The sequence below is a fragment of the Monodelphis domestica genome, chromosome 4 (assembly GCF_027887165.1).
Source record: "Monodelphis domestica isolate mMonDom1 chromosome 4, mMonDom1.pri, whole genome shotgun sequence".
Classification (NCBI taxonomy): domain Eukaryota; kingdom Metazoa; phylum Chordata; class Mammalia; order Didelphimorphia; family Didelphidae; genus Monodelphis; species Monodelphis domestica.
The window spans coordinates 299760234-300048591 of NC_077230.1; the positions used below are offsets into that span (position 1 = coordinate 299760234).

Below are 288358 nucleotides of genomic sequence, written 5' to 3' on the forward strand. Positions count from 1 at the left end.
TCCTCATTTTGCAGATCAGGAAACTATTTATGTGTATTTTGTACTTATCTGTGTATAAGATTTTCCATGATGCTTTCCCCTCCTCTTCCCTGCCAATTAGAAAGGTTGTATTTTCTCCACTCCTCTTAAGTCCTGTTTTGGTTTTATCTTTGCTATCACAAGTATAACATCTATTGGATTGGAGTGATGGAAATGTCAAAGCTGTAACTCTTATTTTCATGAAATGCTACAGAAACATAGCAGCATATTACTAGAGTGAATTCCCCCAAATTTTGAAACAACTTGGCTACCACTACATTGAATACTATCTCTACTTATCTAAGCTGGAACAACCTGAGTTGTACTTTCTGCATGGTTTGTGAAAGATATCTATGAAGGCTTGAAGTTTCTTCTTTTCATCACAAGCGAAAAGGGTATATTTGGAAGGAAAAACTCCAGATTTCAAAGAACAACCTTTCAGAATTTTGATGACCTAATAAAATGACAATAAAAGAAAAGAGGGAAAAAAAGCTTTACTACAATCTTTTTTGTAGAAAACTCTTAAGTATATTCAAACTAATAGAATCAGCTTATGAATATACTGTTATAACATGGATTTTGCTGTTTTATATACCAGTTGTCCAGTCTAGAAAATGTAAGTGATCCCACTTGGTTCAACAGCAGATGTTGATATAATTTCATCAGTGGAAATAATATTAAAGAGAAGAAGCATTACCATCGGCTTTCCTTTTGCACCCTAAGGATCATGAGGTATTTCCATTTTACTTGCAGCTGAAATCTTCCATGTGCGTTATCTGCTCCATTAGAATAAACTCTTGGAGAACAGGGGCAATCTGACCTGTATCATCTGGCCTACATTTGTCCTTTTATAGATGAGGAACTGAAGTCCAAAGGGTGTAAGTGACTTTGTAAACCTTAAAATTTCTTAGACTTATAAATGTTGGAAATTTCATCATTGGGGAATTTCATACTTGAAAAATTTCCTATTGATAGTGGGAACTCTATTGGAATGTGAACCCCATTAGCATGGGAGGTTCCTCCTCCTCCCTTCTTAAGATTACTTTAGGACAGAAACCTTTTGCTGAACAATGGAAAGGGCTTTGACCTATGCTTAAGCATAGAACAGGAATTTCTTTGAGTCATTATTGATTTTAGAATTGATACAATAGAGATACTTGGAATGATAGAACCAGGTCTTGGAAAATATAATTTCCACCCCACTCAGTCCTAACAGGATTTAGGAAGGGCTGCAGCAAAGGATCAAGATTTAATTATTGAGAATATGACCTTCAACAGACATGTGCAAAGCCACAGACCTCTGGGAGGTCCTGGGTTAAGCTAGAGCCACCATTGGCACAGGGAAGACATGGGCAGTGATTGGTAGATGTGAGAACTGAGGGGTGGGAACTTGGATGGTTTCCTTAAAGATAGAGGGGTCTGAGGACTGGGGTGGTTGGTTGGAGAGGTTTTGGCTGGGAGAGGTGGTGCTTTGAGAGTCGGCTCTGAAGGAAGCTGGAGGTGGAGGCCCCTGAGACTGTTTCTCCATTTTGGTCACGTGAGTAATAGGGACTGATCTCCTTTCTTTGCCCCAGCTATCTAAGGGCTTGGGCCTTTTGGCCCAGCCTAAACAGAAGGGGTATTTGAGCCCTATTCCCTTCTCTCCCCTTTCTCTCTCCCTCTCTCTATCTCTAATACCTTTCTTCATCCTGTTTGCAATTAAACTCCATAAAAGGTTGACTGCTGACTTGAGTTTTCATTTAGGAATTACATAGCTGAATTCCTTGGTGATCTTAAATTAATATATATCAGTCTTTTAAAGTGATTTCCTTGTCACAACTTACAGGTTGTATAGGTAATAAATTGCAGAGATGGTTAGGTTCATTGGCTCTTTATTTACCACATTTTCCCTTCCTATTATATGTCAAGGCATCTTCATTCCTTCCCCCCTCCCAACATTAGAAAAAAATTTTCAGTTACATGTAGAAATAATTGTCTTGGGACTTCCGGGTAATCATGGCTGCAATCTAGACGCCACACGCTTCCTCTCCCCATCACCGAACGAAATAGACTACATCAAAGGAGCATGAAAATCACCTTTGGAGGAACAGAAGGACACCCCAGTACTCCCAGTACTCCACAGAGGCGAAGGTATGTGGGGTTTGAATATTTCCACACTATAATAAGAAGGAGGAAAAGCTTGCACAGAAACGTGAACTGAGCCGCCCTTCCCCCCCCACACACACACACCTCCCTCACCAAAACAGAGTGAGCTAATGGAGTGCTCACTGGGACAGCGAGTGAGTGGGGAACGTCACTGTGGGGGGGGGGGGAACTCCAGGGTCCTTGGGGTCTGGGGACTGCCAGGAAAAAACTTCTCAGGGCGGATTCACGGGAGAATCCTGAGCTGAGCACAGGCTGCGGAGCCTTACTGGGGCGGTTGCGCTGAGCATCTGGGTGGAGCTAAATACCAGGGCGGACCACGTGCTGATTATCTGGGCGGAGCTGAACACCTGGGCACTTTGGCTGTGATCAGGGGCCCAGCGCTCTAAGAAACCTCGGAGGCTGGGAAGAACTAGTCTGAGGCTACCTAAATTCACAGAAAACCTGCCCATATCACCCAGACCCCAGACCAAAAAGGAAAGGGGAATAAAACCACCAAAGGGATGGCTGACATGGCCCAAACTCAAGCCTCCAGGAAGAAAGGGGAAAAGGTGACTATTGAAAACTTTTATGGTGGAAGTACCCAAGGAAAAGAAGAGAAAGAGGATGAAATCCAAAAAAAAATCAGAACATGCCTCCCAAAATGGAAACTATCAACAAGCTCTGGAAGATCTAAAATGGGAACTTACCAAAAAGATGGAAACCTGGAAAGAAAAATGGGAGAAAGAGATCAGCAGTCTGACAGATAAGACTGCTCAATTGGAAAAAGAGCTCGAAGCATCCAGTAGAAGGGCAGACAAAGCTGAAAAGCAAACCCAGTCCCTAACGACCAGAATAAAGCAACTCGAAGAAAGTGAGATCATAAAACAGCAAGAATCAATAAAGCAAACCCAAAAAATTAATGAATTAGAAGAAAACATAAAATATCTCACTGAGAAGGTCACAAACTTGGAAAACAGAGGGAGAAGAGACAACCTCCGAATTATCAGTCTCCCAGAAAAACCAGAGATAAACAATAAACTCGATATTATTCTACAGGAGATTATAAAAGAAAATTGCCCACACGTTCTGGAGCAAGGTGGCAAAATAGAAATAGAAAGGGTTCATAGAACACCCTCTATACTAAATCCACAAAAGACAGCCCCTAGGAATATAATTGCCAAATTCAAGAGCTTCCAAGAAAAGGAGAAAATCCTACAAGAAGCCAAAGAGAGGAGCTTCAGATATAAGGGGGCTCCCATAAGGATCACACACGACTTAGCGGCTAACACACTAAGAGACCGCAAAGCATGGAACACGATATTTAGAAAGGCAAGAGAGCTGGGTCTCCAACCAAGAATCAACTACCCAGCAAAACTGACTATATACTTCCAGGGGAAAGTATGGGCATTCAACAAAATAGAAGATTTCCAAGCATTTGCTAAGAAAAGACCAGAGCTCTGTGGAAAGTTCGATATCCAAGCACTGAAAGCAAGAGAAACATGAAAAGGTAAATATGAAAGAAAGGGGAAAGGAGATAAATCTTATCTTTTTCTTTAAGCCAAACTCTCTTCTATAAGGACTACATTTACATCAAATTATATATATTAATATGTGGGGAAAATGTTTTGTGTAACTCTCATAAATTGTAGCATCATAAGAGTAGTTAGAAGAAACATGCATAGGGAAAGATTGGGGCATTAAGAAGATTTGGGGAAAGTGGGGGCAAAGAAAGGAAAAGGGAGGGTGGAACCTTCAATAACACAAAGATTTACTTCAAGAAATAGGGAGGGACTTAATAGAATAATCTTTCCCATATAAAGATACACATGGGAAGGGGAGGGGAAGAACTCTCATATGAGAAGGAGAGGAAGAGAGCATGAAGTGGAATTACTTAAACCTTACTCTCAGTAAGTAAATCTGAGAGGGAAGAACATCTAGATCCAGTGGGATCCTGAATTCTATCTTATCCAATAGGGCAAGAAAGAAAGGAAAATTAAGGAGGGGGGAGGGAGTATAAAAAGGGAGGGAAGGAGAGGGAGGGAGGGGAAGGGAGCATAAAAAGGGAGGGGCTAAAAAGGGAAGCATCTCAAGGGAGGGGACTAAGGGGACTGACCTAAAGTAAATCACTGGTTCAAAAGGAGAAAGCTAAAGAAGAAAGGTCAGAACTAGGGGAAGATATCAAAATGCCAGCAAATCTACAAATGACAATCATAACTTTGAACGTGAACGGGATGAACTCACCCATAAAATGTAGACAAATAGCAGATTGGATTAGAACCCCAAACCCTACCATTTGTTGTCTTCAAGAAACACATGAGTCGGGTTGACACTCACAAGGTTAGAATTAAAGGTTGAAGTAAGACCTTTTGGGCCTCAACTGATAGAAAGAAGGCAGGAGTTGCAATCATGATATCTGACAAAGCCAAAGCACAAATAGGCCTGATCAAAAGGGATAGGGAAGGTAAATATATTCTGTTAAAAGGGAGTATAGACAATGAGGAAATATCACTAATCAACATGTATGCACCAAATGGTATAGCATCCAAATTTTTAATAGAGAAATTAGGAGAATTGAAGGAGGAAATAGACAGTAAAACCATATTAGTGGGAGACTTGAACCAACCACTATCAAATTTAGATAAATCAAACCAAAAAATAAACAAGAAAGAGGTAAAAGAGGTGAATGAAATCTTAGAAAAATTAGAATTAATAGACATATGGAGAAAAATAAATAGGGACAAAAAGGAATACACCTTTTCAGCACCACATGGCACATTCACAAAAATAGATCATACACTAGGTCACAGAAACATGGCACTCAAATGCAGAAAAGCAGAAATAATAACTGCAGCCTTTTCAGATCACAAGGCAATAAAAATATTGATCGGTAAGGGTACATGGAGAGCCAAATCAAAAATTAATTGGAAATTAAATAATACGATACTCCAAAATCGGTTAGTTAGAGAAGAAATCATAGAAACAATAATTTCATTGAGGAAAATGACAAAGGCGAGACATCCTTTCAAACCTTATGGGATGCAGCCAAGGCAGTACTTAGAGGAAAATTCATATCCCTGAGTGCATATATTAACAAATTAGGGAGGACAGAGATCAAGGAATTGGAAATGCAAATCAAAAAAATTGAGAACGAACAAATTAAAAACCCCCAGAAGAAAACCAAACTAGAGATCCTAAAAATTAAGGGAGAAATTCATAAAATCAAAAGTGACAACTATTGAGCTAATAAACAAGACTAGAAGCCGGTACTTTGAAAAAAACAGACAAAATAGACAAAGTACTGGTCAATCTAATTTAAAAAAGGAAAGAAGAAAGGCAAATTAACAGCATCAAGGATGAAAAGGGGATCTCACCTCCAATGAAGAGGAAATTAAGGCAATCATTAAAAACTACTTTGCCCAACTATATGGCAATAAATATACCAACCTAAGTGATATGGATGAATATTTACAAAAATATAAATTGCCTAGACTAACAGAAGAAGAAATAGATTTCTTAAATAATCCCATATCAGAAAAAGAAATCCAACAGGCCATCAAAGAACTTCCTAAGAAAAAATCCCCAGGGCCTGACGGATTCACCAGTGAATTCTATCAAACATTCAAAGAACAGCTAACTCCAATACTATACAAACTATTTGACATAATAAGCAAAGAGGGAGTTCTACCAAACTCCTTTTATGACACAAACATGGTACTAATTCCAAAGCCAGGCAGGCCAAAAACAGAGAAAGAAAATTATAGACCAATCTCCCTAATGAATATAGATGCAAAAATCTTAAATAGGATACTAGCAAAAAGACTCCAGCAAGTGATCAGAAGGATCATTCACCATGATCAAGTAGGATTTATACCAGGGATGCAGGGCTGGTTCAACATTAGGAAAACTATCCACATAATTGACCACATCAACAAGCAAACCAACAAGAACCACATGATTATCTCAATAGATGCAGAAAAAGCCTTTGATAAAATACAACACCCATTCCTACTAAAAACACTAGAAAGCATAGGAATAGAAGGGTCATTCCTAAAAATAATAAACAGTATATATCTAAAACCATCAGCTAATATCCTCTTGCAATGGGGATAAACTAAATCCATTCCCATTAAGATCAGGAGTGAAACAAGGATGCCCATTATCACCTGTATTATTTGACATTGTACTAGAAACACTAGTAGTAGCAATTAGAGAAGAAAAAGAAATTGAAGGCATTAAAGTAGGCAAGGAGGAGACCAAATTATCGCTCTTTGCAGATGACATGATGGTCTACTTAAAGAATCCTAGAGATTCAACCAAAAAGCTAATCGAAATAATCAACAACTTTAGCAAAGTTGCAGGATACAAAATAAACCCACATAAATCATCAGCATTTCTATATAATTCCAACACAGCTCAGCAGCAAGAACTAGAAAGAGAAATCCCATTCAAAATTACGTTAGACAAAATAAAATACTTAGGAATCTATCTCCCGATACAAACACAGGAACTATATGAACACAACTACAAAACATTTTCCACACAACTAAAACTAGACTTGAACAATTGGAAGAACATTAACTGCTCCTGGGTAGGACGAGCCAATATAATAAAAACGACCATCCTACCCAAACTCATCTATCTATATATATAGTAGTCTCTCGGTGATCGAGAATGACTATTTTCTTTGTGCAGTTTCATCTACAGTGTACCCTCATGTGGCTTTGCAGTCCAAAGGCTGAGGCGCAGAGTTTGTGGCACATGGGGCATGGGACTCCAGTTGTTACAGGAGGTGCGGTTGTGGCCTGGTGTCAGCGTTCACGCACAGCGGCAAGACGTCGACGTCACTCATCTTCAAAGGTGGTGGCGGCATGGTTAATGTGGGTTCGCCAGCTGCTTCTGACAGAGGCAGAGAGTTCTAGTTGCTTTGGTGTAATGCCAGCCCACTTCAAATTTGACTTTAGCTGATCCTTGAATCTTTTCTTTGGTCGGCCTTGTTTCCTGAGTCCAGCTGACAGTTCACTGTAGAATACTTGTCTTGGTATTCGCTGTGGATCCATGCAGATGACGTGTCCAGACCATCGTAGCTGGGTTTTGAGGACCATGACTTCGATGCTGGTGGAGTTGGCTCTGTCGAGGACTTCCTGATTGGTGATTCGGTCCTGCCATCAGATCCTCATGATTGACCGGAGGGAGCATTGGTGGAATTGCTCCAACTGCTTCATGTGCTTCCGGTACAGTGTCCATGTTTCACAACCATACAGGAGCGAGCTGAGGACCACTGCGTTATACACTTTGAGCTTCGTCACAGTGCTTACACCACTGTGTTGGAGAACTTTGCAGTGCAGCTGGCCGAGTGCCTGGCTGGCCTTTTGGATCCTGGCATTAATCTCGTGGTCTAGGGACCCGTCGTTGGCGATGGTGCTGCCCAGGTACTTGAAAGTGTTGACGTTAGAAAGCTGAGTGCCATCGATTGTAATGCACGGCTGGTTCGTTTGGAAGAACAAAAGATCAAGGATATCCAGGGAAATAATGAAAAAAAAATACAAAGGAAGGGGGCGTTGCAGTCCCAGATCTCAGACACAATTATAAAGCAGTGGTCATCAAAACAATTTGGTACTGGCTAAGAGACAGAAAGGAGGATCAGTGGAATAGACTGGGGGCAAGCGACCTCAGCAAGACAGTATATGACAAACCCAAAGATCCCAGCTTTTGGGACAAAAATCCACTATTTCATAAAAACTGCTGGGAAAATTGGAGGACAGTGTGGGAAAGATTAGGTTTAGATCAACACCTCACACCCTACACCAAGATAAATTCAAAATGGGTGAATGACTTGAACATAAAGAAGGAAACTATAAGAAAATTAGGCGAACATAGAATAGCATACATGTCAGACCTTTGGGAAGGGAAAGACTTCAAAACCAAGCAAGACTTAGAAAGAGTTACAAAATGCAAAATAAATAATCTGGAATACATCAAATTAAAAAGTTTTTGTACGAACAAAACCAATGTAACAAAAGTCAGATGGGTAACAACAAATTGGGAAACAATCTTCATAAAAACCTCTGACAAAGGTTTAATTACTCAAATTTACAAAGAACTAATTCAATTGTACAAAAAATCAAACCATTCTCCATTTGATAAATGGGCAAGGGACATGAACAAGCAGTTCTCAGCCAAAGAAATCAAAACTATTAATAAGCACATGAAAAAGTGCTCTACATCTCTTATAATCAGAGAGATGCAAATCAAAACAACTCTGAGGTATCACCTCACACCTAGCAGATTGGCTAACATGACAGTTATGGAAAGTAATGAATGCTGGAGGGGATGTGGCAATGTGGGGACACTAATTCATTGCTGGTCAAGTTGTGAATTGATCCAGCCATTCTGGAGGGCAATTTGGAACTATGCCCAAAGGGTGATAAAAGACGACAGTCCCTTTTGATCCAGCTATAGCACTGCTGGGTTTGTACCCCAAAGAGATAATAAGGAAAAAGACTTGTACAAGAATATTCATAGCTACACTCTTTGTAGTGGACAAAAATTGGAAAACGAGGGGATGCCCATCAATTGGGGAATGGCTGAACAAATTGTGGTATATGTTGGTGATGGAATACTATTGTTCTAAAAGGAATAATAAAGTGGAGGAATTCCATGGAGACTGGAACAACCTCCAGGAAGTGATGCAGAGCGAAAGGAGCAGAACCAGGAAAACATTGTACACAGAGACTGATACACTGTGGTACAATCAAACGTAATGGACTTCTCCATTCGTGTCAATGCAATGTCCCTGAACAATCTGCAGGGATCTAAAAAATACTATCCACAAAGAGAGGACAAACTGTGGAAGTAAAAACACCGATGAAAAGCAACTGCTTGACTATAGGGGTTGAGGGGATATGACTGAGGAGAGACTCTAAATGAACACTCTAATGCAAATACCAACAACAGGGAAATGGGTTTGAGTCAAGAACACATGTGATAACCAGTGGAATCGTGCGTCGGCTATGGGAGAGGGAAAGATGGTGGGAGGGGGGGTGGGGAGGAAAAGAAAATGATCTTTGTTTCCAGTTAATAATGTTTGGAAATGACCAAATAAAATAATGTTTAAAATAAAAAAAAAAGAAATAATTGTCTTTTGACATTTTAGAATCTCCCTTTCTGTTGTGTAATTTTTATTGCATTATGGTCTGTAATTTTTATTATCTGTTTTCTCCTGTAACTCATAATAGCTTTTCCTCTAGGAATATTTATGCTGTTCAATTTGGTGTATATGTGTTTAATATTGATATTTTATTGTCTATGACACCTTTTTCATGTAATTTCCTTCCTTATCTCTCTTGTTTAGATCAATTTTAATTTTTGTTTTGTTTGAGATCAGGATTGCTATTCCTGCTTTTTTTTTTTCACTTTAGCTGAGGCATAGTAGATTCTGCTCCAGCCACTTTTAATTTATGTATATCTTCTTGTTTTAAATGTGTTTTGTGTAGGCAGCATATTATGGGATTCTGATTTTTTAATCTTCTTTGCTATCCTTTTCCATTTTATGGGTGAATTCATCCCATTCACCTTCATAGTTATGATTACTAATTGTGTGTTTACCTCTATCTTATTTTCTCTGGTTTACTCTTCTTTCTCTCCTATAAACCTTTCCCTCTTTGTAGATTTTTTTCCTGCCTCTTTCAGTTCACCTACCTTTTTTTGTCATTCTTCCCTCCCTTATTCTTCCAACTCTCCTACTTCCCTATAGGGTATGGCTGGTTTATATAGCTGGCTGTGTATGGGAGTTATTCCCACTGTGAGCAATTTCTGATGAAGGTAAGGTTCATGCATTAACACCCCCCCACCCCCCTATCCTTTTCTCCATCGTATTTGCATCTTATGCAGAGGTAGTTTATACCATTCTACCTATCCTTTTGTGTTCTTCTCATGTTTTCCCCTTTTCCTATCCCTCTTTTGGGGGGAGGGGGAACAGTAGAATATCAGCTCATCATATTTAACTTCCTTCTTTCTATCTATACTCCTTTTCATTGCTCTGATAGTGATACAGTTCTGAAGTATCTTGGGTACTTTAGGAATCTTGCTTACTTTAAGTACCTCACTTTTCTCAAGTATCATAGATATATAATTATATAAATTATCAACTTCCCAGGTATGAATGTACACAATTGAATTGTTAGATTTAAATTAGTTTTGAGCGTTAAATAGTTGTAGATAAGAGAGTGGGAGCCATAAACTGTGATAATTAAAATGTTTGGGAGCAAGGGAAATATATATATATATATATATATATATATATATATATATATATATATCAATTATGACCGCTGAAATATGTTTTCTACTGTGTCTTGGGTTTATATAAATATAAGATGGTTGCCAGGGAATATATTCCCAATTTATGAATATGCCCAAGCCAACTGGGTTTTTTAGAGAAATTTAATTTATAATACACTGATTAATCAATAGAAAAAGAGAGAAAGTAAGAAAGGAATAAGAATGAAGGGCCTCAAGCCAATAAGGCCTAGACCTCAGTCCTAAGAGATAAATCAGTCAGTTGGTTTTATCACTCACCCAAGATCTCTCTAGGTAAGGCTTCTCATGCCAACCTCAGGCTCCACCTTCAAGAGAGCCTCCTTTCAAGAAATGTTTCCAGAGAATTCTCCTCCTGACTCCTCCTGAGTTCTCCTTTCACTGCCTCCTTCAAGACCTCTCCAGGAGCTCTCCCTCCAGGACCTCTCTCCTCTCAGACCTCCTTCAGAGCATCAACCTCCTCTCAGACCTCCTTCAGAGCAAAAAACTCCTCCCTCAGTCCTCAGACCCCCGCTATCTTTAAGCAAACAATCTAAGTTCCCTCCCCTCAGTTCTCACATCTACCAATCACTGTCAATGTCTCCCCTGTGCCAATGGTGGCTCTAGCTTAACCCAGGACCGCCCAGAGGTCTGCCCCCTTTGCACATGTCTGTTGAAGGTCATATTCTCAAATAATTAAATCTTGATCTTTGCTGTAGCCCTTCCTAAATCCTGTAACCCTGAGTAGGGTGGAGATTGTAGTTTCCAAGACCTGGTTCTGTCATTCCAAGTATCTCTATTGTATCAATTCTAAAATCAATCATGACTCAAAGAACTTCCTGTTTTATGCTTAAGCATAGGTCAAAGCCCTTTCCATTGTTTAGCAAAAGGTTTCTGTCCTAAAGTAGTCTTAAGTAGGAAGGAGAAGGATCCTCCCATGCCAAGGAGTTTCATATTCCAATAGAGTTCTTACTATCAGTAGGAAATTTTTTTCAAGTATGAAATTTCCCAATGGGGAAATTTCCAACATTCATAAGTCTAAGAAATTTTAAGGTTTACAGAATCTTATTAAAACTCGTAAGTTTTCACTTTACTTTTTTTATGTTTCTCTTGAGTAGCAGATTTGCTCATCAGATTTTCTTTTCAACTCTGGTTTTTTAGTCAAGAAAGTTTAAAAATCCTCTGTTTTATTGAAGGTCAATTTTTTTCATCTAGAGAATTATGATCACTTTTGATTGATTACATATACTCCTAGTTTATAGTCCTAAATCCTTTGCCTTTGGAATATCATATTCCATTCCTTCCAGTCCTTTAATTTAGAAGCTGCTAGGTCCTGTGTAATCCAGACCGTGACTCCACAATATTTTTTAAGTATTTCCTTCTGGCTGCTTGTAGTACTTTTCCTTGGCCTAGGATATTGGGTATTGGCTATAAGAGTTCTGAGGGATTTTTTTGGGGGGCCTCTTTCAAGAAGTGTTTGGTGATTCTCTCAATTCCTAATTTCCCCTTTTGTTCAAGTATATCAGGGCAGTTTTCCCTAATGAATTTTTGTAATATGGTGTCCAGGCTCTTTTTTTTTTTTTATTGTGGCTTTCATGTATTCTCATGATTCTTAGAATATCTCTCCTGGATCTGTTTTCCTCATTGATTGTTTTTCCAGTGAGGTATTTAACATTTTTTAAAATTTTGCCATATTTTTTCCTGATCTCATATGATTTTATTTGCTTCTATTTGTCTAATTCTACTTGTTAGGGAGTTATTTTCTTCCTTGAGTTTTTCTTGTTTTCTTTTCCATTTGGCCAATCCCTACCATTTAAAAAGTTATTTCCTTGAAAAAAATTTTGAAGGGACCTCCATTTCCATTTGGTCCATTCTATTCCTTAGAGGGAATAATTTTCTTCATTGTATTTTTGTGCTTCCCTTTATTTCTGGCCTATTTTAATTGAGGGATTTGATTTCTTCAGTGAATTTCTTACCCCACCCCTCAGCTGTTGAGGTTTTTTGTTGTTGTTGTTAATTCTTTTATTGTTTTCTTAAACTTCTTTTCAAGTTTTTCCAGGGGTTATTTTTGGGACCTGACAACCTTTCATACTTTCCTTTGAGCCTTCATGTTTCCTTTTTGACATTGTTTTCCTCTTCTGGATTTGTATTTTGGTCTTTCCTATCACTAAAGTAACTTTTTAAATTCAATCCTTTTTTTTTCTTTTGCTCATTTTTCTTTTCTTTCTTTTTTTTTCTTTTACCTTATCTATCAGCTGAGGTACTTCTTTGTTCCTGTGGTAGAGGACACACTGTTTCAAGCTTGCAGAGTATTCTCTGGTACATCGGGTAATCCTAGGTATCTCTTTTTCTCATGGTGTTTGTCAAAGAGATGGCCCTACTATCTTGTTTTGGGGGAAGTTTGCAGCTGTTTTGTCCAGCTTTATTCAGCATCTTGTACTACCAGTTCCCCCTGTTTTTTGTTTGTTTGTTGGTTGGTTTTAATGGACTGGACTGATCCCTGCTTTGTTGCTTTCCTGCCAAGTGCCTTAGGGCTGATTAGGTCCCTTGCTCTCAGCCCTCTGCTACCATTTAGGAGTGTGAAGTTTTCTGTAGTTCAACTTGTTTTCCTCTCTGCTTCCTTGTGGACTCAGGGATCCTCTGCCACATTGTAACATAGATTTTCTTGCCTTCTCTGCCCTGGCTGGTACTGGGCTTCTACCTATTCTGCAGCTTCATTGCCTTTGGCAGAGTCAAGGCGGGTTGGGCTGCACCAAGTTCTGCTGGTTCTCATAGATGTATGTTACCTGGGCTTCTATCTCTTCTTACCCCAGTGAGACATGTCCCTCTGGGTTGGTTTGTTTGGGGGGGGGAGAGGGGATAGTGGACTCTCCTTTACTCTGCCATCTTGGTACCTAGCCTGCAACCCTCCATTCCTTTTTAATCTAAAGCATTACACCTTCCATTTAGCTCTTCATTTATAATTATTTTTTCCTCTTGTAAAAATGAATTTTGAAGCATCTGTTCATTTTGCTTTAGTTTTTGTTTACTATATGTATTGTCCGAGGTTTTTCAGAAGAGACCATTTTCTCAATGTGAGTTTTGTGGCTCCATTGTTTCACTTAAATTAATCATCAACAGTCATGTTTTAGAGAGTTAATTTATTATATGTATATAGTCAAAATACATTTTGTTAAATGACTAGAAATATAAGACATGTCTAAGACTCATTCATATTGGCAGCATACATTCTGTTTGTATAAAAGTAACTTTAAAAATTCCAGTTTCCTTAAATATTTATGCACAAAAAGCATATACATATATATATACATGAAGTTTCTATCGTATGATCAAAGATGTATTGGAAAGATCAGGCTTCTGGTTCAAGATTCTTATGGACTGAGAAATCAGGAATAACTAACATCTAATCTGTGCCAAAGCATTGTTTTAAAGTCTAATCATTTTAGTGCCTTTGTATTTTTTTCTTGACTGACTTCAAACTGATAAGTTGTCTTCTTGCTATCTCATATGCATTATCCCATTCACCCATCAATCATGAAATAAATGATCTATTTTAATTTTGAAATAATGCTGCTTGACCTTTGTTTGGAGTTGCTGGTGGACAATCTAGTTATGGCTTTTTCTACATCATTGTCTTTGTATGATCTGGAAAATTATAGAATTGATTTGGGGTTTTGCCTGTTTTTTTTTTGTTTGTTTGTTTGTTTGACTTCATTTTTCTGGCTCTCTAACTTGTACTTATAGTCAGCCACAATTCCTAGGAAGGGTGAAGAAAGAAGACCCAGTCTTGCTTTCCCACAGGTCTGACCCTGTCCCTTTTGTTTTGCTTCTTTTCTTCTCTAGTTGGGCTGATCCTGGGGTCCAACTCATTACTCACCTTTGAGTTTCCAATTTGTTTTCTGGGAATGTCCCCATTTAAATAGTACTTTGTCCTTTTCCATGCAAACAGTACTCTGTAACTTGTAGTTAAAAGAGAATGGTAAATAGAAAAGTATAAATCCCTTTGTCATTTAACTTACAAATTTGAGGACAATTCCTTCTTAAAAAAAGCAGCAACTTTGACAATGTTGACTGGTTTGTCCACTTCTGGTTACTCCCTAGTCAGAGATCCTAATAGGGGTATATGGCTTTTCATGGACATCATCAAGTATTACCAAACTTTAGCTTTATTTTTCCTTTATGGGTTTCAGCCCAAGCCAAGTCTTTCTAAATCTCCAAGCCCTGAAAGCAAATACTTTTTGACATCTTGGCTTTCTTCCTCTTTCCCTCAGTGTTTAGGCCCAATGGCTCTAGGCAAAGATTTAAAAAGTTAAAGTAGATATTCCTTGGTGACTGCTTAACTAACCTCTTCTAATTCTAATGGCTTGCATAGATGATATATAAGAGACCTTATATTACAAGGATTTTAAAGTGCTTAAGAGATAATAGGTGGTTCATCTTCTCCACTATTCCCTGTGGGAGAGAAGGCATCCCTATCAGATCAGTCAATCAGCCAACAATATAGGAATTTACATATCTTTTTTGTTACCTAACCTTATTTTGGGACATGAATTAGTGTAGTTGCTAAGAGGTGAATTTTTTTCCCCTTTTCTCAGCCTTTATTTTGCCAATTTGAAAATCTTGTCCTAGAGTCTTTTCTCCATAAGCCTACACCTTCATTCTAAATATCCTTTTATGAATGACTATACAAAATCTGATACAAAGTGACATAAATATTTTAGCTTCTGTACATAAATACTGCTATTGATAATGACATTCATCATTGTAAATCTAAAATGTGACCCTGAGTCTAACAGCCAGCACTCATTAGACCCAACAGTCATTAGAACAAGCTAAAGACTGTTAGCTTCCTTTGAACCACATACAGAAGCTGGCACCATCCTGGCATGGTATCCCCAGGAGTCTGTGCATAGGAAAGGCAGATCAGTGAGGTTTGCTAAGGCCAACCGTAGAGACAGTAATTAGCTAAATAGGACAAATGCCACAATGCAAATTTCTTGAGATGAGAATGATTTATAATAACATTTCCAAGGGATGTCTTTATTCTCCCCTTCCCTTCCCTTCCCTTCCCTTCCCTTCCCTTCCCTTCCCTTCCCTTCCCTTCCCTTCCCTTCCCTTCCCTTCCCTTCCCTTCCCTTCCCTTCACAGAATTTAAAAAAAAAATCTTTTATTCCATTATTTTTTCTACTCTTTTTTTTTTTCTACATGTTCCAAATCTAAGGTATATTAGATTGGGAGTGGCAACCCATGATGTGGGTGCTATGGTATTCTCCCAGACTCTACCACACAAACATACTTTTTGCTTATTCTTGCCTTTTCCTTTCTTTTGTCTATCTCCCTTCTGCCCTCTCCTCCTGCTGTAGCATATGCCATTCCTATATTTTAAGTACTTTTGGTACCCATGAGGAATGTTTAACTTGCTGTTGGCCCTCAGAGCTATAAAAAATGCTGCTTAATTCTTGGTTTCAGTGCTGCTGGGTAACAAGAGAAAAGAGGGTGACCTAGAACCCAGAGAGCCTTAGAACAAGAACCAAAGATACTTATTGCTCTCCTAGAAAATAAGAAAATAGAATTTAAGAGTAGATAAGACCTAAGAGGTCATCTAGTCCAACTTTCATTTTATAGGTCGGGAAATCAAGGTCTAGAGAAGTTAAGTAACTTTCCCAAGGTAACCCAGGTTCTAAGAGATCTGGAGTGTGGGTCCAGATCCCCTGACTCCAAGTCAGTGCTCTATACCACACTGTCTTTCTTGATTTCTTTTAGTGAACAATCAAGATTTTTCCTTGATTATCCAAATTAGCCAGATGTTAGACTTCCCAGGAGCCTAAGAGGATAGGGTTATGCTATTGGTCCAGAAATAATTTAGGTAATTTATTAGGTATTCGGAGGCTTTATTGAGAATGCCTCTGTTCATGTAGGATCACATAATATTTTTTGTTAGTTTTAAAAATAAAAAATGGCTCCTGTGGAAAAGAAAGGGGTTAAAACATAAATGTAATACATTGGAGAAAACTAATTTATATCTCATTGCATTTGCTTCTTGAAATACTGCTTTATGCTAAAGATTTACACTGGTGGGTTGGAGTACAAGACCACTGAATTGTAGTCTGGAGGAGGAGAGCAGCATGAGATCTTCCTTTCCAGCTCAGAATTGTCATATGTAAATCTGCGATTGACTTCATTGACATGACCACAGCTGGAATGACAGAAATTAGGCTTGGTCCTTTCAGAAAGGCCCGATTCCTTGCTTCTGCTGGTCACTTTTAATCTATAAAAAGAAAATTAAAGAAAGTTTTTAGTCTCTCCTTTTCCTGAAAATAAACATGGCACTTAAGTGTGTGTGTTATTCAGTCCATTTATTTACTTCCCATTTAATTTTGCTCTATTTCACAGTCATGTTATGCTTCCTAGACTCAGTTTGGTGACAATGAGATCACAAGAGGAACTGTTTGTGTGGGTAGATCAGGGCAAGTCCACTAATCACCAATGGGGAAACAAAGGTGTGTGTGTGTGTGTGTGTGTGTGTGTGTGTGTACTTTTTGTGAGTGGATCAATAATTCTTGTTTCATATTGAATGAATTTCAAATTCAATCCTCAACAACCCCTTTAACTATTACAATGGCATGATTATACTTCTGTTACCATAGTATAGTAGTACATTTTCAGAGTTGGAAAGGCTCTAAAAGACCATCAAGATTGACTTATACCTTAACAATCTCTTTTATATCATACTCAAGTAGTTTATCTAGCCCTCCTTTTGTCTTTCAAACATATTTCTCCCTCCTGCACTCCCAAAACTTTTGAGGATATAAGAAAAGAATTTTTTTTTCCTCACTGATTTATGAGTTAACAATGGTTTTGTTGTATGGATTTGCCTGTAATGCTTTATTGGTATAATTCATTTATTTTATTTTTAGTGATTTGCCTGGTCTGTGAGTAGATTCTACACTACATGGAAGCTCAAGCCTCAGATAGATTTCCTTTCCCCAACATTAAGCTTTCCCTATTACAAAGGGAAGCATTGTAGAAGATAAAATTCATGAGACTTTGTATTACTCTGTTTTCCTGGGCCAATCCTGTAAGTATAGCTGTAGCAGGTTAGGACTCTGAATAATCACAGAGTGATGGAGTGAGGTCTCGGATACTGAAGAAAACAGTTTCTGCTGTTATTGACACCTTACATATAACCAAATTTGTTGGTCAGATGTTTTCAGTCATGTCTTGACTTTTTATGACCCCTTCTGAGTTTTTCTTGGGGTAATATTTAAAATTATGAGGCTGTTTGTAGCTTAATAACTTTTTAAAATCAAAGTAGTAATAGTAGTAAAGAGAAAGAACAATAGGGGAGAGATAGAGGGATACTTAACTTTCTAATCTATGGTCACCATTTATGGGCCTCTAGCTGCAACCCAGCAAGGATTCGTTCTGCTCTCCATGCTCCCACCAAAGACCTCAACTTCCTGCTGAGTCTCTGCTTATACTCTTTTCTCCACCTACTAACTCTCAAACATCACATCTCAGGAACCAATCATAGTTTCTTAAATTACCTGGGCCACCCTGGAAGCAGTGCCTGTGGAATCAGTTTCCTGACTCCTTGGTTCTTTAACTTCCTCTGTCTGAGGGCTTGTCTATACCTGAATTTACTCAGTGGTATTTGACCTCAAGGTCAGTGGGAGATGATGTTAAAAAAAAAAAGGCGAAGATACTGCAATGATTTGCTATTTTGTTCCCCAGCTCATTTTACAGATGAGGAAATTGAGACAAATAGGATTAAGTGACTTGCTCAGAGTTACACATCTAATACTAATAATAATACACATCTAATACACAATAAATATCTGAGGGCAGATCTGAATTCAGGTCTTCCTGACTCTAGGCCTGTCACTCTATCCTCTGTGGCACCTACCCAAATATACCTAATATAACCAAATATCTAATATAGACAACTATTTTTCTTCCCTACTCAATATATTAATTAAAAGGCTGACATTTCTGCCTGAAGCAGTAAGCAAATTATGTTTAACAATTACCCACGTGACAGTCCTGCTATATCTGTATTGCCAGAGGTCTAATGTACTGATTAAATTTTTGGAATCAATATAATAGATTGTTTCCTTAGATGGATTGTTCCCTTAGACAATTAAGTGGTATGGGCTAATAGTTATTGGCCACTATTCATCCTAAAAGTATTTCAACAACAGGAAAGAGTTTTATGGGACTTAGATCTCTTTTATCCCTACCCATTCAATGTCAAGTTAATTTCTGTCTGTCCCATTATCTTTATTGACTCAACACTGCATAATTTATAATAGTAATGTTAATATTTAGCTGTTAAATGGAGTCAATGAGAAAAAGCCAGGCCCTTTCAGTGTCTGCCTGTCCAGGGAGGGAAGGATTATCAGAATGATTTGTCTTTCTTGGAACCAGTTCCCATTCCTTAAGTCAGGAACAAAGCCAGAGAAACTGAGGTGAGCAGGGCTGATGAGAGGCCATGGATGTGTTCTGACAAGAAGTGACAGGGATGATAGGATAGATAGGTATCTACTTGTTTAGACAGGTTCATTGTGGTAATGGAGAAAAAAGCAGAAGAATCAAACACTTGGCTGCCAGAAAGTGGAAGGAATAAACGATCTTTATTTCATAGGGACCACTCTGGATTTCTGACCTTAATGAGCAAGAAGAATAATCTCCACATAGAGAGTGTTCAACTACTTTCTGCTTATCAAGCACTAACTGGCATGAGAATGGTAGGGACCCTTTCTCATTGGAAAGAATTTTCATTTTATTTTCCATTTCTTTGGAACCAAGCTGTTTCTGGCTGGTGAACCATGACCATAAGGATTTAACACTGGAAGGGACCTTATTTAATACCTTTACCCAAAGGCCTAGGAAAATGTTTTCCTGAAACATACTAGTATAACAGTTTTCTATATGCTCCTGAGAAAGACTGAGAGTAACCAACCCTTCAATGTCCTTCTTTATGAATAATTCCTCCTCCTTGCCCTGTCTCCCCATTCCCCACCGCAGATCCAACATTCCCTACCCAAACATCAAGGTGGACTTAGGTTTGCTCTCTGCCCAAGTGAAGCGCTTCAGTTCTTGAGGTGCCAACACCATGCCACTATCTGCCTGGTAATCCTACAGAAAGAAGAATAGAATTAGGCATTGTGATAACAATTACAAAACAACATGACCTCAGAGGCTTATATTTGACCCATTGTGCATTTGAAACCATTCCAGCACCACCACTATCCACTATCCTCTTTCAACTTTCCTTGTGTCGACTGTAAAGATAATTTTTAGGGTTGTGACTTAAAATATAGAGTTAATTGGTCCCCGGGGAAAATTCCAAATAAAATACCCAAATAAGTCTGGAAATTTATGGCAATTTAATTAATATAGAGGGAGGGAATTTAAGGAAAAGAAGGGAAGAGAATATAAGATTCTCCTGCCTGGCCTGTGCCAGGGGGAGTTTTAAAATCCCTGCCTCTAAGTCTCTGGAGAAGATTAGAGGCTTCTAAGGGGATAAAGCTGGAAAAGTAAAGGAGGAAATCTCAGCCAGAAACTCACCACCAAACCAGACAATATCTTGTTGCCACACTAAGATGCCAAAAGGCCAGCATGCTGCTATCAGCCAATTCTCCACCACAAAGGGTGCCAGAGGGAGGAAGTGATCCAAATATATAGATCTTTCACCCTTGTGTCTCCTCCTTTAAATTTTCATGTCTACCAATCACATCAAAGGCTTTGGGGACTGCCCATACTTTTGGTTCTCATCTTCTTTTGATTAGATTATATCTTTAGAGTTAATTCACACTTCTTTGTTAAGTTCACCTTTTGTTAGTTAGTTGACCTTTTTGTGATTAATTTAACCTTTATAGTTACTTAACACCTTTTTGTATTAAGATCTTAAAATAGACTTAACTTAAAGTTCTAGCTTCACTATAGGGTAAGAGTTAAGTACCTTCATTGTTCAATCAGGAGATTACAACTTTATCTTCCCCTAAAGTAGGTCTAAGTAGGGTGGAGTAATTTAAAGTTCCCAAGACATTCCTGATTTTGTTAAACTAAGGATCTTCATTGTTACAATCAGGAAATAGCTAAATCCAATCTTCACACTATGTGTCCCCTACCTTAGCCTCAATTATATAGACATGCGTGGCTCTATTAAGCAGGTTTTTTTTTTAACACAAATGATTCTAAATATTGAAAATGAATTCAAGAAACATTTTAGAAGGGACAGAACGCTAACAACTGGAGGAATCAGGTTTCACTTCTCTGGGGGATCTGTGGGATCTGAGCATTAAGGGAAAGAAGAGAGAGAAAAAATGGGATAGAAGTAGATGATATAAGACTTAGCAGTGAATTGGATATGGGAGAGAGCTGAGGAATAAGGAAAAATATAGGTCAAGGATGTTTTCAGAGTGATGGATCAGGTGACTGGAAGGATGGTGATGACATCAACAGAAATACTGAGGTAGGATGGAGAATGGATTAAGGGATATCATGAGTTCCATTTTGGATATGCCTAAAGGACATTGAGGGAGGTGTCTAGTAAGCAGTTGGTTGTGCAGAACTAGAGTTTTGAAGAAAAACCAGGGCTGGATATATAGAGTTAGGAAATCATTTTTATAAATATCCTATATAAGCCTGTGGGAACTGATGTGTTTCCTCCAGAGGGGATTAGAAAAAGAAGAAGTCCAGAAAAGAAGGGGTGGATGGGGATGGTTGTTCAGTTATTTTCAATAGTGTCCAACTCTTTGTCATCTCATTTGGGTTTTTGTTGTTGTTGTTGTTGTTTTTGGCAAAGATATTGGACTGGTTTGCCACTTCCTTTTCCAATTCATTTTATAGATGAGGAGACCAAGGCAAACAGGGTTAAATAACTTGCTTAGGGTCACACAGCTAGTTAAATGCCTGAGGCCAGATTTGAACTCAGAAAGATGATTTCAGTTCCAACACACTATCCACTGTGCCAACTAGCTGCCCTGATAGAGGCCAGTAACTGAAAGGGGGCAGCTATGTGATTCAGTGGATAGAGAGCCAGGCCTGAAGGTGGAGATCCTGGGTTAAAATGTGGCCTCATATTTCCTAACTGTGTGACTGTGAACAAATCTCTTAACTCCCATTGCCTACTCTTCTGCCTTAGAACCAACATTGATTCTAAGGTGGTAGGTAATGGTTCTTTAAAAAAATGACTGAGAAAGAACAAGGAGATAGGAAGAACAAGAAGGCAGTTATCATGGAGCCTAGGTAGGAGAAAATATTTGGGATGATCAAAATATTGACAGTGTCAAAAGTTTCAGTGGTCAAAGAAAATGAGGGAAAAAACTCAGCTTTAGCAGGTGAAATCATTGATAACCTTGCATATAACAGTTTTAGTGGATGATTTTAGGAATTTGGTAGTAAAATGAAGATAAGATACAAGATGATGGTCTGAGGGAATGACAGGGTCAAATGAAGTACTTTTTTTTTTAATTAAATTTTTTAATTAAAATCCTTACCTTCCATCTTGGATTCAATACTGTGTATTGGCTCCAAGGCAGAAGAGTGGTAAGAGCTAGGCAATTGGAGTCAAGTGACTTGCCCAGGGTCACACAGCTGGGAAGTATCTGAGGCCAGATTTGAACCTAGGACCTCCCATCTCTAGGCCTGACTCTCAATCCACTGAGCTACCCAGCTGCCCCCCAAATGAAGTACTTTTAAGGAAAATTGTCCTGAAGGACAATGGATATTTTCCCATCTTTTGCCTGGATTCATGTTCCATGTTCCTTTTTTGAGATGCTTTTTAAATAATAATAAAAAGAAAAGTACAAAATAAAAGTCTGTGTAAACCTACCCTTCCTTCATCTTTACCCATTTCCATTTATAGTGCTTCCATCCTTCCAATCACACAGATTCAAAACCTAAGAATTGTACTTGACTGACCCTTCTCCCTCATTCTCCATATCCAATCAGTTGCCAAGTCTCATCACTCCTAACCCCTCTTTGACCCCAGAGTATGTCTTGCATCCATGCCCTTCTCTCCACTTACTTAGACTGTATTATACTCTCATTTAGGGCCTCATCACCTATTACCTACAATCATCTAACTAGTTTCCTTACTTAGATTTCTCCTCCTCCAATTTATCCTTCAAGAAAAACTAAGTTCATATTTCAAAAACACCAATTTAGCTATGTTGCATTATGCCTCCCCAAACCTTCAATGGTTCTTTATTGTCTGTCTCTTTGGTAAAATACAAACTCCTCTGTCTCCTATTTTAAGATTTCCACAAATCTGGGGCCCACTTACTTTTCCTGTCATATTGAATATTATTCCCCTTCATGCATTTTTCCATTCCAGTCAAACTAGTCTAGTATACGTTTCCTGAACATGATATTCACCACAGACTGTTTTTGTGTCTCTTCAAAAATGGTACCCCAGGTTAGGAAGGTACTACTGCCTCATCTGTGCGTTGTAGAATCCCCAGCTTCGTCCCTGAACACATGACATGAGCACTACCTTTTACATAAGGCCTTTCCTAATCCTCTCAGCAGTTAGCATGCTCGCCTTAAAATAATTTAAAAAATATTTTGTATTTCCTATATTCTATGGTCCCTTGGCTATAATAATAGAAATAGCTAACAATAACTATTAGCTAGCATTTATAAGGCATTTGAAACTCTGAAAAGCACTTTACAGATATTTAATCTGATTTTCACCACCACCCTGGGAGGTAGGAACTATTATTATGTTCATTTTACAGATGAGGAAACTGAGGTACAGAGGGATTAAGTGCCTTGCCCAAGGTCATTCATTCAGCTAGCAAGTGTCTCTGTGGCTATAATGGAACCCAAGTCTTCCTTACCAATTCCAAGGCTCTATCCACTGAACTACCTGGATTTCTTTAGGGAGAATATAAAATCCTTTAGAGGTTATTTCATTTTTGTGTTTATATCCCCAGAACCTAGCACTGTACCTTACACATTGGAGGTATATGTTTAATATATAATAAATGTTTAAATGTTGCCTCATATCTCTTGACCTCCATTTCATCCCGTATAAATGTAGAGTTAGAGTAGATGTTTTCTAAGGTTGCTTCTAGTTCTAAATGGCATTGAATGAATTTGAAATGATTTAATGTTACCTGAAGACTCATTTTAGGGAATTTTCTGACTACTTTGACTGTACTAGCAAATGTCTCTTTCTTGTCTCTCACAGTTTCTCACAGTTTTTTGTTTGGTTGCATGTATTATAAATAAATACTTCATCCGTTGTTTGTCCTTTCATCCTTCTCTTGCCGAACCTCAGTTTTGCAGTTGATATTACTGTAGATTATTCTCACCCACTCCTATTCACAAACTGCTGCACGAAGCTGGAGGAAATCTCACAACTGTGCCGTAAGAGACAAATTCACCTAATCCAGTCTCAGCGCACCTTCATTGCAACAAGGTAGTACTTTTATTTCTCCTAAAGTGTGATTCCCTAAGTCACTCCCCCCAGAAGCTATTCCAGAGCTTCTCCTTCCTGCTGTACCTTCTCTTCATTCAATTTTCACAGACGAAGACCCTGCCCCTTACTAGGCTGGGGAAAAAAAAACCGGAAGTCATCTGATGTGAACTTCCTCTTCTCCCACTCTCTTCCTCTCTAAACTCACTGACATTATCTCCCAGCCTCTCCTCCTTTCAGCCTCTGACGAAGAGGCGGCCCTTCTTCTTGCCAAGGTTAGTACCTCTACATGTACATCGGATCCCCTCCTGTCCCCTCCCATCTATTCCAGCAGCCTTAGTTAGCCCACTTCTCAAATCAAATACCCTTCACCCATAAAAAGATACCTTCACGAGACCCCAATCTCCCCTAAGGCTGTTGTACTCTACAGGACTCCTGCTTCTCAGCCAAACTTCATAAAGTGAGCTATAGTCGTTGCCTTGGCTTTCTCTCTTCTGACACCCTTTCCTGTTTCCCCTTCCTCAGCCCTTTGCAGTATGACTTCCAACATCTTTCGACTCAAATGGCTCTCTACAAAGTCCCGATGATCTCTTCGTTACAGAATCTGATAGTTTTCCCACACGAGTAAAGGGGTGAAGATTTGAAGATAAAACCAAGGTGAGAGAAAACCTGGGAGAATGGAATAGTGAAGAGAGGGGCTGGGAGGTAAAGAGAGAGAGTTCTGTTTCTAAAATGTTGAGCTTGAGATGTTGATGAGATATCTAATTGGAGATGTCTGATATAAAAATTGTTGGTGTGGGACTGGAAATCACTAGACTAGACCTGGGAGTCATCTGCACAGAAATTCTTAGACCCTCAATACTGTTTGGTGAGTAATATTAAATTAAACTAGTGCTGGGGGGGGGGGCATTTGGAGGGCTCAGTGGATTGAGAGCCAGGCCTAGAGACGGGAGGTCCTGTGTTCAAATTTGTCCTCAGACACTTCCTAGCTGTGGCAAGTCACTTGACTCCCATTGCTTAGCCCTTGCCTTGGAACCAATACGGGGTATTGATTCCAAGATATATAAGATAAGGGTTTTAAAAATAAAAAAATAAATTAAGGTAGTGCTTCTGCATTACTTACCTCAAACACTGTGGTAGTCTTTGGGGAAAGCTCTTCAAAGGTTTTTACTCTCTGTGGGTGTGTGAATTTGAAAGCATTTACATATCTGTCCAAATAGAAGAGAGAAAAAAGTAAAGGTTGGGAAAAGGTATGCTGCTTTGGTTGGCAGTGACATCAGTAGGGACTGATACTCCTCTTCCTCAGAGGTTGAAATCTTAATGACTTGTTCTGGGAATCCTGATGCTATCACTGTACTTCCAGTAGAGTCCATTAAAATTCTGATGTCTCAAGCCAAATATTGCCCAAAGATCCCTTTCTAGAGGTCCCTCCCTCCTGAAATGCCCTAGCAATGCACTCTTCAGTCATCCTCCAGTCAGTGAGCCCACAAACCTAGAACTTGATGGCTGCTTCATTGACAGAAGCAGCATAGAAAAATGAAAAGGTAGTAGGAGGCAGGAAAAAGAACTTTGGATTTTTCATACATTGCCTATTTACAAGTTGCTGTAAGGATAAAGAAGGATAACATTTTCAAAGTGCTTTTTAACTACAAGTGCTAGGTTTCAGATTACTTTGACACCTTGTATGACTTTTCTCATCTTTAAAATGGGAATACTAATATCTATACCTCTATATCACAGGGATGTTGTGAAATTCAAGTGAGGCAAGGTTTATAAAACACCTTGCAAACATCAAAGTGTTATCTGAATGCTGCTATTAATAAGAATTATTATTAGTTATTCATCATTTTCAAGGTGCAAAAGAACTTCAAGGTCAATGACTCATTTTACAGATGAAAGAACGACATCACAAAGCAGTGAAATGATTTGCCCAGAAAATGTGGGTTGGTATCCAACCATATGTATTCCCAAACTTCTCTTTGATAACCAATAGCACTTGGCTTTAAGGCAACCTATGTGAGAGTAGAACAAATTTGTTTGCATTTTATCAAGAGTGAGTCTATGTACTTTCTTAACAGTAACACCAACTTAACTAATTGTCCAAGAGCTAGTAAGCCAGTGTCTAGGAAAAGACTGGACTGTCCAGATTATGCAAACTGGAGAATATTTTTGTGGTTCCATTTCTGCCATTGATTTTCTTTGCAAATTTTTAAGAACCTGCTCAATTGTTCACTCACAAAGGCAAGTCCAAATTCATCTACTAATTGGTTTGAAGGGTTGGCACACTTCTTGGATTTAGAAAAAAGAACTAGAACCAATGGGTAGAAGTAATAGAGAGGCCAATTATAGTTCAGTAAAGGAAAGCACTTCCTTTATAAATGGAATAGGCTGTACCCAAGAGCTAGTTCACATGTAATAGCTTCTATTTATCTTGTATTTCAAGGATTCCAAAGCATTTTCCTGAATATAATTCTATGAGGTAGATGCTACAAATATTACTGTCTCCACTTTCAAGATCATAGGATCATAGTTTTGGAACTGGCAGGAATCTTAGAGGCTCTCAAATCCAAGTTCCTCATTTGTAGGAATTGAAATATAGGATGATTGAATAACTTGTCCAAGTCACACTGCTAGTGTTTATGGAAGGATTTGAACCCAGGTGTTCTTGATTCCAAGTCTAGTAGCATATCCACTCTACCATGCTGTCTTTTATTTTGTAGATGAAGAAATTGAGGCTTTGAAGGGTAAAACAATTTGTCCATGGTCCTATAACTAATAAGTGTTAGAAAAGGAGTTCAAACTCAAGTTTTCTAATTCCACAGAAATTGAGTTGAAAGAAACCTCAGAGACTAGGTTTAACAGTATCTGAATAGGATTCCCGCCACAAAATCACCAAAGTAATCATTGTCAACCCTTTGTTTGAAGACCTCTACTGAGGGCAGATTATTACATCTTGAGGAAGAGCATTCCTTCTTGGATAGCTTTGTGAGAGTTTCCCCTAACTTTGAGCTGAAATATGATTCTCTGGAACACTACCTCTTGCTTTTAGTACTGCCTGTGGGGTCCAAGGAAAACAAGTCTGATCCCTTTTTCACAAAACAGCTGTTATGGAAGTAGTTTCAGGATAGGAGCCATGAGAGCTTTCCTCCAACTGGCATGTATCACCCAGGCCCTGGGAATATGCCCAGTACTTGACCCTAGGGTGAAGAAAACACTGCAGGGCAAAATCAACTTGGACCAGGCTAAGCTTGAGCCAGATCCTCTCTGCATAAAATCCTTTGCCTGCAGACCCTATTTAAACCATAAACCCTCCCAAGCAAGCTAAGTCCAGATGTCCTTCTGTTATGCTGTGCTGAATTCCCCATCACAAGAAATTCTTAAGCAGAAATTAGCTGATCACTTGGGGAAACACTGAAAAGGGGACTTGGGCTAAGGCTGGACTTAGGTGATTTTTGAGGTCTCTTTAAATCTTAAGACTCCATGGTTATAGAAGTCTTTTCTAAATGTATGTATCTGCCATGTGGTTTCTTTCTGGTCCTCTTCTTACATTCAACCCATTTGTCTATTCCAGAATTCTACTGAGTATTCTAGCCCAAGAAGGCTTCTCAGAAGCCTTGTAAACTATGTCCTGATAGGCAGAAAAGAAACTGTGAGGACTCCAAGCTTTTTCTAGGATTCTGGAGAGGAGGTCTGTAGTATTTTTTTTTAATTTATACATCTTACCCTAAAGTGTACTAGGAACACAAGAAAATCACCTGTCTTAAAAGACTACATGCTGTTGACCTCAATAGAATGTAAGCTCTTTGGGGGAAGGAAGTATTCATTTTTGTCTTTCTATCTTCATTGCCTAGCACAGTTCTTGACACACAGTAGATGTTTAGTACATTTTAAAAATTAAATTCAGTTGAATTGACTTTTGTCTTACCTGACATCATCAGAACTTCCTGAATTGAATTTTGGAGTTGAACTATCTTCTTTGAAATAGGGTTCAGAGAAGGCAGGGGTGGGATATGCAAACCCATTGTTTCCTGTGAGTATATTATTCAGTGGGATATAGTCTTTTCCATCCTAAAATAGCAAAAATATAAGATGTTACTGCACATATTACAGTGATCTTAAAAAAGATAAATTTGAAAAGGCATTTGATCCCCTGTAATTAAATACAAGTTTGGCTCTACCTTTTGCACATTTGCTTGAAGTAAATCTCCTAGTTTTTCCACCAGTTCAGAAAATCTTGGCCTTTCTTTAGGATCCTTATGCCAGCAATCCAACATGATTTGATAGCTGTGCAAATGAGACACAAAAGGAAACAAAGAGACGTCAGTTAATATTTTTCCAAGTTGGAAGATTGCCTATATGGTGTCATTGTACCAATAAAGTTTCAATGCTGTTATTACAGTATTTTGAGGAAAGTGGTGACTTCTGTCACCTTTTGGATTTACCTAGTCAAAGGTAGCCTGTGTGAGTCTGTTTGTCTCTTTGAAGGCATTATGACTGAAATTTGGCTAAGCCATCACTGGATGTGTGGCCCAGATTTTTCATATTACATGATACATGCTTTTTCTATTAAATTATTGAAAAACAATGCATGATGGGCAAGTAGGTGGTTCAGCAGATAGAATGCCAGGCTTAGAGTTAGGAAGATTCATCTTCTTGAGTTCAAATTTGGCCTCAGACTCTTACTTGCTGTGTGACACTGGGCAAATCACTTAACCCTGTTCACCTCAATTTCCTCATCTGTAAAATGAGTCAGAGAAGGAAATGGCAAATCACTGAAGAATCTTTGCCAAGAAAACCCCAGATGGGATCACAAAGAGTCATATGTGTCTGAAAAAAAATCAGTAACAACAAAATGCATGAGGAATTCTATAGAGAAATGTTAAATGAGGCTCTAGGTAAGTGGAGAAGCCAGGCCTCCAATTGATGGCTTCCGTATATAGGCCCACTGTCCTTTCTGATTCACCATGTGGCTTCCTAAATGTTTGGAAAATTGAATTGAATTAAATTTTCATGACACTCATCACATAATGAAACTTTCCATTTCACAAACCAAGTTTGTAAGAAAAAATAATATATGGCAATGAACTATTATCAAATTTACCAGTTGGCTAGTTATCAAGTGCTAAAATATTTTTTTGGCCATGACAACCAATGAGACAAACAAACAAAAATTTTGAAATGCCCTCAGTCCAGTGCAGCCTGCTTTTGCTTCTGAAGTGACAGTGACAAAGGTGGGAAAAGGAGCTGAGGTCACTAGAAATCACATGGAACCATCCCCAAGTTCCAGCATCACTACTGATCGGTTAAAGATAAATCCCATGATCACTGACAAATAAGTAGATGTGTTGCTGGAGGTGCTGAATCATGTCGCTCTTGACATTCTTGCTCTAAATGAAACTAGAAGAAATTTAGAAGATGCCACACAATGGAAGGATGGACCCTGGACACTCCTTACAGAGGCAAAGAAAGGAGCTGCCAGAGTGGATTCATACTTTATTATCAAAAAAGTGATCAATAGAGCATCAATAACAACTGAGCCATATATCTACTCTCCCATCTATATAAAATCTTTGTGAGTTACCTAGGCAAGAGCTGAGGGCAAGCTAGACAAGAATATTAGCAAAGAACAAGCACGCTTTCACAAATGGTATAGACTACATTTAAAAAAATAATTAAATTAAATATATCCAGAACATAAGATCCTATTTTGTTTATAGTTTGTTGATTACAAAAAAAAGCATTTGATAGAATGAAATGTTCCCTTACAGCTCATATTAAGGTATCTCCTATCTGTACATTAAGGTCATTCAAGATTCCCTGGGAACTATAATAACAAAAATATTGTTGTTCAGTCACTTTTTAGTCCTCTCCAACTCCTTACGCCTCCATTCGGGGTTTCCTTGGCAGAGATACTAGAGTGGTTTGCCATTTTCTTCTTTGGCTCATGTTCCAGATGAGGAAACTGAGGCAAACAGTGTGAAGTGACTTGTTTTGGGTCATATAGGTCTAAGGTAGGATGACTCTTCCTTATTCTAGGTCTGGCATTCTATCCACTTTGCCGTCTAGCTGGCCCAAGAACAAAAATAACCTTCTTCAATGGGATTCTGATAACATCAGGTAATTTGCCACCATGATGGAGGTTATTTAGTGCAGAGTCCAGGCTGAGTGGAAATTTCCTGTGGAGAGTGTCATGCTCCAAATCATTCTATTTATCAATGACTTTGTTTCAATTGTATCAGACCATAAAACACTGCAGAGAAGGGCTCTATAGCCTCTTAATAATAAAGCCTACTTCATCAATTGTATTGAATTCAATAGGAAGGAAGGAAGGAAGGGAGGGATAGATGGAGGGAGGCAGGAAAGCAAAAGAGAGGGAGGGAGGGAAGAAAGAGAAAGAAAAAGAAAGGGAGAGAGAGAGGGGGGAAGGAAAGAGAAATGAAGAAAAAGAAAGGGAGGGAGGAAGGGGAAAAAAGAAATACAAAGAAAGGAAGGGAGAGAGGGAAGAAAGAAGGAAAAAGAAAGGAAGGGAGGGAGAGAGGGAAGAAGAAGGAAAGAGAAAGAAAAAGGAAGGAAGGAAGAAGAGAGGAAAAGAAAAAAAAGCATGAGAAAGAACAATATGTAATGTGGAGTTGTAGAGGGATTGTGATTTCTACCACTGGAAGAAATACTCACTGAAGAGAGTGCCCAGTGTCCATACAATTAATTATTTCATTGGAGAACAAGGAGGCAACAACAGCTGAAGGGAATTTAGAGGTAACTGGAATATACACGGTCAGTCATGATGCCACACACATGTCAGTGGAACATTTGAGGGTGGCAAAAGGACAAAACTTTCAGCTGAACATTTCACTGTTTTCCTCCATGCCCACCTCTTGCTGCCTGACCCACCATCCAGACCACGCTTCTGGCTAGTTTCCTCTGACCTTCTAACTTCCTTGTGTAGACTCTGTTTTGACTTCCAGCCCTGCTTGTGGCCTCTGGCCTTTTGGCTCCATGGCTACTTATCTTGGCTTGCTACCATGGTGAGTTTACCCACTATCTGCCCAGGAATGGCCTTGCTGTAGCCTCTTTTTTTTTTTCCAAACTCTCCAAAATGAAAAAGCTTCAGTCAGCACCTTGGAATCTTTCCAGCCACAGCCCATGGTGGGTTCTGGCCCAAATCCCTCCCCACACCAATGAAACCCCAGACCCACCAAATACAATATGCCTTTTACAGGTTCCTGAGCACTTTCACACAGAAAGTGTCATTTGGTCCTCAGATCAATGCTGTATTATGGGTTACACAAATATTATTCTCACTGTATTTCAGGGAAAAGTAAGACTTGAAAAAGTTAAGTGACTTGCCTAAGGTCCCGTTGCTATCAGTACCAAATTATACATAAGCACCTTAAAAAATATAAAGTAGGATACCCATAAATGTCAGGTTCCTTTAAGTTGGCTAAGGCTCAATTTAGGGAAAATAGAGCAGGTATCAGAGAGGAACTGACTCCTGGTTCTCATTCAGTTCTGACTTTTTCTTACCCTCAAATGGAGAGGAGATAGTCCATCTCCTATGAGACAGGTAGCAAACAATAGCTTTTAGAACTATAATATGGGGGCCACAAGCTTTCTCTCATGTATGGGGAGAGAGCTTCTTACCTGGCACCCCCAGGGCTGCTGACTTTTGCTTCTCTCTCATTACTCGCAATATTGACCTTCTACATACTGTCCCAGTTATGGGCATTGAATGGGACTTATCCTTTAGGAATGGAGAGTCTAAGGCACCATGATGAACACCACTCTCATATACCTAGTTTGCAGAATCAGATAGGCATTACTTTTCAAGTGTAATTTTAATAATAAAAATAATAGTAATATTAGTAATTTTAAATTAAATTAATTTATTTTAGTATTTTAATTTAATTTAAATGTAATAATTGATTAAATTTAAATTAATTTTAAAATATTAGTAAACATTTTTATAGTGTCTACTATATTCCAGCCACTGTGCTAAGTGCTTTACAATGATTATTTCATTTTATCTTTGCAACAAACCTGGGAGGTAGGTGCCATTATGACCCTCATTTTACATTTGAATAAACTAAAGCAGATAGAGGTTAAGTGATTTGTCTAGGGACACACAGCTAGTAAGTATCTGAGCTTAGATTTGAACTTGGGTCTTTCATGCCTGCGTGTGATTTTATATATCTATACATATCTCTCTCTCTATATATATAGATATGTATAAAAATATATATATGTGTGTGTATCTATGTAGTCTTCCAAAAAATCAGTACAATTTTAAGTTTTAAAAGCTTAAAACTGCTCTAAGGCTTTCTGATCACCTTGGATATATATGTGTATATATATATATGTATATATATAAATTTAATATTATCCAAATATATTTTATTATATTATTAATATAAATATGGCATATTATTTTAATGATTAATAGAAATATAATATATTCTTTAAAATGTATTAATATTAACATAGAATATTATTTAAATATGTATTTGAAATCAGACCTATGATTTTGGTGGTAGTCTAGAAGATTTCCTTCTACCATTGCATACTGGTACCAGCCCTGCAATGTACCATCTAACAGACTAGCCTGAGGGCAGAGAGAGGTTAGTGATAGGCCCAGGGTCACAGAACATAGAACACAGAAACAGGATGAGTCAGAAGTGGAATTGGAGCAGACCTTCCTGATGTTAAGGCCACTCTCCAGGCTCTGTAGCATTAGAGAAAAAAGTCTACTCTTTGGTCCTGAAGATCCTTCCCTGCTTGGTGTTCTAGTTAGCGTTCAGCCACTCCACTCTCTCTGTGGTGCTGATCACACTATTAAGGGACCCCATGATCTGTGACAGTTTTAGAACCTCAGAGACCATCAGAACAAGGAAGTCAAACATACAGATATATATCATATATCTATATAAATTATATTAAATTATCTACGTTATGTATTATATTGGATAGAGAATATATTGTCCATATTATCTTATACATTAGATAATATGTTATATCTATCTACTTAGATATGTTATCTATGTTGGATAAAGCAATTGGACCACTTTTCTCCTGAGTAGAAATGAAAAGGTGTTTCTGAGGTCACACCAGCACCTTTCCTCCTTGGGCTCTTTGGAAAAAGCTGGGTTTGATTTAGGCCTCTGAGCAATGGAATCCTCGTGGATTTCTTTCTTGAGAACTTGATGAAATGGACCACCTACAATCCTTGCTGTTTTTTCTTTTTGGTCCTTGGTCACTCCTTTTGCCTTAAATTCAGATACAACTCAACCCAGCAAACACCAAAGTAAAAAAAAAAATCAAAACATTCATTGCTTATTCACTTATTGAGCAGCCATCTGATTAAACAGACTCTGGGCAAGGAACCAGAGATTCTGCCTTATAAAATTTTACATCACTAAGCAAACAGCTTTAAAAGCAAAGAAATGACATCAGTTACCACCATCCCCTTGGTCCTTTACAGATGAAGCCAGAACATGGGGCAAGGGGTACAGGGCCCAAGGAGGAAATTTCTTTTCCAAAGCAGCCGCCCTAGCACCAGGACACATAATTCTAGCTCTAGTTCAGGTCAGAGAGGTTCAGTGTGTTGGAAACTGCTCCACACCCAGGTCTTTCTAAGGTTGGATTAGACAAAGAGGAAACAACTTCAACAACTTGCAAAAGATTTAAAGCACTGACAAAAGTAAATTCTGCATCTGTAAGCAAAAATTTCTGAATGAGTTTCCTTATGTTTTAGTGACTCCAAAATATGCTGGTCTCTAGAGGAGAGGATCCTTTCCTTCTTCTTCAGGGGCGCCTTTAATAAATGCTTGTTGAATGAATGGGCAGTCTTTGATTTGAATGAGCAAAAATAATTTAAAAGTCAAGTACTTTAAATTTCTTATGTCCTGTACCTTGTCTCTCTCCCCCAACATAACCTCAGTACCATTACAGCCCAGAATCTATTGAGGATTGGGGAACATGATCTTTGTTTAAAGAATTCTTTATCTTTTGCACAACTTGACAGTGGAACTGCTCCTGGTCATAGAGAGCTACTCTAGCTGTCTTCAGATTAATGTCAAAGATGAAGGAAAATCTTTTTGTGATATGAGATACGTGCAGACCCTCAAAGAAGTATTTCTTCTGTGCAATAAACATTTAATATGCGTTTACTATGTGTAAGGCATCATGCTAGGTCTTGGGGATACCCAGAGAGAAATAATAGATGTAAGGCTCAAGGAGCTTCCACTTGAATTGGATGTGGGGGAGGTAGGAGCACAAGTACATCCACTACTTGGGAATCATAGAAAGGAGAGTGAGAATGAGATGTGTGAAAGAGAGGTCCAAGGAAAGGGTGATAAGATATTGCTTTTCTATAGAGGAATCAAAGAAGTCTTCAAGGAGTTCTGAAAGATGGTGGTGGAGAGTGACTTTAATAGATAGATATAGGGAAAGGGGAAAGATGTGGCTCTAGGCATGGGGGGCAGCAATAGGCGAAGGCACGGAGAAGGGAGAATAAAGGGCAAAAACAGAAAGGAGAATAATTAAGCCCGGTGGGAGCTTAGACATGCCCACAAGAGTCATATAAGATCAGGCTGAACAGGAAGGATAAAGCCAGGATAAATAATGTATACTTTATTTGGAGGCAATGGGGAGCCACTGAACGTTTCTAGCAGAGGAATTAAATGCATAAGTAAGATTCCTCAGGCAGTTGTCCAGGGAATGCATTCAAGAATCAAGTGTACATTTGCCCTCATATTAACCCATGTGTACTAGAATTTTAAACAAGGTCCCATAGTATTTGATTCCTTCTTCATCCAATAGTAGGAACAAGGCAGCTGGAAAATACTTGGCATCTTAAAGGATCCACAATCCCCAGGACTAACCTGAAAGCTCTCAGAGAGCAGGGTCTATGACACGGCAGTCTCTGTACTTAATAAATATTTGTTGAAATTAAAAAAAAAAGGAAAGAAAATGAATCCTCCCTAAACAAAATAAAAAGACCCACCCAGGTCTCCTGGATTTCTTTTTCACTTTATCACCAATCCTTATGTTCCCAGCCTCCTTTCCTAATGAGGCCAATCTAAGCTGCTGACAAAACAAATCCTCTTTCCTTCCCACTCTCAGCCTGTTTTCATTGCTGTGGCTTTTTCGGGCTGTGTGCCTTTCTCTCCCAGTTTGGCTCCCTGTCCTAGAGCCAAGTCAGTCTCGTCCCAAGGAAATGATGAAGAGAGACATTGACCTTGTACCCTTCTCTGACCGTCCTTCTGCCTCCTCCCCAGAGGCCATCAATGAAACATCGAGGGGCACCCCATTGTGTGTGTGGGGGAGAGGGAGGCAGGAAAGGTGGTGCCGCAGGGACTCCCAGGTCCTTGTAAGCAGGTCAACGTGTCTGCAAATGTCATCATAGTCTCACCCTGGACCCAAGCTGCTAAAAACTGAGATTGCTGCAGGGTAATGGAAATCTAGAAGAAGCAAGACATTGTAAGACTTCCCTCTGGGGGCTGAGGCATTCTTAGTATCGTATAGTGACACGACACAAAAAGAGCCTGTTGTTCAGCCAGTGTTGCACTATCATGTCCAGCAAAGATAGCCATCGATCCTGTTCTTAAATAGTGACTTATACAGTGCTATATACATAATGTCTCGTTTTTAGCCCCCAAAGAGTCTTGACAGGTCAGAACAAAGATGTCAAACCAGTACAAGAAGGAATGTGGCCCTCAACACTCCACTTTGTAGCCTGGACTTGATTAAAATGTAATTGGGAAATATTGAATAAAAAATGTAAATACAATAGAACAGAGATAATGTGTTTTTCTAAGTTAATATGTGATGGCCAGAATCCTTATGTACAGTTTAGCAGGGCCCATTCTATTTGAGTTCGACACCCCTGTATTATAGTGCTTGGCACATAGGTGCTTAATAATTGTTTAGTTATTCTTTCTACTTGAAGAGGACCAAAATGACACTGGGTGGAATCTAATAAGATGAAATTCAATAAGGAAAAAAGTAAAGTCACTTGGGTACAATAAAAAATAGTCAGTTGATAAAATGTAAGACGGGAGAGTCTGTACAAGAGATAGTAATTGTTGTGAAGCTATTTCTTTTTCTTTTAGATTAAAAAAACAAACCCTTACCTTCTGTCTTAGAATTTATTCTAAATATAAATTCAAAGGCAGAAGAACAGTAAGGGCTAGATAATGGGGGGCAAGTGACTTGTCCAAGTTCACACCATTAGGAAGTATCTGAGCCCAGGACCTGGCTCTCAATCCACTGAGCCACCTACTTGATTCCTTCTACTCCTTTTAATTTGTGTGTTTGTTCATTCACTTTGACTAAAGCATCATTTGGAGAAAGCCAGGGTTTTCACCCCCACCAAATGGCCCAGTTACCTTCCTCGGTTTCCCAGTGTTGGACTAAATCTCCTTATGCCAGCTAGCTGTCTTTCAAGTCATATAAGAAGGTCAAATGGTTGAAAAGGTTAGAATGGATCACTGGGAATGTAATTTAACTGTCTGAAAAGTCATCATTTCTGATTTGGTGGGGGAGATGGGATGTGTATATATATATCTTTATATATATACACATATATATAAAATAAACTTATTTATTTAATTTACGATTTTTTCCATAGTTACATGATTCATGTTCTTTCCCTCCCCTCCTCTTAACCCCCTCCCATAGCCAACGATCATCTCCACTGTGTTTTACATGTATCTTTGATCAAGACCTATTTCCCTATTATTAATATTTGCAATGAAGTGATCATTTAGAGTCTACATCCCCGATTCTATCCCGAAATGGTATATCTTGATGCCAAAAACAAAGCATTTCCAGCATCCTTACTAGGTCACAGGAATTTGAATGTATCAATTCAGATATAACAATAAGTCCTCCAAAATGGATCTGAGCAAAGGGTGTCCTCACATTTCAGAAGTGGCATATTCGGGAGCTCTCATTCTTGTGCCTTCTTTCAGACGGCTGCAGAAATCTTCATCAATTTGCACTCCTGGGTATGGAGAGGCACCTAAAGACAAGACAGTAGGAGAAAGTCAGGTCATGGGAGCTGGGAGGGAACAACTTAGTTTTTTCTTTCCCTTTCTTTTTTTAAAGAACGATGTGATTTACAAAATGTGAGTCTGAGAACAGAGTAGAATTGTTTGCCACTTGGTGGGAACAGGTCAGAGCTCGATATAAATAATGTATACAATACCTCCCTTAATGAGGTCCTCTCACAATAAATGTTTGTCAATGAAAAACATCAAGTTGTTTCTTTTGCTTATAGGTGGACTGGCCATGTGGAATGATATGCTGGATTTTTAAATCAGTTTAACTTGTCAGCCAATTAGCACTTATTAAATGCCTTCTATGTGCCAGGCACTGAGTTTGAATTCTGACACTCCTATTTACTAGCACTATAACCTTGGAGAAATTCCTTAACTTTCCCTTGGTTTCTTCCTGTGTTAAATGAGAGAGTTAAACCAGATAGCCTCTAAGGTCCCTTCCAGCTATGATTACCAATGTAATTCTGTCATTAGAGATTTATTACTTTTGATTTACGGAACCACTGTTTTAAAAATGCAAATATTGTGTGTGCGCGTGTGTAAATTGCCAGGAATTCATGTTAATTAATAATTAGCTGAACTTCCAACACCAGAGGAATGAGTGTTGGATTGGGATGGGGAAGGAGCTTGGGACCCTGTCTGGATGCAATGACCAGGCATGAATATGTGGGCTGAAGGGGAAGGGACAGAACTGGCAGAAGAGTAACATGAGAACACAGGAGACTCCAAAAAGGACAGAAAGGGAGTCAAGAAAGCACTGAAACAAGCTTTCCTCCACTGTGCCACTTTGCTCAGGGCCAGGTCTGCCTGTTGGCCTCTGCTTTGTGCTGGATGGGATCCACCGCATAGCTTTGCCTTCTCCCTATCCCCGTGGGCAGGGGCAACGCTTTGGCAATGGTTTTGATTGGATTCTTCTCGTCTAGCTTGTCCCCTGTCTGCCTTAGCGTTTGTTTGTCTGGACTTCCCACTGATTAGTGTGAGTAGGAAGCAGCTGGGAGCAGTGCATTGCTGGCACCAGGGCCACTGGGGCCGGTGAGCGGCTTTCAAAGAGTGGAAGGAGCAGGTGCCTGTCATCGAAAGCAGGGGAATGATTTTCACATGTTACGGGAAATGAGAGATGTTACTGGGAGGCTTTTATTTGCTGTGAAATGCAGACTCTTGGCAAAGGCCAGAAGAATCTTGGAATGAATCTGAGTTGGCTACTGAACATGACGTGCATCTGTATTTCAATCCACAATCCACGTGTGTATATATGAAGCGTATACATGTGTACACATATCTTCAGCCTCGAAAACATTTCCAGGCCGCAATTTCTTTATCGGACTACCCTTCTCCCAGGTCTGAAGGCAGCTAAAGAAATAAAATCAGTTATTATTACTCAGCCTCAAAAACATGAACCATCACTGAGTCCAAACTCCTTATTGTATGGATGAAGAAACAGAAGCCTAGAGAGAGAAAGGGATTTGCCCAAAGTTGAGCAGCTGAGGGAAAATCGCAGAAACAAGACTGAACATCAGGACCTTTGACTCCATAGCCAAACTCCTTCCATTCAGGCCTGAGGCTTGTCTCCAGGTGCGTCTGGCACCCGAAGTACCTCTTACTCTCAAGAATACTCCCCTGTTCATTGACCCGTGTGCTTCAGGCATGGAGACAACCCTCCAGGGTTGCTTTGGGTCTGCCCATCTCGCCATGTATGTGTTTATTACTAACACATATGGCGGATGAATAGATTTAGATACAGGTTCGTAAATTGTTGGCTGTTCCTTTGCAGACAACTGAAGGCAGGGATGCTGATATTTCATGTGAGTCTGTTAATTCCTTGCCAATTCAAACTTACCTAAAGAAAATATTTCCCATAGCAGCACCCCATAAGACCACACGTCACTCTTGGTGCTATAGATTTTGTCAAAGATGGATTCAGGAGCCATCCATTTAAGGGGAAGCCGGGTCTAGAAAAAGGAGAATGGAATCTTTAGCAGGCTTACATTGAAACATGGCAGACTTAAACAGTGTTCATTTGTTCACCTTATAATTAGGAACTGAACTGTGCACCATTTTGGGGACTAGTTAAGATATCCTATAAATGATACATCTCTTAGAAGACATATATCTTTAAAAAGATACATAGGATGAATACCCATTAGCATGGTTTAAGTATGACTTAGAGGCTTGTTCTAATGAGAAATGACTACCTTAAAAAACTTAGGCTCAAAAGGAATATGGGGTCTGGAGGAGAATGACTTGAATTTGAGCTGGGAGAAATCTGAAATGGGTGATTTTCATGGTATAGTCTTGAATTTTGATCAAGTCAATCCAACAAGGACTTATGAAATACCAGTTGCATATGGGGTACTATGCTAGGTCTTGTACAAAGAAAAGGGAAGGGAGCCAGAAGGTAGGTCTGGGAATAGGGAGCGATATACAAAATGAATAAATTAAAGCTGGACAGAAGAGAATAGGTGTTGGAAGAAGTGAAAAAGCTAGAAAGCAAAAGCGTTCAAAAGAGATTGAGACTAATTTAAGAAGTGGTTAAATTATGAGGCCAAGGTACTGGTTTTCATTTACTTTTAAAAAGGATTTAAAAGGGAATGGGCATCAAAGAAAGAAAAAGAGGGTGAGATAGCTTTGTTGTTGTTCAGTCCTTTCAGTCGGGTCCAACTCTTTGTGACCCATTTGGGATTTTCTTGACGAAGATACTGGGGTGGTTGGCCATTTCTTTCTTCAGCTTATTTTATAGATGAGAAAACTAAGGGAAATGGGATAAAGTGGCTTGCGCAGGCTCACATAGCTAGTAAGTATCTGAGGCGAGATTTGAACTCAGGAAGATGAATCTAACAGAGTCTAGCAGAAGATGAGATAGTAGAATGACAGAGAGCTGAGGAACCGACAGAGAAGACAATTGGGAGGGAAAGGAGAAAAGGAGAGAATTCTATCTGTTAAAAAGATTTTGTTTTTATTTATTTTTCAGTGGGGGCAAGGGAAAAGGTGGGAAGGAGGGAAGGTGGATTTTTGAAAAATAATTTAAAAATAATTTTTAAAAAGAAACATTGAGAGCCAGAAAAGAAATATAGAGACTGAAGCCCTAGTCTAGGGAGTTTTGCTTATGAAGCAAAGAATGACTGTCCATCTTTGCAAACAGTGTCAACTAATTTATATATATGCAGAGGGGGTTTGGAATAAACATTATAGAAAACGTGGCTTTCCCAGGTGGAATAGATAGGCCATTTTATGGAAAGGTAGACAAAGAGGTGGGAGGTAACCATCCCCACCCCCCTGTTGTTAATATATACTATATAAGTTTATATTGGTATATTTTATATATGTAATATTTATATTATCTTATATATTTATATATGTTTCAGGAACAGGTAGGGGTAAAAAAACCTGCTGAATGAATCTTTGGAATTTTCGAGAGGATGAGTCCAGTGTGTTATCTGGAGCAGAAGTCAACAGAACTCCCACTGAGTGAGATATAAGGGGATCCTAGGTATACTGACATCATCTTGGGAGAACGTAGCAAAACACTGGCTATAGGGATGCCAAGCAAGTCTGCTGTAGGGATAGGTGATCAGCTATAGAGATCAGCTGTGTTAGCTGACTTTTTTGAATCTCAAATTAAGAATATGAGAATTCCCTCAGCATATAGCATATAGCATATCTCATTTTTGCAGAAAGTATATAATAATTTGCTTTCAGAGACCTCAGCTTAAAGGAGTGTGTAATTAGAATCTGTTCCCCAGGACTCAAAATCCCAGCATCCCATGATCCTTCTCACGTTATGTCCTTAATGTTTAGAAGATTAAGTTTGTGTGTGACCAATGCCCCTCTCTTTTTTCCCCACTAATGTGGTTGGGAAAACTTCTTTTTACTCAGGTTTTTACTTTTGTCCTTTTATTTCTTCTATTTCTAGTGATTATTAATAAATCATATAAAATATAATACTTGGAATTATTAGATATTAATTTTAATCTTACAGGAGTATAAATACATATGAAAAGTCTGGTTAGAGGTTGAAACTATCACTGAAAACAAATGAGTCAAATAAATACGATACTGACTTACATCTCCTTTTCTCACATAATCAGGATTCTTATAAATATCTCTAGCGAGGCCAAAGTCACAAATCTTCACTACATTGTTTTCAGATAAAAGGATGTTTCGGGCTGCCAGATCTCGGTGAATGCACTATAATAAAAAAGTCGCACAATCAAAATGCATTTCCCACAAATTTCCTGAGAGTCCTCAGTGTCATTATAAAAAAAAAAGAAGTCTCCATTTCACATGTTGTAAAGGAAGTCACTGTAAGTATACACTGAGTTACTATAAACACAAAGCTGATCTCTGCAAATAGACGTCCCCGAAGGCCAAAAAGTCAAACTCTGTCCTGAGGTTGGCCAAGGTCTCTGCTTTGTTCTAGGGATGATCTTGGTTAATGTCATTTGCTACTGAAGTCCTACAAGACTTCTTCATAGCCTTTTATCAAGTTATTAATCAGATTCTTATCCTGTTTTAAATTTATACCAGATCCTTATAGGAATATGGAAACCCACTGCTGGGCCAGGAAGGTGAGGGTAAAATCTACTAAGAAGCTCGTCAGAGGATTATTATGGGGGCTATGTGGAGAATAATAGCTAGAATGTATGTATAAGGTGAAGATTTACAAAGCAATATATAGAAAATTATAGTTATAAACAACATATATGTATAAATTATATAAACATGTGAACATATACATATAAAATGCCTATGTATACATGTATATAATTTGATCTTATATACATATGTGTATATAATATTATCCTCACAACAACCCTGTTTAAGAGCTAATTGCTATCATTACCCCTGATTCACAGATGAAGAAATGGTGGTTTATAGAAGTCAAGGGACTTACATAGGACTTATTTATTGTTGCTATTTAGATCTTTTTTCAGACTAATTTTTCTTTAAAAAACAAAACAAAACAAAACAAAACCCTTACCTTCCATCTTGGAATCAATACTATGTATTGGTTCCAAGGCAGAAGAGTGGTAAAGGCTAGGCAATGGGGGTCAAGTGACTTGTCCAGGATCACACAGCTAGAAAGTCTCTGAGGCCAAATTTGAACCTAGAATCTCCCATCTCTTGGTCTGGCTCTCAATCCACTGAGCCACCCAGCTGCCCCCAGACTAATTTTTTTTGCGACTCCTTTTGAGGTTTTCTTGGCAAAGATACTGGAGTGGTTTGCCATTTTCTTTTCCACCTCACTTTATAGATGAGGAAGTTGAGGCAAAAAGGGTGAAGTGACTTCCCCAAGGTCCTGCAGATTTAAACTCCAGTCTTCCTGACTCAAGGACGTCTAGGGTGCCACTTAATGGCTTTGGAGAACCACCAGCGTCTTCTGGTACTATCCTTCTATAAACCTTTCCTTTAAACCAAATCCCTTCTATATCACTTTCAGGTTCTCAAATTTCAGGCCCCAACTAGACTAGAGTGAGCAAAGTATTCTGGGCAGCATTACGAGCTGTATCTAGAAGGCAGTGCAAATGAGCCCACTTTTACCTCTATGAAAATTGCTGAGGGGTGTGAGAGAGCAGAAGTAATGCAAAGAAATCAGATTTCTTGTGCAGCAGCACCATGACAGCCACCAGGGATGGCAGCCACCAGGGGAAGGTTATGCCTGGGCGGGGGGGAGGGGGCAGTCTTTGGCAGGTCCTATAGGGGAGCTGGAAAGGCTTCTTAGTGTGTGTGGTGCAGACAGACCTTGTAATGGATCCGCCTACCTGTCTGTCATCCAGCCACCTCTGCCTGGCACAGTTTGGACAGTCTCATCACCAATTTGCCTACTGAGTGGAGAATTTTTCAGCCACAGGCATTTTTTTTAACCCTTACCTTCTGTCCTAGTAACAACTCTAAGACAGAAGGGCAAAGGCTAGGCAAACAAGGTTAAGTGACTTGTCCAGGGTCACACAGCGAGGAAGCATCTGAACCTAGATTTAAACCAAGTTACTCACGACTCCAGTGGCACTCTCTCTCTGCTGTGCTACCTGGCTGCCCCCTGACAGTTATTGTTAAAGACTTAAAAAAACAAACCCTCAATCATAGAGGAATTGCAAGGTGCATTGGTAAGGTGAGCACCTACCAGGCTGAAATCCCAAGTCCTTGAAGTAAAAAAGTCTATGCATGCATAAATATTGTTCATCTCATATGAACTACACATATATCTGTATGTCTTTGCTGTTATTCAGTCTTTTCAGTTGTGACCTCATTTGGAGTTTTCTTTTTTCTTTTTTATATCCTTACCTTTGGTTTTAGAATCAGTAATAAATATTGATTCTAGGGCTAGACAATGGAGATTAAGTGACTTGCCCAGGATCACACTGCTAGGAAGTGTCTGAGGTCAAATTTGAACCCAGGACCTCCTATCTCCAAGTCTGGCTCTCTATCTACTGAACCACCTTGCTGCCGCCGGCCCCCTCCTCCCCCCATTAAGGATTTTCTTGGCAAGGATAGTGGAGTAGTTTGCCATATCCTTCTCTAGTTCATTGTACAGATGAAGAAACTGAGGCAAACAGGGCCAAGTGATTTGTTCAGGGTCACACTGGTAGGAAGTGTCTGAGTGCCTATTTATGGGGAAAACAAAAACAAAAACATACGCAATATCTCATCCATGTGCGTATCCCAACAGAGATGTTGGTGGGAATGGTTGTAGGGTGTCTGTATTTGATAAAAAAAAAAAAGGAAAATAGCAATGAATGAGGCTGACCTTTCTAGAAGATAAGAACTCCATGCCTCTGGCCACTTGAAAACTGTATGAAATGAGATCTTCCATGGTGATGGGTTGCTTGTAGAAATCATCAGGATCTGGAAAACATTAAACTCAGGACTTGTTTATAATGGCCTTTGTTATCCCACCAAATCTCAGCTTATTAGAACAGTGTTAGCAAAACAAAGGAGAAACCTGCCAGTGGACCCGAATTCCCATTTGAGAACATTTGGTTTCAGCGTGAGCATCAGAGATATTTCCATGTCTCCTTCTAGTTTTACCCTGACACACACAGAGGACTGATGCCCAAAGAGGCCCTGGGCTAGACAATTGCACGTTTTCCCTGTCAGAATTAGTAACCTTACAAATAATCTTTATTCAAATCTTATCTCCTCCGGACATTACCCAATGAGTCTCCCACGGATGTTTATTAGGGTGATAAATTAGAAAAAAATTTCATAGATGCACAGTGGTTGTAAAAATATCACAGACTGTAGGAACAGGAAGGAATTAATACCTACCCTCCTCTTCCTCTTCCACATCACTCAGACTTTTATCTTCCTGAAATCCGGAGCTTGCGAAGCTCTCACTGCTGGTGACACTATCCAGTCTTTGTTTCTTGCCTTGCTCAAGCTCCGACTCCTTTTCTTTCTTGGGCTCAGTCTGTAAGGCTGCATCCTTGGAAGAGACCCAGAGAAAGGGAGAAGGTGAGATTGCTGAGGTGGAAGGAGAAATCAGACTGTCCAGCAAGCTCCTGGCTGCCCACAAAACCATGTCACCCAGGAAAGTGCCAATGCCCTGGCAGTGAGAGTGAGGCAATGGATAGAACCACCCACTGAGCACCCTTCAGGACAATACATTCCAATCGAACCTTGACTGGGTCTCTAGGCAGGTTAGAAGAATGGTGAAAAATAATGGCACTCAGGAGGGAATATTCATCTTTACTGGACTTGAGACTTTAGCTTGGAGTGCTATTGGGGGGATGAGTAATGAGTGCCGAAACCTCTTTCAGTTTTCTAATTTTCTTTTCTTTTTCAACGAACCATTCAATTAATTTATTTTTATCTCTTCCCTTCCCCATTGAAATGGAAAAATACTCCAAAACTTCTTTACAAATACGAATAGTCAAGCAAAAAAAAGATTCCCACATTGATCGTGTCCAAAAATATGTGTGTCATTCTGTCACCCAAGTCCATCACTTCCCTGTCAGGAGATGAGTAATCATTTTTGGTCATTGCATTGATCAAAATTCTTAAGTCTTTCAATGCCGTCATAGTGTCGTTGTAGAAGTAGTTCTGCTTCTATTTACTTATTTATTTTCTATTATTTTATTTTCATATTAGTTTATGAGAATTTCCTTAAATTCCCTTTCATAAATCCTTATGACATAATAGTATGCTATTATAATAGTTTAGCAGCAATTCTTGAATATGATGGGCACCCTGCTTGTTTCCAGTTCTTTGCCACTACAAAAGGAGCTGTTACAAATATTTTCATACCTGTGGGCCATTTTTCCTCTTTGGGCTCTAGATCTAATAGAAGTATTACTGGGCTGAATGGCTTAGCAATGGAATCTTCCTGTTTTCCTGGGAAGCTGAAGTGATTGTGATTTTTCATGATGACTTTTAAAGCAAGAAAGGACCATAGGGATCCTCTAGACCAACTGTCTCATTTTATTGATAAGAGTGGACACCGCCTAAGCTGGTGGAGCTTTTTGCTTGGTTGTATAGCTATTTGATGGCACTTGTTGATGGTAGGTCCCTGGTGTTTCTACCCAAAGGTCAGTGGCACCTGGCTGCTTTTATTCAAGCAAAACTCAATGCATCTTAGCAGGACATTCATCACTGGATTGATTTCCCATGTAAAGAAATGCTTTTCATACTTGACCAAGAGTCTGCCACTTGGATCCCTCAAGTCCCACCAGCTCCCAATCCTATCATTTTTAATTGCTAATCTTTCTGGGTCTCACTGTCTTCCCTTATAAAAATGAGGGAGATGGATCCATTGGTGTTTAAGGCTCCTTTCAGGTCTAACATTTGATGATTTTATAATTCATTAGAAAGGATAAACAGATGGCAAGAGCACATTGAAAGCCAGAAGTGATGCCTCCTCCTCTCAGAAGGTAAGCTCTCTGAGACAGGGGCTGCCTTTCCTTCTATATGTCACAGTGTCTGGCACAGAGGAAGGACTTCATACACGCTTGTTGTTGGCTAATGACTGAATGGCCTTAGTAATTAATCTGGTGATTTATGATATTAGCACTTATTATTTCCCTGGGCTTAGTATTGCAGGCCACACAATTGGGTGCTGAAAGTTTCAGTAATAGCCCATTTCTAGGAGCAAAATCCTGGAAGAGCTAGCTTTAGACCACCATCTTTGGCCTCTTTATCTTGAACTCTGCTTGTGTTTTCGTCCTAAGAAATGGGCTGTTTCCTCCAGCAGAGGGCACAGTGGGAGCAGGGAGAAGATGCTGGGACAAGGCAGCAGAGGTGATAGCTGTACTGGACTGGAGAGCAGGTCTGAAAGGATGATTAGGAGGAAGAATAAATACCACCTTCCAGGACTGTGTGGGGAAGGAGGAAACCTGTCCTGTGCACACACAGGGTCCAGACCTCAGGGCTCTTTGGTGTTCTGGGTCAGCCAGAGAGAAGAACAAATACTTCCCTCCCTTTACATAAAATAAAGTTTGATTTGGCTTCTGTTCAGTCAGAGAGAGATTTTTCACTGGCTCCTCCCCAGGAAAGAAAGGATAAGAGAGTCAAGAAAACAACGTGTGGTAGCAAAACTCCTGAGCATTTTACTGAAACAGTTCTGTAGCCCTCTGAGAAAAATCACACATGAGGATGTGACACTTGGAGAATAGTCCTCATATCTACATGCCAGACTCTCCTGCAAGCGGGGACAGTCCGACATTTGGTATTCAACATAAATTCTGGTTGACCAAAGGAAATTGGGTCACAGGATGAGTTATCCACCCAAATGAGACAAATTACTGAGCTTTAACGACTAACTAAAAAAATAATATTTTAAGAGTCTGGTGTGTTCATTTGCTTTTGCCCTTGTAGCTCCAGTTTCCAGCACGGAGCCCAGACGGTAGTGGCTTCTTCCCGATCTTTGGAGATTAGTCCTTTGATGCTGCTTTCCCATCACTTGCTGTCTTTTTTTCAGGCCTTCAGCTTCTACCTCATGAAATATAGCCACAGGCTTTCCACAAATACCCTCAGCTCCACCAAGCTGCATGGGGAGGCCAATCATTAAATATAGCTGATGAAGGAAACAGAACCTTCAAAACAAAGGACGCACGAATCCGAAAGTTCCATCCTGCCCCAGTCTCTAGGGTGTTCTCTTGGCTCAGGCCTTCCTCAAGGCAGTCCAAATTTTCACGGCTGAAGAGAATATGTACGGCTGGGATAGGAGTGAGACATTGTTTGATCCGAGGGGTCCCAGGGGCGCCACACCTCACTCGCCCCTTCCCTGAGCACAGCCTTTTTCTATATAGTCTTCTACCAGAGCCACTGAGAAAATCGCTTTTTAAGTGGAGGGAAACTCGACTCCCCCCCAAAACGCCCGCCCCTGCCCTCCAGCCCACCCTCCCACAGCCACACTGGAACCTTTTCTGTCAATAGCCTGACGCACACTGGCCTTAATGAAAGAATCTGCACTCAAACTTTCGCAAATAACGAGGGATGGGCAAGACGGAGCATCTGCCACTTTGTACACAACATAGATTAGTAGCAGGCAGCTCGATGGCATAGTGGATATAGTGCCCGGCCTGCAGTCGGGAATATTTGAGTTCAGATCTGGCCTAGTTTACTAGTTCACTAGTTAATAACTAGTGAACTAGTAATACTAGTTAGGTGACCCTGGACGACTTGCTGCAGCCTGTTTGCTTCAGTTTCCTCATCTGTAAAATGAGCTGGAGGAGGAAACAGCCAGCCGCTCCAGCATCTTTGCCAAGGAAACTCTAACAAAAAGGGGTCACGGAGAGTTTGAAATTGCTGAACAATAATAAGCAAGGCAAACCCACCAAATCTTTCAGTTTAATTGGTTCCAAGAGCAGATGGGCAAACATACCCAATACTGAGAGATATTGATATTTTCTGTTGCTAGTCTAAAAAAGGACAGCATTAGTGCAAAGGGTTGTATGGACAATATTTTGTTAAATTCTTGCTTTCCTTCTGTTTGATTTCTTTTTTGAATTGAAAATTCTATATAATTAATTCATTTAGAATATTTTTCCATGGTTACATGATTCATCTTCTCCCCCTCCCTTCTTCCCTTCCCCCTGTAGCCCTCGTGCAATTCCACTGGGTTTTACTTGTGTCATTGATCCTTCTGTCTGATTTCTAAGGCTTTGCTCAATCCCCTTGAGGTCCTAGCTATGGGAACCCAATATAACAATAGGCAGGACCTAATGGATAAAGCTGGACTAGGAAGTAGTTTATAATTCCATCATTGATTATGGGTGAGTGACCTAGCCAACCTAAATATTATTTTTTCCATTTATTTATTTTTTAAACCTTGACCTTCCATCTTAGAATCAATACTGTGTACTGGTTCCAAGGCAGAAGAGTGGTAAAGGCTAGGCAATGGGGGTCAAGTGACTTGTCCAGGATCACACAGTTAGGAAGTGTCTGAGGTCGGATTTGAACCTAGGACCTCCTGTCTCTAGACATGTATTTTTTTTCCATCTTAAAGTGAAAAGTCATGCTTTGCTCAAGAAGACAGTCCTCTATATCTGCACACATTTCTAATATTAAGATGATTTGGAATAAGTTAAAAGAAAAAAGGTTAGAATGACTTATATCTCAATTCTCAAATCTTCTGGAATGAACTGAATAGAATTATTCTCAACATTATTCAATAAACAGGGGGCTGATTCCAAGAAATTGAGAAGGATTGGAATATGAAGGGGCTCTAAAGGTTGAAACTAATGAGAAATGTATGTGTTTATCCTTTTGAATTATCTTACTCTTTAGACTAATACTTCAGAAGCAGATTAGCTCAATGATAACTTTAAAAAGATTCTCACCTTAAATGTATACTCAGACAAAACTCGGTCATTTATTTACATACCTTGTTGAGAAAGAAGAAATCTCTTTTGCTCTTGAGATAGTTGGATAAATTTCCATATTTGCAGTATTCAACTATCACCATGAGAGGACCTGAAGCCAAAAAAAAAAAAAGATATTTTCAGCATCCCAAAGTCAAGTGCTCAAATGACAGACTTGATGAGTTTCAAGCCAAACCATCTTTAGCAATGTACTGGCAAATGCCCCAGAGGGCCTCTGAAACTAGGAGTGCCACAGACAGGGTGACCTTCTCAATTTAAGCTTAAAGAGAAAACAGACACAACACCTTTCTAAAAAGAGAGAGAGAGAGAGAAACCCTGAATTTCTTATTTCAGTACTTCATTGGTCTTCAATTGATCAGCCTTACTCATTCAACGTTTTTATCTCTGGTAGAGCAGAGGTCTGGGAAGTCCCAAAGATGTTCATGCAAAGTAGAGGTTATTGGCATTTTTTTTCCACACCTTGGTGGCCTTGGCAGTCTGGTCAGGCCTAGGGACTGCCTTTTCCCAAATGATATTTTTAGTACATAAAAAATAAAATTACTATAAAGGAAACCAATGATTTTGAAATACAATTATTAAAATATAGCATTTTAACTAGTAGTGGTATTTAAAATACATTCACATGAGTTATAGAGAGCTTAGTACAAAACTTTGATTACATTTCTTTTTTTTTTTCCCCAACACTTCCAATTTGGAATCAATACTGGGTATTAATTCCAAGGCAGAAGAGTGGTAAGGGCTAGGCAATGGGGGTTAAATGACTTGTGTAGGGTCACACAGCTACGAAATGTCTAAAGTCTGATTTGCACCTAGAAACTCCCATCTCTAGGCCTGGCTCTCCTGGACATTGAACCACCCAGATGCCCCCTGCATATATTTCTAATAGCACCTGTATTTTACTATTCACAGTCTTGCCTATGGTTGGTCCAGCTTGTTACTGTTTCAGACCAGCCCAAGTCTGACAAATGGAAGAATCGCCCTTGAATGGGAAAGTGACCTGATCTCATGTACCCTGAGACTTGGGTAAGAGCAGGTCACAGCCACAATTTGATCTCCCTGCCTTTGGAGAGATACTATGCGGAGTACCCAGTTAGAAAGGAAGAGTGAGTACATGGAGGTTGTCCTGGATTCAGTGGATGAGCATGTGGGAATCAGAGTATCAGGACTTCTTTCCCACAGTTCACTTGAGTCTGGGCTGGAAACCCCTTTTCAAAGTTGAGAAATATCCTCTCGGGCAAATCATGGACCAGCGCTCCTGCCCCTATGCAAATGCTCCTTTTCTAGAGATGAACACAAATCCTTCAACACAATAATAAGATGTGGCAGCAATGCAGGAGGAGTATTTTGAGGGAAGTCAGCTTTCTAGGCAATCAAGGATTCCTCTTGGCCCCCAGAAACCCCTTTGTAGATTCTACCTGAAAATGAACTAAACCTCTATATGCCTCAGACCCTGTGTGTTTGATTCAGTAAGTGATTGCCTAAAACTAGCTTATATTCGTAGAGTACTTTATAGCTTCTGAAGCAATTTCAAGTTTATTCTCTCATTTTACTCCCACAATAAGGAACATGAGGTGCAAGTAATGACCCTCTTTTTAAAGATGAGGAAACTGAGGCTCAGGGAGTCTGAGTGACTTGTGTAAAGTTATACAAGGAATAAAAAGACAGCTTCAGAATCCTTTGATGTTGAGTCCAAAGTCTTATCCTCAATGCCATGATGTTTCCCCAAATGGTAGCTCACCTTCTTTTGTCCTGCCTAATCTCACTATAGATGACCCTAGTACAGAAACTCCTGCTTCCTAAGAGGCAAGAATAGGAGCATCTTTCTTTTAAGGTTGCCACAGTGGCGCCAATCAGCAGAATGTTTTATTCTCCCATTTGATGAAGAAAGGAGACATTCAGTTTCCTAATTAGAACAGACGGCTCCTCTCCCTCTATTTACCTCCATGCTTGGTGCAGGCCCCCAGCAGGTTCACCACATTCAGATGGTGCCCAATGTGGGTCAGGATCTTGAGCTCAGTCATCAAAGCTTTGTATTCACTGGCTGTGGCCCCCTCTGGAAAAAAACAAAAGCAGGGGAGAGTCAAGGAAGTAAGACAAGAAAGGCTCCTGCCTTCCTGCCTCAGGTAGGGTTCTTGGCCTCCCTGTTTGTTAAGGCCTAGGAATTGGCCTCCTTCACTTCCCCACATTATGCAGAATGCCTAAGCTTCCTTGGTGTTTGCTTTTCTCCCTTTCTCCCCACACAACATCCTTTTAATTACAGTAAGATCCAGAACAGTGGTTGTGTTAGTCATTGAACATTTCCTCTCAGTGGGACTGGTTGTAGTCAGCAAAATGCTGACTCAATCCTGGGGTAATGTACAAAGAGTCTCCTTCCAAGTGTTTCTGACTGACCCAGAGGCAGGCAGCAAGAACATTAGTTCTTTCCTTCCCACCCTCCTCTTCCCGTCTCTGTCTCTCTGCCATCTCTCCCTCCCTTCCTCCTTCCTTTCCTTTCCTTCCTTCCTCCTTTCCTTTCTCCCTTTCTTTCTTTCTCTTTCTCTTTTCCTCTCTCCATGCCTTCTCCCTACTTACTTGTCTTCTCCATCCCTTTCTCCACCATAAAGAAGTATATGAAATCTGACCATGGGTTCTTGGGTATTTGTGAGCTGACTGATGGACCATTTCTGGAAATGTTTGTAAAGCATCTTTTCTCATTACACCCCTGGGGTCATCTCAGCCTGTGGAGATCCACAAGCATCTTAATGTCACTTCACACTCAAGGCTATACAATTTAGGCATATAGGGATGATAGCTTCATAGCTGGAAGGACTCAACTATCTAGTTATCTTAAGTTCCATCTTCTCATATTATGACAAAACTAAGGTTTAGAGGTGAAGTCACTCACCCAAGGCTAATAGAAACTACAAGAGCAAGAGCCAGAATTTGAATCCAGGTTCTCTGACAATAAATCTATAGTAAGAAGTTCCAGCTTGGGCTGAAATCCTAATCATTTGTGTCCTTATACATTTATTCTATGGTCGCTTTTTAATCATGGCTACCACTTTACAAACTTTAACTAGTTAACATTGTAGAATGCCCCTATGAAGCAGGGAGATGATGAGAAATATTTCTCTCACTTCAGGGAAGGAAAGGAAAAATCCTCTCTGTTCAACTTCCCATAGTGAAAGAAGTACAGAGAAAAGAAGGGAAACCAGACAGCTGCTAACTAGGGATGCCATTCTGTCCTGTGTCTGTCAGTTACAGATAAAGTGACAAGAGAATTCTGAACAAAATCTGATTTTTAGGATTTTTATCTACAGACTAGTTTGAAAATATCTTTAAATTCATGTAGACAATGGAAAAAAAGATAACAGGATTAAGACTTAGAAATGAACTAGGCCCACTGTCGTCAGTAAGACAGAAATGAGGAAGGGACACCTGGATGCATAAAGATGGGCCAAACTGGCCCAGATAGGAAACAGAGCAGGTCAAAGCTCCCATGAAGGGTAGAGTAGCTCTTGAACTTCCATTCTGATTGTGAGACAGGGAGTTGTTATTGTTCAGTTGTTTCTGTTATGCCCAACACTTAGTGACCCCACAAAGATTCTGGAGTGGTTTGCCATTTCCTTCTCCAGCTCATTTTTTACAGATGAGGAAACTGAGGCAAGCAGAGTTAACTCACTTGCTCTGGGTCACACAGCTAAGAAGTATCTGAGGATGGATTTGAATTCAGGTTTTCTATCTACTATGCTCCCTAGCTGCCCTAAAAAAAAAATGCTAGCAGGCATTTATTGTTATTCAGTTGTGTCTGACTCTTTGTGACCCTGTGGACCATACTGACTATGGGGTTTTCTTGGCAAAGATATTGGAGTTGTTTGCCATTTCTCTTCTCCAATGGATTAAAGCAAATCTAGAGGTTAAGTGACTTGCCCAGGAGACATATCCAATAAGTATCTGAGGCTGGATTTGAACTCAAGTCTTCCTGATTCCACACCCAGAGTTCTATTATCCTAGTTATCTCCTGAGATACAGAGATCTAGTTTCAAAACAAACCAATGAATGAACAAACAAATAATAAGCAAATAGATAAACAATCCAACAAATAGATAAATGAGAGTCTACCCAGGACTTTTCAGAATGAGAAAAGGAAGAAGAATCCTGGGAGTTTCCCCTTCTTCAAGTATTTCTCCCATCTGTGTCAGGTGAACAATGAGCTTTCTGAACTTCCCTTGATAATATCTTGGGATTCCTTACAGCTTAAAAAACAGTTTTGGGGGGGGGGTTGTTTGTTTGTTTTAGCAGCACTGTTTCCTTTTATCCCTGGGCTTTAAAGAAAGCTTGCTCAAGAATGGAAATAATGTGAAAATCCTGATGAGAAAGAGGAAGTGAAATGTTTTCTATTCTTATAAAGAGAGGAGAGCTTTTGGAGCTTTGGTTTCCATGCTCCATCTGTCAGGCATAAGGGATTTTAAATCATCCTGAGATTCAGCTCTACCTCGTAGGGCTTCACAAAGCAGCTATGTATCTTTCAACACAGGCAAACTGTGGAAGACTTTTTGCTAAATGTAAGGAAATGTCTTACTTTGGGGTATAGAACAGTTTACAGATCTGATCGACTTAATTTTTCTCACATACCTTCCTTGACTTTACTTGATGGTTAAGTCAAACTTCAGCCAAACCCTTGGGATTTATGATGTGCAGAATAGCCACTAAATTTCCATTACAGCATCATAGCGGCTCATTCCAAATATCGCAGCCCTGAGTTATAACAGACTGGAATCCCCAGTGTTCCAGTATCTTCAATGTGGGAGAAGCACAGGACCTTTGAGGCTTTAGGGTCTATTTCCCCTGGGTCTAGTTGCTGGATTATTCTGTGGACAAATTCAGTGTAGTATGGGACTTCAAGAAATTGAGAAATCCATGGAACTTTGAGAAATTAAAGAAAATATGAAGAAAAGTATACCACGTTTGGATGTCTATAACGACTCTTAGCTAACCCTGACTGACACCCAGGGAACACTAATGGACAGTGGCTCCATTTCCTGTACACGCTTACATTCATGCACGGGTGCACACATACACGTACATACCTTTCAGCATTTTCACAGCCACTGTCCGGCACGTGGGTGATTTCTTAATGCCAAATGCAGCTGCTTGGACCACTTTTCCAAAAGCTCCACGTCCAAGTGATTTTCCTACAATGAAAACAAACTGCTAATCTATGTGACAAGTCAACAGGGTGAACTGAGGTCTGTTCAGCAGAGGAGTGTCTCTTTCTAGATCCACACAGGGCTACCGAAATGATCTTTTCCTTTCTGGGATTGGTGTGATTTTGAACAGAACCCCTAATGGAGTGGTCCCAAAGGATGGGTCATAACAGATAGCACATTTCCAGCTGTCTCTTCTTTCCTAGTCATCTCTGTATCCACATGGCTTCTAATGAATCCCCCTGATTCCCCATTAAAGAGTTTTGAGTGAGAAATGACATCTAGAAGTGATCTGTTATAGGCAGGTTTAACTTAAGATCATTCTTCTAGAGAAACATTTCCATAAAATGTACAATCTCTTTTGATAAACCTCTTCTTTTATTCAATAACCCTGACAACTAGGAGGTTCTTCCTACTATCTAACAACTTCTAACTGCTGAAGCTAATGATCATTTTTTATTTTTTTCTCCTCATTAAAGGAGGAAGGGGGAACAAGGTGGTCATTACCTTTTGTATAACAATGCTTCACAGAATAGAGAACAAATTTTAGTTATTCACTTTTCTCTGCTTTGAATTAAATATTCCTAGGCCCTCTAACTTTTCCTTACTTGTTGACTAAAAAGAACTTGGTATTCTAAATGTGACTCAATTAATAATTAAGGGTTCTAAATGTGATTCTATTATTAATTAAGGGTTCTAAATGTGATTCTATTATTAATTAAGGGTTCCAAATGGGATCCCATGATTAACTTAGAGTTCCAGATGTGACTACTAATAATTTAGGGTTTCAAGTGTGACTTAAAAAAACCCCAACAACTTCAGGCCCCATTTAAAACTAGCCCTTAAAGGGAAATCACATGAGGTATCTATCTCAACAACCATCAGGGCAAGGTTTTCTATTGGAAACATCAGGGAGTCCCTAGTACTCTCCGAAAGCAAGACCCAGGTCATACTGGATCACCCACCTTCCCAACAACCTGAGCTTTCATGTCAGTGCTCTGCTAGGAATATACGCACAGAACCATTTCATCTCCTTTCACAATAGCCCTCTTTTGCACTAATCCTACCGTCAGGAAACAAGAAAGAACTCAGAGAAGGGATGTTCTCTGAAGCATGGTTAGATGAGTGGAAATTATCCCCACAAAAGTCGCCAAATGAACAAGTTGTGCTTTTTGAACTCTCTTGGGAGTTCATATCACTCCTTTGGAAATGGCTAAATTCCCAGAGTGAATCCTGGCAGTCTCGGTGCTAACTGGCTACTCAACCTCCCCCATTAGCCTCCCCTGCTTTAGCTAATTAACCTTTCTTCCTTCCTCACCACGCTGTCCCTTCCCTCAAAGAACACACATTTTTCTAAGTTTCTGTTTGAGTTTGAAGTTGCTTTTTGGTTATATTTGAAACTTGCTATTTTCAATGTATCCTTCATCCCTTCTCTTTTATTTGGCATCTTCAGCTGTAAATTATCTAAGGCAGAAATCTCTAGGGGAGGACATTTTATTCTCCCAGCGAAGAATCCCAAGTGAGAGGTTAAAATACCAGTAGAAACATAACAGCCCTCTCATAGATGACCCTTTCTTCCTTACAAATGAAGTTTTTTAAGTCTGAAAGGCAGAGCAGTGCTTTTAAAGCATGAAACATACAGAGGAGTTTTTGTTGTTGAGTTGTTTTTACTCATGTCCAACTCTTCATTGACCCTGTTTGGGATTTTCCTGGCAGAGATACTAGAATGCTTTCCTAATTCTTTTTCCACCTCACTTTACAGATGAGGAAACTGAGGCAAACAGGGCTAAGTGACTTGCCCCAGGTCACACAGCTAGTTACTCTCTGAGGCTGATTTAAACTCAGGAAGATGAGTCTTCCTGACAAGCCCAGCACAGTATCCACCATACCCCGTAAGAGTGCATTGCATTTTTCTTCTACGTATAAAAAATGTTCAAATATCGGCCAGAATGGGATCAATATGCCTTTAAAGCTGAATAACTGGAACTTCTGTTAGACTTTAAAAAGACCAGATGCAAGGAAGCTTGTGAGAGAGGAGGGCAATCTCTCAGAATTGTAAGAAGTGGTTCATCGTCCATTTGAAATAGGTTTTGAACAATGGTACATGTATAACCCAGTGGAACTGCTTGTCAGCTTCGGGAGGGGAATCATGAAGCATGTAATGATGGAAAAATATTCTAAATAAAAAAGAAGAAGTGGTTCATTTAACTGAGTATTTGTCGTCGTTCTCTTACTAATTTCTACCTTGGTGCCTCTTCCGTGCAAAGATTAACCCTCGTCTTTCAAAGGCAAAGCCAGCAGAGAACCAGCTCTGGTGGATCTTAGCACACAATTGGAAAGGATTCCATATGGTTCATTGGAGAGAGTTCCAGACTTGGAGTTAGGACAACCCAAGTTTGAATCTTGCTTCAGACACATCTATGTGGCCAAGACAAGTCACTGAACATTTAACCTCTTAACCTCTACTATATCAGTTGTAAAAGGGAGATCACAATAACACCTACTCACTGAGTTGTGATGAGAATCAAAATTCGTCTCTATACCTCTAAATAAACAGTGCCTTTCAAGCCTTAAAGCATTATAGAAAGGATAGTTACCAACATGGGACCAAAGAAAAAGTGTCTTTGGTCTTATAAGACTAAAAATGAATGAATACTCCAAGAATTTTAAATTTATCAGATTTAATAACAAAAAAGTGAGAGAGAAAAAGAGATTCCCTCAGCTGAGTGAGCAGAACAAAGAGCCAGAGACCCACAGCTGCCACGCTTGAGCTAAAGCAAAAGCCCAAAAGCCCCACAGTGGGGGCTTCAGCAAATTTATAAACAAACCCATACAAGGGCACAACACAACGACATAAGACAAGGAGACCCCAGGAAGAATAAAGGAAATGAAGTCTCCTGGCCACAATATTTTTTAAAACCCACAGTCTAGAGACCTGTCTAGCTGGCCTTCAAGAAGGAAGGCTGGTGACATTTCCAGTTCCCTAAAGTAGGCCTTGTCTATTTCATTCTGCCTCCTGTCCTCCTCTTAGCACCCTCATGTCTACCATCTGGTTCAGGCTAGCATGGGCATCTCCTCCTTTGACCACGGATGATTTGAAAATTGCAGTTGTCTCCTAAGCAGTCTCTTTGCTACAAGTCTCTACTCTCTCTCTGACCCTTTCTCCACTTGACTATTTGATATTACTAAAGCACAGATAGGTAGGACCACTAGGGCTCAAAGAACTCTAGCGACTATATAAACTCTTCTGGTCATCCTTTCAAGGCCTTCACAATATAGTTCAAGCCTACCTTTCCAGACTTATTATATATACATTTGTGACTCTGGGACCCCACTGGGAATTTTCTTGGCAAAGATAATGGAATGGTTTGCTGTATTTCCTCCAGCTCACTTACAGATGAGGAAACTGAGGCAAACATGGCTGAGTGACTTGCTTTGAGTCACACAGCTTGGAAGTGTTTAAGATCTTATTGTACATTACTCTTCTTCATGCATGCTACATTCCACCCAAACTGGCCACTTTGATATTGCTCATTCCTATTTCTGTAGTTCTGAATGAGCTGTTTTCCACATCTGGAACACTTTTTCCTCTTCTGTGCCTCTTAAAATCCCATGGTTCAAAAGGCATCCACAGTTTTATAACTCTTTGGACATAAATCCAGATGAGAGGATAACTAGAAATAAGATATAGTTTTATATATACATATATTTGTCAAATGATGCCTTCTCTAATTACAAGAGTTGAAAGAGGAAGGGAGTTATTTGGATATTTTAATGTAACAAACAAATAAATAAATTTAAATTTAAAAAAATTCCCAGCTTCCTTTAAGGTTGAGCGCAAATACAACCTTCTTCAAGACACCTATTCTGATGTACCTGGTTGCTGGTGTCCTCTTTCCCTGAAAATTACTTTGTATTTATTTTGTACACAAATGATATTAATTTTCCATCCATCCAGTCTATCCCCCATATTAACTGTGAGCTTCTTGAATGCAAGAATTATTTGGGTTTTCTTTTTGAATCTCCTGTACCTAACATAATATTTAGTATGCAGTGGGTGCTAAATAAATGTTTGTCAAATGAATAACGAAAACGTGGATGACTTTGATCTGGCCTTGGAGAAGAATAATTCACATGATTGGAATCTTGATGCCTTCATAGTACCAATATAAAATGTTCTTGTTAGGAGAAGAGTGACTCTGCTCAAAGGCAAGAAAACTCTTTCTAGAATTCTGCTCGTTTGTCTATCAAGGAGAATATACAAGGCATGGCCTGAACCTGGGAAATAATAGAAATATCCATCTCCGTCTCTGGCCGCCCCTCCCCCTACCCCATTCCTTGGGGGTCTTTTCCCACAGTGGTAGCCACCATGCATTCTCTTTTCAGCCATCACAATGCACTTGGTTTAAACAAGCTTTGGGGACTTAGCTTCTATCAGTGTAAACCGGTTCCCACATTAGGGTGAGTTGGTTGACTCCCTTTAGCCTCCTCAATTGTTCATCTGGAGAGCAGACTGCCGCCACCTAAAACAGCATGAAGCTATGATATTCCCTTGAATCAGTGGCTGCACTGGCTCCCTTCCCAATGACCCCAATTCCCTGTTTCTGGAGAGGCCCAGTCATGCTGGAATTGAATTCTCCCAATCCTTGATTTCTCTTCCCTAGAAATTACCCTTAATTTTTTTTTTGCCTGGAATGCCACCAACTTGCATAGGAATGTGCTGGATCATTTCTCTATAATGCCAGGATGCTGGAATCTCCTCCCAGGCATTCTTTGACTTGCCAGGCTTACAGGACGCCAATGGGGCTGCTCGGTACAATTTCTCCATCTCTGCCCCCCTTGCAGACTGTGCCCCAACTCAGGGCTGACACATAAGCCTCTGAGATCCAAGAATAGTTAGCTTGCTTGACAAATTCCAGGAACCCTAAGTGGTCCTCGATCTTCAACTACTTCTGTTTGAAATGCTTTTTCTAATAGAAAGGTGCTGCCAGACGTTTCCCTCATTTTTATCTGTGATGAGTTTTTGTGGGCTAAATTCCTTAATAGGTCTTAATGGAGAATTATTAACAAAACCATCTCAAACATGTTGTCATGAATCCCAGGAAATTCAGCAATATTGACTCACAGGCCTCAATTCCATTCACCTGGGTGAGTGGATACAAAAAGATTTGGATAACTATATATCAATATGATTGGCGTCCTTTGAAAGCCTCTTTGTTTTATTTTATAAATTAAAAAACACAATTCTGAGAAGTGTTTCCAGAGATTTTACCAGACTGCCAAAAAGAGTTTGTCACACAAAAAGGAAGTTAAGAACTTTTACTCTAGCTGGTGTCATAAATTTCCAAAAACTATTACTCATCATTAACCAGTAGAACTTTGGTACAAAAATGTTGAGTGGCATGAGATCACAGAAGGACTGGAGCAGAGTGTCATACTCACTAGATTTCTCAGCACCCTGGAAGATAGCTCCATAAAGTGAGAGAAAAAGGACCTTGTTTCAAATAGTGGCTCTGCTAATCACTCTTTGTGTGACCTTGGACAAATCAATCAACCCCTTTGGGCCTTGGTATCTATATATTGGACAGTTAAGTGGCACAATGAATAGAGCTCCAGGCTCCAGGAAGATTCATCTTCCTGAGTTCAAATCCCACCTCATATATTTACTAGCTGTGTGACTCGGCAAGTCATGTGAAACTATTTGCCTCAGTTTCCTCATCTATAAAATCCTCTGGAGAAGGAAATGGCAAATCACTCCAGTATCATTACCAAGAAAGCCCCAAATGGGGTCACAAAGAATAGGACATGACTTGAAAATGATTGAAAAACAACAACAGAATTCTTATATATAATACATAATCTTCCCCCCCTCCAAAATAGACCAAAGCTTTCATGATTTAAAAAAAAAAAAGGCTCCAGGCCCTCCTGGTCCCCTGTTAATTATGGAACCACTTCCTTTTTCCCTCCTCTCTGTACATCAGGAGAAAGTTCCCAGACTTAAGATGCAGGGAGACGTCATCCACCTGAAGCCATATCCCAGAGCCTCATGCTAACATCAATCAAACTCTGACATCTGGCAAGACCAAGAGGGAAAGAGATGATGAGAAAGTTTCCCCACACAGTGAACCTGGTGGCCTACTTATTCAACTAGGATCACTCAAGGAATTCTGGTAGAATTATAGAAGTCTCCTTTAAAGAGATTACTGTGTTGGGCCAAGAGAAGAAGACTTGTGATAGATAAGCCCTTATAGCTTCCATTGAAAGAAATCATGTTTGATTGTGACTAATAACGCTGGAATATAACAGAATGTAAGAATGGCTCATGATTGTGGGAAAACTATTCCTTGTTTGCTGCCAAGGTCATAGAGGGGCTGGGCTAAGTGCCATGTAACTTAAACTTGCATAAGGAATTTAGCCAGTGTGCCACCTGCCTCCAACTTCTCCAAATTTAGACCTTTCCTCATCTGTCAGGAGCCTTTTCTTATTTCTGTTTGTTCTCTGCTTTTCCCTAATTTCTAGTTTTTTTCCCATGCCAAACAGAACCCAAACTCAGGGTCACTTTTTTCTTTTCTTTTCTTTTCTTTTCTTTTCTTTTCTTTTCTTTTCTTTTCTTTTCTTTTCTTTTCTTTTCTTTTCTTTTCTTTTCTTTTCTTTTCTTTTCTTTTCTTTTCTTTTCTTTTCTTTTCTTTTCCTTTCTTTTCTTTTCTTTTCCTTTCTTTTCTTTTTTCTTTTCTTTTCTTTTCCTTTCTTTTCTTTTTTCCTTTCCTTTCCTTTCCTTTCCTTTCCTTTCCTTTCCTTTCCTTTCCTTTCCTTTCCTTTCCTTTCCTTTCCTTTCCTTTCCTTTCCTTTCCTTTCCTTTCCTTTCCTTTCCTTTCCTTTCCTTTCCTTTCCTTTCCTTTCCTTTCCTTTCCTTTCTTTTCCTTTCCTTTCCTTTCCTTTCCTTTTCCCTTTCCCCTTTTCCTCTCTTTTCTTTTCTCTTCTTTTTTAAAATCAGGCAATATATAAGTAATATAAGCTGAGGAGTTTGGGTTCCAGCAAGCAAAGGTTTAATTCTTCCCATTTTTCCCCACTACCAATAAGACTTCTCACAACCAGTGAAACCAACAGATACCCCTCACATGGAGAAATCTCTTTCCTTTCAGGCAAAGTGTGACAAGTTCCAAGAATGTAGGATCCACAATGTGTTTTCCTAGCTCTATCAGCTAATGATTCTGGCATTCATGTAGGAGCAAGTGGAAAACTTTTAGAGGCCACTACCAAAATATTTTGGGCAGGAGTAATTAAGGCTCCAATTGTTTTCTTGCATTTCAGGCTGGCCAGCCTGGGGTTTAATTTGCACTATGACGTCAGAGCAGGAGTTACTGGTAGGCCAAAAGAAAGTACATTCACTTCATGTTTACAGCATCTAGATTCCCTGGAAAACAACAGCCCATCCCTCATCAGAAACTAAACTTAAATGACCCCCTCTCACCTACCCAGGATTTTCCCCCCCTTGGTTTGTGCAGTGCCAGAATTCAAGGAAATTCAAGAAGATTTATACACCAGAATGGAGAAATTTCCAATTCCAAATCTATTGAAGAAAAGGAATTTTTCCAATGAAATGTGGAACCTCAGTTCTACTTTCCAGCAAATTTGTTGTCATTCAGTTGTGTTCAACTCTTTGTGACCCCATTTAGGGTTTTCTTGGCAAAGATACTGGAGCGGTTTACCATTTCCTTCTCTAGCTCATTTGATAGATGAAGAAACTGAGGCATAGAGGGTGAGGTGACTTTCCTAGGGTCACTTAGCTAATAGGTATCAAGGCCAGATTTGAACTTATGAAGACGTATCTTTCTGACTAAGACCCAGCTCTGTCTATCATCAGATAAAAGTACCAGTCAGTTTTCCTTAAATTGTAATTCCCTTTTTCTCTGTCTCTGCCTTTTCTCTCTCTTAATTCATTTTGCTTTCTCTTCTCTCCATCTTGATCTTTTTCTCCCTCTTCTCTTTTTCCTCTCTCTGTCTTTTCTTTTGTTTCTTTTGTCTCTGTTTCTTCTTTATATCTCTCCCCCCCCCCGTCTCTCTGTCTCTCTCTCACTCTCACACACAAACATACACACACACACACACACACACATACACACACACACACAATGAGATACATACTGATTACATGCCATTTAACAGACACATTATTACCCAGCTTAAGTCTTTCTCTGGCAAACTCCCACTTGCTGGCATCATAGGGTAGCCGGTCACATTGCTCGTCAAGGGGAACTTCATCTGGATCCATTATAATCGATAGGTAATCTGTCTTTATTTCAGAAGAAGTCTGGAAAATAGAGGATTGTCAAAATCACCACCAAGAAAACTATGTCACCTAAAAAAAGTATTCCTGATATCCCTCGGAAAATAATACTTGGCAACATCTGTTCATTCAAGCCATTCAGTTTGGATTTAATTGGATGTGACTGGGTGTACAAAGCTCTTCTTTATACATACATGTAAACTTACATTGCACCATAGGGCAATCCCTAGTTCAAGAGTCCCCTCTTTCACCCCATGTATTTCTATGTTCACAGTCCTATTCCTAAATTTTAGGTACACAATGCAGGCAGATTCTTCAATGATATCCATATGCATGCTTTTTCGTAAATAATTACCATATGATAGACTCTTTAAAAAATAAAAAGGAAAGAAAAGCATTTTCACAAAGTAATTCCAAACAATGGCTAAAAATAGCTTCATAGAATGATTATGAATAAGCAAGAATATATAGAACAGATGGAGCTTCATTGTTGATGTTTTTTTTTCCTTTTCTTCATTCACAAGAAAGGTCAAATGCATAGTAAGGGAATTGTAAAGGCCCCAAATCTGTGATTCAGCGGCCAGCACATTTCTCATGCAGAAGTCATGATGATCTCCTGGCATTATTACTGCTGGAGAAGAAGCTGAGAAACAGAAAAAGTCCCTTTTGTGAGGAATAAAAGCTGATTATTAAATATACAAATGAAATTTAGATTTTTATTGTCAAGTCAACAAACATATTTATTAAGCCCCTACTATGTGTCTCCCACTGGGTGGACAAGGATAAAAAAGGAAACTGTCCGTTCCCTCAAGGAACTTTTTTCCAAGGGTGGAGACAATAGGAACACCTAGTGATACACAGAATAAATATAAAATAAACACAAGGTAACTAGGGGGTGCTTTAGAAGTCAGGGAATCAGAAACAGTTTTACACAGAAAATGGTACATGAGTTGCATCTTGGAGAAAGAGAGGCATTCAACAAGGTAAAGGTGAGGAAGAAGTGGATGCTAGGTACGGAGGCAGCCAATAAAAATAGAGACAGGAGATGGAATTCTCCTCCTATGAGGAACAGAAGAAAGGTTGATTTGGCTGGATCTCAGAGTTCAGAAAGTGTGTGTGTAGGCCAGTTCTGAAGGGCTTTAAGTAATAGAGATAATAGTTTATCCTACAGGCATACTGGGAACCACTGGAGTTTATTGAGTAAGCAAGTAATTGATGCAGTCAAATCTACATTTAAGGAAGGTTGCCTTGGCAAGTATAGGAAGGATATACTGGAATCTGACACTAGCTGTGAGATCCTGGGCAAGTCACTTTGCCCTGTTTTCCTCAGTTTTCTCATCTGCAAAATGAACTGAAGAAGCAAATGGCAAACCATTCCAGTAGCCTTGCCAAGAAAACCTAAAGTGGGGTCATGACCAGTCAGGAACAACTAAAATAATTGAACAACAACTTTGGCAGCTATGAGGAGGATAGACTGGAGTGGGGTAAAGCGAGGACACAAGGCAAAGATGCCAATTAGGAAGCCATTGCAACAATTGAGAGGAGAGAAAAGACCCGAAACTAATCTGAGAGCTGTGTGTAAAAACAGCTTCTAGAGGTAGAAATGGCGATTTGACAAGCCAGCACAGCACCAACACCGACATATAATCACATGCCCATTCTGGCTACTGGCTAATCTACTGTTATCTAGAAAGACCAAGGAAAATGTTTAGCTTTTATGTTTGTTTTAACTTATTATATAAATCAAGTCTAGAAAATAGATTTTATTTTTTTTAGTTGAGTAATATTTTATTTCCCCCAATTACATATAAGAACACTTTTTAATGTTCATTTTCTAATTATTTTGAGCTCTAAATTGTCTTCTCCTGCCCCCTCCCTGAGAGCAATTTGATATTGGTTTTATATGAATGCATCTTATTTTAAATCAGCTCTATCTCTGCCCTGTCTCATTAGAATTCTTTCTCCAAGTGATAGATTGTCTATAACCATTCATTAAATGTCCATTCCCTCAAGAACTTCATGGATGGCCTCGTCTACTGACAGAAAGAAACATTCCTGCCCATATTAGGTGAAATTTGATAGTTTTTGTCCAGAAATCTCATAAACTTTATTTCAACAAGCTTTGGGACCCTTCTGTTTACTGTCTTTTCCTAAACAGCGCCAGAACCCTGGCAAAGAAAAGTGCTGCAGAGACAGAATCTCATCCCCATCCACATTCTTTAGTCCATACTCACCCTGCCTTGGGCTTTCACAGCTCACCTCATCCATCACTTGCAATCATTCTCCTTCTCACAAAAGTTATCATTAATATAGGTGACAAAGAGCTTAGGGCTCTTTTTTTTCAGAGGGTGAATAATGATTGAGGCATGTGTCACAAAATGCATTTTCCATCAAAGTTGGGCTGGGAGGTACAACCTTCCAGATCTGTGCGTCCCAGTGTAAGAGAGTGTGAATTCCTTTATGGAGGTGCTGCATTTTTTATGTCAAAACAACTGGAACAACCTTTCTGGCTAAACCTTCCAGTGTCAAAATATAGCCAACAATATTGGGTAGGATCTTCAGACCTACAATGAAGAACTAATGATACTATAATCTTTAATAGTAAATTTCCATTTGCCTCCCTCAGGAGTCAGCCTCAATTCTTCTTCCTTCCTAACCCCCTCCAATGAGTTGTGAAGTTTGTCAATGAAGATGTCTATAATAGCTCTTGTTTCTGTTCCATTCCCTTCATTGTCAAAACCACTTCTCGAGTTCCAGCCTTCCTTCTTCTCAGTTACTCATTAGTCTCCTTAGTTCTAGTCCCTCTCTTTACCCTCCAATCTATTTACCACACAGCTCTCAACTGATATTTGGAAAATACAGATTTAACTCTATCACCCTCTTCTGCTAAGGAAACTTCAGTGGTTCCCTATTGCCTTTCAGATAACACACAAACTTCTCCGTTTGGCTTTAAGGCCCTTCAAAACGAACTCATCTTTACAGATTTATTTCACATTTGTCCTCTTTACATACTTGGCATCTCCATAATGCTTCTCTACTTCCTATCTCTCACTTCCCATTTCTTCGCAAAGGCCATGACCATTGTCTGGAATGCTCATCCTCCTCACGTCTCTCTCACATCAAGGGGTCAACCCATGGGCTAAAGCCTGACAGGACTTATTTTTAATATATTGAATTATTTCTATATCTGAGTTTTGAATTAGAAGCTCACTTCACTTCCTTTATTCCTAGACACTTCAAGGAATGCCCCTTCCTAGAGCCTGGTAGATAGAAAGGGCAGATAATGAGGTTCATCTTGCTCAGTAAATAAGAACTAGTTTAGACTAGAAGTTACTGCTAATGGCAAAACTAAGTCCTTGAATCTCTCATTAAGAAACTTTATAGGGGCAACTAGGGAACACATTGGATAGAACGCCAGGGTTGGGAGGACATGGGTTCAAATATGGTCTTGGACTCTTCCTAGCTGTGGGACCCTGGGCAAATCAGAGGAGAGGAGAGGAGAGGAGAGGAGAGGAGAGGAGAGGAGAGGAGAGGAGAGGAGAGGAGAGGAGAGGAAGAGGAGAAGAAAGGAGAGGAGAGGAGAGGAGAGGAGAGGAGAGGAGAGGAGAGGAGAGGAAGAGGAGAAGAGAGGAGAGGGGAGGGGAGGGGAGGGGAGGGAGAGAGAGAGAGAGAGAGAGGTGTCACAGAAGGACATGGGCAGAACTAAATTTCTCCTCCTAGACTCTGAGGGACATGATTATTCACCACCACTCAGGGGATAGGGAAGGGTTGAGAGTTTTGACTATTCACCAGTTAGAGAGGTCTTTAGATGTCCAAGGGAGGGGCTGAATAATGAGCTCCCAAAATTGTATTTATGGATATGCTCAAGGGTACTTCCTAGTTTTTGATCATTGAGAGAGATCATTAACTAATTATTTTATTGATTATTGCTAGTCTGATCAATAAATTGATTTTCTAACCTGTAAACCAGTCTTGGAATTTTTAATCAAATACATGACTATATGAGACCTTTATCTAGTCCCAGAAATGCCTTTTCATTTGTTCTTCCTATTGGTTCCTCCCAGTTGTGTGTAAACTCCCTGAGATTGGGGGCCATTTAAAAAATCTTTTTTTAAGAAAATTTTTATTTGTGATCCATGAACTAAAGTAAAACAGAGGAAATACTGAATAAACTTTCAATTTTCACTTAATAATCTTCTGAATATTTGGCATATCCCTACAAAGTAAGATGGTTTCCAAAACTGGGGATCTTAAAGAAGTTAACTTGAATGTAATGTAATTTGAGGTATAGGTGCTTATATTTTTGTAATTGTCAGTATGCCAGAGAAAGATATTTTTAGTCACAGAAAATGTCAATAAGAATAAATAATGATTGTGATCTCTTTTGGTGGGAAAGATTGCTGAGTAATAATTTTTTTTGCTTCATAACCAAATACTGAGGCCTTTTCTTTTTGGCAACTACAGTCTTATTGATAAGACAATTTTTAGCTTTCTTCTTTTCCTGGAACAAGAATATATATATATATATTTAAAACCCTTACCTTCTGTCTTAGAATCAATACTGTGTATTGGTTCTAAGGCAGAAGAACATAAGGGTTAGGTGGTGAAGGTTAAGTGACTTGCCCAGGGTCATATAGCTAGGAAGCATCTGAGTCCACATTCAAACCAGGATCTCCAGTTTCTAGGCCTGGTTCTCAAACCACTGAGCTGCCCACCTACCCTCTCTATAGTATTTTAAAATCACAAACCTGTAAATTCTTTGAGGACTGTTCTTTGCTTTTGACTTTGCCTATGCTGAAATATGTCTTAATTGAGATGAGCATGACTAATTGAAATTGAGTTAACTAACAATTGAGCATAACTAACTGAAAAATATTAGAAAAGGAAAGAGTGGAGGGTAGGAGGGCTTTTAGGTATAGTATCATAGAATCAGGAGCCATTTTATTTGTTTGGGTGGAATAACTCAAGGAAGATTGGTCAATGTTAGTAGAAAGAAAGTGAAGAAAAAAACATTTTAGGCAGGAATCACATCATGAGCAAAGGCTCCATGGTAGAATTAAGCAAGACATATTGAGGAGATATTATATAAATGAACCTTGTTATAGAGAATATCGCCTCAAATTATTCCTTGTTCATTCTTTGATTTGAAGACCAATGGCTTCATGATGAGTGATGTCTTTGATTAAGTGAGGCAAAATAATCAGCCTCACTCTCTTCCAGAATCATTGAATTCCGGGGGCAAGGCAAAAGTCAGGACAAGTGACAATGACCCAGGATGCTGTCTGACCAAGCTCCAAGAGCACCACAGCACCTGTTTCAGCTGCCTTCCTGGCCACTGGAACAAATTGTTCTCATCTGCCCATTCTGCCTTGGGAAGTCTTCACACACTTGGCTAGGTAGACAACTCCCTAACTCACTGCTGGCTTTGGGGCCCATCATTTACCCTCAGTCTGTCTACAAGGTAGCTGCTATTATTATCCCAATTTTACAGTTGAGGAAACTGAAGCCAACAGAAGTTAAGTAACTTGCCAGGGATCACACTGCATTTGAACTTGGGTCTTTGCCACTCCAGACCCAGTGCATTTATTCACTGTGCCATCTCCAGTCTCCAATATTTTTAGGATGCCTGGATAAAGCAGGAAGGTGACTTAGAATGAGAATTCCCTTATTATTGTTCTCCCCAGGACAGGTATTATGAATGGAAGCATAGGATTAACTAGAACTGTTCTTACCCTTTTCAGTTTTCGGATGAAGAGTGTTAACAAGAGCCAAAAGAGTGTTGCAGCCACACAGGTACATGTCAGTGTTATTAGCTCCAGGTTGGATTTATCTGAAGTTCCTAGGGAAAAAAAAAAAAAATATATATATATATATATATATATATATATATATATATATATATATATATATCAGGCTCAGTTTTTTATTCAGATTCCATCAAATCCTCTGGCATGATCCTTCAAAATCAAATGTCGTTGGCGATCTCATCCCTCCCCAGTTTCCAAGGATTGGGCCTCTGAGACTGCGTTTCTCCCAAATGAGAGATGCTGTGACTTAGCAGATACACTTCCAATCATAATATCCTATTATTCTAATTAATTTATGAGTAAATTCAAATAGTTCACAGAAGTTCTGATTGATGAGTTTACAGGCTCTAGGATCCCAGAGACAACTAATTAAAAATCAATGGAGAAATTTAAAATGGAAAAAATTAGGAAAGGGACAAAAGCCCATTAAAGTATCAAATCTGGAAAATATTAGCAGTCCCCAATGGCCCTTAGAAGAAATTCTAAAGAAAAAGTAAAAAAATTACTTAAAAGGACTCCTTTGGGGCTCACAAAATTCTTCAAAGCAGGAGATTTTTTAAAAAATTAAATAAAATCCAAGGACTTTTTTGTGTGTACTAACTAGGAGGAACCCGAGTTCCCCTCTTTCGACTCTCTTGATCTGATCTTCTTGGGATTGAGACTCTAGTGGGTTTGTTTTGGAGTGAGGAGATGAAATTGGACCACTCCCAGTCACTTAATTTCCCTTAAGGGTTTCAGAGATCAAAAGCCCAGCATGGACACTCCCAGAGAAGAAAGGAAAGGCCGGAGTGTCCGAAAGTGGTGCCTCTTTGGGAGGAGGAGAGGAGACAGTTCTGCATTTTTCAAGGATTCTCTGGTGGAACAGAACAGTGACTCCCAAATCTACTCTGCCCAATGCACAATTTCCCGATTTCTTACCAAAAAAAGGTGGGGGGAGGTTTCTTCTCTCTTAATCTGATTTAAAAGTGACAAATGACTGACCCTGAGTTGCTAATTCACTGGGGTCAGAATTATACATGTTCTTTCATTCGTTAAATTTGCCTTTTCACAATTGAGATTCTTTACCACAGACAAAACCACAAAAAGTCATTTCCCCTAGTATACAATTTAATCAGGATGCAACTAAGATTACAAGGTCAAGGTCTCTTCTAACATACACATCAAGAAAAGGACATTTGCACGTTCTAATTTAACCTGGATAGGCATCATTCCCCTGGATACGAATTTGCTGTGCTTCTGGTCCTTGATTGTTGGGATTTTTGTTTTTCAATCATTTCAATCATACCAACTCTTTGTGACCCCATTTAGGGTTTTTTTTGGCAAAGATACTGGAGTGGTTTATCATTTTCTCCCAGTGGATTAAGACAAGCAGAAGTAAGGGGACTTGCTCAGGGTCACATAGCAAGCAAGTGTCTGAGGTCAGGTTTGAACTCTGGTATTCTGGTTTCTGGTCCTGTTGCTTTACCCACTGCAGCACTTAGTTACCCTCATAATAAGGGATTGGACTTTCAGTCATTTAGTCATATTCAGCTTCTCATGACCCCATAGATTGTATCATGCCAATGCTGTCCAAGGGATTTTCCTGGCAAAGATACTGGAGTGGGTTGCCATTTCCTTCCCCAGTGGATTAAGGCAAAAAGAGGTTAAATGACTTGTCTAGAGTCACACCTCTAGTAAAGTATCTGAGTATTTGAGCTCAGGTCTTCCTGATTGTAGGCCCAGTGCTCTGTCCACTGCACCACCTAGCCTCCCAGTCCTTGACTGACCAATCTCCAAATTACAAGAGTTTATGACCTGAGCCCTGTTTACAACAGATGTCGTTAACTAAGCAGAAAATTCAATGGGAACTGACTTTATTCATTTAGGGTTATAGAACTTAAGGGCAAGAAAGGACCTTAGAGATCCTCTACATCAGCAGTTCTCAACCTCTCAATTTGTAGCAATGAGAATACATAATGCATATCAGGAATTTACATTCTGAATCATAACTGTAGCAAAATTACAGTTTTGAAGTAGCCACCAAAATAATTTTTTGGTTTGGGGTCACTGCAACATGAGGAACTGTATTGCGGGGTCACGGCATTAGAAAGGTTGAGAACCACTACTCTACATCAACCCCTTTATTTTACAGATGAAGAAACTGAGGCCCAGAGAGGTTACATTCCTCAGATCACAATGGTCACAAATATGTGGAGACAGAATTTGAACCCATCACTAGAATAACAAATCTTCGGGCTACACCATGCTGCCTCCAGTTAAATCATTGTTAAGATTCCTTAAACCTCATGAGACTGAACTCACACCATGAGCAGAGAAGCCTTTCAAAAAATACAATGAAATGACTCTCTCCCTCATAACATTCATATGATAAATGTACTCTGAGCTCTAAGTTAATACAAGCTGGAGCTTCCTCCTCCACAACACAGAGCCTTTTTCTGACTTGTAGTATTTACACACACTCACATCCTTGTTTATGCTGCAAATGGGTTCCACGTGGCTTAATGGGGACAGGCTCAACAGGACATGGTGGCCCTGGGAGGGTGGAAATACTGATAATATCTTGATACACAGGATTGTCTATAGACAAACCTCTCCAGACACTCTCTCGACAGAATGCCCTGGGAGCAGCCCACTCGGATTGTGGGAACTCTCCCACTGCATTCCCCAGGATGGGAATCTGACCTCAGAAGTCTAATTCCATAGTCCTGACTCAGGCAAAATTCCTTTCAGTGGGACTAAATCAGGCCTTAAACATGTGTGTGGATGTGTGTGTGAATATAGTTTGTGTATGTAATTTGAAAGTAATCAAATAAAAAACCCTCAAAGAAAAATTCTTTAAGAAGGAAATGAAACTCTAGATTTACAACTGAGAGTTATAAAGTCTTTAAGAATTGAAATACCACACACATAGACACTTTAAAAGTGAATGATAGGGTTACTGCCCATGTATACTCTCTCAATGTCTCTCTCATCTCTCGCTCTTTCCATCTCTGATTCTCCCTCCAAAGCCAATACCAGGAAGAAAGGAAACAGTTTTTGAAAGTCGACTGTCATGTACTTTCCAAACATTACCCCATATGATCCTTATGGCAACTCTGAGAGGTTGGTGGTGTTATTATATTGATTTACAGTTGAGGAAACTGAGGCAGGCAGAAGCTAAGTGCCCAGGATCACATAGCAAGTTTTTGAGGCTAGATGTGAACTCAGGTCTTTCCTATTCCAGTCCTAGTGCTCTATTGACTGAGCCAACTAGAGAGATATTATGGATTCTTTTTCAGTATTTATTGACTTAGAAGGAAATGTATTGTCCCCTACAGCCTCAATTGCATTTCCTCTAATGATGTTAATACGAATAGCTCATGTTTATATAGAACTTTCAGGTTTACAAGAGTCTCTGGATATTTTGCTTAAAGGATGAACATCTACCTACTGCCCAGATTAACCCTAAGCATGATCAGTCAGTGAGAGCTGATGAAGTCATTATGTGAAATAACCCAGCTGCATATGGTATGGGAAAGGCAGGAGGAAATGGGGGTGGGATGCATCAGTAATTAAGAATGATTTATCATGTGGTCACAGAGATATTGGTACCATATGAGAGGCATGAAAGGCTAATCTCTCTCAGAGTAGCTCCCTGTGAGTACAGTATGATGCTGTTTTTATTTGGGGGTAACAAGAAGGCCCTGATAGCTTAAAACGGGATATTTTCCTCCATGGCATTGAAGGCAAACAATTTTGAAAGACTTAAGAACTCTGGCAAATGCAGTGACTAGTTGATAAAGAAGCAGGCTGCCTGTGTCCTAATAGAGAGGCAACAGACTCAAGATGCAGATGCAGTCAAACATTTTGGGATGTGGGCACTTCAGTGGGACTCTTTCTTTTACTCTCTTTTCCTATGCAGCGCCAGGATCCTGACCAAGAAAATTGCTGCAGGTGAATGGGCACACATTCTTGCCCTGGTTACCCCAAGGATCACTTGGCTTTACAGATAAAGAAACCACAGAGCAGAGATGAAGGGACTTAAAATTAGCACACAGCTAGTCTAAGGCAGATTTAGGATTCAAACCCAGGTCTTATAAATCCTGGTTCAGTATTTCCCCCCACCCCCACTGTACCTTAAAACCTTTCTATGAGTAGATTGTTGTTATTTTTATTACATCCTTTTGTGGTAGGAAGGGATTTTGTTATCCCATCCTACAGATGGGAAAATTGAGCTCAGTGTAACTAGTCTGTGGGAGAGCCTTCACTTCACAAGAACCCTGTCCATGTAGCATATTTGGGAATTGAGGAAGACAGAGTTATTACAGCATCACTGTAGCACCAGTATCAGTGTCTGAGTGTATTTGATCTGGAACCTGTAAAATGGGGGAGTTGGACTAGATGACTTCTAAGATCCCTTCTAGTTTTAAGTCTGTGAGCCTGTGAAGCCTAGACATTGAATTGAATTGAGTTGAATTGAAACCATCACAGTTCAGAGCTTCAGCTCCTGTGCTTCCTATGGTTTTCAGAAAGGTCAAGGGACATCACAAACAAGGAAGCCCAAGGACAGAAGGACCGATAACAGTTTTCACTAAAAAAGGACAAAAACTGCCTTTACTTTTCACTTACATATTTCTAGGACCAGATAAGCAGTTTCATCTTAGACTGCAAAGGGCAGCAGTATGCGAAAGCATTGAGATTTGAATGGAATTTGAAGTTCCCCAATCCTGAGAGTGTTTAAAATAGTTGCCCCAAATGGAACTTCCTCAGGCAGAGTTCCATCTCACGTTCTCATTACGACATCATGGGGTTTTTATTTTTTTTATTTTTTTGTTTTTTGGTTAAACTGGAATTTTGTTGACCGGAATCTTGCTTGAGCTAAGTGAGTCCCTGCCTGGAGCTAGGAAATCTTTTTGTGTTACAGTCATCTTTCTTGAAATAAGATTTGGCCTGTTGTAAGCACAGTCCTGGTTCTCAACCCTAAAACCAAGACTGTGCCACACTTGGAAGGCAGAGAAGAGAAAACTCAGCCCACTGGTCAATTCCAAGCTGGCTTAGCTCTTATGGCAAACCCAAAGGGAGGAAGAATTTAGCTGAACATTATGGAGTGGCTATTTTATATGGACTTCTTCCCTGATGATACCAAGTAACCTGGCTCTCAATTTGATCCCTTGAAAAAGAGACATGATATAATGGACACCATTTTTCTCTTGTAAAATATGATGTTGGATGATAATATTCTATAAGAGAAGTATTACAAGTATTGTTTTTCTTATTTTACAAGGGCCAGGGAAAGAACTGAGTAATAGAGAATCCCTTGCCCAGAAATAGGTGCTAGGAGAGTTCCCTGAACCTAAATGATTCCCTCCACTCAAGCTTAAACTCTCTCCATGACCATTTCTTTGGGTAGACCTCTCCTAGTCCTTATGTAAAAGGTGAACTCTTCTGGAAGGGTCATGTAATGAGATCTAGGGAGACTTTCCTTTGGAAGGAGAGAGTTTGCCTTCCTCTCTTGGTGATGGGACCTGAATGGAAGAAAAGGGCCTAAAATGGGAGGACAGCCGGGGATGCCAAACACACACTGTTCTGCCTAGGGCTTCTCCTGTTCTGGATCTTTTTTATTGGCACTTAGCATATGCCTCCCACAGTAAGATAAGCAAGTGAACCATGATATAAATCAGTATCATTCTAGCAGAGTGTACTGTGCAAATCACACTCAGAAGATGCCAAAGGTTCAAACTGTGTACCCTTGGGGAAGTCCCTTTGTGTTTTCCATAATGCTTATTCTGTTGATCCCTGTAAAATGGGGAAAATAATGCCTTCCTCATAGGGTTGTTGTGAGAATCAAATGAAATAATGAATAGAAAGAGCAAATTTTAAAGTATAATACAAATATGAATAACTACTATTATTACTTCTACTTCTGCTGCTGTTGTTGCTCCTTCTTCTGGTTACTGTTCAATAAACCATGTGCTCTTGGGACAGAACTATGCTATTAGAAAGAGCACACTCTGCTGAGATTTAATGCTCTACTGCATGAATGATAACATATTGAATTTATATTCTTTTTTTTTTTTAACCCTTACCCTCTGTCTTGGAGTCAATACTGTGTATTGGCTCCAAGGCAGAAGAGTGGCAAGGGCTAGGCAATGGGGGTCAAGTGACTTTCCCAGGGTCACACAGCTGGGAAGTGTCTGAGGCCAGATTTGAACCTAGGACCTCCCGTCTCTGGGACTGTTATATTCTTGATAGTACACATTCAATTTATTTGTCATATTATTTTCAATAATAGCCAAGAAATAAAGCTTTCCCCAAACCTCTTGCATACAAATGTGCTACACTCTCAGGGTCATAGATTCACTAAATGCAACCCTGACAGTGCTGTATTTATTTCAGAAGATATTATTTTGACTATTACTATGAGGTGTTGCTGTTTTTTAGTGTTCAAGCGTCTTTCAGGGAGCTCTCCACATGAGTTCCATCCAAACCAAACAAGTCCTGTGATTATTTAAAGAAGCGACTTTGATTCCACTGTCCATTCATCTTTTTCAGATACAAAAATAACACATTGTTTTATCTATGAGTATAAGAACCCCTTTTCAAAGGAAATAAAAAGAGCAGACAGTTTCCTTCCTGACTAATTCACAAGCCTCTTTTCAAATCTGTTAAACATAGCCGCAGACATAAGTCCTTTGCCTGGCTTCATTTCCTAAGCTTAACTGGACAAGATAGGCCAACGTAAAATATCCATTCGAGTCTTTGAAAACAATTTCTATGCTACTACACAAAGCCAAATCTACCAAGAGCTTGGGAAAGCAACAAAAATGAATTATCAGGCTGATAAAAAACCCTAAAGCTATTATTTGATTGCACTGTATCTAATTCTTTTGAACAACATCCAGAGATCAAAGGTTGTTGCTTAGTAAGTTATAAGGTTGATGAGTAAGAGGCTCCAGACGTGGAAAAATACATTTATCACACACATGCTGACTTGTCATGTAACCCATGTAATGTGAATTTTCAAATATCCCTTTCCCAAAAGATTATCTCATCCTTCAGGGATCCCAGCTTCAAATGACCTAACCAACATACATGAGCAAAAATGTCGTTAAACTTCATATACAATATTTTCATAGTTTAGACTCATTTCACATTAATTTCTCAGATAAGCTTCAGTCTTGATAGAATTCTTTTTGTAAAGGTTTTTGGATCAAGTCCAGAATACTTTCTGGTATTTTAAAGGAAAGACTGCAAGTAAAGATGAACCCATCAAGAGCAAATCTTTATCTAGTGTGTCTCTGCAACAGTGGCTATACAGGATACAAAGTCTACAGGCTTACAATCTTATTACTGACATTAGTCAACTTGGTGTAGTGGAAAGAACAATGGATTAGGACTAGGGCAATAGACCAGGAATAAGCACTGAAAGAGACCTTAGAGATCATCTTGACCAGCTCCATCCATCCATCCATCCATCCATCCATCCATCCATCCATCCATCCATCCATTCATTCATTATTTCATGTATTTATGTATTCATTCATTAGTTCAACAAGTACTTATTAAGCCCCTACTATGACTCAGGCATTATGCTAGCCACTGCGAGTAGAAGAACCCACAGTTTACATTCTACTGGGGAGGCAAGGAACAATATCTTTGTTAGTAAATTAATGCAACATATTATGTAATATTTGTGGGAAAGTCCATTAGTTACTACAGAGAGTGGGATAGACCTCATGTTGCACTTGTTGCATTATGTTACATCTGACTCTTCATGAACTCATTTGGAGTTTTCTTGACCAAGCTTACTGGAATGGTCTGCCATTTCTTTTACCAGCTCATTTTACAGATGAGGAAACTGAGGCAAACAGGGGTTAAGTGACTTGCCCACAGTAATATAATTAGTAAGTGTCTAAGGCCAGAATTGAACTCATGAAGATGAGTCTTGCCAACTCTAGACTTGGTACTCTCTCCACTGGACCACCTCGTGGCCCCATGTGGCACTTTAGTTAAGACTAAAGGGAGCTAACTATTCTAAGTGGCAGTACTGGTAAGGAGGACCTGCACTTCAGTCATGAGGCACAGTGTATGTGTGCCAAGATGGAAAATAGAATATCATTTAGAAAGCAACAAGTAGGCTCATTTGGTTAGAAAGTATGTGAAGGAGTGGAATATGAAATAAGTCTGGAAGGTAGGCGGAAAATTTAGAGCTGTAAAAGCTAATCAGTGGAGTTTGGATTGGAAACTGGATTGTCCTCAGGCGACTGGGAGCCACCAGAGCTCTATTAAGCAGAGGAATGACATCATTTAACCTGTTCTTGAGGGAAGTCCCTTTCTGCAGTTCTGTGGGAAATGGATTGGAGCAGGAAGAGACTCAAAAAGGGTACTGCAATAGTTCAGCCAAGAAGTGATGAAGTCATAGAGGTTCAGGGTAGTAAAATGACTGATCATACAAGTACTAACAGAAAAGATTTGAACCCATGTCCTATGAGAATAAATCTAGGACTTCTAGGACTTTTCCCACTTTTCTATGAGATCTTAGGCTAGTCACTTCATCTCTTCAAGGCTCAGTTTTTTCATATGTAATAATACTTGCCTTGCCTATGTTGCTGGAATGTTTTGAAAAACAAAGGAGATTATATGTAGTGTTTTACAAGCATAGATAAATCATATCAATAAGTAGGAAGAAATAGGGCAACATTGGTGAGGAAGTATTGGCATGCATAGCCAGCTTGCATGAGGGAGGAGCTGCTCCGTTCCCCCTCTGCCCAGTGCCTAAGGACATTTTTTGCATGCCCTGCCCTTCTGCCCACCTGCCCAATGTGAACACTTCCTCCCTCTGTTCTCTGGGGTAATGAAGGAGGCTCATAGGCAGCTTGAAGTTGCAGTTTGGGCACGTGAACTTGACTACCTTCACCAACACTGGAATAGGGTGTCTTCTATTTGTTTTCTTGGAAAATCATGGTTACAAGATTCCTGTTCTTTTCCTCTCCTCCCCCACCCCCTCCTGGAGCTGATGTGCAATTCCACTGGGTTTTACATGTGTCGTTGATCAAGACCTAATTCCATATTATTGATGTTTGCAGCAGGGTGATCGCTTAGATCTACATCCCCAATCTATCCAATGGGTGTCTTCTCAAACACAAGCAAACTGACTAATTCTAATGACCAGCCTTCATCCAATAGCACAGCTGATGAAACAAACTTTACTTATCTCTGTAGAGGGGTGGGAGACTACTTGTACAAAATGTTGTGTATGTTGCTGCTGCTAGTACAGTCTATTAGGCTTTGTTTCATTTTTTATTTGGTTATAGAGGATTTATATTGACAAAAGGCAATAAGAAAAGAAAAAGTGCATCTAATGAAAGTTGTTCGCCCTCTGTAATTAGTAGATAGGCAATCATCAACTTCTGAATGGATTGAGTTCCCAAAGTTCATTTGCCAGGTGTTTGGAGCCCAATGTACTTTCTCAGAGAAACAATGCTATGAATCATGATGAGCTTGCTGGACCAGCTCATAGAAATATATTTAACCCCTAACATACCCGAACTGGAGGCCAATTATCCAGTAAGCTCAAAGGATCACAGACTCAGAGTGGGAAGGCACCTCAGAGGTCATTGCATCCAACTCTCACTGGAAATATGAAGTCCTTTCATGACATCACTCATTCATTGCATTATTTCAAAAAACCCTCACTTTCTGTCTTAGAAGTGATACTAAATCCTAGTTCCAAGGCAGAGGAGCAGTAAGGGCTAGGCAATAAGGGTTAAGTGACTTGCCCAGAGTCACACAAATAAGAAGTGTCTGAGACCAGATTTGAACCCAGGATCTTCCACTGAGTCACCTAGCTGTCCTCTCCATAGTATATTAAAATCATAAATCTGTAAGTTCTTTGAGGACTGTTCTTTGCTTAGAAATTTGCCTTTCTTTGTATCCTCAAGGTTTAGCATAGTGCTTAGCACACAACAAGTACTTAATAAGTGCTTATCAATTGATTTTTTTCTCTGTAGATTCTTAGACTTGGAAACTGTTAGTGTTCAATCTTTTCCTACGATTATGATCATGTATAGTTTAATCTGACTTCCTATAGTACTCCCCCAATAGGATGTGAATTCCTTAAAGATAGGAACTGTTTGCCCTTTTCTCTTTGTATCTCCAGAGTCATTTGTGTGTAGTAGGCACTTAATAAATGTTTATTGTATTGAATTGGGTTTGATTGGATTGGAAAACATCTTCTAATCCATCGGAACATTTAGTCCAATGCAATGTTTTCTTCTATAGTATCCTTGACTGTTTGGGTCCCTGGTAGTCTCTAACAGTCACCCAACCTTTGTTTGTATGTATTTCAATGACAAAGAGCTCAGTATTTCAGCTAAAAACAAGGAAGTTCTTCAATGGTCAGATAGGAGCCACAGTATATAGAGTACTGGACCTGGAGTCCGGAGGACTTGGGTTCAAATATGACCTCAAACACTTACTAGCTGCAGGACCCTAGGCAAGTCACTTAACTCTCCTTAGTTTCCTCATCTATAAAATGACCTGGAGAAGGAAATGGTAAATCATTACAGTATCTTTACCAAGAAAACTCCAAATGGGGTCACAAAGACTCAGATACCACTAATTGACTTAACAACAACAAAAGAACTAGGAAAGAAGCCAAAAAAAATTCTATGTGCTCATAGGCCAAAAGAAATGTCACAATGTCCATTTACTAAAGTTCCTGTGCTTTAAACATTGCCAATAACTTTATTTTTAACCTACAAACATTTATTAAGCACCTACAATAAGCCAGTTGATATGCACAAAGCAAGAAGAATTCTCAACATTGACTTTGGAAAAAGCCTAGCTTGTCTTTAAATTTCTTAAGTTATTGAGAAACCTCAAAAACATCCATAGACACAAAACATACACACAAACCTTTTGTATCCTCAGTTAATATAGGGTCCAGCACATAGTAAGCACTTTATAAATAACTATAGACTTGACAGACAAGCTGAAATACTAAACCTGATCTATGATCTCATCCATTCCTGAGTTGCTTCCAAGGATACGGAACACACTCTACCCATCCTTTGACACATACAGCAACTTCATAGATCAATGAAACTCCCAGATAATCTGAACTGGAGAACCAGACGCAGTAATTTTCACTGGGGATCCTCTGGAAACAGGTCCCTATTCCTTTGCACAAAGGATTTTTAAGTGGGGAAATGACTATAACTGTGTGGGTAGGAAAAACTGAAACACTGAGAAACTAAGAGATGTCCTTCAAATTGACATGAACTGTCAATGCTACATTAGAAAATATAAGTTTTTTAAAAAAGAATGTTAAAATTTGATTTTACATTTAATTGGAGAAAAATAAAATATTATTAAAAGTGAATGGCAGAATGTCTGAATCATGATTCCAAAAGATCTTGACAGTCTGCAATGCCAGTTAGAATCTAATAAGATGAAATTTATAGAAATAACTTTGAAGTTTGGTATCATGGTTTCAGAAAATCAACTAAATAAGTAAATTATGAAGCAGGCAATATAAAATAGAAAAGAGTTGAGGCTTTTAGTGAATTTTAAATTTAAAGGGAGTCAATAGTATGCCATGGAAGGCAAAAGCAGAATTTAATCTTAGACTACCATAATGGAAATATGAAATATCATATTTGATTCAGTTATGTTTCATGAAGGACATTGACATGTTCAAATGATTCCAGAGGAGGGTCATTTGAAGGAACTGAAGGATGAACTGGTATATTCCTTCACTTTCTTCCCAAAATGCCAACTAACTGACTTAAACAGGGGAGGCAAGCAAGCCTAGTTGAAGCAGCAAGGTATCCTAAGGAAGAGCTAGGAGAGCAGCCTGTGATATTGATGAACTCTTAAGCTCAAGAGACCTGGGAATAGCAACATCCTTCAGACAATTAACCCTGCTCTCAGCCTGGCTCCCACAAGCCATAACCCAGGGAAGAAGCCTCCTATGGAGATATATCCTGACAACTTCCTTTGCAGGTGTTACAGTCCCTTCCTGGTCCCTTACCCCCATCCTGTAGCTACATCTACTGAAGAACTGGGAAAAAAATTCTCAACACCAAAGTCCTATCAATACCATCTGCCCTTCTGAGAAAGATCAAATCTGAGTAAAGAATGAAACATATTATATGACTTTCTTTCTCCTTTTTTTCCTTTTCAAGATCTCTTCCACAAGATGACTAATATGGAAAAATGTCTTACATGATTACACATGAGAAATCTATACTAGATTACTTACTGTCTCAGGAAGGGGGAGGAGAGGGAGTAAGGGAAGAGGAAGGAAAGGAGGGAGATCATTTAGAATTCAACCTTAGAAAAAGATATGGATTTATTATTGAAAATCACTATAAAGAAGATGCTTTACTAATCTGCTTTGCCACTGTGCCACTGTGCCACTGTGCAATAAAAACCACAGGATCTTTATATCTTATTTGCAGCAGAAATTTTCAGTATGTATTATCTTCTCCTATTAGAATGTAAACTTCTTGAGATTAGGGACTGGCTTACTTTCTCTTATCTATTTCCATTTTTTTTTAAACCCTTACCTTCTGTCTTAGAATCAATACTGTGAATTGGTTCCAAGGCAGAAGAGCAGTAAGGGCTAGGCAATGGGGGATAGGTGACTTGCCCAGGGTCACACAGGATGTGTCTGAGGCCATATTTGAACCCAGGACCTCTCATCTCTAGGCCTGGCTCTCAATCCAATCCATTGAGCTACCCAGCTGCTCCCTATCTCAGTTGTGTTTTTAACACAGGACTTTGCCCACAATAAGCTACTGATAAATGCTTTTTTCTTTCTTTCTTTCCTTCATTCATAGTTATCCTAAGGACCAAAAGACTTGGGAGGAATATGATTATGATATTTAAGTATCTGAAAGTTTGTTATTTGAATAAACAACTTATTTTGCTTAGCTCTAGGCAGAAAGTCAAGCAAGGCACCCTTGGGATCAATATAAAGGTAAAATTCCTAACAATTAATTAAGGCCATCCAAAACTGGAAAGATCTGTCCTGCATTCTCCATCACTTGAGGTATTTGAGATGACATCTGTTAAGGATGTTGCATAGAAGATTCTTGTTCATATATGTGATGAACTGAATGACACATGAAGTTCCTTCTATGATTTAAGGACTGAGTTTTTGCTGCTACAAATAATTTCCCTACCAATGTACAATAATAATAATAGTTAGAATTTATATGGTGCCCCTATGTATCATGCACTATTTTAAATGTTTTACAAATATTGGCTCATCTGATCTTCACAACAATACTCTGAGATAGGTTCTATCATTACCTCCATTTTATATTTGAGGAAAGTGAAGCAGAAATTAAATGACTTGCCCAAGATCATCTAGCTAGTAAGTGTTTGAGGACATATTTGAAGTCAGATTTACCTGATTCCCATTGTGCTGCATAGCTGCCCTCAAGGAGTAAACAATGTCACTGTTTCTTGATTCCTAGTGTCTCAGCAACACTAGCCCTTACCCCACATTAGTGCTGCTGTTATTGATAACACTTATAGATGGGCACTCCGTGAAAGGGGAAAGGAGTAGTTTTTCTTCTTTGGAGAGAATCATAAGCTATAGAGTTTAATGGAGGGGGTCACTTAATTTGATTCTCACCTATATGAGGCAGCTAGATGGCACAGTGGGTAGAGCATTGGGTTTGGAGTCATGGAGACCTGAGTTTGAATCTGGTGTGACCCTGGGCAAGTCACTTAACCCATTTACTTCAGTTTCCTCATCTGTAAAAATGTCTGGAGAAGACAATGACATTCCACACCAGTATCTTTGCCATGAAAACCCCCAATGAAGTCATGAAGAGTTGGAAACAACTGAATAACAATAACTATATATTCAGAAGAATTGAAACATTATTGGAAAAGGAGGAGCTTTGAGTACTTTTCACTATATTCAAAACACATAGCTTTTTAAAAAAAGATTATTTTTTAAAGTTTTTAATTTAAAATATGAAAAAGATTTTTAAAAAACCCTCTATAATGATATTAGAATGCTGAAATCCCCAGATTTATTGTCAAGGGAGAATCTTATGAAATAGTTTCTCCCCTCCCCCCCATAAACCCTTACTTTCTGACTTAATAACAACTTTAAGACATAAAGGCAAGAGCTAGGCAAACAGGGTTAAGTGACATGCCCAGGATCACACAGCTAGGAAGTAACTGAACTCAGACTTGATCCCAGGTCTTCTGGATTCCAGGACTGGATCTCAATCCACTGAGATGTTCTCTACATATTTGCTTTATTTTTCTTTTCTTTTAAAAGGAGGCAGAAAGTAAGAGAAAAAAGAGAAAATAGATTTTTGTTTATTGTGCCACCAAGCTGACCCTTGCAAAGTATTTTCTGAGGATGGTAAAGTTACCTATATTTAGAAAAGGAGAAAATTTCAAAGTAAACCCTTATACATATTTAAGTATACATAAAAAACACAAAATCTTTACTATTTAATGTTCTGCAATTTATCTTTGGCTATTCTAAAAAGAGACTTGTTTCCTGAGATTTGTTTCTGCTATTGAACGGATTCTGGGGCATGATGGCTCAGTGCAAGAAGAGCCAGGCCTAGAGACAAGAAGTCCTGGGTTCAGATTTGGCCTCAGATGCTTCCTAGCTAAGTAACTCTGGACATGTCACTTCCTTACCATTCTTCTGCCTTGGAACCAATTCTAAGACAGACAGTAAGGGTTTTTTAAAAAGAGGGTAAAGGAAAGAAAGGATTCTGCCAATTAAGTACACAATTTCTCATTATCTCCACATGCTACATATATTTATATTTTAAGTGTGCTCTTTTGGCATCAGTTGAGGTTATTGAACTCTGTGTTTTGACAATTCTTGGCATGGGAGAACTGAAATTTCAAGCAAACCCCTTTTCTAGATGGGAACCGCGTGAATCTAGCAGGATCAGGTCTTTTTTCATATTTTGCTGTTGAGGGATATGAGGAGGAAACATTTGAAATATTTGTCTTAAATGTGGCCATGTTTATTATGTGATGTTGACCTCTGATCATAGTTTATGGTCTACTTCATGCTGAAACCACGCTCATGCAGTTACCACTGCAGTACCAACATCTATTTGGTTTGTGGGAACTGAAATAGGAAAATGAATGGTGTGTGTGTGTGTGTGTGTGTGCTTGTGTGTGAGTATGTGTATTTATGCTGTTTTTAATCTTCACCCATCTCCCCTTCCTTCACCCACTTTTCCTCACAGGTGGGAGTCTGGTGCAATCGCTCTGTTTAGGTCAACATAAACACTTTGGGAGCCACCAGCTTCCGTTCTTCCCGGATCCATTTCCCTTACAGAAACTTCCCTCAGATTGCTGGGTTTTCATTCACAGAAGGGCTTAGTCAGCCAGCTTCTTTACCTAAAGACTTCCAGACAGAGGCAGACCCCCTTGAGGGGAGGAAGGAGATGGGAGAAAGAATGGGGGTTAGGGGGAGGGCAGGGAGGTGGGAATTTGAGCAAACAGGGAAATCGCCATCTGAGCCATTTCTTGTTTGTTGCTTTCTCAGGCTGTTGTTTACCTTGCACAGTGAGGTATGCTGAGCTCTGCACAGAGCCCTTCTGGTTGGTGGCTTTGCAGCGGTAGAACCCTTCATCCTCTTCTGTGACTCTTTCAATAAACAGCGTGCTGCTTCCTGGTCCCAAAATAATACCTGAGGAGTGAGAGATGTTTAGATTAGTGCAATTGAATGATAAACACTAACCCTGACATTTGGAACACCACCGTCTTCTAAGGATGAGGTGTTCAGACGAGGAAATCCGAGTCATGGTTAATCTGGTGGTGGCTGCATGCTGTTTATGAGTTTTATTTCAACTGTATCTTTTTCTATTGCATTTTTGCTATGATGGTGCTGAGGCTGGGAAAGGCAGAACTGTACAATAGCCCTCAGAGTGCAGGATGAAATAAGTTAGCCTTTGCTATAGGTCAACTGAACTTCAGGATAAAAGCACCCGCCCACCCCCACCCCGGAGACATACCTAAGGATTTCATGTCTTACCATTGGTCTGCCTAGACATAAACCCCCATCATGTAGGGTGTCTTTGTGAAAATAACATGCAGGATTTAGGTGTGAAGGATTCATTCTAATTCCAGTTCATTTTTTAGTTCAGCAAGCATTTATTAAACACCTACTATGTGAAGCAGTAGGTGGCATAATGGAAGAATGCCAGTTGGGAAAATCCATGTTCAAAGATGACCTCAGACACTTACTAGCTGTGTGACCCTGAAAAAGTTACTTAACCCTGTTTGCCTCATCTGTAGAATGACTTAGAGATAGAAAATGGCAAGCCACTCCTGCATCTTTGCCAAGAAAACCCCAAATGGGGTCACAAAGTGATATATGTGACCAAAATGACTAAACAACAACAAATGAGATGGTAGGAACACAAAAATAAAAATGATAAGTGACCCTGCCCTCCAGGAACTTACTTTCTACTGAATAGAAATAAGATGCATAGGTAAGCTACTACAAAATTTATATCAATTTTTATTTTTAGAGGGAAGGACATTCGTAACAAGGAATATCATAAAATGCATCTAAACTCTATAAGAAGGCAGCTTGGTAGCTCAATAGATAGGGGTCTGGGCTTGGAGTCAGAAATATCTAAGCTTGAATCTCGCCTCAGACACTCACTGTGTGACCCAAGGCAAGTGATGTAATCTCTGTTTGCCTCCATTTCTTCCTTTGTAAAATGATTTGGACCTGAAGATAGCACAACTGTTGAAGAATAAAAATGACTTCACTGCCAGATATCAGCTTAATTTTTTCCAGGTAAAATTTGGAGTTCATACCCTTAAAAAAATAAAGTAAAATAAAATAAAATGAGCTGGAGAAGGAAATGCCAAACTACTCTAGTATCTTTGCCAAGAAAGCCCCATGGACATTATTGGTGTGCTATGGTCCATGGGATCACAAAAAGTTGCATATAACTGAACAACCATAAAATATTACAATAGGTAGAGGTGAGGAGGGTAAGTATTCTAGGTACAGGTGACAGTCCATGCCAGGCAAAGAGACCAATTAGTGTGGGAAGGGGAGTGATATTATAGAATGTCTGGATGGGTAAATTGGAGCCAGATTGTGAAAGATTTTTTTTGAGGCAATAGGGAGCTATTGAAGTTTCTTGAGTCACCAGAAACAATTATTTATTGACCATCTGATATGTGTTCAGCTCTCTGTTGGGCATATACAAAAGAATACAACATAATCCCTACCTCAAAAAGCTTATTGTTTAACAAAAGTGACACAGTAGGGAATAATACAAACCAGTGTGGACAATTAGTTGTAAATTATGTAACATGGTCTTTAAATGCTTGTTGAATTCAGAGGAGAGGTTGAAGTGGGTGTAGAAACCTCCTTGCAAGAGGTGGGCCTGGTGATGGGCTTTGAGAATTTTGGAAGTGGAAAAAACATGGGAGATATTCCCACGTGAGGGAGACATGAACAAGGGCAGGAAGACAACAGGCACTGGGATAAGGAGGAGGTAGGTTTGACCAGAGTAGAAGCTATGTACTGAGGAGTAGTAGGAAAAATGTTGCATAGCTAAGTTGAAGTTCAGATTTTAGAAGTCTTTGATGGGGCAGCTATGTGACTCAATGGATCAACTCTTATCATTTTGAGATGCTTTTTAAAGATTGGCTTGGAAGGATTGTCATAGTGATTTCAGTTTTTGTTGCTACTAAGCCTCCATCTTGGCCCCACTCGTGGCTCAATGGATTGATGGGAGACCTCAGACACTTCTTAGTTGTGTGACCCTGGGCAAGTCACTTAACCTTCATTGCCCAGCCCTTACTATTCTTCTGCTTTGGAACCAATACACAGTATTGATTCTAAGATGGAAGGTAAAGGGTTGAAAAAAAAGAATTCTATGAAAGTCTGGCAAAGGAGCTTGAACTTGTTGATGAACTTTAAATAGTGAGCCAAAGCAGGTTTTTCATCCACACAGTGAATGATTAAGGACATGGTGATGTGCGGATGGTAGTTATTCTTTGGATGGATTGGAGCAGGAAGAGACTGGAATTAGGGAGGCCAATGAGGAGACTGTTTCAGTAATCTAGGCATGCATTTATGAGGACCTAGACTGGGATGGATAAAAGTCATTAGATAGGAAAAAGAAGGTAATGCAAAGCATATATGTGGAGTGTCATTTCCCAATAGTATACTCCTCTGTGTAATCTTTATGAAGTAATTTAATTATAGTTCTGCTTACATGCTGAAGAATGGATAGTGAGATCTTCAAAAACTCCTACCATAGAATTCTAGAGTAATTGCTCATTCAAGAGATGCAAAGAACTTCAATTAATCAATTATTCAATCTATCATGCAACAAATATTTGTTAAATGTCTGTTATATGTCAGGCACCATGCTAGCCTTTGGGGATAAATGTACAAGGAATGAAAAAATCCATCCACATAATGGGGAAGACAACAAATAAATTATATATATATATAGATATTTATAGATACAGTTATAAAGGCAGCTAGATGGCTCAGTAGATTGAGAGTCAAGCTTAGAGATGGGAGATGGGTTCAGTTCTGGGTACCACAGTTTTAGGAAGGGCATTAACAAATTTCTAGAATAGAGTAACCAATTGGTGAGGGGAATGGAGACCATACCAGAGAAGGATTGTATGAATAAGCTCAGGACGTTGAATCTAGAGAAAAGCAACTTAGAGGGAGATAATTATTTTAAAATATTTTCAGGGTGGTCACATAGAAAAGAGATTTCTTACTTTGTTGGCCTCTTAGACAGAACTAGGAGCTGTGGTTGGAAGTTACAGTGAGATAGACATAAACTTGATGTAAAACAGATAAGCAAATATCCCAGTGGCTAGAGCTATTCACGTTGGGAATGGATTGGTAGTGGGCTCTCCCTCAGTGGAGGTCTTCAAGTAGAGATGTAAGGATCACTTGTCAGGGATGTGGTGGAGAGGATTTCTGTTCAGGTTAGACCACGGGGCTTCTATGAGCCTGATGTGATGGAAGACATAAGTGAATGGTAGTGCTGGGAAATGAAATAATAATGGCATAGAGAAGGGCAGGTTTAGGGGATAAGATCATGAACTTGGTACATGAACATGTGGATGAAACGCTACTCAGATGGAGACAGTATCTTCTGACATGTATCTTCTGCACTCACACATAGAGATGTGAGTTTAGAACTTAGAAGAAAGGTCAGAGCTTGTGGTGGTAAGATATGAAATTCTGAGATCTGAGAATAAATCTTGTCCTGGCAATCCCTAGCTATGTGACCATTGGCAAATTACTTACTATCTTGGAGTTTTGTTGATTTCATCAGTAAAATGAGGAGAAGAAAACTTGTTTTCCCTACATCTTTGTACAATTATTGGGAAAACACATTGCAAAACTTATATTATGATAGAACAGTAAATTCTGATTATTGGAGGTTTTTATGCCACAGTTTCTATTTTAAATTCCTGATTTTATTATCTTTTTCTTAAAATCCACCCGCCTTCCAGACTTTCCTATTTCATTTTTTCTTTTTGTTTTTCTGTGCTCTTAAAAATTTATCCCAAATTGCATATAAAAACATTTTTAACATTCTTTTTAGAAATTCTTTTTTTATTTCCAGAATCTCTCTCTTCTTCTTTCCCTCCCTCCCACAATCCCTCTATATCAGCAATCTGGTCATGTTAAACATTTTTCCATATTAGTCATTTTGTGGAAGAGGTTTCAAATTAAAAAAGAAGAAAGTGAAACATAGTGTGTTTGGGGCTGCATTCTGACTCTATTAATTCTTCCTTTGGGGGTAGATGGCATTTTTCATCATGAGTCTCTGGGATTGTCTTGGATCCTGGCATTGCTGAGAATAACCAGGTCATTCACATTTGTTCATCAAAAAATATTGCTGTCCCTGTGTATGATGTTCTTCTGGTCCTGCTCTCTTCATTTTGCATCAGTTCACATGATAGACTCCCCTATTTCTGTCAAGGGTACCACCATCAATTGTTTCAGGAACCCATGTTTGTAACTTTAGTGTTGTCACTGACCCCTCAATCTCACTTACTCCACATAGCTAAGTAATCGCCAGATCTTATTGATTCAACTTCCACCTATAGCATCTATTCCTTTCTCCCTACTTACTCAGCCTCCAATCTAGTTTAGGGCCTCATTATTTCTCTGGACTATGTCAACTGCCTCTACCATGTTGCTCTTCCTGTCTCAAGCCTTTGTTTCATCCAGATGATCCTCCACACAGCTGCCAACATGACATCCCAAAAGCACAGGATAATCATGCCATTCTCTTATTCAGTAACTTTCAGTGGCTCCCTATTACCCTTAGGATCAAATACAAACTCTCCTATTGGGCATTTTTAAAGCCCTTTGCTACCTAATTTAAACCTGCCTGTCCAGGCCTATGATGATATTATGATATGATAATATGATGTTAACTGTCACACACTCTAATGTATAGCTAAGCTGGCAATCATTTTGTTCTTCACATATAACATATCATTTGCCATCTATGTACCTTTGCACTGATCATCTCCTCTGCCCAAAACACTCTTGGGTAGCTAGGCAACTTAGTGGATAGAGTGCCAAGCTAGGAATCAGGAAAACTCATTTTCCTGAATTCAAATCTGGCCTTAGACACTTACTAGCTGTGTTACCCTGGACAAGTCATTCTATCCCTTTTGCCTCAGTTTCCTCATCTGAAAAATTAGCTGGAGAAGTAAATGCCAAACTGCTCCAGTATCTTTGCCCATAAAATCCCCAAGGGGGACATAAAGAAATGGACATGACTGAGAAATGACTGAACTGAGCCTTATTTTTTTTAATTTTTTGAGCTTTCTTTAAGTGTGAGCTCAAATGCCACTTTTTTTAAAGAAGGCCTTTCTTGATTCCCCAGCTACAGTTACTGCCTTCCTCCAGAAATTACTTTGTATTTTATAGCTACTTACACATGTATATGTTATTTCTCCCAGTAGAATGTAGGCTCCCTGAGGGCAAGGACTATTTCATTTTGATCTGCATACCCACCCCCAGATCTTTGCACAGTGACTGACTGGAATATAATGGACGTATGATAAATATATCTTGACTGATTGCTCTTTACTCTCTGGTGAGAACATTATAGTGATCTAGGTCATAAAAAGTGACTGCGGTAGTCTGGAATAGTTTCTAATTTTCGGGACACATTTATTTTTTTAATGCATGCATGTGATGCATAATCTGCTCAAGGTATTTCTCCTTGCCTTACCTGACACTCCTTCCCTTTTCTGGAAGTTTATGAATCTGAATTTTTTCAGTGCTAGAATTCCAGGCTTTAGTCTCTTGGCTGAGACTCTGTCCTCCTTATCCTTATCCTTTATCTGCATCCCTGAGTTGTCCTGACCCATAAAGTGAATATCGATCCAGGAGTCCCATCTTTAAACCAGAGAATTGTTGGGAGTACTAAGCCTCTCATGGGATTCCTTTCTCTTGGAATGACCAGGAGGTCATTGTGCTTGAGGCTCTGGTGACGACATCCCAGGTTATAGCTCTTCCCTAACCTTCTTTGAAGTTCTTGGCTGCTGCCCCTAGTTTAGGGGAAAGGTCCTGCCCTGGTTTTGTGGGTGGATTCTTCCCTTGTTGGCCCTCTCTCCATGCCTGAGTGAATCAAGTTATGCCATGTAGCCTTTCTTTGAATTAAAATGCAAAAAAAAAAAAGGCTTATTGCTTTCACTATTCCATGGTCTAATCCTTTTAAGAAGTCCTCATCCGTCCTTAAACTACCATAATGGACTGGAAGAGTGCCCTTTGCCATCATTACCCTTCCCAATTTTGGTTTATAGGAATTTTTACCATCCTTTAAACCTCAGATCATCTCTATTAAATCCCTCTGATTATTATAATCAGAAGTGATTGCTCCTTGCTGTGAACATTGTGCTAATTTGTTGCTGCCTTATATAGTACTTAGAGCCTAGTTATTTGTGTCCTTATCCTGAACTCCCTATTAGATTATAAGGTCCTAAAGGGCAGGGATTGTGTATCTATCACAGCACTTAGGATAGTATCTGCAAATGATGATTATAAGTTTGTGGTACAGTAGAATGAACTTACTTTCCTAGCTGAATTTGGAAAAACAAAAATTTTTTGAATCTCTCTAGGCCTCAGTTTCCTTATCTGTAAAATAAAGTGTATAATTAGAAAAATTTTTGGACTCCATCTCCCAGAATTCTTTTCTTGTCCCAAGAATCCTTTTCCCTTTGTTCATGTTTGTGTTTGTTACGTGTGTATATAATTTTATGGCTCCTCCCTTTCTTTTTCTGCATGTGCAACTGCGAAGGCTGGTTTTACCGGGGATTTTTAGTTCAAGTTATTTTTAATAAATCTTATAAATATAATACTTAATATCCAATAGGATATTAAGTTTAAAACCTATAGAAGAGATTGAAATAGATATCCTTTGAGTTGCTTTCCAGTTGTGAATCTTGAAATTTCTCAGACTTGTGAATGTTAAAAAATTCCCCATTGGGAAATTCTCCATTGGGACAATTCCCTATTGGGACCAGTCCCCATTTGGACAGTGAGAACTCTACTTAGATAAAAAATGTGAAGACCTCTACTCCACCCATACTTAATCCTGCTTTAGGGAAGAAAACTCCTTGCTGAACAATGAAAAGTACTTAAACCCATACTTAAGCCATGCCTATTTTTAGAATTAATACAAAGGAGTACTAAGTACCTATAAAGGTCAGGCAACTTGTGAACTTACAAGGAGCAAAGAGGAAAAAACTTACTCAGAGATTCTAGCCTACTCAGGTGTGAATTACTAAAAGGATTAGTCTACTCAGGTGTGAATTCAGAATGGGCTGTCCTTTGGAAAACGTCTACTGTGATTGGTAGAAGGAAGAACTTAGGGGAGGTGACATAGGAGAAAACCCCCTATATAAAAAAAGGACAGTCTGTTGAAGAGAAGAGAGAGTCTCTTGAGAGACAGTCTCTAAGGAGGCTGTTGAGAAAAGGACAATCTCTAAGGAGGCCTCTCAAGGGAGGCTGACTCTGGCTGGAACTCCCTCTGGGGAGACTCTCCCTCTGAATCCTCGCTTGAACAGATCTTATGGTGAGTGATTAAGGACTGACTGATCTTTTCTTTTAGGGCTTAGGCCTGGGTTGGCCAGAGCTGCCTGGGCCAGCCTATTCTTTTCTCATTTATTTCCTTTCTCTCTCTCTCTTTCTTTGATTCCTCATTGTATTATTAATTAAATTCTCTATAAAACCCAGTTGACTTGGGTATATTCATAATTGGGAATATTTCCCTAGCGACCACCTTATATTTGATTTTAAAACAAGACACTGTAGTGAAAACATATTTTCTGAGGTGACAAATTTACTCACCCACTCTTATATTTATCACAATTTATATCTTCAACCATTTTAACTCTTACAGTTTAAGGCATCCACTCTTTTAAATGCCACACAATTCTAGAGCTATGATCCTAACGTTCTTTGAGGGAAAGGACCTTGATTTATACTTTTATGTAATACAAAGTAGCCTTCCTAGTGTTAGGAACATGGAAGGAGCTTTGGCCATACTCATATATGCACTTATCATCTTTCATGACTTTTCTCAGTATTGAGATTTATGGGACATAAGGTAACCTTGTTGAGTCTGTTAACTCTGATGAAGACAGATTTTTGTGATTTGTTCCTCTCAATGGAAATCAACACAGAAATAGGATAATATACATTATCACTACTTAAATTTTGGTAAATTTTCCCATCAGTTTGCCTCCTCTGGAAAATGAGGACAACAACACTTACTTGAGTTACCTCAAGACAGACAGTGTGGCATAGTGTATAGAGAGACAATCTTGGAGTCAGGAAGACCTGAGTTGAAGACCCGCCTTTAACATATATTGGCTGTGTGACTCTGTATTGGTTACTTAATCTATCAGTGCTCTTAGCTAACTCTCTAAGATTATAAATTGCAATATAGTTGCCAAATATCCATTAACAGAGGAAGTTTCCTCAACAGGAATTCTTCATACTAGTATGGATTACAAAGAAAATCTACTTCAAAGGATTAATGTGAAGAAAGTATTTTGTAAACCTTAAAAGTCTTTTATATATGAATTATTATTATCATAATCATCATAGCTACCATTTAGGTAGTGTGTTCAGGTTTGGAGAGTGATTTTGTTGTTGTTTCCCCATCTATAAAATGGTGACAATAGCACCACCTGCCACCTAGAATTGTGGTAAAAATCAAATAAGATATTCGTAAAGCATAAGTGTCTTATTTGATTTTTACCACAATTCTAGGAGGTAGGTGGTATTATTTTATAGATGGAGAAACTGAGGCTGAGAGAGGTTAAGTGATTTGCCCAGGGGGACAGAGTCAGTAAGTATCTGAACTAGAATTTGAACTCAAGTCTGAATCAAAGTCCAATTCTCTATCCATTGAGTCATATAGCTACTTATTATTATTATTATTAATATTTCAGTATCTATCGATATCTAATTTTCTTAACTGGGTTAGGATTCAGATAGACACATTCTGTGAGTCAGGTCATAGTCACATCTCCTTAAATTTCATCACCAAAGAATGGAACATTTGGTGTCAACTTCTTACTGGTAGCAGGAAACTTTCCTCTTTAGTACTCTCATGTAAAAAGAGGGTGATGAAAAATTGTTATTTAATATTTCAAGTTCTTCCAAATCTGGCCTTATTGCATATTATTGCCCTTTAGACCCTGTCAGATTCAATCTAATTTTTTTTTAACATTTATCAAAGGTGACAATCTATCTCACTTTCTGTGTTTGTCCAGGCTGTGCCCACTGCCTGAAATGCACTGCTTCTGTTCATTTCCCCTCCCCATTCCCACCCTACCTCGACCCAGAATTCCTCCAGTCCTTCAAAGCTCAGTTTGTGTCACATCCTCCTATGGAGAACTTTTTCCTGATCCACTCTATAATTTATGCAGCCTTCTCTAAAAGATGTTGCAATTAACTTTCTTTAATTTTCAGTTTACTTATATGTGCATATGCTGTTTTCCCCAATTGAATACAAACTTGAAGGCAGGGGCTACTTCATTTTTATATTTGTTTCCTCAGCTCAGAACACCCTGTTTCTGACACATAATGACTGCTTAATAAATGCTTGTCAACTCAGTGTTGCCCACGGTGAGATTTGTATCCTCTCCCCTTCTGAGTTCTGTAGGGAAGACACAATTTACCGTTGCCCAAGCTTCTGCCAGTCCATTTGTCTTACTAACTCAAGGCAAGGGGATTTTCCTTCCTACTTGTTCTGCCTATAAATAATTCTGAGAATGCTTTGTTCTCTAAGGTGATTTGGATGAATATGATGGCTCACTCAAAGAGTTACCTCCAGACAGTTTTCACCTCTGCTCCCTCTTTCCCACAAGAGTTTCCATCCTCTGTCCTCTTAAATATCTTCCAGAAAGGGGATTTCATTATGTCTCTCAGTATTACATTCCAGACTTAAAGCCTCAATTTAATTTCGATATATTTTCCCCATCTGTGATCAATGACAGAATATCTTATACATTGTAGGAGTTGCAGTATAAGGAGCAGAGAAACGCTGTACCTATATCTAGAGCTACTGTGCAAAATATTCCAAACCTTAAATCCTCCTATTAGCTCAAGTTCGAGATTAGTAGCAGCTGTGTTCTAGAAACGTACTGGGTCCATTTACTGATTGGTAAACTAAGGAAGACTATGTGTTAGAGACAATACCCAAAATGAAAATATTTAGGAGGAAATAGCTCACCATTTCCTAAGTGGAGGCTGCTTAATTAAGGATAATAAGATCATAAGAGGCCTCAGAAGATATCTAGAACTCACTTTTTTTTTTTTAATAAGGAAACTACAGCCATCCCAATGTAATTGGCTCAAAGTAATTCAAGTAGTAAGTTGCTGAGTTGGAATTCATGCTAGTACACCAACTTCATTGTCCATGCCACTTTTTTATGATATGCTGATGCAAGGGATTCATGTGTACCCAATGAGGACGTTATACTATTGCTTCTTATTTGACTTAATTCAATTAAAAAGACATTTATTAATTGACTGCTATATGCCAGGCATTGTGTTAGGAATAATTACAGCATAGTTACAGCTAAGTAGTTCTTGCCCTCAAGGAGCTTACATTCTATTTAGAAGAAACACATATAGATTATCCCTCCTAGGAGGTCTTCAAGTAGAGGCAGGATGATCATTGCTGCGGACATTATAGTCGGGTTTCTTTTTTGTGTGCAAGTTGGACTAGAGGGTTTCTATGGACCCTTCTGACTTTTGAAACGTGATTCTGTAATTTCTTGGCAAGGGCAGCTAGGTCGTGAAGTAGAGAGTGCCAGTCTTGAAGGCAGGAAGGCTCATCTTCCTGAGTTCAAATATGACCTAAAACACTGACTAGCTGTGTGGCTCTGGACATGTCACTTAACTTTCTTTGTCTGAGGTTTTCCATCTGTAAAAGGAGCTGAAGAACAAAATGGCAAACCACTCCATTATCTCTGCCAAGAAAACTCCAAATGGTGTGGACATAACGAAACAAATTTCTTGGAAGAGGATACAGGAGTTGGGGGGAAAGGCATCAGATAGTTTGTTAACAATAGAAGTTCCATAGGTCACAATGGAATGTTAGAGAAGAGCATCAAAGCTCTCTTCCAAGGGCAGGTTTGGCCATATCACTCCCCTACTCAATAAATTCCAGTGGCTTCCTATCACTTCTAAGATTAAATATAAAATCCTTTGTTTGGCATTCAAAGCCCTTGGTCCCACCACCACTTTTCTGGTCTTCATACATATTACACCTCCCCCCATTCCCAATCATGTTCTTTGACTCAATGACACTGGTCACCTTTCTATTCTTTGAATGAAACATTTCATCTCCAAACTCCTGCCATTTGCATAGAGTACTTTCCATTCTCCTTACCACCTCCTGGCTTCTGGCTTCCTTCAAAGCCCAACTAAAACCCCACTTTTGGCAGAAAGTCTTTCTCAATTCTTAATTCTAACACTTTCCCTCTGTAGATTATCGCCAGTTTATATTGCATATAATTTTCTGGTTCGCATTTATAGCTTGGGGCAGCATGGTGGCACATGGATAAAACACTGGGCCTGGAGTTAGGAAAATCAAATCTAGTTTTGGATGCTTGCAAGCTGTGTATCTTTGGGCAAGTCATGTAACCTCTGCTTGCCTCAGTTTTCTTACCTAAAAAATGGGATTTTCATGTTCTCTCAAAGTAGATTAAATCAAGAGCTTTCTCAAAAACATTTCTGGAACCAAAACTCTTATTATGACATCTTTTTGCTCTGATTTTTAAATTTTCTGAGGTTTGATTTGATCCTTCTCTTCCTTAACCAGTTTTTTTTTTTTGGTTAAGAAAATCTTGTTCAAATCATATTACCATCTCAACACATCCCATTTAATTCAATGTCCCATTTGTATAGTATCCTGATGCTTCTTCATTGTCTTAATTTATGGTGTTCTATATTTCTAGCCTATTTGAATCACAGCTCTGAGAACCTCCTAAGAAAATCTCTTTAGAATATCTTATTTTTTCATTTCATGACTCCTTGCTCCTCCCCCCAAAAAAGGACTAATTATATTAATGAGGAAGAGTAGTAAAATGTGTTCTGAATGGAAGCTTTGGTGGTCTCCAAAGGCAGTGAGTTTATCTTCATTGGAAGGTTTTAAGCAGAGGAAAGGTGACAACTTGGGGGATCATCATAGAAGGAATTCTTCACCAGGCACAGTTGAATAAAAATGATTTCAGATGTCCTTTATAACTCTGAGAATCTATGATTGAGTTTTTTCCTCAGCTATTGCATTCTCTCTACTATGATCCATTTTGATGAGTAACTTGCTCTGTGTGAATGTTTTGTTTTGTTTTGTTTTCATTTATTATAGCCCTTAAAAATTCATGAGAAGATGCTATGCTTGAAATGAGCATGTTGGCATTCCTTATGTCAAGAACGCTTGTGTTAACTTTTCATTGTACTTTGAAACAACCACAGAGAGAATGGACATTCTCCTAGGACACTGGTAATCTTGGTCGCAGGAGCAGCAGAAGAAATAATTGGAAGATGATCTTTCTGAAACATCCATGTGCCTTAACCAAGGACATCAGGATCTCAGGAATGGAAGCCATTTTGCTCAGACATGATGGTCTCTGATCATTCCAGAGTATCCTGGAATTCCATCTGAAAGGATCCGCCAATATTCAAGAAATTCAAAAAATTCCTTTATATAGGAATTTCCCTTCATTCATACAGAAAAGAAGCTATTTATTAATCCTACAATGATGAACTTTAACACTATTTCTATTCCCATTCTTTAGACTTGATTTATGTCCAATACTCAAACATACACCCAAAAGTATGGAAAATGATGTGAACTGAAGTCAATTTCATGCTTGTTTTCCCCCATGAAATCCTTAATCATTAACTTAGTCCCACAATATTACTATATATATGAAGAAATTTCAAAATTCCCACATTTTGATCATCTTTCTGAATCTGTTTCTTCATATATAAAAGGAAGAAGTTGAGGCAGATAATCTCTAGAGTTACTTTTAACAGACCCACACCCCTCCATACCTAACCACCCATCCTGGAAATTCTATGACTTCTACTTTAATACCTTATAAGACCGATAAGTACACTTATGAAAAATGGACTGTTCGGAGATATCTCATCTCTCTCAAATTTTGAATTCCTATCATTATCTTATTCAGCAAAAGGATAGGGACTTTACCTTTGATGTAACTGATATAGAGAACTTCCAGATAAGAAATTCTCCCTGCACAGATACCGACTGGAATCTTCTTGGCATCTTAATAGCCTTAGAGTGTTTCTGGAAGTTCTGAGAATTAATGACTTGCCCAGTTAATATGTGTCAGTCAGGGCTTGAAAACAGATCTTTCTGGGTTGCCTTCTTCAGCATGAAAATACTTATATTTTATATTATATGTGTATTTATTTAACTTTAACAAGAGTCAGAAAGACCCATAATTATATATTTTGAAGTTGGAAGAGGCCTTAAAAAGTATGTAGTTCCACCACTGGTTTTAAGTGTGACTGCCCCTCTACAAGATAGATCTCTGACTTGCTCAAACACCTTTAATAGCAGGAACATTTTAAAAATGTAACTAAGTCAAAGCAAGTAGAGCTTTGCTCCAGGGCACTGGAATTGAGAAAACATAAAAAATTCTAATAGTGATTTTAAAATAATATAAATTTAAACTTTTTGATAGCATGTTTAGTGCTTCAGCAGTTTGGAAACTGATTAGCAAGATTAATTAAATTAGGAAGGTTCCAGAGGGCATGTTTTCTCCCTATTGGGAACCACATTGCAGATGAGTTAATTCCCAGCTTAGCCAACCCTACTTTCCTACAAGTTGTACCCTTCCCTGAGTGACCCCCCTGCAGTCTCAGAAAAAGGAGGACCATGGATTTCTTTTGGCTTCCCTTCCCATCCAAAGTTGATTTCCATCCAAAGTAGACATTTAGTGCTACTTCCCCAGGAGCTATTCTGTGCTTCTTGTCCCAGGTGCCAAAATTGAAAGTTATAGCACTGTAGGAAGTTCACTTCCTCCCAAGCCTGCCATTTTGATTTTTTGGAAAGTTCTTCATTTGGAAATTTTTTCTTGAATGCAACTGAAGTCTACCACTCTACAACTTTCACCCATTAATCCAAGTTCTGTGAATTGGGTTCAAGCAGAATAAGTCTAATCTCTTAATGTGACCTCCTTTAGAACACTTGAAGACAATGAACATATTCTCCCAAGTTCTGCCCCCTCCCCTTTGTTTTAAACACTCTCTCTTTAAAAAAAATTCCCTTCTTAAACACTTTACTCCTTTTTACAACAGATTCTCATATGGCATGATTTGAGACTTCTCCCCATTTTAGCCATTTTCCTCTTGTCAGGACCCAGTTTTTCAACGAACCTACTGGAGTTGAGCAAAATATTGGTTATGTGGTCTGCCCAGGGAAGAGTTTTACCTATAAGTCTAACAATGCATTCTAAGAGCATATTAATTTTTTTTGTCTGTCACATTGCATTGCTCAAAGTTATCTTGCAGTTTATGAAAGTTTCTTCATTATTTTCACATGAACTGCTGTCTTGTTATGTTTTCTGCTTGGTATTTATGTGATTTATTTTAATGTGAGTACAAATTTGTCTTATTCTTATTTGGTTTCATCTAATCTAATAATCATCATTAGAGTTTGTCTAATTCTACAAATTAATTCTAAAATTCTAGAAATCTAATTCTGAAATTTGGGGGAGGGGGGCCTAATTTCTATCTTCTGTTGTACTAGTTATCACTTTCAGCTTTTTAAACTTCCAGAAATCTGATAAGCAAATCATATCTATCTTCTTCCAAATCCCTGATTTAAATTTTGAATGGAAAAGGAACTTCTGCATAGCTACAAGGAACTGCTATATGATTTCAGGAACATAATCAAAACAGATTATGTTGGAAATTAGAAAAAAAACTAACAGGAATCAGAAGAAAAACTCCAATTGATACTACATTTAGCTTATGTAACACTGCCAATAAAAGGCAAATGCTTTCATGATACAAACACAATTATTAGGAGGCAGACAAGTGACAGGCTGCTTCCTGTTAGAACTGCTCTAAAATTTATCAAGAGAGATAGCCAGAGTGTCAACCTAAGCCAGTAAAAGTTCCATTTAACTCAGGAAAATGGAAGTGATTTTGAAGCATTTTTTTTCTCAAGGGAAAAAAGAAATCAACTCTATACCTATTGAATTGAGATTTTTGCAACATCCTTTAACCTTTTGGATAATTGTGTTTGCTGTAGTTGTGAAACAAAAGAAAAACATTTTAAATGGGCAAAATCCAGCTTTCAGAGTTTACGTGTGTGTGTGTGTGTGTGTGTGTGTGTGTGTGTGTGTGTGTGTGTGTGTGAGGGATACAAACTTATGGAAGGAGTTCTGGAGTGCAGATCCTGACACATAGTAGCGGTATGACCGGAGACAAGCCATTTAACCTCTGGGGAGCAGAATTCCTTCCTTTGTAAAATGGAGATAATACTTACACCACCTATTCCTTATGGGGTAATCTTGAGGAAAGCACCTTGTAAACTTTAAAACATTATGTAAATAAGAGCCTCTTATCACCATCATCATTTTTCTGTCTTCAAGTACAAAGTTCCTGACGTTCCAATTGTCAAAGTGAATAAAGAAGTTTGTTTAATAGTGGCACGCAATTATTGTTTGTGATCCAATCATCTAAATAAAGTAGGGTACTAAATAAGCAGACTGCAGTAGAGTCACATCAAAGTTAAAACTACTAAAGTTAAAATGACTGTCAAAGTGGTCCATGATACAAAGAAGGTGCCATGCCCTAGGAGAAAGTAATGGTAGCTAGGTGGTTCAGTGAATAAAGACCCAGGGCCTGGAGACTGGAGGTCCTGGGAGCAAATCTAGCCTGATACTTCCTTTGTGTATGACCCTGGACAAGTTACTTGATCCTATTTGCCTAGCCCTTATCACTCTTCTGTCTTGGAACCACTACATAATATTGGTTCTAAAACAGAAACTACGGGTTTTGAAAACTACAAAGTGCTATGCTAATAAATGTTTAACAATCAGCTTTCTGGGGGAAAAAGTATTCATGGTACATTTTTAACATTATTACTGAATTATTATTATAATATTACTTATTAACATTTCCCTCACTTTCTTAAGTCCAGACATTCAACAAAACAATCAATCGTGTTCTTGTTTGTAGTGCTTGTTGATTTCCGATGTATGAAAGCTCATACTGAAAAAAAGTAAGTGTACTTTTGTGAACCAGAAGGAATTGATTGCTGATAATATGCTATATTCAGAGTTCAAGACTTAGTCTTGGGGCAACTAGGTAGTACAGTGGATAGAGCATGAGGCCTGGAATCTGAAGGACTTGGGTTCAAATCCAGCCTCAGACATTTTCCTTGCTGTGTGATCCTGGGCAAGCCACTTAACTAATCACTTTTCTGTCTTATAATTTATAATAAGATAAAGGTAAACATTTTTTAAAAAGAAAGAAAAACATTTTTGGGGGATATTCCTTATTACGTATTGGAATTACAGCCTGAAGGAGAACAAAATCAATTCCAAAAACTCTATCAGTGCAAATAATGTATCATCCTTTAACCTCTTAGATCATTAGGTTTGCTATAGTTGTGGAACAAAAGGAAAACAAAATTTAAATGGGTAAAATTCAGCTTTCAGAGCTTTATATAGATCAGGGATGCAAACTTATAGAAGGAGCTCTGGACTTAAAGTAGCTTGATCTGGTTCTCAATCTGGTTCTGTGAATAATTTCAAGGAGTCCATGAATTTGGATGATAAAAAAATATTTGATTTTCTTTGTAATCCTATGCATTTGAAAACATGATTCTTTGAAGGGGGTTGGTCATACATGGACTTTACTAGACTGCCAAAGGGATCCATGATACAAAGAAGGTGGAAGAACCCTTGTCCTAGGAGGAGGTAATGGAACGATGACAGGGGAAGAAGGTGGATGGAGAATGGGAAAGAGGAAGGATAAGTAAGGAGCCTCTTACCTGGCTCTTGCTGTATTTCATGGTTGTTTTTGAACCAGGTTATCTGTGGTTCTGGCACACCTTTTGCCTGACAGTCTAAAGTGGTGGAGTTGCTGATGGCCACTATCTGATCACTGAGGTTACGGAGAAGGTAGGGTGCTTCCTGGTCTAGTAAATAAAAAAAGGGAGCTTTGGTTACTCATAAGTTTTCATTCAACTTGCATCTTCATGATCATCATTTTAAATATAAACTATAAAGATCAAAGTGAACTATGAAAGCATTCCACCCAAAACTTAATTGTTGTCCACACACCATCATTTTGCTCGCCAGACTCAGTCTGTGGTCAACAGATATCCACTCCTGAGGCTAACACTAGGACACTAAGTTAAAAACTGTGACACAGGGAGTATTGGGAAAGACTAATGGAAGGTTCCTATCAGGTTTTTATTTCAAAGGTGTTGGCACGCTACAAGTACATTAATCCACTTTCCTCTCCTGAGAAGCACTAGTTCTAGAACCCAAGGATTCAGAACAATCATTCAAGAGACATGACTTGGCAACATGGTTTTATATAGTATGACAGTGGGTTTGGAGAGAGATGATATAATTACGTGTGTGTGTGTGTGTGTGTGTGTGTGAACTCCTCAAATATCAACAATTCCAGGAAGATCCAGTTTGAGTTCTTTTTCCCCAAGGAGATATCACAGACCTCAAAACCTGACAATATGTGAAAGGGCAAAATAAATCAATAGATAGTTGCTATTCATGGATATAGCAAGTATTATGATTTTCTGGGTAATGTTTCAAAATTGCTTCCCACTTAAGTTTGCAACCCAATTTAACCTTCGAGTCAATAGACCAAACAAAGTTATTTCTTAAAGTGTGGTAGCTTTATTGATGGTTTTCTCCCCACTTCTCCCCTCCTTCCCCAGCGCAGGAGAGTCCAAAGGATCAATTCAAGAGGCAGAGGCACAGGTCTGTAGTTTTTTGCACTATATAATAGTACAAATATTATATTTTATATTATCCATTTTATCTCTTAAAACTTACAAATATGATACAATACAATTTATTTTAATAAAATGCAAAACAATATAGTACAACAAGATGAATTCTAATACATAGGATGCAATACATTACAACATTAAAAATCCCACACAAGGACAGGAGTACCCCCAATGAATACAGTCTCTCTACAAAGGCAATATTAAGTCAGTCCCGCTGATATGTATACATTCTGTTTATGCTGGTGATAGATCGGCAGCCCAAGTTTCCAAAAAGTAAGAGAAACACTCGTGTCTAATATCTTCCCCCACCCACCCAAATTACCCTCTTCAGCTCCTGAAACAGAAATGAAAACATCTTTGGCAAAACTTACATATGCTACATCAGTGGTTTGATTCATACAGTATCAGCTTTCTCTGACACTCGCTAACTTCTTGATTTCCCCCTCTTAGCATTAACGTGACATCAGCTGAGGAGTGTATATAGTGCTGCAAGGGGTGATACACTGAAATTATTTCATGAATTCTGAGGTCCCCTGCGGGATTCCAAAGACTCCCCCAAACCCTCTCTCCATCTCTCTCTCTCTCTCTCTCTCTCTCTCTCTCTCTCTCTCTCTCTCTCTCTCTCTCTCTCTCTCTCTCTCTCTCTCTCTCTCTCTCTTAATACCTTCAGGCAAACTCTCTGCATCACCACTAATTAATGCAATCTAGAAATTTTATGTGAAAAACACCACCACATAACTTTTTAAAAATATTGCTGAAGCAGTATAACATGTCAGGGTTACTATCTGTTAGGATTAACACTTTCCCATGAATTTAGATTTCTGTAGCTTATTAGTCCTTTGTCCTTTTGTACAACATGAAGTCTGAAGGCAAAGTACAGCATGCACTGGGGTAGAAGGTGGCCCAATTTCCATAGCCTTCTTCAGACCAGTATGACTGCCCTTGTCCTTCTGCCAGTCCAGGAGTTTTCTCCTCTAACTGGGCCCCAGAGGCAGAAATATTATTATATTCCTTCTTTTGCATTCTGGGCAATCTGTTTGTCATGCAGCCTTTTCCATTTGAAAACAGAGCTGCACTCCAAAGGTTTCCATTTACAACACCATGCCCATGTTTTATCTTTACAGCATTGACATTATGCCATAGCAAAATCCCAAACACGTCATTGAGGCATGCCAAGAGAATAAAGCGCAGCCATATATTGCGTCTACCATGTCTTGGACTAATTTGATTTTTTAAAAATGCATACATTGACCAGGGACTTTTTAAGGTGGAGACTCAATTTGAAGAATCCAGTTTAAAAATGAGACCTTGTTCATCTCCTTATGCCCCTTCCCATCTTTGCTGATTTCCATGTTCCTAATCCCAGGCCTGCAGCATTGTATGCCTCATGATTTTTTCTTTTTATATTAAAGTGAAGTCTCAATTCTGTGGTCACATTGTCACAATTATTTTCAAAGCTACAAACAATGGAAACATCCATAGGACATTTGAGTTTCCTTGCAACACCCAAGATAATCTCTTAACAACAACAACAAAAAATAAATACCTTTAGGTGAAATACCCCTGGGGCCTAGCCCTCAGACAAGAAGAAACAGAATGGCTGCAAAATCAAATATAGGAATCTCAAATATGTTTCATGTTAGTGTAGATGTGCTACAAACACATAGTGGAGTTGATTATTTCTCTTATACATTTCTAAAAATTGTTCACGCAAATGAGAAATCTCTCTTTAGTCTACTTTATCATTGGCAAACTTTGTTGCACAAGTCAACCAGGGAATTAGATTTTGTCAGTTCCCATTTTATAACATAAACAACATATTATGATCATTTAAACAAGAAAGGCACATAGAAACAATAGTTAGCTTAAGCCACTTGATAGAAGTACATAAAAATTTCCAGAAGATGGTAAGATGTGGCTGATGTTCAGTCCAAGCTGAGGAGGTTCAGGAGTAACATGTTTCTAGCTGGATACCAGTCACTAAAGACAGTTCTTCCAAGTCCTATGGTCCTAGGAGTGTTAATGAATAGTTACTTTTGTTTATTTCATGGTCAGGGCCCCAAATTCTGTTCTGGGGATGCATTTTTACCACCACTCCCGAGGCCAGGGGACTGAAGAAACCATCCAGAACCATGTGGGTAGCAACAATTCTAGCAGTTCCATAAATACAAAGCACTTGGCCTCCATATAGACCAGGGACTAAGGAACCAGCCTCATATCCCTTCTCCATCTCTAGTGTTTCCTTTGCTCCTTTTTGTTATCTCTTTCCCCCATCAAACTATATAATTTTTTTTCTTTTATGAGGTTCCCTGGAAAAATCAATTACCCTGTGAACAAAAACTATAATGGAATTCATAAAGTATAATGCCCACCCCTTATAATGCCCATCCCTTTATAATGCCCACCTCCCTGCTGGAAATCATTCTTTCCACAGCCTCTACCAAAGAGGGAGAATTTTGCTTATTTTTTTTCTTAAGGGAAGGAAATTGCTAAGTTCTGCTGGCCTAGTTTATCGTGTTTCACAAGCGCGTCCCAATTCTTTAACTTACTTTATTATTGTCATTTTTTTTTGCTTGAGCAAAAGTTAAGGCCCTAGGTTCTGTGGTACAAAGGCATTGTTTTCTGAAGGCTAACACGCTGACTTATAATGAACAAAAAAGCTAGGCCAGAGGGCTATAGGTAAAATTTCAAGATACAATTGATTATTCTTTCCTTTGGGCTGACAACTTCCAGGTTACTAATTGTTTTCCAAGCATATTAGGCTCCATAAAACTGGCATTCTGGGGAAATGCTATTGTTTACTCTTTCACACTTGACAAAAGCAATTCCCATGTGAAAGACAAGTTTAGCCGTGGGACTGAGCCGGTTACCTAAAGGAGGAAACCGTCTGGTGGGTTCCCAAGCATGAGAAGTTTCATGTTGTCACCCTTTGGTTAGCTGCTCAACTACTTTGTTTCTCTGCAGGGGCTATTTTGGTCACTATAGCCTGTTTTGCTATGGCTCATACCAGTACATATAATGATCAATCATAAATGAAATCAACATAATAAAGCATTACCAGACCTGTGGAAAACAGGCATGATTTTTTCTCAAGTGCAGACTTCTTTTTATTATTATAATAAGATACTAAAACCTCTCCTGAAAAAAATCATCAACCACAACTGCCACCACCCATGCTAAAAAATACCCCAGTATTTGTGTATTTGAAAATGACCCATAATGCCAATTCTTTAGTTTTGCCATTTCTTAATCCCCATAAAAAATCCTATTAACCCTTGCATATGGGCAGGGTGGGATTTTTTTTTTCTTTTAGATTTAAAGTAACCAATAAACCTCCAGATATACAATAGCCTTTACCTCCTTGATAGACTGAAAGTAATCAGTTTTTCAATGACATCATTTTAACATGATAAAGTCCTTTAAAAGAACATGCAAGAGGTAAAAGCATCAAACTGGAGGCATAATCCACCCTTGGTCCAAGAACTCAGGCTAAGACAGGAAATTTGCAAAAATGGAACCAGTTGTCATCTACCTTGATGTACATCAAATGAAGACAATGGGGTCCATCCATCTGCACTTAATATTCGATCATAGTTTTAATATCTCTGAGCTATACCAACATTTTGCAGCTTTGGGGCCTCATTTAGAAGTTGCGGTACAGAAATAATGTGCTGAATGTCGAAAAGCATTTCAAATAAATAAGCATGGTAATGTGCTAAGCAGGTGATATTTACAAGACAAGATATGATGAAAAAAATACAAAACCAAACCAGGCTGAGGTCCAAGAGTCTCAAATTCAACTGTACTCATTCTGAGCTGGAAAATTAACTTATTCATGTCCATCTTTGGCAGAAACCATCATTTGTTTAAATTATTCAGTTTATGCAGCTTTAACATTTTTTTTTAAAGAAGTTGGCATCAAAGTGGAAGCAAAAGATCAGTCCCAAGTTGTTGCTTATCAGTCAGGAGAAGACAGCAAAGAACAAAAACAAAACAGAGAATGCAGGGCAGGGATCCTCCAAATCCAAACGTGCACCAAGTTGGTCAAAGAAAGCAGACCTATTAGAACTGAATTGGAAGCCCACGGGTTGTTATTTTGGTGTCTCATTATTACTCGCATCATCTCCAAACCCATTTTGGGAGGAGCACCTCCTCAGAGCCTGAAAGGTAGCAACAGTGACAATAAATCAAGCTGATATGAGACAACTGTTACTTTTTTAAAAAATGAGTCCTTTAATGTTTTACATTATTTTGTGTGGTACAATCATTCCTTGTGCTTTTAAATTTGGAGATCCGAGAGAAAACAGCCTTTTTGTTGCAGTGCTCACCTCTAATTGTAACTTCTTTCTTTTGAAGAATTTCTTCCCCGGTATATATATTCCTGGCTCTGCAGGCATAGGTGCCTGAATCTTCCAGGGAAACGTTCTTGATGGTAAGATTGAGCGTGATAGAGTATTCCTTAGTGACTGCCATCTTTTGTTTACTGATGCTATGGTGCATTGTCCGATTGTTTACTGTTCGCAGCAAAATCCAAGTAATGTCTCTGTATAAGAATTTGCTGACTGTGCAAGACAATTTCAAATCCTCTCCTTCAGCTGGCATTTTTTCCAAGTTAACATGAAATCCATTGGGCACATCTGCAAACAAAGATCAAAAATGGTCAGTCCACAGAAGAATCAATGTCTTACTATAAGACACTATTACCATGTATGTCTCAATTGTTACAAGGATCTCCCGGTCTGGTTTTGCTTCAGAACTTGCAGTATTCCAGAAAAAAAGAGGGAGAAGTATCCTTTCTCCCCAGTCTTTGGCAATGGATAAAACAGGACATAGAGACACTGAGTTGCCCAAAGTCTGATATAGTCAGTGGCTAAGCAGGAAATAGAACCCACAACAAAAAGCTCTCAAGTCAGCATTCATAATCATAAGGATGACAGTTTTTCCCGTAGGCCAAAGGGTGTCTCCAAAGTTAATTAAAAAAAAAAAACTTGAGTAGAGACCATTTTAAAGCACTTTATCAAATATAATATTCACTGCTGGCAAGTAGGAAGCAGAATTGAGTATAAGGATATAGGTGTCTATATGGAAAACCAAATATACTTTTAATCAATCAATGATACTTTATTTTTAAGCTGTAATTCTCTGTCTTGGGCTCTGGGGATACAAAGAAAAATTTAAACTTAAGTAGTTGCAATGACCTAAAAGCAATGAAAAGTTTTAGAAGTTAGTCAACTAGTCTTTATTATGTGCCTACTACTTGCTCTGGCACTGTGCTGGGCACCTGGGATATAAGGATAAAGAATGAAACAATGCAATGAGCATACATTCTAATGAAAGAAGCAAGTACATATAATATATTCAGTGTATTTATATGTAATAGCATAAACAAAAAGTTTATAAATACACATGTATAAAACGTTGCTAAATACAAGATTGGGAGGAAAGACACTAGATGTTGGAGCAACCAGAAAAGACTTCACAAAGAATCCAAATTAAACATCAGATGATTACAGGCAAACTAGAGTCCACCTGTCTGCATTCTGTACTTCAAGTAACAGTCCTGTTTCACACATCCTTTATTTGAAGGCAGAGAATCCTGATATTGCCTCAGGCTATTTTACTTGCTTATGTTGATACTTCTAGCCAAAGAGGTAATGGTTTTTATTAAGACCGTTTTTTATAAGTCTTCATTAAGTAGTTTTATCCTGCTTGTTTCTCCACAGAAGCTCATCACACAATTAGAAGAGACCTTGATGAGATTCAATCCCTCTTAGGATGCTTCTTAGCTGTGTGACCCTGAGAAAGTCACACACTCCCTGAGCCTCAGGCTCCTATCTAGAACTGAAGATATTTGCATTGAACTATGCTGTGTGCATTTATTAATGTCATATTCGTGCTCTATACAATGGAATGTAATTGTTTTGAGAGAAGGGATTGTTTCATTCTTTGTATTTGTATAGGCAGAGTGCCTGACACATAGTAGGCATTTAATGAATCCTTGTGGCTTTTACTGATTGGCAGCACTAAACTCACATGTCTCTTATGTGTATCAAAGGATTCACTGTATATAAAGCATTTGCAAATCTTTGTGTGACTTTGCAAATGCAAAACTTATTATTTACGACTTTTATATAATATCCTAAGCATACATAATCTTTTTTATCCATACAGCAACACTGGGAAATAGATACAAGTATTGTTATTATCAACATTTTACAAATGAAGGAGCTGAAGCTCAGAGAGGCTCAGAGTGCCCATAATCTGAGGCAGAATTTGAAGCTGGGTCATCCCTAGATACCATGTCTGGTGGGTTTGTCTGCTCTCTCATTCTTCCATTTGATAACATATTATTTAGTACTTTGCTTTTTTTTTTTTTTTTAAACCCTTGCCTTCCGTCTTGGAGTCAATATCTCCAAGGCAGAAGAGTGCTAAGGGCTAGGCAATGGGGGTCAAGTGACTTGCCCAGGGTCACACAGCTGGGAAGTGTCTGAGGCCAGATTTGAACCGAGGACCTCCCATCTCTAGGCCTGGCTTTCAATCCACTGAGCTACCCAGCTGCCCCCTAGTACTTTGCTTTTTATGGCAAAACACAATGATTTAATATGAATCATTACAGGGGTAGTCACAAAGAATATCTTTCTCAAATTCCATTTGAGATTCTATAATATTATAGAAATTTAAAATTCTTTCTGAGTTTCTGCTCTTTCAGAATTCCAAACTTCTTTATTCCTTTGTCATCCTTTATAGGTCATATCATTTTCTTGTTCTCTACGACAAATACATGGATAGCAGTGAATGATTGGGGAATTCCATATTTACTCTTTGATAAAGGAAATATTGCATGGTTTCTACTTGGTCTCTGAGAGAAAATGAGATGGCAGACAGTGTGGGTCTAGTGGAAAGAGCAATACATTTGAAATTAGAATGTTGGGTCTGAATTAAGACTTATTACTTGTGTAATGTTGTACAAGCCATTAAACTCTCAGAGCCTCAGTTTCCTCACTTGTAAAATGAGTGGAGAGGTTGACTAGATAGCTCACAATGTCTCTTCCTTTTCTATACCTATGATGCTCTTTTGTACAGAAAATGTTTAGCTATCCACTTAATTATTGGGAGGTAACAGAATGGGAAATGGCAATTTGATCTGAGAATCGTGACATTTGTTGATCTAAGTCTTGATTCTTCTCCTACTAATTTGCTGTGAAATCTTTGACAAGTTGCTCAGTGTCTTCATCTGGAAAATGAGCAAGTCTCTAAATTCCATTCCAGTTCAAGCAAACATTCTATGACTTTACTTATGGTGACAATATCGACATTTATTGCCAGCTGCCAACTATCATAAATTCCTGTTTCTCCAGCTATACCGGACGGCCTCTCCTTCTCAAATCCGATTTTCCTATCAATTTCATCTGTTTTTTTTTTTAATCGATTTCATCTTAAACCAATCACTTAACTTCTGAAGTGACAGCCTACATTTAAAGATCAATTTGTGCTTAGATTTTACATAGATTGTTATCTCATCTGATCTTTGCAACCAATAGAAGGTAAGGTAGGGAATGGATGTTTAATTTATTCTCATGCTGCTAATGAGGAAATGAATTCTCAAAAGGGCTGTCCAGGGTCCCATGGCCAGGAAGTGACAAAACCAGGACTGTAATCCAGGCCTCTCTCTACCAACCCACCCTGTCAGTCTTGCATGCCTCCTGAGGGTGTGCTGGAGAATAATTAGTTAATGGCTTTGGCACCACCCACTGCTTGTTACCCAGTGCCTTGTCAGTATGTGAGGAGAGAATTTGGCCCAACATTTTGCAAAGAGCTTTGAAGATGAAAAGCACCATGTAATACTATTATTATTATTATCTTTTGCACACAAAGCTATAAAGAAACCTTTAAACCTTAAGGGGACAATAGTCCAAAATTAGATATTAGATCAACTCTTTTTCCTAAATCTCAGTTTGCTTGTTTTTCTGATTTTCTGGGTTTGGGCTTTATTATAAACTATCGTCTGAAGAAATGCCAAAGTATTCATTTGAAACCTGGGAACATGTGGATAGCTGGAGCTTATGAAGCTGTCAATGCTCACGGAGAGCGGAGACCAAGGAAAGCTTTCATGCTTCTAAAAGGAGGATTGGAAAGCAGACCACATTTTTTACTCTTGCAGACATTAAGATTTTAGAATTAAATATACTAGAACACCAAGTCATTTTCTATTTGTTACACATACACACACATATACATATATATACATATATATCAGGCATGATGAAATTGACAGAGATATAGAAACACACCAATTTCTCCCATAGGCATTAGGGCAGAAGTAGCATGAACTTCCAATTGAGGTTTTGGTTTTTTTTTTAATATCTCAAATTCTAGATTTTTTATGTCTCATCCCAGGGGTGAGAGCCCAAGTAAAGCTAAGTAACACCACTGAGATCATGTAAAAGAGTTTCTATTTACTTTAGTGATTTGAAACTTCCTGTGGAAATAGCTCCCAGGTTTCCTGATGGAAGATTTTGTTTATCTTTGCCAAGCACCACCAGGAATCTCAAAATAAAATGCATTTAGTGACATTGGGAAACCAGGGAGATAAGGTAGTGCTGTTCCTGTTTCACCCTTAGTAATTGCAAACACACCCATAGTCATGCTGTGTGCCAGCAAAGGAGATGGAGCGTGCACACGCGCGCACACACACACACACAAACACACACACACACACACACACAGAGGAGGGAAAGAGAGAAGGACAAATATATTTTGTGGTTGGCTCGTTTTGTAGTAGATGCTGCTGCTTCTCCTGAAATTCAACTGTTTTAGGTTAGCTATTTGCTTCTTGAAAATAAGCATCCTTTGGTTTGCATTTCTGTTTTTTTGTTCAGTTGTTTTTCAGTTTTGTCTGACTCTTTGTGACCCCATTTGGCATTTTACACAGATTTGGCAAACATACTGAAATAGTTTGCCAGCTCATTTTACAGATGAGGAAACTGAGGTAAATAGGGTTAAGCTCTTTATATATTTCATGGACAAGAGATTAATTTTAAAAATATTCTAAGGTTATCTGATGGATTCTGAAAGGATTTTTTCCTTAGTTAGGTTTTTCAAAATAAAAGCTAACACTTCTCTAGGGCTTTTTGAAAGACTTTGCCATCTCACATTAACAATTCACCAGAGGATAAGGAGTTATAGTAGTAGACAAATTACACGGACAGAAAGAATAATAATAGCTAACATTTATATAAAGCTTTAAGGTTTTTAAAGTACGTTACTTTAATTCATTTGACCCTCAAAAAACCCCAAATCCTTGTAAAGCACCTGTTAGTCTTAACCTCATTTAAAGATGAGTAAACTGAGACATGGAAAGATTAAGTGACTTGCCCAGTATCACACTACTGGTAAAGTATCTGAGAGTGGATTTGAACTCTTTTCCAAATCTACCTTCCAACTGCCAAAGAAAAAACAAATTCCAAAGGGTCTAAAATGAATAGTATCACTCTAAACTAACATCCATCTCAAATATCTCTTGTCTATGTAGTCTATTATATACCTCCTTGTGTTATATGGTCCAAGAGGTGAGGGAAAGTAGGGATCCCTAATTCAAAGGGATGAACTCCCCACAGGCATCCCAGTGTTTAACTATTGGTAAGGATTTGGTTGTCTGGGAGCAACTGTTTGGTTTAAGCTCTGCTTATTCTAGGAAGACTTCAAGAAGGAAAGTTCTAAATTATGTTTTAAGAGACAAAGAGATAGTTTATCAGTTGGGAAGCAGAGACAGTTTTAGGACTCAAAGGGAGAAGACAAAGGATCACAGAGGTAAGATGCAGCAAATTTGATTGCTATGTACAAGGGTATTTAGAAGATGAAGGGGAGATTGAATTAGTAGAGGATTCTAATGAATTGGACAGGCAGAAGATCCTAAAATATGTAACAGAGAGCATGCAAAGAATACTAAACATAAGCCGGAATAACCTAACTTTGAGGATTGACTCTGACATCTACTGGTTGTGTAATGATGGAGGCTACTTAGCCTCTCTAAAAGCCTCAGGCTCCTTATCTGTGAAACAAGGATAATAATACTCAAAACCTAGTTGCCTTGTGAAAGAAGATACTCTATAATAACAACTACAATTAATATTTTTTTTTGATTCAGAAAGCAACTTTGAGTCATTATGGGGCTTTTAGGGGGCAACAAAAACCAGATTTCATTGGTAAAAGGCAAGTGTAGCAAGAAGGGTGGTCCTTTCACTCCAGTGTTCTTAGAATTCCTTTCAGGAAAGTCACTAGAGGGAAGTCATCAATTCTTCTCATAGATTTTAATTAGGCAATACTGTAAGGATTAACATGGGAACTAGGGATATTGAGTCTGGAAAAGAGAAGACTATGAGAGAGGTATGAGATGTCTTCAAGACTTTTTATTTGAAAGACTGCAATATGGAAGAAAAGATTGGAATCATTTTGTTTTACCCCCAATTTCCAGAATTAGGAAGAATGGATAAAAAGAGACAAATTTAGGTTTGATGGAAGGAAAAACTTCCTTATAGAAGTTTTTCTGAACAGAGTGGGCAGCCTCCAGAATCTTCCCCTTACTGGAAATCTTGAAGCACATCACATGAGTTGTAAACAGTTCTTTCTTCAGCATGGGTTGGATTATGTGAATGGCCCCTGAGTTCATTTTAACTGTGTAATTCTGGGACTGATTCTGGGGTGAGACTGGAGGGAAATGGGAAGAATTCTTCCTGAGCTTAGAAGGTCAATTCTTTCTATACTTGGACTCTTCCTTGGGCAAAATAGCCACTAAAAACTAGGATAGGCTTGATGTTGGGGTTCTCATTATCTTGGAGACCAAATAACCCCTTTGAAGAGTGACGAAAAGGTAAGATATTCTCCTCCACAAAACTGTAGCTTCTTGAAGTCAGGGACGATGTCACTCATTTGTCTTGTTGTTTTCTGCTCTGAGATTCACAGCACATACAAGGCTGTCCTTTATGGAAATTATTTGTTTTGTTTGCAGGCAAAGGGCCTGACAGAACCTTCAAGCTGCATCAATCTAAGCCATCTCAGGTTTATCCACAAAGGTATTTGGGAGGAACTTTGTTCCTCCACTCACTTGGAATGAACATCATGCTCATGTTTTACTGACTAGAATGGCCATAAAATAGACTTGTCTCAAACTTCTCTTCACTGATCCAAGAAGCTATAAGCTGGGTTCTGCCTTTGATTCATGGCCAAGCCTCATCTCTGGGCCTCACTTTCATAATCTGTAATATAGAGAGTGTCAACTAGATCAGAGGTTTTTAATTTTGGGGGGTGAAGCCCATGGACCTTTTCTCAGAATCATGGCTTTATTTGTATGCAATAAGATACAAAGATTATAAGGGGAACCAGTTGAAATAGTGTTCAAAGTATCTTTTTTTAAGTTCAGAAACTCCAGGTCAAGAATTCCTGGAGTAGATGCTCTCTACCACACCTTTTAGGACAGGTAGGTGGTACAGTGGATAAAATGCTGAGTCTGGGGTCAAGAAGACTTATTTTCCTGAGTTCAAATCTTGCCTCAGACACTTACTGGCTGTGTGACTCTGGGCAAGTCACAACTCTATTTGCCTTAGTTCTCATCTGTAAAATGAGCTGAAGAAGGAAATGACAAACTATGTCAGTATCTTTGACAAGAAAATCGCAAATGGGGTCACAGAGTCAGACACAACTGAAACAACCGAACATCAAAATAGTTTTTAAGCAATAAAATTCCATGCTCTTCTATTCTCTGAAGCGATTTCTCATGCAGCAGCTTCTCTGCTACTGTGTTAGCTTATCAGGTGGCCTCTCACACAACCCTACTACCCACATTCAACTGGGAAGAGGAGCTTTCTGGAGAAATTGAAGAAACTCTGTTCCTAACTCACTCTGCAGAGTATGTATAGTGTGAAGTTTCCAGAGAGCTGGCTCCCTGCCCAGACTTCCTCAGAATTTTCTTGGGAGGGGGAGGGGGTAGAGTTGGGCAATTGTTTTTATATTCTGAGCTCCTTACATCCTTCCTGTGCCAAGAGAGTTGCACAGAGAGGGCAATTTGTAGAGCTTGGGCTATATAAAATTTGTAGAAACTATCATTTTTTATGAATATAACATATCTCCTGTGTCCAGATATACTCTAAAATACTCTTGGGACCCAAGAAATAAATCCTATTTCATCCCTTTTTTCCCTATGAATCAATCTGATTCAGAAATACTAGATCCAGAGAACTGCAGATGTTAGTACCACAAAATAGTAAAAAGAGCCCAAACTCATTTATCCACAATAGCTACCATTTGTATATCATTTTAAGACTTCTACTTTCCTAACAAGAACCTGTGAGATAGTTAGTATCATTGTCTCCATCTTATAGCTGAGGAAACTAAAGATTTGAGAGATTAAGTGACTTTTCTCATGATCATACATCTAAGAAATGTCTAAAGTAGGATTTGAAACCAGGTCTTCTGTCTTCAATTATGGTGCTCATATGCTTCTCTTTTATTGTCAAAGGAGCCATAAGTTTCTTGATTAGAGAACATTATTAAACACGATTTGTTACTGTTCCAAATTGTAAGAGAGAATTCTAAAAAGCAATTCTTCACTTGATTTTATTCAAAGCCTCAGAGTCACTGTGAAATAATCTTCACACTATTATTCTTTTATTTATTTTTTAAACCCTTACTTTCTGTCTTAGAATCAATACTTTGTAATGGTTCCAAGGCAGAAGTAGGCAATGGAGGTTAAGAGACTTGTCCAGGATCACACAGCCAAGAAATATCTGAAAGGCCACATTTGAACCCAGAACTTCCTGTCCCTAAGCTTGGCTCTCTATCCACTGAGCTGCCTAGTTGCTCTCCCCCCACCCCCCCTTTTTGACTCTTAAGGTAACCTAAAGCATGGGTATAATTGTTCCCGAAACACAATTTCCTAGATATTCCCTAGGCTGACCCCCTAGGATGGAGCTACTGAAAGTGTGACTATCTTTCTCCAAATATAACAATTCATGATACTGGATTTCTTAAATCCTAACAAAAGAGGGAGTTTCAAAAGCCACCTTTGATGATGGTAGAAGAAATGTGGCTTACCTGTGACATAAAAGCTAATGTTTCTTTCCATGTGTCCAACTTTATTGGAAGCCACACAGCTATAGATTCCAGAAGCTTTGGTGTCGGCCACAACCAGAGTGCTTGCAATCTGTAAAAGACGAGGTCACTTTAGTTGGCATTAGAACAAGAAGTTGCTTGAATAGTCCCCAAGGCTCCCTAACCACTAACATGATTCTGTTGTTCCATTCATTCAGCAAAAAGTGGCAATTATCGGAAGGCCATCTCCATGCAGAGCCCCAGAAATAATGGAAAAATAACGGGAAAACAATTTCTCAGGAGACTCACAGCCTCTCCATCCAGATCGAATGAGCGATTCATGCTTATTTGTCTCGTGTTGCTGGAGTCATAATGAAATGCCATGAAGCCCAAGGTGAGGGATTGCACGTCCCACCCAGGTCTGAGGATCAATGAGAGGAAGGGGTGCAGTGGCTATTTGTTTGACTGACCCCTAGATCACATGCTTTCTGAGGTCTTGTTCTGTTCATTAGTCTTGGTGTGGGTACACCAGGTGAACCAAAGCTGGGAAGAAGATGACGAGCTATAACAAAGGGTTGAATCCCAGACTGGGGGGAAAAAAACCACACAAAAAACTAGAGGACTAACAATCCTGATACAATATTGTCATGTGGATTTTAGCAAGGGATAGCCTTTGAGTCCCTGAGCTTCTTAATCTAGAAATGGAGATTCTAGGAAGTTATGGTTAAATGGACAATAAAAATGAAACAGACAGCAGATTTTGTGTGTTCTCATTCCAGCTGCTTGGGTTGGTGATAGGCCTAAAGAAATATGTATGAAAAGTCAGGAAACTAACAGTTTACTTTTGTGTTATTTGGGAGCACTTTATAAAATTGTATTTTTTTTAAAAAAAGAGATGTTAACAAACGTCCATAGTGTTTGAAGATTAGTATGAATGCCTTCTTTCAGAGAAATCTTTTTAATATGAAAAATTATTTAGGTAAACAGAAATAATTACTGGTACTTCTTAAATCCAATTAATTTTGGGGATAAATGGGTGCTCAATGCATATATGAATATGAAAGGTCCCAAACAAGATTATTTGGTTTTAGAATCATTGGAAGAAATGTTTATTTAAATAAAAAAATTTACATTAAGACCAGTTTCCTTAAGTTATTATAAGTTCAGTAAGCTTTATAAAGTTATGCTGATTGTCATGGGATAACAATATATATTTGCAAATAATATAATAGAATTTTAAGACCTACTGCCCTAGTGGGTGAAATATCTCAGAGTAGTTTCTAAAGCTGCTGAACGTATGTAATCAATAGTTCAAGCACTGGGAAAAGATTATCTACAATTCCACTGCCCCTCACCCATTTTCTCTAATTATAATTACCCATGTAGATAATAAAGATAAAACAGTAATTTTTAATTCATTCTACAAATTAAAGACAAAGGTGAATTGGTCTTGGAATTTGGGATGAGAGGTAGAGTTAGGAATGTAGATATTTTTCATTCTCAGTGTATTCTAATTTATGAAGATAAAGCAGTTCGGCAAAGGGTACAAGAACAAGGGGAGAATGTGAAGAAGGGCTTGTGTCTCCCATCTTTGATTATTTATTTTTATCAGAAGATTTTCATGAGGTGGGGAACAAAAGAATCTAGAAAAATCATCTCTAACACCCTCTCATTCCTGGCCCTTATTCTGGGTTCCTTCTAAGTCAATTAGGAAGTCTGACTGAATGATGAGTTTTAGAGGCTTCCCCTAAATGGCAACATACACTTCAGCTAGATAAATAGCCACATCCTTTATCTCTTTCAAATGAAAAACAAGAAAGTAAAACTATTAAAATGGTTTCATCACCTCAAAAATAAGAATAACTCAGCCTGATAGCCCTAAAGTTAATAAAAATATTCTCTTCTGCTATTGTTTAAAAATTTTATGATTTGGGGGGAAATTTGGGAGGCTACTATGTGTATTCATTGTGTTTAGTTTATTTTTAAAAAATGTTCAGTGAGTAGCAGTAGTAGAAAACTAATGAATGTTTGTAAAATTAACAATAACTAATAATAGATAACTTAAAAAAATAATCCATGATTCTAATTAATAGGCTGGCATCAACCTGAGAGTAAACATTTTTGGTTTTGTTATTGTTTGGTCTTGTTTGCCTCCTCATCATCCCATTTGGGGCTTTCTTGGCAAAAGATACTACAGTGGTTTGCCATTTATTTCTCTAGCTCATTTTACAGGTGAGGAAACGGAGGCAAACAAGGTTAAGTGACTTGCCCAGAGTCACATAGCTAGCAAGTGTCTGTGGCTAGATTTGAACTCAGGTACTCCTGATTCCAGGGCTCTCACTCTATCCACTGCATCACCTTGCTGCCCTAAAAAGTATTTTAGTGAATATCTACTCCAAGAGTTGTTAACCTGGGTTTAAGGAGTTTAAAAATAATTTTGATTGCTATTCAACATATTATGATTTATTTAGCTGATGGAGCACTCAGAGAGAAACATTCATAACACGAATCTCAACAAAGGTGTTTCTTTACTCTTTATATCAGTTCTTCTCCAATGAGTTAGACCATAGTTAATGGTGAAAAGCTACAAGAACAAAAAAGATTTTGCATAAGGAGACAATTGTTTCCTTCTTTGTTTGGTGTTTATTCTGCCATTTTCACTGGCAAAAAAAGTTAATGTATTAATGAATACTTAATAAATAAAAATTATAATTAAAAAGCTAAAAATAAGATTTATGCATTTAGTTTATTCAAAGTAATTCACTACTATATAATAGAATCTCTCTATAGAAATTTCCCATTTCTAGAAATTTAGATTTTTTTTCACAAATAGAAATTTTCTCCCTTAAAAGTATTTTTACTAATTCACAACGAAAACCCCAAACTCATATAGTGAGACCAGGGAAACTCAAGTGTCAGTGTTTAATTTTATCTTGCCTGAATTGGAAGGTGATTTGATAATCCTTATGTGACTGTAGTTTCAATCTAAGGCTGTAAGTACAGCCTAAAGCATGAGTCTTATGAATTAAATGGCCAATAATCCTCGATACTCATACCTACTCTTACTGATGTAAGAAATGAATGAAAATAATACCACAGTGGGAATATCAAAGGCAAAATTCATTTTTGAAAAAGAAAATGTCAAGAGTTTATTTTACCAAACTTGAAATTGTAATATTCCTTAAAGTTTTCACATTTTCAAAAGAAGATAGCAAGATTGACTGTTTATGTATTAATAATGCTCATCCTGTCACAATTTTTCTTCCATTACTGCATTAAATTCAGACATCAACTGGAGAAAGGTAAAAAGGAAGAGACAGAAAACAACTCAAATAAAGCTAGAAGCCTAAATCTGCGGTGTATCTGATCCAACCAACACTGACATTCTTTGCTTCTACTAGATGCTTCCAATACTCTGAGTACTTTACAGAAAATGCTCTTATCCTCTAGTTCATATTCTAAAACAGCTTGATGCTCAGATGACAGGCAGTGCCAATGCAAAGAAATGGAACAACATGGACAATAATGATTATACTTTTAAAGTTAATTTTGTTGTTGAATATGTCAAATATAGGTTTTTGATTCAGGTTTTCGGTACAATTTAATTTAAAGCCCCAATAGATTCATTTTTATTTTATTTTATTTTTTATTTATTTTTTATTTTTAGTAGATTCATTTAAAAAAATCAGAACTCATATTTTGGGATGATTCTATGAATCTTCCTAAGCCGTGTTATGTAGGTACCTCAAGGGTACAGAAAAATGACAAGTCCTTCAAGTTCATCTTTGTGAGTTGTATTTTTAGGTTCCAGAAACACTCATGAAAAATTTAGCCAGATAGTATGAAGTGAGAATTAATTCACAGTCCTTCCTTCCTTTTTTCACTCCATGGTAGGGAATTATACTACGTGAAATGGTCCTGATGGGATAGACTAGAAGGGCCAGTTCTCTAATTCAGCCTGATTTCCAGCACTGGCTTAAAAATATCTATAAATAAAACAGTGATTTTAATCTTAGACTGTTACTAATATATCTTCCTTTTTAAGTGCTTCAGAGGAATAAAAGTAGACATTCAAAGGTCAAGGAAGAATCTAAAATTAACATGGAGAGGCACATTTTAGTCAATTGATGGGAAAATAGAACGTGAGAATTAAACTTCTGTTGGGTGTGGGAACTGAGTCAGTCAAGCAGTAAGTAACTTTGTGATTAAGTATTATTGCTTATGTCACACATTTATTCCATTGTAGTACTCAAGTTTCTTAAGGTGCCTTCAAAACACTTTCAACGGAAATGTTGTTAAACATTGCAGTTGTCACAGCTTTGCTGTCTTACAGAATTAATAACATAGAACACATTTCCTGTGTTCTTTTAACCATCTGAACTCAAAGTTCCTTTAATTTCCTACTTTGTTCTACTTCTACAAACCCAATATAGTCTGGAAGCTCCAACCAATAGAGTCTGAAATTCCACACTGGCCTTTGGTGGATCCAACTGATGACTCACTTTTCACAAGTCTTGGTCAAAGCCATTCAAGAAGGAAACTGAATTTTATTACCCTGAAAACCTTTCCTTGCTTATTTTTTTTAAACAGAGAAAAGAAAGAAAGAAAAGAAAGTCACTGAGACCTCTCAGGAATTCTCTTGGATAGCTGAATCATTTAGCCACTGTACAGTCTCTGTGTGCTAATGGGCACCAATATGCTTTCTCTTCTATATCATTAGATGTGACTTGACTGTGGGAGAATCAATTTGTAGCTACAGCATTCCTTATAGCCTAAGTTGGAATTCTTGAATAGGGGAAATTATAGCTTTGTCACTTTGAGTAATTCACCAAATTCTTGAGATCTTATTGAGGCAGCTAGGTGGCACCATAATGCACAAAGTCCTAGGCTGGGAGTTAGGAAGACCTGGGTTCAAATTTGACCTCACAACTTATTATCTTTGTGACTCAGTGACTTTGTGACCTCAAACTGTAAATCATAATAGTACCACCTCCCAGGGTTCTGGTGAGGACCAACTGTAGCCTCATAGAGTTCTTAGGAGGAAAGTATGTTGTAAAACTTAAAGTAATATAGAAAATGTGAGTCATTTTTTTACACAGATGTTTTATTCTTGGATGTTAACATAAATCAGCTTTGTATGCAAGATTCTCTTACAATGGAACTGTACCTTTCCAGTACAACGTTATTGTACCCACAGTAGACAGTTTATATGGCATTGGAGTCAAGATGAGTACACTTTACTGGCTGTTAAATGTGGGCAGGTCATTGAATTTCCCTGAGTCTTAGGCACTTTCCACATTTGCATCAATGGATCCTTCCATCGGAAGAGGGAGTTCCCACCCTGACAAAAGCACTAATTTTTGACATAGGTATTCATGTGTGCCATCTTTAGAAAGAACAGTCACTGAAAGTCATTGCTACTAGCTCAGGTTTAAAAATGGTTGGCTGTTAACATGTGCCATACTCTGTTTTGGAAGTTGACTTCAGAATATACTTATGTACTATCAGTTAGTCAGTCAAACAGTTCTTGAGCATATATACAATTAGCCACTATAGTCAAGGGATAGCACTAGAACCTGTATAAGCAAAAATCCACAGTCCTTCAACCCTGCAAAGGAAAATGTGAGCAGGTCCTTTTCTACCTCTCTTTTTGTCTTCAAACCTTACAAATTATTTCAAAATGACACATTATTAAGAAGAAATTGCAATGCAAAAGGGGCTGAGAAATAACTGTGATGTAAGACAAAATACATCAATAAAATGGTTTTAAAAGATGATGCATTAATTCGGGCTCAGCAGAATTCTAGAAGGATTTTCCCCTCCTTAATTCCAAACACAAATGTGGTTACATAGAATTGGACGTGACTGAAAACCACAAAAATCAGTGTATAACACTTATCCTCTACCTTTCTTTTTGTGTTCTAATGCTATCATTAATACTTAATAACCATAAAGTCTTCTTTGTAGCTAGTGCCCAGGGAGTGATGCTTACATAATAGAATGGTAGGGAGTGATATCACTGAAATTTGTTCATATGGTAAACATATTGGCAAATATGAACTTGGAGTTCTTTAGTTGCTACCACTTCTTGACAGCTATAAAATAGACCATAGGAACAAGGGTGAATGAATACGGTTGGGGAAAGAGGATGTTACCATTTAAACCACCTTTGGAGTTGATAAGGTGACTCTGGAAGGCCTAGGATGAGAAGTTTGAATAGCTCCTTTGTCATTTTAAATACAAAGAGCAAAGCTACAGAGACAATACAAATACTGTAAAAATATGGATTTCTTTAGAGTTGTCACTCCAAATCAAGGTATAGTTTTACAAATTGGATAGGGAAAAATTATACACTTCTGATTTCATTGGTATTGGAAGGTACGAAATGGAGAAAATCCCATCAATGCAGGTTGAAATTCTCTGTAATTGTTTTAGAGGGTTGCCTAGAACCCTGAGAAATTAAGTAATAATAGCTATAGTAAGAATAACTAGGATTTTATAGGACACTTTAAGGTTCACAAAATGCTTTCATATAGCATCTCATTTGATCTTCTCAAAAACCCCATGAGGAAGGTTCTATTAATATTATACCCCCATTCTGCAGATGAATAAACTGAGGCAGACAGAGGTTAAGCAACTTGCTAACTCACACATCTAGCAAATGTCTGGGGGCAGAATTCAATCTCAGGTGTCCCTGAGATCCAAGTTCAACTTCCAAGTCCAACAATGAAAATAGCTAGATAGTATAGGGGAAAGAGTATTGGACCTAGATTCTGGACAAATCATTTAATCTCTCTCAGTCTGTTTCTCATCAGGAAAATGGGGATACTAATAGTCCCCACCTAACAGGATCATTATGAGGATCAAATGAGAGACTATGAAAAGCTCTTTGTAAACACCATAAAATATTATATAAATCCTGTTTTTGTTCTTGTTCAGTGGTTTTCAGTTGTGTCTGGCTCTTTGTGACCCTATTTGGAGTTTTCTTAGCAGAGATACTAGAATGGTTTCTCACTTCCTTCTCCAGCTCATTTTACATATGAGGAAATGGAGGCAAAAGGGTTAAGTGACTAGCTGCTATAATTATAATTATTGTTACTGTTATCTTCTTTATTGTTATTATCAGCACCATCATCTACTTGGCCATTTAGCTGTTCCACTGAAGTTACTTGCTCAGAGGCATATGTAATTTAGGGGCAAGATTTGAATCCCAAACCTTCTTGGTTTTGAAGGAGGTTCTTTATTTGCAATGGAATAAGACCCATCAAGCATTTAAAAATAGGAACTTTTAAAGGGACTTTTTCCCTGCTTTTTTAAAAAACCTAGCACCATTTCCTTGCTGGTCAAAGTTGCATGTGAAAGTAGGTTAGTCTTATGATCTGTTACAGGCACTTGGAGCAGAGATTCTGTGAGATTTTGCCTGGTTCAATGGGCTTTAGGTTGAGACAGCAGTGACTTGAAGAGATGGGTAGAACACATTTCTCTACACAAATCAATTCAGCCATAAGAAGCTTATGGCACTCAAAAGCCAATCAGTTTTTGGCTACAATGAAATGAAAATATTTTATCAACCCAATTGTTCAGTTTTTTGTTTTTTTTTTTTAACTCTTACCTTCTGTCTTGGAGCAGAAGAGTGGTAAGGGCTAGGCAATGGGGGTCAAGTGACTTGCCCAGGGTCACACAGCTGAACCAATTGTTCAGTTTTATCCAAATAAATTCAGTAGATTCTCCATTATCTGGCTTCCATCTCTTTGGAACTCTTATATATATAATTTTGCTGCACAAGAGGACGTCTCCACTTTCTTTATTTGAGTAGTAAGCTTACTACTTTGAAATGATAAACATTTTTGAGAGTGTGTCAGCTAGAGAGCTTCCAGCAGGTCTCTCCACTGACTGACATCTCCAACGATTTGTTTAAGATATGTCTACACACTCCATCTAGGTTTTTATATGTTTGGATTGTGCCTGCTCTCACGAATCTGAGATACCAAGTTGTCTCACAAGTGATAAAGAAGATAGATTTTTCATTTTGTAAACAATACCTTATTCTTTCCTTCTATTACAGCCATACGCTGAGTGATGCTCTGGATTCTATTCCCAATATTGCTGCTGGCATCCAAGTTGAAAGATCTGTCACTGGTAGAACAAAAGTCATACCTGGAAGCACAAAAGAGCTGTCATCAAAATGCTGTTCTTTACAGCAGCATCAAGGCTGTGGGCATACTGGGTGAATGAGTTGATCTTTCCAGTTAAGATGCAAATTTTCCATATACCTTCTTTTCTATTCTCCATATAGAAAAACAACTACATCTGGAGAGCTGTGTATATGTTTCGTGTGAACTGAACATGCAACCAACTCTGGATGGATTTGTGATTTTATCACAATAAGGGTTTTCAGGGTGGAAACCGTCTGTTTTCCACCAGCACAAATAAGCAACTGCTTTCCTTCCTTCCTTCCTTCCTTCCTTCCTTTCTTCCTTCCTTCCTTCTTTCCTTCCTTCCTTCCTTCCTTCCTTCCTTCCTTCCTTCCTTCCTTCCTTCCTTCCTTCCTTCCTTCCTTCCTTCCTTCCTTCCTTCCTTCCTTCCTTCCTTCCTTCCTTCCTTCCTTCCTTCCTTCCTTCCTTCCTTCCTCCCTCTCTTCCTCCTTTCTCTCTCTCTCTCTCTCTCTCTCTCTCTCTCTCTCTCTCTCTCTCTCTCTCTCTCTCTCTCTCTCTCCCCTTCCATCTTAGAATCAATACCGTGTATTGGTTCCAAGTCAAAACAGTGGTAAAGGCTAGGCAATGGGGGGAGGGGAGGTCACATAGCTATGAAGTATCTCAGACCAAATTTGAACTCAGGACCTCCTGACTCTAGGACTGGCTCTCAATCCTCTAAGCCACCCAAACTGCCCCAGCAACAAATTTTTAGTGGATAGTCTGAGAGATCTGCCTGTGCTACTGAAGCGTTAAATGCTTTGGCATTATATATATATATATATATATATATATATATATATATATATATATAAAGTTCTGCCTCATATATATATATATGAGGCAGAGCTTTTAATCCAAGGCTTACTGACTCCAAGGATGCTTTGCTATGTACCCACTCCACACTAATTTTTGTAACAAAGGTATAAATAAAATAGATCATTAGAAAGCCAAAAGCCATATCTAATTAGACCTCAAACTACTAACATGAAAATTGCTTTTTTTTAAAAAGAACGAAACTCAACAACTTTGAAGTTCTGTTAACAACTTTATATCTGAAAGGAATTGGCTTTATACTAGAAGACTGCCCTTTTTAAAAAGGGCTAATTAGGTACACATGGAAACATACACGTTAGCAAATCACTTCAACTGAGCCTTAGCTTCCTCATCTATGAGATGAAGGGTTGAACCAGATGACCTCAGAGATGTCATTCAGCCCCAATATCCCTTGGAATCTTACATGCTTTTAAAAATCTAGTATGTACAATTAGTGAAAACATGAGAAAAGATCAGGCAGGCTTTCACATATGACTTTCTGCTATTGAGTATATCTTCAGAGACATCCACTTGACAAGAAGCATAGGAAACAGAAGATTCCATTGTGTTTTTCATTATTGATTATCAGAAAGCGTTTGCCTCAGTAGAGCAAAGCATAATTTCTATCAAGGCATTCCTATACATACATTAAGATCATGCAAGATTTTTTGATAGATGTTAACTACTGAGATATTCTATTGATCAGTGTTGTGGAAAATGCCAAAGAGAGAGTCACAGGCTCACAAAAGATTTTCTTTAGAACCACTCAGAGGGTCCTTCACAAAGTCCCAAGAGAAATGGTTCCTTGGAGACAACAAGCTTCCCTCGATGCTACTGTTTGGGGTGCTTTGGAAAATTATGTCCATAGCTTAAGAATTTGTTTTAGAAAATGGTCATGTAGCACACCAGTATGGTGTCCTGAAAAGAATCCAAACAATAAACCCAGGCTTACCTGGGAAAAAAATTCACAAATCTGACACTGAACTGAAAATTATATAAGGAATGATAAAATGCTATTAAACTATATAAAAGGAATGACAAACGTTCCAAGTAATGCATGAGGGAAAAACAAATAACATGATATTCTCAACCATTGATTGATTAATGGAGCTATGACTGATAAACAGGAAAAAAAGGTCTTGTACATCAGTGAATGAGTAATACTGAGGATAAAGCCAACTTTTTATTTATTTTTTCTTTAAGAAGCTTATTTTATTGGAGAAAAACAATCATCTATACAGATAAATATGTACAAGATAGATACAGAAAACACATAATACATTTATAGGTGCTAATAAATTGAGGATCGCAAAAGATTTCAAATCTTGAGCTGGGCTTTGAATAGATCCAAGAATGTCAGGAGGAAAAGATGAGGAAGAAGAACTCCCCAGGTTTGAAGTGGGAAGGAGTGAATCTGTACAAAACACAGGTTGGAGAGAGAAAATGTTGTGTACGGGGAATAGAAAATAGTTCACTTTTGGCTAGAACGTTGATTGGGGGGAAGTAATGGGAAATGTCTGGAAAAAAAGAGGTTGGAGACATTGTTAAGGGTAAAGCCAACATTTTAGCAGACTGTTTTAGTGAAAGAGTTTTAAATGTAATATATGTCATTGTCCAAAAATAATTCTCAGGCTCTGGACACAATTCCCAATTCTTTTTACATTACTAATACTTGCCAAAAACTCCAATATCTCAGTAGGCTTTTAATTTACTTCCTCTTAAGCAGGAGTGCTATTTACTAAACACTATTCTTCTCCCCCTCTTTGAAGCATTTTAAACATCAATTTAAAAACACATATACGAGATCACGTTGCTTCTGTTTTCTCAATATTGATGTCCTCTCTCTCCTTAAGCTTGACATCCTTACCTTGTACTTTTCTTTCACTTAAAATTTTTTCCTTAACATTTGATACTGACATCAAGAATGGCAGAAATATTCTTGTGTTTGGAATAAGAGACCTTTAATTTTTATTCTAAAGCCAAGAGCAATGTGAATGGTGTAGCTGTGGTCCAGGATGTTAATTGCATGCTCCTTGTCTTCAGGAAATGCAAATCTATCTATATTAGGGCAAAATAAGACTGGGAGGTTCCCCAGCACAAAGGATGACAGGAGACCTGCTCTCCAAATTCACATGGCTCAAGTCAAGCCTGTTTGACTTCAGACACATTCCTCACTTGCATTCTTTCAGCCAGTCATTCTGACACAGTCACTCATTATTTCTATAGACTTTGGCAATGGAAGATCATAGATGGGTTTCACCTGAAAGCCCACAATAATATCAATGATCCATAAAGACCTGTAGCTGCTATTTTTTCCCAGTTATTATATATTTCCATTTGGGGATTTTTTTTTCTTGTTGGTAACTTGGAAGTGCAACCTTAAAAATAGAATCTCATTTTGGGCACTGGCTATGTAACAGCACTTGAAAAGAGATTTGGCGGGGGGGGGGGGGGGGGGGGAGGGAATTTGCCTGAACATTAAGAATACATCAAGCTCTTAAGGAAGTAGATTGTGCCATGTTTGAAGATGCAGAGATAATCACAGTGCTGGGAACGTCTTGTAGAGAGGAGGAAGCCAAACAACGAGAGGAAAGCTGCATACGCTCCTGATTTCGCACAGGAAGCTCACCGCACCTCCTGCCAAAGTGAGATAAGGAAAATCCCATGGCCTATTCTGGACAAGGCCACTGTTATCAACATTAGCTTTACGCTGTCTTCTCCATGCTCCTGGGCTCTCTCCTTTTCCTAATGAGTTTAGACCTCCTACCTCCATTTGCATACAGCATGCCAAGTACAATAGCGTGGGGGTATTTATAACTATTGAAAGGAAAAAAATTTCCGGGGTAAGAGTGTACTACATGTCATCTCTGGAGATTGCCTGGGGTTGAAATAAATCCGTTTCAGGCTAAAGACTGATATAAATAAATGAAAATTGAGGAACCGATATGCATGTAGCTCATGAAGATAGGACTACATGAATGACTTATCAGTTATGGAACTCTAATTTGGAGACCCCTGGCAGACTGTGTCATTTGCTTGGATTTTTGCTTTTCTTATAAATCATGGGGGAAATGCCACCTTTCATAAACATGGCACTACTGACCTACTCTTAATAGGGGAGATACTTGATTTTTTTTTTATTAGTGATTGGGAATTGAATGAACCATTCATAATCTTGCCTAATGACTTAAAAAAAAAATCCTCACCTTCCATCTTAGAATCAATACTGTATATCAGTTTTAAGGCAGAAGAGCTGCCCAATGGAGATTAACTGACTTGCCCAGGGTCACACACTTAGGAAATAACTGAGGTCAAGTTTGAACCCAGGAATTCCCCCTCTGTAGTTTGGATGAGTGACCAGTAAGGATGGGGTATGGTGGAAAGAGTGCTAGATTTGGGATTGGAGTACCTGGTTTAGACTTCTTGCTCTGATGCTTACTAGATGTTTAAGACTGGGAAAACCACTTAAATTCTCTAAGCCTGAGTTTCTCATCTTTTCAACTGGGAGAAGATCACAGACACTGTCCACATTTTTGTTGTGAGGAAAAGTCTTCATAATCCTTAAAGCACTACAGAAATGGGAAATATTATTATCTTTTTTTTTTTTTATTGAGAAGTACCAGGTGTAGTGAACAGAGAGCCTTTAACACTTGGTACCCTGAGCAGATTACTCAGTCTCTCAATGCTCTAAGGTAGAGAGAGGTGTCAAGCACACCACTCACAACACTCTTGAGTGTGGCCTGAACCAGATTAAAATGCAATCAGGAAATATTTAACAAAATGAATAAAAACACAATCAAACAGAGAACATCACATTTTAAAATGACACCAACATGCAGCCATCAGCCATCTTTACATCTGGATGAGTTGTGACCTCCATTTCTAGTTGAGTTTCAAAGCACCGATCTAGGGAACTCTTGGTACCATCCTGTTCTGGTAGAAAAGTTTCTTTATCTGAGAATCCCCTCTCCCAATGAAAGCACCCATCTAGACCCTATCTCCTATTAGTATCATTATCACTAACAAGACATGCTGTTTGGGAGATAAGCAATTATCTGCGACCTGTGGGGGACTGTCACATCTGCTTATGGATATCCTCTTTCTTTAAGGTTGACCTCAAGTAGCAAATGTCCCACAACAGCTTTCCTGATCCTTCTCCCTAGGAATGAACCTTTACTCTTTCAGCATCCCGGGTCACCCTGCCTGACTTCTCCTGTTCATTTCATTGTGGTCTAGCTGTTACAGCTCTATATTCTGTATAGCTCTCGCCACCTATTAGTTTGTAAGCACCTTGAGCTAACCTGGAAACAAGCCCTTCCCAGGGTCCCTTTGCTGGGGGAATAAATAAAAATAAAAAATAATACTTATAACTTTCCTACATAAGCATTTTCCCACTAAATCCCAACTCCTAATTTACTTGAGTCAGGGTGAAAGAAGGAATAAGAAAATCTCTTGGAAAAAATCAGTCTTCTAAGAGCTCTAGGTTACATACAAATGTGAATAAATTTCCTATGAGTGATAATAGCTAAGATTTAGATGGTGCTTTAATATTTACAGCAGATTGTCTTTTTTTTTAAACCCTCCTTTCTGTCTTAGAATCAATACCTTATTGGTTCTAAGGCAGAAGAATGATAAGGACTAGGAGACAAGAGCTAAATGACTTGCCCAGGATCATGCAAGGAGGAAGGGTGTAATACCATATTTGAACCTAGGACCTCCCATCTCCAGTCCTGGCTCTCTCTCTACTGAGCCACTTAGCTGTCCTGTTTGGTTGTTAGTTATTTTTTCAGTTGTGCCTGGCTCCTTGTGATCCCACTTGGGGTTTTCTTGACCAAGATTCTGGAGTGGTTCACCATTTTCTTCTCCGGCTTGTTTTATAGGCGAGGAAACTGAGGCAAACCAGGTTAAATGACTTGCTCAAAGTCACACAGCCAGTAAGTGGTCAGACCAGATTTGAATTCAGGAAGATGATTCTTCTCGACTCTAGACCTGACACTCTATCCACTTCTAGCTGTCCAATATATTATCTTCATAACTGCCTTATGAGGTTGATAGTGCAAGTATTATTGCCATTTTACAAGTGAAAAAACTGAAGATCTAAGGTTTTGATTTTGTTGTTGTTTTTTAATTTTTATTTAATTAGTTAACTTAGAATATTTTCCCATGGTTACAAGATTCATGTTCTTTCCCTTCCCTACCCCTGCCTCCCTCCCATAGCTGACGTGCAATTCCACTGAGTTTTCACATGTCATTAAGATCTAAGTTTTTAAAAGACTTATTCATGGCCACAGAGCTAACTAATATCTGAGACAAGATTCTAAGTCCTTCCATTTCCATGTCAAATGGAGCCTACTATGCTACTTTGCCTCCAACATAAATCTGACCATGATAATTGGACTCTGTCAATAAGTGCATGTATATGCTTAAAAAAATCAATCTGACTACTCTGAATGATCATATTGGTAGATAAAAGAATGAAATCAACATTCTTATATTTAAAACACAAATGATTATCATCCAGTCTAGTAGACAAGGACGATAACTTTCCTATAATTAACTACATTTTAAGGTAGGGAAAAGTGTAGAAAATTTTACACTTGAGAATAATGAATAAGATAGTAAAAGGGACAGCAGTCAGCCTAGTAGACAGAGCACCAGTCCTGGAGTCAGGAGGACCTGGGTTCAAATCTGGACTGAGACACTTCCTAGCTAGGTGAAAGGAAATTAACTATACAAAGAATTTTGGGGAAATCAAGGAGAATTAGAAGTCAACAAATTCTTGTGTGTGTTTATTTGTTTAGCACTTAAGAAAGATAAAATAACCTAACTTTTTACTTAAGTATATCCTTTATGGGCTTATAGTAAATTTTGGGGCTTATAGTAAATGAATTAAAATAACACATTGAATTTAAGTATCAATTATTCATAGTGTTATCTCAGAATTTAAGGAAATCTATTAATTATATGTACATTTAATTATAGAGTAGCTATATATACACGATAGGCTATAACAGATAAAGAGAACAAGAGTTAATAAGATTAAACAAGATTTAAGGAAACATTTCCCAACAATTAGAGCTATCCAAAGACTGACTATGTTAAGATGTAATTTGTCCTCAAATGGAGGAGTCTAAACTAAGCCTTCATATACACTTATCTAGGACTTTTTAGGGGCAATTACTGTCTAGGAACAGATTAGACAGAAAGAACCCTTATGGTTCTTCCAACTTTGAAATTCTGTGATTCTATGATAATTCCATCAAAATATATGGCTGCAAGTTGTAAACAGGATAGATCCTGGTCATGATAAAAGTCATTATTATGACTATCTCGTGTATGACCTGCCTTTGTTGGTACAACCGTTTTCTAGATCTTCCATCTGAAAACCAAAAACAAAGTAAAAGTATGTCCTTTGGGCACTGAAGATCCCAACACTTGCAGGGAATATAATGATTTTATATTTCATTTTAAATAATTGTCTATGTAAAGGTGCCAAGGACTGGAACTGGGGGCCTATCATGTTGGATCAACCATCTATTAAGGAGGATATGGAGAGGAATCACATTGAATGAAAAAGTAAAGAATGGTTGTGATCTGTACTATTTCTTTGAGGGGAGTACTCACACAAACAAGATTATAGCTGTGTCAAAGTAATTAAGAACTGGATCTCATTCTATCCCAAGCAGTATTTTTTTTTTAATTCCCAAAAGATCTCAATATCATCTTTGAATAAACAACAAAAGATCAATTTCCTCTCATGTAAGATGAGGAGGTTGGACTAGATGACTTTTAAGATCCTTTTTGGCTCTAATTCTCTGATCTTATGGTCTGCTATCCTAGGTGAAATGAGATCCACCCATTTTTGTTGATTCTGTTACAAAGGATTTGCCCATTTCTGTGGTTCAGTCATTTTTCAGTTGTGTCTGATTCTTCATGATCCCATTTGGAGTTTTCTTGGCTGAGATGCTGGAGTAGTTTGGCATTTCCTTCTTCAGCTCATTTTTCAGATGAGCAACATGAGGCAAACAGGATTAAGAGACTTGCCCAAGATCACACAGCTAGTGTCTATGGCCAAATTTGAACATGAAAGGATCATGAGCCTTCCTGACTCGAGGACTGGCACTTTCTCCACTATACCACCTAGCTGCCTTGATCCTCCCAATACTGCAAATGTAAATCCAGCCAGAGTTCTTTCCTACAGAGGAAAACCTTGATATCTTTTGTATTCAATCTAGTTATAAGGTACTGGCATCCAACAAGGGAATAATGACCACTTGTTGGGTATGTTAAAGTGGGAATTTCTTTCAAGCATGAGTTGAATTTGATAACTGCTGCTGTCTCTTCAGGCTCCAAAGTTCTCAGATTCAGTGAGAAAAAATAGCCTTAACTATTCCATCACTATGCTTTAAGGAAAAAGATATACTTTAGATAAGAGAACTCTTTGATCACCACAAACCTGTTGATTCCCATGCTGAAGTTTTCCTAATGAAAAACGTTTAATGCTAAAATTGTAGCCTTTTTTTTATTTATTACATTCTGATGGACATCTTTGCTTGGGGTGCCAGGGAAGGCTTGGCAATAGAAACGAAGAATCCCTAATTTGCTTCTGTATTTAACTTTCTTTGGGGTTTTATTTTCTTAAGTCTGCATTATTTCTAACACAGTTTGGGTAAAAATACCTTAAAATGAGGCTAATCTATTTTATATAGTCTCATCTTGAATGCATTGCTACAAGAAGCCCCTTTAAAGGAAGGCTGAAGAACATCCAGAAAAGCCCAACATAGAGAACAATTTCCATTTTTCCATTAGATGCTGAGAAACTGTTTTGAAAACTGCTTTATCTCCTGAATGGGATTTTACAGCACGTGCTAAAGTGATTAGAATCTGTTTGTAAGAATATTGAATCATTTCGAGTCAGGAAACAAAAGGTTACAACAGTAGTAAAGATCAAATCAAGGCTGTAAAATGCCCTTTAAAAAAAGGAGAAAGAACAAACTACCCATTGGAACCTTGCCAGAAGGCCAGACTGTGAGTGGTTCACAAGGCTATGACATGCTGGCCAATTGAAGAGTTATGATATAAACATTTCTTTGCTACTGTGGATATTGTGTCAGAATGCTGAAGATAATGTATTGGAGCCATCAGATGAATAGAATCTATAAGAAATTGACTCCCCCCTCACTTCTTGAAAAATAAATAAAATAATATATACTCTGTGGGGGGGAAGGTGGTGGTGGGGAAGAGCTGTGGAGGGTATGGAGGTGGAGAGAAAATTTAGGGAGGGGAGCTGGGCTGGACTAAATCCTACTCCTTTTGCTTTAAGCAAAAGTTCTGGGACTTCAGGGTGGTCAGTATAAGAATTGGGTTTGCACTGTAGAATCCAGAGTAGTGTCTTCTACCTGTAATAGCGGAGGTAAGACAGTAAGTTTTCTGGATGAAGCTGGGGAATTTAGGGTGTTTTTAAGGACTGACATTTTTGGTTCCGTTCTTTGGACAATGGTGGAGGTGACCATGGGTCCTGACCCACCTCTGTTTAGACAAGAGCCTTTCGTGTTCTTCTTGGCATGCACTGTTTCCTGCTCCAGTCAACCTTACAGCCCATTCAGACTCAGAATAAGATCCTGCCTTCCCCAACCCTTCCTTCCTTCCTCCTCCTTTTTTGCTCTTCTGTTTGATTCTATCATAATCTTTAACAGTTCCAAGGATTTACTTTTATCCTCTCAAAATCTGAGCCATTTCCAGTGTGTCTTTCATCAAGTGCGGGTGATGTTTAGACTGGAAGAGTGTAGGTCTGAATCTCAAAACACAAGGACCAACACATTCTTTCCCAGTGCTTTGGAAAAAAAGGGGGGGAAGGGGGAGAAGCCCTGGATACAGGATCAGAAGACTTGAGTTTGGATTCTGGCTCTGACATCTATTAGTTGAGAGACCAAGAACAAATCACAACATCTGTGAGTCTTAGTTTCTTCATTTGTAAAAAAAAGGAATAGAAATACTCACAATACTTACCTCACAGGATTATTGTAAGGGCCATATTTTGCAAAGCATAAAGCATTCTATAACATGAGTTGCTATTGCCTTTACTGACAATGGGGACTAGTCCTAATCAGGAAGGGTAGTATAGTGAATAAGGAAAAAAAAACCAGACAGATTCAGGAATGATGAATCTTTGAGGCAATTATAGGAGTGGCCACAAGCACTCTCATTTAGCATTCTAACACATCTGAGATTTCTTAATATGCAACTTGTTGTTATCACAGTAGATAAAGTGCTGGACCTGAAGTCAGAAAGATCTGAATTTGAATCTTGCCTCAGATATTCTTGTCTCCTCTCCCAGACTCAGTTTCTTCATTTGTAAAATGGGAATAAAAGAGAATTTATTGAATTGCTAGAGGATCAAGTGAGCTAACACATAAAAAGTGCATTAACCTGAAAGTGTTATAGAAATGCTATTATAATGATAATATCAAAGTCTTAAACTATCTCTGAAGATAAAAAGGTTGCTTATTCACTCATGTTATGGTAATAATGGAAACCCCACCATTTAAAAAATAGACCCCATGCACCCAGGATTGGTCTATTTCCATGAGACAGGTTTGGGCAAATTCCCATCATGGGCCATTAGAATGTCAGTATTGCTCTTTCTCCTTATTCCATGGAGAGAGAAGGCATAAAGGCTACCCCATAAGTCATTGGGAGCACTTCTGATTGCTTCTCCCCTTACCAAGGATGGTCCACGATTTCACTGATATTATACAGATATAGCACAGAAATATACAGAAAATGCCTTCACTAAACAAGGCACATTAGGATCACTGTTCTCCAGCTCAGGACCTCAGGCTTAACTTGCCCATGTGGTTTCCAATGCTTTCTGTGATAATACAGTTACTGACTTAGAGTAGAACTCATGACTATGAGGAGGAAAAATAATGAATCAAGTTACTGATGGTGGAATTTCCAAAAGTGCCAGGAAAGCGAGTGATATAAGCTGTGGTTTGATTCATGGTGAAAGGAATGGTAGCTCCCATTAAACCTCACCACCTCTCTCTTCCTAGTTCTTTTTACAGAAGGCAAGTGTTATAAACATTGCCTATGAGCTTGGTTTGCCAGGATACCATCAATCCTAAGCCTTCTCAACATGATGCAAAAAGAAATAGGAGAATATTGAATTCCAAGAAAGTAGTCTCTGCATCATTAAACAGGAGCATCGTAGGAGGGACAAAACAAATTAATTGCCCAGAAAGATGGGAAGCAAGTTAGTTAGTTGTCTATAATATGGATATTAAATTATTGCCCTGAATGAAACCAGACTTCTTGCTCATGGACAGTTTACAGAAAAAGGCAGTCACATTTTCCTCCTGAGAAACCTTCCTGCTTTAGGGCTCTGGATGCCAAGTGTCAGCTTTGTAATCACATAATCACTTATCTCAGGCCTGCTGAAAGTTAGGAATGAATGACTATTTGATAACCTCCAACCTATTCCACAAATACAAGGACTATGAAATCTCTATTAGTGTGACAAAAGTTGAGGAAATAAAAGGATATCTTATAGGTTTTTAGACAAACTCTTACAACAGTTTCTATTTGACAAAGTGATAAAAATGGGGAACTTCAATATATATCTATAAATACATATATACAGTGATGCTGATATGGGGGGAAATATCTTCTGTCTTGATGCATAGCAATAGTTTTCTAATTGCTCAGTGTAGTTATCAAACATTAAACCCATGATTGCTACAGGTTCTTTAATTCAACAAGGATTTACAGCTCACATATCACAGAAAGAGTAGAAGTATAGGATATAATTACAATTTCACTGGGATATAAGTCAGAGACTCATGGGAAAAAAAAAGAACTGTTTAGCTGTTTGATGTAAGCAATAAATGCAAAAGGAAGTCAAATATTAAAGAGAGAAATCGTGGGCCTGAGTAGTTAATAAGGAAGGACTTCCTGGAAGAGGTGAAACTTGAATACATTCTCTTATACACCAACCTGCTCCAGTGGCTGACATTTCCATTTGTAATTACTCTGGGTGAAAATACAATTTCTAGAAACTTCTCACCCTCTGTCAGAATGCATGTATGCTACATGAGACAGTTAACCTACTAGGATAGTTTAGTTGATAAGTTCTAGTAGCTAGAGGAGGTAGGACACAGATGAGGTTAGTTTGGACAGAACTTTGGGGAGAGGATGGGATACAACACTAAGCCTAGGTGGCCACTGAAGAAAGAACCCTAGATATCTGGGACAGAATGAAGCTGAGGGCTGGGGATTAAGATTGAGTGGGGTACATGAGAAGAGAGACTGTGGAATAACAAAAATAAACTTCCCCTGTGTTATGATTTTGGGCAGTGAGGGGGCACAGTGGATAAAGCAATCAGACTAGAATCAGGAAGAGCTATCTTCATGAGTTCAAATCCAACCCCAGACACCTACTAGCTGTGTGACCCAGGGCATATTACTTAACTCTGTTTTTCTCAGTTCCTCATCTGTAAAATGAGCTGGAGAAGAAAATGGCAAACCACATTTTGCCAAAACAAACAAACAAACAAACAAAACCCAAATTGGATCATGAAGAGTTGGACACAACTGAAATGATCTAACAATAACATGTCACAAATTTGCCTAGGGTCAGTTTGGATTTTTCAATTACTAGACTACAAAAGAAGCTCGAAGACAAGAGTAGCTAACCCTTTTGTTTTTGTCATCAACTCCTTTGGCAATCTGGAAAAGCCTAGGGACCCCTTCTTTGGAGAATGTTTTTAAATGTGTATGGTAAAAAAAAAAATTGTCTATGATAAAATACAAGGATTACAATGAAAATCAAAAGTTAGTGAAAGTTAAAATATAGTCTTTTCCCAATCTATGTTCATAGACCCCTGGAAATCTACTTCATAAGTCTCTGGATTCCAGGTTAAGAATGATTTCTCCAAGCTCCACTAGTTATACAAGCCATGGCTGATAGATTGGCATTTGAAACACCCATGGAGCTTACCATGAGATTCCTGGAGAATGCAGATACCTCAGGAAACTTCTCATCAATATCTTGGCAGTATTGACCTATCATGAAACCCCAGCTCCAAGTGTTAGGGAGCCATACCATCTATCAAGCATGACAACAGGACAGACCAACACCAACACCAACAAGATGGATTCAGCAAAAATAATCAGTTAGACACCAAAGTGTTAATTGCAGCAGAGGCCACCTATATACTGTTAACAAACTCCTTGCTGTATGTAGCCAGGGAGCCAAAGAAAAAGTATGGCCATCAAAACCAATGTTGTAGTGTGCCTTGCACATAGGATATATTTAATACATGCCTGTTGGATTGAAATGTCAAACACAGGGGCAATTGGGTGGCTCTGTAGTTTGAGAATCAAGCTTAGATATGGGTGGTCTTGGGTTCAAATCTGTGCTCAGACACTTCCTAGCTGTGTGAGCCCGAGCAAGTCAAACCCATATTGCCTAGCTCTTCCTGCTCTTTTGCTTTAGAACCAATACACAGTATTGATTCTATGATAGGAAGTTAAAGGTTAAAAATAAAAAAGAAATATCAAACACATAGCTCTGATGCTAGGATTCAAAGAGATTATTATAGAACATTAAAACAAAGTAATATGTAGGGATGAAAATGCAGTAGAATTTGGAGGTATTAATATGTTTGGAGATTCATGGGTCCCATTTGGACATTCTTCTATTATTTACTTAAAGATGGTTTTTAAAAATTTGTTTACTTAAAGATTACTTTATTAAAGATGGTTTTTCTCTGCTCCATAACTATTTCTGCAACTCCGTTATTACAAAATGCCCAAGTTTGGCTTTGATACCAATCTTCTATGTCCCATGAAGAATGATGTTATTTCCATCCTCATTCTGAACAAGAAGGGAATTCCATCAGGATGACAACACATGCTCATCTTATTGTATGCCTAAAAATTGACAACATGGCCTAGAAAGCATAGAGAATGAATGAATGAATGAGCATTTACTAAGTGCTTACTATGTGAAAAGCATAATCTAGCTATGAAGAAAGTCAAATCTGTGGTCAGAAAACAGAAAATGAGATAAGACTGGAAAGACAGAGTGGTAGCAGATTGGGAGTAGGGGTGTAGGTATTGAATGTTAAGTTAAGAAGTCTGACTGGTATTCAGTAGATAACAGGAAACCATGATTGAATTGTTTTGCATGAGGAAGGCAATTCCAGTAGTGGTGGGAAAGTAACAAGAAGAAATTTAATAGGGGAAGTAATAGTGATAAAATTCAGGGAAACAATACTAGTCTGGGTCTGATACGACAATGTCATGATTACTCACTTCATTCACACCATGACATTGTGTGTGCTTGGACCCCGGCACCAGCATGAGAACCTCTCATATCCTGCAATCACTAAACAAGGAGACCCAGAGGCAAGATTTCCTAATGCCACTTTGCTACGTCTCCCTCTGCTTCCCTGCACTCACTCCATTTTTTTCTATTTCCATGTCCATTTTTTTTCTTCTGGCTCAATGTTCTCTACACCCAATGATAATGCCAAAAAATGGACAAGTTCTACTTTTGGCAAACATTAAACACCAACTACTTTCCTATTTCCTCTTGTCTATAAATGCCCTTTGCAGATGATCCCAGTGCACCTTCTAATTGAGCTAAGACCAGAAGCATCTCTGAGGCCCTCAAAGTATCCCCGTCACCTGACATAAAGTAGAATGATGACTCTTCAGATTACTTACCTTATCTCATGATGTCCTTCATAACCTGCATTTCATCTGCCTTTCTAAGCCTAACTGCCCATATTCCCCATCCAGGATCCTGTGCTTCCTTCAGACTAGTCTCCCCCATTGACCTTTTACCTCATTTTGCCTTTTTCCTCCTTATTTTACTTTGATCGTGTTTTTTCTGATACTGAGAATGAGCTTGGGCATCCACTCTACCTACTGAAATCCTACTCATCCTTCAAGGACAACTTTATTCTATCTTTTCCACATAGCTCTTTCTCTCTCTCTTTCTCTCTCTCTCTCTCTCTGCTCAACCCCTACAGCACCTATTGTCTACATTTATCATTAAAAGTCCAATCTGTGCTGCCTTCATTATTATTTACATGGCTCAGGTATGTCAAATTTGCCATTATTAGCTAAAATTAGTTATAATTAGCTAAATGACCCCAAGAAAAATACTTGACCCCCTCTGGACCTCAATTTCTTCCTATGCTGGTTGTACTATAATAGAAGTTCTTAATTTGGAACCCAAAGGGAATCATGAATAAATTTCGAAAGTGGGAAAACAATTACATCTTTATTTTCACTAATCTTCCTCTTTTTTTTTGTAATCCTGTGTGCTTTTTAAAAAATTCATTTAAAAAAAATGTTCTGAGAATGGGTCTTAGGCTCCAAAGGGATGCCTGAACTAGATTATACATTGAGGTTACTTATGAATCTAACAATCTATGTTTCTAGACAAATTAAAGAGTGCCAGTACTGGTACTGGAATTTGAACCTTTAATTATTGTCAACTGAGTAGTTTGGAGATAATCTATTATTCTTTTTTATGCCTTTTAATTTATTTTGTATAAAGATATTTTATTTTACAAATCATACATAAAAATAAATTTCCACATAAGTTTTCCAGAGTTATATGATCCAAATTGTCTCCCTCTCTCCCTTCTCTCCTGTCTCCTGGAACTAGCAAGCCATTCGATCTGGGTTACACATGTATTATTACGCAAAACATATTTCCATGTTGTCCATTTTTGAAAGAGAATAATCATAGAAAACCCAAACCACCAAACCAAAAATAAACAAGTGAAAAATCAAAAGCTTTGATCTGCATTCTGTCTAACAGTTCTTTTCTCTGGAGGTGGAGAGCATTCTTTGTCATAAGTCCTTCCAAATTATCTAGGAGTCCACTATTCTTCAAGTACATGTTTTAATTTTTTCTTTCTATATCCTTTCATCCTCTCTACCTACTGATTTATCTCTTCTGCAATTCTTTCTCCCTCTTCTTTATTCCTCTCTAGTCAATAAATTAAGTAAATACTTATAATGCATCTCTGCTAAGGTATAGTCTTTGTTCCTTCTCTCCCACATATGTTGTATGTCTGTCAATTGCATTCGCTTTTACTTCTGCGCCCAATACCTTCACTGATGTTTTACAGAACTGAGGGTTTTCTGACCTCTGGTCTAGGACATTAATTCCTGGCAATAAATTGAGGGGATGAGGCTTCACTACAGGACATCAAACACACCCACACACTGAAAAAAATTACAAGGAGAGGACTGTACTGTTAGTTGAAAGTGTCAAAACAAGTCAAATTCAGTGTGCTCAACTACTTTTGACTCACTGCATTCTGGAAACTGGCCTGGTTTGGGCCAAACTCTTTGGTTTGGATTGGGTTTTATCCAGCCTGTATTTTCCCCAGAGGGTCTATATCAATAGTAGTTTTAGGGGGCCATCCCAATATGGTCCTCAGTCCTGAAGATACTAGAGAGTCTGGGTCAAATTTAACATCCCTTGGTTACTGTATTGCATCCTGGACCAAAATGACTTGAATTACTGGAGAGGTCTTTATAATTATATACTTTCCCTGAAGTTTTTCACTTTGGTTCAATCTGGCAAACATTCATTAAACATCTTTTGAGGCATATAAAGATGAAGAAAGCATAACCTTCACTTTTATAGAACTTAAAATCTAGTTCCAGAGATGTCAGGCACAAAATAACCATAACAAGAGAAGCTATGAGATATCAGGGGGAAATGGACAGTTCCATAGAAAAAGTAAAGCTCCTGCACTTGGGTTTGCAAGATGGGTAGGATTTCAGCACATAGGGGTGGTGTGGGGAAGCTTTCTAATCTTGCAGTTTTTTGCTTTTTTTTTAATAATTAATTTCCCTCATGTGGTAAATGTAGACATTTGAAATTAACTCACTGATTCAATACTGAAGTGTTCACTCAACTCTCACACCTCTGAATAAAGTTAGATTTGGTGATGCAGAGAATTCTGGTGTCCTCTCCCCCATCTCCAGCACATCGTCCCACATTTCTTTCATGCTGTTATGTTCCCGTGTTCCCAGTCCTGGGAAGCTACATCGTTCATGGCAGAAAGTTCGCTATTCAACTCATACAAGATAGAATTTGCATAACTCAGACTTTTTTTTTATTTAAAGGAAACAATGAAATCTTTTATAGCAATTACAGGAGACAGTTAATTCAGCAGGAATAATTGTCCACCAGATTCAAAGTGGCAAATCACACTTAGGCATGGAAAACTGGCAAAGAGGCTTTGGCAAATGGGCTTGGGTTCTGTTCTCAGGGCTTTTATGAAATATTAATAAGGGTCCCTCTATGGGACACTCACATTGCAGTGCATGCCCTTCCTCAGCCCAGTAATTATTTAATAGGATGCAAGAAGTTCCTCATTAGTAAGCAAACATCCAGTTTTGGCTTGGGATGAAAGCTACTGTATAAGATGGTCAGTTTTAGTTGGTTGTCTGTTTAACAAAAAGTCCTGGTAAAGTGTTCTTTGGTGAAGTCGTCTTGAAAGTTCTCATTTGACTAGAGGTTTTCTTTTGTCACAAATTAGAATTCTTTGCAGTATGCCTAGTCAGGGTCCACATTTTCACATTCAAATATACGCTACATACTATATATCTTTAAACTTTTAAAAAATTATTTGTTTGCTTGTTATATTAAAATTTCTTTCATTTCCTCCCCGCATTAGAGAAGACATCATTTGGCAAAAAGATATATGTCTATGTAAAACCTCATCTTACTTATTTTCTATTTATCAGTTCTTTCTCTGGAGGTAGATGTACACAAGTCATTTTTCAAATAATCCTATATATGCTACATGTCAACAGCTCTAGGTGTTTGTATATGAGTGGCATAAGAGATATATTAGGAACGCTAAGATATTGGCCATGTTTCTCTTTGTTCTTAAAATTTTTCTTCAATTATCTGTTTCCCTCTAGCATTTGACCTACTTTTACACCCAGGAAATGGTCACTTTTTTTTTCAGCTTTAATGAAGCCAGAATTTTAGTCTTGCAAATGGAAAATAGAATAGAAATTAGAACTGCCATGACACAAAATGAGACATCTATGTTTAGAGAAAATCATATTTTGTTCTTTGGCACATTTTGAATGAACTAAATTAACATTTGTTTTGTTTCTGGCTTTTAAATTTTCCATACTCCTCTCCCTCCCCCCATGCCTACCACTATATTTTCCCTCAGTGATCCCCCAACACATTGCTAATGACTCTGGCTTTTCATTCTATGTGAATTTGCTGACACAGACAATGTAAAAATGCAATTAGACCAGCTCTGTACAGAATCCCTGGATGTGTTTGCCTTTCCTATATTTAGTCAGTAACAATGGCAAAAAAGGGGGGGCCAAACTACAGTTTGTCAAAGAGACTACTTCGTTAGATTCTATGTGAGACCCTGTGCCCCTGTGTTACAACGGATAACAATTGCACCAGGAATGGACTATTAGTTATTTTCTACCATTCTCTTTTTCTTTTAAACTCCCAAGGCATGCAGTCATTTTAAACTCCAAATCTGACCTACTTTGAGGAGCTAGAAGAAAGCATCCTTGAGATTCCAAGGATGTCTATTTTGTTTTCTTAGAAAATCTACCACTTTAACTGGAAGAAAAACTAATAAAAAAAAGTCATCAGCTAAGAATTCAATTGAATTCTTACTAGCTGGATGTCTGGATTCATGAGCAAAAGATAAGGAGAGGCAACCAAAGAAGGTTCTAAGAAGCTCTGACAGGATTAAGGATGCTTTTGTTTATGTAGATAAGATGGAAGATGGGATACAATGGTCAAAGGCCACAGAAAATTGGTGGTGTTTTTCCCTCAGCACTTTATTTATCAAATCATATACTCATCACATTAATTTATTATGTTTTTTATCTCTGAATTGTTTTAGGGTGTGTAGACACCGGGAGTAAGAACATAGAGATAAGGATAAGCTACAATTTATTCTGCCACTGTGCCACTTGGCTAAGTTGAGTTGTTCATAGTCATGATCATAATAACACTTGACATCTGCATAGAAGTCTATGGTTATAAAGTATTTTTATTTACATAAACTCTCTTGACTTTCACAACAATCCTAAGAGATAGGCAGGGCCATTTGCCATATGAAAAAACAGGCTAAAAGGATTTAGAAACTAGACTCAGTGGCTAGAATATTGGGTTTGAGGGAAAGTAGACCCAATTTTAAATCCTGTCTCAGATTTTACTACCCAGGTCGCTTGGGCAAGTTGTTTGATGACTCTCAACCTAAGTTTCCTCATTTGAAAAGTGGGCCCTTGTGAAGATCAAATGTCTATAAATGTTAGCTATGAAATCGTTATTAATAGTACAAGTAGTAGCACAGTTTATTCCTTGAACCGAGTTCCTTTAGTTCTCATTCTAGATCTGTTTCTGTCATATCATGATGCCTAAATATGGAAATTGGTAGTTACATTAACTTATAATTTTTAAAAAATTATAGAAAAAAATGTTAGTATTTACCAAACAGTAAAGAAGCCCTTAGACAAGTGATTATTTCAGGTTTTTCTAGAAGCAGAGTAAAATTCCACTGCAAGAGCTTTACACACACACACACACACACACACACACACACACACACACACACACACACACACACACACGGGCTTTATGAATAGCTATGTAGGTCATGGCCAAGAACCAGTATCACAATGGCCATTCTACAGAAGAGAAGTCTGAAGTACAGAGAAGTAAGTGACCTACCAAGACCACACAGAACAAATTGCTGGCTGTGACAAGAATAGGATTTTGCCTTCTTGATTCCCTGTTCTCTATCCAACCACCCAAACATGCAATAATATTTAATAGCTATTAATGGTATGCAGGTGGGCATATTTGAGGAAGTGGTTTTCAATTGGATATGTTCTTACATAATTATTCATTAATAATTGATCATTAAAGATAATGAATTTAGATTGATAAGATGGTGATAACCAAAGTCACAGTGTTTGTAGCAAAGTGGATAGAGTACCCAGACTGGAGTCAGGAAGACACATCTTTCTGAGTTCAAATTTAGCCTCAGACACTTACTACCTATGTGACTCTGGGGCAAATCCCTTAACTCTGTTTGTGACAGTTTCCTAATCTATAAAATGAGCTGAAGAAGAAAATGGCAAACCATTTCAGTATCTTTTTCAAGAAAACTCCAAATGAGATCATGAAGAATTAAACATGACTGAAATGACTGAACAACAACAAAATAACTAAACAGAAGTAAATGATCCCAACATATATTTAAAAAATGCACTTAATGAGGAGTCTACTAAAAATAACTTCTTGATGCTCACTTCTTTTTATCCCAATAAATGCCTGTAATACACTACGTAATCTGTGCTGATATCTTTAAAATAAGACATTATTGATCAAAAAAATAGCATACTATCATGGAATAGAAGATATTTGCTTCATATACCTAAGCTGGTGATGTGTCCTTATAAAATGGAAAGTACACTGAAATGTTTAATCATGGAATTTCATATTATAAGGGATCTTATTGGCCATCTAGTTGAACCCATACTTGCTATGAATTCTGTATCATTATCTAGGGTAAGTGGTCACCTAGTATCTGGTTGAAGATCTCCAAAAAGGGAAGGCTACCTTCAAAGAGGTCCATTCCTGTTTGGACAGTTTTAATTTTTAGGAAGTTTTACTTAATATCAAGTTTAAATTTGCATCTTTGCAGCTTCTACCCATCATTCTTTCTTTCCCCCTTTTCCTCTTAAGTAACAAATCTTACCTCTCTTCAATATGACAGCTCCTTAAATACTTGAACATAGCCATCGTATCCTTCTTGAATTTTCTTTACTCCTAAGTCAACCTCTTTAATTCCTCCAATTGACCTTTATATGACAGTGACCTTCCCTAGGCTAGTGGTTCTTCTCTGGGCTTTATCGCTATCCTTCCTACATGTGGTGCCCAGAGATAAGCTCAGTACTCCAGATGTGATCTGACCATGGCCAAGCACAATGTTGGAAGTTCTGCCTTGCTTAATGCTGTCCATGATTACATTCAAGTTTTTTTTTTTAATGAAACATCACACTAATGACATATTGGGTTTGTGGTTCAATAAAACCTATAAATCTTTTTTAGATAACTTAGTATCTAGTCTCCATCATATCTGTAAAACTTTTTTTTTTAAGTTTAGGTATAAAGCTTTGCACTTATACTCATTAAATTAAATTTTATTAAATTCATTAATTCATCAAGCATTCAGTAAGGATCTCCCAAAGAAAATAAACCTTGACTTCCTGGCCTTCAAAGCATTATCATTCTTTTGAGGGTGGAGGTAGATAAGTAAATACAAAGCATATACAAAGTAATTTCCAGTGGTAAGGATAATAGCCACTAGAGGGTTTCAGAAGAGGCTTTTGTAGGAACAACCATCAGAGCTCAGCCTTGAAGAAGGTCTCTATAAGAAGAAACAGACTGAAACCCAAAGCGACTATGACTTTGGACTGTTCCATGGGGATAAGGAACTAAAATGGTACATGAACTGAAGAAAGTGAATTCTGGAAAAGGAAATACATTAACAAAAAGTTGGCAGTCTTGGGCCTGCCAATAGAAATGACCTGCAAGAGATTCCTAGAATGTTCAATATGTTGGCAGCTGTGGAGAAGGTGGCACAGTTATTTTATAAAAATTTCAGCAGTGGCTCAGAAACTGAACACTTAAGGAGGAGATGGGTTGCACTGATGGACATGATAAGAAGGTTCTACCATCCCCATGATTATTGTTAATACATACTATAATATCTTGGTGGAAAAACTGGCTCAGGAAAAAGGAACAACAGAGGAAGACACTAGGATAATAGTTGAAAAGCAGCTTGCAGACTTATTTGTGCATCTACTTTTCCAGTTATTGATTTGAGAGCCTCTTTGGAGAACAAGGCAGTCTTGGGAAAGTAGACTAGCTTATCTAATCCATTTTTTCCTCTCTTCAGATTCTTCTGTGAAAATGTGACTACTTTGGAAAATACATTTATTTTAGGCACAAATTCTCTTCTTCATCAATCTGCCCCTACCTCTAACCACCATGTCACCCTGGCTCCTAAAAATGTCCTCTCCATGAAGCAGAAGAGGAAGAGCTCCTTTCTTCTTCTATTAGACCATACTTGTCACATGAGACGATGCACTCCTTAAAAGCTAGGACCATGTCTAATTTGTAGTCCTTGTTAAAGGGCTCTCAGGCAGATCTAGTGGATCAGTGAATAAGGGACTCTTCACAGGAGTGACTTAAGGTTTCTTGTTCTTCTGTTTAACAGTTGAAGGATTAATAAGCTTCTCTTAGGGAACTGAGCAAAGCCAAAGGGATTGATGTGGGCTAATAGTTTAAGACCTAGTGCTACCAAGTGGGTTGGACTCACCCACAGGTCTATCTCCTGGCCACAGCCTCCTGACCATGGCCACTTCCTTTTCAGCTCTCTTTTCTGATAGCTTTTCATGTGGGACATAGAAATAAGTAAATGGAAGTCTGAATAAATTAGAAAGTGACTCTATTCTCAGTCCCAAACAATCCTTTACTTTTTTCTATTTGTTCTTTCCATATTTTCATCTCTTAAAAATCTAGACATATATTTCAAAAATAATATTTCCCTTCAATGTGCAATTTCCCCAACCCATTATATTCCTAGTGTTGCCAACATACTGACTTATGATACATTCAGCAAATTGTCCTGCATTTCCCACAATTTGTATTCTCAAAATATCTTTTAAAACCAGCCCTCAAGAGAAAACAGTTTCTTTGATGAGACACTAAAAACCTTAGCACCTTTAAAATAGATGTTGACCTCTTCTTCTTCCCCCTTTCATCATATAAGCTTGTGTTGGTTTACAAAGATTCTGTATTCATAAATGAATTTCATTGTTCTCACTTAATATTGACAAGAAGCCCTTGGGAAAGTTGGTCTATTATCTCTACTTTACATAGCATTTGCACCAATGTAGGATGTTAGTCCAACCCCTAAAAATTTGAACCATCCATCTTCATCCATCCCTCCAATTATTCCTGCCTTCCAGAATTAGCTTCCTTCCACATAGATCTGGTCATGTCACACCTTTGCTCCAAAATTTTCACTGCCTACTGTGTCAAGTCCAGTCACCTACCTAGCATTCAAGATTTAGGTTCAACATGACTTCTCAGGTTTCTCTCTCACATGCAATCTGTACTCTAGCCTAATTTGTCTGCTCTTTGCTCTTCAAACACATGTGGTGCGTTCATGTGTTTAGAACATGGTAGGCTTATACCGTCTTCCTTCACCTGAATTCCTTCTTGTCCTTTAACGCCCAATTCAAATGCCACATATTATAGGAAGCCTTCCTTGATCTTACCAGTCAGTCATGGCTTGCCCTTAACCCTTCAATAGCACTTTGTTACAGTATGTTGTAGTAGAAAGAACACTGGATTTGAGGTCAGTATAGGCTTAGATTCAAATCCTACCTCTGACACACCAGCATGGACAACTTGTTTACCTGGAGGCTCAGTTTCCTCATCTGTGAAATTGAAATAATAATGGAATCTATCTCATGGGGTTATTGTATATAGCCAGTGAAATAATATGTGTAAAGTGCTTTGTAAATCTCATAGCTGGACTACAAGTTTCTCGAGGGCAGGGGCTGTGTCTCATCTAAACTCTGTATGTCACCTAGAGCTGAACATAGTGCTCTGTATATGGTAAACAGCAAATAATTATAATATGTAACTTAATGATGAAGAAGATGATTAAGAATGCAGAATGTAGAAGACTCTACTAATGATGAGGGTGGACAACTCTATTCAGTGATACATAATTATCTAGTTAATGTCCACTTTCATAATTAATGATATATGCTCCTTTACTTCTAACCCAACATTCAGACTAATAGAAAATAAATTCCTTTGTATATTGTTTCTCTTTGCTTATTTGCTTAGCGAGTTTAAAAATAAGTTTTTCTTCCTCTCCCTTTTAAAACATCCAGTTCTCCTAATGCCTTAGAAGAACACAATAGCAGGAGAAATGAAAACCAAAACAATAATAAATCAGCCAAATCAGAATTAATTAAATAAGATTCTTTAGCACATAAGAGAATGCAGGGAATTTTGATTTGATAATTCCACTTAATATTCTACAAAGAAAAATTAGATGAGCAATATTAAGAGAATTTGAAAAAATATTTCTATATATATATTATCTTCAGGAAACTACACAAATTAGATTAAATCTACAAATATTTCTAATTTTAATCTCAGGAAAAGGTGACCACAATTCAACTAATTGAGATTTTTGAATTTCTGAAGAAAGCATTCTGGGTTCTGGTACAAATTAATGTATTCAGAATGTTAAAATATTTTCCCATAAAAATGGAACCAAAATATAAGAAACTAAGAACTATATTAAATAGACAAAGGAATATAAAAAGTCATATATCTACTATTTTTCTTCATGTTATTTTAATCAATATTTTTTTAAAATAGTGGAAGAGCTCAGAAGGCATTATGAGGTGAAAAGTCAATTTTCAGAAGAAAGTCTCATATTAAAATGTTAAACTAAAATTTCTGTTTACAACTGAATTCAGGCATTCATTTTTTTAATTAGCTCTCCACTGGGATGTCTTCTCAATACTTAGTCAGAATGGGAAGGCAGCATGTGAAGTTGGTTCCCCAAAAGCTTAAAAGTAGGTCATAGAAGGAACTTTGTAGAGAAAGTCACTCCTTAAATACTTAAAAATGAACAAATTCCTACATTTATGGTGTTTTAAGGATTCTTATTTTGATTTCCCTTCAAATTTATTGAGTACTTTTCTCACCAAAATGGTACCACACCTTGTCATGTTTATAAAAAGAACAATCTAAAATGATACAAAGAAAACTGTTTTCTTCACAGCAAATGGATAAAGTGACATTTTCTTGTCTCCAAGGCCTTAAATCAATAAGAATATTTAGATAGCAATTTTAGTACCAACCCCAGAATCTCACTAAAACCGATTGAGACACAGCAAAACTGTTAATATCGCTTTTCTCCTTTGGTCGATTTGACCAACAATATGGAGCAGTCAGTTCCCCTTGCCCAGAACTTCACATCCTATTCTTCAGATTGCTTGTTCTGGAAAGTTGTATGATCCTTGAACTAGAATCACCCACAAACAGTAGATAAAAATGGAATAGAAATTCATAAAATATTGTACTAGTCAAACCATCCAAGGACAAGATAAAAGACTTAAGTGCAATTCCCCACCAGGAAATCCTGGCTTCCTGGTGCCAAATATTAACATACACCTCCCTCTTAGGGCTCTTTTCCTTTTCTAATTGAGACAGTTATAGTTTATGGAAAATCAAAACAGACAGAAACATGCCTCCAGAAGAAAACTGCAAATAAAAGTCTGCATTCATTATAACTCATGAAATAAATATTAGATGTCCCTTTACTGTCCCCTTGACACCCTCCTACACATTTGCCTTTATGTACAACACTGGGTCTGAGTTGAATAACAAACATTCCTCTCTTCTCCCTCTTTGCCCTTACTCTATACTTCAAAACCACTGCACATTTTCACCCATCCTCTTCTCTGCAAAGAGAAGGAAGCTCTTTTCCTTGTGAAGGCTAACTCTTTTACTTATGCTTTCAGTCTCATCTACACTTCTATCTTCTAGAAGCCTATCTTATCAATCATTTTCTCTTGTTTTCTCATCCTCAATCTCCACCCCTACTGGTGCTGCCATCAATATACCTGGACAATCCTATCTTTGTAAATAAAACAAAACAACAAACAAAACCCCTTAAACTTGGCCCTTCCATATCTTTGAGCTATTACTGTATATTTAATATTCCTTTTTAGTGCCTACCTTTGAGAAAGAGCTATTTACACTTTGCTTCCTCTGATTCTTTATCACCCACCATTCTATTGAAATAACTCTTCTCAACATTACCAGAATTCTCTGTAGTTTTCCTCACTGCCTTTACCTTTTATATTACCCATCCCAACTCCTGCCATCCATCCAACTCTTGGTGAATTGAGGTTGGGGCTTCATATCTAAGGTTCTTGAAAAAGAAACTGCCTCCTTTTCTGTACAATACTCTTCTTTCCCTTTAACCATCCAGAACATACACATTAACATTGTTAACATCAAACAAAAAAGTCCTCTAGATGCTATTTAGTTGCCACATAGCCTAGACATTTGACTTGTTGGAGATAGGAGACACAGCAACTCTCAGTCTGGACAATCATATATAGGCAGTAGATTAGAAGAAGAAACATTTTTACAGCAGCTAGAAATGACAAAGAATGGTGGATGAAAGAAAATTAAAGAACTATTAGCATAAAAGCATAATAGTTTAAGGCAATGTAGAATAGAGATTCATAATTCTATACAACTTGGGAGTTTTTGAGGACAAAACGGTTTTACAAAGCAATGCTCTTATTGATGTCTATAACAATGACCCCAAGTCATCAAGGAAAGATGAAGATGCATTTAGGACATATCATCTTGGACATCAGGGAAATAAGTTATACATTTTGGGGAGACTGCCATCAAAAAATGTGAACATGATGGGAAAACCTTGTTATCTTAAAGATGTACATTTCAGTTTTTTGGAAAATTCATCCTTGTAGGACAGATGCTCCATCCCCTGATGACAAATTCAGTATTCCTAGGCTCACTTCCTAATATAGAAAAGCACTGATGACCAGTAAAGCTTAGTGAGGGACAACTGAAGTAAAGCCATTGCATTCCAAAATAGAAGGGACTGCATAAGACTATGTGTTATGATTAAAATTATCTTGAAAGACTGATTTTTGGGTAAGAATATAACTTTATTGATTATATCAGGATTATTGATTGGGTTAGCATTATAACTGATAAAGTTCATAGGCCTCAGGGACCAACCTGAGCTGAGTAAGGCAGCCTGTTAAATAAATTTTTAGGATTTCATTACTCAGCACCTCCCTTGACTATCCAAAGATATCTTTAACTGGTGATAGCTAATGAAGAGGTGATCCATCAAATCTTTAACCCTTCCTCAAATGGACTGGGTGGATAGTCCTGTCTACAGGAAAAGAACCTTTCTCTCCTTCACTTATTAACCAAATTCTGTTATAAAGGAAGGTATTCTTTTGAATTCCAGAGGACAAAGAAACTGCAAAAGACAGCAGACTAGATCTGATTCAGATCCCAGACTCAGGAATACACAGTAATTCTCCCTAATATATAGGAATTAATACAGTATGTGGAAAATAAATTCTCACATCTAAACATTGCTTTTTTATATCTTCATATTTTAAAAATGATTTCAAACAATGCCATTTTTTAAATTGGCGTGAAAACTATAAACCTTTCCATTTTCTCCTCTGGCTATGGGCAATTGGAGAATGACTTTACCTTAGTTATTCTTACTCAAACAGTCTTTTATCAGGTATTTAGAAGCTACAAAGTACTATGCTAGGCATTATGTGGCATAAAAGAATGAATGAGATACAGTTCCTGTCCTCAAGGAACTTATAATCTGTTAGAAGAGGAAAGATGTATACAACAAAAAGGAGATTCCGAAAAAAAATATTTTTCTTTATTTCAAACATGTCTTACTTTGGAATCATGTTTTGGAGAATTTTTAACTTTATAATGCTTTGCAACAAACCAAACCTCATAACAAAATCCAATATTTAGTTGTTAGTTCTACTCAGCCTAGAGTTACAAATATGTGATTTTATCTTGAATTTGATTTTTAACATATCCCCTCATCCTCAGAACATGACCAGAATACTGAGAAGGAAAATCCAAATGGTAGAAAGCAGATGGTAAAAGGAGAAAATTTTATAAATTTATATCTATTCCTGAATAACTGAGAGTTGGCTGCAGCAGCCACATCATCTTTTGCTACAGCTAATTTCTCATATAGCACAACAAACAAATGGGAGAAGCTTTATCTAAAATATATTGAAACATATAAAAATGTATACACTAAAAAAAATTTATAGTACCTGTGAGTTCTTTTTCTGTGCAGAAAGGAATTCTAATCCCAGGTGCTGGTAGGTCATTTAAAAATAAGAATGTAAACAAATATCCTTACCTTGTTTTGGAATGGTTTTGGCTACAAGGATGCCAAATCCACTTAATTGTAGGTTGGGGGACACCATAAATAGTACAAGTCAGGCTTTGCTGGCTACCCACTGGGTAGAGATTAGGATCTGGAAATGATGACACAGCTTTTTCATAAATTTGGGGTTTCACTGTAAAGAATGAAAAAAGGACATAGGTAAATAATTCCTATAATCACTCTCATCTTATTATTACAGGATAATAAAAGCTAATGATAATATGCAACAATATATAGTGACTTAAGGTTGTAAACACTTTTCATTTGTCTTACTTCATACATACTGATATATTATCTTATTGGATCTCTCACAACCACAATATCTATGAAGTAGGTATTATTATTAGTATTATCTGCAACATTCCTCCTGGTTATGAAATCTGGGAAAATAACAATAACAACAACCCAACAATAAAACTCTTATATTTTCCTGATAATGTTATTGTAAAAGGAAGTCTGGGTAAATTTGAGAAGATTTTTCTAAGTATGAATTAGTACACTTACAATTTACATCTGATTTTTTTTAACCAGCTATAAAAAATAGGAAACTTACCATTTACAATGAGAGTGGTTGTTAGATTTTTGAATATTTTTGATTGTTTTATGCTCAGCAAGATTGTATAATCTCCAGCATCCTCTTCTGCCACATCCTTGATAATTAGTGAATAGCCATGGACTACGTAGCGAGCACATTTCTCAGTGGCAGGTAACCCATTCTTTAACCTGTGATTCAGAGAGCTATCATTAATAAAGTCCCTGCTGAATCTATGATGTTAGCTCTAGAATACCAAAGGCTAAATTTGTTTATGAGTTCTATGATCAAGAGTCTCTCCATGTTTATAAGTTCTGAACCCTATGAAGTGGACACACTAGCCAAAAAAGCCAGGCAACTCAAAGCTTGGTGAAGCCTCGATGAAATTTGGTTGAGCCCCTTCTGCACAATATTCTCTTGGTGACTCTCATCAATCTTTTCTGACAAATCTTCCTATTGTTCGAAAGGAAGAACATTGAACATCAGAGATCACCTTCAAGGCAAATGTATTTGAATATCTAGTTATTCCTTCTTGAGCCTTTCTCTGAATGGGTAATACTAGGAATTACCCATTTCACACTATGGTATTCAGCCTATTTCTGTTACATCATCCAATACTCCTAATAGATGACAAAAAAGGAAGGGATCCTTCTTTTTTCTTCATTTGGCAACAAATTTCACAAAGATGTCTATACTTACTATGGACAAGCATTTGCTAGAATCAAAAGTAAATAAGATGAGATCCATAAAGGCAGCTATGTGGCTCAATGGGTAAAGTGCTATTGTGAATATCTGTATTGAGCTTATCACAATGTTTTGCACATAGCAGACAGTGAAATGTTTATTTCTCCCTCTTTCCTTCTGATCTGCATTGGTAGAGGGAATTTACTCACCAGGAATATACATAAAGTCTCTGAAGAAATTAGGCTATAATCCCAGGGTCTGTGCCCTACTTGGGAGATGAATGTGCCAAGGAAAGTGCTGGTCCTTCCTCACTGTGACAAGAAAGTGTCTTTTTTGGGTTTGAGATCTTTTTCTGATTTCCATCATGTTTCATAAACAATACAGAAGCTTCTGTAAAGCTTGTTCAACCAGATTATTTCTTTAAATAAGAGTAAAAAGAGCCCTTCCTATCGTGGGCTCATGAAATGTTTTTATTAGTGATGTCAATGGTCATTTTAGCAGTACTTATTCATTAAATATTTCTATAGTACACTTTTATTTAGCATTTACCTACACACAGACAACTTGATTGGGTTACAATATTCTGAAGATTTAGGGAACAGCACTGGCTAACAACAAAGATAGATTATATTTTTAAAAATTCTTCATTTCATATAAGGAAGCAACACCACAATATAATTATCATGTATTGTAGTGGAAAGAGTGTTGGACTAAATGTTAGGAGATCGGGGACCTTGTCTGGGGTTAGCTCAACTTATTGTTGTGTGATTTGGGGCAAATAAATCAACCTCTGTGGGCCTCTACTTCTCTATATGTAAAATTCAAGGATTGGATCTAGATGATCTCTAAGGTCCCTTTCAGATCTACAATGTTACTATTCTACTAAAATGTTAAATTTAAAAATGCATTGAACATGTCGTAGGATCGTCTCTATTACTTATGGGAAGAAATTTCTCATTGCCCAGTATGTTAAGAATTTACTGTTCTGAATAACTTAGAATCCTGAAATATTTATCTGTTTATAATTACATTATGTACATTACATAGATACAAATAAATTCTTACAACTAAATGCAGTACTAAGGCCATTAAAATTTATTAAGCTCTATTTTGCAGCTAGCCAAGTCCATTTAGTCCCACTATTAATTAACCCCCCACCCCACTCATTGCTAAATTAAACATATTGGAAGGCACATTAATTTTTTTCAAGTAATTAGGGCACCATTTTGGTAATGTAGAAATGTACCGCTATTTTTATCCTTGGATCCAGAAAGCGATATGGCACCTCCCACATTATTACACAGGAAAGGGAGGGGAGGGAATAAATATTTATATTGCATCTACTATGTGCCTGACACTGCTAAGTGATTTTAACAAATATGATCTCATTTGGTTGAGATATGATTGAGGTTATGATCAAGGAGGAATTAAAGTTAAAAGGAATTTATCATTTCAATAGCAAACAAGTTGACTGGTTTAGAAGAGATATTAGGCAACAAAATTAAACTGAGTTTCACTGAAACAGAATTAAGAAAACATAATATTTTCCACTTGAGGCCTCTCTGTTAAATGTTAACTGCTGAAAATATAAAGGGAGAGAATTTTTTAAATTTGAAAGTCTACATTAATATGATTTTTGGAGCAAAAAATGAATTCAAGAGAACCAGCTCCTATTCATGTATTCATGTTTCCCTAATCAGTCTAGTAACAATTCCTTTGTTAAAATGCAATTATTTGAGCCAAGATATTGAGTGTCAAAATGATTTAACAAAATAACTTGAGATCATAAATAGATTACATTGTTTCATGTAAAAAGGTGTTGGACTAATTTTTTTAAAGCACTGCTTAAAGGGTTTCTGGGTATTCTGACTTTGAGCCAAAGAAAACCCCAAAACTAATTTAAGTACTTTAGTACTCCTATAATAATGAATTGCTCTGGTACCTATCAATGTTTTTTTTTTTAAAGTGAGGTTATTAACTCACGTTTATATAACATTCTAAGATTTGCAAAACACTTTACATAAGTAATCTCATTTGGCCCTCACAGCAAATCTGTAAGGTATGTGCTATCATTAGCCCCATTTTATAGATGAGGGAACAGTGGCTCAGAGGATTAATTTATTTGCTTAGTGCCCTATAGCTGCTAAGTGTCTAAGCCAAGGTTTGAACCCAGGGTTTTGTTTTTTTTTATTTTGGGCAGCTAGGTGGACCCAAGTATTTAACTCACGTTTATATAATAAATCACAAAGAAAATCTCAAATGAGGTCATGGAGTTAAACAGGACTGAAAAGACTGAACAACTTTTGATTTTCCCTATTCAAATCTCCACCGTGGACATTATTGCTCAGGTTTAAATATTTGACTATGCCAAATATAAAATGATTATTTTTCAATATTCTTGTTGGAGAAAAGTCTACTTTTATAGGCTATGTTAAAATCATTGACTAACACATACAACACAAAGGAGGAAGACATGATTTACTGATAAAGAAACTAAGTTAGGGTGAAACTAAAAAACCCAGGGAGGAGATAATAAACAAATGATGACTGAAGAAATTATAATCATCCTTTGCCCCAGTCCTTATCCCACTTTTCTTTCTATCCTTTGCCTTCTTCTACCTCTACCCACAGTTCAGTTCTCAGCTAACTAATGTTGCTTCTGAGTGACTTATCTTGATTTTTCTCCCCAGGAAGTCAAACCTTTGTGCATTCCCCTACTTAGAAAATAGCTTTTAAACTGATATGAAAAATAATTGTGTTCCTACCATACAACCTCTGGCGAGGGAAATGCCTTCACTTTCATAGAAAGCCGATAGGACCATTTGCCTGCTATCGTTTCGAGCACCTGCTGTTTTCGATGCTTCACAGTGATGAATGGTTTTTCTTTGAGAGAAGAAGTGATTGACACATTAGTAAAAGTGATATTTATTTCAAATAAACTTAGCATTTTCCTCAGAGGGCACGGAAGGAATCAGCAAATGGAGCTGATATTCTGACTATGCCAGTGAATCAGCCCAAATTCTTGTGGCCATTATTCATAAGAAAAGTGATGTTATTTGTGTACAACCCTTATTGCATTCTCACATACATTACCTCATTTAATCCTTATAATAAAACAGTTGAGAATGCTTATCAGGGAAACATCTGAGTTTCTTTTCTCTCTGCCAAGCAAAATGCCTCCTATTTGTTCTAAAAAGAAGAGGTGGTGGGCTGTACAGAATTGAAATAAACTAGGGACAGAAAAGCATCCATGGAGAAGCTAGAAATACTGATGCCATCACAACAGAAAACTAGTAGACATTCCTGGAAAACAATTTGAAGGAGGTGAGGAAAGTGGGAACAATGGTTTGGGACATCTTGGGACAACTGATAGGAAAATCAAGAGATAGGATGAAGGAGAAAACTAACAGAATTAGGAGATGGCCTTTCAGCTCTTCTCATTCAAGTTTTCCCATCAATCAACAGGAGAAAGAGAAAAGGGAAAGAAACTTCTTTTGTGGTGTCCTAAATAGATATAAATATTTTACTTGAAGCTCTTCTATTTTAGGACTTGAGGTATAAGAGAAGAATTCTTAAAAAAATTAATTTGAAATGATTCAGTATTAATTCTAAGTAGTAACTCATTACTATATCTTTTTAGCTTCATGCTTATTATAATAATACCAAGGAAATCTTTGTATAAACAATATAGGACAAAACTGATATTCTTTGTTTCACTGGATGATTTCACAAATGATTTAAAATATTTCATATATAATTTTGTTCCTTTCTAGCTGATCTTTTCATCATGTAGAAGTCATAAAAAAAGACTTTCTGCTCAGTTCAAAGGCATCACATTTTCAAGAATGTCAAATGCTATTTTCATGTGCTTTTAAACTAGCACGGTTGTATTTATTCACATCAGCATGATTCACAGCCAAAGGAAATAGATACTCGTTCTCCAGATAAGCAAAGATTCCACAGTGATTACAAGCAGGATGTGTGCTGGCCTTTCTGAAATATCTCTTACCATATACATGCACTGTAGTGTTAGCAGATCTGAAGGATGGTCCACTCTTCACTTGACATGTATAAAGTCCTTTGTCTTTGCTTTGAACTTTGTCAATTATAAGAGTACTGTAGAATACATTGGCCTGAGAATTACTTGAATCAAACCGTGGAGTTATAGAGGCTCTATTAATTACCTAGAGAGAAAATGTTGATTTAGATGCAATGATAATACTTGATAATGTGTAAATTAGTAAACACATGCTATCTAAGTAGAGTATTAATTTCAATACAATTTATTGGCTCTTTTTTCTAGGAACACAATTAGATGTTGAGGGAAATGAGTGGCAGAAGAAAGTGAGCTCAGCTAAGGCTAAATAACATTGGCGACAAACCTGATGACTATTGCCGTACTCTTTGAACCTTGAGTAATGCCTACAGATTTCTTCCAGAACACATCATATGAGTTTGGGAGGTTATGTAGCATAGGTTCCAATTGTCCTTGACTCCTTCTCAGATCAAACTACGCAGAGACTCAGAGCAGACCAGAGGAAGCTATGTTTCAAAGAACTGTTTTCTTCTTCTTTCTCAATCCCAGATTTTTCCATGTGTATGTATGTGTATATATGTGGGTATGTATGTATGTATGTATGTATGTATATATTTCATACTTGAGATCCTACTTTACAAAACAGAAGAAGTCAGTTTCCCTACTAATGGCCTCTCACTGAAAAGTCTTGGGAAGTAGTTCTGCTGATTCTTTGGGCTTAGGGCTAGCTCACCAGCTGGTCTCTTTTCATCCCTTTCAAGTTAGCTGATCCTGTCACTCTCTGCTAGAACATATCTTCAGCCCCCTTTCACTTGTTTTTTGGAACATTTTCTCAAGATTAGTCTGAGAAAAAAAATCTTTAGCCACCAAAAGTTAAAATAGCACCTTCAACATTCTCACATGAAGGAATTGGGAACTAAGGAAACTCTGAAGTTTTATTTTACAATGCACAAGAGGCATCTAGGTGGCATAGTTTACTGGACCTTGAGGCAGGAAGGCCTGAGTTCAAATCCATCCAGAGATACTCACCAGCTATATGATCTGGGCAAGTCTTTGCTACCTGTTATCCCTTCTGAAAATGAGGATGATAATAGTCCCTGCCTCCTAGAGTTATTGTGAAGATCAAATGACATGTCTGTAAAGCTCTCTGCAAACCTTAAAGAGCTTTTTAAGTATTAACTATTACCATTATAATTATTTTTATAAATGGGTTCCCTCCCCAGAATTATCCTTTCTCCAACTTTGTTTTATATATATATATATATATATATATATATATATATATATATATATATATATATATATAGTTCATCTTGTGAGCTTACTGGCAGAAGACTGTACTCATTCTATATTTTTGAAAATTGATGGACTCAATAAATACTATTTTTATTATTAACAACAGAAACAAAGATAGCATTTTCTCTCCCTGCCCCCATTTTGGTTTTGTAATTAGGTATACAGAGGGTATTCAATAGGATGCTATAGATCATTCTAGTCTAAACTCATTTTACATTAAAGGAAACTGAGGCTTTCAAGTAACTCACTCAAGGCCATAAAACAAATTAGCCAAACTACCGGGAAAAGAACTCGGGCTTTTGGGATGTGTTCTTGGAAATATTCCATTCAAATTTTTAAAGTTAGTGACTTAGATGAAGGTATAGTAAATTTGTGGATGGCATGAAGCTGGGAGCAATAACTGAACAACAGAAATGGAATCCGAAAAGATCTGGTGGGCTAGAATAATGGGCCAAATCTAATAAAGGTGAAATTTAACAGGGATAAATATTAAGACCTACCCTAGAATTCAAAGATTCAAAGATTACAGACGCACAAAAAAGGGAAATGTCTTAGACAATAGGTTACATAAAATAAGACCCAAGGGTTCTTCAGTGGACCAAGACCTGAATGTAAGTCAACAATGGGACATGTCCAGCAGAAGTATGAATTTGATCTTCAGCTGAATTAATATAGTTGAAGTGTTCAGACTGAGTGAGTTCATACTATGTCTCGAGTTTTATGTTGAGTGTTCAGTACCACAATTCAGGAAGAACATTGACATGCTGGGAGTAGAACTCCAGAGGAAAGTAATCAAGATAGTAAAGGGACTGGAAACTAGAATGCTGAGCCAGGAGAAAGGAAGACTTAATGGAGACACAACAATGCTCTTCAAGTATTCAAAATGCTGTCATGAGGAAACATGATGAAGACTTGATCTGTAGGGCCCCAAATGACGAAGCTGGGAATAATGGGGAGATATGGCAGAGGCAAGTTTCTGATCCACATGAGGAAAACTTTAACAGTCACAGCAATCCAAAAACTGAATGATATTTCTTGAGTAAAGAGTTCCTTATCACTGGATATCTTCAAAAAGAGTCTACAAGACTCCTTGTTGGGAATGCTATAAAAGGGATTCCTGTTTTGATATAGATTGGAAGAATTACCTCTGACGTCCCTTCTATTACTCCATTTTGCCTTAAGTGAGGAGAACACTAATGTGAATTTCAATCCTTTTATTTAATTGAAATAACATTTTTCTAGGGGGGAAAAAAAACCCAGTAGTGTTCTCTTCATTTTCTACTTATGAATTATAGATAAATTCCTAGTTTGAAACTGGAGGGCATTTGTCACACTTTTTTGTTGCTAAGTTGTTATGCTTCTATGAAGAGAAATACTACTGTAAGAATGGAAGTAACCAGAGACTCATTCATTAATCTTTCATACAGAATGTAATCACAGGTTAAATTTGTGAATAAGTATTTGAGTGAGGTAAAAAATGGACATGCCTTGGATTATGATAAATAAATCTTTCTGACAGGAAATAGCTGTAGGCTAGAATCCTCAGTCCTCTTTTGACCACCACTTAAATTGTCCATTTTTAAAAACCCGTTTAACATGGATTTGTTATTTGTTATTATTTAAATTTATCATTATTTGTCAGGATTTGCCAAATCAGGGGCTAATGGAGAACACAATTCAGATATTTTTCTTGTCATTTTCTAAAGGAAAGAATTTTTTCTTGACCTTTAACAAATGAGATGTTAGATTGCTGAATTGTAATATCTTTTCTAAACATGCTTCTGTCAGGGTGCCTGACTGTCTGCCAGTCTCTGACATGAATTTGCTGACTTGAAAACTTTTCTTTTTTGTTACTAAAGACAGTCCCTGCTTGGCTCTCAGTGATAACTTTCTCTCTCATCTCTAAATCCTAGAGGATAATTTTCAAGGATAAAACAAGCCTTGCATCTACCCAGTGTTGTGCAAAAGGAATACCAGTCTGTTTATCAAATTATGGCAAAGTTAAAAAAATAAACTAAACTAAACTCATCACACATCAAAAAGACATATGTACAGAGCATCTCAATCAGAGAATGCAAAGCAAGGTGAACTTTTAAAATAAAAGTTTCTTGAATCATAACTATTATAGAAATCACTATATTTAACAAGTTATATAGATCTTGATTATTTCTTTTTTCTTTTATTTCTTTTGCAATTACATGTAAACTTTTTTATATTTGTTTAAAAAAATTTTTAGTTCCAAAATATTTCCCTTTCTTCCAAAATAGAGGAGTTGAGAAGGCTAACAATTTGATATAGATTATGCATGAAAAGTCATGTAAAACATATGATCTTGCATATTTCTTTTAAAAATCAATTTTTGTTTACAAATTTGAATAATATTATAGGTCCAGATCCAGATGGAACCACAAGTGAATTCTATCAAGCATTCAAAGAACAATTAACTCCAATACTACCTAAACTATTTGGGGAAATAAGGGAAGAAGGAATTCTTCCAAATATTTTTTATGACACAAATATGGTACTGATATATAAGCCAGGAAGAGCTAAAATAAAGAAAGAAAACTATAGATCAATCTCTCTAATGAATATTGGTGCCAAAATTTTAAGTGAAATGCTAGCAAGGAGCATTGTATCAGGAATCATACACCAAGACCAGGTGGGTTTTATACCAGGAATGCAGGGATGGTTTGATTTTGGGAAAATTATCAGTGTAGTCGGCCATATAAATAACAAAACCAACAGAAACCATGTGATTATCTCAGCAGATACAGAAAAAACCTTTGACAAAATGCAACACTCATTCCTTATAAAAACATTAAGAAATATTGTGGCAAAGATGAAATAGATAGTTTACTCACTTCACCAGGATAATTCCAAGTCATCTGAACTCTCGTGTTCCAGGCTGCAGTAACAGTACAATTGAGGACAAGAGTCTGACCTTTCAGTAATTTGATTGGATTTGGTGTACTTAATTGGACATCAAGGATTGTATTATCTACAAATGTGCCATAAAAAAAAAAAACAGGGTAAATTGTTTTGGAAAGTCAAGACGTATTGTGCTTTACCATCATGACCTTAGAACATCACTCACCTTGTCGATATGTCAGATAATTTGTGCTGTACAAATGACCATTAACTGTTGTTTCACAGCTCAGAAGTCCTATAAATATGTATGTTGGCTTTGGTATTATAAAACCCCTCTTATTGTCCCAGATTATTGTCTTCCCATCAGGAATCAAGGTCTTCACATCAGGAATCTGAAACTGGAGAGGCACGCCCACAAAATTATATTTGCATACAAAGACAGTATTATGGTATCAAAATAATTTTCATATAAAATTAAAACATGTAAAATGATATTTCATTCGTTCTTCAGAAATCCAATGAACATGGTACATGTATAGATTGTGAGCAAAGCAGTTATGAACAATTTCTGTTGGTGGTCCAAAATTCTTTTGCTGATGGGGATATTGTGGAAAGAATGGGAAACCAATTTACATTTTTTTCATTGGGACTGCCAGATTATTCTCATTCATCTTAATCATCTGGAGCTTTTTAAGAAGTTATGACATCTTCACCACTGAAGTGCTTCCATTTTGTAGATTTAGCTAAGTCCAAGTCTTAGAAGACCCATAACATTCCTTTCAAGTAATGGGTCAAACACTCTATGAATCATCTTTAGATCATAAAGAAAAATGGTACAATGCATCAATCATGCTGGTTAAAGGGGAAAGCATTGATTATAAAAATAAGAGAAAGAATTCATTCTGAATGAATTTTTCTCCACGTTTTTGTACAATAGTAAATTTGTTATATATATATATATATATACATATATATATATATATAATTTGTTTTTGATCACTCTAGCCCAAGCCTAACAATGACAAAAATACCTTTGACTCTCCTAATCTCACACATACACATTTTGATTAGTTCATTGCTCATTTCAAATTTTTTTTCTTAAAATTAAAAAAAAATTTAGTTATTGGAATTGCTTTACTTTACTCCTAAGCCAATTGAAGTCAGGTGCTAGTTCCTACAGCTTTGTCATCTTCAAGTGATATTTGTCAGGCACCCTTTTGTCCAGGGCATTGTCATAAAACTGGAAAGAATGAATCTAAAACAAAGGAAAGGCACCTCCAAAGAGAAGATATGGGTTCATATTATTTTCTATTCTAAAAGGGATTGAACATAAAACAAAAGTTATGGGTTTTTTTAAAAGCACAAGGTTAAAATAGAGATTATACCTTAAAGTTGAATCATGATTATACCCTAATAAAGCAGACTCCAAAAATTCTAATAATACCAGGCTATAAAACAATTTTCTGTAAACATAAATAATCACTATTACCTTTTCCCAATTGGGGAAGAATCTTTTTTTTTTTAATTACATGACCATGTAGGCCACAAAGGAGCTGTTCAATAGCCATAAGCTATAGAATCTCTCTCTCCTACTTCCTTTTAAAACAGATCTCTTAAAATTCCCTATGGTGTATTAAAACAAGACAAGGTTTAAATATATGTGAAAGTGGATTAATGCCTCTGTGTGATGGGTTTTGGAATCCTCCAAAACTAACATCTTTCCAAATTTTCTTCCTCTTCCATGGTTATAACATATCATAATACTATGCTTGAAATTCCATTCAATAAATATTTGTTGAGATCTCATTCTATACAAAATATTATGGAAAAGACAGTTTATAGGAAGGACTAGACAAATGTGCTATACAAGTGAGTAGACTATCAGATAGGATGTGCTAAATGTTATAAAATACACAAAATGCTGTTAAAGAAGTTCAGAGGTAGGAGAATTCATATTTAACTGTGGGGCTCAGGGGAGACTTCTTGAAGGAAGTGAGTGATATTAAGCTGGGTCTTGAAGACTGAGCAAGATTTTCATTCCTTTAATGACAAAATAGGACTTTTAGGAATGGGAATGATCATAAATAAAGTTTTTATTGCCTTAATGTGTTGGAATTCATATTACATTATGTGCCAATTATATTATTGGCAATACATTATGTAAAAGTATGGTAATGCATCATGTATGTTGGCAATTAGAATTTATGGGAGATGTAGCTAGATGGTGAAGGAAGGGGGGGAGGAAGGAAGGAGAAGAAAAGGAAGGAAAGAAGAAGGGGAAGGAGTGAAGGAAGCAGAGGGATAGAAGAAAGGGAATAGTGAGAGAGGAAGTCAAGGAAGGAAGGAAAGAAACATTTATTAAGCACATACTATGTGCTAGACATTGTGCTAAGCATTTTACAAATATAACTTAATTTGATCCTAACAACAACTCTAGGAGATACATGCTATTATTAACCCCATTTTATAGCTGAGAAAACTGAGGCAATCAGCATTAGGAGACTTGCCTACACAACACACACAGCTAGCACAGCTAGAAAGTGTATGATGTAGGATTTGAACTTAAGTTTTCTTGACTCTAGGTCCAGTGATCTACCACTGGCTTCAAAACCAAATATAGGGAAGGAAGGAAGATTTTCCCTCCCTTTTACCCTTATCCTTATAGAGATATCAATATAGTTTCCATTGAAAGAGAACTCATAGCTAGGCAAGCTAGGTACCAATTACAACTACATTAAGTAGTTATGCAATCTTGGGTGAGATATTTAACTTTTTCTGAGCTTCTGCTTCCTCATCAATGGCATAAGTAATTTGGAAGAGATAATCTTTAAGGTCCCTTCCGTCCCTAAACTTCAAGGATTCTCTATTTCCAAATAATATCCCTCTATCTCTCCCTGTCTTTAGATCTAACTCTCTGTTTCCCTCCTTAATAGCCTCAGCTTCCCTTCTCTCCCCTTCCCTTTTCCTTCCCTATTGAAAATGGTACTTGACCCCCATTGCCTAGCCCTTACCACTCTTCTGCCTTGGAGCCAATACACAGTATTGACTCCAAGATGGAAGGTAAGGGTTTTAATTAAAAAAAAAGAAAGAAAATGGTACAAAACTATCTATAATACTATATGCAAGACTTAAAGTAAAATATTCTCCCCTCTAGTAAATTTATTTTTCTTTTACATTTGGAGACTTTTATAGGGAATTTAAGTTGAGAAAAGAGGCTGGAAACATCCTCACTGCATTTCAGGATTTCAGAATTCAGGTCAACGGAATATGTACTTAAAACCCAAGTTAGCAACTTGTCTAATATTAATGTTGCCTCTGCCATCACCGAAAAACCTTTATTGAGCACTAAAGTTCTCTTTAATACTTTCCTATTTACCACTATTTCTTGTAGCAAGCAAACTACACTGCCCTACCCCCTGCTACAATTTCTCACTGCACAGGCTCCACTCTATTACAAAGAATATCCTTACTTCCACTTATTTCCTTTTCTAAAAGTTGTCTTTTTTTCTTGTACATATTCATCGATCTGGGCACCAGGAGAAGAAAAGGCTTAATCCTACTAAGGTTACAATTCCCCAAACACTATTTATATAACATACTCTATTTCTTGTTGTTGTTCAGTTGTGTCTGACTCTCCATGATCCTTTGGACTATACTGTCCAGAGGTTTTTTTTTTTTTTTGCAAAGATACAGGATACATTTTCTTCTCCAGTGGATTAAGATAGACAGAGGTTAAGGGACTTGCCCAGGCTCACTCAACTAATAAGCGTCTTGGGCCAGATTTAAACTCAGGAAGATAAGTTTCCCTGACTTCAAGCCCAGCACTCTATTTTCTATTCACTGTGCCATCTAGTTGCCCAAACATACTATATAATATTCTTCCTTCCTTCCTTCCTTCCTTCCTTCCTTCCTTCCTTCCTTCCTTCCTTCCTTCCTTCCTTCCTTCCTTTCTTCCTTCCTTCCTTCCTTCCTTCCTTCCTTCCTTCCTTCCTTCCTTCCTTCCTTCCTTCCTTCCTTCCTTCCTTCCTTCCTTCCTTCCTTCCTTCCTTCCTTCCTTCTTTCCTTCCTTCCTTCTTTCCTTCCTTCCTTCCTTCTTTCCTTCCTTCCTTCCTTCCTTCCTTCCTTCCTTCCTTCCTTCCTTCCTTCCTTCCTTCCTTCCTTCCTTCCTTCCTTCCTTCCTTCCTTCCTTCCTTCCTTCCTTCCTTCCTTCCTTCCTCCCTCCTTCCTCTCTCCTCTCTCTCTCTCCTTCTCTCTCTCTCTCTCTCCTTCTCTCTCTCTCTCTCTCTCTCTCTCTCTCTCTCTCTCTCTCTCTCTCTCTCTCTCTCTCTCTCTCTCTCTCTCTCTCTCTCTCTCTCTCTCTCTCTCTCTCTCTCTCTCCCCTTCCATCTTAGAATCAATACTGTGTATTGGTTCCAAGTCAAAACAGTGGTAAAGGCTAGGCAATGGGGGGGGGGGGTCACATAGCTATGAAGTATCTTAGACCAAATTTGAACTCAGGACCGACCTCCTGACTCTAGGACTGGCTCTCAATCCTCTAAGCCACCCAAGCTGCCCCAGCAACAAATTTTTAGTGGATAGTTTGGGAGATTTGCTTGTGCTACTGAAGCATTAAATGCTTTGGAGTTTTATATATATATATATATATATATATATATATATATATATGAGGCAGAACTTTTAATCCAAGGCTTACTGACTCCAAGGATGCTTTGCTATGTACCCACTCCACACTAATTTTTGTAACAAAGGTATAAATAAAATAGATCAGGAAGGAACCAGAGAAAATGGGTGGGTAGAAACCAATGGTCATTTCCACATTAGGAAGAAACATCAGAGAAGGACTTGAATGGAGAACTATATGGCTATCACATAAAACATAAAAACTACTTTGTATGTTAATTTAGACTTTTGGCTCCAACATTACCATCTTCCATTTTCTCATTTGCAGATTCAGTGCTTATTGCTGGACTATTCAATTGATAGAAACAGTGTCTCTGAATAAAATAAACACACCTCCCCACTCCCCAGATCATTGAGCTAAAATAATTAGGGTGCCATTACACACACTTGTGAGACCATGAAAGGTACCCGGAATTACTAATACCTTTTTCAATGTAACGGTGATATCTGGTGCTGAAACTCGACAGGGAATAATCATTTCCTGTCCTCCGGCCATAAGTACAGTTTCAGGCATAATGCTGTGAGGCTCTACAAATGGACTCCCTGTGTCTGAAATGGGAAAAACAAAAGAAAATGAAAATTCTTGAAATAAATATACATATAAATTGTAGCAGAGGAATCTTTAAGCTTAGGAAATGAGGATTATTGATACTATTTCTTATCCTATATTTCTTTCCTCACAGGAATAAGTACACACACACACCTTTGTATTTCTGCTGCACAAATACTTCCCTTAGGAAATCTACCCCCTCATTCTATTCCATCCTTGGGAGAACAGATCAATGGCCAAGGTGGGAAAGTGGAGGGGCTAGGGGGTAGGGAAGTGTAAGAATAAGTCATGAAGTGAGAAGTGCAGTGAGTGGGGGCAGGGAAATTTCTGCATAAGTTCCTTGGTATAACAATGCTAAATAAGTCAGGAAATGCCATCCCAGGCCATTGTGAAAAGTCATAGGGGGTCAGGTAAAACAGGAAAGCCATCTTTGTCTGAAGAAAAGATGACAAGAGGTTGGGGGTGATCTTGAGGGTTTTTCTAATAAAAAAGAAAGCTATGAATTAAAAGTGGAGGGGATTTAAGGAAAGTTTTATGAGTTCAATTCTACTGCTTGTTTGAAACAGAGTAAGAAGGTACTAATGATCTGAGGGACTAGAAAAACTGGGTAGGCAGAAACCAATGATATTTATCCACTTTTTATTTGGGATGCTTTGCCTACCCACATTTGGCAAACTCGAGTTAGAGAGAAAGGAGAACTGGCATTAAACACTCAAAGAAACACAACTGAAATTTGCCATATGGTACCTACCAGGAAATAACAACCAAAGATCAACCAGCCTGTCACAGAGCAATGAGGAGAAGAATTAGAGAATGTTAGGGCTGGAAGGAACCTTGGGGACAGCCTAGCCCACCCCCCTCAGTTTGATTCTGAGAAAAAAAAGTTGACTTGCTCCAGTTAAGAAGGCAACAAAGTTGGCTTTGAAATTCATATTTTCTGACTCCAGATCTAGTACTTCCCTCCCAAACTTCCCATTATGACATGGCTTTTTGGGATACCGGTTTTTGATAAAAAGTATTACAAACCGAAGGGATAGAGCTGTTCTTCTCCCTCTCCCGCCAAGAAGAAATATTCAAAAACCAAACATTTAAATTAACATATAGAGTAGCTTTTAGGTTGTATGTGATAGCTATATAACTCTCCATTCAAGTCCTGCTCTGGTGTCTCTTCCTAATGTGGAACCATTGGTTTCTACCCACCCATTCTCTCTGATTCTTCAGATTACCATATGACAAATAAAAATACAATTTTCACATGTTCATTGTGCAAATCAAATGCCTGACTATGCTGTATAGACTACTAGAAGAATTAAGCCAAGAGAAAATCACAAAGAGAATGACAGTCTCAGAATGTAGGGTTTAGGGAACCTCCAATCCAATCCAAACCTACACAACAAGCCCTTTATTTTATATCCCTAACAATCAGTCATCCAGTTTTGCTTAAAGTCATCTTGTGTCAAAGAATCTATCATCTGCTGAGGCCACCCATTCCATTTGGGTGGCTCTAGTTGCTAGGAAGGTTTTCCTTAGCTCAACCTTAAAGGTGAGAATTTATAACTCTGATCCTCTACTCCTGGTTCTCCCCTATAGGACCAAGGAGAATAGTTTGTTCCCTTTTCTATAAGACAGACCTTAAGGTATTTGAGTCAACTACTTTCCTCTCTTTTCCCTTCCACAAACTCTTCCTTTATCTACCTCTTTCATTGAATGTCTCCTTTCCCTAATTCATCCTCCAGTAAGCTGATAAGTTAATATTTCTAAAATTCACATTTGCTCATGTCACTCACCTATTCCAAAAAATCTCCAATGACTTCATATTGCCTCCAGGTTAAAATAAACTCCTCAGCCCAGTCAATTATGCTTCCACTGACATTTCTAATTTTATTTAATATTCACGTTCTTGGTCTTTATTCCAGTCAAACAGGCATATTAGTTGTTCATCATGTACAGTATTCTATTTCCCACCTTTGTGCCTCAACATAAGTAGGCCCCTCTGGAATATACTTAACTCTATTTCATGGAATCTCTATCTTCCTTCAAATCACAGCTCGCCAAGGCCTTTCTTGATTCCCTTCTCTTCACCCAGCATTCTTACCTCTTTAGATTTCTTTGTCTTACTTTCAATGTATTTATTTAGTTATTCATATACAAGTTATATTTTCTTCATAGAATAAACTCCATCTCCTGTCTCTATGCCTTTGGGTTTGCTGATTCCCAAGCCAGGGATGTACTCACTCCTCACCTTCACCTCTAAAACCTAGAACAAGTTCTACTTTCTACATGAAACCTTTTTTTTTATCTGCAAAATGGTTATAATCGTATGTATTCTACCTATCTTAGAGGGCGGCTGTGGTGTGGAAAGTATTTTATAAACTTTAAAGTGATATAATAAATGCAAGCAGCTAATAATATTATAAGCTATATGTTTTTAGTAAAGTTTAGTTTGGGGTGGCATGCTGGAAAGACCCACGAACAACCACAATTAATTTATTTGCTTATTAAGAAAGTTTTATGCACTTACTCATATATGCAGAATTTTTTTTTAAACACTGAAGTAGGAATTACTTATCAGCATTAAATTCCTTCTCTAAATAGATTTGCTGAGCCAGACATTCAGGCTGTGACTATTGGGATTTGATCATTCTTTTCCTTCCTACTGTGAGTCTATATTTTTGTCTCCTTTGTAAGTCTCAAGGTAAATGGAAATGCCAGGAAATGGTTTAATTCATTTAACTAAACTGTAAATCCTTCACTTATAATTGACTGTCTCCTTAAGTAATCATCCTCAACAAAGGACACTGGCATAAGGAGTTCCTACAGGAAACGGTAAACATTTTTGTGGCTCTAACCAAACTGAGTGCCAATTCCAAATGAAAATAAGGGAAGGTTGATTCAATGTCTCTTTAAAATTGTTTCCTTTTAAAAAATCACTTAATGGGGCTCTTTCAAAAATGTAAAATTTATTACATCTCACTTAGCCATGCTTTAAAAAGCTATATAGTCCTAGTACCAAAATTCTTGCAATTTTAATGCCAAAGCTTTAGAGATTTATATCTCTCTCTCAACAAAAGTCAAAAAGTCATTATTTAAAACACACAGGCTAGTGCCATAGTAAATGGTGAGTGTAATAATCTATTGTGTTGTTACACGAGCTTATGACTGCAGATGCAACCAAAATACTCTGTGGATTTGTTAATGGTACATTTCCCCTGCAATTTGATTCAAGGAAAGACTAAGAATGAACCTGCAAGCCATGCTATAACACAAACTTTTTTTTTGTTTGTTTTGCAAGGATCTTAGATACGGAAAAGGTCACTGCTCCTTTAATATCACCAATGAAACCCACTTACGACTCCCTCAGGACTCATTTATCTTTGTCATGAAATTTAAAATGACTTCCAAAACTAGCCAGCAATACAGAGTGATTTCCTGAATCCACGTCTCCTGACCATTTCAAGAGTGAGGAAGAACTACTCCAAAGGATACCGGTGTCCTGTTGGCTCAGACACATTGTCACCAGAGCCCCATGCCAATAGAGATCTAGGTGGGAACCATTCTAACATAACTTCTCTGAACTCCCCAAGCTAAAAGCAGGGACAGGAAGCTGGCACCAAATGTTAAGTTTTCTTACCCAGAACTATCAATGTTGCCATTTATCCCTTTAGCCCAACAGGCAGGCATTAAAACAGACAGAGATCAAACGAAGATTCCTGCTCTTATGAAAGGAATTAGAATCTAGTTTTTAAAAGCATTCTTTCCCTTTCTGAATCTGCAATCATGGTGCCACTATGTTAGAAGTGTTCAGACATAAAGGGCCCAAATACCACCTTTATTCCACATAGAATTCCCACTGACATCAGCTGGGAGTTCCGTTATTCTGCGCAGGGCGGTGGGTGGCACAAAGCATTTAGGACATTTTCCTGGTTTTGATTAAAGGGGATCTAACAATAAACATCTTATTTCCTAAAACATTTATGTTCTTATAAATTTGGTAAGCCTTTTTCCTGATTCCCTTTGATTTTATTTTCCTTTCCTCTTCTTAGCAGGCATAAGGGTACCTGATGATTATTTTGAGGATGGGAGTTGGTTTTGTCTTTGAGAGCAGGGGGTAGAAATAAACCAACACCCAACTAGAAGACAGAAATGCCTAAGTGGATTGATTCTCTCTTTGAGAGTACAAACTCTCAAAGGCTAGGCTGTTGAACCCTGCCTACATGATACCTAACATTGCTGACTGTACATAGGTGCTAAATGAAGGATTTTTGGAGCAGGACTCTTCTTTGAAATATGAGCTTAAAAATATGTGTGTGTGTGTGTGTGTGTGTGTGTGTGTACATACACTGATTTTAACAGTCATTACTATGTATTTCAAAAAGTCCATTGGTACCAATTCATCTTATGTAGATTACGAGACTCAATTCTATAACTATTCAGAAATATTTAAGTCAAGTACAATTCTAAAGTTGTGAAACTGAGTGCCTGGAAAAATGCTGGTGCCCTTGATAGAAACAAAGGTAACAGGAAGAGGTTTGGTTCTGGGGAGGGGACAATAACGGGTTTTGTTTGGACACACTCAACTTCAGATGCCTATAGCGTAGAATATCCAGATGCAACTGTTCAGTGGAAAATTTGAAATGGTGGACTAAATAAAGTTCAGGAGAGATATGGGAGTTATTTGCACAGATAACTCAACCCACAGCTGCTGATTAGATCACTAAGAAAGGGAATGTGGAGAGAAAAGAAAGAAGGCCTGGTAGAGAGTCATAAAGCAATAACCAAATATAGAGAGCATGGGCATGGATGATGACGCAGCAAAGGAGATTGAGGAATGGTGAAAAGAGGAGAAGGAGACCCAGGAGGGATTAGTAGCATGAAAACTCAGGAACTTGAAGGCGGCAGTCAGCAGAATGTAAAGTTGCAAGGAAATCAAGAAGGATAAAGACTGATGAAAAACCATTGGAATTCATAACTGAGTCTGTTGCTAATATCGGAGAGGGTAGTTTCAGTTGGTGGGCTTGGAAACCAGATTCCAAAGGAGTTGAGAGGGGAAATGACTTGTGGAAATGGAACTAAGGAGTACAGAAAATTTTTTTTCTAAATATTTGACTTCTAAGACAGGAGAGAGATAGGACAAGGGGTGTCAAAGAGTCATAGGGGAATGATAATATCAACTGAAGATTTTTTTTAAGGGTGAAGAAAAACAGGGTACATCTGTAGCATTAGGGAAGAAGCTAATGAATTAGAATAGGCCAAAGTCTAAAGGATTGGAAAGTACAAGAGGGGCAAGCTTCTGGAAGAGCAGGAAAGAGGATGGAATCAGGGGGAGGCAGAACTCTGAACTTTGACTATTAAATTCAGAGACTAAATTAGGCTCTAAAGCAATTAGGTGGCTTGGCGGCTTGAGAGCCAGACCTAAAGGTGGGAGGTCCTAGGTTCCTTGGCCTCAGATACTTCCTAGCTGTGTGATCCTGGGCAAGTCCCTTAACCCCCCATTGCCTATCCCTTACTGCTTCTCTGTCTTGGAACCAATACATGGTATTAAATCTAAGATAGAAGATAAGGGTTTAAGTTTTTTTTTTTAATTAAAAAAAAAGTACCTGATAGGAGGCAAGTACGTGACTCAGTAGATAGTACTAGGTGTGGAGTCAGGGAGATCCAAATTAAAATCCAACTTCAGCATGCACTAACTGTATAACCCTGGGCAAGTCATTTAACCTCTCTCTACCTCAATTCATTAGAAAAGGAAATGGTAAACCTGTGGACAGTCTGGTCCATTGGATCTTGAAGAGTCAGATACAAGTGAACAACAACAGAGTACCTGATACAGATTTTTAGACTTCTGCTGCTCCAATGACAATACCTAATCGAATTATGGGAAAGAAGAAATGCAGAAAAGAAGAGAGGATAATCATTCTCTTCTACTTTATCTTGTTTCCATTCATCGCTTCCTTTTCACTTTGCTTTTTTTCACTCTTAAAATGTATTTTGTTACATTTTGATTTGTTGACTTGATAATAATAGTAACAATAACAACAAGTTACATTTACGTAGCAACTAGAAATTTACAGCTTGTAAAATCTGTGGGAGGGAGGGAATATATATATTTTTAAACCCTTACCTTCTGTCTTGGAGTCAATACTGTGTATTGGTTCCAAGGCAGAAGAGTGGTAAGGGCTAGGCAATGGGGGTCAAGTGACTTGCCCAGGGTCACACATCTGGGAAGTGTCTGAGACAAGATTTGAACCTAGGACCTCCCATCTCTAGGCCTGGCTCTCAATCCACTGAGCCACCCAGCTGCCCCCCTGGAGGGAATATTATAACCATTTATAGATGAAGAAACAAAAATTCAGAGAGGTTAGCTGATTTACCTATTGTCTATTTGTCTATACAGCTAATAAACAGTGAAGCAGTGGAAAAATCAATTCCCCCGACTCAAGTCCAGTGTTTTATACATTAGACTTACTTATGGAGTGTTTTAGAATGATTATAGTGAACAGATACTGATCAAATCTCTACTATGCTCCCAGAACTAGACTAGTTGCTTTGGAACATACTGAAGAAGGATGGAATCCTTGACCTCAAGGGGAAGCTTAGATGAGGAGACAGATTAATGTTTGTAAATCAATTAGTGAGCAATGATGTGCTAAACTGTGTGGTACAGATTAATCCTACCAATAGGGATTCAGAGGAGAGAAAGAAAAATGTGTTCAAAAGTGGTCCTAAGCTTTGAGAGGAAGGTGGGATTGAGTAGGATCTGAGGAAAGGGTGGGGTATTCCAAGTAGAGGGGACAATATGAACAAACATCTACAGTAGATGACTGGTAAAAGCATCAGAGAGAAGATTAGTCATGATGGAACAGAAAGGGCATATTCCAAGTAGTGGGGATTTGGTAAATTAGGGTGGGATTGGAAAAGAGAGACCTCCAAAACCAGACAGAGATGTCAATGTAGTAGGAAATGAGAAATGAAGAACCATTTTAGTTCATGGAAGGAAGAAAAAAAGAGAAAGGAAGGGAGGGAGGGAAGAAGAAGAAAGGAAGGAAAGAAAGAAGGAAGGATGGAAAGAAGAAAGGAGGGAAAGCAAGCAAGCAAGGAAGCAAAGAAGGAAGGATAAATTCTTTAGGTGCTTCCTTTATGTCAGTCATTGAGCTACATCCTAGGCAAAAAATACAAGGAAAAAGACAATCCCTGCCCTCAGGGAATTTACATTCTAACAAGAGAAGACAATACACCAAAGGATGCTGGAGGGAAGGAGAAAGGTAGCAAGAGTGTGGATGTAGTCTGAAGTTCAGAAAGTCAGGGACAGGGCAGGAAGGAGTAGGAAAGTGACAATTTGACCAACCCTTTTCGAAAATGTAGGCTCCAGAAGGGACTCACTAGTGAAAAAAGGGAGCAGGCCTCCTTGAGAAATATTCCACAGAAAGCAGGCCACAGGACTGGTAGGTTATTCCAAGTAACAAGGCCCTAGGTTCTAAGAGAAGTTTCAGGATGAGCTAACAGTAAAGAAGGTAATTTTGAGGTCCAATATATTGGGACCATGACCAGGAGAAGATTAGACAGGAGAATGACATGATAAAGGCAGTACTATGAGCATAAGTAGCATGTAAGATGATTTGGAGGAAGATTCAAGAGTGAGGTAGATCAGTTTAGGATGTTGTTCTAATCCTCCAGATAGAAAATGATTATAGTCTAGGCTACAGTGATTTTGAATTATGCCTTTAAAAATTAATTGGGTGGACTAAATAAAAGAAGAGAATACTAAATAGATTGGAAATTCAACTAGATTACAAACTCCTGGAGGGCAGCAACTGTGTATACACACAGGCATGACACATATATGTATGCTTATATGTAAACATACATGTACATTTATATGCAAATATACATGTACGTGTGATATGTACACATATAATAAAAAGGTATTAAACATCTAATTTAACATCATAAACCAAAATTAAGGAACTGGGCTGCAAAGAAAAATCTTTGGAAAGTAATATAGTTGCTTCTTTTTTTTAAAAAAACCCTTACCTTATATCTTAGAATCAATAACAAGTTATGGTTCTAAGGCAGAAGAGTGGTAAGGACTAGGCAATTTGTGTTAGGTGACTTTCCCAGGATCACATAGCTATGAAGTGTCTGAGGCCACGTTTGAACCCTGATCCTCTCTTGACTCCAGGTCTGACTCTCTACTGAGTCACCTAGTTCCCCTATAGTTGCTTCTGGATTGGAGAATAACTCTCTATTTGGTCAACAATATTTATAATGCATCAATGTCTCTAAGACTTTTGATGTGCTATATATTATGTAGTATATTTTATATATGTATATATATATGTTTACTCTATGGAGAATTAATGGCTTCTGCTCTCAAGAAGAGTGGGGAAGTTAGGACCAACAAAAAAATTTAAAACATATTTCTCCCCTTGCCTCTTTTTTCCACCATTACCCCAACCCTAATGAAGTAAATGGTGTGGCCATGTCGCTATTGTGCTAATACCAACTAGTCACTATGTCATGCTCTTGACTCAATTATATTTAATGTGTTTCATCAGCAACCTGGATGAAAATAGAGACAGCCTGCTGATGAAATAAATCTTTCTTTCAATTCCTTTGATAAGAGAAAGAGGATCCCAAAAGTTCTCAGCAGATTGCAAACATGAACTGAAACTATGAAAATGAAATGTAATAAAGGCAAATATAAAATCTCATGTTTAAGTTGAAACAAATGAATCATGTAAATATGGTGCAGGGGAGAAATGACTAAACCAACTATCTTTATGAAAAAGAGGTCAGCTATGTGGCTCAGTGGATAGAGCAGGCCTGGAGATGGGAGGTCCTGGGTTCAAATCTGACCTCAGATGCTGCCTAGCTGTGTGACCCTGGGCAAGTCATTTAACATCAATTGCCTAGCCCTTACTGCTCTTCTGTCTTGGAACCCATACTTAGTATCAATTTCTATAATAGAAGGTAAGGGTTAAAAAAAAACAACAACTGAAATTTTCATTGACTTGCATGCTCATAGATAGTTAGTGTGAGGGAGCTGCCAAAAAGACTAATGCATTCTTGGGTACCTCTATAAGTATGTGATTGGAACAAAGGAGGTAATATTTCCATTGTATTCTATACAGGTCAGATCACATCTGAAGTATTGCGTTCCTTTCTGGGCACCACGGTTTAAAGTGGATATTAACAAGTTTAAACACATCACATAGAGGGTGATTAGGATGGGAAGGAATCTAGAACACCCAAGGTCATATGATATAATGGAAAGAGAATCATTGGCTTTGGAGTCAAAGACCTGCAGCTGACTCGTGATTCTTACTAGTCCAGCTATGCATTCTTGGATAGAACATTTCTCTCAATTTCAGTTTCTATACTAATTAAATGATATGCACATACCTACTTCACAGGGTCGTGGCAAATATCAAGTTAGGATCTCAGCAAAGTTCTTTATAAACACCAACGGTGTCCCAAAAGTCCTCAAGCAGGTCTGAGCTTTCACAGCAAATATTAAAAATGTTAGCTTTAGTTAATTACTTAGACTTTAGTGGCTTAAAACTGCATAAAGGCTTTTGGGTTACCCTGCATGGCTACAAGCTGTTTACTGTATTATTGGAGACATGGTTGAAGATAAAGCTTGTCCAATGGAATAAAAGCTCTAACTGAGTTGGAAAGGCTTTGTGCAGAGCTCTGATGACAGACTGTGTTCTTCACAGTCTATATCATTTCTCTTCAAATATTTTTAACTGAAATCAGGCCCCAAGCAATAGAAAAACCCTCCTTTACATGCTGGACCCACAGAAAGATGAATATAAGAAATTAATGATCTACTTTGCAGAAATGGAGTCTAGCAATAGTGATATAAGAATTTAAGGAGAGGCACTAACCAGGGAAACTTGACACCCATTTAAAGGTTTTCATGGGCAAAACTAAACTAAAATGATTCCCTAATCTTTGCTGTGTAGGGAATAAGAAAGTTGAACAAAAGGATCCATGTCCTAACTTTCTAAAGAATCTCAGGATCACAGAGATGGAAGGGACCTCAGAGACCATCTAATCCCCACCTGGACCCATTTATATCATTCCCTCGAACTCCTTCCTCAGAGGAAATACACTTCCAAGATGGCTCATTCCATGGTTCCAACTGCTAGACACGTCTAAATATCAGAAGGCTTGTTTCCTGGCATGTAGCTGAAACTTGCCTATGCAGCATCTATCTAGTGTTCCTAGTATTGCCCTCGAGGAACACACAGGACCAGACTAATGTCTCTTCTCCAAGAAAGCCCTTCAAATCCTGGAATGTAGCTGGGAAGTGCTAAAGAGGGATTCAGATTTAGGACTCCCAGCTTTAGAGTTTATGTTAGCAGTGTGGAAGAGCAAGTTCCAAGCTTAGAAGGGCACTTCCTAATGGAAGTGCCTCTTTGGCCTGCATGATTGCCTTCATAGCATCAGTTATGAACAATATACTTCATATAACCTAATGAGATGGTAGGGAAGAGCGAATGCAGCTAGGCTACTCATAATGAAGCAATGTTTTCCATAGCACAGTCTCAGAGACCTGAATATATAATTAATGCAGATGACGAGAATATAGCCCAGAAAGTGGACTTTGGTGGGTGGATCTAGGACTAGACCAAAGCCCCACTCTAAAAGGACATAGTAAAGCAAAATGTAAAGTTATAATACAAAGTTATAATATAGAGACTGGAAGCAAACACAATGGTAGAATGACTTGCCTTGTGGTCACATCTTATAGAGTTGATATGAATCATGTATATCAGAAAGCATTAGGCTCATGTTAAACAAGAGCGCTCAAGGTCTAGAAGTTCATAAATAACATTTACAGCTGGAGAAGTTCACTAATCCAACCCCATCATTTTACAGATGAGAAACTGAGGCTCAGGGAGGTCAAAGGACTTTTCAATGCTTATAATGGCAGCAGTGAAATTGAGATTTGAACCCAGATTCTTTAGCTTTAGTTCAGAGCAGATAGAAGACATAGACATATTATGAAAACACAGCTGCCAGTAAACAGTACATAGTCTTTACATTTATGGAATATAGAAAGGCTGATGGTTGATTATATCTACATATTTAAAGCAAAGTTATAGTATATTTTCATACATAGAGGAAAACAAAACACAATAGATAAATATATCTATATATTATTTTATAAAATTTCTTAAATTTGGACCTCCCCTCCTCTTTTTTCGCTTGAACCCCTTACCTTCTGTTTTACAATCAGTTCTAAGATAGAAGAATGGAAAGGCCTAGGCAACTGGGGTTAAGTGACTTACCTAGGGTCACATAGCTAGGATGTGTCTGAGATCACATTTGAACTCAAGACCTCTCATCTTCAGGCCTGGTTCTCTGCCCACTGTGCTACTTAGCTGCCCCATCCCTTCCTTTCTAATCCCAATGTCAACATCCTACTTCATATCTTCATCATTATGCCCTATCTTACAGCACCTGCTCTGCTATATTAATATCCCACAAATATTGCTTTCATTATTACTCCCTTGCTCAAAAAGCTACAATGGATCCTTATTTTCTGCTACAACAGAGCCCTATTTTCTACTACATCAGTTCTTTTGTCTATATGTTTAGATTTTAAGCTTTTACAAAATCTGGCCGCTATTTATTCTCCCCCTCTTTTCTCTCACTCTTAACCCATATGAACCTATGCTAGAGGCAAACTGGAATACTCACCATCTCCTAAAAACACACTGTTAAACTGCCTCCATCTCTTTCCCCTGCCCCTCTGTTTAGATTGCCCTTCCTCTATAGTAACCTATAAAAGTACTTCCAGGCCAAATACAAATTTACTGATCTATCTAGATCTCACTTAAACCTCTTCTCTTATTCAAATCTCAATCTTGCCAGGCAAATCGCTTCCCTTCTCTTTCCCAACTGCAAATGAGAAGAAGCTTGGGTCAGAGCACAGAATCACAGGAGCAATCACTGAAGTTATCATTTCTCCCTTTGAACCTCTTCTAGCAGATGTCACATACTGTAACACCTGGTATTATGGCTACCTGTGAGCACATCTTATTTCCCCTACTAGCTTGTATATTCTTTCTAGAGGGCAGATATCTCTTTACTCAATCTTTTTCATATTCCCTGAAGCCTTGTAGTCTTTAGGCATTTGAAAAATGAATATCGAATGAATGACTTCTATTCCTGGATGGTGTTGGTTGTGAGAAACACCACTAGTTAGCTAAAATGATTACCATATAATCAACACTGTGCTACACTAGAAATCTATAGTATTTTTCTAAATTTTAAAGCATTTATCTTCCTCCTTCTTTTTGGACAAATCTTCCCACTTATTTTATCCATAATCACTTCAAGACATTTTTGCACTTCATATTTTAAAAGTATTTTGTATCAACACCTTTGACATTTCCCATTTGACATCATATTATATAGGGGGGGGAAGGTAATAAGCTTAATTTTGCTCCATGCAGACTTCATGCCTATGTTCAGAATTCAAAGATTCAACCTCGATCCCCTATAAACAATCTTTCAAAGTTTCACTTTGTGTGGCTATTTCAGTACTATGTTCATTTCATTTCGTGTCAGCTTTTATCTGAGGTCCATTACGTGACATGTGGTACATAATCGTGCTGTCAGTAGCATGGATTATTGATGTTGTCATTTCAAGCTGGCACACTCAAAATTGGCAAAATGGAGCCCTGGGAGTGCCATTAAGTCCTTTCCCTTTATAAGAGAACCTGGCAGTGATCACAAAAACACAATGAAATTCGAGGAATGAGCTTTGTGAACACAAAAGTCTGAAGCAGGAACTAAAAGAGAAAGACTTGCCAATGTTCCTGAATTCTAGCTGGCCCACCCCAAAATAACTATTTCTGACTGAAGTCTTACTTAAGCCTTTTGCCCAGTTCTGCCATTTTATGTGACCCCAGAGACTTAGTTTCCTTAGTTGTAAAATGAGAACCTTAGACTAGGTAATTGGGTCATAAATGTGGAAATGGAAAGGATCTTCAGTCAGCTAGGTCCAACCTCTTCTTTTTACAGTTGCAGATACTGAAGCTTAAGAGATTCTAAGAAATACTTAGAGATACTGCCAGAAGCAGTCTTTCTGCTGTGAAATTCAGGACTCCTCCCACTCTATCTATCATGCTGTCAACCTCTAAGGACTTTTTGAGCTCTAAATTAATGATCTTATGAACCTATAGTCAAGGTTTCTCTAAGAGACAAGGTTCAAAGGAGTCTGTTATAAAATACAACTTAAGTAAGAGAACTTGAAAAAATTGAAATCAAATTCCCCATCACTGAAAAAGAGAAAGTCAGTCAGCCAAACTTGCCCTTTCTATGTTCTGGCCCTTCTGTTTGGAATGTTGGGTGGTCAGCATTGGAACTTCTTTCTCAGAAAAGCCAGACAATCAGTGGCAAGATTACAAGTGATAATACAACAGACAGAATAAAAGGAGAACAGAAGAAAAAGGAGCAAGAGGGAGAGACAGATAGAGAAAGCAAAACAAAAAAAAAGGATACAGAGAAGGGAGTAAGAGAGAGAAAGAGACAGAGAAATAGAGACAGAGACAGAGAGAAAGAGAAAGAAGGGGAGAGAGAGATGGGAATAAGAGAGAGAGAGAGAAATGGAGACAGAGTGACAGAGACAGAGAGACTAAAGCAAACAGACAAAAAAAAGGAGAGAGAGAAGGAGAGGGTTACATGGCAAGGAAAGAAAGGTTGTTCAATAAAGCCTCTATTAAAAAAAAGACTTTTGGGGTCCTCAGCAACCTGGTGGTCATATTTTTGAACCCTAGAAAGAAACCATCTGCTTTCTGAAGAATGGCATAAAAATGGATAGAAATTAAACATCTTTCTAATAATATCCTTGATAAAGAATAGGGAAAAACCTTTTCCCACCTCTATGTGAAAAAAAAAATTGAGATATGGAATTATTTGGTTCATTCATCTCTGGATAGAATATATATATATATATATATATATATATATATATAATTTATACTATGTATAGTATGCTCCTGATTAGATCTGCCTACTTCTCAAAGTATTTGATTGGATCTCACTATCTTCTCAGCATCCAACTGACATTTTCTTGGCATTTCTAGGCATTTGATTGGACCTCATTCATCATTTAAGATCATAGAATCATAGATTTAGAGAAGGAAAGAACCTTGTGGCCAACTAGTCCCAGTTTCCAGTTTCCTCAATTAAGCAGAAAAAGAAACTGATGCCCAGTGTTGAAATGACAACTTTTCCAAGGTCACAAAGGTAGCTTCTGCCAGAATCATAATTTAAGTCCAGGTCTTCTGATGCAAAACTGAGAGATTTTTGGCCTGGACATCACTGCTTGTTTCTCCTACTCTCTTGGGTCCAGTTGGATCTCCCCTACTTTTTGGTATTTAGTTGAATTTTCCAATTTCTTAGTATTATTCTTCTGGATGAGAGAAACTGACCAGATTGTTCCCAGAAAAAAGTCAAGCTTCTGAGGAACAAATGTATTTTTTTCCCAAGTCTAGACAAAGTTGTGTACAATGCAAGACCAGAAAATTCCAAGTTCTCATTCAGGAAGCCTTTGCAGAAGGCCACCAGAGGCAACATTTTTCAAATGCTGATTATTTCCATCAGCTGTTGCTATTTAGGATATGGTCTATCATACATCCCAGCCTGTGCCTCTAAACTGAAACTCCCTGAGGTAAGAGGCCAGCCTCCACTACTTTATATTCAGAGAAGAGAAATATTTTTCCAAATAGCTTCAACATTCAGAGGTAAATTCATTAATTTATTTTCTCATTCAATCCAGGGGCTAGTAGAGCAGGTAATCTTGGACAATTCCACAATCAACAACTTTGGAAATTCATTCTCCTTAAAAGACACATGTTGGGAGAAAGACATTCTAAAAGGCAGAAAAGAAGAGCAAAGTAATAGCTCAAATGAAAAGTTAGGGACTGTTCTGGGAGAGAAAATGAGTGTATGAAACACAAGGTGGTAGTTTTTTTTTAATGGGTAAACTTTGGACATTGACTGCAAAGAAGAAACAATGGGGCCATGAAGTTGGTTATACATAACCTTAGAGAATTATGAGGGAACCAATTACAAGAAATTTGACCAACCACCTTGGCTAAAAGTTTGGAGTGCCAGGTTTTTTTTGTGTGAGTTTTTAAATTTTTCTTCCCACAAAATGTAAACTTTTTCAGCCTGTTTTTCCTTCTAAGGAATTTCCCATGAATAATACCAATGTTTTCACTTCAAAGTTTCTCTTCACAAAACAATGCCACTGTTGAAAAATTCTAGAGGCTTTGGAACGCCTTTCAGTCATGCAAAGTTCTCCCTGCCCATCTGCATTAATAACATTGCATAATGTAGTGTGTCTGACAGGCCAGCCAAACAAGCCAAAACATTAACACCTCCTTTTCAGCTCTGAATGAATGGTTCTGATCCTGTGCATATTTACATATGGTAAATGCCCTTCAACTCAAAGGAGAAGAGAATATTAAGGCAACAAAACTCTCAGTAGATGTGCAGATTTGATTATTCTTTTCATTTCTATCCTCATCTGTAATCTTCATGCTATGACAAATCAATCAATAAATCAAGTATTTGTGGAATAGACAACATCTACTGCACTCTGGGAAAAGATTAGACTTTTTGTAGGCAGGAGGGATGCTTTTGAGATGGGGCCTAAATGCATGATTTTATAGGTGTGGGGAACTCCCAGTATGGAACACACACAGATTGGCAACTGGGTCATTTTTCATCAAATCTGGCCTCGGATACTTACTGGCTATAGGACCCCTTAGGTATAACTTAACCCTGTTTGCCTCAGTTACCTAATATGTAAAATAAGCTGGAGAAGGAAATGACAAACCATTCTAGTATCTTTGCTAAGAAAACCCCAAGTGCAGTAATGTTGGACACACCTGCAAAATGAATGAACAACAATTTTTTTCATCCTATTGAGCCTGCCTGAGAGCTTAAGTGATTCGTCCTCTTGTCACTGCTACTCTGCATTAAAGACAAGATTTGAACTGAGATCTTGAGAACAGCCCTTTATCTCATGAGGGACACTGGGAACCATTAATTGTCATAATTTAATTTTCAAGTCCCATAGAAGAAGTTGCATCAATGGTATAATATTGTCCTATAAAAATGCTGAATTTCTATGATCATTACTCTGTAAGGCTGCATTCATATTATAAAACTCACAACCCTTTTAACTTTTAGCAGGCATGCTGGGTACCTCAGATAGCAGATGCATATATATATATATTTATATATGTGTGTATGTATGCATACATATGAAGGTGGGTGTATGATATCCATTAAATCTTGGAATTTCCATGTCCTAAAAACTCCCCATTAAATGCAGTCTTTCCTTAATTAAGAACTAGGATTCTACAACTCTCAGAATCTTTTAAAACTTCAATACTGGGCTCTTTAATAATGCCCACTGCACTCTCTGCACTACCTAGCACATAGTAAAGGTGCCTCTACTGATTGATAAATTGATGGATTTTGTGATGTCTCAAACTGAACTGAATACCACAGATTAGACTTCACTTGTATTTTTCCTTAGGCTAAGCCTACTTTGGGGAAAGCACATCTTGGGAAACACGTGGGTGTGTTTCAGAAAGCCACAAAACAGCTCATGCTACATATGCATCCTGGGAGAGGAGAGATGCTTCCCATTCCCACCTAATCTCAAATAAAGGCATGCAAATGAACTCTGAGCATCCTTCCGCATGGGGTTTCCTAGCTAAATACCCTCAGTTGGTGGTATTTTCCTATATAAAGACCAACAACTATCTTCTCACAGTATAAATAGGGTACCAACTATTCCTTCATTTGTGACAATCTCCAACAGAGGAAAGAAGCACACAGCTTATCTGTTTGGAGCTGATGGGAAGTTGACTAAAACAACAGATAACACAAAACTCTCTTCCCTTTTTGAATTTGTCCCATCAGCCCTACCCCCAAACAAGGATAGAAAGTAATTTTTTTTTACAAAAGTATTTGGCAAACTGAATTTTTACAAACTAATACAAATAATTTGATCTTATTTAAGAGAAGAGAAAACCATCTGCTATGTTTTAAAACTCAACATCAATATAATCCATGGTCCGATAGAGAAAAACATGCACTCCCCTGAAGTTAAAGCCAGATATTCTTAATGATTAGGCTTTCCCTCAGTATTTGCTGACTGCAAAATTTCCCTTATTTTTCCATAATTTCTGGTTAGAGTCTCCATGTATCAAGTACCATTTCAACCTCAAATTAAGCTGTTATATAAATATCATCAAGTTTATACATGTGGGAGACACAATGCAGAGAAATCTAGCCTGCTGTGAAAATGCTTTGATACATTCACATTCATAAGTTCAGAGACAAAACAATTCAAGGGAAGAACAACAGAGAAGGAATATTTAACAGAAAGAAAACAGACAGGCTTCCTATGTAGTTAAAAGAAAACAAACTTAATTACAACCCCTAAGATTAATTTTCTTTTTTTTCAAAAATATTTTCCAGGAGAGGAAATAATCTAAATACAAAGGCAAAGCAATCAATAAATCAAGGATTTCCTGATAAAGACAATGTGCATTAGAATGTAGGAAAAAAGAGATTTGCTATCAGCAGAATCCAAACCTGTGATTTGACTGGTATTGCTATCACTCGACTAGCCCGTACAAAGTCTTGAAAACCAACCTAGAAATCATGACGGAGGAACTATGTTTGGAAATAATTCCTTGACTCCTACTTGAGGAAGTTTTTTAGTTCAGTAAGGAATACTGAGATAGCAAATAAGAAATTAGGAGTTTGAAGCTCCATAAAACACTGGATTCATATGATCTGAATATAAAATACTCATATATTTTCAAGTGGTCTATCAGTCCCTTAACAAGGTTTAGGTGAACAAATAACAAAACAACAGGGAGTCAAAGGATCATTGATTTAGAACTGATAGGTCTTTAAGGGCCTTGAAATTCAACTTTTTGTTTTCTAGATGAGAAAATTGAGGAATGGAGAGTTGAGGTGACTTGGCCTGAGTCCCTCTGCTGGATGTCAGGCTCAGCTCTGCCACAGATTCACTCTGATGGAGAACAAGCCACAATGTCTCTGGGCCTCATTTCCTCATCTGTCAAATGATGGGGTTGGACAAGATCATAATTAAAGTCATTTATAGTTCTGAAATCCTGTGATATATTACAGTCACACCCTTGTTACCAGACTCATTTCAGTGAAACTCTGAAATGCACAAGATACACTCTCTCCTGTATTACTGGATCATAGACATTGGAATGAAGCAGAGTTCATCTGCAATCTCTTCATTTAACCAATGAGAAAATTGAGGCAGACAGAAGATAAATGTGATTTCCCCCGGGTCACCCAACCTGATTTGAACTCAGATCTTCATTATTCTAAGTTCAATGCTTTTCCCATTATACTATACTTTTGGGTGTTATTCATTCATTCAATTGTGTCTTGACACTTTGGAACTCCTATAGAGATTTTTTGGCAAAGATCCTGCAGTGGTTTACCATTTCCTTCTCCCTTAATTTAAGGCAAACAGAGGTTTAAGTGATTTGCTTAGGATCATGCAACTATCAAGTATGTGAGGTCAAATTTGAACTTGGGTCTTCCTGACCCCAAGCCTGCTGCTCTATCCACTGTGCCTCCTAGCAGCCCAGAATTTATCTATCCAAAAAAGCTTTGTTCTGCTAGAAAAGCCATTCCAATAATGCTACCATCACTGAAAATGACATTTTATTTATTTACAAATTTTTATTTTTAAAATTTATCTTAGCTCTTTATAATGTTCTTCATTTAGAATTTTTCTTCAGATTGCTTCTATTGTGCCCATTATATAGTTCATAATAGTATAGCTTTGAACATAGGATCCAGTCAATAGTAACTAACAATGGGCAAAACATTTTACAGACTTTAGTTTGTTTGTGTTTCACAACATTTGAAAGGTCGGTATTTAGACATTATTATCCCCATTTGTGGATATAAAAACCGAGGCTCAAAGTACTTAAATGGTTTACCCCAGTGTTGGAGGTAGGCTAAAAACCCAAGGTTTCCTGATTCTCCATCCAACATCTTATGCCACAGATTTGCTCTCTTCTAATTCTAATGCCCCATTAATGTGAATGGCATCTTTTCTTGTATACCACAAAAACTTTGAAAAATTCACTTTGAGTTGCAAGAATCTATGGTTTTATCTGATGGGTGGTGAAGAAATGATCACTGAGGTGTGGTGGGGAGGGATGCACAAGTTGTCAGCCATTCATTTTATTGGACTTGCTATTTGGAGATCTTTATTTGGGTAATTGGGAGACAAACAGTTAAAAATATGAGACTGATACAAGTATGTAAACTGCTTTACATTAGAATTTTTTAAGTAGTTGACATTCATATAAAATTTTGAGGTTTACAGTGTTTTACATGTCATTTTCCAAGCAAAGTGAATGCAAGAAAAGCCATTGATATTTCCTTCAGCTCTCCAGTCCATGTGTTCAACCATTACAGAGTTGAAGGCAAGAATGATCATGTAAGTAGCATAAAAATGTGAGTGACTGGGGCAGGGATGGAAGAAAGAACTTCCAGCTGCAGTCCGGGTGTGTCCAAATGGGGCAATACGCCTACCCATCCTTTCTATATTTAGAAGGAAGTTCTCTGGAGTTTGTCTTAGAGAAAGAATTTTTCTGTTCTTCCCCTCTCAGGGAAATGGGGGAAGGGCTACCCTGCCTCAATAACTCCAGACAGTAGATTTTGTAATTAGAAAAGGATAATCAGGCTGAATATAAAATATGGTATTATTTCCCCCGATATACTCAAGGTTCTTGTCTTTTTTTTTTTCTGAATCATTTATCTCCTCTTGATAATGTCTTTTCTCCTAATTCTGCACCTTCTCCATCTGGACAAATTCCCTTCCAATCATACCCCCTTTCTTCTGAGAGTGACAGATTGACTGCTATCATTTATAGTTTTTCTATCCATTTCCCTACTATTCGATTTCAGCTTCAACAGGCAAGATTTGGTCATTTTTTTGATAATCACCCTTAAAAAGGGTCAAATGTTTTCCCATGATTCCACAGTATGAGGTAGAGCTTCCACCGACACTAGTTCCATTGGGAAAATGCACAAGAACAAGCTATCAGCTATAAGGTACTTAGCAAATGCTCATATGACCAATTAGAGAGTTGAAGTATGTCCACATAGGAAGAAGGGAGAAAAATAACTGAGGGAGAGTATGTATGAAGAAATGTGGTAGAAATTAGAGCAATAACAACAGTTATTTTCAAGTGGAAAGATCTGTGGACTCCGTGACTAGAGTCTTTGAATTGTCTTCTGGCTTTGAAACTCATTTAGTTATAAGACCATGACTGATACATAACTTCTCTATCTATAATTCTGGTCTTTTAAGAGAATAGAGATAATCAAATTTATTGCCTTCCTTCCAGCGTTATAATAAGAAAAACACCAGTTTTGTAAACCATAAGGTGCTATCAATGTGTGTTCTTAGTATTGTTATTATAATGTTATAATAACAAAAAAAAGTTTTGGGGAGCAATAAAGTCTTTTTAACCACTGCTTTTTAAACCATTCTAAGAAAGAGCTTTCTACACAGCACTACAAATAGCAATTCTGTTTGCATCCAATCATTTCACTATTCCATTTATCTCTCTTCTGAATGCCTAAAATTTCCTTCAACCAGACCCCTTACCTCTAAATAGCTTCTACCTTATTCCTCACAGACTCCTATTCTTTTGAATCCTGCATGAAAACACTGATTGTTTTCCATTATAGGTATAGCTCTTCAATTAATGTCCATTCTTCATTTTCTTTTTTAAAAAATGTTAAGAAATGAGGTACAGACTCAGCATAAATATGTTACATCATAAATATTGTCAAGGAATTGAAGAAAGGCACCACCTTCTGCCTCAGAGAGGAAGGATGAAAGAGTTACTTGAAAGAAAAACTCTTGAAGATGCTGACAGATCCTGGAAGAAGATATAAAAGTGGTGGTGCACCCCTTGTAGGTGAGTCACTTTTCAGTGAGTCAATGGGAATCTCATCCAAGATTTGTATTTTTTGTGTGTATTTAGTCAGTACCTACTGTCTCCTTAGGGCATCTCCAAAGCTACCTTCCAAGGGAAACTTTCCAAGGGAAAAGATCTACACTGGATAGCTGTACCACTAATTCAGATAGTTGTTTTTTGCTATTGTCTGTTCCTGAAATCTTTTTGTACCTCTGCCAGAAGGTCACCAAGGATTTGGGGTTTTATTCTATATGACTTAAAGCTCTGAGAATATCAGTGACACCCCCTCCCCACCAGCCAAAATAAATTATGAAAATTACAGCAGTTCCATTTCCTTACTCTCTCTGGAAGAAGTATAAGTCCCCCAAATTGTCAATTTGTATTTCTTAAGACTCTAAAAAGTTGATACACTAATTTGTTTGTTTTTTCTCTCCATCTTGTAATTAAATGTGCTCACTGTCAAAAGCAATAAAATCTGTCAAAAGCAATAAAATCTGAGAGAAACAGAAACAATGGAAAGCAGTCTTCTTTAATCTTTTAGATTATTATCTAAAACAGTATTTCTTGAGATTATTCAAAAATGAGTATTTAGCCACTAAACATGAAACTTGGTGACACTGTCTGAATATATTTTGTTATACATCAGAAAATTAAAGGTCATTATTAAATTAAGAACAAACAACACCACATACTGGATTTTCCAAAATAAGAACAGTAACAAAGTTGTTAGTGAAACATACAAGCTTGTTATATCCAAGTCATTATTTTGGAGTCAAATACAAGAAGCAATGAACATGCATAGGAGGATGTGGTAGCTTTAAGAGACAAGTTCTAGTTTTTGTTTGGACCTTGAGACAGTCAGATAAAATGATAACCTATCCCTTTAAAATATCTATGGAAATTGATAAAAACCAATCCCATCACACTCTAATGCTTTTAGGGGTTCTCCTTTTGGTGAGATTCAACATTTCAATTAATCTTATTCACATCAAGTAGAAACATCCCCATTATATAGACATATGTGTGTGTTAATATGTGACCAGTTGGGATGCAATGTCAAATATTACTTGGAAAGCAACACTCTTACCATTAATAAATATGTAGATTGTAGATTCTGTTCTCTTTTTCTTTGAAACAGGTGTTGATAAGTATCTGCAGCTGTAGTAGCCTGTGTGATTGGCCTGTGCCCTGGCCAAGGTCAGAGTGCTGCAAAATTGTTTCCCATTCCTCCCACAGACAGATGTGGTGATGCTCAGCCTTTTGCTTTCTTTACTCACAGTCTTAGGCAAAGACCATGAATGGGCTACTTCCCCCCTGCAATCAAAGATAAGGAAACAAAAAACAATTAGATCTGAGTATTTGTGGCACAGTCTTAGTTCCCAACCATTCATTTTATTGGGACCGCTATTTTGGGGTCCTCTCTAATTGTGGTGATCTTCCTCTTCACACAAAAGCAATACATTTTTAAAAAAAGTTTTAAAACAATGCTTAGAAAAAGGAATCAAAGAGTCTAAAGGTTTGATTTCTCCTCAATCTATGTTATAATAATAACCCCAAACTGACAAAACAAAACCTTGCCAGCACTTGTCATTCCATAGCCCCTTACACTTCTCCTCCCTTCCTTTCAGTAGAGGACCCCAACTCATTTTTTATATCAAAGTAATCAATATCATCTGATTGCTCCTTCATGTCTCCAATTCTCCAGCTCAAATCCCCCCAAAGCATCCCCTCTTCTCCTCCTTTTCTCCATATACTTGCTTTTCCAAAATAAGAACAGTAACAAAGTTGTTCGTGAAACACACAGACTTTTGCCAAGCCTTCTCCATGCCAAGGGCAGCTCTTCTACTTGTATCCTTGATATCTTCCTATATCTCCTAGGAATTTGCCATTTTATTTATTCCCTTCCTCTCTGATCTTAAATTCCCTCCCTGTTGCCTAGGAACATGTCCAAATCCCCCCTATATTCATATACTAATCTTCCTTTAACACTGCTATCTCTTCAAGCTATTTTCTTATATATGTCTCTTCTCTTTCATAGTCAAACTGGAAAAAGTCATCTATATTCATATATATTTCCATTTCTTCATCTTCTAATCCTTAACTCATTGAAGTTTGATTTCCAAATTCATCCTTTACCAATTATCTCTTCATCACTGAATTCATTAACCTTTTCTCAGATCTCATTCTTGATCATACCTTCTTCCTTGGTATTCCTCCCTCCATGGATTTTCATGGCATCGCTCTCTTGGTTCTCCTCTTCACTGTCTGAATGCTTCTCAGCCTACTTTGCTGGATTGTCATTTATGTCTGACCCTCTATAAATGGGTATGTCTCATTTGGTCTCCTAGCTCTCTTATCAACTCACAAGGGTATTGTTTTCATCTGTATGCAAAAGGCTCATAGATCTACATATCTAGTCCTCAACTCTGTCTGCTCCTTCCACTGGATGCCCTCAAATATCTTGAGTACAACAAGTCCAAAACAGATCATTTTGATTTTCCTCAAACCAATCCCTCTTTCTAACTTCCTCGCCTTTTTCAAGGGCACCACCACACTTCTGGTCAACCAGAATCACAGTTTTGAAGTTATTCTCAATTCTTTACTCTCCCTTATTTATCATATCTGAGTAATTGCTTAGATGTCAATTCTACATCCAATATCTATTGAAGCTGTCCGCTTCTCTTCTTTCACACAGCTACCATAATAGATAGAGCTATCATCACCTCCTGTCTGGATTACTGCAACAGCCACCTGCTTGGCCTCCCTGTCTCTAGTCTCTCTCCTCAACAAACCATCCTTTCTATATACAGATGCCAAACTGATATTTTTAAATCTCAAGTCTGATCATGGCATTCCCTTACTCAAAAAGCTTCAGTGGCTCTTGCTGCTTCCAAGATAAAATACAAACCTCTTATTCGACATTTATAGTACATTGCAATGTGGCTCAAACTTATTTTTTTAGCTTGACTTCACATTATTCTTACTTATGAATTGTAGAATTTATACATGCATTTGTATTTTGTACATGCATGTGGACTTCCCTAATTACTATTCTTCAGATATAAATATCTACATCTTTGCTCCATGCCTATTTACAGGCTGAACTGTATGATTGAAATGTTTTTCTTCTTATCTCTGCCTCTGGGAATTCCTAGCTTCCTTTAAGATTTACCTCATGTTACTTCCTTCATGAGTTCTTTTTTGGTTCCTTGAAATTTAATTTGTGTGTATGTGTGTATAGATATATGTTTCTATAAAATTATAGATATATAGGTATCCATAAAATTTTAGATATATATTTATATTTATGAAATTGTAATGTATAGATATAGAAAACACAATGTAATATTTACTCATTGGTTTAACTGTTATTTCTTCTTATTGAATACAAATTCTTTGAGGTCAGGGACCATTTAATTGTTATCTTTTTATTTCCAGTACACTGACTTCTTTGTGCATAGTAAGCATTTAATAAATACTTATTAAATTGAATTAAACTGAATTGGTGGTCTTGAATCAACTTCATCTTTCCTAGACACTGGGGGGGGGGTCACTTAATATGCTATGCCTCCCTAAGGGACTAATTCAAAATGGTACCAGGGAATAGACTAGGAACAAGGCAGGGAATACTGGAACTACCTAAAAATCATTATCCCAAACTAAACCCCATCACTCACCTGCATTTAAGATATAATGTCTGGTCTGCTTGCATGACATACTGTGTGCCTTTTAAACTTAGTTCAGGTCCTTTTAATTTTGACCCTGAACTGGATCCTGAAAAAAAAATAAAATTAATTATTATCAGTAAGTTCCCCCCACCTTTTTCTTCTTTCAATTCTACCTTTCTTCTAAAGGACAAATTTTCATCTTGAACTTCCCCCCTCTCTCTCTAAGATCGAGGTCTCAGGTTATGTTGATCAAACAGAAGTCAGTAATGGCAATAATTAATAGGGCTGAGAGAACTTTCTTGCATCTTACTCCTTTGGTATGATTTATTTCCACAACAGCAGTTCTTTGTCTATCATGACATCATATACTCTAGAAGAGAAAAGGCTTATTTGTTCTGGTCTTTACAAAACAGAACAGATCTCATCAGAATGCTATACTATACTGAGGGCACAGTAGAGAGAGAAGCTCAGCAGCTGCCTTGAGGTGTGGGGTGTAGGTTGAATGCTATCGCTGCCATTTTTGTACAAATAAGAAGCAGTAGCATGACAACCTGGGGTTAGGAAGACAGGGGTTCAAACACGCACTTCCTGCATGATCCTGGCCAAGCTGCTAAACTTCTTGGTGTACCAGGAAGTTATCTAAAATTATACAATCATAACATTTCCCCAGCAGAAATTCTCCATACCATTGATATTGTAGGTCTATATATATATTTTAAACTAAATATTCATATGTGGATAGTTTAAATGATACATTTGTATAATGCCTTATATATTATATACAGTTTCATGCACTTTCCTCAAGAAAGCTGATATTTTGGTTCCACTCATTATTCTCTTTCCTCACTTCTGAACAATGCAATTTGGCTTTTGAACTCATCATTTTAACTGAAATTGTTTTGTCCAAAGTCACCAGTTATCTCTTAATTGACAAATCCAATGGCCTCTTCTCAGTTCTCATCTTTTTTTGACATTTCTACAGTCTTTGGTTCTATTGATTTTCTTCTCCTCCTAGATTCTCACGTCCTTATTGGTTCTTGTAACTCCACTTCCTTCTAAAACTTTTCCTATTTCCATAACTTTGCTTTCTCAGTCGCCTTTGCTGATTCTTCATTCGTATCATGCACAGGATATGTTTTCTCTTTTCACTCTATACTATCATGTGGTAATCTCATCATTCTCCTTGGATTCAATTATCAACCCTATGAAAATCTATTTATCCAGCCCTAACCTCTCTCTTGAATTCTAGTCTCATATCACCACTTCTTGGATATCTCAAATCCAATGTTTATAGTCATCTAAAACTCAACATATCCAAAACATAACTCATTATCTTTCACCCCTCTTAAAACTTTCTTTATTCAAGGGTACCCTCATCCCTCCCAGTTATCAAGACTTGCAGCTTCAATAATATCCTAGACTTCTCAATTGAACTTTACTTATTTATTCAGTTATTCTCACCTTATTTATCCAACCTATTACCATATCTTGTCATTTCTTCCATACTACATAGTTCCCCTTATCTCCACTCAGACGATCACCACTGCAGTTCAGGCCTTCATCACTTTGTGTCTAACTGTTCCCATAGTCTCCCCATCTCAAGTATTTCCCAACCACAATCCATCTTTCACTCAGCTGCTAAAGTGATTTTTCTAAAGCCTAGGTCTGACCGTGTCCATTCTCAACTTGATAAACTTCAGTGATTCCCTACTACCTGCAGGATAAAATATAAAGTCCTATGTTTATTCTTTAAAGTTGTTCCTATTCCAGCCCCTGACTACCTCAATAGTGCTCTTATGCTTTACTACCCTCCTCACATTCTAGGCTCCAGGTCCTCTGGCTTAATTTCTCACACCTACATCTCTCTTCTCCAAGTCTTTGCACTATCCCACATTTCTTGAATTTCATTCTTCACTTTCAGCTCTTAGCTTCAATGACTTCCTTCAGTACTCAGCTCAAATCTCATCTTCAGCAAGGGTTCTTTCCTGGTCGACCCAGTCGCTAATATACTCTTCTCTGAGGTTATATGATATCTATTCCAAATATCTCTTTTAATCATTTACATATTGTCTCCCTCATTAGAATATATGCTCCTTGAGAGCAGAAATTGTTTCACTTTTGTCATAACATCCCTAGACCTAACACAGTGCCTGCCATGTTGTAAGTTCCTACTAAATGCTTACTGACTGATTTATTGACAATTATAATTTGATTCACACAACTTTAAATGTTATCCCTATGTCATTTACAAATGAGAAAACTGAAATTGTTTCGATTACTATATAGCTATAGTTTTTGAGAATAAAGCCAGAGTGGGAAAGTAAGTCTTCTATATGTGCTGACCCAAATTTGGGAGAATTATTTCCTTTAATACTTTAAACCATGATAGTTTGTAGAAGAGCAGTTTAAGTGATGAGTTATAGATCTGTGAGACAAAAATGTGAGATTCTATGACTATCCCCTTATTTTCTATTCAATACCATAATATCCCTAACTATAGATTGTAATGATAAGACCACTTCCATGTGCCAAGGGTATGTTTTCATAACTAATTATATTTTTTAAGATAGTAAGTTGATGTATTCCACTAAAGTCCCATGCCAACACATCATCATGGCATGGAGATAACCTTAGGTTCTCAGAGTTAATGTTGGTGGAGGATAGGTTTTGGAAGGACCTACTAAGCTGGAGAGACTCTGAATGTACAATTATTTTTTCAGCAGTGTCCAACTCTTTTGTGACCCCACTTGGGGTATTCTTGGCAAAGATACTAGAGCAGTTTGTTATTTCCTTCTTCAGTTCATTTTACAGATGAGGAAACTGATTTGTCCAGGATCACACAACTATAAAAGTGTCTGAGGTCAAATTTGTACTCAGGAAAATGAGTCTTCCTGACTAGATTTCCAACCCTAACACTTGATCCACTTTCTCTCCACTGATCAATCTAGCCAAGCAAATATGGGCCCAGCAATGATTTACTGTATGAAAACCTGATTGGCTAAATTTAGAGATGCTCATTGTGAGAATGTTGGCCACAGCATTTATGAAATTTAGTTAATAAGCCTTTATTCATTTGCCCTCCTCTACCAGTCTTACCTTCCAGGAAAATTATGTTATCAGCTGCTTCCCAAATTCAACATGCCACCTTCTGCCTGCATACAGTCCCCCAAGAAGTCCCTCATGTCTAGAATATACTCCTTCCTCATTTTCCTCTCACAGGAAACTTTTTTCTTCTTTAGAAGTTCAGCTTAAACACCCCCTTCCTCTTTGAAATCTTCCATGGTTTGCCTTATCGCAGTTGTTTGTGTCTTTTTCCATGTCAATTGTCTTTGTACCATGCATATTTGTGTTTTATTGCCCCATTAGCATGTGAGTTCCTTAAGAGTAAGGCCTGTTTTACTTTCCTATGTGTATCTCTAGCATTCTGCACACAGGAAAGCCTTATCATTCGTTCATTCATTCATTCATTCATTCATATTTTGTCATGTTTTGTTTTTGAATCTCCTATGTCTCACACTGGATCGTACCCACAGTTTGTTTACACAATCTTCAATTCAACTTCATTTTTTTCATTCACTGAGCCCCACTATCTCATTGTAACATTATCAGGAGATAATTTCTAAGAGTAAATTTACTGTGAATCCACTGTGGAGCTCTAAGGGAGATTGGAATTTTCCACTGCTCTACATTAGCAGCCTGAGTTTTCTGAATAAAAAGAATTACTTCCTTTTCTTCTCCCTCCCATAAAATAGTCTGTCTGCAAACTATTGTTTTCATTACCTTTAAGATAAGTCATCCAAAACCATACTGGTTCATAATTATGACCAGGGGAATCTTAAAAATAAAATGAATCTTTTTCATTCTACAGATGAGGAAACTGAGACCCAGAGACTTGCCCCAGGTCAAATAGGCTGTAAACAGTATATCCAGCAATGGAACCCCAGTTCTTCTGAATCCAAACTTAACTATATTTCCTTTATATCATACGGCATTCTGTATAGCTCAGTTTTCCCAGTGCCAAAAGGCAGAAAATGATCTTGCTCTTTAGTCCTCTGTGAAGAGGTCAGATATTCTATGGTCTCTATACTATTTGGTTCATTCATTTTTATTTATTTGTTGGTTTCCTTAAAAGGCATCTTCACATGTGTTTTTAAAACAATTGTTTAGTCTTGCAGAAAGAAGTCTCATATCTAAAATATATGCTTTGTTAAATTTATGGGAATAAGAGCCATCCCCTTATTGAATAATATGCTTCAATCTCCATTATGAGACCATTAATTCTCTATCAATAGGTTGATAGAATTTTTCAGTATGAGTCCTTTGGAGCTATAGTTCATTAATGATTAGAGTTACAAAGTCTTTCACAGTTGATCATCCTTATAATATTGTTATTACTGTGTACATTGTTCTCCTGGTTCTGTTCACATCATTTTGCATTAGTTCATATAAATCTTCCCAGGTTTTTCTGAAACCATGCCTTTCATCATTTCTCACAGCACAATAGTATTCCATCACATTCTGATACTATAAATTGTTCAGCCATTCCCCAATTGATGGGCATCCCTTTAATTTCCAATTCTTTGTCACCACAAAAAGAGCTGCTATGAATAATTCTGAACATATGGGTTCTTAATTTTCTCCTTTGATCTCCATGAGGTATAAATCTAGTAGCAGTAATGACAGATCAGAGTATATAAAAAAGTTTTATAAACCTATGGATATATTTTCATTGTTCTCCAGAATGGTTGGGCTGATTCACATCCCCACTAACAGCACATATTTTTCCACATGCCTTCCAGCATCTGTCATTTTTTAGGTATCTGTTAATCTGATAGATAGGTGACAGGTGGTCCCTCAGAGTTGTTTTAATTTTCATTTCTCTAATTTCATATGATCATTGATAACTTTGACCATTTATTAATTGAGGAATAGCTGTTATATAATATATTTGGTTCAGTTCCTTGTATATTTGAGAAATGAGACCTTTATCAGAGAAATTTGCTATAAATTCCCCCCTCTCATCCTGTTTCCTGCTTTGCTTCTAATTATGGAGTCATTGTTTTGCTTGTCCAAAAACTTTTATTTTATGTAATGAAAATTATCTATTTTATCTCCTACAAGCCTCTCCATCTCTTGTTCTGTTATGAACTCTTCTCTTATCTGTAGACATGACAGGTCATATTTTCCCATACACTCCTAATATGCTTATGATGTCACCTTTTATGTCTAACCCATTTTGAGCTTATCTTGTTATGAGGTGTGAGAAGTTGATTTATGCCTAGTTTCTGCCAGACTATGTTCCAATTTCCCAGCAGTTTTTGTCAAATAGTGAATTCTTGCCCCAACAGCTGGGATCTTTGAGTTTATCAAATATTAGGTTGCTATGCTTATTTGCTTTTCTGTTGTTATGTATCTAATCCATTCCATTGACCAACTACTCTATATCTTATCCAATAGCAAATTGTTTTGGTATTTGATCTATTGTTGACTAATAGAAAGAACTATCCAGGCCATTTCTTTCTAAATTTATGACAAATCATTCTCCCTCACTTACTAAATCACAGATTAAAAAATTTTTTATCCAAAAACTTTGGATTTACACCTCTCCTCTCCATAATTTTTCTCCCAAGCTATGTATTAAATAAAACTGAATGGCTCATTTGACTTCAATGGATGAGTGAATTGTGTCCAAGGAAAGTGTCTGAACTTATGGTTACAATTAAAATGCAATCAAAAGAATTAATGTTCACTCTAAGGCCCTTCCAGACCAACAGGATATTTAAATGCCTCAGTGAATCTGTGTCACCATGGTTCAGTGGAGAGAGCACTGGATTTGGAGTCAGGAGACTTGGATATGAATTCCATCTAAAAACTTATTAGCTCTGTGACCTTGGTCAAGTCAGTATAACTCTTAAAGCCCATTTCCTCAACTGCAAAATGGGTATAATAATACTTGCACTACTGCCCCTACAATGTTGTTATGAAAAAAGCACTTTGAAAATGTTAGAGTTCTTTACAAACATGAGGACAGATTACAAGCAATCCATGATTTATTCTCCTGTAAGACTCTTTCCCATGCTCTACAATGCATCCTCCATGGAGAATCTACCCAGTGTGCTGGGGACCCTCCTCTAGATCATTTTGTTTGCCTAACTATGAGAGCTATGAAAACATACAATGCTGGCTAGGCTCCATTGAGAAGTTTGTTCCCTTTCTTACCCAAAATTGGGTCATACCTTTCCCTTCAGTGAGAAATAATTAACTAAATTCTCAAAGTAAGAAAGAATTAATCTACAAATAAAAATTCTGAAAGACAAGCTATATTTTTTCCTCATTTGATTTTGAGTACTATCCCCTAGATTTAAGACCTCACTCTATCATTAACTAGCCTTTTATCTATTAATAAATAGTTAGCATTTATGGAGTGCTTTAATATTGGAAAACACTTTGCATATATTATCTCATTTGATCCTCAGAACAACTTTGTGTAGATGCTATTATTATCCTTTTTTTTTTACTAACAAGGAAATTGAGGTTGAGAGAGGTAAAGTCACCTACTAGGTTACATTGCTAAATGTCTAAGGTAGGTTTTGAACTCAGATCTTCTTGACTCAAAGACTATAACACCTAGCTGCCAATTGGGCATGTCACATAACATTTCTAGGCTTCATTTTCTTCTTCAAATAAAGTATTGACCTGGATCAATGGTATCCAGTGATTTTTGCTTTACGAGCCATTTCAACTCCCCAAAAGTGTAGTGAATCCCCATATTAAAAATATGATATTCATAATATTATTTTAGATTTATTCATTAAATTTTCATAATTATTACTGTGATTTTTGTCCCTCAAAGCTCCAAATACACATTTATATTATATAATTACAAAATAAAATTTTATCTTATCTAAAATTATTTTTAAAACAAATTATTAAAATTATTATGATTTTATGCAGGACTTTCTGTAAGAGTTAAAAGAAGTAATCTAGCAAGACCTCATATACTTACTATTATTTGTAAGACTTCTTATTCAAATCTTTCATTTTATAATTATTTTTGTTGAATACAAATAACATTTTAAATGAAGTAAGTTGCAACTTTGAAGATATCCAGTATAATAATCATTTGCAAACTTAAATTTTGATGCTGGATATTTTTATTTGAACAAAAGTTTTAATTCAACCTGACATTTGTACTTTGACTTGGTTGTGTGATTATAGAGGTGATGGGGCATTATTACAGTTTAATAGAGAAGATACAGGAGCTATAGTATACAAAACACAAATGTGAGTATATGCATACATCTGATATTGAGAATTTAATGTCAAACCCTTGTGGCATTTTGCAAACAATTTGATAATGTATTGAGAAATTACAAGAACACATGGCACTTAGAAGAAGTCAGAGTTTGATATAATTGCTCCAAGAATACCAAAACTGTTCCTTACATGATTATGGTAGTTTTGATTCTCTGGAGAAACAAGCTTATAATATTTATAATATGCACATGCTTGTCACAGAGGAAAAATATTTTTAACATAACTGGGCAGTTATTTATTATTTAAGATTCTATTAGAAAACATTTAGTTTGACTCCCTTGGACCATTGTCTTAAGTGTTTACAATTGACTAAACAGCAACTACTTATACAGATAATTGTCAAAATCCTTTTATAGCTCTTATATTTAATTATTCTATGGTTAATTTTATGAGAAAATGTGTTAAAGTTAGAAATGAAGTTTCAAAAACATTTATGAGTAAAAATTGGGCAACATAGATAGTGTTAGATTATATGGCTTATTTGAAAGCTTCAAGTATGCATTGATCTGCCTATACAATTTGTATGGTTATCTAGACTCAAATTGTTGTTATTTGAAGTTAAGGAAACTATTTCATCATTATTTAGTTTCACTGGTTAAACTTAAAAAGAGTAATCCCAAGGCATGTCGTTAGAACAAGTATTCTATTTTTCTTTTTCAAGAGGTCAAAGGGGATTGAAAGGTTCATTTTCTGTTTTTCTTAAAGACTACATAGCAGATGCCAAAGCCACAGAAAATTAAATGTTACTTGTACCATTTGAGTCTTACAGAACTTAATGTGGTTCATGAAACTAACCATGATTTTCACTGAAAAAAATACTCATTTTTCTACTTCCAAAACTTTTGGCTTTATGACAAGAGGTTACAAAGGTTTATAAGATTGTGTGTGTGTGTGTGTGTGTGTGTGTGTGTGTGTGTGTGTGTGTGTGTACAAAATTTTCTCTCTGAAAAATTTAACTTTTTTAATAATAAAACTAGATTTTTCCATTACATTTTTCTTTCAGCTGGGGCAGTTTGAAAGAAGTTCTTGCTATGCCAAGATTGAGAAATCACCTCATGCATTAAGATAGCAGGAAGCTCTGATTCAGTGCTAACTAATCTCTTGTGTAGATAAGGTTATTTGCTACTTTAAGACAGTAAACTTAGATTGTAGACTATCTGAGATTAGACTAGGCAATTGATCTTCATTCCTATCCAGCCAGTACAGCAGAAATATTCAAGTAGCTGTCCAGCACAGGAATTCAGATACGAAACGCACACTGGTACATTTAACATGTAAAGTGTCTAACTCCCAAGAATTTTCATTTTCTTATTTCTTATGCATCATTTTACCATGTTGGAGCCACTACTTTATGGCAGAGAATCAGTCTTAGAACTTAGAACTGGACTAGAAGTCATTTATTCTAGCCCTTACTTGAATTTACCAAAAAAAAAAAATTCCTTTTTAATGAATCTGTTATAAAAAGGAGCAAAATCATCAATATCCAGAATATGACACTACCAATCCTAAGACATATTAAAATAATTTCAGAGCTGAAACTATTGCCCAGAATTCAGACAAGACTTTAGATGTCACAAATTTCTTTACTATTTTAAACAAGCAATTTAACCATGAAGACAACCCCAAAAATTTCAGCAATTCTATTGTAGCCGTATTATTTTTAAGTGACTCTAAATGAACAGCATATTTTAGATTATGTTCAACAAAAGCCAAACACGGAACTTATGATAGCATTTAAAGTGTATAGAACAAAGAATAGAGGAATGCCTTAATACCATAAGGAACTTGGCACGAAAAAAGCTAAAACTCTTTTGCATGACATCTATTTGCTGGGCCATTAGCATAACTGATTTTTCTTTAACATTAAAAAATAATTTAAAGGAAATTACTGGATAGTTTGAATATTTACCAGGAAAAATTAAGCACCACAGAAATTCCTACTGTCAATATTTATAAGGGAACTACATTTTCAGTGGGCCTCCCTATGCTGCATTTTACTTGACACTGGCTTCTCCAAGGGGTCATAGTTTAACAGGGCACATTCATTTATCATTATGCCTGTCACCAGGCGACCTTAAGGAGCCTACCCTTCCAATGACCTACACCCATGTGCAGCTTCTTTTCGTGTGACAGCCTCAGTTAATTAAGGTCCGTCAGGGAGAATTCTCTCGCCGACAAGGTGTTGTTACCTTCCTCCCAAAATGTTCTTACTCCCAACACTCTAGACCTCTTTTTTGGACAGTTAAGAAAATAACACTCTCCACAGAACTGTGTGACAACATGCCATTTTAATTTACCATATAATTCCAAGTTATATGAGTTGCTTTACAGGCAAAGAATTGGTTGATGGTAGATGGAAGATAAAATTTATAAAGTGTTCCATGTAGATCCTTCATAGGGAATTGAGCAAAACAAAAGTTCATCACTCCCACGAAAATGCTTAAAAGGCAATTTTGTCTCTAGAAGGGTTATTTCTCTATTTTCTGTATTAATTAGGAATAATTGGTAATATTGGCCAACTTATTAACAAATTGTATATTGCTATATTAAAGTGCTATCTTCCATTGAACAAGAAGTTTATGGATAACTGTCAATTGCATTATAACATTTTCCAGATTGATATATGAATCATTTTCAAGTTAGATTTTCTGCATATCTATTGAACTCTGGTGTAAGAAAGCCTGAAAACCGGATGCCTTATAGAACAAAGATGATATTTCAGTAAATATTGACACCTAGATAGGCGAAAGGTCACATAAATAGCATTTGAGTTATGTAAATAACTCACTTCAAGTACATTAAAAAAAATAAATTTGCCAATTTTTCTAGTGCAATAATTCTAATCCCCCCTCTTTTTTAAAAAGTCATAATGGAATTATTTGGCAGTTGGCCAAAGCATATGATTCCCTTATCAGAAGACTACTTTAAATGTACAATATACACATATATAATTACAAAGAAATCTAATTGTATGCAAATAAAGATGTAATTTTTTTCCACTCAAGTTCATGGACCCCTTGAAATCTATCTAATCTATGGACCCCTTAGGCATATTCCGATAGGCCCCAGGTTAGGAACCTTAACTCCAGTGCTTGGTCAATATTTAATTTACCATTAAATCAGTACGTAAGTCAGAGGCAGCTTAGTCAGAAAGAACATTGGAGTAGGAGTCAGAAGCCTCCTGATTCTGCTTCTGGTTCTACCACTGCCAAGTCTCATGACATTGGTCTGGTCCCTTAACCTGAATGTTGATTTCCTTATCAGGAAAAATTGAGATGATGATAATAACTGTCCTGACTGTCAAAAATATTCATTTGTGTCTCCTCATTTGAATAGTGAATATGGTCATTTATGTGAGAGTGCCTTGAAAACTGTAAGGAACCATACATACATATATATATATATATATGGGACCATGCATATATTGAGACATAGTCCAGGTGAAAGTTTGATTGCTTTATTATTTGATTTTAGATTTCTTGATGACTTAGGATGACAAATTTTGATGCTATAAAGGTACCACTATCTAGTATTTTCTTTACATAATTTTGTGTTTTCACAGATATTGGAGTGTGAATGTGTTCTGGGCAAAGGTTATCCATCTCAAAGTCTTAACCCTGTGCAGCAAAGTTGATCTTACAACATTAACTGTTAGGACAGGACTTGGTCAGGACACTATCATTGTCCCAGTTGTCTCTTTCACAGTGCTCTCTGGGGCTATTCCTTTCTTTGGGAAAAGTGATAGCATGTTCCTGAAATTACATGAATATGCTTTATGTATTCCTCCTGGATTCCCTTGGGAAGAAAAATAAGAGGGAAGAAAAGGGAAATATTTTATTAGTGCTTTCTTTCCCCAGGTGTCTAGACAGCCAGTATAGCATGCTACTGGAAATCCAAAACCCGAATTCTATTTTTCCAAGGTGGGATGATTTTAAGTATTCTGTTTTCTATTTTGATCATCTGAAAACCTGAATTCTAATTCATGCTTGGTCCCTTGACCAATCTTCTGATTCATTTAAAATTTCCTTGTCTTAGTTTTTTTTTTTCAGTCTGATTCTTCCTGGGCTGTGATGTTTTTTAGCAACTAGAAACAGATTAAAAAATTCTTGATGATGTTTAAAACATTACATTCTAAATACATAACACTAGTGATATATAGCACACATGAGCATTACTGCCATTTGGGTTCTGAAGAGAAGACTGAAGGAAAGTTTATCTTTGCCCTTCTTTTATATTTAAGTTCTCTGCTAATTTCCCAGCTAAAAGGTTTTTATGATCTATCCGTGTAATGCTAAGATGAGACTTTATTTTTGTTTTCAGAAAAGAAGTCATATTGGAAATATTTACTAGGTACCTGAGGATCATAAAGTTCTTGTTTTTCATTTTCTCTTTCCTCTGTTTATTTGTTTAATCTACCAAGAAGAGATCTTTCTGTAGTGCTTGAGCCGCAAGCCATTGGAGATGTTTTTAATATAGATACTAATGGAGGCAAATTAAGAAAGACCTTACTATCTTTTTGCCACAAATAACATATTCAAAACCTCTGACCTTTGGGCTTTAGGTTGCCAACCCTCAGCAATAAAGCTATCCATCACAGGAAATCCTTTCCTGAATGCTATGTTTGCATACATTTTAAGGCTCATTGAACACTACTAGACCACTGTGTTTTCTATTGTCAGATTAAATTTTGTTTTAAATTTAACAGGCTGAAATGTAATGGATTTTCGCTGCACACACTTTGGTGGGTAATCCTCCTTAAACAGAGGAATATGCCTATTGACCAAACAGGTCTTCTCCATACTGGATTCCTATGATTTTAATATGTTCACAAGGCTCCTTTGGGTAGTAAATATTTTAATTGAGGCGCCTTTCTAAGATTTTTACAAGCATTCTTCTGCTTATATCCATTGGAGGAATTATGTTTCCATCATAAATGTTATTTTCCAGAAAAGTGATACATTAAATTACTGTAGTCAGTATATCTTATCATATAGTTATAGTTCTTAAAAAATGTCTGGCCACTTGAAATTATTAATAGTCTGGAAATACGAATGCTCCCAAACAATTAACCTATGCAGTGCCTTTGGCCTGAACTTTTTACATTTTTAAAAACAACCTAATTATTCTGTGTAGGAAAGAAGATTTTCAGAAATTACAAAACACCATGTTCATGCTTAATTAGAAATGGATTAAGATCTGATCTAACGTAGGGTCACTTAAGGAGCTAAGTGGTGCAATGGATTGAGTGCCTAGCCTGGAGTCAGGATGACTTTCTTCCTGAGTTCAAATCTGGCCTCAGATAATATCCTAGCCTTATGACCCTGGACAAGTAATTTAACCCTATTTGCCCCAGTTTCCACAACTGTAAAATAGCCTAGAGAAGGAAATGTCAAACTACTCCACTATCTTTGCCAGGAAAATCCCAAAACATGTCATGAAGAGTTGGACATGACTGAAAATGACTAAATAATGAAAAAAAAAGTCTACTTAAACAAACATAACTTTGTAGAATTCTTGTCTCCTATTTAGCTTTTTTGGCCACTTTCCCTTATACCCAATTGCTTTTGTTTTCTACTATATTCCCCAGTGGCTCACAATCCCTTTCCTTCACCTTTCACTTTGTCTTTCCTTTATCTCTCCAGAACTTTAGGTTTTCTTCTACTCCTTCATTTATCTACTCATCTACTCAATTTCATTAGAATTCAGGAGAATATAAAAGACTGCCCACTAAAGAGTTAGAGGCATGGGTTTAATCCCTTTATTCTCCTCACCGTGCCTTCTTTAACACATCTTTGCCTTTATCCCAGTTTGTTCTTTCGTACTCATCTAATAAGCCTTTCTGCCTTTATGACATTTCTTTTCCTTTCATCTCTAGTCTTTAAAATAAGGGAAAAAACCCATCAATTTCTTCTTCTACTAAACCTTTTTGGTTTACAAGTCACTTTAAAAAGAGCAAAGCACCCCCCCCCCCCCAGGCATCCTCCATACCATTTACTTTCAGTCACCTCTGGAAAGGAAAAATCCAAAGCAAACAAAAAACCCAACTCTTCTCCTGGATGCCCAATCCTATTTATTTTGTGCATTAGTGTAGCAATAGCATGGAAGATAGAGGTATGGATGGAGAGGGGGCAACTCAGATTTCTAGTGAAGGGTTAAACAAAAGAAGTCAAGAAATGGCACTAAACCATATGCTCAAATGAGTTATCCTTTAGGGAGATTGTTCCCATCTGCCATGCCTGCTTTTCCCCACTGTATGCTCCTACCCTCTTCAATCATCCTCTTTTAGCCAAGAGGAGAGTGGCTGGTTGTGAACCTCATCCATACTCCAGTACCTTGTAAAGAATCTAGGCCACCTTGAGGGCACTGTTTCAGGAGTAAGAATAAATAAATATGTCAGTCACTTTGATACAGTGCTTTAAGGCTGATGAAGCACTTCCCTCATCATTGTCCTTTGAGGTGGATAGTGCAAGTCAGTTATTATCAACATTTTGTGAGACTGGAAAAGTTGTGACTTGCCATAGCTACAAATAAATGTCAGATTCAAAACTAGTCATCAGTAATTCCTATCACATTGACCTTATTTTTTGGTCTGGATGTGTGACTTAATCACAATAGAGAATATAAAAGTTCCTTCTACATATGCAAAGTCATAAACATTCCATAATTAGTGTCAGCTAAGTGTTTGTGGCACTCTATTATCACAAATTCAGAGACAGAATTTGAACCCAGGTCTTCCTGACTCCAAGGTCAACTCTCTAGGATTAAACATGTTGCACCAGTCAATTACTATTTTGCACATTTTGTTGCACTAGTTTTTAAATGAATATTTTCATTAGAATTCAGGAGAATATAAAAGACTGCCCACTAAAGAGTTAGAGGCAATGCAAAACAGCAGAAAGAGGAGCAGATTTAGACTCAAAAGAGTCTGAGTTCAAATCCCAGCTCTGCCACTGTGCCTGGGCAGATGTACTTCTCTGAGCCTCAAGTGCCAAATCTGTAAAATAAGGAGATTGGATTACATCCTGAAAGTCCCTTCCAGCTCCAAATCCTATTACTCGTGGGCTAATATTTTTCTCTGTGCTTAGAATCAAGTTAACAATTCAGCAGAGAAGAGCCAGGATTGCCCAGAGAATAAACATACCCAGTGGGAACCAAAGGAACATATACTGGGTATCACACCTTACTTTCTAAATATTCTTATAAAGATAGTCTGGGATCAAAGTGGGACTGTGATATCCCTACATGGATCCCCGAGACCCCAGAGACCTTCCAAAATCTAAGGACTTAGTACATTCTTCACTTCTCCTCTTTTATAAGGAACCAGGGAAGTACAAATAGTGAGTGGTCTTGCCAAACAATGTAGAAGATTTCTTTTTCTTTACATACCTGTCTAATCAGATAGTGGCAATACCACTATCAGATAATTTACCGACTTGGGGAAGGGAGGAAAGAGGGAGAGAATCTAAATGGTAAAATATCAGAAAATTGTCAAAAATACTTGCTATTTGTAATTGAAAAAATTTATAAAAATCAAATGTAACTTAGTCATGTATCAATTCTTAGCCAATTTATATTAGTAGAATAAATATCACATGAGACAACAAATAGGATTACATCCAGATGACCTTAATATCAGAAATCTACATGATAGATTAACAAGTACTAAATATATGAGCTTTCAGGAGGGAAATGTTAAAACAATAATTTAAGAGTTATATGTTTGAATTGGTCATTTAGAAGGCTAACATCTGTCTAACAATACAACCAAGAAAATTGTATTCTCTAGATGCTTTCTAGAAACATGAGTTGAAATTGCTTTACAGTAGGCATAATATATATCTTCCATGAATTCTAATAAATGTGACTGTGTCTTGATCTGGAAAAGTACTCTACTCCAAATGACAGAAATAGTAGGGGAAGTAAGCTACACATTTAGCTTCTCTGGTTCACATGTAATGAAAGAATATTTTGAAGTAAGAGCATCCCCATGATCGCTAAGCAAATTTTAATTTTTGATGATGGTGAGAACAATGCTGATATCTGCTGTAATCCATAATAAAATGAAATTAACACGTATGCTATCCTTGATTGAAAAGTAATGGCATGTTCAACTGCAGTTACCTTGCTTCCACTCAAAATAAAAATTCCAGTTTTGCCTAAAGTAGGGCTTCTGAATCATTTTTGTATAGAAGATCCCTTTAACAGTAAGGTGAAGCTTATGGACCCCTTCTCAGAAAAATATTTCAAAATGTCTAACACAGAAAGGATTACAAGAGAAACCAATTATATTCAAATATAGTTATCAACTTATTTGATTATGTAAACATACAAATGTGTATATGCATGTGGATATGTTATACACATATATGTTTTAGATAATTTATGAACATAACACATGCATGTATACATACACACATATGTGTGTGTGGATGCATGCACACACACAGCCAATGGGCTGTGTTAAGAACTCTTAGCAAAGATCCTCCTAAGTGAAGAGCAGTCCTTTGTTCCACTTTCCTTCCCAGTTTTTCAAAATCTCCTCATGCATTCTGCTATCTCTCCCTCATTCAAGATTTTCTTGATACACATTTCCTCCCTTTCTCTTCCTTGTAGAGGTTATTTTAGTAATCTTCTGATTCACACAATTACCACCTGCATTCAGGGTCAGAAAAGTCTCAAGACCCTCCTTCAGCTGCCACTGCCCCTTAAGTAGCAGCTGCACAGAACTATGGATCCTTTGGGGCTCCTCAGATCTGAAAGCTCCTTAAAGGAGAGGAAACAGGATTCTGAAAAGGAACCTGGTGGAAGGAAGCCTGAGTTATATCAAAGCCCATACTGGTTGAATTCTCTGCTTAGGAGAAATCACTGTTAAGGATTTTCCTCACGTCTTTCTCACCCTATTAAGTCAGCCTGAATTATTCCCAAGTCAAGTTATGTGAGGGATGACCATAGGGCTTATATCTGGAAGGTGCCTACCAGATTATCTAGCCTAATAGTATCATCTTTTTAGAAATGATTAATATCTTTTGCTTTAATATCATCTATATTTTCTAATCTGTCCCTCTGAACCTAATCCTCTCAGAGAGATCACCCTTATAACAATAAAACTGAAATATTCAAATGGATCTTTGATCACTTCAATTCCTTCCAACAATGCATGTTGCAAACTCCCCTAGTCTGCCCATCCTGTTCAGCTTTCATCCAGGTGCTTCTAAAGTTCTCTACAGACTATCTACTCCATTATGTCCACTCCAACCAACATCTTGCAAGTCCCCAGTAGATCCTTCTGGCTATCCATTCCTCATTCTTAAATGAAAGTTTGTCTTCTCTTTCTGCCATATAATTCACTGATAATACCCATTATTTTTATTCTTCAGAATTCCTCTTTGACTTTATGTTGCAACCTGTTCACACTTACTCTCTGCCTTTCCATTGCCCTCTGTGTGATGCTCATCTTCAAGTCTTGCTGCCTTGAAGGAACATCAGCCAAATGTTTGTAATAAAAAGATAGGCATTTGCTGTTATGGAAACCTTGTTGTGAGTCAAAGTGCAATCCATAATGAAGAAAAAAATAAGAAAAGAAATACAGTTCAAGAAAACTGATGAAAAGAATAACTGTGACATTCTATGCAATGTTCCATACCCCTAGTGCTCTTACATAGTGTAAAGGGGGTAATGCGGGCTCACTTTTTTCCATTGGAGTCATTAAAATTTTACTGCACTTAGTTTTTATTGTTTTTTTTTTTATTTCCTATCATTTTATAGATGAGATTAAGGGTTTTGCCTGTTTCTTTGGTTCTAGCAAACTCACCGGTGGAATAAGATGCAAAGCTTGGAATTAGAATTCAGGTCTTTCAAATCCAAATCTTTGGTTTTCCCAGTACTGTCATTCTATCTCTCAGATTTAGTATATTTATACTAGTTTCCAATTTTTAGGATTTTGTGGTGGTTATTATCCATCTGCTAAACTGATTTCCCAGAGACAGGGGCAGTGCCTACCATATGCAGCAGTGCACTTCCTCAATTCAGCCTTAGGAAATAATAAGACTCAATTACTTTCCTCATTCTTTTTTAGCAGCAAAGTACCAGAGATGTAATAAAGAAAAGCTAGCACATCTTTACCTTCTTTTTAGAATTTACTCCTTTTTACCTATTCCTTTTTTCTTCCTTAGAAAGGCTAAAAGAATACATTTCAGTTCTCTCTCAATAAGTTTCCAAAGAGGAGCTTCCACATCAGATATCTCATGGCATAAGCCTGGAGAAAGTTGCTGCCCAACCTTTCAACATTAGGTTCCTACTGTCAGGATTGGGAAATGGGAATGTTTCATGATCTATCGCTGTCTACTCATGAGATCAGTTGGGCATAAGGTGCCTAAGGCAGAGGCATTCTGTTATTATTCATAAGAAACCTTTTTACAGTGACTATTATCTTACATACTGATTTTTTTAAAGAAATGTTGGTTGTCTGCAGGGATCAAGGAGAAAAAAACACTACCCTCAAGCAGAGGACAAATGGTGGGAGTAAAAACACTGAGGAAAGGCAGCAGCTTGACTACAGAGATGGAGGGAATATGATTGAGGAAAGACTCTGAATGAACATCCTAATGCAAAAACCAATAACATGGAAATGAGCTCAGAATGAGGACACATGTGATACCCAGAGGAATCAAGCATCACCAATGAGAGAGGTGGGGGGTGAGGGGGAGGAAAAGAAAATGATCTTTGTTTCTAATGAATAATGTTTGAAAATGACCAAATAAAATAATGTTAAAAAAAAAGGAATGTCGGTTGTCATTTTACTGAGTAAATTTCAATTGAATAGTAAAATCTGATCATCTGCTGGCATCTGGAAGTAATTGGTCTTTTAAAAAAGTTATTAATAAGGTATATTAAACAAGAGCTGTCATTATTCTAAGATTCTTTCTTAACTGAGCACCTTGAACAAATGATTAGCCTGCTGTGCATCAGTTTCTCAGCTCTGAAGTGAGGCAAATGGACTTCTAAGACTCTTTCCTTTCAAGTTTTAGGATTCCATAATTATGCTTTCTTTGCATGTTCAGTGTTCTCTTAGGAAGAAGACAACTATTCTCCAAAACTTTGGCTGGCAAAAATCTTTCATTGAAACTACCTGTTTAATGGTAGTAGCAGCAACTAAGGCATCAAAAACTATTCTTAATGGAGAGTTCACCTCAGGTCTGGCCCTTAGAGATTAGGGACTATAGTTTCTTCAGTGACAATCATAGCATTATCTTATGACAATTCAAAAAGATCATATGTTTAGAATTAGAAGGGGTCTTCGAAGATCATCCAGCCAAAACCTCTTAAATCTACTTCAATTTTACACATCAGGAAATTGAGACATAGAGAGATTAAATGAGAAGATAGCAAACCTAGGATTTGAACCTAGGTCTTCTGTCTCCAATTCCAGATTCCAGTTCTTTCCTTTATACTTTTGCTCTAAATCATGTTTGTCTCCTAACTAGGCTTTTCCATAGGCTAATTAACTATGACTTAGGAATTCTCACTACTTTATACAGGCTTCTTTTTCCTGAAAGAAAATGCCCAGGTCTATGAGGTAACCTTAGCATCCACTGTGGCAACAGAGGAGTTGGCTCTGTGAGAAGAAATGGCCTTTGGGTTGTCAGATTTCCTAAGCCCAGTGGGAAAGCCCCAGGCAGTCTTGCTGTATCCCCTCTTCCTGCTCCCAGTTGTGATGCAGGAAATCTAACCCACTATCTCTAGCAGACTCAATGGAACCATTTCCTTAATGAAACCCCACTGCAGTCCCACAAGCTGAGCCAGAGTCCTTCCTTTCAAGTCCTTCCTCAATTACCCCTATCCCTCTTATTTCCTTTCACTCTCTCAGCCTGGCATAAAATCCAGTAATTTAATCATCAGCAGCTTGCAGTTTCCAAGCCACCCAAGAGTGTGAGGAGTGAACAATTGTTCTGGAAAGCAGCAGGCATGATATGTTGTCCTTCCCACATAGCCTCCCCCCAAACATTATAACCACTGAATAGATTTTTCTCTCCTTTGAAGTATTTAAGCCATATTCAGTGTATTAAAAAAAAACATACAAAAGTCATGAATCTTCTTTGTTTTTTCCTAAATTGAAATAAAAAATCAGGTTGAATCTCAGTTGATCTTCAGCAGTGATAAATACACTGAAAATCACAGTTTTAATTAGTATTCAAACAGCATTAGCATTTTTATTAATATTGCTAAATGACAATTTGAATCCCATTAGTAAGAGTAATTTTCTATCCATCCCTAACCTTACCTGATGTATGTACAAAGCCAATGTTAAAAAATAAGCATATTAACTACTTTGTCATATACTATATTAAGTTTTAGGATTCAAATTTTACATAGTCAAATATAAAAGATGCCAAAATAAGGGGTCAAAAATGGATAAGAACATTGATAATTGGGTAGCATACTTTTTAGCATACTTTTCCTTGTTGGTAGTGATTTATTCTTTTTTTAGTCCACTTAAAAGGCATTTTTCCAACATGTCATTTTCAACACACATAATAGTGTCCCCAAAGTAAATGAAGTCATGTCTTGACAGTTTCCTTACTACTATAAAGTAGAACAAAGCACTCTCTTTTTAAAATAAGATAAGCCATACAATGTGGGCTAAACTTGGCATTAGAGGTTCAGTATCCCGTCTCCCTTGAACTGAAACTCTAACTAGAAAGTTATTTTGAGATCAAATTTGTGAACTTTCATGATATGCCACCCCTGCTTACTCTCCCAAGTTGAAGTATATACATTTTCAGTGACTGGTGACACCAAACAATATCATCATGGGCCATGGAAATGTAAATTCTGCTAGTCAAAAAAAAAAAGCAAAATATAACAATTACTGATAGCAGGGGGAAATCTATTACATCCATCAATAGTACAACTCTTATGAAAAATATTCTTTCCAAGAGTCAATTTGCACAGAGAGATAGTCTACTACTGAAAAGCACAGTTAATTAATTACTGTGTACTGAGGAAACCCAGAGCATTCTCAACAGTTCATTCCTTAGATAAGATATTCTTTTAAAAATCAAACAAACTCATCAACACAATTCTTTGCCTATAGTATACATATGTCTACATGTCTATGTATTCCAGACCTCTGAGATGTATGTAAATATGTGTATGAGAGTGAGAGAAAGAGCAATAAAGCCCATACTTAAGAAAATGCTACTTTTCTATAAACTAGAGGAGAAAGGACTACTATTATTAATATTGTAACTTATAACAATAAAGTATTTTTTAGTCAGTTTTGCATGGTAATAATTTGTACCCATACCACCATTAATAGGTAACAAAAGTGAAGCACAGAATAGGATCTGCCCACATTCTATAAATGACAAGGCAACATGAGCAGGATTTATAGATGAATGATATCTTAGATACAAATCTCTCAAATATAAACCTCAAATGTGCAACTCATAAGAAGATAGCATTTAAATACACTTCCCGGGGCTTTCCTTTTTGGGGGCTGATATTGTAACACAGATTGATTCAAGCATAAATCAACTTCTAGGAGAGATATGCCGTTATGAAACACCTGTAAAGACTGTAGATTACAAGATACTGAATGGCTTTAATCTGTTGTGTGTTCAACTCAGATTGTAACTATCTCTTTTTTTATTGGCATTAGCATAGGACAGCAAGCAAAAGATAAGATTTTTTTAAAAAAGAGCAAAAATGACCCCTACTTTAAAATTTAGTTAAGCAAAAATTACTACAACCCTAAAATTTAATTCTCTTTCAATCTGGAAATCATGGTTCATTTTAAATTGGCATTTAGTTTACTTGAATATTTCTTACAGTTTTTGTTTTAACTAGTTATCAATGCAAGTATCTGAAATTCAGTGTCAACTAAATACACACAGCCTTAAATCTATAAATATCTCAAGGACCTTTTCTCCTTAAAAATGACAAAAGATTAACTTTAAAATATTAATCAAATATTTCCATTTTTAGTTTCCAGGTGTAACACCTGAAAGAATAGAAAAAAATGCCATTAAAAAAGACTTATCTATGTAGAAGGTTGCATTATGTTAGGATTTTAGAGGTTTCTAATCTCAGCATTGTTTTTGTTGTTTAAAAGGGTGTTGGAAAAAGATAATGAGAAATCAAGACTGATTTTTACACCATCAAGTAGATAGCCAACTAGAGAGAATTTGGAGTGTGCCTGGATATAGTGCTGTACTAGGTATGATGATCAGAGGTTAGATAGGAAAAGTTTTAATAAGTAAAAAATAACTTATAATCAGTCATTCATTAAGGCAATATTTTATTCCAAATTCTCCTCACTGGATATTTTTTGTTTAAAGACATGAACTACTCAATATTTCTGGCCACCTAAAGTAAAATTAGTGAAATTTAAATGGAGACACTATCCAAAATCTATAAAAATCAATTCCTTCTAATTGATTAATGAGAGCAGATAGAATTTAATGTCCATGTTACAGACTTTAAAAAAATGTTGCTAAGAGCAGAAAATAGATTGTTTAATTTACCACAGTTATTTTGGGAATTTTCCCAACTTTTATGACACTCTAAGACCTTAAAAACCACTCTTGGCTCTGAGTTTAATAGGTTAGCCAGTCTAATTGGAATATTACTTGTTACTCAGAACTGACAGTCTAATTGGTTTTCCCATTGAGAATATTCAACCTTCTAGCTGAGTTTAAGATTAAAGAGCATTTCCCCTTTCTATATTGTTATACCGACATCCCTCCTTATGAAGATTCATATTGACTTTTTACCATTTCTTTCCGCTATGCAAAGGAGTCTTTTAGAGGTATGCTCCTTACCTTCCCCAAGAAGCTAGAAGAATCCCTTCACCCTTCAGATGCTGGAAAAGGAGAAAAATAAAGCACAAATACCAAAACCCTGTGCTAATCTTTCTTGAGTGCCTAGTACTTTCCAATCATTGCATTAACTCTCCTTTACATTCTTGGCCCTCAAATTGTCAGGCCACCTGACTTCTTTATCTCCTAGAAAGACTGATTTTGAAGAAACATTGGATCTCAAAGATGAACTTGTTCCCCTCATTTCTAAGAAGGTATCTATTCAATTATTGAATTCTATTTATTTCTTCCACCAAACCACGAATATCCTACTTCTACTTCTCTTACCTAAAAAGACATTAGGAGAAGTAGCCCTGGGATTCTTTGAAGGTTTTTCGGGCAGAATACAAGTGCTCACACTCCATCCAAGCTGGAGAGGATTTGAGTACAGATAGGAACAGACTGTCCTCCGAGGACCAGCCTACTTAAGTTTGGAGAATCAATGGCTTGGTCACCAAGCGATAATTTTATTTTTCCTTTGGCCACCGCAATTTAGGTATACAATGTCCTAAAGTATTGTTGGGTCGCATTATACATTGATATCAATGTAGGGAGTTACCTACATCCGTGATACTGAGGGTCTCTGAAATATTAAAGTAAGTATACATACGCTACTTCAGTGGAAATCTAAGAAGTAGGGGTTGTAATACCTGGGATTAACTAAGTTTTCAAGGGATTTTTTGTTTCTGACAAGGAGGAGAACTGAACCGCTTTCTTTAGCAGAAATTTGGTAGGAACAGACCAGTCCGCCTGAGCCGAGATAACGGACTGAGATCTCCAAGCCCTGGAGTTTATCTCCAAAGGTACCGGGACTCACTGACTGTTCACGCATGGCAAGACCAAGAATTTCGGTACAAGTTCCTGGGATCAGTCAGGCTCTGGTAACAGACACCACGGAGACCTTTTTGCTTTATCGGATACCAGGCTAAATCTGGGGTCTTAAGAAAATCTGGATACTCTGGAAAATCATTTGGATGTCCTCCAGTAATACAACTCTGGAAAACTGCAGAGTTGAGTTTCTATCCTTTCTTCCTTCAACTTGTCCAGATCTCAACCTAAGAGCTCAGAGAGAATTTGTGGATTAGCTCGACTGGGTCCAGAGAGAGCCCGTAACTCGGTATATATGTGCAGCCCCAAGCCCAAGTCTGGAGTAAGCTCGCTATACCTAGTTTGGAAGCCACTGCACTCCTCTCCCAGCTAAGAAAAGCCAGGTGAAGAACAGAGGGCGGAGAAGAAGGGATTCTGGAGTCTGCAGCGGTGGGAGACGAGCCCCTGAGGTTGGGTACTCAGTTCTTTGAGCTAACCACCCTTGATTTAAGACTTGTAACAACTCCCAGCTCCATAGAGAACTAGGAGCTAGACCATAGCGCAAGTTCAACAGTTTCGAGCTGGACAACACGTCCCCAGCGTCACTGCCCTGCCTGCCAGCCTGCCTGCCTGCCTGCTCACCGCCTCTCCGCCTTCCACACCTGCCGCCCCAGTCTATCCCAGCAACCTTACCTTCCGGTCTTCCCTTGGAAGCCGGTTGGAACCCCATTCCTTTTCCTCATTTCAGTTCCTCTCCCCCGGTCTTGGCGTGCCCTCCCTTCTCCATCCTCCAGTCCCTCCGCAGCTACTGGCTTTGGCACACCAGATGGCGGCCGGCCAAGAGCTCTTACCTGTGAGAAGCAGACAGCCCAACAGGACCGAGAGCGCGGCCCCGGTGACCATCCAGCCACACATGGTAAGGGACCAGCGAAGTGGGTAGATGCCTGTTCCTTCCTATCCCAGAGGCGCCAATAAATAAAGCCGGATGGGTCCCCTAGCGCCCCGGCTCAACTCCGCCAGTGCCCTAGGTTCTTGGTCCTCAATGTTTCACTGTCGCGCTAGGCAGCGTGGCTGCTCGGGCCCGGGAAAAGCGTAACCATCCAATCTTTATATCCCCAAACCCACGCCTGCCTCCAGTCGCTGGTTCGTCTGAGGGTCCCGGGAGCCCGCTGCGCCTGTCTCCCGGACGCGTGCTGCTCTCCGCTGCCACTGCCTCCGCGGTAGCCTTTGCTGCTGCTGTCTCCGCCGCCGCCCGGGAGGAAAAGAGGGAGTGTCCGCAGGGTGCGCTCCTTTTAGCCTCCTGCGGACATCAATTCGGAGCCGAGCAGCGGGCGGGGGCGATTTATAACCTTTCCCCCATCCGATCTCCCTCCTCCCTTGGGCACCTCCTTCCCGTGACGTCAAGGGGTCCCCCACCCCCTTTTATCCGCCTCCAGGACACCCCCCACCCACCCCCTTCTTCCTCTTGGGACCTGCAGCGACGCACCCACTTCCCGGCCTTTCTGCTACTAGCTGGGGTCCAGGAGAGGAAAAGCAGGCTAGAGGACCCGAGAGGAGGGCAGAAGGAGGAGGATTGGGCAGTCTGTGGCTGCACTCCCAAGACTCATCCAGGCTAAGGAGCCAGCAAACAGGTCTTTCCTTCCCCCGCCCTCCATACCCACCTCATCCGGTCCGGTTCAGTCCAGATCCACCCCGACCATGAGATTTCATACAGCTTCCCTCTAACCCCAGATTACTAGGAACCTTGACAGAAGTTGCAAAGAGATGGCAAAGATGAAGCCAGATTCAAACTTCTTGGTTTCCTTGGACCCCCTTCCTCTTTCTTCTTTACCTTCCCCTCCCCCTTCCTGTGTTCGGAAAACCCGAACTACCCTATTACCAGCCTTCAGCTTCCCAGCAGTGACTACTAAACGCCTTCCACCTTCCTTCATGAGTCTACCCTCATAAAGCTTGGGTGTCCTTGGCACACTTTAATTGAAACAATTGGTCTTCTTTTCTCTCTCACCCTTCACCTTCCAATCTTTTCCACTCCAACTAAAATTAAGGATATTATGAAGTATCGTCTGCTATTGCACGGTGAAATGCTCTGTTAGGAACCTAGAGCAAGAACTGCCTGCCAGTGCTTTGGCTGGGATCCGACAACTTTTTAGGAAAAGACCCACAAGCTATATTACAGCGGTGGGGGCAGCCTCTTTGAGAGCGGGCTCTGTCCAAGAGTACAGTGATAACATCTGGGTCTCCTCGAGACCTAAAAGAAGTGCTGGACTCAGCCACACTACTTTAAAAAAATCCAAAATGCCATAATCACTGGAAAAGGTTTAGGGCTGTCTGCAGTAGACTCCTGTGAGAGCTGTGACTTGATCCTTATCAAATGCCTTGATAAAGGACAGTTTCTCTTTGCTCCTTCCTTGCAAGATGAGTTCCTTTGTTATTCGTATAACTAAATTCTATCGGAATTCATGGGTCAAATTAAGTTTAAGACAGTAGATCATTTGCAATGACACCAATTCCAAAATGCTCCCAAATTATGCATCTGTAATCCCCCAAACAGAGAGCATTTTGAACACTTGTTTCTCCAAACCTTATGGAAATACTCTTCAGTTAAAAAAAAAAAAGCCTCATTAGAGTTTTCTAGATAAGGACTATGATAAATGGAAATATAATGGTTCCAATAAAACAGCAAATCACAGCCTCCTGAACACAGCTGGGTTGCTAGTACAAAATCACTGAGACAAAGTCAATGATAAAAAGTCACCTAAAAGGATGATAAAGAAACAGAACTTAGAAATTTTCATCATGGGTCATTAAAATCTGCTTTAGAAAAAACTATGCTCCTACATAGAGCTCACCATTTTCTTGTGGGACAGAGGGAAAGTAGAGGAGAGGAGAGGAAGTCAGAGACTGCCTTCACTCTGGCTGATTTTTCATTTCTTTCCACTGGATACTGCTCTCCTAAGTACTTTCCTTTCCTTCTCTCTATTTTTTTTTCTCCTCAAAATCTGTCTCCTGGTCATTTCTCCTTACATATATTTTGTTATACATTTGTAATATCATTTTACTGTTAACCCAACACAGAGAAAACACTCTAATCTGCTGCCAAAAATGAATCTTCTTTTAGGTTATTTGGAAAGCCAGAATAAGTGTTTGCCAGTTGGATTAACTATCAGATTTGATAAAATGATCTAAGACGCATCAGTAAAAATACTCCCTTTTGGAAACTCTTACATAGGGATTTAAATGTCCAAAAGAACAGGTTCAAACCCCTGGCAAGACTCAGACATCCAAATCATCCTGTTCCTATATATCTATATAAAGTTCACAATTGTGCATATATTTGAAAAGCCCATAGTGTCAGAGCATGAAGAAGCCTTAGAGATCACCTATTCCAATTTTTGTATTTTTTACAGATGCTGAAATTGCTACATAGAGAAGTTAAATGATGTAGCCAGGTAAACCAGGGAATTAAGTAGCAGAGCCAGGACCAGAACTGAAATCCTTTGATACTGCATGCATTTCCCCCTGCCCCCGCCTCCACCCCCTCTACACCAAATGCAGATTTAAAATTACAAACAGTACAATTTATCAATCTCAATTCACTTGGGTAAGTGACAATATTCTCATATGAACTTAAAATGGTAATAGCTACTATGAAATTCTGTTAGTGGTTTCATTTAGAAAGGATTTCTAGCACCTTTCTCATACCTGGATGATCAGAGCTACATCTTAGTCATATAGTCTAATTCCCTCTGCCAACAGGAATTCTGGAAGCCCCAAGTTTGCCCATTTCCCTTGAGAACTTGCCTTTCAGGGAAGTCCCAAAGTGACTTTGTCTTAGACTGGACAAGGGATCTCCAAGAGTCCATTAAGTATCCTGAACAGAAGTAATAGAAATGCTCAAATGCTCAATCACCCTTTTAGTCTTAGAAGTTTTCCCCATTGTATCAGAGATCCATTCCCAAGAAGATCAACACTTGTGCAGGAACCATCCTTTCAGGATCCATTGTAGTAGGCCATTCTCTGATGCCCCAGCCTCTTGCTTTTTCCTCTTTCCCAAGCTTATTTACAATCTGTCAGTATAGTTTGCAGTGCTTAATTCCCCCAAAAGGGATCCCCATAAGATCCCTCTGTTCTATTATTCTTTGTAGAATCATCTAACATGATGATCCTCTCAGAGACACTGTTCCCAGAGCCTCCAGGGTTCAACTCTGTGTGGTATTTAGGCCTTGGCTCTATATGGCAGCAGAATATTAAAAGACTTATCTCTTTACTGATTAAAGATTTGGTTTTGCTGACTATTTTGTTTTTCCAATTTGACACCTTCTTTACAAATGAAACCAAAGCTGGGAGAGAACAGCTGTTTCTCCCAAGGCTGTATAGGTAGTAAGTGGCAGAGCTGGGATTGGAACCCAGGTCCTCTGGTACCAAATCCAGTTAATTTTTCATTTGTTCGTGCTGCCTTCCTGTAGACCTGAATGAGAAAAAGTTATAGTACATACGATTGTTCATCTAAATCAAGTCAGATAGATTTCTCATCTCTAGTGTCAATGGGAAAAATCAAATTCAACATTCTGCAATATGTAAAAACTACTGAAATTGACTTTCTTCTTGATAACATATAAATGAATAGTGTGTTGTCTGCTCGTAGTTAGCAAATCCAAATACATTTTTCTTGTTAACCATAAAAAATTCTCTCTTGAATATTTCTTCTAGCTTCCATTTGGACAAGAACTGTTTTCCAAATGTTCTTAACTCATTTTGGGGCCATTAATCCCTTAGGGAGTCTGGTGAAGCATATATACCTTTGGGAGAATAATATTTTTAGATGCATGGAATAAAATTCACAAGATTATAAAGAAATATAGGTATATTGAAATAAAATTATCAACATTAAAAATGTATATTTCATAGATTGCAATTAAAGATACCTGTTTTTAGACCTTCTCTAGTGGAGTAGTAGGAAGGGACTAAGATAAGTTAATAGTAGTAGTCTCTTGGTAACCGAGGATGACGATTGTCTTTGTGTGCTTTCATCTGTGATGTAGACGAGTGTGCACAAAGACACTTGTGCGTGAAGATTTAAGTGGAAAAGTCAGTGCACAGAGACAGTCCCACTCTCTCGGCGTTGGAAGCCTGGGTCCAGTGGCATGAAAAGTCGTTACACCTGGAGACTTCCTCAGCTGCATTGGATGGCCGTGTTGTCCTTTGTGTTCCAACACGCCCTAAGCACTCCACAGTGCTTTGCTGCGTCGCCATCTCAGCCGTTGAACCTTCTTATTGGTTTCTTCCATCTGTTCAGCCGAAGCAGACTTCACATGCTGGGTGAGCAAAGCCCTGGTTCACCATGGGTCGACGATGACCCGATGGCTACCCTCACAAGGTTTAGCCGGCCTGTCAAAGCCGTTGCCCGGGGTGTGGCCGCTGCCGCATGCTAACAGCTACTGGGAGCCACAAGTGAGAGCTGGGTGTCAGGTGAGGGTCAGAGGCTGGAGAGCTGCCCTCCATACCAGAGATACTACTCCTCCCTGAGCACCCCATACACACCTAAGCTAAGTTATTGCTGGAAAAATGTACAGTGCTTTCAACATCCCTATATTACTTATTTCTATAAAAAAAGTATTATAAATCATATCTAGATTATAAATCATGATGTAGAATTGCAATCTAAATTGCAAATAAACCCCCAGAAAGTAATGAAAAGTCATGTGATGGATGCAAGCATACTGGAGTGGAAAAGATTTTTTATAAATCCCCATCTTTTAAGTTAGGAGGATGAATGGGGTAAATATCTGCCAATATTCAAAATTGAATGCCCCAAAGAAATAAGGCATGATGAACACTATTCAATTTTTAGAGTCAGAAGAGACTTTTGAGATTATTTAGTCATAGGATTATAACATTATGTAATTTTAGTACTAGAAGTAATGTTCTACATATTTTAGTCATTATATCATGGAATTTTGGAGTCTCAAAGGACTTTAGGGATCATCCAATCCATCTTTTTCATTTTGCAAATGAAGATCCTGAGGTCTAGAAAAGTAAATTTTACTCGCCCACAGATAAAGAGCCAGGAATCAATGATAAACTAAATTTACTTACAGGATGAGAATAATAGAGAGTGCCTGGTGCATAGTGGATACTTGTTTCCTAATATCAGTGACACCACAATGTTGGAGTTAGGATAGGAAGGCTGATCAGACCAATACAAGTTGGGAAGGCACTGCCACATGGGTAAAAATGGTCCATTAAAACATTTAGATAGGTATCTAGTGATAATACATGTATAATCCAGTGGAATTGCTTGTTAGCTCCGGGAGGGGAGGCAGAGAACACGAATCCCATTTAACCATGGGAAAATATTTTAAACATTCGAGTAGAAGTGACTCTAGATTTGCACAGGTCACATTTGCTTTGTGCTTCTAAAATTCTGCTTTAGTCATAGAGTATAGCGTCTTCTTTGATTCAAGAACACTATGCTGGATGGTCCTGTGCCAGCATTTCCCATGTCTCACAGTCAATACTAAAATTCTTCAGAGATACCTTGAGAGTATCTTTATGCTGCTTTTTGTGACTGCCAATGTGAATGTTACCTTTTCTTGCTGGGTAATCCTCAGGTTCTTTCTGGGACAATTCAAGTGGAAGCAGTTCAGTTTTCTGGCATGGTGCTGATAGATTCCAGGTTTCATTGGCATACAACATTGTAGTCAGCATGACTTATCTGAAGACCTTCAATTTGAAAGGTCACCTGATGCTTCTTCTCTTCCATACATCCTTTCAGAGCTTCCCAAATGCTATTAGCTCTGGCAATACAGGTATCAACTTCATCACCTATGTGGACATCTCTAAAAGTGTACTGTCAAGATAGGTGAATTTATCCACAGCATTTAAAAGTTCTCCATTTGCTGTGATCAATGGTTCCACTTATGGATGGTGTGGTGCTGGCTGGTGGAGAACCTCTGATTTCATGTGTTGATTTTCAGGCCAAAATTAGCATACACTGCAGAAAATGAGTTCATATTCATGCAAACAGAAAGGCAGTGTTTAATAAATATTTTTGACTGACTGTAATCTAGCTGGATTTCAGTGATTTATTTTATTGTATTCCACATAATATCAAACTTGAGAAAACTTGTTGGCATTTAAGGACTGTTACAATTTGGCCCAATATACTTTTATTAACTTTCTTTCTCATTTTGCACCATTACAAACTATACTTCAGTCAGTCTGGTCTACTTATAATCTCCCAAATGTGTGTAGTTTATTCCTACCTTCATATAAACCTTTTCTCATTCTTCTCTTCCCTTACTAGACTGCCTTCCTCACTTAGAATCATAGAATTAGAGTGGATTTAAGGGACCTTGGAATGCTGCCCAGCTCCTTAATTTAATAGATGAAGAAGAAAAGTGAATTAACTTGCCCATGGTCATACAGCTAGGTAGTGAATCTGGTAGCCTAGGTAGTGAACTTTAGCTGAGACCCTGGTTCCCCGACTCCTCAGACCAGTACACTTTTCACTACACCATTCTGCTACTCATGATTGATGAATTTCACTATCCTTGACATCTGAAAGCCTCATTAGTGACAGTCCAAGTGTTATGTCCAGCTTTGTTTTCCACATTTTAAAGAGATATGGAATAACTGGAGAGAGTCCAGAGAAAAGGACTAAAATGATTAAAGAGGTGAAAAATGGATTCTCTGGGTGGAAAAAAAGAGTTGAGATAATTAGCTTAAAGAAAACAAGCTGGACTCTGTCAGGAAGGGTATTGGATATGAAAGAGAAAGTATGTGTGTAGTCTTATCCTTCTATAAAATAATAATATATTCACATATAGAAAACCAGGTTCATTTATGGTCAACAACCTTAACAAAAACCTAGGAATGTAGATAAGGTCCAGGGAAAAGAAACAAAATAAGCAGGGGATTAAAGCAACTTCCAAATAATGAAAAACAATAAAAAGATAAATACTCTAGACAAAAAAGGTGGGAAAAACTATGACTTAAAGCTATATGATCTAGAAATTTATTCAAAGACTCTGGATTTCTTAAACAGGTTCTCTCTCTGTGTCTCTGTCTCTGTCTGTCTGTCTCTTTCTCTTTGTCTTGCTGTTTCTGTCTCCGTTTCAGATTTTTAGGCATGGAGGTTAAAGGATAATAGTCATAATATATATATATATATATATATATATTTTAAATCATCAGAACCTATGGCCTCTGTTGGTTCACACAATGTCTCTTTCCCCTTTACATAGAATGAAATTATATTGGAATGGCTATCAGAAGTAGACTTGAAGGACGGTGCTCCCAAAATGGCATCCTGAGGTGATTATGTGGGAGAATGATACAAAACTCTGAGAATAATAAACCTTGATGTAGTAGTAATCCTGCTGGCACAGACTCTAATCCTGCATATACTTAACCCCCCCCCCCCAATCTGGGTAATTAGCAGTTATACCATTTGTCTTGATGTTTATGAACCATCTACATGTAGACCTATACAAGAACACATACATAGAGCCTCAGTTCTTTTTTTGGCACCAATTGTCTGAGTTTCTCCTACCTTTCTTTCCTAATATCTTATTATTCTTATCCTTATTATTGCCCTAAGTCAATAGGAGTTTATATGTGTGTGTGTCTGTGAGGTGCTTTCTCAGAAGCTAACACTAGTTCTAATAGTTCCCAAGTACTTGGGGTGGGGAGAGTCTTCCCAATTACTTGTAACCTAAGGATATTGCCTATGACAAACAAAAAGGTAATTATATTCTATACAACACTACCCAAGTCTGTCTTAGTTGTCAAGTTAAGCATGCACACTTACATATATACATACCAATATACATATGTAAGTATACATATATATATATGCATACATATGTATATAGATATTCCTGGCATATAGTAGGTTCTTTAAAGGAATTGTTGGTTGCTTGATAAATAAGTTTGAAACATTTAAGTCAATTTGTGGATGATCAATCCATAATAGATGAGTAAAAGAAATGAGGAATTTGGTGGGCATATCCTTAATTTCTTGAGTTCAAAATGACAGAATACAGCTCTCTAGATGCATACCAATTTCTCTAACAATTTATTCCTGAAGGATATCCTTTTGGCACACTTCCAAATACTTTCCTACAGATTGATAATAATCATTGCTCTTGGGATCTGGTTAACCAGTTAGGAACCTACCAAACTATAATGAGTAATAATGCTTTTGGAAGGAGAATAGTAGAGATTCCTAGAAATTCACAGAAGACCAAATGCAAGGAAGAAAGTAAGATGGCTTTAAAAGTAAAAGGTGCAGATTTTAGTTAACATGCAAAGTAACTAGACATCCTAGTGCAAGAATTGACCTCAAATATATCACTGAGGTTTAGTGGGATGAGAATTGGCTCTAAAAGAGTATACCTTATTTAAAAAGGAAAGGAATACACGAAAGGATTTGACTAGTGGGAGTATTAGGATGGAGGGGGACAGCATTGTACTTCAGAAGATATGTTCAGTAATCCAGAAACCAAAGGGGGAAAAATATAGTGGAAAACAGTTGGGTAATAGCCAGTTAAAACATTAAAATAAGTGATATTGTCATCAAAATCTTCTACAGAACACCAAAATAAGAGAAAATAGATGAAGAAGAAACAGATCACATGGGGAAGTTCAATTATCTACACATCTGTTGCAGCTGTCACTCTGCCAAAAAGCAGAGCAGGTAATCCAAGTTTGGCTGGGTTTCAAAAGGTGGGGGAAATGACAAGGGGAAATTCTATTCTGAACCTAATTCCTACCAACAAAGAGTAATTGGTTGCTGAAGTAGAAATGGTTGGAGCATTGGGAAAATCTTTGCTCCACCTTAGAATTTCTAATAGAGAGAAAAAAATCTGGACACAGCCTGTCATGCACTCTAGATTGGGGGAATGCAGATTTCAGAGGGTTCAGGAAAAGATTAGAATAGGATCCCATGGTAAAATACTGCAGGAAAATAATCAGTCCAGAAGGGATCTGAAGAATGAGATTCTGATGACACAAAGTAGAAAAATTCTGACATGAAAGAAAAGATAAAGGGTTTAATGTGGCTAGGAAAAGAACTAACTCATCAACCAACTTAGATTTCTAAAAGACATTAAATATGGAAGTGATTGCAATTAATGGAGGTCAAATACAAAACCCTTTCATAATGTCATAATAATAGTGCAAATGCTTAGAATGAGCTATCACTAGCAAATAATGCTGAGGATAACAAAAAAGGGTTTTAAAAGCTATATGACAAAAGGAATAGGGGGTTATTGAGTATAGATGCAATGAAGAAAGTGGAGAGAGAACTACTCAACACATGCTTTGCTCTTTTTTCTGTTTGGATTGAAAAGGTCAGAGAACAAAAATGGTTATTAGGGAAGCAAGAACCCCAAGTTAAGTCAAGAAATTCTGAGAGTCCTTGATGAATTAAAGTTACCAACCCTAGGTCTCAGGGACTGGTTTTTTTTTTTTTTAACACAGAAGCTAAGTATGTAATAAATACTAACAACTTGCTGAATTGAATTCAAGGGAAAGAATTGGGAAATGTGATTGTTAAACAACTCTAGTCACTGTTTGAATCTCCAAGTCTAACTGCACCAAGTTATCTTCAAGGGATCTTCTTCCAACAGGAATCTGTGAGGTGAAGTTCTTTTGTATTAACTCCACTCAGGTTCAAGCTGGTAGAGGGCTCTGCTTATTCTATCCTGCTCCATTTGTTTTATTTTCAACATTTTTGTCAAGGACTTGGCTGATACCTGTCATATTATCAAATGAAATGAGACTGAGAGGCCTAGATATATAAAAGGTTGGAGGAAAGAATCAGGATTCAAAAAGATCTCAAGACACAAGAATGATGAGCCAAAGTCAATGAGGCAAAGTTTAATACAGATTAATATGAAATTACATTTGGGGTTGAAAAAGGATATAGCCTGGGTAGGTGACAGAATTTAAGGGAGTAAAAAAATTTAGTAGACTGAAAACCCAAAATGAATCTATAGTGTGTAGAGGTAGCCAAAAAACTGACATTGCCTTGGGCACCATTTTAATAAATGTAGATTATCTGGCAGGAAGGAAGTGATTGTGCTACTGTTCTCTCTTCTACTGTGATTCCTTCTAGACTATTATGTTCAATTCGGTTCAGTTCAACAAAACTTTATTAAGCTCCGCCAGTGTCCCAGGCATTGCTCTAGCCCCTAGAGACAAAACAAAAATCAAAAAACAATCCTTGCCTTAAGAAGCTTATACTCTACTGCAATACAAAAATAAAGATATATGTAAATTCAAGATAATTTGAGGTAATACCTGTTTAATGGTGCAGTTTGGCAGTGGAAAGAATATTTGCTAGCTCAGTGACCCTTGGCAAGTTACTTCATCCTGCTTGCCTCAGTTTCCTCATCTGTAAAATGAGCTGGAGAAGGAAATGGCAAACTACTCTAGTATCTTTGCCAAGAAAACCCCAAATGGGATCACAAAGCATCAGATGTGACTGAACAACAGAGGAAGAAAATTTGAGATGACAATCTCTAGTTAATGCCCTTGGGAATTACTTTGTATTTCTGGGACCAAGTTCTAAAAAATTAAGAGGCTTCCTTTGTGTACAAGTAGCAATAAAAATATTTATTTTCATTTCTAACAATTTAGGTCTGCAGATTATGGCGTGAAAGCAGGAGCATGTTGGGTTTGCAATATTCCTACCATATTTTGTATAATGTAATGATCATAAAAAGTACTATTCTGGTGCTCTTGAGGTGATGTACTCCAGAGACTTGGAAGAATCATAATCAATGGACCATAAGAATATTAATTGGAAACGAACTCAAAAAGGTTTTTTTTTGCTGGTCTAAAAGTTCAACTTGTGATTTTTCTGTTTTATTCATTTGAAAGTTTGTCCATCACCTTTATAGTTATTTTAAGACCTTTCTGGAATCAAGACAATCTAACCTTGATTTTTTTTTCAGTTTCCCTTGAGGTCTTCTGATGAAACATTACTAGAAAGCAAACAATTGTGAAATAGTTTTCTTTATGACAAAACTAAAAGGATGGTATTTAGAACAAATTTGATGAAAAGGTAGAAACATCTAAGGCAAACCCAAAGTATTCTGAAAGTCACGAGCCCTTTTTTGCAATTTTGGAAGCTCATATATTTTGCAACAGCCACTATAAGTGTATATATATACATATACATATACATATTTCTCTCTATATATATATACATAACATATGTATGTAACATATATATGGAAACTCATTTATAGAACAATGAAGAAATAACGTAGATTCATTTCCTAGGTGCCCTTCTTTTGTACTCAGTTTGTAAAATTCTACTGCTTTCAATTCAATCAGTCATCCTTTTCTTCATGGCCATTAAAAAAAAAAAAGAATTTTTTTCCTTCTTGATTTGACTTTACTTTGGGGAATTATGGGGATCTTTATTCCCATGTGCTTTCTCATAACATTACTTAATGCTTCACAAAAATGAATTCAGAATCAACTAAAGGGAGCCTATCTGCCCCCCAAAGAGACGGGATCTTTTGGGAAAAGCACCTCACTTTCTTCCAAGTAGAATTAGAAAGAAATCACTATGGTGAGAGGGGTCAAAAGCTAAGACTTTCCCCTCACCAGAACTGAGAGAATATAGGTAAATAAGGGATGACTCTTTGTGGGAGAGATACAGAGGCTGAAGTCTAGCTAATTTCCTGCCTGAATGCTCAAGTTGTTTTGAAGGAGCGCTAGTTGTCTGAGAACCACAGTGACTGAGAAGCAACCACGAAGCAACAACAGGGAAAGGACCATTAAGAAACTGAGAATGGCAAAGTTTAAAAGGATGGCTGTGGAGAATATCATCAGTGGGCAGGCACAATTTGAACAGCACAGGGAAGACAATGGCAACCAGTAGAGTCTTGGGAAGCCCTTCAGGTAAGACCCTCAAGATTCTTCTTTGATGGTTCTGAGGATGTGAAAGTTCTTGGTGCCAAGACTATTGGTGACCTTTGCAAAGTGCTCATTCTGGAATCCTTTGAATTTGAGATTTCTCAAATGTGTTCTAGATTTTTAATCTGTATTAGCACCTAATTGTCTTTTAGTAAGTCTATCTTGCAGGTGGGAAAATCCTGCTAGGGAATGGATACAAAAGGTGCTATGGACCTTGAATCAAGATTTGGCAACTGATAGAAAATAGGGGGCAAAAAAGAGTCAGAGTGATGGATAACCTGAGTGATTGAAGGATAGTAGTGCTCTTGATAGAAATAAAAACTTATTGTACTCTATCAAAGGAAGCAGAATTAGAAGCAATAAATGTGAGATTCAAAGAGGTACTTATGGACTTGATATAAGGGAAATCTTCCCAAAAATGAAATATACAAAAATATAATGAGCTGCCTTCAGAGAGGATATGCTATTCCTCACAAAAATAAGTCTTCAAGTAAAGGTTAGGTGGTCATTTGCCTTCAAATTTGTAAAGGGAATTCTTGTTTAGATAAAAGTAGGAGCAGCTAGCCTATGAATTCCCTTCTAGCTCTGAGATTCTGTGATTCCAAGATTCTCTTGAAAGATGGTTCCAGGTTTCTGGATGAGTTCAATATAAATGAAGATTGAAAAAATGCCCAAAGTGTTCATCTTGACCTTCATTCCAGAGGAGTGAGCTTGAACCCAAGTCTTCCTGATCTTAAGGCCATCTGGGCAGATTTCCTAAAAGTACTTTGTCACCATCTGACCTTTGCTCTCCTCAAACCCTTTAATGTATTATGCTTATTTGTGTACTTATATCCCAAAGCCTCTTGAAGGTAAAGGAATATGATTTTTATCTTTGAATTACAGTATCTTGTCTAGAGTAATGCTTGTTGAATTAACTTAGGTAATCTTGCTAAAATGTGAAAATCTAGGTTTTCAAACATGGCAAATAGCCTAGTCATTCCTGTTTACTTGATATATTCATGCCCAAACCACCTACATATTGCTTAAAAGATGAGCAGCCTTATTTGCAATATTTGAATATTTAAGCCTTACAAAGCCAAACTGTATAGGAATAGTAAGTCATAAAGTGTTATCTTCAATTTTCATTATAATTTCTATTTTCAAATCAATTAATTTTTTCAGACCATGAAACTATAAACCTATATAGATTTAATTCATTTATATATGTTCAAAAGAGAAAAAGCCCAACTCTACTAAAAAGACCCTAGAGGCTTATTTCTTTTTAAATATAAGATACATATGTGGAAGCCTCCAAGAGGTACGCTACCATGTTCTGCCAGCACAAAGACTAGTTGAAATCCAAGTATTATAAATTCATCAGTTGTTGGAGAAGATGAAACTCCTGAGGTGAAGGGAGAATGCTATGAAATCCTTCTAGGGAAAGGTTATCAAAGCAGCTGAGCAGTGAAATAAGCCCAGGACTGGTTTAACTTAAATTCTGGCTAATCCTTTTGTGAAGAGATTGTAGGAAACAATCTGCTCATGTTGGCAGCAGTTGAGAGAGGTGAAAATGCCAGCAGAGAATTTGGATAGACTCAGCCTTCAGGATTCTGAATTGCTGGACAGAAACAGCTATTTCTATTGAAGAAAACAGAGGATTAAAATTGTCTGTCTTTATTCTCCCCACTCTGTTTAACCATGCCTTTTTTTGCAAAAAAAAACTATTGACTTCCAGCTCAATTTTTAAATAGTTGAGGGAGTGGGTAGTGTAAAGTTTCTGAATTTACTGCATCCAAGCAGGGTAGGAATAGAGAAGAGGCCTGACAAGTTGTAACACACTGCAGTAGGCCTCTTGTAGGATTTTAGCCTCATTTCTCTTTCTACTATGCCATAGTAACTCTCAAATAAATTAATGAATGAGGAAGCATTTATTAAGTGATTATTATGGAGAGATGAGGGACATAGAAATAAAAATATTGAAGATACTATATAGCCCAGCCCTTCCTTTTACAGATGAGGAAACTGAATAACAAAGAGATTAAGTGATTTGCAGAAGAAAGAAATGCAGAGATGCATTACTTTCCCCATTTTACCACATAGAGACAGGTACATGGTAGAATGTATCTGTAAATGTACATTTTGTATGTATGTAATGTATGAATGTAAATGTAACTTTTTCAAGCAAAATAGCATTTCTGTGTACTTAGAGACACCATTACTTAGTGTATAAAGAATAATTTTGGTATTCAGAAACACCTAGGTTTAAGTTCCACCTCTTACACAAATTAACCCAGTGACCATGGAAAAATCTCTTAACTATTCAGTGCCCCAGGTGACACTTTAATGCTATTCATTTCAGACAAGTTGCCTATTTGCAATGGTAGAGGGTATTTCCACTCTAGGAATTCTATACATGGGTGAAATCACAGTCTAGATTCCCAAATACCCCCAAATCCTTACCTTTCCTCCAAAAAACAAATAATAAACCTCCTAAAAATGCAACTCTAAATTTATGCATCAAGGATTTGTAATTAAAAAAATATTTTATTGACACATGATCTTATATCACCTTTATTTCCCAATACTCTCATCCTTTACTCAGTAAGCCAAACTGGTAACAAAGAATAAAATAGAAAAGAAAAAATAATCAAACAAAACTAACCATCATGTCAATTAACTCTGACAGTATATGAAATGTTTGGATCCATAGTCCTTCCCTTCCCACACACTGCCTGGATGGGAGGAAGGTGCATTTTCTCAAAGGATCTATAATTTTATTGATATAGGCAATTACTATTCTGACAAGCTCATAACCCCTGTGTAACTTAAAAGCTTTGCCAGGGCTGAAAAATTCATTCCCTGCAGTTAACCAGCTGTTGAACCTCTCTAGATTTAACTAAGTTAAATTTCAGATAACAAACACACAATTCATTTCCAGGCTCCAACTCAAAATCTTTATAGGCTCTCCCAGAGTTTACAAGTTCCTCTGACCCAACCTTTGAGAACCCAGAGTCACCTGGGCATGGAAATAATATTTTAGTAGAGGGCCTTGATGGGTGCAATAATTTGAAATCTAGAGGAAAAATGTAGTATATGCCTACATTAAAGTAAAGACTATAGCAAAACATAGTTTCTTTAGACCTATAGCACTTTCTATATATGATGGGGTTAAAATAGCTTTGAGAATGGTGCAAAACCACATGCAATGGCTGGAAACATTGGTAGTTTGTTGTTTTTTTTCTGCTCAGAAGACTTTGATATATATGAAGCCAAAGTGGGCATTTCTCTGATCAATCTGGGATAGAGTCACATAGGATTATAGAAGCTAGAGCTAGAAGGGACCTTGGAGGTCATTTAGTCCAATCCAGTCATTTTACAAATAAGGAAACTGAGGCCAGGGCAACTAAGTGACTTGCTGAAGTAGCAAAGCCAGGCTTTGAATCCCCATCCAACCTGAGCAGCCAACCTAATTCCCTCCAAGTCAGAATTTCTCTATTTACTTAATTTCTTCTTCAGAAAAAAATGAGGAGATTGGTCTTTACCTCTAACTCTTTAACACTTTGAATCCATCTATTGTCCTATTTCAATTGGATTGAAGATGGAGGGGAAGAATATTGGTTATTTTCTTCTATTCCATTCCATTCTTTTTAATTCAGAAAGCATTTTTGTAAGGCACTATCTATTGAAAAGAGACCTTTAAAAAGGGGGGGAAGAAAACAGACCTTTCTAGAAACTCCTAAAAACCTTTGCGTTTTGTACTTTTGGAGAGCCCAGTTTGTTTCTGATTTGATTCTAATACTAAACGCTCTGAAGATGATGCTCTGACTGCAGACAAGGACTGTAGACCTCTGTGGGCTTCCCTCCTAATTGGTAGAATGAGGGTATTTATCTAGATTTATCTATAAGGGCCATTCCATTTCCAGATGCATGATCTTATGATCTCTTCCTCCACCTCGTTATACTAGAAGCTATGTGGTAGCTGGGTCTCTTGAGGGTTGGAAGAATGTGAGTTAGACACCTCGAGATAACTCATTGTTTAATTTCAGGAATAGTTTCCAGGAGGCGCTGCAAGTAGAGCGGGAAGGGGCCAGCCCCATCAGGGGTAAGGATGCCCTTGAGATGGTGCTGCGTCTGCCTTTGCGCCTTCCTTTCCCCGGGAGTTTGGGTTTCCCGGGGTGTGTGCGGATTCTCAATAAAAAAAGGGAAAAGCACGGTCCAAGTTAATTTTCCAGCGCCGAAAGGAAATGCTGTTTCCTGTATTGTACAAAACTGGTGCCAACAAGACTGACACAGGAGCCCATTGTCCAACTAACAATGAGGTGATGGGGGAAGGACGCCTGAGAAAACAGACTTCTGCGGCCGTCCTGAGCTTTTGATCTTTCCCCAAAAAGAGTGTGTGAGATATGGGGGTGGGTTAGGAATAGCTAGAGCCCCAGTGAACCAAGGGGCATCACCTCTGTGTGGCTCCTTTCTTACTCCACCCAGGGGCCAATCAACCCATTCCCTCTAGCCTAGGTTGCTCCAGACAAGACCCTCCCTCCCCAATTCGATTTTTTAAAATCAAGATTGTCAAGATTTTTACAATCAATCCAAATTGCGAATTCATTTATATTAGCCACCACCCCGAGTCCTATGCGGAACCGACAGCTCTGGTTCCGAGAGCCTGGTAGTTTGGCAGGCTGGTGGTGCTGGTTTATTAAGACGACGCTCGGACAATTTCTATGGCCGCGGGGGGAGGGGGGATTCCAAGAGGTTCCTTCAAGAGTGGCCTGGCCCCGCGAGCCTGACCTGCAGCTGACACGGGCGGAGGGAGAGCCCCGCGTGTCGCTCCTGGGACGCGCCGTGCAGTCGTGGCGCCGGGCAGAAGGGTCGGGGGGCGGCTAGGCGTCTCCCTTTTCCCCTTCCCCCTCAATCCCAAGGCTCGTCACGCTCGGAGGTTATTTCCGAAGAGCGGGGCGGGGGGCTCCTCCGCCTGGACGCAGCCCTGGGCTGGGCTAGGCTGGACTGGGCTGGGCTCTCTGAGTCACATTTCACCTGGGCCCGCCCGGGTCAGCTCGTTTGCCGCCAGGGCACAAGAAGCTTAAGTCTTCAGGGGACGCGAGTTCACACCGAAGCCCCCAAAGTCACCTCCCCCGCCCTTTATCTCCCTCACGTAGTCCTGGTGTGGGTACGTGTAGTGCCGGCGAGGAGGCAAGAGCAGGAGCTGAGCGATAAACAATCGCACAGGATACACAGCACTCTGCACTGTCACAAGTCTTTTGCAGGAAAAGATAAATAACATCTGAGGAACCGCAGTGCAGCTTCCCCAGTCTGAACCAGAACTTCGGCGGGAGGGGGGAACGGGAGGAGACGTAGGACGGGGACTAAGCAAAGAGAACCAAAAGAAACACACACACACACACACACACACACACACACACACACACACACACACACACACACAGCGCCTCAGATTGCCTCGACCAATTCAAAAAAAGCAGACTTGGACTGTTCTTTTCTCCGTTCTAAGGGAATGGAAGATGGGTCCAAACCCCTGCGCTTTAAAATTCTACCAACTCTTGAAATTGTCAGCGCCTCCGCAAAAAAAGAAAGAAAAAAAGCTTCTGGGCACTGTAGGAATCCCTGGTGGGATAGGAGTTAAAATGATCCAGATTCTCCAGAGAAGAATGTCTGAGGGGAGAATTTCCTGAGGAAACAACAACTCGGTTTCAAAGGCTGACTCCTTGGGATAATAGCTGCCAGCAACTACCAGTATATCTATGGTTACATCTTAATTTCTTGATTTAAATGAAATAAAATCCTCTGTACATTAAAAAAAAAAAAACTATGTAGGGGGAGAGTGCAAAAGAAGTCTCAACACCCCAGAGAACTTACTCACTTTAATACAAAACAAGAGGGGGGGGGGGAAGTGTTGCCTGGTCACCAAAGGACACTCCTTTTTGAATTTGATATTTTGTTTCTGTGAGATGACCTGCTTCAGCTCTTGGTATTCTCCAAGGTTTTGCCCTTAATTCTCGTTTTTCTAGGAGTCCTGCTTCATTAAAGCTTCAGCTAACCCTTCTAATCATGTGATTTCCAAATTTGTATTTCAAATCCTGTCTTTCTCTTCAAATTAAACATTTTATAAATTAATTCGTTCATTTTTATCCTTCCAGGATCCCAACAGCTTTTTCTCCTATTCCAGTTTAATAGCATCACCATTCTCCTAGTCCTCTAAGCAAAACACACCAAATTCAGTGTTATCTTTGATTTCTAGATCATCCAAACCGTGGAAACAGTTGTCAAGTACTGTCAGTGTTCCCTTTACAAGTTTGCTTCAGCTGTCTCTTCTTTTTCAATCCTGGTGCTGATTCTGGTTCCCAGCAATTATTGCCTCACACCTAGGCTACTACAGCGACCTCCTGACTCTGCTCTGTCCCCAAATCTCCCATTTTGCAGGCCTCTACCTATTTTCCTAAAATAGTATTTCCTTTCTCTTTTCAAAAGCCTTCTCTGTTTAAGTTAAGGCCTTTCCTTACAGCAATTCAAATAATGGTTATTTACACCATTTCTAGCATTTTAAAATTATGATTTAATCAATTTTTCTCAATCATTTTGATTCCTACATTTACAGCAAGGGATTCTCCAAAATGAGTGATTATATACATGCAAACATACATATATTCTTGGTTTGAAGTCCATTTGATAAATAAGACTTTCCTCTTTGGTAAGGATCAATAATTCATTAGCAAATAGAATAATTGTTGCCCATATGAGAAAGAAAAATCAATACACAATACATAATTGTCTACATTAGATCTCTTAGAGGACATCCTTTACAATCTGCTGTGACAGAAGGGATACATCCAGACTGAGGTAATGACTACCATAATCATGCCTCAGGTAGCAATGGCTTTCCAGATTTCACATTTTGTACAAACAGAATCTTGTTGTTAATGTGTGCTATGAATGATTCTTCACTTTTCAGAAATTGCAGAAGAGTGATTGGTGGGTAAGAAAAAGAATCTCTCATCATTTAGGAATTTTTTAAGCATTTAATCATTCATTTTATTTTTTAATGAATGAGCATTTATTTTTTTCTCACTCTTTCCCCCAATTTAGAAGAAAAAGGAAAACAGAAACTTGTAACAAATATACTTAGTCAAGCAAAACAATTTCTCAAATTGGGCACATGAAAAAATGTCTCATTTTACCTCTTAAATATATTGCTGCTGTCTGGAGATGAGCTGCATACACTAATCATCATCAGTCCTCTGGAATGATGATTGGTCAATGCATTGATCTGAATTGCTAAGTCTTTCAAAGTTTGGTTTTACAATGTTGTTATGTAATTCTTTATCCTAGTTCTGTTTATTTCACTTTATAAGTTCACATAACTCATCTCAGATTTCCCTGAGTCTATCCGTTCTATAATTTCTTTTTAAAATTTTATTTATGTATTTTTTAAAAAATATTTTTCTATGTTTACATGATTCATTTTCCTTCCCTCCCCCCCCCCCCAGCCGACAAGCAATTCCACTGGGTTGTACAAATATCATCACTTGATACCTATTTACATATTATTCATTTTTGCTAAAGTGCAATTTTTTAAGGCCTAACCTTCAAATCACAGACCCATATATACATGTGATGAGTGATGCCCTATGTTTTGCTTTTGCCTTTCTGCTCCCATGGTTCTTTCTCTCAATGTGGATAGCATTCTTTTACTTAATTCCTTCAGGAGTGTCCTGGTTTGTTGCATTGCTACTAGTGGCAAGGTCTATTACATTGGATTTTTCCACGATGTTTTACTTTCTGTATACAATGTTCTGGTTCTGCTCATTTCACTCTGCATCAGTTCATTGAAGATCTCCCAGTTCATACCTTTCCATCATTTCTTACAGTAAATAGTATCCCATTACATTTATATGTTGAATTTATAAATTCTTCTGATTTAGTTTCCAGTTCAGTTCCAGTCTGGCCATGTAACCCCCTTTCTTCTCTTTCTTTGATCTCTTTGAACTAGGGCTTTATAATCTGTCATAGATATTTCAGAATATTTGTGAATTTACATGGGGAAATTTATTTCTTTTAAAAATATATTTAGTTTCTTTTGTAATCCTATGTGTTTTACTTTGTGCATTTGAAAACATGATTCTGAGAAGGGTTCCATAGACTTCATCAATTTGCCAAAGGGGTTTGGGACATAAAAAACAGTTAAGAACTATTTATTTGGTATATAGATCTAAAAGTAATATCACTGGATTCTGGTGTGTATCTTGGCAGGTAGACTCCTAAATATTATGTTGTCTATAGTTATTTTAACTGAATTTCTCATTCTAGCTATCTCTGTTAGATTTTGTTGGTAATATATAGAAATGTTGATGATTTGCTGGGGATTATTTTATACTTTGTTACTTAGCTGAAGTTAATTGTTTCAATTAACTTTTAAAATCAACTCTCTACATTCTCTAAGTAAACCAGCATATCAGGAAAAACCAATCTATCAATAAACATTCATTAAGCACCCACTATATGCCAGACACTTTGCTAAGTGATAGCTTTTGCCTATGCTTATTCCTTCCATTTCTTTTTCTTGTCTTTTAGCTATTACTAATTTTTAGCTCAATATTGAATAGTAATGGTAATAATGGAATTCTTGCTTCACCTCAATTTTATTGGAAAGGTTTCTAGCTTATCCTGATTAGAGAAAATGCTTGCTCTTGGTTTTAGACAGATACTACTTATCATTTTAAAGAAAGTTTCATTCATTCCTATGCTTTTTAGTTTTTACAAAATAGAAATGTGCATTATATTTTGTCAAAACCATTTTCTGTATCCAGTGAAATAATAAAATTGCTTTTGTTACTAATCTGATCAATTCTGCTTATAGTTTTTTTAATTTTCAACCAGCCCTGCATTGCTGGTACAAATCTAATCAGGTCATAGTATATGATCTTTGTGATATATTGCTATAACCTCCTTGCTAGAGTCTTATTTAAATTTTTTCATCAATAGTCATTGGAGTCTATAGTTTTCTTTCTCTGTTTTGACTCTCCCTGGTTTAATTATCAGAACCATATTTGTGTCATAAAAGGAATTTGATAAGAACCCTTTTTTACCTATTTTTTCCAAACAGTTTATGGAGTATTGAAATTAATTGTTCTTTAAATTTTTGGTAGAATTCACTTTTAGTTCATTTGGTGGTGATTTTTTTTTTTTTAATTTGGGAGTCCATTTATGGCTTGTTAAGTTTCTTTTTCTAAGATAGGGTTATTTAATATTTTTTTCCTGTTCAGTTATTGTGAGCAACTTTTGTAAATATGCATCCATTTCATTTAGGTTATCCACTTATTTGGCATATATATATGAAATTGTTCATAATAATTACTTTTGTTCATTCTTCATTGCTTATGAATGCATCTTTTTCATTTTTGATACTGGTAATTTGGTTTTCTTTTTTTTATATAATCAAACTAATAAATGACTTATCTACTATTTAGGGTTTTTTAAAAAACTCACTCCTGTATTTATTAGTCAGTTTTTAAATCTCCAATTTTCTTAAGCTCTCTTTTGATTTTCAAGATTTCTATTTTGGTGTTTGTTTGGGGGTCCAATAATTTCAATACAGTAAATTAAAATCGAGAATTTAATTTAAAAAATCTATACATTAAGAGTTTTTAAAGCAGCATCATATGTAATTGCAAAAACCTAGAAGCAAATTAAATATCCAACAATAAGGAATCATTAATTAAATTATGACTCATTAATGTAATGGAATCCTATAATGTCATTAATAAATAACACTAGTTAATGCTTACATTGGGTTTTAAGATTTTCAAGGTATCCTTACCACAGCTTTGAAGATAAGTGCTATCTGTGCCCTAGTTTTTATAGATGGACAACTTGAGGTTAATAGAATCTGACTTTCTTAGAATCATACAAGTAGTGCATAGCTGGAGGGAGGATTTGAATTCAGGACTTTCTAATTCGAAGTACAGCATTTGGTTTGCTAAACAGCACTGCCTCTTTATAAAGCACTTTTCCATAGAACAATCCTGTGGATTTCATAGCCTGGTAGATAGACTTTGAAAATGAAAATTACCAAAAAAATTTGCCAATCTAGTGACAGACCTCTCCAAACTTAAGCTAAGCCGGTCCTCAGACAAGACATATAATATAATCTTAGTCACCAGGTCTTGACTTGAACAATGCCTTTGGAACTAAATAAAGATATGTTAGAGCTTATACATAGCCTTTAAGAACCCGGTGTTATCTCCACATCAGGATGAAACATAAAAATGTAAGATTAAAATTAATATTCAATAACTCTAAGTATTGTATTTTATAAGATTTTTTAATAATCACTTGTAGTAAAAGAAATGAAAGGACAAAAGTAAAAGCCTGAGTAAAGCAAACTTTCCTAGCCACGATCCATCAGGGGAAAAGAGTGCGAGAATATACCCTCCCTAAGTTAGCACATGATGTGAGAACGAACATGGGAAGCTGGGAGAGGGTTTCTGGGGAGCAAATTCTAATTATACAAAAGTAAGTCTTTATTGGGAGATATAATAGATATGATTCAGAGATGCTATGGGATAAACATGTCAACTGATTCAAGAGGTAAATTAATATACAGATTTTTTGTGTGTATATATATATTTATGTACTTTTCAGTTTTTGCATATATGCATATATAAAGTTCAGTTTTCTTTCCTATTCTTTGACACTATCTTTGATTTTGAAAGGTTGGTGATTTTAGCTGAAACTTTCTCAATGTGTCCTCTTGAGAAATACAGGTGGCGCAGTGGATGGAGCATCAAGTATGGAGTTAAGAAGACCTGAGTTTAAATCCAGCCTCTGATATTTACTAATCATGTGGACAAGTCACTTAACCCCTGTTTGCCTCAGTTTCTTCATCTGTAAAAATGGGAGTAATAGGGGCAGCTAGGTAGCTGAGTGGATAGAGAGCCAGACCTAGAGATGAGAGGTCCTAGGTTCAAATCTGGCATCAGACACTTCCTAGTTGTGGAACACTGGGCACAAATCACTTAATTCCAATTGCCCAGACTTTACTATTCTTCTACTTTGGAGCCAATACTTAGTATTTATTATAAGAAGGTAAGGTTTGTTCATTTTTTTAAAAGAAGGAATAATAATAGCACCTACCTCCCAGAATTGTTAAGATGATATAATGAGAAAAGAGTGTCTGGAACATAGTAAGTGCTATATAAATATTAGCTCATTTTTATTATCACTAAAGTTTTTATGCAGTTCAGTATATTCTTCATAGTTCATAGTATTTGGAACTGGAAGAAACATTAGAGATTGAGCAATCTAATCTCATTTCATAGATGAGAAAACAGGCTCAGAAAGAGCTAATGACTTGCTCAAGGTGACACAGACTGGAAAGAGTAAAACCAGCTTGTCTCATGTCAAAGCCCAGGCTCTATGTTATGCCACCTTACCTCAATCAATCAAAATATCTTCCATTATATTTCTAAAATAAGTAGGCAGCTACTGTTCGTCAGCTGTTTCAGAGGAAGTACAGAATTTAGAATTAAGCACCAAATGATTAGGAAACAAAATTTCATGTACTCAGTTTTATAATTTGGGGTTTTCCACTCTGAGAACATTGCTTTCTGAAATAGAAACTGTTTTCAGTTTTAGCATTCAGAAGCAAGTTGTGGTTGGAATCATAGTACAACTGCAAAATGGAACAAGGTCAGAAACTACTTATAGAAACTATGAGTCAGTTTGGCATTGGTCTCATTAGAAATGTTATTCTCACTTTTAGTTGTCACTCACTGAGTCAGCAAGCATTTATTATATACTTACTATTTGCCAGTCACTGTGCCAAGTATACAAAGAGGATAAAAAAAACAGTCCCTGCCCTTGAGAAACTTGCATTATAATAGAGGAAATGACATAAAAATAAGTAGGAACATACAAGATATTGACAAACAAGATAGACTGTAATCTCAGAAGAGAAGGCTTTAGAAGTTGGGAGGACCAGCAAAGGTTTCTGTAAAAGGCAGCCCTCTATATTGCCTTCCTCTACCATGAGGTAAAATTCTCCAAATGTAGTGGATAGTGAAAAAATACAGACTTTCCTCAAGTTTTAGAAAATGCAAGGAATTCAAGAAGGAGCCCAGGGCACTGAGTGAACATTTCATGGCAAATGTTATACAGGATAGGCAGACATTGATAAGTTGTGATCTTCATCCTTGGAGGGAAATTCCAAATATATGAGATCATTCATCCATTTGAGTAGTGGAGAGGAGAATTCAAAGCATTTAAGCTGTTGTAGAATTTAAGTCCTTAACCAGTCTATAAAAGTTACTATGAAATCTGAGCATAATGTTATTGTACACCATTTGCCCACAGATAGCACTACTTACTACCAGAGAAGCCCTTATACTATTTGGAAATCTATAGGGGTCCTTCCCCACCTTCTATCCAAACAGAATCGAGTTGAGTCAACAAGCATTCATTAAGTACCTACTATGTGGTAGGCCCTGTGCTAAGCAATAGGGATATAATAGAAAGAGGAAAAAAATCAAGCCCTAATCTCAAGAAGTTCACATTGTTTTTCAAGGGAGGCTAAACTAGAATGGGCTCCTTAATATCCTTTTTTTTTTTATTGGGGGGGGGTCACAATGGCAAGATGTGATGACCCTTGTTTAAAAACCTTCAATGACTTCTCATTGCCTTTTTTTTATAAAATCTAAAAGCCTTCAACAGACATATTTGAAGCTCTCTACAGTTTGACCTTAGCACCTACCTTTCACTATTCTGCTTCCAGTCAAAAAAGGGTTATGAGTCCAGAATATATCCCATTTTTCTTGCCTCCATCCTTTTGCTTATGTTGTTTCCTCTGCACAAAGCATTTTCCATTGGCTCTTTCTGTCCAATTTCTACTCATCTTCTAAGACCAATTCATACTGGACCAAATTCCAATTCATTGTCTAGGCAGCCTTCCCTGCTTTTCAAAGTTGAAAATATACTTCCCATCCTTTGAACAACCAGAACATTTTATTTATATCTGTTACTGTACTTCCATTTTCTATTTTTATTACGTATATTTGTACACATTTTATCTCCTATCCTATCAGTACCCCCCAGATAATTGTCTGAGACTGTACGTTACAGAAGAGTTGGATGAACTTTCCACATTAGACTTTTCCTAAACTAATGAAATCACAGGTCCTGAGCAAATCCATATCTCCTTAGAAATTAGTTTATAAATATCATGATGGTAAGAATGCTAGCTTATTCACGTACACATAAAAATATAGAATCAGAATTGTAAAAGTTAAAACATATCTTAATTACCATTTTTATCAAGAATTTTCCTCTCTTCCCACTTCCACTCCACTGAGATGAAAAATAAAGAAATACAAAATATTTGTAACAGATAACCACAGTTAAGCAAACCAAATCCCCATGCTGGCTATGTCCAAACATAGATCTCATTAAGCATATTGAGTCTATAATCTTCCTATTAACAGTGAGTCACATTCTTCATCATTGGTCCTCTGGAATCATGGTTAGTCATTGCATTGATGGAAGTTCTTAAGTTTTTCAAATTTTTTAGTTTTTCAAATGCGGGTGCTATTACGTAATTTCTCCCTGAGATTTGTTCACTTAACTCTGCATTGGTTCATCTAAGAATTCCTAGTTATCTTCTGACACTTTGTCCCTTTAGTCATTTTTTTTCCCAGTAGAACCAAAAAATCTGTTTATTGGGTAAAAGGGTTGAGGTATAGACGAGGGTAGAGGAAACAGGAAATCCCTGACTATTTCCCCTCTACCGATGGGTTTAGGGGTTTGAATCAGGAGTCTGGGACTATATCCCAGACTATTTTTTTTTATCTTCTTTTTACTTTTAGTCATTTCTTATGCATAATATATTTATATACTACAGTTTTTCAGACATTCTTTAGTTAATGGGAACACCTTTAGTTTTCTGTCCTTTGCCACCAAAAAAAGAACTGCTATAATTATATTTATCCTTATAGGTTCCTTTCCTCTTTCTTATTTTTGGGCTATAAGTGGTAGAACAAAGTTAATGAGTATGTACAGTTTAAAAACTTTGAGGGTAGAGGGAGCAGCTGAACCTAGGACGGGAGGTCCTAGGTTCAAATCTGGCCTCAGTCACTTCCTAGTTGTGTGAGCCTGGGCAAGTCACTTGACCCCCATTGCCTAGCCTTTACCACTCTTCTGCCTTGGAACTAATACACAGTATTGACTCCAAGATGGAAGGTAAGGGTTTAAAAAAAACCAACTTTGAGGGTAGAGTTCCAAATTGCCTTATAGAATTGTTATTCCACATCATATCTCTGCCAAAAGTGCATCAATGGCCCTGCTTTCCCAGCCCCTTCAACATTTGTCATTTTCCTTTTTGACATTTCTGCCAATCAGAAATGTATAAGGTAGAACCTCGGCATTGCTTTAATTTCACTCATTAATACTGATTTGGAAAATTTTTTCATGGGGCTACTGATAGCTTGGATTTCTTTCTTTGAAAATTTCCTCTGGGTTAAAAAAACAAACAAACAAACAAAACCAAGATCCCATCTATCTTTCCAGTCACCTGGCATATAATTCCCCTTCTTGAACTCACCATTCTTATCAAAGTCACTTACTAGCTATTCCTCAGATATGGCATTTCATCTCTTTCTTGGTTGGACAGGAGATTCCCTTCCCCCAACACCAAATTCCCAGTTTAGAATATACTTTCTTTTTAAAAAAAAAAACCCTTATCTTTTGTCTTATAATCAATGCTATGTATTGGTTCTAAGGCGGAAGTGTGGAAAGAGCTAGGCAATGGGAGTTAAATGATTTACCTGGAGTCACCCAGCTATGCCGCGGTCAGGGTCCAGCCTCACTTGAGACTCCAGGGTTCCCGACAGGTGGCGAACGATCAGTCAAAATAAATAAAATAAAATAAATAACAAACAGAAGACAGCTTAATCATAAGGACCATGGGACTGCTTTGCATCTGATAGCTGCTCCACTTTGCCCATGTCTGATCTTTATTTTTATACCCATTCTCTTGGCATATACAAAATCAAAGAGAGATAATTAGAAAAGTGACACATTAACTTTTAACAAATCACTTAACATTCTATATTTCTGTATTGTGATTACAGACAGAATACAAGATAAATGATTTCATCACAGTTGGCTTACTAGGGAGTTTGAGTCACTGAATTGTGTAATTGAGTCACTGAGGCATATTGAAGCTTAGTGTACCTGTACTATACCTGTACCTATTGTATGGGCCTCTATGATTGATTTGTGTGCTGGCTTCATGAGAAAGTTTTGGGCTTGGCCTGTAGCTGCGGTTTTTCTGGGAATTATGCACCTAAATAAAAGTTAACCCATGATAGTCTTTTTGGGATTGGGTTTGAGGGTCTGATCTTTTGGTGATGTTTTGGAGAATTAGGGTACAGGTGTTTTGCTCTTGCATTATTTCTTTTGAAACTAGGGGGAATAATAATCATGTCAATTCCTAGGTAAGGAGCATTGATGAAAGAAGTCATGCAAGGGGGATAGAGTGGTCACATCTCGCCAAGGGCCACTCTGTAGTCTCCCCAGCTACCACGCGTGACTCTGTCAAGGCGTCGTGGACTGATGGCCCCCAGCACAGCTAGAAACTATCTGAGGACAGAATTGAACCCAGGACCTCCTGGCTCCAGACCTGATTCTCAACCCACTGAGCCACCCATTCCCTCCAATGCACTCTCTTGTCACTTTATTTTGTAAAATCTCTGACTTCCTTCAAAGTCTAGCTCAGGTGCCACCTTCTATATAACTCCTTTTTAATCCATCTTCCACACAGCTGTTCAAAGTACTTTTACTAAAAAGGTCTTACTATGTCATCGTCCTTTTCTATGAACTCCAGTGCCTCTTAACTTCTGTGATAAAATATAAACTCTTTGGCAATTAAAGTCCTTCATAACCTGTCTCTTTTTAGCTTTGTTACTTCCTTACATTCATTCCCTGGTCCAGGGAATTTAGTGTCACTGATCCCTTTCAAGGTTTAACTCAAGTGCCATATTCTACACGAGGCTACTTCTATTTTTTTCTCTCAAGAATAATATCATTTAATCTTACTCCCCACTGCAAAGGTGAAGAATTTTAGGCATAGAATATCAAACATACAATCAGACACAGTTGATATGTTGGTGGATTTTGATGAATAGCTTTTTTTTTGTCTCTTTTTTATTTGCTTTAAATTTATAACTAATTTTTTCTATTATCAAGATTCTATTTTTTCTTCTTCCCGTCTCTTCTCCCCAGTTGAAAAAGAAAAACAAAACAAATTGGATAATGAAGTAAAACAATTTTTCCTCTTGGCTTTGTCCAAAAATGTGGTTCTTCATATTTTGTCCATAATCTTTAGGCTAGGAGATGGGGTGTAGCCTTCACAATGGCCTCTGCAATCATTCAGTGATCATTGTATGGGTTAGAGTTCTTAGGCTTTTCAAAATTGTTGATTTTGTAATGTAATTTTCAAGAGTATAAATTGTTCCCCTGGTTCTTCACAAAAAAAGAATAACATCATTTATTATAAGGCTACCTCTGATTCCACCAGTTGCCTGTACCCTCCCTCAGTCCAAATCAACACTAGAATTGGTATCACTGACTATCTCTTTTCCTTCTATGTATCTTGCTTAAAAACTGTAGGCTGATGGAAGAGGATGAGTGTGAGAGATATTCTGGAGGTAGACAATATTTACTGATTTACTGAATATGAGCTGAGTAAGGGTTGGATGATTGATTGTTGTCCTTATACTCTAAGAACACCAAAATGACATTGCTATGTTGGGGTCAATGTATAGTAAGTTCAGATACTCTGGCTAATCAGACCAGTATGAGCTCAGAATGCTCTACCAGAGGTTGGACACAAACAGCCTGAATGAACATTTGGTAAGGTGCTGTCTCTAAAGATGCACATCTCAGATTTCTTCCGAGTTACTGTGAAGCTGATTTGCTCATAGAGTACAGCACCTTCTTTAATGTGGGCATGCTGAGTTGGATAGTCTTGTGCCAGTATCTCCAGTGTCTAACTAATTGAAACCAAAATTCTTCAGAGAGACTTTTAGTGTGTCCTTGAATCACTTCTTCTGACCTCCACGTGAGAGCTTGCCAAATGTGAGTTCTCTGTAAAATAGTCTTTTAGGCAGGCATGCCTTTCAGCCAGCCCATCAGAGTTGTGTTCTCTGTAATAGAGTTTGCATGGTTGGCAGTTCAGGTCGAGAAAGGACATCAATGTCTGGAACCTTATCTTGCCAGGTGATCATCAGAATCTTTTTAAGTGAATTCAAATGGAAGTAATTAAAATTTCTGACATGGTGCTTTTGTACTATCCAGTTTCACAGACATACAACATGAAGTCAGCACAAGAGCTCTGTGGATCTTCAGTTTGGTAGGCAACCTATTACTTCTTCTCTTCTACATTTCCTTTGGAACTTCCCGAACACTGAGCTAGCACTGGCAATATGTGTATCAACCTTATAATTTGTGTACACCCCTGGAAAATATACTGCTAAAGTAAATGAACTTATCCATAGCATTCAAAATTTTTCCATTTATTGCAATTAATGGTTCCATGTATGGATGGTGTGAGGCTGGCTATTGAAGAACTACTGTTTTCTTCTTGTTAATTGTTAGACCAAAATTATACAAGCAAAGATTTTTCCATATCTGTTGCATCTCAGTCTCAGAGGTTTCATTGAGTACACAATCATCGGCAAACAAAAAGTCATGAAATAATTCTCCTTCCACTTCAGCCTTGGCTTGAAACATTTTCAAGTTAGTTTACCATCAATGTGGTAGCTGACCATGATGCCTTTTTTTGTCCTCATTGAAGGCATCAGACATCTCTGAAAACATCATGCTAAAAAGCATGAGAGCAAGCACACAATCCTGTTTCACTCCATTGGGGATTAGGACAGCTCAAGAGCATTGTCCATTATACAAAACTTCTGTAAACATGCCTTCATGGAGTTGGCATACAATACTGAGGAACTTCTGGCAACCAAATTTTGCCATGATCTTCCCAAAGCCCTCATGATGGACAGTATCAAAGGCTTTGATCAGATCAAAAAACATTATGTATAGACCTTTGTTCTGTGCCTGGAATTTCTCCTGGAGTTATTAAGCAGCAAATGTTGACTATTCCTCAGCCCCTTCTGAAAATGGCTCTGGCTCTCAGGTAGATGACCATGTTATAGGCAAAGGATCAGTCTATTAAGGACTCTTGCAAAAACCTTGCTGGCAATGATTAAGATAAAAATCCATCATCCATCTCCCTGTGATTAATTATCACAGGACAATGTGTTTCCTTTTCCTTTATAGAGATGGACATTATAAGCATCCTTGATCTCCTGGGGGATAACCTCTTACCATATAATCCAGAATATTTCAGTCAGCTTTTGTATGAGTTCTCCTTGCCTTGTAAATTGGAGCTAGAGTGGGAATCAGCACCAGGTGCTTTGTCACACAGGAGAAGTCTAATGGCATTCAAAACATCGTCTTTAATTGGAAATTCAACTAGAGGGGGATTGACTTCAACCTGAGGTACACTCTCAATGGCTTTAGCATTGGTTAAAGATAGTCTGTTGAGAACACCATCTTTCCAGGATCATTTCCTTATCATTGATCCATCAGCACTGAGTTCCATCAGCACTGAGTAGCTAAGATGCTCCATAGGTTGTTGGTTCCCAAATACCTTCAGGGCATCATAGAAGTGTTTTGTGTGGTTATTGTGAGCATAAAACTGAATTTCATCTGTCTTCTTACTGAGCCAAGAATTCTACATCTCTCTAAGCTTTATTTGCACTTTACTTTTGATGGAATTAAATGCTAGCTTCTTAGAGACAGATGAACTATCTTGCTGGTAAATGCTGTGGAGTTCTCATTTTTCAATGAGTAGCTTCTGAATTTTCCCATTATTTTCATCCAACTAATTCTGATGTTTGTGTTTTTTGGCCCAGATGAGTAAATAGAGTGCTGTATACCAAACCTTTGAAAGCTGCCCATTCCTTTTCTGCTCCACTGTTGCCAACACTTTCCCTCCAAGGCAGCAACAAACTGTTCTCCCACTGAGAAGCACACTTTATCTGTTACTTTGCCTTCCAGGAGTTGCTTTGCTTTGGGGTCTCCACTTTTGTTGAATGGGAATGTTTAGTTTGAAGAGGATAAGTCTATGATCTGTCTAGTACTCTGTGCCACACATTAACTTCATCACTCTCACATCCTATCTGTCTCTTCTCTTTATAATGACATAGTCTATTAAATACCATTGATTGCTCTGAGGTTGCATCCACAAAGTTTTATTTCATTTAGGTAAACAGAAGATAGTGTTGTTCATGAGAAAATCATGAGGCACACAAGTCTATTCAGGAGTTGTTGTTTCTGATTCCATTCTTTCAAGGACTCCCTGCCATGTCTGAAGTCTGTGTCTACTCTGGCCTTCAAGCTGTCCAGAATTATAAGCTTATTCTCTTTTGGCACATTAATGATGAGAATCTCCAGATCCTTATAATTTTTTTTTCTTTACTTCATCAGGATTCATCATGGTGAGAGCACACTCACTGATGATTGTGCTGTGACACTTTCCTGCAAGTGGCAGCTATTGTCAGGAGCTTGTCATTCATTTCTTTTGGGAGGAATACAAGACTGTTGACTATACTAGATTTGATGGTGAAATCTAAGCCCCATTCCCTGTATTTCTCATCTTGACCCCCATGTATTCAGCTCTAACTTCAGTAAAGTACCCTACATTTGCCAGCCTGGCTTCCGTCTGGGCTGTTATTTGGGTACCGTGCATCGATAGTGAGTGGAACTTTGTAAGTTTCTGTACACTTGTGTTTGTGTTTCAACCCTGGGGAGGATCTCTATATTCAATAAGCACTCCAGGGTTGACTGGGTGAAAGAGACCATTTTTAAGGTACCTTTTCTAGCCCCTATTTCATGCTGTGAAGTGAGCAGTGGGTGCTTTAAAAAAGCTGTTCAGATACCCAGGGGCTGCTGAATCCCACTGCTGCTTCAGGCCAGTGAGAACACAACCCTATGCCCTGTGTAAAAATGGAGAATTGAATCGAAGACTTCAATCCCCAGAAGTCCTTGCTCCACTTCCCCAGAATGCTTTGTAATCTCACTGAATTCTCACCTGGACCAGCAGACGCATCTCATGATGTGAGTGAAATTGAATTGGGCTTCTCGGCCCACCTGGAACATGCCTTTCTTACTTGTATTTTTCTTAAATTCCCAACCTTTAAGAAACCTCTAAAAATATCATACTCCTTGCAGAGAGAAACTAATTTCTACCTGCCTCAGTTTCCCTAAAATTTAACTCTTATCCCTGGAGGGCCACCTGTGAGCCAGGTTGTGACTACAGCTCCCAATGTGTCCACATCCTCTGCTTTGTCACCTACCCATTGCTTAAGGACTTCAAGGTAGGAGTAAAATACTAAAATAATGAGAGTAAAATAATAAAATGATATGGATGATGCCTTTTGACTTTCACCTGAATTGAATTTAAATGAGGCAGGGTTGGGCAGTTGTAGGCCTCACTTTCTCTTCCGGAGTCATCAAAGTTCAGTGGCAAGACAAAAGTCAAGATGACTGGTGATGACAGTGGATGACTGGAATCTTTGATGTCTGACCAAGATCTAAGGGTTCCACAGGGCCTTCTTCTGCTATCTTCGTGGCTGTTGGAACAAATTGTTCTCCTCTGTCCATTGGGGTGGGAGAGTCTTCACATACTTGGGATAGACATCCCACTAATTCACTCATGGGTTTGAGTCTTGCAGGTTACCCTCAGCCTGGTTAACCTGTCTGTCTTTACCAGGCTATGGCCATTGCAAATGCTATCTAGCTTCTTGGAGCCACAAGTGAGAATTGTGTGGCAGGTGGACACCAAAGGAAGAAAAAAGCCCTGACAAAAGGGCTCAGCAAGCTCTCATACCAGAGGTACTAGTCTTCCCTGAACACCAAGTACACCTGAGTTAGAGAGAGAATAAGGAGTTATGGATGACACCAAGATTATAAACCTGGGTGACCAGAAGGCTAACTGTTCACCTTGTTAGGACAAACTATTCCAAGTGATTATGGATCTCATTTAGTAGGTTCATAATATTCTAATCTTCTAATATAAAAAGATCTAGAGTAAGGCATCGGGATACTGAGTGGACCCCTTGTAGTGGATTTATTAGCAGATGTTGGCAAAAGTCATGGAGAGTGAAAAGAAACAGAGGAGTTATAATCTGTACTATTTGAGAAAAAATCCAAATTAATTAGATCACCAATCCATTGAGTATCCAAGTGTCTTGGCCTTTTGTTCATATTTCCTTTTTGGTAACATTTTTTATTATGCTATAGCATATAAAGAATGAGCTTTATGATTTCTAACTTTATGAGGAGCTTTTAGCATTCTAATATTTGATTTATTTTTATATATATTTCACAGGAGCTTAAGAAACACATAATCTCTAATAGGAATCCAGAAGTTTCTACAGGTCTATCAAATTTGTTTTTTCTAATGTTTTGTACAAGACTTCAGTTTTGTTTATTTATTTTCATCTACAATTTGTAGAAAATCTTGACAGAGCTGCCTAGAATTAGGGTATTAGTATTCTAGGGTAATTTCCATTTTAGTAATCTTTTCTTGGAGAACTTCCATACTGTCCCAGTGTGCCAATCTTGTTGGTATACATACATATATATATATATACATGTGTGTATATAGAATATACACACATATACATACATACACATGTATATACATATGTATAATGAACCTGTGATTTTATTGACATAGGGAATTCTCAGCAGGGAATTTCCTCTAGCAATGTAGTTTTGAATCTTCTCTGCAACTCATAGTCTTAAAGTTTCCTGAAGCACTGAGAGATTGAGATTTGTGTAGGATTAGATATCAAATGTGTCAGAGTCAGTTTGACTCAAAAATTCCTTATTCCTAGGCTACATCTCTATCCATGTTGCTTACGCTTCATATCTGTTCATTGTTGCTTTCATTTCCTGATTTTCACTTTCTCTCCTAATTCAAATTTGTTGCCAAATTTTGTCACTTCTAATTTTCTAACATCTCTCATGTATATCCCTTTCTCTCTCTCTCTCTCTTTTTAAATTGACATTATTTTATTTGGTCATTTTCCGAGCATTATTCATTGGATACAAAGATCATTTTCTCTCCCCCCCCCATCCCATAGCCAACGTGTGATTCCACTGGGTATCATATGTAATCTTGACTCAAACCCATTTCCATGTTGTTGGTATTTGCATTAGAGTGTTCATTTAGAGTCTCTTCTCAGACATGTCCCCTCAACCCCTGTAGTCAAGCAGTTGCTTTTCCTCCGTGCTTTTACTCCCACAGTTTGTCCTCTGCTTGTGGATAGTGTTTTTTTTTTCTCCTAGATCCCTGCAGATTGTTCAGGGACATTACATTGCCACTAATGGAGAAGTCCATTACGTTTGATTGTACCACAATGTATCAGTCTCTGTGTACAATGTTTTCCTGGTTCTGCTCCTTTTGCTCTGCATCACTTCCTGGAGGCTGTTCCAGTCTCCATGGAATTCCTCCACTTTATTATTCCTTTTAGCACAATAGTATTCCATCACCAACATATACCACAATTTGTTCAGCCATTCTCCAATTGAAGGGCATCTCCTCATTTTCCAATTTTTGGCCACCACAAAGAGTGCAGCTATGAATATTCTTGTACAAGTCTTTTTCCTTATTATCTCTTTGGGGTACAGACCCAGCAGTGCTATGGCTGGCTCAAAGGGCAGACAGTCTTTTATTGCCCTGTGGGCATAGTTCCAAATTGCCCTCCAGAATGGTTGGATCAGTTCTCAACCCCACCAGCAGTGAATTAGTGTCCCCACTTTGCCACATCCCCTCCAGCATTCGTTACTTTCCTTTGCTGTCATGTTAGCCAATCTGCTAGGTGTGAGGTGATGCCTCAGAGTTGTTTTGATTTGCATCTCTCTGATTATGAGAGATTTAGAACACTTTCTCATGTGCCTATTAATAGTTTTGATTTCTTTATCTGAAAACTGCCTATTCATGTCCCTTGCCCGAGAATGGCTTGATTTTTTGTACAATTGATTTAGCTCTTTGTAAATTTGAGTAATTAAACTTTTGACTGAGGTTTTTATGAGGATTGTTTCCCAATTTGTTGTTTCCCTTCTGATTTTGGTTACATTGGTTTTGTTTGTACAAAAACTTTTTAATTTGATGTAATCAAAATTATTTATTTTGCATTTTGTGACTCTAAGTCTTGCTTGGTTTTAAAATCTTTCCCTTCCCAAAGGTCTGACATGTATACTATTCTGTGTTCACCTAATTTTCCTATAGTTTCCTTCTTTATGTTCAAGTCATTCATCTATTTTGAATTTATCTTGGTGTAGTGTGTGAGGTGTTGATCTAAACCTAATTTTTCCCACACTGTCTTCTAATTTTCCCAGCAGTTTTAGTGAAATAGTGGATTTTTGTCCCAAAAGCTGGGATCATTGGGTTTGTCATATACTGTCTTGCTGAGGTCACTTACCCCGAGTCTATTCCACTGATCTTCCTTTCTGTCTCTTAGCCAGTACCAAATTATTTTGACGACTGCTGCTTTATAATATCCTTTTCTCTTTTGATATTACCACCAACCTGGTGATGGTTCTCAACATCTTAATCCTGAACCATTGCTATAGCCTTCTGGTTGGTCTCTGCCTCTCCTCATTCCACTCAACCTTCCTCTCAATTGTCAAATTGAACTTCCTAAAACACATTTGGCATGTTACTCTGCTGTCCCTGTTCAACAAACTTCAGTGGTTTCCTATTGCTTATAAATAAAATATGAAATCTTCTAATTGACTTTTAAAGCATTTCATAATCTGACTTCTTCCCACTGTTTCAGTTTTCTTAGTACATTCCATGAACTCTGCAGTCAAATGATACTGCCTTCTACCCTGTTCCTTGCACAAGCCTGGAGATTTTTACTGGCTCTCCCACCTGTCTAGATCTCACTCCCTTTTTATTCATGTTTACTGGTTTCCTTGGAATTCTTAGTGTTAACTAAAATTCCACTTACTTCCTTGTTCTTTAGTTAGTCAACAAGAATTTATTGGAACTGGAAAGTAAAAAAAAATCAAGGTAACATCAGCTTTTCTTAAACTATCTGGAATTGTTTACATTCTATCAGTAAGGTTTTACATGAGCAGCTAGAACAAAGGTTCCCTTGTTTAGCTCCCAGGGCCCTTGGTTACCTTTTCAAAATTAAGCTTGTTGCTAAATTTAGCATTTAGAGTTCTGCACATCCTTATCAAACTCCTTCTCCAAGGTTTTCTATTAGAGGAGGGGGAGGGAGTTGAAATTGATGACTCAGGAATAGAAACTGCCCTATGGGAAGAATAAGGGAATGGCAGGTCTTGACTGGAAAATTTCATATTCAAAAAATTGGGACCTCACTCCAAGAAGTTCAGTGGATAGAGTGATGGGCTGGGGTTTAGGAAGATTCATCTTCCAGAGTTCAAATATGACTTTGGACACTTATCAGCTATGTGATCTTGGGCAAGTCACTTGACTCTATTTGCCTCAGTTTCTTCATCTATAGAATAAGTTGCAGGAGGAAATGGCAAACCACTTCAATGTCTTCATCAATAAAATTCCAAATGGGATCATAAAGAGTTGAATACAGCTGACAACAACTGAAAAACAACTCCTTTCCCAAGTAACATTCCTTTTTGATTCCAAATCTGTTTCTAAATAAACACATTAGGCGGTATATTAAAAATATTGTCCTTACATTTTTATGGCTCAGTAATATTTATGGGTTCTTGTGGACAAAAATTTTGTTCCTGGTATATGCTGAATTATCAAAGATATTTGGGGATTTATACTATGGAGATTATTAGTTTATAAAGGTTGGTGAGCTTTTGACCATAGAAAGCATTTTTCATCATGTGTCCTTTGGAATTATTTCACATCACCATATTGATCAGAGTAGCCAATTCTTTCACAGTTCATGGTTGTGACAACCATGCTATTTCTATACACAATGATCTCCTGATTCTTTTCATTTTACTCTGTGTCAGTTCATATAGGTCTTGCCATTTTTCCCCTGAAGCTAACCTCTTGCCATTTCTTATAAAATAGGAGTATTCTATCACAGTCATATGCCATAATTTTTTCAGCCATTCCCCCCAAGTGATGAGTATCACCTCAGTTTATAATTCTTTGCTACCACAAAAGAAAAAAAAATTGCTATAAATATATGCCCTTTTCCTTTTTTTTTTTTTAAGCTTTTGGGGTATAGACCTAGTAGTGGTATTTAAAATCCGACTTTCTATAAGAAGCCTTTTCTGGTACACCTTAATCTCAATGACTTCTTCTTTTGATAATTTCCAACTTATCCTATATATCTCATTGGTACATAGTTCTTTGCAAACTGCCTCCTACATTAAACTATGATCTCATTGAAAATGGGGACTTTTTTTGGTCTGTCTTTTTATTTCCAGTACTCACTAGTTCTAGGCATATAGGCTGCTCTTAATTAATTACTATTGTTGTCAATCTGCATTTCCTTTCATCATAATGTAACTCACTTACTTATCTCTTTTAATTGTATATGTTTAGTACAGTTTGTAATTATGTATCTGCTCTATAATTGCAATTTCTGCTTTTCTGAATTTAGCTAAAACATAACAGAGCTGATTCCCATTCTTCACTTTGAATCTGTATGAATATTTGTGATTTACATATGTTACTTAAAAGCTCCAAATTGTTGGGTTTCAATTTCTAATCCAAGATGGTTTCTTTTTAGTGGTGAATTTGACCCATTAACATTCAAGGTTATAATTATTAAATTAGACTTTCCTTTATTAGGTGCTGCTGTATTGCTATTTTCCCAGTTTATTAACATAAGGAACTGTATTGTCTGTTTTGTTTTTAATATTAAATTCTTGCTCTCTGAAATAACAGATTAGCTACCCACACATAACAACACCAAATACAAATAAAGTTTTTAAATTTTGTATCAACTTAATCTTAATTGTCCACCCACATCCCTTTAGCTTCATCCATATATGCCCACACCAAAGGCATATCCTTGTTCCACCTTTATTAATATGTTTTTCTATTTTTTTGTCTTCTGCATATTCTAGATAAGAGGAAGGTTTAGAAATGAATCTATGCTCTTTGTCTGCTTGTTTAATTAACTTTAACTTGGAACCATATCCCTCCTTCCCTTAACCCTGTGATAATCTAATTTTGTCTCTTGTTTTCTTCAGAGGATTCTTCCTTCATTACTAGTCTTTCTGTTTTTCATGACCCTAAAATAGAAGTGACTTAAAAAGCATGAGAGTGATTAGATTAGATTTATCATCTCTTAATAGCATGTGAACACTGGATAATTCTTTATTCATTATTTGCATTCAAGTTCAGGTTACCTTATTAAGTTTTAGCTGTTTGTGTGAAAGTACAAGGAGCAGCCATGATTCTAATGGATCCAATTCAGACCTGGCTTGACACTGTACAGGATAAAAAAAAAAAAACAGGAGCATAAACAAGTAATAACTCTGTGGTTCTGACCCTGTTATGGTGTCATAGATTCAGCACTCTGATCAAAGGTCTATATCCAAGTGACCAGGAAAGGGAATTCTTAGCAAGGGGAATCCTGCAGTTCTATTGCTCTGAACCTGGCCATATTAACTCAGTGGCAAGCTCTTAGTGGCTGGGGCCTATAGTAATCTACTAGAGCTTCAAACAGGAGAAAGTCCAGAATTGTGTTGTCCAGATCCAAACCTGGGTTGTGAACTTGCAAAGCTTAGATAATTCATTCGAGATTAAAACAAGTAGGGTACATTAAAAGTTTGCAGGTCCCTAACTAGAGCCATCACTGAGCTCCTTAAGAAACAGAGCACTTAAGACAGGAAGCAAGTAAAAATAGGAATCCACAAAATACAAAAAAAAAAGCATCAAATAATGCAATGACAATTCTTTTAAGCCCCAATACAAAGTCTTAATACAAAAAATAAGTCTCAAAGAATGAGTGAACAATTAAACAACAACAAAAAAGACCCCCATGATAAAGAGATACTATAATTTCAGAGTGCAAAGACAGGGACCTGGAGGAAATAATAACTATGAAACATCTACCAACAAAGAGCTTCAAAGAAAGACCCTGCTGCATTAGAATCTTTGAAGAAATGAAGCAAAAACTTTTTTAAAGAGCTAAAATGACTTTGTGAAAGACATGAGAGCGATAGAGGAAAGAATTAGAAAAGAAATGAAGGAGCTTGTTGGAAGACTTTAAAGGACAATTAACTTAGTACAATTATCAAGTACAATTATCAACTTATTCATACAGTGTCCTTGAAAATTAAAATGAATCAAATAGAAATTAAGAACTCTATGAAATAATAAGAAATATTTTCATAAAGTTAAAATACTGAAAAATAGAAGTACATGTTAGATATCTCATATATTTTTTAAAAACTGACCTGCTAGATCAAGGAGAGAGAATTTCAGAATCACCAAAAGCTTGAACTCACCTGAAAGTCATGAATGAATAAAGAGTCATAGATCACTTTTCAATAAATCATGAAAGAAAAATGCCCATATGTATTAGAAAGTGAAAAGAGAATTTCCTGGTCATGTATTAAAAGAAAATCTAAAATGAAAATTCCCAGAAACATCATAACCAAAATTTAGAGTGTCCAGGTCATCTCTGTGACGTGTAACTAAAAGAAACTAGAAAACCAACAACCGACAACAACAACAACAAAAACAACAACACACACAAAGAAATTCTCAAAATCAAAGAAGAAATGAACAAAATTGAAACAAAACCCATTTAATTAGTGAACAAAAGTAGCAACTAATGTTTTGGATGAGTACATACAATAAAATGATAAACCAGCAGCTACATTTATGTCTTAAAAAAAGAAAACCACGTTTGTGTCAAAAATGAAAAAAGAGTTAACAAGAAATAAAGAAGTAAAGGAAATCATTAGAAACTATTTTGCCCAATTACATGACAACAGAAAAGACAAATTAAAGGGATGGATATTTAAAATATATATAAATGCACAAATTAATTCAAGAAGAAATAGAGAATTTAAACAACTCAGTCTCAGAAAAAGAAATTGAGTAATCTAACCATGACTAGTTGAATTTATATCAGGAATGCAATGTTGATTTAATATTAGGGAAACTATAAACACAATTAATCATATTAATAACAAACATAACAAGGAATCATATTATTATATCAATGGATGCATAAGGGACTTTTTGAAAATATAATGACTATTTCTGAAGAAGTGTTAGAAAATATAAGAATAAATAGTTCTTTTCTTAATATGTACAGCAATTTGGAACTGTCCCCCAAATGCCCCTAAATTATGTATACTTTTGACCCTGCAATTCTTCTACTTGTCCTGTACCATAAAAAGAACAAAGAAAGAAGAAAAGGACCAATAGCACTTTTATGGTGACAAAGAACTAGAAACTAAGGGGTATCAATACCATCAATTGGGGAATGGTTGAGCAAATTACATTATATGAATGTAATGGGACATTATTGTGCTATAGGAAATAATGAAAGGGATAGATTAAGACTAATCTAGGAAGACTTATATGAACTTATACAGAGTGAAGTGAGAAGGAGAAAAAAATTACAAAAATAACAATAACACTAAATACAAACAACTATGATAGCACTGTGACCAATGCAATGATCAACCATTATTCCATAGAACTGAAGATATATTGTACAACCCATCTGCAGACAAGATGCAGAAAGAGAAATGCATTTTGTAAAAGGCCAATATAGAAATTTTTGTTGCTCAATTATACATATTTATTGCAAGGGTTTTACTTTTCTTTTAAATTGGGTGAGAGGAAGTAGAAAAACACTTTTGAATTCAAAATAAAATAAAATAAATGATATTTTTTCAGCTGTTTGTCAATTTTAATGTCAAAGACTGCATATGGCTTCTGGTTTTCTCATGAGCAAATATTTCAAATTTGGGATCTAATTACATAATCAATTTTTATTGATGGAATATTCCTGTTTTTGTAGGATATGAAATTGTGAGGTGATTTGCTTTGATTTTGATAGTTTATATTCTAGGATCTTCTTTTATTTTGTATTATATAATAGTATTGTATAGTTATATTTTGTGACTTTTCTGTATGAATTACTTTCTCCTGGATTCCTGGGATTCCTGAGATTGACTCAACACAAAGTTCTTGGAGCTTGGTGACTATTTCTGGGTAAATTAAAATTCAGGTTCCTCCTATAGATACCCTTTGGATTCCATTGATTTTCCTTCTCCACCTTGTTATCATTGTTTCTGATGAATTTTGTTTTATGATTCCTAGACTATATTTAGTGTCTTTGTTTCTTTGTATTTTGGTGGTAATGAATACTTTGAAATTGTCTTCACAACTCTTTTTTGCTAGATCAGTTGCTGTGGTTTGTATTTATCTCAAGTTTTCTTCCAGTTTTGCCATTAACATTTTTTTTGGTCTGTTGTATGGTCATTCCTAACTGGGATTTTTCATTCCATTTCATATCTATAGAAATGCACTTTAAATGCAAATATTTATAAGTATGTGTTATAATTTTGCTTTAAAATTTAAAAAAGACCTGACCAATGTAGGCATGTAAATGCAAAGAAGGGGAATGATTTAAAAGCTTCTTTGGAATTGGAATTAATAATGCTGGACAATTGTTAGTATATGGGAAGGTGAGATAGAAGGAGTCAAAAATAACTCCAAAATTACAAACCTAAATGATTGATGGGTTCTTCAGAAGAAAAAAGAGAAGTTTAGAAAGAGGCATATATTGAGAGAGAAGATAATAGTTTCCATTTTTTTACATGTTTGAGATACAGAAGGTCTACCCAAGAGGAAATGTCTGAGCAGAAGTTAATGGTTTTGGACTGGAGTTCAGAATAGAAATTAGAATTGGATATATAGATTTAAGAATCATCCACTTAGAGATGATTCTGAACTGATGGGAGCAAATGAAATCACCAAAGAAGAATAAACATCCATTCTTGTTATTTGGAAAATTATTATCTAGCAAAGCAAACTAATGACCAGACAGGTAAGAGTCAAGAGAAAACAATGCCAGAGAAGGGGGGGAAGAGAGCATATCCAGAAGAGTGATGGTTAAATAGTGTTTAAATTGCAACTCTGGAGAATGAGGTAAAGGAGAATGAGGACCAAGAAAAAATTAAGTAGATTTAGCAAAGAGATTTCTGGTAATATTTTTTTAAACCCTTACCCTCCATCTTGGGATCAAGTTCCAAGGCAGAAGAGCAGTAAGGGATAGACAATGGGGGTTAAGTGATTTGCCTGGGGTCACACAGATAAGAAGTATCTGAGATCATATTTGAACCCAGGACTTCCTGTCTTCAGGCCTAATGCTCTATCCACTATGCCCCCCACCCCCACCCCAGGTTCCCAATTGTTGATAATTTTTAAGATGGTAGTTTCAGTTTAGGTTGGAAGCTAGATTATGAAGCATTGGAAAGTTAGTGGGTGGTGAGGAGGTAGAGGCAGCAAGTATAGATGCTTCTTTTTAGAAGACTGAAAATGAAAGGAAGGAAAGATATAGAGTATCATGTTAAGGGGATGGAAAAATCAAGGGTTTTTAAGGATGGGGGACCTGAGTAGATAGGAGGATTCAGTAGACACAAAAAAGGATCATATGTATGCATGAGAGACAGATAAATGAGAAGCTAGGAGACTGAAGACATAGCTAGAGGGATTGGCTTTTGTGAGTTAATTATCCTTTATTAGGCACATATGTGTAAAGGGAAGCAATGCCTCTTCCTCAGAGACCAGCATAAAAGGAGGACAGAATGGACAAAGAAATGGAGGTGAGGATTTAGTAGCTGATGATGTATGGTCTTGATTTTCTCAGAAAATTACAAGACCAAAACATCTCCCTGTAGAGGGGTGGGTGGCGTAACATTAGAGTGAGGCAAAGAGTCAGTCAATCAAGGAGAATTAAAAGGATGCCATGCAGGAGCAATGGCCTGATTGAGATGAGATGAATTTATAGTGGACTCTTTCAGCATGGTGACATGAATTCTTTCAGTAGTGGAAATAGCTTAGGGATAAGAGGGAAGAAAAGGATGTTTGAATTCATCTATACAGGAAGATTGGCAAGACCTTAAGGATTAAAGGACAAGAAACTAAGGGAGTCAATGATGAAGGAAAATATATGGTTGAATTGGTTAATGATATAGTCAAGAATGTAAAAAAAAAGGAAATGTGAAGGAGGTAAAAGCAAAAGTGATAGAGTGAATGAGGAAGGATAGAAGGTATGGAGGTTAAAGGGACAAATATAAAAGAAAGATGTAGGAGGATTATGGTAGGAGAAGGAGAGATTAGGATCAAGGAGAATTTTAGAGTATTTCAGAAGTAGCACAATTATGGAAGATTAGATCTAAGGTATGACCATCTAACATATATAAGAGTTTCTTAAAAGGCAAATCTAAGAGTTATGAATCTAAGTAGAAATAAGCTAATTCCACAATAACATTTTTAAAATTTGGAACAATTTAATTATTTAATTTATAATATTTTTCCATGGTTATAAGATTCATGTTCTTTCCCTCTCTTCTCCCCACCCACCTCCTGTAGCCAACGTGCAATTCCACTGGGTTTTACATGTGTCATTGATCAAGACCTATTTCCATATTATTAATATTTGCACTAGAGTGATCATTTAGAGTCTACATCCCCAGTCATATCCCCATTGACCCATGTGATCCAGCAGTTGTTTTTCTTCTGTGTTTCTACTCCCACAATTCTTTCTCTGGATATGAATAGTGTTCTTTATCACCCTCAGAATTGTCCTGGATCATTGCATTGCTGCTAGTAGAGAAGTCCATTATATTCAATTATGCCACAGTGTATTAGTCTATATGTATAATGAATGTACTCCTGGTCCTGCTCCTTTCACTCTGCATCAATTCCTGGAGGTCGTTCCAGTTCACATGGAATTCCTCCAGTTCATTATTCTTTTGAGCACAATAGTATTCCATCACTAAAAGATACCACAATTTGTTCAGCCATTCCCCAATAGAAGGGCATCCCCTCATTTTCCAATTTTTTTGCCATCACAAAGAGAGAGGCTATAAATATTTTTGCATGTCTTTTTCCTTATTATGTCTTTGGAGTAGAAACCCAGCAGTGCTATGGCTGGATCAAAGGGCAGGCAGACTTTTAAAGCTCCTTGGGCATAGTTTCAAATTGCCTTCTAGAATGGTTGGATCAATTCACAATTCCACCAGAAGTATATTAGTGTCCCAATTTTGCCACATTCCATTCAACATTTATTATTTTCCTTTGCTATATGTTAGCCATTCTGCTAGGTATGAGGTGGTACCTCAGCATTGTTTTGATTTACATTTCTCTAATTATAAGAAATTTAGAATACTTTTCCATGTGCTTATTGATAGTTTTGATGTCTTTATCTTAAGACTCTCTATTCATGTCCCTTGACCATTTGTCAATTGGAGATGGGCTTGATTTTTTGTACAATTTACTTAGCTCCTTATAAATTTGAGAAATGAGACCTTTGTCAGAGGTTTTTGTTATAAAAATGTTTCCCCAATTTGTTGCTTCCCTTCTAATTTTGGTTACATTGATTTTGTTTGTACAAAAATGTTTTAATTTAACATAATCAAAAGTATTCATTTTACATTTTGGAGTATTTTCTATCTCCTGCTTGATCTTAAATTCCATCTTTTCCCATAAATCTGACACATACACTATTCTATGTTCACCCACTTTGTTTATGGTTTCCCTCTTTATATTTAAGTCATTTATCCACTCTGAGTTAATCTTGGTATAGGGTGTAAGATGTTGATCTAATCCTGATTTCTCCCATACTGTTTTACAATTCTCCCAGCATTTTTGTCAAATAGTAGGTTCTTTCCCCAAAGCTGGGATCTTTGGGTTTATCAAAACAATATCTTGCTACTGTCATTAGCCCCAAGTCTTTTCCATTGATCCACCCTTTTAACTCTAAGCTAAGACCATGTAGTTTTAATGATCACTGCTTTATAGTATAGTTTGAGATCTGGTAACACTAGACCTCCATCCTTCATATTTTTTTTCCATTATTTCCCTTGATATTCTTGATCTTTTGTTCTTCCAGATGAACTTTGTAATATTTTTTTTCTAATTCTATAAAAATTTTTTGGTAGCTTGGTAGGCATAGCACTGAATAAGTAAATTAATTTAGGTAGGATTGTCATTTTTATTATATTAACTCATCCTACCCATGAGCAGTTGACGTTTTTCCAATGGAAACAGTAAATTTAGAAGGATCTAAGGTGGTCTAAAATTTACTCTTCTCTCTCCCTATCACAGAAAGCCAAAGTGTTGGGGACGTCTAGGTGGCTTAGTGGATCGAGAGCCAGGCCTGGAGACAGGAGGTCCTGGGTTCAAATCTGACCTCAGACACTTCCCAGCTGTGTGACCTTGGGCAAGTCAATTAACCCCCATTGCCTAGCCCTTACCTTTCTTCTGCCTTGGAAGCAATACATAGTATTGATTCTGAGATGGAAGGTAAGGTTAATAAAACAATATCACTGATGATATTGGATAAAGGTGAAATCAAACCAGAAAGAGATAAAGAAATATATTGGGGTCTGTAGTCTAGTGTAATTCAGCAGCAAAGAATGTCTGCTCACTCAATATCATTTCTGAATTCCTGACTGGCTCGGCCAGGTTACTGCTCTCCTTACTCAATATTTCTTCTTGAAACTTTCCCTTTTGTAGCATCTTCTGAGCATTTGGGCAGGAGCATGGTTCTTCCTTGGGTCTGAGTTTCACCTGGATTGACTGAAAAGCCCCCAGTGGATATGGCTAATTATTATTCATCCAATCATGTTACTCCCTTCTAATTCACCCAGGGGATTTGTTCCTGACTCATAAAGGGATCACCTAGAATAGCTGGAATTTTGGTTACTTAATGCCTCATTTTCTGCCTCTTTTTTGCAGTTAGGTCCTTTGTGTTTCAAAGACCAACTTCTTTCTACAGAGAAATGAATAAACAGGGAAAAAAAACCTGTAAAGATAGCATCAGCAGAGTTCAACAATGAATATTAGAGATAAAAAAGAGAGAAAGTTATTTGGTTTTATGATTTTCTTGGTCTTTGTATTAGTATTATTATATTATTATATATTATGCAATAATGAAACTCTCCTTTTCATTATCTATTTGAGAATGCTTTAGGAAATCTTTTGTGATTCCCCCACCCTGTCTTCACAGTTTCTGATACAGTAGCTGATTTATTTAGGCTCTGTAATATTTTTCCACTAATTAGATTTATTAAAGTTTTGTGTTTTAAAAAATTAAGAAAATTTTTGCATTGTGTGTCTTAAAAACAATTTTTCTTCATTTAGGAGTTTTTAAATGAAAATATTTTTTTTCTTGGTGGGGAATTTGAAGGAAGCAGCTTTCTTTAATCCTTTCAGTCCAACAGTTAGGAACAGTCTTTCCCCTAAAATTATATTCTTAAAATAACATTTCATATTGTGAGAGTTTTTATTTCATGTAAAAGAATTAGTTTGTTTCTAGTTCTTGAATCTGTGGACTTTATCTAAACATGTATTTATTTATTAGGAATAAGCATTATACAATTAATAAGGTACTTGTATATGCACAATCCAGATTAGATATACTTGCCATCTCTGAGAGAGGGTAGAAAAGGGAGAGAGGAAGACAATTTGGATCTTATAATTACAGAAAATGTATGTGGAAAATTGTTATTGTATGTAATTGGAAAAATAAAATACTTTTGAATAAAACAATTTTTAACAAAAAAAGAAATGAGGAGCTTGGACTAAATAATCTCTATGTCAGTAGTTTTAATATATTTTTTAAATTTCAGAACACATTTATAATTTATAATAAAGAATACCCTTTATAATTTATTGAGGATCTCCCAAAGAGCTTTTGGTTAATGTGGCTTTTAATTTATCAATACTTGTCTATTAGGGGAACTCGAGATGGCTCAGTGGATTGAGAGCCAGTCCTGGAGAAGGGAGGTCTTGAGTTCAAATGTGACTTCAGATACTTCCTATCTGTGTGACCCTGAGCAAGTTACTTAACCCCAGTTGCCTATGCCTTACTGCTCTTCTGCTTCGGAACCAACATTTAGTATTTATGTTTACCTATAGAAATTAAAATCTTTTAGTATTATTACAAAAATAGTTTTGACCTGAAGGACCCACTAATAGGATATTAAAGGCCCACAAGAATCTCTAGGTCATACTTTTTTTTTTTAATTTTAACATTATTTTATTTGGTAATTTCCAAACATTATTCACTGGAAACAAAGATCATATTCTTTTCCTCCCCGCTCCCCCTCCCACCACCTTTCCCTCTCCCATAGCTGACGCACGATTCCACTGGTTATCACATGTGTTCTTGACTCGAACCCATTTCCCTGTTATTGGTATTTGCATTAGAGTGTTCATTTAGAGTCTCTCCTCAGTCATATCCCCTCAACCCCTGTAGTCAAGCAGTTGCTTTTCATCAGTGTTTTTACTCCCACAGTTTATCCTCTGCTTGTGGATAGTATTTTTTAGATCCCTGCAGATTGTTCAGGGATATTGCATTGACACTAATGGAGAAGTCCATTATGTTCGATTGTACCACAATGTATCAGTCTCTGTGTACAATGTTTTCCTGGTTCTGCTCCTTTCGTTCTGCATCACTTCCTGGAGGTTGTTCCAGTCTCCATGGAATTCCTCCACTTTATTATTCCTTTTAGCACAATAGTATTCCATCACCAACATATACCACAATTTGTTCAGCCATTCCCCAATTGATGGGCATCCCCTCGTTTTCCAATTTTTGGCCACCACAAAGAGTGCAGCTATGAATATTCTTGTACAAGTCTTTTTCCTTATTATCTCTTTGGGGTACAAACCCAGCAGTGCTATGGCTGGCTCAAAGGGCAGAAATCTTTTATTGCCCTGTGGGCATAGTTCCAAATTGCCCTCCAGAATGGCTGGATCAATTCACAACTCCACCAGCAATGAATTAGTGTCCCCACTTTGCCACATCCCCTCCAGCATTCATTACTTTCCATAGCTGTCATGTTAGCCAATCTGCTAGGTGTGAGGTGATACCTCAGAGTTGTTTTGATTTGCATCTCTCTGATTATAAGAGATGTAGAGCACTTTTTCATATGCTTATTAATAGTTTTGATTTCTTTGGCTGAGAACTGCCTGTTCATGTCCCTTGCCCATTTATCAATTGGAGAATGGCTTGATTTTTTGTACAATTGATTTAGTTCTTTGTAAATTTGAGTAATTAAACCTTTGTCAGAAATTTTTATGAAGATTGTTTCCCAATTTGTTGCTACCCTTCTGATTTTGGTTACATTGGTTTTGTTTGTACAAAAACTTTTTAATTTGAAGTAATCCAGATTATTTATTTTGCATTTTGTAACTCTTTCTAAGTCTTGCTTGGTTTTGAAGTCTTTCCCTTTCCAAAGGTCTGATGTGTATGCTATTCTGTGTTTGCCTAATTTTCTTATAGTTTCCTTCTTTATGTTCAAGTCATTCACCCATTTTGAATTTATCTTGGTGTAGGGTGTGAGGTGTTGATCTAAACCTAATCTTTCCCACACTGTCCTCCAATTTCCCCAGTAGTTTTTATGAAATAGTGGATTTTTGTCCCAAAAGCTGGGATCTTTGGGTTTGTCATATACTGTCTTGTTGAGGTTGCTTGCCCCCAGTCTATTCCACTGATCCTCCTTTCTGTCTCTTAGCCAGTACCAGATTGTTTTGGTGACCGCTGCTTTATAATATAGTCTGAGATCTGGGACTGCAAGGCCCCCTTCCTTTGTATTTTTTTTTTCATTATTTCCCTGGATATCCTTGATCTTTTGTTCTTCCAAATGGACTTTGTTATGGTTTTTTCTAAATCAGTAAAAAATTTTTTTGGAAGTTCCATGGGTATGGCACTAAATAGATAGATGAGTTTGCGTAGGATGGTCATTTTTATTATATTGACTCGCCCTACCCATGAGCAGTTAATGTTTTTCCAATTGTTCAAGTCTAGTTTTAGTTGTGTGGAAAGTGTTTTGTAGTTGTGTTCATATAGTTCCTGTGTTTGTCTCGGGAGATAGATTCCTAAGTATTTTATTTTTTCTAAGGTAATTTTGAATGGGATTTCTCTTTCTAGTTCTTGCTGCTGAGCTGTGTTGGAATTATATAGAAATGCTGATGACTTATGTGGGTTTATTTTGTATCCTGCAACTTTCCTAAAGTTGTTGATTATTTCGATTAGCTTTTTGGTTGAATATCTAGGATTCTTTAAGTAGACCATTGTGTCATCTGCAAAGAGTGATAATTTGGTCTCCTCCTTGCCTATTTTAATGCCTTTAATTTATTTTTCTTCTCTAATTGCTACTGCTAGTGTTTCTAGTACAATGACAAATAATAGAGGTGATAATGGGCATCCTTATTTCACTCCTGATCTTAATGGGAATGGGTTTAGTTTATCCCCATTGCAGATGATATTAGTTGATGGTTTTAGATATATACTGTTTATTATTTTTAGGAACGACCCTTCTATTCCTATGCTTTCTAGTGTTTTTAGTAGGAATGGGTGTTGTATTTTATCAAAGGCTTTTTCTGCATCTATTGAGATAATCATGTGGTTCTTGTTGGTTTGCTTGTTGATGTGGTCAATTATGTGGATAGTTTTCCTAATATTGAACCAGCCCTGCATCCCTGGTATAAATCCTACTTGATCATGGTGGATGACCCTTCTGATCACTTACTGGAGTCTTTTTGCTAGTATCTTATTTAAGATTTTTGCATCTATATTCATTAGGGAGATTGGTCTATAATTTTCTTTCTCTGTTTTTGGCCTGCCTGGCTTTGGAATTAGTACCATGTTTGTGTCATAAAAAGAATTTGGTAGAACTCCCTCTTTCCTTATTATGTCAAATAGTTTGTATAGTATTGGAGTTAGCTGTTCTTTGAATGTTTGATAGAATTCACTGGTGAATCTGTCAGGCCCTGGGGATTTTTTCTTAGGAAGTTCTTTGATGGCCTGTTGGATTTCTTTTTCTGATATGGGATTATTTAAGAAGTCTATTTCTTCTTCTGTTAGTCTGGGCAATTTATATTTTTATAAATATTCATCCATATCACTTAGGTTGGTATATTTATTGCCATATAGTTGGGCAAAGTAGTTTTTAATGATTGCCTTAATTTCCTCTTCATTGGAGGTGAGATCCCCTTTTCATCCTTGATGCTGTTAATTTGCCTTTCTTCTTTCCTTTTTTAAATTAGATTGACCAGTACTTTGTCTATTTTGTCTGTTTTTTCAAAGTACCAGCTTCTAGTCTTGTTTATTAGCTCAATAGTTCTGTCACTTTCGACTTTATTAATTTCTCCCTTAATTTTTAGGATCTCTAGTTTGATTTTCTTCTGGGGGTTTTTAATTTGTTTGTTCTCAAGTTTTTTGATTTGCATTTCCAATTCCTTGATCTCTGTCCTCCCTAATTTGTTAATATATGCACTCAGGGATATGAATTTTCCTCTAAGTACTGCCTTGGCTGCATCCCATAAGGTTTGAAAGGATGTCTCACCATTGTAATTTTCCTCAATGAAATTATTAATTGTTTCTATGATTTCTTCTCTAACTAACTGATTTTGGAGTGTCATATTATTTAATTTCCAATTAATTTTTGATTTGGCTCTCCATGTACCCTTACCGATCAATATTTTTATTGCCTTGTGATCTGAAAAGGCTGCATTTATTATTTCTGCTTTTCTGCATTTGAGTGCAATGTTTCTGTGACCTAGTGTATGATCTATTTTTGTGAATGTGCCATGTGGTGCTGAAAAGAAGGTGTATTTCTTTTTGTCCCTATTTATTTTTCTCCATATGTCTATTAACTCTAATTTTTCTAAGATTTCATTCACCTCTTTTACCTTTTTCTTGTTTATTTTTTGGTTTGATTTATCTAAATTTGATAGTGGTTGGTTCAAGTCTCCCACTAATATGGTTTTACTGTCTATTTCCTCCTTCAATTCTCCTAGTTTCTCTATTAAAAATTTGGATGCTATACCATTTAGTGCATACAAGTTGATTAGTGATATTTCCTCATTGTCTATACTCCCTTTTAACAGAATATATTTACCTTCCCTATCCCTTTTGATCAGGTCTATTTTTGCTTTGGCTTTGTCAGATATCATGATTGCAACTCCTGCCTTCTTTCTATCAGTTGAGGCCCAAAAGGTCTTACTCCAACCTTTAATTCTAACCTTGTGAGTGTCAACGCGACTCATATGTGTTTCTTGAAGACAACAAATGGTAGGGTTTGGGGTTCTAATCCAATCTGCTATTTGTCTACATTTTATGGGTGAGTTCATCTCATTCACGTTCAAAGTTATGATTGTCATTTGTGGATTCGCTGGCATTTTGATATCTTCCCCTAGTTCTGACCTTTCTTCTTTAGCTATCTCCTTTTGAACCAGTGATTTACTTTAGGTCAGTCCCCCTAGTCCCCTCCCTTGATATGCTTCCCTTTCTAGCCCCTCCCTTTTTATGCTCCCTTCCCCTCCCCCCTCTCCTTCCCTCCCTTTTTATATTCCCTTCCCCCTTCCCCCTCCTTAATTTTCCTTTCTTTCTTGCCCTATTGGATAAGATAGAATTCAGGATCCCACTGGATCTAGATGTTCTTCCCTCTCAGATTTGATTTCACTGAGAGTAAGGTTTAAGTAATTCCACTTCACGCTCTCTTCCTCTCCTTCTCATATGAGAGTTTTTCCCCTCCCCTTCCCATGTGTATCTTTATATGAGAAAGATTATTCTATTAAGTCCCCCCCCTATTTCTTGAAGTAAATCTTAGTGTTATCGATGGTTCCCCCCCTCCCTTTTCCTTTCTTTGCCCCCACTTTCCCCAAATCTTCTTAATGCCCCAATCTTTCCCTATGCATGTTTCTTCTAACTACTCTTATGATGCATACAATTTTTGAGAGTTACACAAAACATTTTCCCACATATTAATATATATAATTTCATGTAAATGTGGTCCTTATAGAAGAGAGTTTGACTTAAAGAAAAAGATAAGATTTATCTCCTTTTCTCTTTCTTTCATATTTACCTTTTCATGTTTCTCTTGCTTTCTGTGCTTGGATATCAAATTTTCCACTAAGTTCTGGTCTTTTCTTAGCAAATGCTTGGAAATCTTCTATTTTGTTGAAGGCCCATACTTTCCCCTGGAAGTATATAGTCAGTTTTGCTGGGTAGTTGATTCTTGATTGGAGACCCAGCTCTATTGCCTTTCTAAATATCGTGTTCCATGCTTTGCGGTCTCTTAGTGTGTTAGCCGCTAAGTCCTGTGTGATCCTTATGGGAGCCCCCCTATATCTGAGGCTCCTCTTCTTGGCTTCTTGTAGGATTTTCTCCTTTTCTTGGAAGCTCTTGAATTTGGCAATTACGTTCCTGGCGGTTGTCTTTTGGGGATTTAGTATAGAGGGTGTTCTATGAACCCTTTCTATTTCTATTTTGCTCCCTTGCTCCAGAATGTGTGGGCAATTTTCTTTTATAATCTCCTGTAGAATAATATTGAGTTTATTGTTTATCTCTGGTTTTTCTGGGAGACCGATAATTCGGAGGTTGTCTCTTCTTCCTCTGTTTTCCAAGTCTGTGACCTTTTCAGTGAGATATTTTATGTTTTCTTCTAATTCATTAATTTTTTGGGTTTGCTTTATTGATTCTTGCTGTTTTTTGATCTCACTTTCTTCGAGTTGCTTAATTGTGTTCATTAGGGACTGGTTTTGCTTTTCAGCTTTGTCTGCCTTTCTATTGGATGTTTCCAGCTCTTATCTGTCAGACTGCTGATCTCTTTCTTCCATTTTTCTTTCCAGGCTTCATCTTTTGAGTAAGTTCCAGTTTGAGATCTTCCAAAGCTTGTTGATAGTTTCCATTTTGGGAGGCATGTTCTAATTTTTTTTTGGATTTCATCCTCATTCTCTTCTTTTCCTTGGGTACTTCCACCATAAAAGTTTTCAATAGTCACCTTTTTCCGTTTCTTCCTGGAGGCTTGATTTTGGGCCATGTGAGCCATCCCTTTGATGGTTTTATTCCCCTTTCTTTTTTGGTCTGGGGTCTGGGTGATATGGGCGGGTTTTCTGTGAATTTAGGTTGCCTCAGACTAGTTCTTCCCAGCCTCCGAGGTTTCTTACACGGCTGGGGCCCTGATCACAGCCAAAGTACCCAGGTGTTCAGCTCCGCCCAGATAATCAGCGCGTGGTCCACCTCTGGTGTTTAGCTCCACCCAGATGCTCAGCGCAACCGACCCGAGTACCGCTCCCTGGGCCCCCTGTGCTCAGTGCAGAATTCTCCCATGAAACCGCCCTGAGATGTTTTTTCCTGGCAGTCCCCAGATCCCAAGGACCCTGGAGTGCCCCCCCACTCGCTGTCCCAGTGAGCACTCCAATAGCTCACTTTGGTTTGTTGGGGAAGTGGGGGAGGGGGGAAGGGCGGCTCAGTTCACGTTTCTGTGCAAGCTTTTCCTCCTTCTTATTATAGTGTGGAAATGTTCAAACCCCACGTACCTTCGCCTCTGTGGGGTACTGGGGAGTACTGGGGAGTCCTTCTGTTCCTCCAAAGGTGATTTTTATGCTCCTTTGATGTAGTCTATTTCATTTGGTGCCAGGGAGAGGAAGCGTGTGGCGTCTAGATTGCAGCCATGATTACCTGAAAATCTCTAGGTCATACTTTAAGAACTCTTGCACTAAAGCATCTTCCAACTCTCAACTTATGATCTTATGGTCCTAAAATTTAAGTTTATATGCCTATAATCATATTTTCCCATTGTAAATGTACCAAGTTGCTTTTCTTTCTGCACAGAAATATTTTAAAATAGATTCAAAGAAAATTTTGAAGACATCCATTGTCACATATATGAATTCTTAATTTTAGACTTTGGTGAATGCTATCATAATGATATAACAAGAGGAAGCAATTTACTGTCAAAATGGGCAAGAAAAGTGATGACTGTATCAGAGATATTGAGTAAGGAATTTCTATGCTGATGAGGGCTGAACGGGATGATTCAGGGGTTCATCCAAGTATTAAATTCTTTATGATAGGCAGGGTTCTTTTCCCCCTGTGGGCAAAAGATCACTACATTTTTTTCTGGTACTTTGCTTTTTAGCTAATAATTAACTAAAAAGTCAGCAAATTTCTAAGAAAAAGGAAAAAAAGGCACTTGAGGAATAACTCTCTTTACTCCACATTACTAGAAATAATCAAATATTTCTAAAAAGAAATAGATTGAATGAGAGGTTTCAAAACAAAAAAAAGATTGGATCTGAAGAAGCAAATGGGGAATTTTGACTTGTGGTAGGATCTTGAGAGTGGAAGAATGTCACATAAAGGAGAAAGGGAAGAAGGAGCAATGAATACAGTGCAAAGGGAAGAGCCAACTATGGATCTGCTAACAAGAGAGCTCTGTTGTCTTCCTGTGGTATATTCAGTAGGTATCAGAGAATCTCCCAAGACTTGTCAAAATAGATGACCACTAATTCCTCTCATGATAAACAAGAGTGCAAATGATACTGTCAGACGGAACCTAGAAAGCATTGCTAAAAGATTACAAAGTCTTAGGCAGAAAATGTAGTTAGCAACTGATCAAAAATATGGTATCTAAAAATTGGATTTAGGTTTCTGGACTAAAACTTAAAATGTAGGAATTCAGGACTTCAGGGCAATGATGGAGTGTACCTAACAAGAATTGTTAAAAAAAAAAAAAATATATATATATATATATAAATTTACTTTTTTTCATTGAAAATCTAATCAAGAAGACTTAAAACTGAAAAAAAGAGAAGAAAATTCCCTGCTAGGAATCATAGAGATTGGTAATGTCATAGGCAAAAGAATAGCAATTTTTAGGTAATGATCCAGAGATACAGAATGAGATGTGTTCTCATACATAACTGATGAATTGAATTCTTTTGCCAAATTATACATATTTGCAGCAAGGGAAGACTTTAACTCAGAGAGCAAATGTGGAGAGGGGGATAGTTCAGTGAGTTGTGGTGCAAAAAACTACATTAATTTAATATGTTTTTTTTATGCTTAAAAGAAAATAAAAATTTCAGAAGGGAACATAAATAGACCAGTTTTCTTACTCTCTTTTTAAATTTCACACATATATCTATGCAATATTTCTTTAAAAACAAACTGTATATGACAGGAGGCTATAGTTTCACAAAATGGGAATCAGAGCTGAGATTATTCATTTGGAGTGGTCAAATAGGCTCTCCCCAACATGACCATTGTCACCATTCATGGCAGCAAACCTGGATTGAAGTTTCTCAACTGGAGGAATGTCTTCAGTAGTAGGAAATTCTTCATCTTTGAGGATTTTCCAAAAATGGGCAAGTTTTAGTACAATATTAAATAATAGAGGTGATAATGGGCATCCTTGTTTCACTATTGATCTTATGGGGAAGGCTTCTAACTTGTCTCCATTGCAGATGATATTTGCTGATGGTTTTAAATATTAGTTTATTATTTTAAGGAAGGGCCCTCTTATTTCTATACTTTCTAGTGTTTTCAATAGGAATGGGTACTGTATTTTGTCAAAGGCTTTTTCTGCATCTATTGAGATAATCATGTGATTTCTGTTGGTTTGATTATTGATATGGTCTATTTTGTGGATGGTTTTGCTAATATTAAACCATCCTTGTATTCCTGGTATAAATTCCACCTGGTCATGGTGAATAATCCTTGTGATAACTTGTTGAATAGTCTTTTTGCTAATATTTTACTTAAGATTTTTGCATCAAAGTTCATTAAGGAGATTGATCTGTAGTTTTCTTTTTCTGTTTCTGGTCTGCCTAGCTTTGGAATAAGTACCATATTTGTGTCATAAAAATAATTTGGTAAGACTCCTTCTTTGTTTATTTTGCCAAATAATTTGTATAATATTGGGATTAGTTGTTCTTTAAATGTTTGATAGAATTCACTTGTGAATCCACCAGGCCCTAGGGATTTTTTCTTGGGAAGTTTCTTGATGGCTTGTTCAATTTCTTTTTCTGAGATGGGATTATTTAAGTATTCTATTTCCTCTTTTGTTAATCTAGGCAATTTATATTTTTGTAAATATTCACCCATTTCAGCTAGATTGTCATATTTATTGCCATGTAATTGGGCAAAATAGTTCTTAATAATTACCTTAATTTCCTCTTCACTTGAGGGGAGATCATCCTTTTTCATCTTGGATGTTGTTAATTTGATTCTCTTCTTTCTTTTTTAAAAAATTAGATTAACCAGTACTTTATTTTATTTGTTTTTTTTTCAAAGTACCAGCTCCTAGTCTTATTAATAGTTCAATAGTTATTTTACTTTCAATTTTATTCATTTATCCTTTAATTTTAGGATTTCCAATTTAGTTTTTATCTGAGGATTTTGAATTTATTCTTTTTCTAATTTTTTAAGTTGCAAGCCCAATTCATTGTTCTCCTCCCTCTCTAAGGGGCAGGTTTTAGCTTCTAAGAATAGAACATATACCCTTGATGATACTGCATCTCTACTCAACTAATTTATCCAGGGAAAATTGCAGTGAACCTTGAGTTCATGTTTTAGGATTCTCCTTGGAGAATTAAAAGATTTATAGAGCTAAAGTGTTCCAATTTACAATTGTAGCACATCCTATTGTAGACAGATTATGAATTATAAAATCCCTAATTGTTGTCTCCTCATGTATAATCTATTCTCAAGTAATAATATGCCCACAGGCCTTGGGAACAAACTCATTCATAGAAATAGAATCAGATTTACAACTATCACCATTAGTTGGAGGATGGGATGAGAGGGAATAGAAAAAATAAGACAAATTAGGGGTTTTTATTTTTTCAGCTCTATTATAATCATTGTTCTGCCTAATGGACCCCTTTAGAAGTCTAGTGAATTTAACAGACCCCTTTTCAGAATGTATTTAAACACATAAAATGATATATACAGAGTTACAAGGGAAACCAAGTTAATTGGAACACATATAAAAATATTTCTTAAAAAGTGAAATTTGTGGACCCCAGCTTAAGAATCCTTAGTCTAAACAGATATATTGAAGGGAAAATGGAAAAGAAGAAGAGTTCTCTTGGTCTTGCAGCCAAGGAGTTGGTCTACTAACCCTACCACCTTTCCTTCAGATGAATGTAGAGGATATCCAGGCAGTGAATGAGAGAGAAGAGTCAAGAATGACTTAAAGGTTGCTAACCTCAGTGACTAGAAATATGGTAGTGTCTTCAATAGAAATAGAGAAGGCTGAAAAGGAGAGGATTTAGTAGAAAAATAATTGGACTGTTTTTTGGATAGGTTGAGCTTCAGTTGTCTATAAAGTTACAGATATACTGGAAATTCAACTTCAATTTTTAAAAGATCTATATAGGAAACTGAAACAAGAACAGGAAATAGAGGATGAATTTAGAAAGTGTGGTATCATGTGTGGAGGAGAGAATTTACAATAATACATGCAAAGGACAAAAAGCTGGAGAAGGATCATCTGTCAGTCAAATGAAAATTCCATATGGAATGTTACCTGGAAAAGCAGTTGGAACCAAGCCAACTGCTGGACTGAGCTGAGAGGCTTTTGGCTTCTGGCTGAGGTGGAGAAAGAAGCTAATTGTATCTCTGGGACTTGAGTTAATCAAGTTGGAGGTGACCTGGCTGATTAGAAGGCAGAAGAAAGAAGGACAGTGGTCCTTATATATCTCTCTGACTGACTCTATTTCATGCTTGTGACAGAATTGCCATTTCCCTCAATATCCTCCAAACAAACACTCATTTGTAGATAATAGGGAAATCTTACTCCTCTTACCTTATCCTCCATCCTTGTCCTGTCTTCCCCAAATAAACCCCTTGTTTGACAAAGAAGATTAAGAACTATTTCATTGAAATCTCATTGTTAACACTGAGTGATTTGAGGGAGACTGAAGAAGGGGGAAGGGAAGGCTGAAAGGCTTCTGGAGAGGGAGGAAAAGGGAGGAGGTTAGGCAAAAAGGAGATAACTATCTGATCCATTAGTCATCTAATAATATACCATCAAATATATACCCTCAAAATGTCATCTATTACACATGATAGTGTCCAGTGTAAGAAATGCTAAAACTCAATGATTCTGGTGAAGAAAGCTAAGGCAACAGAAGTTATTCTACCCCCACCCCCACCCCCCAGTTTTTTTAAAGCTACATTGTGGAAAGGAGGAGGGTCAAAGAAGTGAATAGTCTGTTGGTTAGAGTGGATAAAATGAGGATAACTGATGACAGAAAAATAGAGCTACTCAGTTTATTGCTTTAGTTTTCTCTATTTTGAACTAGGTAAAAGAGATTTGAAAATACCAATAAGAAAGTAATCCCTTAAATGAGAAAGGACACAGAACACTGTCCCTGTTGGGTTCAAGTCAACCTTGTCTAGATGAACTACAACCTCTGCTACTGAAAGAAATGGTAGATAAAATTGTTGAGTAACTCCCAATTATAAATGAAAAAATTTGGGAAATGATAGATAACACAGGATCAGATAGTAAGTATCTCAATTATCCAAAAAGGGAAGGGAATGGAGGGCAGCTAGGTGGTTCAGTTGATTGAGAGCCAGGCCTGGAGATGGGAGTTCCTGGGTTCAAATCTGACCTCAGATGCTTTTTGGCTGTGTGATCTTGGGCAAGTCACTGAACTCCCATTGTCTAGCCCTTATAGCTCTTCTGCCTTGAAACCAATATACAGTATTGATTCCAAGATGGAAGGAGAGAGTTTTGATATTTAATAAACTTAAAAGGAAAGGGAGTGGTATCTACAATGTATAGAATAATGAACTTGACTTCTACTCCTGGCAAAATCCCAGAATGTGTTATTAAAGAGATTGGTTTTTGAAAGGCATTATCACAAAGAGCGAAGAAGGCTTTATCAAGCAGTAGTCATGTCTTCCCACCTTATCTTTCCAATATCTCTTCTTTCACTTGAATTCTGGCATAATTTTAGTGTCTTCTACTGTAAATGTTATAAAGGTTTAAAAAAATAGGAGATCAAAATTATGTTGAAAATTCATTTTCAGCCAGCCATTTATTTGAAAATTATGCTAGAATGGAAATGGAGGAAACATTTTAAGTAGTACCAGATCCTATAATGAGTACCACACCATAAAACTGAAGAGTAAGAGAAAAATGTTATTCTAATTCACCCCAACCTTGCCAGATGTGACCACTTTCAGTCATAGTTCTTTATAGGTAGGTGAATGTTAGTCCACAGTTTATGAACTATAAATGAGAACTAATTCCCATTCGTCATCTTGGAATATTCTTCTTCAGTATGTAAGACTTTTATTGGCTATCCAATCTAGAGAGACTAAAACAATAGTCATGTTTATTGCCCAATTATCCCTTTCTCTATTTCCAATATGTGATTTTGTTAAATAATGTCACTTCTTGAATAAAAACTAAGAAAGTCTATAGGAGAGCCAAGGACAAAGAGGAATTTTTATTTTATTGAGCTTTATTAAAAACAAAGTCTGTGGATTCACCAATTAAACACAATTTCATTCTTTCTCCCCTCAAAATGTTGCACTCAGGTTCTAAAATTTTTTCATAATTGGCTATCCAAAATGATACAGTGTTAACTGTAGCAAAAATCTAGATGCCAAAGGCTAATTTTGCTGTAGGGAAATTCATGTGAACTAGAGGGGTTTTACATAAAGTTCTCTTCTTTGCTGGTTTTTATTAGAGAATTATCTGCAGTTCCCTGCAGAATATTGCCCTGCAAATGCATCATATTTTCAGTATCTCTCATTACAGACTCACTGTGCATGTCAAAGAAAGGTTGCATGTGGACTTTTAAAAAGTAAAAGAAATCAAGGTTTTTTAAAAGAACAAATTATGTTGGATTAATCTTATTTCCTTTTTTGAAAAAGTTTCATGACATAGAGGGGAAAAGTACTCTCTCTGGAATTAGAGGGCCTGGGTTCTCATCTCAGCAACTTGAACAAATCTTGTAAACTTCCTAGTCCTCAGTTTCCTTGAGTGTAAAATGAATGAGTTGGACTATATGGCCTTTAAGGTCTGCTCCAGTTCCAAATTTGTGATCCTACACTGTTAGAGCATGGGAGTGTTATGAATATAGAATACACAGATATTACTAAAATATCTCATGAGATTCTTGTGGAAAATATAGAGATAAGGGTAGATGACTAATCAATTAGGTGAATTTAGAACAGGTGGATTGATTAGATCCAAAAATTCAATGCTTCCATGTCAACTTGGAAGGAGAATTCCAAACTCTTATCTTCCATCTTAGAATCAATACTGTGTATTGGTTCCAAGGCAAAAGAGTGGTAAGGACTTGGCAAGGTGGGTTAAGTGACTTGCCCAGGGACATACAACTAGGAAGTATTTGAGGCCACATTTGAACCTAGGACCTCCCATCATTAGGCCTGCCTCTCAACTCACTGAGCCACCCAGATACCTCCTCATTTTCATTTTCAAGGAATCTGTATTTGATGTCATTCATGCTGTTTAACATTTTTATCAATGATTTTTAAAATGGAAATTTTTTTTGCCTTTCTTTGTATCCCCAGTTCTAAGTACAGTACCTAGTATATAATAGGCACTTAATAAATGCTGTTGGTTGATTGACTCACTGATATGGAATTCTTATGAAATTTGCAGGTAATACAAATGTGAAAGGGAAATCTAGGCCACTGTATAACAGTAAGGATTCAGAAAGATCTCAAGAGACTAATACATTGATTTGACTATAAGACAAAATGTTCTAAGAATATGTGACAAATCACATATTTGGGTTTACAAAATTGACTTTAGAAAAATAAGCTGAGGGGGGTGTAATTAGTCTGTGGTTTGTCTAAAAGATGGCTTTAAAGAATTAAAATGAGTCAACTCTGTGATATAACAGCCAAAAAAACCCTAATGCAATATAGGCTACATTTAGAGGAACGATTTCCAGGGAAAAGGAGGTGGTAGCATCACATTGATGTCCTGGAAAATGATCAGAAGGTAGCTATCGGAGTGAAAGACCTTGAGTTCATGACATCTGAGGATTATTTGAAGGAATTAGAAATTTTACCCTGGAGAAGAGAAGATAGGGTGAGAGGTGAAGAAAGGAATATGATAGCTATCTAATTATTTGAAGGATTGTCACATAGAATAGAGATTAGGCTGTTTCTTTTTTGCTTCAGAGGCATTAACGAGAATGAATGAAAAATTGCAAAGGAACAAACTTATGACTGAAATAAGGAAAACAATTCCAAATAATAGAACTGCCCCAAAGTGGAAACCCCTTGTCATGGCAGAAGGGCTGGTGTAGCTCAGTGAAGCTCTGAGCTTTGCCATGCAGGATTATCTAAGACAGACATGTCATTGTGGAGAATTCTGACACAAGGTGGTCCACTGGAGAAGGAAATGGCAAACCACTCCAGTACTTTACAAAAAAACCCCTATGGGTGGTATTAAAACAAGAAAAGATAGAACATTAGCAGATGAACTCCTCAGGTTGGAAGATGTCCAGCATACTATTAGGGAAGAGTGGAGTCAACTACAAGTATCTCCAGTGGCCAAAGCTGAAAAGAAGCTCAGCTACAGATGGGTCTGGTGACAAAAGGAATATCTATAATGATGCTATAAAGGAATAGGAACCAGGAAAAAAAGATCTCTGAACAAAGGTAACCTGGATGTGGTCATACAAGAGATGAAGGACTTAGCATTGGCATCTTGGGCATCAGTGAACTTAAAATGAATGGGAATGGGTGAATTTAATTCTGGTTATCATTACATAAACTACTGTGGGCAAGAATCACTTAGAAGAAATGGATTAGGTGTGACTAGGTGGCACAGTGGACTAAGAGCTAGGCCAAGAGATGGGAGGTCCTAGATTCAAATCTGGCCTCAGACACTTCCTAGCTGTATGACTCTGGACAAGTCACTTAACCCCCATTGCCTAGCCCTTACTGCCCTTCTGCCTTGGAACCAATGCACAGTATTGATTCTAAGACGGAAGGTAAGTTTTTGTTTGTTTGTTTTTTAAGAAGTGGAACAATTCTTAGGATCATGAAAAGGTTGAGACAAACATTACTGTGGCATAATCTCAAAAATGGCAAAAATGATATCTATTAAAATCTAAGGAATGGGTTTGAGTCAAGAACACATGTGATAACCAGTGGAATCATGCGTCGGCTATGGGAGAGGGAAAGGCGGGGGGGGGGGGGAGGGGGGCGGGGAGGGGAGGAAAAGAAAATGATCTTTGTTTCCAGTGAATAATGTATGAAAACGACCAAATAAAATAATGTTTAAAAAAAAAATCTAAGGTAAACTGTTCAACATCACATTAATACAGTTCTGTGTTGCAACTATTGCAACAGGGAGCCCCTGGGACAACTTTAAGATTGTTTACCTTATCAAAACTCTATTAATATATAGTTTTCTTGTTTCCTTCCTATACAACCCACTGATGCCAGAGGCCAAACTGATCAGTTCCATGAAGATCAACAATATCTTCTAGAAATAACACCCCCCAAAATGTCACACTTATAGTAGTGTATTGGAATGCTAAAGTAGGAAATAAAAGGGTACTTAGAATAACAGGCAAAACTGGCCTTAGAGTACAATAGGAAGCAGGGTAGAGTTTTCTCAAGATAATTCTCTGAACATAGCAAATACTCTTAACAATCCAAAGGGTGATTCTACACAAGGACATCACCAAATGGTCAATATCCAAATCAGATTGATTATATGCTTTGCAGCCAAAGGTGGAGAAGCTCTGTACAGTCAGTTAAAACAAGATCTGGAGCACCTTATTGCAAATTTCAGGCTTAAACTGAAAAAAAAAGTAGGGAAAACCACCAGACTATATAAATATGACCTAAATAACATCCCTTACAAATATGAAATGGAAGTGATAAATAAATTTAAGAGATTAGTTTTAGTAGACACAATGTCTATAGAATTATGGACAGAAGTTCCCCATATACTACAGGAGGCACAAGAAATAATCCCAAAGAAATAGAACATGAAAGTAAAATGGCTGTCTGATGAGGCTTTACAAATATTTTAGGAGAGAAAGAAAGCAAAAGGGAAAGAAATTGAGGAAAGATACATCCAACTGAATAGAGAATTCCAGAGAATACTAAGGTGAAATGAGAAAGTTTTCTGAAATGAGTAATTCAAGGAAATAAAAGAAAAAAAGAAATTGGTAAAGACAGGAGATTCTTCAAGAAAATTAGAGCTATCAAGGGTACAATTTTCATGTAAAAGTGATAAAAGACAGAAGTGGTAGATACTTAACAGAAGTAAAACAGATTAAGAAGGATTGGCAAGAATTCAAAAGAATTATACAAGCAAGATCTTAACATCACCAAAAACCATTATGGTATGGTTACTAGTCTAAAGTCAGACATCTTACAGAATGAAATTAAGTGGTCTTTATTTTTACCTTTCCTTCTTTTTTAAATACTAATATATTTTACATTACTAATTCAATATCTTTTGAAGACATTATGGTAATGAAAGGGCACTTGTTTTTTCTTTCCCTATTAGAATGTTACTAGTGCATCATCCTTCCAATTACTCAAATAAATGTACCTTTATAGGTTTTTCTTTATTCTTATGTTCCTATTTCAAAATTCCTATTCAGCTCTGATCTCTTCATCAGAAATTCTTCCATTAAAGATCTATTTCCCCCCAAAGGATTATATTTAACTTTTCTGGGCATGTAAAGTAAATTATTTCGAGGATGTTGATCCTGAGTACAGTCTATCCTTGGCATCCCCTGACATTAGTGTGAGAGTCAACGTCAGGGTGAGTGACAGTGAGGCAGAACCAGCATCACCATGATAGATGTCCCTGGAGAAAGGGGACAAACCAGCATAATGTCACCACAGAAGGGCAGACAGGGCAAGGAGGGTTCTAAAAGCTAGGCAGGAAGAATGCTGCCCTCTCTTTGCTTCCAGACCTTGACTGACTGACTCTAAGCTGTCCAAGCACTGGCTTATCTTGGCTCTTGATCTATGGTGAGCCACCTTGATGCCACTGCTACAGTGACAGAGTCTTAACCAGCCAAATGCCAAGAAAGCCCTATGGATAGCTATCATCTCTGGGGTCATGAAGAGTCAGACATAACTGAACAACAACAAATATCTGGGGAAAAGGTATTCCCACAACAAACTATGAAATCTAATTTTCTCTATTCCTTTCTCAAGTCTAGAAAGTCAAGAAAACAATGTAACAAAGTCCTGATTTGTAGCAGTTTGCTATTTCTGAGTTGTAAATGTTCATACTGGAAATTTAACACTCAGCTCTTCAGAGCCAGATGGCCCTAATATGCTCATGGATTTTACTGATTTCTTTTCTAAAGAAGCAAGTTATTGATTCATTTTCACAAACTTCTCAGACAGAAAGAATCCTATAGTTTCTTGAGGCAATTGACTAGGTAGCAACTGGGTGAGCTGGTAGTGGAAGCAATTTTTTGCAGGTCTGGTTAGAAAGGAAAGTTATATCCCCAGAGAAAGATCATAGGAGAGGCTAGAGAGTAATTTGGCCCAGCAAAAAGGTGGAAGTAAGAATGATTGATAGCTGCCTGTCTTCTCATCAGCTTGGCATAAAACATATACCACTGTTAAACCTTTAAAAACAGAACAAAACAAAACAAAATGCTTTAAAAATAGTTTTGTCTTAACTCCTTTCTTTGTTATCTTCTTCCTATCCTGCACTCAGGAAGTAGTAAGAGAGATGCCTACACTTTGGACTTCCTTACTTCTCATTTTAAATGGATGTTTTTAGTTTTCCAAAATATTTTCACACCCATAATTTCATTTATGAATGCTTAGCCATAAGGCATTGTGTTTCTTTGTCACTGTGTCTGGCTTCAATTGTAAGCTGCCAGAGTAAGCAATTTTCATCTGTTTTGAAGTTCTATACTTGGTTGGTAGGTCTAGAATCGCAGGGATTTTTAGCTTTTTGGGGGTCCACCCAGGGACAATCTGTCGAAGCCTCTTAAATCTTTCTCAACATAATGTCTTTCTTTTCTTTTGAAAACTTTACTTTCCATCTTAGAATCAATACTGTGTATTGGTTCTAAGGCAGAAGAGTGTTATGGGCTAGGCAATGGGGGTCAAGTGACTTGCCCAGAGTCACACAGCTGGGAAGTATCTGGAGGCCAGATATGAACCCAGAACCGTCTGTCTTTAGGCCTCTTGATCCACTGAGTCACCCAGCTGACCCCAGAATGATGTTTTAAAATGCATGAGTAAAATATATAGGATTACATCTCTACAACTACGGCAAATTTTACCATCTCCATTGGATAAATAAGAAAACTTAAGCTTAGAGACATGAAATAATTGGTCCAAAGTCACACAACTAGTAAATGCTGTAAAAGAACTCATTACCTTTTCCCATAAACCCTTTTCTCTTCCTAACCTACCTATTTCTGTTGAAGTAACCACCTGGTACATAGAAGGCACTTAACAAATGTTTACTGCAATAAATCAAATATTTTTTGATTGAAAAGAAAACCAGTTATACTGGAATATAGTTATCAAAATATACATATTTTAAAAATCCAAATTCACAGACCCCAAGTTAAAAACTACTACTAGGTTGAAGCAATTTAGAGAATCTTGCTTCTGTCTGGATTAGCAGCCTAAATTTATCTCTGATACAAACACACATGTATATATGTATATGTTTATATGAATATTTAAAATATATATGTGTGTATATGTATGTGTGTGTATATAGGCATCCCTTCTACATTGTGATTTTCGCCATCACAGTTTTGATATATCATGGGTTGGCATAAGAAATTAAATGAGAATTTTGGTGAGTTTTGCAGATGATATAGATGACACACAAAGGCCAGTAGACGACCCAGAAAAGTTTAGAAACTCATAAGTTCATAAAATATCTGTATGGTATATAATTGAAAATCTTACCCTAAATAAAGAACTACATTTCCTGGGAGCCCATTGATTTCTTGTCATTACATACTTCCTGTAGACAGGGAATAAATATCCAGTGGGCAGTCCTTCCGCTCTCTTTTTAGCATGATGAAGCAATCATAGTGGTGGCGGTAAGATGAAGATTTTGAAATGGCTAGTCAGCCATGGGCACATGGTTTTTATTTTGTATCCTCTTTATTCCTTGATTTCGAATGATCATTAATAAACCTCTTAAAATATAATATTTTTACTATTTAAGATTTAATTATAGCTTTTACAATGATATTATATAATATCAACATGTTTATCTTCTAATATAAATATACAGAATGTATTTTTTAAAGTTAAAATAAGTAAAAAGTTAAAGTTTGTGAAAAGAATCTAAAAGCCAGTAAATGACCCACAAAGGCTGGAAATGTTAACACTATAGTATAGTGGTAGTCTCTCGGTGTCCGAGAATGATGATTGTCTTTGTGCATTATCATCTATTAATGTACCCTCATGTGGCTTTGAAGTCCAAAGACTGAGGTGCAAAGTTTGTGGCATATGGGGCATGGGACGCCAGTTGTTACAGGAGGTGTGGTTGTGGACGTCGACGTCGCTCATCTTCAAAGGTGGTGGCGGCATGGTTAATGTGGGTTCGCCAGCTGCTTCTGTCAGAGGCAGCGAGTTCTAGTTGCTTTGGTGTAATGGCAGCCCACCTCAAATTGGACTTTAGCTGGTCCTTGAATCTTTTCTTTGGTCGGCCTTGTTTCCTGAGTCCAGCTGACAGTTCACCATAGAATACCTGTCTTGGTATTCGCTGTGGGTCCATGCGGATGACGTGTCCAGACCATCGTAGCTGGGTCTTGAGGACCATGACTTCAATGCTGGTGGAGTTGGCTCTGTCGAGGACTTCCTGGTTGGTGATTCGGTCCTGCCATCAGATCCTCATGATTGACTGGAGGGAGCGTTGGTGGAATTGCTCCAGCTGTTTCATGTGCTTCCGGTACAGTGTCCATGTCTCACAACCGTACAGGAGCGAGCTGAGGACCACCGCGTTGTACACTTTGAGCTTCGTCGCAGTGCTTACACCTCTGTGTTGGAGGACTTTGGAGCGCAGCCGCCTGAATGCCTGGCTGGCCTTTTGGATCCTGGCATTGATCTCATGGTCTAGGGACCTGTTGTTGGTGATGGTGCTGCCCAGGTACTTGAAAGTGTTGACTTTAGAAAGCTGCGTGCTGTCGATTGTAATGCACGGCTGGTTAGTTGGCCTCCCTGGTGCAGGTTGGAACAGCACCTCTGTTTTGCTGAGGCTGATGGTCAGGCCAAACAGTTTTGTTGTGGTAGAGAACCTGTCCACAATGGTTTGAAGATGATTTTCTTGGTGGGCTATGAGAGCAGTCATCTGCGAAGAGAGCTTCCAGGATGAGTCTCTCTGTTGTCTTTGTTTTTGCAGTCAGGCGGCGAAGGTCGAATAGTGAGCCATCCAGTTAGTATTTGATGTAGACACCCAGGTCTAGATCCATCACAGCATGTCATAATACTTGGGTGAAGTATAGTTTGAATAGTACCTGAGCGAGGACACAGCCTTGTTTCACGCCATTGGAGATGTTGAAGCGATCAGAAGTCTCTCCCCCAGATAGGACTTCCCCTGTCATGTCGACATGAAAGAGCTGGATCAGTTTGACGAATTTTGCTGGGCAACCGAGCTTGCTAAGGATCACCCACAATGCGTCCCTGTTCACTGTGTCGAATGCCTTTGTCAGGTCTGTGAAGACAATGTAGAGACTCAGGTTCTGCTCAAGGCATTTTTCCTGCATTTGCCTCACCATGAAGACCATGTCGATGGTGCTACAATCTGGTCAGAAGCCACATTATGATTCAGGCAGGTTCTGCTCTGAAACAGATGGCAGGAGTCTGTTGAGTATAACACAGGTGAGGATCTTTCTAGCAGTGGAGAGTAGTGAGATGCCTCTGTAGTTGTCCCAGGCTGCTCATGTACCTTTGTTCTTGTATAGGGCTATGATGGAGGCATCTCTGAGTTCTGGAGGCATGTCTTCCTCTTCCCATATGCTGGTCAGCACTATGTGGAATGCCTGGAGCACCTTTCCATTTAAGGCCTTGTACACCTCGGTTGGGATCCCGTCTTTACCGGGTGCCTTGCCTGCACTTATTTGTTTAATGGCTTTTTGGACTTCCTTTATTGAAGGAGGGACATCAAGTTGTTCAATGGTGAGGTTTTGGGGGATCTGGTCAAGGGCGCTTTGGTCGACTGAAGAGAGTCAATTGAGAAGCTGACTGAAGTGTTCTTTCCACCTGTTGCTGATGCCTTTTTTTATCTTTTATGAGAATGTCACCATCAGAGGATAGCAAGGGAGTGGTGGTGGGTTTTAATGGCCCATAGACAGTCTTGAGGGCACTGAAAAATTGTTTGTAGTTTTTTGTATCAGAAAAGCACTGGATTTCTTCTGCCTTTTTTCCCCACCATCGGTCTTGCATCTTCCTGATGTCACACTTTGCCGTGGCTTGGAGAGACTTGAATCTGTCCTTTTTAGGGGCAGAGTTTGGGTTATTTTGCCACTCCATAAAGACTTTGTTCTTTTTGCTCAATAGGTCTTCAATAGCAGTGTTGTTCTCGTTGAACCAGTCCTGGTGGTTGCGTTGTTTGGGGCCTAGGACTGCCTTTGATGTTTCCTTCATTGCGTCTCTGAACTGGTTCCATTTCTCGGTTGAGCTTCCAGTGAGTGGTCCCTTGGCAGACAGCTAGTTGTCCAGGCAGGACGGGAATGTTTGCAAATAAGATGGATCTCTAAGACGATTCACATTGTAAAATGCGTGTTTTGGATGGCAAGGCGCAATGCGCATTTGAAGAGTTGCTCTAACCAATCGGTGGTCTGTCCAGCATTCAGCTCCTCTCATGGCTCTGGTGATCTTTACATCCTGGATGTCTCACCGGTGTACAATGATGTAGTCAATGAGATGCCACTGTTTTGATTGTGGGTGCATCCACATTGTTTTATATTTGTTCGCCATTCTGAACACAGTGTTCGTGATGGTGAGTTCAAACTCTGACACTGATCTATGTCAAAACTTATGGGATTGGTATTGTGTATATAGAATCTACTCCTCAGGCTTATCCTACTCCACATTCCATTTGTGTTCTTGGACATCAGGTGAATGTTCCAAGGAGAGGTCACAGGTAAAGAACCCTAGGTACATGACCTGGAACTAAATGTTATGGGTCCAGGGTCAAGAGAGAGAATAAAGGTGTGGTGCAAGATCATCTCTCTCCCTATTCCCTTGAAAGCGGTAGAGTGGGACGGTGGCTGAGAGAGAGACAGTCATGTGGAAAAATCATATGGTCAGTTAGGTTAGATTAGGCTTAAATCTGCTTTCTCTATTTCAAGTGATTGTTAATAAAACTCTATGGAAAATAAGAACCTGGAGTTATCCATTTAAATATAACAGTATTGGTACATGGTATTGGTCAGTGATCAAGTACTTAATCCAGATTTCAAAATAAGATAATCACCCCATAAAAGAAAAAGAAGAAAAATTCTGATTTCTACTCTAGTACAAAGGGAGGGCCAAAAAATTTTACGTGGACTTTCCAGATCACAGGAATGCTGCTTTCCTAACTTTTGCAATGTGGAAAGGTCACCTCTATATCTATATCTATATCTACATCCATATCTATATCTATATATCTATATCATTTTTATCTATATCTATCTATATCAATATCTATATCAATATCTATATCTATATGTAATTGGAAATCTGTTACCCTAAAAACTATATTTCCCAGAAGCCCACTGACATTCTGTTGTTATGTGCTTCCTGTAGACAGGGGGATATACTGGGTGGGGTTCCTGGTCTTACTCTCTTTGCTTCTTGTCAGTGACTGTGGTGGAGTGTGGGATTTTTGAACAGGTAGATTAGCCATAGGCATGTGGTTTTTAATTTTGTTTTAATTTTAATTTTGTTACCTTTTTATTCCTTTATTTTAATGATCATTAATAAAACTCTTAAAATATAATATTTGAAATTATTACTGTAGTAATGACAGGAAGTCAGTGGGTTCCTGGGAAGTAGTTTTTAGGATAACAAATTTCCAATTACACATATCTATCTCTATCTCTATCTATATCATCTATATCTATATCTATATCTATTTCTTTGCCTCTTATAGCAGCAGCATTTATATACTACTTACTATGTGTACTTTACAATTATTATCTCAACAGATACTCATAGTAACCATGAGAGATAGGTGCTGTTTTTTATCCTCATTTTACAGATGAGAAAACCAGGGCAAATAGAGATTAAGTGACCTGTCCAAGCTAACAGTTAGTAAGTGTCTGAGGTCATATTTGAACTCGGGTCCTTCTGAATAGCTTGAAGCTATCCTGAGGTATAGACTTGTCATGGCATAGATCTGGAGCAAAAGTAGGGGTACTGACTGTTATAGGAGGGTAAAAAGAAGGGTAAAACAAGATACATATATATATATATATATGCATATATATACATATATAATAAAAGATTTATTAAACTAAAGGGAAAAAGGAAGGGAAGGAAATCAGGAAGTAACTTACATCTAACACACCCCAGATGTAAAACTTTAAACTTTCTAAATTATCTTAACATATCTAAATTCTAAATGAGTAATTAAGTTATAGAGGGATTTGTAGGGGCAAATACAACAGGGCACCCGATTCTCACAACACCAGAGTTCTCCTTTTGGGTCACATAGCAGTCTCAAAATGAAGAGTCCTCACAGGATTAAAGGGAGAATGAGGATTAACATACACACACTGTCCACCAGTGTGGGGTAATCCCTCACTCAACCACTCCTTAAAGATGGTCCAATTCCCTGGCAGTTCCAAAGTTGTTTTTCTTCAGAGAGAGAGACATCTCCACACCTTCTCTGTCTTCTTCCAGAGAGGCACACTCAATTCCCAACTGTCCCTATCCCACCCAGTGCTTAGAATGTTGACCCAGTCCTAGTTCTGTGGAATCTTGGTTTTGCAGCATCCTGTGCTGTCAGTCTGCCTTACTAAGTCCCCTTACTACAGCCCCGCCCCCTTTGCACAAAGCCAAAATTGTGTTGAAAACACTATTTTGGCATTTGTGCACTAACATACTTAAATTTCCTTAAACTAAAATTTCTAACCTAAATAATAAACAATCTATACTCTACTATCTTATCCTATCTAATACTATCCTATTTTAGGGATTTAATCAAGGAAAGGAAAAAGGGAAGTATAAAATGAACAACTACAAAGTTCAAAATACAGATCAAACATATGCAAAAGCAAAACAAGCAAATAACATCAAAAGCAAAAGATAAACACAAATTTCATGCAAAACATTAAAATCATAAAATACTACTCTTATCAACTAATACAGAAAATTCTACTACTATTGCAATGCATAAACAGCAAATTTAGACAAAACTTTTTGAAAAATACAATAAACACAACATTGTATAAGTTTTACAAAATAATTAAACCAAACCATCAAACTTACTTATGTAAAATACATTTAACAATAGATAAAATTAAACATAAGTGATCTATTTACAAACATTTTACATATATAACATATAATACATGCATACAATATATAAATGTGCTATACATACACACATACCATATTTACTCATATGTTACATATACATCACATGTATACATAGACTCACTATAATACAATTAATTTTTCAATCCTAACTATAATACACATTATATATATTTATATATGTATTTACAATTTTGTATGATATGTGATGTTATATGTCATATGTGCTATGTAATGTACGTTGCTATGTATGTACTGTAAATCAGTATCTTATCTTATCAATCTTAAACTCTAATCTATCTAACTAAAGCCCTATCTTAATAAAGTCTCCTGTATACCTATATTCCTATACTTTTACTATATTAAACTAAGTAGCTTAATATTTTTTTAGTAACTACTTTATAACTAATTACAATATTGTTAGCATCTAGCTATACATTGTTTCACTAATTCAACTAGTGATTCAATGTACTCTAACCATGTTTATGTGTTTGTGTATATGTGTTTGTTATGTTGTTTACCAGTAGCTCCTATTACTTCCATTGTACCAACAGCTCTACAATTCTTAGGAAAACTTTGCAAAACTCATTTATTGGCTCCAGTATCAACCAGAAGATCATAAATATGGTCTCCAATAGTTACAGACACATATGGTTCTGTACTATTAGGTGGTTGAAATGTTTCCAACACTGGTACTAGCACAGTAACATCAGTACAAAGCTCAATCATTTCTTGTCCATCCAAATTTACATCTGCTTGAACTGTATGGTATTCCCAGGATTTCACATCTTTAACACCATCATCAGTGTTTTCACTATTCTCATTGGTCCTTATAATCTCTACCTTGGTATTATTGCTCTCTTTTATAATCACATTATCTTTATCCAATGTACATTCTGCATCCCTCAATTTATTTTTTAAATCCTATATTACAGTGTCCCTTTCTTCATATTTATCATCATTGTCAATATGCAACAAAGGCAACAAATATGTTGCCTTTCTCCTTAATTTTTCTGGTCCCATTTCTTCCCAATAAGGGCAATTAAGAATAATTTAATTTTAAGGATTGCATTTCTTACAACTATCCTCTTAATGTGAGCTATTGTGCCTTCTTCTAACACATTCATTCCTAGGAAAATTTCAGGTACATCTGTGATTCTCTCAAGGAATTTTGTAGGTATCTCATTTACATTCTGTTTAATATTCTCAAATTTAGACCAGGCATTAGGTCTTTTAGTACGTCTCTTCATTACATTCATAATTGACTTTCTGGCCTCTTTCATCATTTCATAATCAGTTGAAGTATTCATATCCACACCTTGAAAATCTTCTGTCCATGGGTCAATAATAGATCATTCCTTATTTCCTCTATAAATTTGTTTCTTCCCCTTTTTGTTAATAATTATTTCATTAATAAATAAAAATCACCATAACCATGGTCAAAGATATATAATGCCCTTTGAAATTCTCTTACAACCTTATTAGGTTCTTTGGCAAAGGACAGGGTCCTAAGTCTAATCAATTCCAAATTCTCAGGTGTAAACAATTTATGAGTTTTGACTTTGTATCTCATCTTGGGTCACAACAGGAATATCTTTCAAAGGGAACAGTGATGCTTGATTTTTATTACATTCTGCCTCTTCCCATTCCAGTCTAGACAATTTATTTTTCCATCATTATTTTCATTATTAACCTTATGATCCTTTAAAAGTATTTACAAAATCATTGTTTAAAATCATCCTCTCTCTCGCATATACAACTCCATTGCCTCTATCTTGTCTTTCATAATCATAATCCTCTGCTTCATCTCAGCATCCTGTGTAACCCACAACACAATAACTTTCAACCTATAGCCAACACCATACACCAAGAATTTGCATTTATATAAAACAAATAAACATATATGAATCAAAGGTATATAGGATAACACGGGATCTTATAGTTAAAGACATCAATGCTTTCATCCACTCATATCCTAATAGTACATAACAACACTGGGGAAACAGAGAAAAATTATATAAGGGATATGTAAAACACAATCCCATAAAAATATAATACAATATTTGTCATGTCCTCTGACATGATGTTTATATTCAACATGAAGTTACTATGCAATGCAGAATATGTTCTATCATAATCCACTTTGATTATTATTTATAAACATTAAAGAACAGAACAAATAAATTCAATTAAAAAATCAATAAAAAACAAAATGGCCTCCTAGCACATGTACTAGTGACCTCTAAACTTTTAAATCCCTCTCAGAATCCAGCATGAGTTAGAGAGTTTTGTGTCCATCAAGACAAGCACCCTGGAGAACACCCAAGTGCTGGAGAGTGACAATGGAATATTCCTAGGATTTCACAACTTTAACACCATCATCGGCTTTTTCACTCTTCTCATTGGTCCTTATAATCTCTACCTTGTTATCATTGCTCTCATTTACAATCACATTATCTTTATCCAATTTACTTTCATCACCATTTTCCATAATTTCACAATCATTATAATTTTCCACTATTTTTACAGTACAATCTTCTTTTTCCTCACAATTATTAACACTAATTACATTACCCTTTGTTTCAATCACATTATTTATAACTTCATTAACCTTATCTCTATTTTCTCTTGATTGTTCAAAAATAGAACTCTGGGTACACCTTCAAAATGAACATACCCTTTTGTTCTGATCACCCTTAACTACTTGACTGTATTTGGGTCTTGCTCCAGATTTAACCCA

At 37.5% G+C, this 288358-nt stretch overlaps 1 protein-coding gene and 1 long non-coding RNA gene across 2 annotated transcripts; one reads left to right on the forward strand and one right to left on the reverse strand.

Annotated features, from left to right (window-relative positions):
• Nucleotides 1–13562: 13562 nt before the first annotated feature.
• FLT1 (fms related receptor tyrosine kinase 1) lies at nt 13563–214732 on the reverse strand. Its single transcript, XM_007495262.3, has 30 exons — nt 213967–214732; nt 190143–190239; nt 187553–187779; nt 165305–165429; nt 160427–160598; nt 160194–160330; nt 156010–156184; nt 154766–154883; nt 151338–151507; nt 150758–150917; nt 122697–122811; nt 114658–114766; nt 105897–106205; nt 100582–100728; nt 83556–83687; nt 67940–68046; nt 62099–62231; nt 53804–53908; nt 50674–50787; nt 48737–48825; nt 44182–44338; nt 43661–43758; nt 40981–41103; nt 38756–38867; nt 36782–36881; nt 28045–28150; nt 27792–27934; nt 24990–25074; nt 19481–19575; nt 13563–16705 (listed from the first exon to the last, which is right to left on the reverse strand). Exons 1-30 carry the CDS (start codon nt 214028–214030, stop codon nt 16504–16506), a joined length of 4026 nt encoding a protein of 1341 aa, XP_007495324.2. The 5' UTR covers nt 214031–214732; the 3' UTR covers nt 13563–16503.
• Nucleotides 24028–40987, forward strand: LOC103100784 (uncharacterized). Its single transcript, XR_468117.2, has 4 exons — nt 24028–24141; nt 24392–24523; nt 27438–27554; nt 40281–40987. It is a non-coding gene; the product is annotated as an uncharacterized LOC103100784 (long non-coding RNA).
• Nucleotides 214733–288358: the final 73626 nt, after the last annotated feature.

Coding starts and splice junctions, on each gene's coding strand:
- FLT1 (XM_007495262.3), bottom strand. CDS start 214,030: ATGTGTGGCTGGATGGTCACCGGGGCCGCGCTCTCGGTCCTGTTGGGC. Junction 165,430..187,552: donor AATCTACATATTTATTAATG/GTAAGAGTGTTG, acceptor TTCCCATTTCAG/ACACAGGGAGTCCATTTGTA. Junction 53,909..62,098: donor CAGAGAAAGACTTAAGCTGG/GTAATAATGTGT, acceptor TTTTCATTGTAG/GAAAATCACTTGGACGTGGA.